The sequence below is a fragment of the Scomber japonicus genome, chromosome 6 (genome assembly GCF_027409825.1).
Source record: "Scomber japonicus isolate fScoJap1 chromosome 6, fScoJap1.pri, whole genome shotgun sequence".
In the NCBI taxonomy this organism is placed as follows: Eukaryota; Metazoa; Chordata; class Actinopteri; order Scombriformes; family Scombridae; genus Scomber; species Scomber japonicus.
This window is the reverse complement of record NC_070583.1, coordinates 7111387-7399744: the sequence shown is the minus strand read 5'-3', so window position 1 is coordinate 7399744 and position 288358 is coordinate 7111387. Positions and strand designations below refer to the sequence as shown.

General features: G+C 39.2%; 6 protein-coding genes across 6 annotated transcripts; 2 read left to right on the top strand and 4 right to left on the bottom strand.

Moving 5' to 3' along the window:
* Window positions 1–68584: 68584 nt before the first annotated feature.
* Window positions 68585–162270, bottom strand: sorl1 (sortilin-related receptor, L(DLR class) A repeats containing). Its single transcript, XM_053320859.1, has 48 exons — window positions 161945–162270; window positions 141656–141772; window positions 138413–138547; window positions 133587–133748; window positions 132429–132496; window positions 124159–124339; window positions 106964–107065; window positions 104969–105138; window positions 102327–102519; window positions 100512–100629; window positions 92929–93002; window positions 92307–92395; window positions 91480–91658; window positions 90283–90469; window positions 89279–89407; window positions 88615–88700; window positions 87713–87885; window positions 87295–87426; window positions 86217–86308; window positions 85239–85485; window positions 84972–85110; window positions 84722–84895; window positions 84523–84636; window positions 84314–84436; window positions 82155–82274; window positions 81916–82041; window positions 81095–81205; window positions 80878–81009; window positions 80480–80611; window positions 80212–80346; window positions 79481–79633; window positions 78537–78713; window positions 78110–78238; window positions 77780–77906; window positions 77503–77672; window positions 76762–76874; window positions 75521–75628; window positions 75342–75408; window positions 75128–75210; window positions 74932–75022; window positions 74626–74816; window positions 73432–73551; window positions 71766–71930; window positions 71348–71522; window positions 70556–70662; window positions 70110–70302; window positions 69749–69961; window positions 68585–68839 (listed from the first exon to the last, which is right to left on the bottom strand). The coding sequence occupies exons 1-48, from the start codon at window positions 162263–162265 to the stop codon at window positions 68772–68774; spliced, it is 6711 nt and encodes a 2236-aa protein (XP_053176834.1). The 5' UTR covers window positions 162266–162270; the 3' UTR covers window positions 68585–68771.
* Window positions 162271–170211: 7941 nt separating this feature from the next.
* Window positions 170212–174630, bottom strand: bco2b (beta-carotene oxygenase 2b). Its single transcript, XM_053320858.1, has 12 exons — window positions 174554–174630; window positions 174226–174433; window positions 173921–174132; window positions 173616–173731; window positions 173253–173355; window positions 172980–173108; window positions 172438–172598; window positions 172167–172334; window positions 171863–172000; window positions 171389–171571; window positions 171074–171184; window positions 170212–170877 (listed from the first exon to the last, which is right to left on the bottom strand). The coding sequence occupies exons 1-12, from the start codon at window positions 174588–174590 to the stop codon at window positions 170761–170763; spliced, it is 1683 nt and encodes a 560-aa protein (XP_053176833.1). The 5' UTR covers window positions 174591–174630; the 3' UTR covers window positions 170212–170760.
* A 21650-nt stretch (window positions 174631–196280) lies between these two features.
* Window positions 196281–205766, bottom strand: sdhdb (succinate dehydrogenase complex, subunit D, integral membrane protein b). The gene is made up of 4 exons (XM_053320850.1): window positions 205699–205766; window positions 203211–203321; window positions 200942–201092; window positions 196281–197758 (listed from the first exon to the last, which is right to left on the bottom strand). The coding sequence occupies exons 1-4, from the start codon at window positions 205745–205747 to the stop codon at window positions 197593–197595; spliced, it is 477 nt and encodes a 158-aa protein (XP_053176825.1). The 5' UTR covers window positions 205748–205766; the 3' UTR covers window positions 196281–197592.
* A 1240-nt stretch (window positions 205767–207006) lies between these two features.
* On the top strand, window positions 207007–208524 carry timm8b (translocase of inner mitochondrial membrane 8 homolog B (yeast)). Its single transcript, XM_053320955.1, has 2 exons — window positions 207007–207187; window positions 208049–208524. Exons 1-2 carry the CDS (start codon window positions 207086–207088, stop codon window positions 208214–208216), a joined length of 270 nt encoding a protein of 89 aa, XP_053176930.1. The 5' UTR covers window positions 207007–207085; the 3' UTR covers window positions 208217–208524.
* A 2944-nt stretch (window positions 208525–211468) lies between these two features.
* On the bottom strand, window positions 211469–215264 carry il4i1 (interleukin 4 induced 1). The gene is made up of 7 exons (XM_053321008.1): window positions 215219–215264; window positions 214699–214913; window positions 214485–214597; window positions 213393–213594; window positions 213245–213313; window positions 212996–213132; window positions 211469–212234 (listed from the first exon to the last, which is right to left on the bottom strand). Exons 1-7 carry the CDS (start codon window positions 215247–215249, stop codon window positions 211469–211471), a joined length of 1533 nt encoding a protein of 510 aa, XP_053176983.1. The 5' UTR covers window positions 215250–215264.
* Window positions 215265–222715: 7451 nt separating this feature from the next.
* LOC128360521 (sorting nexin-19-like) lies at window positions 222716–262871 on the top strand. Its single transcript, XM_053320962.1, has 14 exons — window positions 222716–222740; window positions 224110–224392; window positions 224604–224798; window positions 226511–227743; window positions 228450–228618; window positions 228722–228822; window positions 228913–229032; window positions 229529–229653; window positions 230116–230209; window positions 230358–230517; window positions 233546–233684; window positions 254987–255171; window positions 255343–255430; window positions 259309–262871. Exons 2-14 carry the CDS (start codon window positions 224189–224191, stop codon window positions 259430–259432), a joined length of 2937 nt encoding a protein of 978 aa, XP_053176937.1. The 5' UTR covers window positions 222716–222740; window positions 224110–224188; the 3' UTR covers window positions 259433–262871.
* The last annotated feature ends 25487 nt before the right edge of the window (window positions 262872–288358 follow it).

The following is a 288358-nucleotide window of genomic DNA, read 5'->3' as shown; positions in this document are numbered from 1 at the left end:
TTGATTTTAATGAACCTGTGGCCTTGACATTCAATATGTGTATGCATTGCAGCTGAAGAGAAGAGTGCTACATATCCACTTCACAATGCTGCAGCTCGATATAATTGCCTACTGTAAATGATGACATTTGTAATTTATCATCTCACATAGGAAAAATGACAGACTATTGAACCATTTTTCTATTGCTTTAGATCATTTTGTTTAATGGATCATGTAGAGAACCTGTACGTCAGAAACTCAGAAAGCATGATACATTCAGTTTGTGCTTCATGACTAATGCTGCTGCAAAGTCTTTACAAGAATATTCTGGAGAACAACGTGAATTGTTGGCTGAAGACAATGCTCAGGAGTCATGGCTTTTGATTGTTATTGCAGGTACCATGGATTTGACTTATTTAAAATGGAGTGTGACATTGTGATTTCATGCGTCTGGCTGTGTGTGTGTGTGTGTGTGTGTGTGTGTGTGTGTGTGTGTGCGTGTGTTACATGTCTACGAAGAGTTGTTAACTGTTCTAGAAATAGAATCCTGTCTTTATCGGCCCATCTCACACACACACGCACACACACACACACACACACACACACACACACACACACACACAGAAAGTTTTCATTCCCAGCAACTGTGTGGTGATTCTTTATTGTTTATCTTTTACTATCTTGCTAGCATCTTATTATTATCACTCCATCTTCCAATGCCGGCTTTCTCTGGTAAGTGTACTAAGACTTTAGCATACAATGCATCCAATGACAGTTGGGAGCGGGCCAGAAGACCAAAGGTGGTAACTAAGGCTATAGAATATAGAATATAGCCAAAAACATATGACCCTAATAATTATTTAGTATTGTTCTTTATAATGGAGGGCACAGATTGAAATATAAGAATCAGTTCAGAAGGTCATTCAAGGCTTCAAAATGTGTGTGACTTATTTAAAACCCAGAGAAATGCTCTTCTTTGAATAATACTTTGTGTGTAATATGGCATTTCCACAAAATACTAGGCCACAATTGGCTCCAGACAATTTGTGATGTCACAAATCATGCTTGTAGTTACACGCTTTCAATTTAAATTTAAGGTGAACTCATATTAAACTTTCCATCTTTGGCAGATAAATATGAAAACATCCTTCCTGTGTAAAACATTCTGCACATACATCATTCTGCTCAGTGAGGGTCAAACATTCAACTGAGGAAATTACAAGTAAGTGGAGGGGGACTTTAAGATACTTCAGTGACTTACAGAAATATATCACAATGACAAAATAGCAAGTTTGGTTGGATTTTGGAAGGAGTCAGACATTTTTGATGATGAACAGATCTTTGGGGAACTTGAGTGGTGATGGGAGAGGAAAAAATGGATAGCTGTTGCACGCACCAGACCGCTGAGCAGCAGTCTTTGACATTTAATGCAGTTCATCTTTCTTTCCTTGAGTCCTAAATAGTAATGAAAGGATACAGCTGAGGCATCAGCTGCCTGGATTTCAATATTCTGTGGACAACATGGACGATAAGTTGCAAGTCAAACCTCAGCCTCTTGTCTCTTTTTCACTAAAGCGTTGAATCATCAGCCGCAGACCAAAATGGCTGTTTGTTATTAGGATGTTTGAACCAGTGATCTATTTCAAGGCATGTGGACATTTTGCCTGTTTCTAATAAGAGTTCTATTATTGAGATTGAGGCTAGAAGCCAGGAGTGGGTTGAGGAGACACTTTAATGGAATGCCCTTTAATAAAGTGCATGACTGCTGCTCAGCTGGGCCAAATATCTAGTTGCATGCAATTGTTCAGATGCATTAATAGATAAAATATGAGCACTATGGTCTTACGATCTACAAGATGTTGTCTTAAATATAGAAACAGAACAACCATCCTGAATATTGCATGGTGTCATTAAGCTCTACCAATAGATTTCTGCATTCATTTAGAAAATGACAATATTTCCTGTTGGCATCAGCAACATGCTGGTTCCATTTCAATTCAGTGTCCTTCTGAATGAATGAAAAGCTCATTTTTGTTGCTACTATTTGCATAAATGTGTCTGCTACAGTATTTTTGCAATCTCAAATTTGCCCCAAATATACCAACTGTACTGACATTCTCTCATGTAGCTAGCTAGTGACATTACACCAAGCATCCACAAAGTGTGGCTGTATGCTTTACCATGAAGAGCACATCTTTCTCTTATTGTCCTCTAGAGTTCTGCATGGTCCTAAAACAGAGACCCGAACCTGCAGCTTTCAGAACCAACTAAACTGAACCAACCTGGTAATTGACAAATTTGAGACTCAAACCGAACCCAAGGCTATATTTTAGTTATTACCTCATCAAAAACAATATATGCTATCTTTCTCACACAAAAACACCTAATCTGATAACAACTCTATAGACCAACACAGAACATGGAAAACAACATGACAACTGCTTTAAGGAGATTAGCCATTAGTTTAATGGCAATACACACATTGGTGTCAACTATCAGCACGTAACACTGTACCATCTCAAAGTAATACATTATCTATTTTACCAGTTTGTAGATCAATTTCCCCTTTTTCTGAAGAGCCACCAGATTTTTTAAAATATCCATTAGCCGCTAGCTTGCCAGGCTAGTGCAACTCATTAGCTAGGCTCTATTGTTGCCCACTTTCCAGTGGAAATATCTACTTGCAACACATCATGCATTGACAACAATGATGGGCAGAGACTGAGAAGGAAAGACATTTTCTTATCAAGTTACACTTGAAAATAATCCAAACTGAGCCTGAAGCTTCAGGCAAACCCCCCCCCCCCCACACTAAATTTTAATAGCCTGTTGTCCCATTGTAAGGAGCTGTCAGGTTGGGGTCAGGTCGTTGAACTCTCCTATTCTCGCTGCCTTGTTCAATTATGGATTGGTGTATTAAATCTCCAGGGTAAGCAAAAACTTCTCAATCAAGGGAAAGTTTCAGCTGCCCGGAGTGCATTCACAACTGTTAACTTCAACTGCCTTTGTTTTGACTTTATATGCAAATGAGGGTAAATTGCCCATTTGGAGAATGTGGACCAAACCAATATCTTTATGACCCAAAACACTCTTATAGGTATTTAATCTAATATGTTAAATTACAAAAAGTTTAAGTTAAATAGTAAGACAGGGAAGAGGGTGATTTTACCAAGTTTAGAACCATTCAGCACATGTTTGCATGTCTAGACACTAATTGTGTGCATTCAGTTGTGATTCAGAGACTGTGATAACCGTATCATGCAATCATGTTGCACAGCTGCAGGCACTGATGATTCACATTCCTGCCTTTGGTAAACCAAAGAATTGAAAATTGAAGGAATCGTAATTAAGCATGTAATTTATTACAGCATTTATTTTTAGAATTCAAAGTCAGTGACATTTGTCCTCCTGTCATTTTCATAGCACAGAAATCGTTATAGTACCATGTGACATTAGAGCAGTCAAACTTAAACATTGACGAATTGTAATATCAATCTGTATGTTTACCTCCAGCAGAGGACCACAGTGCCCACAGAGTTTCCTGGCTAAATTTGATATATTTGTTATCATGGTCGGAAATCACATTAGCCTGCAAATCCAATATAGTGTATGTTCTGTATCTGTGGTCCACATCTCATTTCCCTGAATACCAGTGGGAGGGCTCTAACAAGCAGAGGTGCCACTGAGTGACTGAGGTATGCAGTAAGGTAGCATATGGTGTCTCAGAAGGTGTGAGGCCAGATTTAGCTCCTCTCCACATCTGATGGCTGCTCAGGTGGGGGTTAGAAGTGCTAAAGGAGCTCTGCAAATCTGTTGGTTAACAGAAAGTATAAAAGATAGAATTCTGGTTTTTCAGTGGGCTGATGCATCACAGATATCGGTTCAGAGCTGGCCTTGCACCATCTACTCTGGTGGATAGACAGATGCAAATTGGGGGGAAAAAATGTTGGTACTCATTTGTCTGTGACGTTACTAGGAAAAAATACAAAGTAACATCACGCCACCTAAATAGAAACGTAAGATAGAGGACCTTTGACAGCAAGGATGAATAGTCAAGAAGAGGAAAGGGAGAAGAAGAGGACTTTGAGGACAAAGGGAAATGCCTTGAAGTTATATTCACCACAGCGCCAGCCAAACAGTTCCCTCAGCTCCTTGTGGTCTGGCAAAGCTAAACAGACATTATACAGGGATACAAACCACTTCAAGTACACTGAAGAATCAATGATAACCCATCACTTATACCCCCAGTTGATCAATATAAGCTCTAGTTGCGTCCTCTCATTGGTTTCCACTTCAAATATTCAACTGAACGATGTCAAGTGTCTCTTTATCGACCATATTTATGTCATGAATGAGTTAGATCAAAAGAAGGCTTCATGGTTGCAGACTTGTATTCCATTTGTTAAAGCTAGACTGATTAGATGTTCGATAGATAGATAGATAGATAGATAGATAGATAGATAGATAGATAGATAGATAGATAGATAGATAGATAGATAGATAGATAGATAGATAGATAGATAATGTAAATGTTGAGTATGTACAATAGAGCTGTCAATCTTCCTCTATAATCCCATTCAAATTTGATTCATTATTATTTTTAATATCCAAATGTTTAATGCTAAGATTTAGTCTATTATTAATATTAACAATGTACTTATGCAGAGGCTTATATGTTGCTAACGCCACTGTCAACGTGGTTATTTTAAATTCTGTCCACTAGAGGGCATCCCAACATTACCAAGAAAAAGGCTACAGCTTTCAGCTAGCTGCTTAGCAACAACTAAACTTGTTGTCAGCCTATTTCAATGAGCTGAGCAAAAGTCAGGGCTGCATGAACTGAAAATAGATAAAAGTGCTCAGTTTACTGTATTAATAATGATAACATTTCAAACAACATTAGCAAGATTTGGTTTTATAGGTTCACTCGTACGTCAGCATTTATGATGTACAATATTTGTTATTTTTCCGTTTATTGTTAGAAATCCAAAACACTTCCACACAGTGCTTCATAAGTTTATCAGTAGTGGTGACCTCCGTGCATTTTTTACGTTAGCGCCCTGAACGTGAGTCAAACTCTGAAAACTTTATTGTTCAGACGCGACAAAAGCATTTCATTTTCACATACAAGGAGGTCAAAATGAAAAAGACGAGATTTGCTAACGTTGGCCAACACATTGACACAAAAATACACATTCAAATAGTAATTTCAGCTTTTGATTGTTTTTTTGTTTTTATGTTTTGCTAGAATTATATTTGAATACCGAAATCCCTTCCCGCAGCCCTGTACAGTGGTAATGTTTGGCGTGTAGGAGTGAGTAGTGATTACACCAATTTACCTCTTAGGGAAACAGAGTTAGAGCCTACAGGTGGATGATGGGGCTTTTAAATACTATCTGAACAGAAGCAGCAAGCAAATGCATATCATCTGCCTTAGTGCTAATTAGCATATGTTATCACACTAGCACATTATACCTGCTTCGCATCAGCATGTTAGCATTGTCATTGTCATCATGTCAGTAGGTTAATGTTAGCGCTCACCTCAAGGCACCACTTGCCTAAGTACTTTTGAATGATCAGCATCTCTGCAGTAGGCAAACTGTCAGTCAAGCTGAAATATTCATCTCACACAGGTGTGTCTGCAGCTCTGTGTGCGTTAAAAGTTTCACTTAAACAGTAATATAAGGGAGGAGGAGGATTTTCATTCAGTTATGTATGTATGTCTAGACACTAATTACAGTTGCAGACACTGATGATTCACATTCCTGCATTTGGTAAACCAAAGAATTGAAAATTCAAGAGATTGTAATTATGCTTGTAATGTAATTTTCAGAGTTGTTAATGTTGTCCTCCTGTTATCTCTATAGCACCAATACATGAAGAAGAAATCGTCATAGTACCATGTGACATTAAAACGAAGCGCTTGCATTCATGTCTCTTTTGTCTGACACTAGATTGTATCTGAGTGAATATGACAAACTATCCTAATCAAAGTCAGTGGTTTATAACTTACTTTGAGATATAATTACATTCATTTGCATTCATCACCAACAGGAGGAGTGTGAAATTCACGAGTGGAGAACACTTTTCACAACAGTGAAAACCTGCAAATAAGCTGCACTGCATATTTCATGTGCTACAGTCAGAGCGATCAACTATCCCTCAGCTGATGTGTTCACCACTCACAATCCGCAGTCCTGCTGGAGATTGTCGTACAATATCCCAACGACACAAAAGATCACTTCTGGATGTTGAAAATGAAGGAAGGATTTGTGTGTGTGTGTGTGTGTGTGTGTGTGTGTGTGTGTGTGTGTGTGTGTACATGTACAGAGCCAGGCTGGGAATGCTGTGTGTGGCAATTGGCCTCCTTTGATCTCGCCCTCTCCCTTGTCCCATTTCAAAAGAATCCCCTAAGAAGAAAAGTGTGTGTGCTGAAGGGGAAGGGGGAAAAAAAGGTAGGGGGAGGAAGAAGAAGAAGAAGAAGAGGAGGACGGGGGTGGGTGGGTGGGGTGTTGGGGGGGGGGACCACTGAAGTGTGAAGAGTGTGCAACTTTCTCCCACTGCCTTTCATCGCTCTCTCACTCTAAGAATGCTATTATGTCTGTGGAAAAGTGGGAGAACGAGCAGGCGTTCGCTCTCTCTCTCTCTCTGCTCAGTTTCTTAATATAGGAAGCTGGTTCCCACAGGCTGAACAATACGTTAGCCAAGCGGAGCAGCATTGTCTGAGGGGAGGATTTGGTGGAACTGAAACTATACGACCATACAGGAGCTGCTTATGGCTGCAGGGGACATTGGAGCTCTATAGTACAGACTGGGGCACGACCAATATGGCTCTCACAAAGCCAATACTAACATCAACACGCTGAAGCAGACAAAACTCTGACAAAATCTGAAATAAGTAATACAAATTAGATAAGTAACCCCTTGCAGTTTTGTCCTCGTCATTATGAGATAAAAACACATTATTTTGTCCTTTTAAGAGTGCTGAAGGCTTCTCAAGGCAACTTTTTTCATCTGAAACCTTTGAAACTAATGAGTAAAAGACTGGAGAGCAAAATGAATTGTATATTTTTAATAAAAGCAAATATTCACCTGATGTATCAGAGTAACTCTGAAAAGAGCTAGAGCACAGTGTGCCAGTATTTGTAGGGCAGTCATGTACATGTATAACACCCTGTGTAATCAATAATGCAGATGCTCATCATCTATATTTGATGCTTACAATCTCCTGGGAAGAAACACCAATTATTCATTTCATTTCAATGTAAATCAGTTTCAAGTAAATGCATTAATGACAAAATGCATATACTAGTGCATTTTGAGATTTTTATAAGTAGTTCACTATAAAATTGCTGTTACTCATATAACTCTCAGGTTTGTGTAATTGAAGGTAACAATGCTCAATTTAAACAAAGAGTCCAGTGTAATTCAGATGAATCTTTATAGAATCATTCAAGAAATACAAGGATTTGTCAACTTGGTTTAAATGTCATATTTTACTCTAGTATAACTGTTCTAGTGTGACACTGTACCAACCAATGTTACTTTTGACAGTTAAAGGAGCAGTGTGTAGGATTTAGTGGCATCTGGCAGTGAGCAGATTATAACCAACTGAATACGCCTCCGCAACTGTAGAAACATGATGGGCTCCATGGAGGATGACCTACTCTCTATGTAGATATAAACAGCTCATTCTAATATAACAAAAACAGGATTATACACTAAAACATACTTTCTAGCAAGTCCATTCTGCTAGATGCCACCAAATTCTACACACTGCACCTTTAAAGTAAAACTTTTTTTTTTTAAGCCTCTGAAAATAGAACTATAACACAATGTATTTTACATTATTTATCGACTTATAAAAGCTTAAATGATCATGTGACAGATGTTTGCACTGTGTGGATGAATTACCTAATTACCCTACAGTCTCATTCATGTATGGATCGTGGAAGCACTCACCACAGCTCCTGATAAGGAAAACAGTACGCTTCTTCATCAGCTGTTTTACCTGTTGCACTCTTAATAAGAAGCATCACTTTATTTCACTTCAACTTCCAAATCCATGATTACAACACAAGGTCAGCCAATCATCTCCACCCCAACTTTCCCAGGACATTCACTTTCAGTTAGATTCAGAGCCCCTCTCTGTTTGAACCGATTACCAGATCATAGTTATTGTTTTCTTTTATAGTTATTGTTTTCTTCTGCATGTATTACTTTTCTTGTATTATGTATTTTTTGTCTTTATGTGCAATTTAAATAAACATAAGCATGTTGTTTTCAGTTAAGTTGTGTCATTATGTCTATGTCTGTCAATAATGTTATTTGACATAGAAAGTAACAGATTGATGGACTGAACTCATTTATAATCCATTGAGAATTAGATGAAGAAGCAACTCAACAGCTGGGAGAATTATGAAAACATGCAGACCAAAATGTATTTTTGTGTTGCTAACAGAAGGAATGAATAAATTAGGAGGGATTAATGTCAATCAACCATCTTAATCTTTCCTCTAGATGTTCAAAGTCATTTTAGGTTATTCACCAACAAGACAGTGAACAGGTGTGAATGATGGACATCTCTGCAGTGGGGAGTACTGAGAGGGCTGTATTATAGTGCTTTTGAAACGCTTTTAGAATTCAATGTCAAATTCACCCATTCACACACATTGATACACTGGCTGCCACACAACCTGCTCATCAGGAGGGAGACTAACCATTCACACACATTCACACACCGTTGGCATATGGGGTTAAGTTGCCCAAGGACACTTCGACATGTGGACCGGAGGAGCCGGGAATCGAACCAATCTTCCAATTGGTGGACATCTGCACTACCCCCTAAACCACTTCACTTCAAGTCTCCTTACCATGTTGCTATAAGTTGAATACCACAATTGGCTCCAAACTAGTGAGTATGAACAAGTGAACACTGCCTTTGTTACTAGCCTTGTAGTAGACAAGAACAACAACAGCTGCAACCTAAGAAAATAAGACTAAAATGTTACTGAAGACAACGAGACAATATTTTACAGTTCATTTACTGAAAAATTTCAGAAACACAAACTCGGACAAGAACAACTTTGAGGCTTCAGTTTCTCAGAACCCTTCTCACTGCGTCTAACTGAAAGTGAAGACAGAGCGCAGTCCTCTGTATGTTGTATTAAACTCAAGAGCCTGGTGAACTCAGTTCCAGGTCAACTTGCCAGCTCACTTACCTGATCCATTGTTTAAATGAGCGCCTTGCTTTTCAGCTTGTGTGGAGCGCCAGAGAGGTAGATACAAACACAAAATGATGGTTCATGTCAACAACTGACACTGTACAGTAAATACAGACTCCTTTTGTTTCTTATTGCTTGCTGTACAACTGCAATGTAGCTTTCTACGACAATCGCTTGTGGCAATATCCTCGAAGATCTCCTGAAGATATTTATCATGTAACATATAAAAATCCTACAATTTTGCAAATATTTTTAATTCACTTCAAGTTTTTCATTGGCTCCAAATTTAGTGATGTCACAAATCATGCTCGCACATAGGTACGCACCTGAAGACTTTCATCCTTCAGCAGATGAATGTGAAAACCAATCTCTGCACATACACCATTCTGCATGGTGAAGCTACAAACTTTCAAGAAAAAGAAAAAAATAACTTTTCTTCTTTTTTTTTCTTTTTTTTTTGAGGGAAGAATTTAAGCTTGGCCTATGTGATTCTTTTCAGAATCTCTGAGTGAATGTTATTGTGAGCTATTATTATAGACAAGAATATAAGCGTAAGACCCAGTTTAACAAATGTTTAGAAGCACAGCGCTATAGCAAAGGTCACAAACATAGGTCTTTATAGCACCTCAAGTGGTTCAGCGTCACATACTACATTCACTAACTTTTTGGATGGCATTGAAGTAACTTCATATAAAGCATTCATTGAGTGCAGTATTCAAACTCAAGACTTGTTTGGAAATATATAGCAGATATATTAGACTAACTGTATGTAGTGTGCATTAAAAACCTTGGGAAATTCAACAGGATTAAAATATACACCCCTTGTTTGTTATCAATTATTGTGGGTGTATGACTACTTCCTTTTTTATTCTGTATGTTTGGCTATGAATTTAAATGTCTTCTTGTACACTTGTTCTTGACATTGTGTGTAAGTTCACTGACAGTTACTGAAACTTGTATATGTCAGCATACTTGGCGAATAAAGCCCATTGTGATAACATTCCTGCAGGTAGCTCTGAAAGATTGGAAGAGGATGTGACAACGTGTTTGAGAGCAGCCATATGATCCTCTGTAGCGCACACTGAGAACTCTTTACAATGACTTTGGTGAAGAAATGCAATTTTCAGCTCTTTCTTTCTCTCTCTCTATCTCTCTTACTTTCACACTCTCTGGCTCACAACAGCCAGATGGCAGGGCCAGCCAGTAATAAGCCAGCGGCTGATACATATAGAAGAACAGCAGAGGAGGAAATTACAGATGCTATCAGCCAAGTTCAAGAACACTTTTTTTTCACCCCCCCCCCCCCGCCCTCTCCTCCCTCTCTCTCTCTCTCTCTCTCTCTCTCCTTCCTGTGATTCTTTTTCTTTGCCCTTTCTTCTTCTACGGGCTGCTGCACAAACGGCAGTCAGCAAGGTATGCAACTCTCCATTCACAGCAGCCAGCAGGGGGTCCTCACTTAAAATCAGCCCCACTGTTCACGGGATTTGAACCCCTCCTCCCCCGACCCCCCTTCCAGTTCACCAATTTCCCCATCCTCTTCCCCCTCAGCCCCCCCAACCTCAAACGCCACCCCGACCCACACAGTGGATGACCGTGACTTTCAACGTGTATGTGTGTGTGTGTGTGTGTGTGTGTGTGTGTGTGTGTCTGCATTGTAGAGCAGTTAGCAGCTAGTTGGAACTTCTGCCACCTCTAAAAAGACTTTCTGAGTTCATGTTTTTTCTGTTTTTATTCATTTTGTTTCTGTTGTTTCAGTTAATTGTTTAACCAAATCCGTGTCATTCAACCTGATTTATTCAAAGAAACTGATGCCGAGTTGAGGACAGCAGTGGATGGGTGTGCTTTGCTGGAGTTGTGAGGGTTTTCTCTGACAGCCATAACTCTTAAGGGTGCACTATGCTTCATCAGAACTTGTCAGATGGTCCAACAGTTTTCAGGAACCCCCTTCCCCTCGACACCTTCCTGACGTCACTGAAGGGGTGGGTCTCTAACTTTCTAAAACACCGACAACCTGACATTCACGCCTTCGTCACGTAGCTGAGCAGAGGTGAGAACGTTAGCAGGGTTAGAACAACTCTCTCTTGCTCTGTTTCTTTCATGATTTCTGCAAGTAAGTCTGTCACATTTCATATGAGTTAATGTGCAACATTATGAACACCTTCCAGGAAGAGAATAAGTCTTCAGATGTATGAGCTCTTCTCCAGTGTAACCCTGCTCTTACATCTGCTGCATACCTCACCCACAAACCTTAAAAATGACGTGATCACAGATGACGTACGCAAAATCGGAAACATCGTCATTTGTAAGTAAGCAAGTGCCTGGTTGACGATTGGCTTGTCTGTCTGCAGTGAGACCAACCTGATCACTTCTTCTAAAGTCTCCCCAACAATCAGATATAACATATTTTAAAACAGGAATAATGAGGAAGCAGGTAGAACACGTCTCCAGTACATTGGCAACATAAAGGTCTGGACAAAGAAACGCCACTTTCTTTTCCCCCCCACTGCTTTCTTCTTCTACAGCTGATTTACAGTGTGCTTGTTGTAGATTCGTCCACAGCGTGGAGAGCAACGCCAACGCCAACAAGGACGAGAACACGACTCCTGCAAGTGTGTAACCAATGACTATTGTCGCTGATGCTTCTTCTAAAGTAAGGTTAACTCTACATTTTTGGAAGGTGAGTTCAGTAGTCATCTTAGTCATAAAGAGAAGAATGGTGGGGGGGGCTGTCATTAGCCAAAACAAATGAACGTTTGTGTTATCCATTACCAAGCAACACATTGAAAACTGTGAAGTAAATATGTTACATTCTCATGTCTCATTATTATACAGTTGAATGGAAAGTTGGGTCAGCCTTTTATTGAGTCATCAATCCTCATCAAGCCCGGCTGACTTAGATACCAGCTATTATAATTAACTAAAAAGTGATCTCACTTTTGGAAAATTGCTAAATATTCCACAGCTGGGGAAGCTGCCTTCATGATCCACGCAGGAAAACTATGGAACAGCCTACCCTTGTATATCAAACGGGCGACCTCTGCAGACATTTTTTAAAAATAACTTAAAATGTACTTTTATCACAAAGCTTTTAGTTAATCTACTTTTATTATCTTGTGTTTTTAGTAGGTTTGATTTTCTAAAATCTTTTTAACTTTGACCTCTTGTTATTTTTTTTGTTTTTGTCATCTATGCTGTTGAATTTTACTTTTATTGCTTCAAATGTAATGCACCTTGAGCTGCATTTTGTGTATGAAAGGTGCTATAAATATATAGTTATTATTATCATTATTAGAAATTTCTTTAGCATGATGTCATATAAGAATTACTAGTGACACATGGAATCCCAAAGAGTTGATGTAGTCCTTTAAATATAAATTTGGATTTAAGGGACAACATAAAATTCAAGGTACACTTGATCCTCATATGTGTAGAGATACAAGTACAGACACACACACACACACACACACACACACACACACACACACACACACACATCTCCCTCTTTGATACAGTTCCCTCTGTCCTCCTCTCTGGAAGTTTTTTTCTCTCTCTCTCTTTCTTCAGTAGGGATGGGGGTGTGGGGGCGGGGGTGTGGGGGGGACGGGGGGGGCTGGCACTCCTGTGGCCTCGCAGCTGCATTTTGGGCTTCCTCGTCGGTTCTCAAGGGGCAAATAAAACCCTATTATATCTTTGAGGGAGAGCCGCGCATTCAGGCTGTCATGCAGACGCTCAGATGAAACGCAGCACAGCCACACAATCACAGGCTGCTACAGTATGAATGAACAGCACCCGTTAGTAATCCCACCCTCTCGACCAGGTGGCTCCCTAACGTTTTTTTTCTGAGTTTTTTAATACAGGCTGGTGAATCTACAAATCTCCAGACTAACAGAACAAAACCTGAGATGTGGACAAAGTAAACCTAGTTACTGAAGTTTTAGCTGAAACTAAACTTCTTGTTTAGTCGTTGGTGAGCTTAGTTGAGACATTCAGCCAATCAGCTCTCATGTGAAAGGACAGCACTGCCTGTTCAAGTTGTCCTTTATAGAATCAGCCATTTCTTCTAATTCATGACTAATGACCACATTATTCCATGTGACACTCTAATTACTCAAAGAGGAAGTGTTTGACTGCCTACTGTGTAATGCAGCACACTCTATCCTGAGCCATTGTTGCTTCTTTTCTTAAAGCAATTACCTTTAGGTGCTGTGAATAGCAGTAATGCTTATATTAATTATGAAACCTTATTACATTCAATTAGATAATTATATGATTTAAAAATATATATATATATATCATTGGAAATCATGGCTAGCTCATTTTCTGTGTCCCACAAGCACATCACACTTACAGTACATACAAATGAATGACAAAATCTCTGACAAGTGCAGATTCTGACTGTTTCTAACCTATGAAGTGTTTCATTTGTCACTAAGCAGAATAGTGAGCCAATGTGACATGAATAGACTCCTAGCTGCTGATGTGAAGTGTGGCAATATTGAGGTCAAACAAATGAAGGTCCATGTGCATGTATCATATGATAAGTCCACATATAGACATGATGTTGATAATTACATTATTGTACGATAAGTTGATAACGTAATTATTGTTACCAGCCTACATAGATGACGTATGACATCAACATGAACAATTAACCAAATACAAATATGTGCTTAACTGACACTTGCAGATTGCATTAAAAGAATAAATCCACATTTTTATGTTTAGGTGGAAAATAGACAAAAACATTAAAAAGCGGTGTGATTGTCACATTAACCAATAAAATAACCCTTTCCCATAGATCTGAGAATTTTAAACATCTCAACATCACATTTTGCAATGTGTTCAAACATGAGCCAAGAAATAGAATCAGAATAGATATTCTATAACAGATGGCTAAAAGTAATGAACGTCCAGGTTCTGCCAACCAAGCGGTAGTAATATCAAAACTTGACCAAATCTACTGAAAAAAAGACCAAGCCTAAATCATTCAAGATAAAACTAGTGAAAAATGAATATTAGCTTATGTGTCTGTTTTCTTACACACTTCCAGTTAATTGTGGTCTTCCCCTGACTTCATTCTACTGTGGAATTAAAAGTGTCTGCTCATGTGAAATCTGACTCATTTCCCTCTTTGTCTTCATCATTCTTCAGTCTGTAGCTGTTTCCTCTCAGTTTGTGCCAGACTTGTGTTGATAACAGTTTGAGCAGAGAGACTCCGGCTGCCCACATGCAAGCTGCTCTGTGCAGCCCGTCAGCCAGCTGCCTGCTGCCGGCTGCCTGCTGCAGTCGTCTGCGCTTGGTTGCAGACGCTGTTTGTTTTTCTTACAGCGAGGTGCCGAGGTTGTTTAATGCTCAGATGAACCACACCGCCTGATACCATCGCTCTGTGTGTGTTTGTGTGTGTATCATGCTATGCCACGAGCAGAGTAATTCCACCACAACCAAACCATAAAAGGCCTCATATTACAGACTATTTATATCCAATTGCGTGGAACTACATAAACAGTCTTTGCCGTAGGTGTTTTGTAGCCTTTTTTTTTTTTTAATCTCGCCTGACGGACTAAATGTGCCTTTTCAACCCACTCACTTGAAGATAAGTACAATCACAGGGTACTTATCAGTCACTACAGACACTGAGGAAATCCAAAGGGACTTTATCCAAACAAGCTACTTGTCTACCGCACTCATAGTACAGCTAAAACCATTTATTACATTAGACTCCACTGTTTTAATCCACTGTTTTAAAATTAGGAGTTGCTCTTTTATAAAGGTTTATTAATTTTGTTAATATATTGGGTTTCAGTATAAGCCTGTTGAAATGAAAAATCTAATATGGAACGCAATCATGCATAAATGGTGTGGTAATACTCACACTAACCTGGGCTTTGCACCATCATCTCCAAACAAGTCCAGTGAAATGAGCTTTTAGAACAAGTTAAGTCAGTTTTATTGACCAAATATCAACAGAAGTTATCTCAGGGCATGTTTCACATAGAGCAGATGTAGAACAGACTCTTTCATTTACCTAACATTCCCCCATGAGCACTCACTTGTGTCAAATTGAATGAGACCATTTTGTCCTTGTTACACTTTGCTGTATTTTTACCATGCTTGACATTTCTTTGTTTAGCCAGTATAACATTTTTATTCGTGGCATTGCTTTCACAGACTATCCAGGCTTTGTTTGTGTTCTGGTTTAATCAAGTCAGATTTATGTCATGAGTTTCTTGAGTTTTGTATTTTCTTGCTTTGATAGTTACTATATTCATGTTTTCTTGGAGACAAAGGGGGAGTCAATTTGACCTAGTGGCCAAACTATGTAATTACAACATCACGTGACGCTACCGGGCCCAAAAAGACTTTTCCCCACAGATTTACATTGTGAAAGAAACATATTTAAATCAGCAACTACATTTTTCGGAGTGTCCCAATCCCAGCCGAGTGACTCGTTTCACTATCAGAATTTGGACTGTTTGGTCTGAAGGGGCCAACATTGCAGAAGCTACGCGGAAGAGGAAGAACCCTAACTCTAACCCTTGCTTTAGTTTTTGTGTGACTTGTACTTATTTTGACTTATGTATGTATGATTTTTGTGTGGGTAAACACTGTTAACTCATACAGGTGCCATTGTAGGTGTTGTAGGAGAAATATGGTTCTACCTAAGAGATCGGAAGGTCTATTTAAGAGGCGAGTTTCTGGTTTGAGAAGAGAGAGCAGAAAAGGGACAAAGAAAGATGTCTGTGTAGCTGTGTGCGTGTGATCATGCCTAAACTTGTTGACTTCATCTGAGTTAATCCAGATTAAGCCATATTTGTTTTTCTTTTTTTTGCAGACTTAGTTACACAGGTCTGAATAAGTCACCTCTTTTTTAAGTCATTCAACAAGTCGAGACAGTGTCCACTACCTGTTCTGACCTCGGCTAAGACGGTGAGTAATTGGGTTGCTCTTTTACTTCATTTATGCTGTGTAATAATTACAGAGGATTTTAACAACACACACACACACACACACACACACACACACACACACACACACACACATACTTAAACAGAAACCACCACTAATGCCAAAGAGTATCAGAAGTTCATTAAAGCACAGGAGAGTAGAGAAGCTTCAGTGTGACTACATATGATGCTGCCTGATGTTCAGGATGTGACTCAGATCTTGTCTTAGGAAAGACCTGTGGATGTCAGCAGTGAGTTGGTGTGTGTGTGTGTGTGTGTGTGTGTGTGTGTGTGAGGTCTACAAGTCAATTTAAATATAACGCTTCTTCTGATTGGAACAATGTATGAACCTCTACTAAACATCTCTTTAAGATTTCACTATTATCTTTGCTTCAAACATCATGTTGTTGTTTTTAATTGTTATTCTCATTTCTGTTGATGAACCCTATTGTTAATATTATTTGTATGTGTAATTTCTTTCTAATCCAACTACTAATTCATTACTTATCTGTATTTTTAACTCACTTCCTCATTCTGTGTTTATTTTTGATGAGGGTCCATTGGGTTGTGTGAGTAGGCCGGTTAGATAATGAGAGTGGATTACTGTATGTTTTATGTGATTGTACTCATGTTTATACGTATCTCGGTTTCTGGGCCCCCTTGAAAATGAGATGATTCATATAAAGAGGCTATCCATCAATAAACACTGAAAGTCTAAGACACATTCCATGAAATGATGCACCATTTCCCAAAAGTCTTAATGCAAATGCAACACACTCATCTTCACAAACTTCACACTTCCATGTTAAAACCTCTCCAAAAAAACTCTCCATTCAAATCCATGTAATCTCACAACTAAACCAAATGCTGCACAAAAGTCATCAAATTCACAAACACTACAAAACAGCCATTACACAGTTGAGATCCATTGAACACACCACCATAAAAACCTGTTACTGCAATGAATGATGGCACTTAACAGTTGGTATAGAAGGAAACATAAAGAAAGAAATCCCATTTATTCTGTCTCAGGTTTTCACCCTTTTTATCTATCCCTAGGTTCTGATTGGTGTGTTAACAATTTTGACACTTAGTGTTTCTACCTGGGGAATTGTGTCTTAACTGGGTTCCAGCTGTGTTGACTTGAGTTAATGATAATGAATGCCAGTGCTTTGTAAACCAGCACGGGAGTTAGAACAGGGGAATAGTGTTTAAAGTTATGGGGACTGGGTCTGTCTTTGGTACAGTTATAGTGCGTAAACCATTGAGGAAAACTGTAATAGGCCTATTGTTTTTATTTTATCCTTAGTCATGTCACAGCTCGTAAAGCCAGTTTAGATACGAACGCTACAAACCAATCATTGATTTAGTTTAATTACATTTCTGCAATACCTCTGCCAACGATGGTTTACAGGTCCATGGATGCTATAAAGAGATACTCAGCTGTGTGTAATAACAGCTGTTCATTCATTTGTGTTTGTTTCATTGACAGACTGATATGAGAATGGCTGGTTTGAGCCATATCTTTATTCATTTGTAGGAGTGGATATCAGAGTTTGTGCACGTGCATTAACAAGCTCTATAAATCTACCTATGCACATTTCTGGCTTTTAGTCATAAATCTACACCAGGGGGACGACTAGCCCGGCTCTCTGTTAAGGTCAATAATACCAACACCTCTAAAATTGCCAATGTGTTTAATGTGTACACAAGCTATTTATTGAAGCAGTCTGATGAGGTGGACAGTGCTGGTGCTGTACCAATGTGGTCATTTAAATCCCCTGAACAGCCACGATTAAGCCACACACTGAGTTATTTACTAATTACACATGATGAAACCTCTCCTATAGACTGTGCAGCATTATCTTTAAACTAAATCTAAAATCCATCTTTTGCTTAAAATGTTGTAAGGCTATTCATTCAATTTCATCTTATATTTTTTCACTATGTCTTTTATTTTACTTTTGTCATTTTTATTCCAGAGTCAATGGGGGTTTTTTTTATTCTTACAGTGCATTAGTCTCTCATTGTTTTATCTTTTAGCCACCTATACTTTGATCTGCTGTCTGCATACAGAGTTATACAATTACATTTGGATACACCGTTTAATTAAGTCGTTCAAAGACATGCAATACGAGCATAATGAATCACCTGCTGCGTAGTAGAAAATCACAAAATGTTGTTTTTGACCTCCACAAATCAAATCACATCAGCCCTGTTGCTTTCTGATTGGTAAGAGCTTTTAATGGCAGTGAATCACAAGGAGGCCGAGCAGTTTGCCGAGCAGTTTGCCGAGCAGTTTGCCTAGCAACAGGCTCTAACACTACAACCTACCTGTAGCTCCTGCCAGTTTTGGCATGTGTGTGTTTCTGCCCTGTGGGAAATTAACTCATGTGAGTCAAGAGCAAGTGGGAGGTGTGTGTGTGTGTAATATGTGAGTAAACAATTAATTATGTCCTCCCTTGTGCTGAATATCTTCCGGGGGGCGGGGGGCGGGGGGGGGGGGGGGGGGTGATGATAGCCCTTCTATGTCTGTAATGAACTATTCAATCCATTCCATCCAGCCTGTAGATTTAATGAATGTAATTTCATTAAATATATGTTTTTATTTTGCACATTTTTAAGCAACAAATTAGAGAATATTAGATAAGTAGCTGTTGACTGTGTGAGCATTGATTATTCATCAGCTGATCACATTTTAGATATTTTGATTACTCCACAAACATATGGTATTGGACAAGATATACTGGAAGAAAGGTTTTTATAGATATTACCAGATATTTTCATATTTTGCAAAGGCAGTCAGTGATGTGTGAATGGAGCAAGTCCTTGTTCCGGTGTTCCAGGTGATCCGACTACATTAAAACAGTGTTGCATTATGGGTTGTTTGTAGTCTCAATGCACCGAGGTTAGTTAATGAGCCCTAAGAGTGTTTAATAAGCTCAGTTGAGACAGTATCTGATGACTCTTGAAAAATTTGAAGTTCCTCCTGACATCTTGACTGCAGAAGACCAGGACCCAAAATATCTGTAAAGATGCCAAGAAGCACCAGTGTCAACGCATGTCATGACACTGAGCTCAAAAAGACAAGGCTGAAATATAATCACCGCTGGTCTCCAGAAAATCTTCCTGACAGCTTTGAAGAGGCTGACAAGTGTGCAAGTGTGTGACTTTGAAACAGAATGAAGAATGATATACACTTTAAACTTAACTTAGAAAAGCTGCACAAATGCTGAATTATGGTACAATTCAATGGAAATATTTTATGTTTTAATAGCTTACTTACAAAAGGCGAGACTTCGGTGTTAAAGGTCTGTATCCAAGACAAATTCCCATACAGGAACCAATAAAGTATATTGCATTGTATCCTAGTACTAAAATAGAAACTATGGGAAACTTTCACAATGAGTTTGATGAATGTAAATAACAGTTTGATTGATACTGGAGTTTTAAGACCAACACTATTATTGATATCAATGTGATGAATAAAATCTCATAATGATACATGTGACTAGGGCTAGGTATTGATACTCTATATCTTTAAGGTATCGCCTGAAATAAATCTATACCAAGTCATATCGAAATGTCTCCCATCAAATTATACCTGCAATTGATCCTTTTTGCACCCAGAGCTAGAAAATATGACAGTGTGTATGGACTTGCTCTGAGCCAATGTAAATATATTTTGTGTAAAAATCTAATCATATGGGTATTGAATGAAGTACTCAGTTGGTATCTGTGTCACTTTAAGGGTACTTGGATTGGTACTGGTATTGTCATTTTTTAATGAGTTGAACAGATGAACTACTGCAAATACATTATGTCTTTTCTTTCCTCAAGGAGTGTCCTTTTGTCCATTCAAATCTATTTAAAAGCAATTGGGAATAGACTGAAGTGTCTCTAATGGACTAAGATGGCACAGTATCACAACTGTACAGAATCATCTCTGTAATTATACAGATTTCTTTCAAAGTAATTAATACAGCTTAAACGTTATATTGAATCATTCAGCTTATAATTAATCATGCAGCTCAATTAAGTTAAACTGACATCCAATTATGATTTTGTCTCATGGAGAAGATGCTCAGTAACATTGTCTACTAGCACCTGTTAAATGCAGCTCCCCTCACTTTGGCGCCTTAATAACTTAAAAAAAAAACTCACTAATTTCTTCACTCATGCCATTGAAACACTTTCTACAACTAGTTTTACTTCTTTCTTTTTTCTTCTTCTGCCACTTCCCACCCTCTCCCTCCTTTCCTCCTTTCTTTATGCCCACCTCCCCACCACCTCTTCATCTTGTCTCACCCTCCACTATACGCCTCACTCCCCTCTCCGCTCAGCTGCCACGCTGAGCCGAGCCGAGCCGCGGCGATCTTCTTTTGCATGACGGCTCACTGATATTTTCTTAAGTGAAGTAGCCTTACACTGCGCAGATTAGTGAGCCGGGGCCAGTCTCAGAGTTGCCAGGGAAAGCTAAATCCCTGTGAAGTCCCAGAGGAGCATCGAGTCGAGCATCACTGCACACGGCTTCAGTTTCTCACATAAGGGGCTACTTATCTTCTCATGGTCCTATAGTAAACAGTTCAACATAAGGCACAGGGAGGGGAGACGAGGGGATGTGCTGTGCTGATTAGCTGATTGATAAGATCGTTGGTAAACAGAAATGTTGTCGTTTATCAAGCAAAAATTGGCAGAAAGTTTGTGGTTCAAGCCTCTCAAAGTGAGGATTTGCTGCTATGTGTTTGTAGACTTTTTGGATGGTTGGTTGGACAAAAAAAAGCAATTTCAAAATGTCACTTTAGGTTGTGCAGAATCATGACGGGCATCCTTAAAAAATGATCAACAGGTGAATCAAAAATGAAAATAATTCTTGGTTACAGGTGGCATAGCATGTCTAAATCAAACTACTGAGTTTTCTTTCCATGTTGCAAGAAATAACTAAGTATTTGTCAGAGGAGAAAGAACACTGTTTTATTTAACCTTTAAAATCATTATCAGTTTACTCACAGGGCTGTATCTTTACCATGGTGCTAACATTTGACTTTATCATGAACTATTTAGTATTTATATGCAGTAAAAAAACACTATAATGGATATAATGATTAGCTGTAAGTGTTTATTAAAGTATCTGTCATCTGTAACTGGTGTATAAACAGTTGATGATTGAGAGTAGAACACAATTACAGTCATATTTAATGATAACGTTCATTGTGTAAAAAAGACTTTTATACACACAGGAGGCTAAACTATCAATAATGTGTTCAAAACTTATGAAGAGATGCTGATCTTCAAGATCCATTCTTTATCTTGTTAACAAGTTGAAAAAGTTTGAAAAACTTGTTAACTCAAGGTCTGTGGTTAACAGGTGCTAAATGTCTTCCAGGGCTTTAATCAACTAATGGAATTACATCTGTTGTCATAAAGAGAGAATCAATAGAAAAAGTAATAAAAGTATTGGTAAATAATGCATTTACCTAATATGACGTAAACTTCTATATAATTGTGCATATTTTTATGATAATAATATACAGTAGTTATGGATCCTACACTAGATATTATAGATATATTAAACATTTTAAATTGTTTTATTCTTAGAAGTACATTATGGTATTATGCATTATACTTTTTATATTATAACTATTTATGTACTGTTTATAAATGCTAAATAAGGAAGAACAAATATTGTGTAAGTAATGGATTACTTTTGTTTAACACAGAATAAAATGCAAAATGGAAGACTAATAACTGAGAGAGGATGGTTTCCTCTTTGAGTCCAGTGTTTTGTTTTGGGGAAATGAATAAGAATGAGAATTGTATGAAATGTGATGAGAAGGAAATACTTCAGAAGAAAAGAAATGTGAACAGATGATGACCATAATCATCAGTCAAATGATGAAAGTGACACACAAGAACGCACAGCATGCGGGATGCATAGCAGAACATGGTCACGCACGCACAGACCAGGGGGGAGCTCAGTGAGGTGAATATAGCCAGTTGTGCCAGCCAGCAGTACTTTAGGAATGATTATGTTATCTATTCAGACAGATCTCCGGGGGGAAATATTTGAAGCCATAAAACTGCCAGTTCTCTGTTCTCCCCGCCTCTCTGTGTGTTTGTGTCTATGTGTGTGTGTGTGTGTGTGTTTGTGTGTGTGTGTGTATGTGTGTGTTTGTGTGTGTGTGTGTGTAGGCGAGCTGGATGACATTGCTGAGCGCAATGAGCCGATGGCATCTGAAGGCTATTAGCATGGGGAGAATACATTCCGGAACTGGCCGGCCAATACAAACACTCGGCTCGCTGTAATGAGGTGTGACTAGACTGCTCCGTTACCATGGAGACCTCCAACAAGCCGATGTCGCTCTACCACTCTCTTTCTCTCTCTCTTTCTCTTTCTCTCTCTCTCTCACTCTTATTTCTCACTTTTAAACACCCATTTGGGAGAATCTCATTTGTAGGCTGGATTAAAGACTGTGCTTAAGTAGTAAAATGTTAGGACCAGGCTGTTGTATTTTTACTCATTAGTTGGGGTTTTTGAAGTCTGCTACAATAAGCCGAAGTTACTAATTAATGATATTTTGCATCATTATGTGTCTTTACATTTGATGAAACTATTTGACTTTTGAAAGGGCAATAAAATGAAGCTTTGCTGACTATACTCGGGTTCTGCTGCTACAGCTAATCACACCATCACACTGGCATATAAAAGTGAAATTCTATAGCAAAATTATCAATTTTAATTAAATTACCTCAATCATAGGAGTAGATGAAAGTAAATCAGTGAATCAAAGTAAATTCCTAAAAAAAAGTTTGCCCTCAAGTTCAAGTTTGAGGAACTTAATACCCAAATTTGTCCTTTTCAAGAATCTTAGAAAATCCTCAATCACAATGCCACCAACATTTATATTAATGCAAATATATAATTAATGTGTATAAAACAATGATTTATTCTGCATTGCTGTTTTTAGCTGCCTTTTATGAACACTATTCCAGACAACCATAGACTGTCTCAGGTTAAATGTCGCTTTTTTGTAGAACTAATTAACATGAACTAATATCTGGAACACATTGTTTTTTCAGAGACAATGCAATAAGTGCTAAATGAGAATTACAGAAGCCGGGGCTAGCCCAGTGTTGATGATGTGATGGTTATTTTCTGGAATACAAACTGTTCAACATAATAGACAATAGTGGCTGATATTAACACGTCTTGAACAAATTGCTTAAATAAACTTATTGTGCATTGCCCGTCTAGTGACTGAGCTCTATACGTCCCTGCTAACTGACAAAGCTATTGTAGCTGGTTAGAAGTTACATGTTCCTAGCTTGCTAGCATTGTATCGATTAGCTAGTTAGCTATATTACTGTAGTTTGCCAACAACCCATTTAAGTAGTCACCATGTTACCAATATTTGTGAGGACATGCAGATGAATTTTGCTGTGCCACCACTGTTATAACCAGGTAGCTCATGATGGCTAACATTAATATCTTGTTTCTGAGGACGTTAGATAAATATTGCTGTATGATTCATTCTCTAGTAAACGTGAAGCCAATTTGACATAGTGGCCAAACCGCGTAATTACAACTACTGGGTCCGTCATGTAACGTATACAGGCCCAAAAAGCATTTTCACTACATTATCACTGGAAAAGGAGTGACTGTATAGCATTGCATCCCCCTATGAAATGACTTGTTTTATTATCAGAATTTGATCTAATAACATTAATGTCTGTTAATGAGTCATAAGAAATCTAATTATCTTTGAGAAGGTGTAGATGTTTACTGGTAAGCTCAGCATCATTAAATTTAACAATGTTAACAGATGTTTGTTGAAGACTTTATTTGCCTCGTCGTCATTCATTTAACATTTTTGGGCTTCGTGGACTACTAAGCAACTTTTATAGGAATGAGCAGGGCCATCTTTAAGACATCCATGAATTACCTTTACTGGGTGTGTGTTTGCTCACTCTGTGCTACAGTTGCCTTCAGTTTTAACATTAACTATTATTAGCAAAAGTGATAAGCCAAATAATTTGCCTTTGAAACAACATTTAGAGCATGATAGGACATGAAAAACTGACAAAGGGACAAAATATTGCATTGCATCTCAACTGGTCTTCATGATAAACTTTTTGAATGAACCTTTGGTTAATGAATATCAGCTTTAGATCAGTGTCCTACAAATGTATTGTTTATCAAGAGTGTGGTTCTACTCCTGTGGAATTAGGATGTATCCTAAACAGGTGAGAAAGGCTTCACAGGTTTTCTAACATTGCTTGTAATTTCCTCTTCAGTGTGGACTCCTTGCCCTTTCAGGTGCACCTGACCAGACCCAAAAAAGCCAGACCAGGCCCGGCCAGTGAAGGATTTACTCCGTCAGGTACATTCCACCCTCTTGGCCGGTCTTGTGTTTATTTCCAAGGAGTGCTCTCTTTCCCAGGTCTCTCTTGGCTTCAGAGCGAAGGCTCTTGGCTGAGGTCCACGCTACACAAAGGGCCCGGGCATTCCAGCTGTCTGCCTTTAATCCAGTGTGTCAGCTCGTGTTAATGTTGCAGCGTGAAATCTGAGGGCGCAAAGCGGCGTGGAATATCTACAAGAAAAAAAACCCACTCTAAGAATTTCTCTGGAAAAGGCCACCGCGCATGGAGCCGGCCGACCAGCGATCTGCTGGTGGCAGAGTTAATGGGTGGTGGTTATGGCCGGTTGAGGAGGATTGCGTTTGCGTGTGTTTGCGTGTGTGTGTGTGTGTATGTGTGATGTGTGTTCATAACTTTCAAAGCTTGCCAGGCAGGTGGTAGGAAGGTAACATTTGGGGAGGTATTTCTAAATAGAGCCACCTAACATCCGAGGAGGACGTTGGTCTAATCAAAAGGAAAGCGAGGAAAAAGAGGAGCCCACGACTAATGTGAGACTAAATCAGCATTTCCGCTCCTCCTCAGGACCCCAGCGGCCCGCTCTGACACACAATAGAGGAATGACACGCTTCTGTGGATGGTTAATTATCTTAGACACACACACACTGACACTCACTTCCACACACAGTACACGTGCATGCACCGCAGACACATGAACATATGCATACACCACAGCGTGCACACACCAACATAATCATTCCACACCCTGTCTGTCTCGCCTCACACTTCCACCCAAATCCTGCTTTATTCACCCAAATTCATTGTCTGTGATATCTGCTGCAAGCAATATCTATTCAGCCTTAGCGGGAACCATCCATTCTCCAGATGTTGTGTGTGTTTTTGTGTGCATGTGTTTGAGGACGTGTCTCCATCTTTATGAGGGCACACTCACCTTTTTTACAGAGATGATATATAAACATAAATAGAATCCGCAAACCGGACAAAATACAGGCTTAGGATGCTGTGCGAGTTACTTTCAGGTGATCCCCCCTTCATGGAGGGAAGCTGCCTCACACACACACACACACACACACACACACGAAGGTGCCACCCAGGATGTCCTGACGCTCTGCCAACCTGTGTTCATCCCTGCCATAAAGGCTTCTCGCAGATTTGGATTTTATCACTTCATAAAGCAGCATTGTAGAGTTGTGATCTACCACTGCTCTAATTATTGGTTCTGGTTTTTTTTCTTCCTTGAGTTACCACAATGTCAAACTTTCAAAAACTAAATGTGATACATTATATAATTATCACTCTTTGAATTTATTTCCAGATAATCACAATAATTGTTTTTTGGGGGGGGGGGTTGCATTTTCACCTCTTCACCTCAAGTGTCTCAACAACACATCACTATTTTATCTTACCAGTGAGTTTGGTTGGCTGCAGTTTGCCCAAATTTGGTAACGAAGAGATTTCAGTCACCAACAGATATTTATTTTTTTGTATTATTTCTTAATAAGGGTACATGCAAGAAATGTTTATCTAAACAGCCGAGATTTGCTTCCAGTGAAAAATCATTTGTATCGGAAATATGAATGTGGGTGCAATCAGTCACACTCACAGAATCTGGGTTTTTTATTGTCTTTTGCTATGAAAATGTCCTACCTCTGTAGTTTTTGAGCATTACGCTTTTATAGTTTTTATTTACGAAGAAAAACAAGGATGCGCTAGCACTAGCTTCTTCTGTCTACATGCTGTAGTTGAAATGTGGTGGACTGTACTTTAATGTAAAGAAAATACAAAGAGCTAATGAATAATTATAACAGGTTACATACAATACTCAAAGTAAACTTGTAAAGACTCTAAAGATTTAAATGTCCTGAGCTTATAGGACATTACAGATACTAGAAGTACAGCTTTGACTGAAAGAAAGTTGAGCCAAGTCTGACAATATATACCTGAGCCTGACCAGTTTAAAACATTCACTACCCAGATAGGAAATTCTTTTGATTTGAATGTTCATTGACTTACTGGCTTGTACCTGTCCTGGCCTGTTGGATGTATGGTATTCTGCTAGTGTCACTGATATTACAACATTACAGTAGAAGCTGCTAAGTTTTGGATTTCTCACTTGATATGGCTTGGGTTTACCACAAGGCACAACTGGGGATAAAAACATTAATAATATTCAATTTGCTAATTATTTGACAAATATAAAATATATGAGGAAAAAAGCCTGGGCCCAGTGGTGTATGTAACTGTACTGCATCAAAGGCCAGTTGAGGGACATACTCCACATTTCTGATATAGCAATAAGACAAGAAAAATAAGACAAAGAGATGAGCCGTCTAACAAATTATTATGAAATATAGCTATTGATAGTTACGAGGGAAAAACAAAGCGCCATCTGCTACTGTGCAATGGATGACGCACTTCCTAAATCAAGCCTTTTTGTGCCTGGGAGATCATACCTGGTGACAGACAGAACTGAATAGTGAAAGCGAGGCTCATAAGAGACCAATCTAAATGCAAATGGTGTCATTATTCTATTGCACTGGGCAATCAACATTTACTTCATAATAAAGCAAAAAAAGGTCTAATTTCACTTTGACATATAATGTAATTGTTGTACGTATGTATGGCTTTGTGTGATATATAATCTAGCAGTTTCTTATGCATATATATATATATATATATATATATATATATATGTATATATATTTACAGGCAATGAAAGGGTTCCTGTAGAATTTGTTTTTGAACCTTAGTTTGTGTTTTATGTTGAAATGAAAAAAATGTTTCTATCATGTTGATGATGTTGCAGACATATACTGTATTGCAATCATAACTATCATGCTGTCATGAGTAATAAATAGAATGATAGTAATGAATAATAAACACATCTCACAAACCAAAGCAGTGTGTTTCCCCTATGTACATTCAGCAGCGGCACACCGCCGCTGTTGGATTCTCAGTGTTGCTGTAAAAATGACTGTGCTTGAAGTAACGTGACATTAACTATGTTGATCACTTGCTCGATTTCATTAAAAGTTGCTAGCAGCAACCATGTGTAGAGGCTACAGTCCTCGCTGCAGGCCACCCCGGTTCGAGCAGTCCTATCCTGCATGTCATTCCCCCCTCTCTGCCTCCTGTTTACTGTCTCTCTCTACTAATCTATACAATAAAGGCAAAAAGCCCAAAAAATATACTTAAAAAAAAAAAAAAAAGTTGCTAGCAGCTAGTTAACCATATAACTTCGCTTTTGGCTTCAGTGTAGGCTAGGCTTCATAACACAACCTGCCCCCTCCCTTCATAGGCTACTGAAGTAGGGAGGATAAAAGCAGACAACCCAACTCTCCTGGACGTCCTGTGAGTCTCCAGCATATTAATAGCGGCTCCTTGACGCCCGCAAATGAGACACAATCTCCCGGAATCTGGAGCAAGCAAGCAACAGCGCACATTAAAAAAATGATGGGTTTTCTATGGCTTTTGCGTGTCATATCAATGATATAATGTCAGTGTGTGGATCATTAACCTTGCTGCAGTGTGCTCTCTGGTTATAGTTAGTGATTATCAGCTTCTACCTGCTCAGATCTCACAGTCAGCAGTAGGAGAGCAGCAGGAAAATCTAGCGCACATAGTTTGTATGGTAGCCTAATGATGGAAAAAGTAAAACTGGTTATTACAAAAATAAACCATTATTATTTTATCTATTATTTACAGAAAATATGTGTATGTTATTTGTTAAAACTATCAGACATTAACTTAATTAGTTGTTTTGTTTAAATTATTATTTATACTTTAATATTACTTAAACTGCTCAGGGACGTCCAAGCAGCAACATGTTGTTTGAGCTCTTTTTTGCATTGTTAATTTGAAATAATGTTTTTGTTTTTGAATGAAGGGGTGGAAATTTAAAATATATTTTTTTATCCGATTCATCGATTAACCTATTAACCTAGCATCCAGGTGTTGCTAGGTTACCGACACACTGCGCCGCTGCAACAAAAATTTCTAGGGGAAACACTGCAAAGGTAACATGAGTGACATGTTGTATGTCAGGTTTTGCATGGCATGCCTAAACATATATATACTAAAGGTTCATGAGCACATTCAACATCATCAAACATCAAATAGCTAACCTTTCACATGTTTAAACACTGTGAGCATCTTATTGTTCCTGTGTCTGAGATGTTTCTCTTTACTTGAGTCAAGGCAGAGGGAAGGAACTGAAGTGAGTGAGAGAATAAAGGGTGTGTGAGACTTGCAGGTGTCGCAGACAGCCTGGCACAGCTCAGGCTAATTAGATGCTTTATTTACAGATATAGAGCGAGCAGACCATGTGCACTGCCGTCTGTTTTCTGATGACGCTTCTGTTTGCGAAGACCAAGGCTTTTTTTTTCTTCTTCTCTTGGAGCCACAGGGTGAGGTTCTCATTATCACATCAGTGTCATCTTTCTCTGTTTTCATCCAAAAGACAGATCACACCCCTCAGAGACAGACAGAGGAAGACACAGGCACAGAAAGAGTCCTCATATCTGCACAAGTTCATAACCTATTATCACACAGACACACAGTTCGTATTCATGGCACACAACGAAGTGTGCAGGTGTCCTGCACTGTGTAATACACACTGTTTAACTGTCATCATTTGAACCTAACTTGCTCAACAGGTTGACTGGCCGGTGCAGAGCGGTGCAGAGCGGTGCAGGATATTCATTTCACCACACAAATGCCTTATTTGAAATGTAACCATGGCCGACCTCCAATCACCCGCCAGTTTTTTTAAATCCAGTCTTTGGACTCAGAGGTCTGGCGTCGCCCTCATCAGCAGCTCGACAAAGGAGCCAATCAGAGTGTTTGGAGGCGGGACTGTAGGATGTGATTTTATCAGGCTTTGTTAGGCTGAACAAGACGATTCTGAACACCTCAAATGCAGTTGCACGCTCCAAAAGTATACATTTTTATTCTAAAGTCCTTTTAGAATCATGATGTCTTTTTAAACAGGCAAAACAATCTGCCTGTGCTGTGAGATTAAGTCATTAAGTTGTTGCCTGCAACATACAGCCTAAATATTCCCTATTCACACTGTAGTTTTTGTACTAATGGTGTACCAGTATACAGTACATACAGATACATACCTGGAGGTACAAGGGAACAACAAGTGAAGCTAGGTAATAAGGGTGTAACAATACATTTATAATAAACAACAATAACGTAGAATTTATTTATTGGTATTTTAGGTATTTTTAATTAACAAGTATGCTATATATAACATATATAGCAGCATTTCCCTGTCTCTTCCTTCAGAATCGCCCCTCCTAGTAACAGAAATGGAGAAGCTAGTTGATGCAACAACAAGAACAATACATGCCAAAAAATGTGTCTTGTGTAACAATTTAGGAGCACTGCTTCATGCTTTAACAAAGGGTGTACTGTACCTTTAACTTCTGCTAACTATGATGAGGAAGTGGAAGATGTCAGATAGGCTGGATATGTCAGTCACTAGTGATTCATGATGGAGACAGAAGAAAGAAGAGAGGTGAACTGCAGACAGGAGGGCAATGTCAGACTGAATGATGGAGCGCTAAAGAAATGGCCATTTAGCCTGATTATTAGCCTAATGCATCCAATTAAATTTGTCATGGAAAAGTGCCGGGGTCTCCAAGGAAATTTTTAACCATGACAGCAAAAAAGGTTCCTCATGCTTCTGGGGCTTTTTTGTTTAAACGTTCCTCTTCAATTGAATTATCATTTCCTTTCTTTGGCTTGTTGAGTATTCAGGTGTCTCGTGCCTCCCTTGTGCTATAAGCATAAATGTGATACTTTGACCTACAGTGCTGTATGTAATGAGATCTGATCTTTTCATGGATGTCCAAACAGAAACCTGTTTTTTTTTTTAAAGCAATGAAAATATGACCTCGATCCTGAGGCCAAATTGAAAGACAAAGTCATCATCAAAATGACAAAGTACCTTCTATTCAGTCATGTTCCTTTCCCTTTAATTGCTACCCTTTGCCAGGTAGTTTGAAGTACAACTTGAATGTGTTTCTTTCAAGTTGATTCCACTCCACACCTCTTTGTGTCCTAAAGGTTGAGAGAATGGTCTCAAATACCCAAGTATGTTCTTAGACCCTGTGCTATCTGGGCCACTCATCTACACCCTAGATGTCAACCCCGATGCAAGCCAACCTGATCTAAACAAAGAAGAAGAAGACGAAGAAGAAGAAGAAGGGAGAGGAGGTAGAGGGAATTGGAGGGAGAGAAAGAGAGCCAGACAGGACAAAGCTGGGAGTGGGGAGAAACTGAACACAGTGTCTGTTGTGTGTATGAAGGGAGGACTTGGCACAAACGTTGGCCGGTCTGTAAGAGTATCCTGTGCTGCTCCCTGCTCCATGCCTGCCTCCTCAATACTGTCTTTGTCCTCCCACTGTGCACAGTGACACTGAGAATCCACACACTGCAACACCTGGCCCCTGCAACACTCTGTGTCCCCTCCACTTTTAACACAGGAGGAGGCAGGACAGGATAGGACAATGTAGGACAACACTAGATCGCACAGAATCGGACAGAATACCAAACACATAAGACCTCAACGGGGAAAAAAGTCAGCTTTGATCATGTTTAAGTTTTCCTTATAAGTGACCCCTTGTGGTCAAACCAATAAACTTGCTGTCTTAACATTGCAAGTTTATCATTTATAGTATTGGGTGTTTGGATCAATGGGTTTAACAGCATCTCCACAGAGAAAAGCAGTAAACCCAGAATTGAGCCCTGTGGTACTCCATATGTGATTCCTCTCAACAATATTGGACCCTTTTATCTTTAGTATTGAACAGTAGAGTGAGTTCAGTGGCATCTCTTCCATTAACACTCATCACTGTGTATTTTAGTCATACACAATCTGGGCCTGCCACAGCAAGTTAGGTGTGTGATTCACCATAGTACATTGTTCCAACAGGCAAATGGTTTCTATTAATGGTGGCATCACTCTTTCTCTAAACTTACCCAAATACAAAGAATTATGAAGAGGCCAGATGTTAACCAAAGTGCCAATGTGTAACCCTAACTAAATAAACGTTTTTAAAATAACTCCTCTCCTTGCTTGGTCTAAGAGAGAATGATTTTTGTTTCCTAAAATTAATCAAATTGTAACCACTGAAGTGGCAGATCAATATATGCTAATACAAGTACATTTTGTAAGGGCTTAAGCTACTTTTGTAAGGAACAAACAATATTGTCCGACCAATAAGAATTCTAGATCTAAAAATAGTCAAGTGGGTTTGGAAGACAACGACAAAAAGTTAGGACATATTTAAAGAAGCTAAAACTAAGGAGCTGACAGATGCTAAAATGTTGTGTGGAGCTGATGGGAACTGTAGAGTTAATCTGGGTGTGTCACTACAAGTGACCCCTTTCATATTAAACATAATGACTTGTCTGATGGATAATGTAAAAATACAGATTAATGCAGCTTTACAGCTGTTAAAGTCAAAATGAAATGAAAAATGCACCAAAATAAAATCCTTTGTATTCTTATATCAAAATCCAATCACATTTTCATCCTGTAAAACAAAATATTACATATGCTTACAGTGGCTTGAAGCAACCAATTTCACCTAATGTATGTCCCATCCGTCTGTCCTGTTTCACTTGGAAATACAGGATGAAACTGCTGAAATGCCATTTCATCTGGACTTTAAAAAATTATTAAAAAACATTGGAATGTACCTTTTAAAACACATCCAACTTTATAAAGAAATGGTGTATCAAACACTGCTGATTCTACTAGTTTGATTTTGATAGTAATTATCAGAAAACAACTGGCAGCTTTATAAAATCAAATCAGCTTATTCAAACCCTTAATCTCACCATACTTGGTTTTGTTTCGGCAACTGTCAGTCCTCTTAAATACACTACTATATAGTGTATCTGTTTTATGTTCACAGAAATGATGGTCTCTTTTCTAACATAGCAAGTTGCTAAACCTCCGCTCCCATTCTAGTTATCCCCTGGCAGCCATCTTGTGAGTTTCCAGTGTTGGAAACACAGACAGACTTTTTTTTTACTGAATACAGAAGAAACAGGTTTCTTGCCATCACAACAGGGACAGAAAGGGTGGAGGAAAAGGAGTGATGCAGCAGCAGTGTGTGTGTGTGTGTGTGTGTGTGTGTGAGTGTGAGAGAGAGAGAGAGCGAGAGAGAGAGAGAGAGAGAGAGAGAGAGAGAGAGAGAGAGGGAGAGGGAGAGGGAGAGAGAGAGACTACAAGGGGGCAAAAGAAAGAGAGAGTTGGTGGCGAACGTCGTTTTTCTTTTAGCAACCTGATCTGAGCAGGGAGGGGAGCAGGGCGAGATAAAAGGAGAAAAGAGCGTTGTCCAAGCCCAGCAACAGGAAAAGGACGATTAGACCAGAGCCCAGTATCAGGTATGCAGGCCAGCAATCCCAGCCAATCACACTACGGGTACATTAGGCCAGACGGCAGCTTGACTCCACTGCACTAACTCCACCTCCCTCAAACCACCCTGCCCTGCTCACCTCCTTCAAAAGACTACCTCTCTCACCCCTTTCTCTCCTCTCTCTCCCTTGATGTTGCACTCCTCCTCTCTTCTCTCTATTCCATCCTTACAGACTTTTTTTATCCAGTTGCTCACCTCCTGCCCACTGCTAAATGTAGATACATGAGTGACTCTTAGTAGTACTTTCTAAGGCTTTCTGTTGATCATGGCACTTTACTAATAAAATCACACTATCTTGCTTTTGATTAGTATTGTTTGATAGAAGTGATCTACACTGGTAGTAAATGGTAAATAGACTGCATTTACAAAGCAACTTTCTAGTCTTTCTACCACTCAAAGGACTTCACACTATAAGCAACATTGACCCATTCACACACATATTCATACACTGAAGCATGCAATGTGCCTGCTCATCATTCACACACACATTCACAGATCAATGGCACAGGCTTCCGGAACTATTTGGGGACTAGTATCTTGGCCAAAGAAAGGTCGACGTGGACTGGAGAAGCTGGGAATGGAACTGCCAATTTTCTGATTAGTGGAGGACCCACTCTACCTTCTGAGCCATGGTGGCTTCATAGAAAACTCAAAATACCAAGGGAGTACCACAGGGTTTAATGCTTGAGCCTTTATTATTTGCAATCTATATAAACAGATTCCAACACACACTTGTGTGTTACAGTACAATATGATACAATATTGTATGCACGACTCTTCTCCAATTTAAGCCAAGTTTAGATTACAGCCTGTCTTACTACAGTAGTTTAGATAACAACCTGTCACATTCTTTATCTCTGCATAACCCTAAACTATTACTGAAGCTTCTACGCAATATGTTTTATTCTTCAGAACCCAGAAATCCATTTGACATCTTCCTGGCATCTGAGATCAGTCACAGACTGAGCTGCTACACACATACACAGGCCATAGCTAGCCACACACAGTCTGTGCATCAGCATAGCTAACTGTTGTTAGCTACAGCTAACATCTATACTCTGTCTGTACAATATTTTGAATAAATAATAATAATTTGAATGGCCTTCTACCTGGACACATTTACAGAGATGTGTGTGATTGTTTCTGATGCTGTTTGTATTAAAGTGCTTGTGTATGAATAATGATATTTGTTATGAGTACTTTCTTCCATTGTACTCAGGTCTCTTGCAACAGAGAGCTTGATCTCAATGAGACTACCCTAATAAATTAAACTTAATAGGCCACTAGTGACAAATCAGAAAGTGGAACACCTGTATTGCCTGTATGTGCATGTAGATGTACATCTGCTAAAAACATGTCTGTCTCTCCTCTTGTCATTTATTCCACTCTGTATTCATCTTTTCTTTCTTTATCCATTCATCCAACCCAATTGATAGACCATGGGGCCAGTACTCAGTAGCAACAGTAGCAGATTTTCTTTTTCATTTTAATGGATTACATTTTTATTCTAATAAGTCATAGAATGAGATGCTTCCAGGCAGATGGAGAGACTGACGAGAAGACTCAAGGACAATCCTCATGCTGCAGATAGAAATGTGGTAACAGGTCTGACAGTAAAAACAAAGCCAGAAATTAGTGCTAAATAGCTGAAATGTATATGTTTGAAATGACATAATTCTCCAGCTATGCCTTCTGCGTGTTTCTTGTTTTTTATTCAAGGTAAGTGTTGTGGGTGTTGGAGAAGGATTCTTTAATGCTCAAAGACAAGGTTGCTCTTGAATTTGGAAAACAGTTTGACATCATACACGAGTTTACTGTGCAAAGGCATTCTACTGAGAAGAACTACAAGTATTTGAGAGCTTAAGTTGACCTTTTTATTTATTATTTGCCAAATAAATGCTTGATATGCTGCTGCTCTAATGTAGAGTCACTCATTGCATTTTGTTTCACCCTTACATCCTGTTGTTTCCATGTTGCTCAAAAATGATGAATGTATCGCACAATCTCCTCAGCAGATAGAGTTTGCCAAGTTATAATGGAGGCAAATGCTCAAATGTCCATTTTTCTTAGCACTTTGAGGATTTCTTGTCCTTGTTAGCTTCGAAGTTAAGATTAAGAACTTGTGGTGAGATTGTTTTGACAACCGTGGTCATTTCATCATTAAGAATTTATTAATATTTAAGCGTTGTACCTGTACCTGTCTTACAACTGCGTACAAACCATGCTTATTTTGAGAAGCAGTTTATACTCAAGCATTTATAGAAGTTGCTAGAACTCAAACAATAACCTACAATCACTTCCTCCATTTAAGAGTCTCCAGCTTTCTGTTTGCTATGAGTTTATAATTCATACTGGATGTTTGTATCAATAGGTTAAATAGCATGTATACTGAGAAAAAGCCATGGATCCAGAATTGAGCCCTGTGGTATTCCACATGCTGAAAATGTGTCTCCCTCTCTCTATTTAGCTAACATTACAACAGCTTTTTAATCAACAGTGCCAAATCTACTACGGATTATTGTATATCTCTTCCTTTGTGTGACGTGGCCATTTAAAATCATATGCTACCTAGGCCTGCCATGGCAAATAAGATGTGGGTTACACTCAAAGCCACAGAGTGCCTATTCAACTGTCAGTGGGAAAAGCCAACAGAAAGCCTTCATCTGTATCCTTTCATCTATATCCTATAAGCCTTAAAACTAATCACATCAACTCAAGCATGATGTGTCTGTGAAGGCTCTTCCGAGAAAGTCCTGTGAAACTGTGTGTGAGAACAAAAGAGGATGAGAAGGGATAGATGAAGAGGTAGGGATATTTGTATGTATACAGGAACACTCCAAAGATATTTAAATGATGATGATATCTAATCAGTCTTTATCACTAGGGAAACCCACCAGTACCAAAAACTATTTCTATTTTCAGATCAGGGTTAATTATATTTCTTAAAGGTGATACCTGTATTTTAAAAGTTGATAGTCAGTGCCGCAGCATGGGACTGATTGTCCAATCATGTTACATGATTTTACATGATCAGAAGATGTCCAGTTTGTCAAAGACCTGAAGTTGTTTAAATTGCCATTTTTCTGAGTACTTTAAGGACTTGTTTATATTGGTTTTAAAGCTGCAGAGGTACAAAGTAAATTGTTAAACCTTGAAAAAGAACCTTCTCATCAAAAGGTCCATTTAGTAGCTGTTCTGGAGCTTACGATTACATCTCATTTGGTCAAGATAAAATCCAAAATACACTTTGAACCTTAATGTTTAAACCATAGACTGTATATAAAGTCCATGGTTTGAGCCAACAGTCGTTAGGTCATTAAAGTCAGATAAAAAAATGAGTTGGAACATTTGTAATGCCATGCCTGAACAAGTTTCATTTGCTGATGAAGATCATGTGATATGATCCATGGACAAAACGGACCTTGTGTTGAGATTGTTTTCTCAACTGCTGGGTTCACAGGTTAATTAAAACTTCTGTAGCCCTATATTAAATGAATTAGACAGTTATTAGTGATAGCATTTGCCCACATTAAGACTAAACTTCATCATCTTTTAAAAAGGTGATATAGCAAACTTGTTAGGACACAGGTGTTTGGGAAGTAGTAGTGGGGTTCAGTCATTTGACCTATCGTTGATATAAAAATATATTAATTAGCATATCATGCATCAGTAGTACTATGTAATGTACTCTATGAAGATCTAAATACTGTCGGTAAGTAAACTCTTCCCGCCAGTAGAAAACCGTATAAACTGTGTTCTTGTGGGTTCTCTTTTCACTACATCCCTGTGTGCGTGTGAGTGCATGTGTTGGCTTATGTGCATGCTTTGGTTGGTGTGTGTGTGTGTGTGTGTGTGTGTGTGTGTGTGTGTGCAGAAATGTGCATGGCGTGTCGTTGTGTGTGTTCGCGTCTGCCTGTCTGACCGTGTTGTGTTCCAGTAATGACATCGGAAGCTGGCAGGGCTTCATGTCTCCCAGGCTGCATTCAGAGGGACTAGGCAGCCTCCCCAGACTGGGCTGTGGGGGGAAAATGGACTGATCCACTGAATCGGCAAACAGAGGAACAGAAAAGGCAGGAGAATAAGGGTGCAGTGAGATAAGAGAGGAGGAGAGAAGAGAGAGAGAGAGAGTGATGGCAAGGGGATGGAGAAATAGGAAAACAAGAGATGAGCACAGCCGGAAATTGACAAGTAAGGTGAAAGGGAGAGGACTTGGGGGCGAAAGTTGCTGGACACCATGAGATCTGGGGTTGGTGGGGCACAAATTGAGGACAAATTGTGGGCTGGGTGGGGGTAGACATTTTTTTTGTGGGATGAGTGAGTGCCTGAGGAGGGGTGAGAAAGTAGAAGACAAGTGAATGGAGACTGAGGAGTGATGGGGAAGATAGAGGCCCAGAGGATATAGAAGCGGGGAGCAGAATAGGTTTGGCTGACATTCAGGCATGTGGAGTGGGGGGGTGTGGGGTGGGGGGTGACAGGGGAGCATTGTAAATGAGGCAAAGGGGAGACAGAGAGAGGAGGGGTAGAGGGGACAGTTTGGGTGAGAACGAAGGGGGTGGGCCGGCAGTAGATTTGGTTGGTATGACTGGGAGATGATGAGGATCTTGCCCGGACCAGCTAAACAGTCTGTTATGTTTTCATTAACCACAGGAGATTGTCCATGAGGCGGGGCAGTGGGCACCGAGAGTGTCTAAAATTAAATGGATGAGGGTTCATCACTGGGGAGAACTTCCTTCCTTACACAGGCAACAGACACAATGAGAGTTCACACGGATGGATCCATTGTTCTGAGGCAGCAGTGCCAGGTCACTACCCTGCAAAGCATCCAAAGCATACTTCAGCAAGAACAAAAGAATAAATAATCGGTTAGATCTAGGGCTTCAGTCAGCGGCTTTGCACAGTGGCAGCTAACAGATGAAATTAAGAGAGAATGTAATTGAAAATACAGTGTGACAACATCAGTAAACTACACACAGTGTGCTCATGTTTGCCAATCCTGGCTGGTGTGTGATGTTTTTCATTCCGATATGTAAAAAAAAAAGTCAAAACTCGATGTTTCCATAAAACCTTAAAAGCTGTGGTCAAGTCACAATATTACATTGCTCATACTCACGAAATAGCTGGGACAGGAAGCTTGGTGACATGGTGACAAGTTGATGAACTGCTGTAGCAGTCGAGCTAACTGCTAATTGTTAGCTAGTCTGGCTGAGCTAGCGCTAGTCAGCCACAATAGCAGCCTATCTCTATTCTCTCTGCTGTGCTCTGCTTACTTCCTATTGGTATTCTGTGAACCATTGCACATCATTTATCTCTCTGAACTACGGAGCAATCTCAATAGCTTAGCTTGGTCGCTAACAAGACAATACACATAATTCAAAAGATGTATTTGAACCAGTGACTCCAACTTTAATAATAAATAATAATAGGTGTGATTTATATAGAGAAGAACTCTCTGCAAACCACCACTAATCCGCTTCGATAGAGGAGGTTAAAATTACATTTTGCAACACAGTAATAAGCTATGATTGCTTTCTCCTGCAAATCAGTGAGGTGTGGGGATGTAGTGATGGATGTGTTCAAGGTGGGAGTGGGATTACGTCATGTATCAGCTCTCAGCCCTTTCTTTTTTCCAAAGGTGATGGACAGGTTGACAGATAAGATCAGGCAGGTGTCTCCATGGAATATGATGTTTGCGGATGACATTGTGATCTGTAGTGAGAGTAGGCAGCAGGTTGAGGAGAGCCTTGAGTGGTGGAGGTATCCACAGGAAAGAAAAAGGAATGAAAGTCGGTTGGGACAAAACGGATTACACCTGTGTTAATGGTAGGGAAGACAATGGAATGGTGATGATGCAAGAAATAGATGTGGCAAAGTTGAATGAGTTTAAATACTTGGTGTCAACTGTTTAAAGTAGCAGAGAGTGTGGGAGAGAAGTGAAGAAGAGACTGCAAAGAGGAGAAGAGTGTCAGGAGTGAGGGCAACAGTGAAAGGGAAGGTTTACAAGGGGGTAATGGGACCAGTTATGTCGTTTGGTTTGGAGGCAGAGGTGGGGGTGGCACAATTGAAGATACTAAGATTTTTGTTAGGAGTGATGAGAATTGGGAATGAATATATTAGGACCAGCTCAGGTTGGATGGTTTGGAGACAAAGCAAGAGGTGAGATTGAGATGGTTTGGACATGTGCAGAGGAGAGATGCTGGTTATATTGGAAGAGGGAGGCTGAAGATGGAGCTGCCAGGCATGAGGAAAAGAGAAAGGTCAAAGAGGGGATTGGTGGAAATGGTGAGGGAAGATATGCAGCTGCCGAGGATAGGAAAAGATGGAAATGGAAAATCTGCTGAAGCAACCTCTAATTGGAACATCCAAAAGACCAAGAAGAAGTAGAAGTTTTCTCAATTTTGGACTTTCCAGATCTCGAAAGGTCAATACAGTCAAGGCGGCTTGCTATTGGTCAGTGGTACAAATTTGCAGTTCACCAAAGTTAAACTCGACATGAAAAGTCCACAGAGATTTTCTTCAACCCTGTGAGCAAATCTGATCACATTCGTTCCAGTGGAATAAACCGAGTTTGCTGTGAAATTTAGCCATGTTAAATGCTGGTGTGACCTGGCCTTGATGCCCACATTTGAAAACATTGTGCATGGTACATATGATACATAAGGGTTATAATTCTTGTGTTATGGTAAATAAACTATGATTAAAAGGTATGGTTAGGGTTAGTCAACTAATGAATTGTTTGACAATTTAGAAATATTATTGGCTTAATGGTGGAGAGCTAAATGAGGAGATCAATATCACTTCCACGTCTGTTGAATAAAAAGGCACATCCAGCATTGGCACTGGGTGTAATTTGTACACAATCATCCAGTATGGACTATATGGTTAGTAATGTATAGCATTAAGGTGCTTGGTTTCTACCTGATTGTTTAGAGACCACATTTGGTTCCCCACAGAGAAGATTTGTAAAATTGATATCCAAGAAACCTATTTACGGCTATCTGTCACAGTTAAAGCTTCTAAAAACCATAAAGGAACAATCACTGAAGAAAATGGAAATCTTTCGGTGACCATCAGTGGTTTCCAGTTTTGATTCTGTTTAAACTTGCCTTACAGAGTCCAATTGGGAAATCTCTCAGTCCGTTCCCCCATGAACCTACTCCAGTGTGGTGGTGAATGATTGTAGCTGAGAAGGTAATCTTCCTAAAAAGCTATAATCAAAAGGCAACAACAATTTAGATGCTTTATTTGAAATGCCACGATTAAAAATCCTTAATCATTACTTTGATGTTAAATTGTTGGGAGCTTTGTAATGTTAGCCACTGCAAACTATTGTTTAAATTCATTTGTTTGTTTAGGTATCTGTGGGCCTTCATGTGGATAAGCACTTCTGTGCATGTATGTTATGTATTTTATATGACTGCTTTTACATTGCCAATACAGCATGCAAGCATAGTTCAGTGTTAGGGGTACTGTATTTGTTCTTTTTTAAGCCATTGTTTTACTTGTGGAGATGAAAGGTTTGAAGGCATAATGTGCAGGATTTGTAGGTTGGTTGTAAACACACCATTCAGTATTGGTCCCTTCTCCAAAGTGAGAGAGAAAGAGAGAGTGAATGAAGGGAGTGATCAACACTAATGAGAATAAAGTTGTAATTCAGATAAATAAAACATTATTTTCTGACTGTTTCACAGCAGTTACGTTGGACACAGAGAGCAGAGTGGAGCAGAGCAGAGAGAAGAAGACAGCGATGTAACCTGGTCACTACACGCCTTACACCTGCACACTGTTATTGGCTGGGAGCTACACACTCACTACCCAAAGGTTGACACCCAGAAACAGATAAATATACCAACACACACTTCTAGTGAGTTGTAAATGATGACTGAGAGGGATTACTCTTATGTGAGTCTATACATTGTATTTTAGGAAGATTCTGCATAATTCACCTTTAAGTTCTGATTGTGTTTTTAGTCCTGGTGGTAATTTTACTAAAACAGATGATTGACCATAAGTTGCCTGTCTGCTCACTCATTTGTTATTGCTATTATTTGCTAAGTTGAGAATCCAAAGTGACACCTAGATATTTAGATTTTCTAACTTCCTCAATTTTCCTTTTCAGTATCCATTATAAATCTACAGCACTTTTCACTAAGATGTTATCTGGTGCTTCAATTGGTGACACTGACAAGGGGTTGCTGAGGAATTGCAAAGTCTGGAGTAAGTCTTCCATTTCTACAGAAGCCCCCTTAGCAATTTTGTGTTGGGTGGCCTGCAATCTGTTTAAGTAAGGCTCAATAGCTATCCACTTGGATTAGGTATGTTTTCACCATGTATAAACCAGAATTACTTTCCATAGTTGGATCAGCTATGAACCTACAATGCATGGTGCCTTTGTTATTGATTGAAGTGCCCAAATGGTCCCAAAGTGCTGCTGTGATATGAACCCAGACTCTACAAGTTCCCATTTTTCATGTTTTTTTTCCCTACACAGTAGTTTCTCAGTGGTAATATTCAGCTGAAGAAATTGAGTCTGGCTCCTATAAGGCTACAAATCATCTGCACTTCCATTAAGTTCATGATGTGGGCCAATAAAACAAGTTTACACTTGAAAAATGAAACCTTGGAACTTTGAGATGAAAATAAAACAATGCAAACACCGCACAATTCCGATCAGTCATCTGTCCTTTCTGTACATCTCTGAAATAACTGATTCTGTATAACCTCTGCTGAGGAGGCAGAAAGTTGAATATGATAAAAACTGAAATTGAATGTGAAGTGTATGTTTAAGATATATGCAATAATGTGACCTTTGCCAAACCATCACTGCTTAACGTCTTATCTGGCCTTCATATACTTAAAGCATCTGAAGACAAAGATAAGATAACGCAAAGTTCTTAATGGAAAGATACAGGTGAGATCAAACAGGTCAGGTCTTGGCACTCAGTCAGGGTCTAAAATTAGCATTTACAGTAAGTCTTGTCAGCACCAAGAAGAAAAATCGTTTCATGGTCAGACTGAAGTTCACTAATGCTACATCCTGCAGAGCCAAGCTTTATGTTGTCAACGTGAGAAGAGGACACATTTACCGATACTGCTGTTAGGGGAAAACATAAAAAGGGATGAAAGTATTATCAACTAAGACAAATCTACCAGTATGACAGACCCAGCATCAGTGGCCATCACAGATAGCTTATCTGACTTAAGTCTTCACAGCTGGATCAAACACTAACACTGTCAAAAGGTTAGAGAAACATGATGTGCTGTTAATGTAGTGAGCTGTGATCTCAGGTTAGAGAAGAATATGAAGCTTTTCTTACATTTCAGACATAGAGACACATCTCACATGGGATCTTCATCACAGGACTGAAATGTTACAATATACATGTTTCAGTAACTGTGGAAACAACTGTGTCAGTGTTTTTTACATAGACTGAACTTCAAGTGGTGTACTTTTAGTAAAATGTGATTTCTTTGGGTTGGATGATTATGAAAAGCTTCAGTTGTGCTTCAGGAACCTTTTTTGTCACAGATTTTATTTGCCAAGCTTCGGAGAAAAAGCAGAATATGTTGTTTAAGACCGAACTGTATAATAACCTGTAATTTTGTAATCAAATGTTTGACCACTGCAACTGTACTTTTGGTGTCTGGTAAACCCATGAAGGTTGGGCTCTTTGGGTGCATGACATGAAAATTAAAGAAAATCATCCATCATCATCATCGTCAAATCTTTTGACTCTTCCAGTAATGCAAGAAGTTAAAGAGACAGCAAAGAAGTCTCTATTACAATTAATACAATAGAACTGAGTGTTTTAGAAGAATACATCTGCAAGAACTATTTGTATTATTACCATTTGCTGTAATACAAGTACGAGTCGTAGCATTAGCCAAGTCCAACACTGACAGTGGGCTATAATTACTGTATTTGTACAAACACTCTTTTGTAAATGTCCAACTTACAAACTTACTCACAAACATAAAGACTCATTAAAATGAGATGTTTCACTATAGCAATCAGCATCACTTTGGTTTTTGATGTATTTTGTGATGAGATTCCTTGTTAACAGTGATCTGACATATAGTTATTCAATTAAATATGATGCTTTACCATGAGTTGAATCAGCTGCATATAACAAATGTGTACAGTGACACTAGCACCTTTGTGAAGTCACAGGTTTTACAGGTATTTGGTCTTAAACCAAAGTATTGAAAATGTGTTTGTTTGAATTAAGGTTAACTAATTTTAGTCTAATTAAGTGAGGTAATATAGCAGCCTGTGATAGACTGGTGTACCCTTCCTCTAGCCAAATATGTCTGCAAACAGGTTCTAACCCACACAATGCTGAATAGTTTAGGTAGGCAAGAGGAAGAGTACACCTTGGATAGGTCAGCACTTTTCCCCCCACTATAATCCTTATAATGACAGCTAGTCTCCATCTCCAGAGTCTATGAATATTGTTATTTATTTAAATATTTTTCATTTCAAAAGTATAAATATACACTAGATGGAAGTAACTCCTATACTTCACTGTGAGGACCATTATCAGTGTGCATCAACCATCACATGTGTGTAAATTGCATATTTGGTGTAGCAAAGTCATGCTTGCAGATACACATATTTAACTTTAAGGATTTAAAGTGAGCACAGAGAAACTTTCCCTCTTCAGTAGATGAAAGTGAAAAGAGTCTTCTAGTGTCAAAGTCTGCACAGTGAAGCTTAAACATCCAACAGTAGGAACAAAAATTGTTTGAGTAGAGGAGAACTTTAAACTGGCCTTTTATGTTTTTACAAAGTGACTAAATTTAGACTTTTTTTTTTGCTTTTGCCCACTGAAATTCAACCCAACCACATGTGGATTTCTGCATGAGATAGACCAGACCAAAACTATTTCCAACAAAACCAGCAAAATGTAATTTGAATTTAATCAACTTCAGTCTTGACACAGTGTGAAATAATTTATGGATTACAGAAGGGACATGAAGGCCCGACCACATCCCCTCAGCTCATATTCATCCTTTCTAAATCCCATCAACTAAATCATGCCACTTCCTCTAAACCTTTGTTTGTTTAATTCAGTCCGCGACATCCATCCCACACAGCACAACATCAGACTGATCAATCACCAGGCAGCCTCACACTGCTGCCATTGTCAGCGCCCTCCCAGAGTCAAGGAATACACTGACAACCTCTGTTTGCATCCTTTCTCTGGGCCTTATAGTCCTCTCTTTGTCCGCCCCACCCGTATTGATGGAATCTGAAAGTAAGCAGATTTGCAACGGATATTAACAGTAGGCTTGCAGAACAATGGCGCGGAGAAGCATGGCACAAGGTTGAGAACAAATGTGTCTTTTATGTCCAGTGAGGGGCCTTGTCCCAAGAACGGTGGGGAAGAGAGAAGGAGGGGTGTATTCTCACAGTACATGAGAATATATGTACACACACACACACACACACACACACACACACACACAAATCCAAGTCAGACACAACCATGCGCTCATATTGACAGGCAGACTCTCTCGGAAGGCCTAGCATGCTGACAGAGATTAAAGGAGGACATCATACGCAAGTACACACACACATCAAACATGTTCTGCTCCTTCAAACAAGCAGCTGGGGAGTAAAGCGCTGTACATCTCTATCTACAGCTAGCGTAGTCTTCCCCCTCCTTACTGCCAATAAGGGAGGTTTTACTCCTCCCTGGATGGCTCTATCCTTCCATCCCTTTGACAGCTTCATGGGGGGTGTTATTGGTAGAAGCTGCAGGGAGTCTCTTCAGACACACAGCTCCTAACGCTAGCCTGCAGTAATGTAACACCTCTGCAGGGTCAAAAGAAAGTTGCTGTGACATGTATTTATGTCTTCCTTCCCTATGTCGTTAAATACGTTAAAAGATAAACTTGCTTTTATCTACATGTGCCATTCTGGTCTTTGGCTTCTTTCATATGGTGGAATTTTAAAAGATGTGGAAAATGGAGCCATGTATGATAAATAAAAATCCATCTGTTGTGAAGGCAACTCAGATACAAACAGAATTCATGCTGTGAATGGTCATACTGTGTTTGGTATGAATTAGCAGGCAGATTGATTCACTTTCATAATGCTTTTAGTCGAGTTCAAGTGGTAACCACCACAGATGAGTTGTATTGCCAATGATTTTCAACAATCGACTGTCTACAGCCACAATGGTACTCCAGTGGTAGTGGAGCAAAATGTCACCATGCTAACATGCTGATGCTAAGCAGGTATAATGTTTATTAGAGCTTTATCAAAGCTGATGAAAGTGGAACTGTAAAAAACAATTTCTTTCTTAAAATAGTCAAATTTTGTTTCGAAAAGAAGTTAATTTTCACTTCTCGTTATGGTTGCTTTGGTTGTGATTTACAAAAAAATTAAAGCCAACATGAGTAGCTTTAGAAAATGTCTTTATTTGGTGGCTTCTTAGGGACGTGCCAAGAAAGACACTACCAGAGAGCAATGCATGCTGCTACCCCCTAATGACATCATTGAGAGAAAACAATGACTTGACATTTCTTTTGTGACGTTTGATAATTCAATCAAGTCATTATGTTCAGTTCATTTTTATTTATTTTACAAGAAGGTATTGGTAATTTCATTGTTAAATGGTTAAAATGTTATGTTCATTGGGAAAAGTACATCTGTTGTTCTTACCCTTAAGGAAAGGAACAAATGTTGACCTTTTTTTGGACACCTTTTAATAGGTTTTAAATTATTCCAATGGTTGCTGCCGTCTTCCTGCCCTTTTGCACTATTGTCAGTTGTTGTATGTTTTTTTAATGTTGTGTAGTGTTGGGTGTATGTTTTTAATGTCTTCATGATATGGTGTGTATAGTTTGTATTTTTAATTTATTGGAGGAAGCCAACAACAACTTTTCACTACAGTGGACAATAAGGTCAATTCAATTCAATTCTAAGCGCTATGCCTGGAAGAAAACTTAAGAGTGAAATGTGGTGTTATGCTGAGGGAAACATGCAGTCAACCAAAGCTACTAAAAATATGTTTTATCCCATCTACTTCGACAGCACAACATACCTTTTGGTCAATTAAATAACACCTTCTTCCTTAAATGAAAGGTTTAATTCAAAAGCAAAGGTAGCTTTCTTTATTTACTTACTGTAGAATTACTAGAAATTTCAATTAAACCTTTAAGAATAAATTCTCACCATTTGCCAACATCCATACAAATGAACAATACAGACGTTGAGAGTATTGTTTGCAGGCTTAGCAGCAAGTTTACACACTATGATCTTAGGAAATATCAGCTTTTGTGGCATATACTATTATTATTAGTAGCTTATAAGGAGCCCATTTTAGAGAAATGAGCAGTTATACGTGGTTTTGTTTTCACACTTGTACCTGTGGATAAGTACAGTATCTAAGGTAGGCAGGTGTTGGCATGGGGACTACATTTGTGTTGACAGTTTACACAAGTTGTGTTTTTTTTTTCCTTGCAAAGAAAAAATGAAATGAAAAACTGTATTGCAATCAAAAGAAAATACTCTAATATCATATACAATATTAAAGCTGTAAAAGGTACATGGATTCAGAAACACAGACGCAGTTAGTGTGGACTGATATAATATTATTCTCACATTAGTAATGGAGGGGAAGCAAACTTGTGGTATTTGGACAAGCAATTTTCTCCTTGAATGTTGGGTGTTGAAGAGGTGAAAATGATGCATTCGTTCGCCAAGAGCCCTCTCTGAATATTTACCGTCATTAAAAAGTGCTGCATGTAGGACTTTTTAAACACAGCCTGAGCACAATGAGGTGTCTGCAGACTGAACAAACATCACAGAGAGCTGAAGGAAACCGGTTACAACTGCATTTTGGTCAAGGAGTTGAAAGTATTAAATCAGAAGTAAATGAAATGGGGTATCAAGTGATATGCACTTTGGACCTGAAACCTTGCTGATGCTACTTATCAACACGTTTTGCAGATCTGAGTGTATTTTATTATAAGAATGTTTTGATGGTTGAGTGCTGAAGCCACAGTGTAGACAGATGGAATGTTGGACATTTTAGTTAAAAGGCCAAGAAAAGAAAGTCAGATGGACAGTGAAAGTAATTGTATGTAATTTGTACTTGTTTCAAAACTTATTTTCTTCAACTCATTAAAAACCAACTATTTATTAGATCTCATGTATAACAAATAGTTTGACTTGACTGATCATAAAATACTTTGTAGAATAAATGTTTCCAGTGCTTGCTTCACTTGAGTAACACACTAATGTCACTGTAAGACAATCACGTTTCACAAAGTAGCAAACAATCTCACAGTTATCAACTATTTTTATATCTGCGGTGTCAAAAACTAAAACTATTACTCATGTTACTCTTCAAAAGGTTTGCTCACAATAGTTGTCTCTATTTAGCATTAATGAAGAGAGCAACATGAGGCTAGTTTATTGATAAGTCAACAAGGCAGTGGGTCAAACAGACAGTATGGTGCCCATGGTTCTGGTCAACTTTAAATCCAAACATATCTAAATCTGAATAGTTAAATATTAGATTTTGTTGTGTTCAGTCAATAGTTTGACTGATTATTCATTTTGAATTCTGGAGAAAATATGACAAACCTGCTCTTTTAATTACTTTGTGTCTGCTGACTACAGCCTATGAAAGTGTCATCTAATATTGGCTTATTGGTTTATGGGTAAATGACCAACAATGCTTAATTAACTGTATGATATTACCAAATGGATGTTCTTCTTTCCCTGTATCATGCAGTTAAGAAAAATGACAAAACATATTATCTACCAGTTATCGTGTCTTCTGAAAGGATTAACCTTTCTACTTATCAACCTGTGTAATTGAGTGAAATGAGAGAAGCATGATGATTAAAGAGAAGAAAAATCTCTGTTGACTTTGACAAATTGAAGCTTCCATTCCACCAGTGTTGTTGATAGGAGAAACATTACTACTATCACAACAAGCACAATGTCATACACTGGCAAGAAGAATGGTTTTTTAAATGATTTCTCTTCAGGGTGTCAGTTAGCTGGTGGCATTATACAGTCAGTGAGTCTTGTTGCTAGGAGAGATGTAACTCCAATCTCTTCTATTGGCCAGAAAGACCAGGATGTGCATCCAATAAAAGTCCCACAGCAGCAGGACAGTGATAGCCATCCAGACACAATTACTATGGCGCCTTTGACTGCTGTTGGAGTGGACTGCAAAGTACATGTTAGAAAGGTCAACAACAAAATTGTTGGTGGGTGTCGGTTGGAGGAGAAGAGAGGGTTAAAGTGTGTGTACACATGTATTTTTTATCATTTGCATGCAAATACTATATGTAGAGAGGATGTGGATGACACCTACTGTTGATTTAAGTAGAAATAAATATGAAATAGTGGACTACCGTTCAAATATTTAGGTGCATAGTCCACATGTGTATTATCCCAAGGCTTACTAGTAACTGCTCTTCACCTAGTTTCAGCTTAATGATCTTCTATTACTGTCAGTGTAGCTGTTCTCTGCTAGAACTAAACAACACATTACCTGCTGCTTCCCTTTACCTCAACCTTTAGAGCCTTTTGAGGCTTCAATATTCACTTACTTCTTGAATTTCCACTCTTTTTTTTCACAAAGCAGAACTTGTCAGATTTACATTACTAAAAAGGTAACTATGGGACAGACTATTCTATGGTGTATGACAATAACTGCATCGTTTGTATGTGCTGTTTAGTAGGCAAGTCCAGTAAACATTTATAGGACAGGAAACAATGGCAGAAGTGGTGCTGATATTGTTACTGATTTTCTTTCATGTTTCCACTTCTTTCATGTTTTAATGGCAGAAGACTTTTAGTGGCCGACACATTAATCCACTTTGTAGTTTGGGCATATTGTGTGAATTGTACTCCTTGATTTTTTCCATAATCTTGTTTCATCTTTTAATTAATTCCCTGCACTGTACGGCTGTGTATTGTATCCCCATTTCTTCCAGAGAAATGGCTCAGAAATCATCTGGTATACTTCAAACCCCTGGCTGCTGCTCCTCTCCCCAAATACTAATGAGGGCCCAGATATCGTTGTTTTTCTGAGTGCTCTCAATTGTTCTGGGAACGATGGCCACTATGGTCCAGACTCAAATATCTCAACAACTATCAGGTGGTTTACCATGAGAATTTATGTAGAAATTCATGGACCCCAGACCATGAATCCTAATGACTCTATGTGCACAATGAATTGTAATGTCTTTGGTGTTCTCCTGACTTTTCATATAAGTCCATCATCAGGTTAAAATTTCAATTTGATGAATGTCTGTGAAAGTAATGGAGCTCCAATCAGCCTCAGCTGTACGATGGAGTTTGTGCTAAGTAATAAATGTTAGCATGATTACATGCTAAATAGAAAGTGAATACAGTAAACATCAGCATGTTAACATTGTCACTGTGAGCATTTTTTCCATCACTGTAGACTTTTAGTCTTGCTTTAAAGTATATTATTTGTATGTTTAAAATGTAAAAAACTATATCTGAGAGTACCTAGACTTTCCATCCAGTGGTAATTCTCTAAAGCTGACAGAGAAAAGTGGAAACAACCACAACATGTGACAGTGGCCAATTAGTCATTGACATTTTGTCAAGCAGTGCAAAAAGGGCACTTAATGGTAAATTAACTAAATTCACCTGGTCAAACTCTCTGATGCAAGACCAAGCAGAGAATACTGTGTAACGTGAAAACACCATCTTTCACTTATGGAGCTGTCAGCTGTGTTTTCCAGGCACGCAGACATATACTGGAGAACATAGTATTACAGGTCACACGCTGCTGTTAGTGTCACAGAGAGCCATAGCAACAGAAACATGTTATGACACATTGAAAGGTATAACCAACACTTGTTTCACATAGAGGCTATATAACACAGATGTTCCGACAGCAGGTCACATATAGGTAACTTTATATTAAATAAGTGTACAAGAGGCAGAAAAACACACACGTGAATATATTTTCTAGGCTTAGGGATTGTTTTACAATTAATAAATGTTCATGGTTTGAAATGAATAACAAAGACTAATAATGAAGCATGTGAGACATCAGATGAGTCCTGATGATGGTCTCGTTTGTATTAGTGACCTTCCACAGTTTGCCACTGGGACAAATTGGCAGCAAGCTGTCTTAATGATATTTGGTTGAGAAAGGGGCAGCACTACAATAGTAGCTAAAACATACACTGTGTCTAAAATCACATACTTCCATTAGTACTCTTCTGTTAGTACACCTCTGTGTACTTATTTATGCAGTGTGCAAATTTTGAGAGGTTAGTGTTGTCTCAAATCAAACATGCTGTTACATGCTTACCGGAAATGACGATAAGCTAGTTAGCAAGCTAGTATTAGCATTCGAGTTATTGTTCACAGTAATCAATTGAAATGAAATGAAATTATTCCAGACTGCTAAATTAACCCAACAAACATATCAATGACTTACATCCAACAACAGTATAGTGGTGCTTAGTGCAAAAAACACATGTATTATGCGTTTGTGTAGTGTAGCGATATTCATAGAAGTTACAACATCCTCAGTTGACACTTTCAGTTTGAAAAGTGGCATCTCCCTTCCACTACATAGCCAAGATGGCAACCATTGAGGGAGAGAAGTGTTCATAGTTCCACACTCAACTTATTGACCGTTTTGAGTGCACTATCTAGGTATTTACAGTGCATTTTTCCATACTTCTCAAAGTCAACTTTATTGTCAATTGTGCTTCATGTACTCAAAATATTAAGTGAGTACATAAGTACGAGTTTTGAGACACAGCAGTCAACAAATTCCATGACAAGACCAACATCAACTATGAACACTGTACTCAGTAGCGTAGCGTAGTGGCACTGGGCCCCGGTGCAAGTCTTGCGCTGGGCCCTACATCCCTACATCACACAACACATACGATCAAAAACTGAGCACAGAGGAGAAAGGATGCACACACAATCATTTGATTAGAACCATGGACAGGGACTATTTGCATACACATAGCCTACAATCAAAAACAAAACCCAAATAGCCCATTCAGCTGAACAACCATATTTCCCTAACCACAGCACAGCAATAATCAAAAAGCAAACACAGCCAGCACAGCATTGGTAGCGCTAGCGTTAGCAATGCTATGCAGCCGCATAAAAACTCTTCTTTTTTTAAAAACTCAGTGATCGCACGTTGAAGTGGGCGTGGGTCCCTGTGGGCCCCGGTGCCTTGCACCAGTCGCACCACCGATAGCTCCGCCCCTGACTTTACTACTTTCAGAGTTCCCTTTTTGTCTGTGGCTCTCAGTCCTAAGACCACTTATTTCTACCAACGACCAATATTCTCTAAATCTAAATATGAGTGAGCCATCACAGTAACAAAGTATTATCTATCAAACTGGCTCAGTAATTTCCTGTTACAGCTGGCCACTGCAGTCTTTAGCAAACATTTTTCAAACACAAGTAAAAAAGGGCGTTTGTTAGTGACTATTTTCAGCGGCAGATTAATACACATTTGGTGCTCTTCCAGTAGCAGCAGTGTGTGTGTGTGGGATGGAGTCAAAACAAACTACAGTGTGTGTGTTCATGGTAATGAAGCAACTTGTCACCTAGTGCAACTGTGTGGTTCATTGACGTGTTTGTAAAATTTGAATTTTTTTTAGCCCGCACTTCAGAGGCAAGGAACCAGACAATGACATTGATGTTGATCAGGACACAATCAAATCATTACAAGACATTAGCATTAACCATTAGCAGCGACAGTAATGTATAGTACAAGTGTGCACTGTGTTTGCAAGCAGAAACGTTTGCTTTGACAAAACTAAAGTTTGCCTACCAATAGTAGCTATGTATAGGACAACATGAACACCAAAACAACCACCCCTACCATCGTGCTTCTTTCAGAGGCGCCACCAGTTCAACAAGCATCCACATAAATACACCTATCCTGTGAAATAGATTACATCAATATAACAGCATTACCTCTAGATTGACACTGGCCCCACATAACTGCATCTGGTCATAATAAAAGAACCTTGACCTGTAGCAGTCTCATCAGCTGCTACAGCGCTGTCTGATGATGGACCCAAACATGATGTTCAACCTACTGTCCTCATCACTTGGAGACCCGACAACCACACCCCACCCTGTTCAGGGTCAGCTCACCTGGTGTTTCTGCCAGAGATGCAGGCAGATTCCCTCCAACAAGGACCATTTGGTCAGAGACAGAAGAGTGGTGATAACAAGTTGCTGTATGTGGAGGATCTGTGACCGTTAGCCAGATCTGCAGGGCCAGTACACAGGCTACATTCATAGCAGGGTGGAGACAATTTTACTGTATTTCTTATTCACTTTTTAAGTTTCAACTTCTGTTTTTATTCATTTTGTGGGTTTTGTTTGCTGAAAATGTATTTATAATAAATATGGAAAATGACACATAGATGTTTGTAATAACATCACATTTTTTAAATTCAAATCAGCTTTATGTAAATGCTATGGAGAGCAGTGGGGAGTTGAATGGAGCAGGTCTAGTGTGGCAATACAGGATGAGAGGCTGGGAGGTTTCTAGAGCTGCTGTGACATCAGTTGTGTGGAAGTGCCCTTGAAAAGAATAAATACAGACCCACTATAAGTCCTATGCCATTGTTATTTCATACTGAGAAGGCCATGGGATGTAACAACAATGCAGGGTTAGGGTTACTGTTGCTCTGCTGACCCGTATTATCAAAAGCTCTTCAGTGGATGGTGCAGGAACTCCTGAAAGCAGTCCAACAAGACACCAGGCCTTTTTTTAGTTGAAGCAAAAACAAAGATAATATATATCTTCTAATGAACAACATGGAAGCACAAAAACATTCCTACTATGCTATACTATACTATACTATACTATACTCATACTCAACAGCTGTTCAACTTCAACAGCTGCACAATTGTCTAAGGTATGTATTAATTAGTCCTATGTTTATATTTTATTATATGTATAGTGTATGCCATGGTCTTTTTATTATATTCTTGCATTGAGCTATTTCTTTTCTATAGACACACATTCCTATCCTCTAGTTTAGATTGCCTGTGCAATGTCTGCTGCTCTAAATCACACATTTACAAATTGGAGAACAATAAAGTATGTATCTGTATATCTGACAACACACAATAGAGTAAAACTCTGGAGCATGTTTTCTTTTCATTTGTTGAGGAAATAATATTTTAGCTATGCTCGGGAGTGGGCGACTTGTCATTGCAGAGGTGCTGTGTTGTGGTCAATGGAGGCAGCTAGCCGTCTCATTAGCTGGAGAGCTAATATCTGCAGGGTGTTCCTACTCAGATACCACCATTTTTGTTGTGTCGTTGTGTTCATGTGCAGGTTGTTTGATGATCCCGAGTCCTCTCATAAAAAACATTCCACAGGCTGTTACAGACAACTGAGAAATTTGAAGGTCTCATTTTTTACGTCACATTACCACCTGTTCACGCATTACTAATAAAAAAACGATTAATACATGTAAATTGCTTCAAAATTCCAGATCTAAAACCTTTCAATAAAACCTTTCCTCTATAAATAAGTGAAGTTTGACTAGTTTTCTGTTCATCTTCAGGGGTATATTCATGCTGCAATACCCATCAGACTTTCAAAACTTTTAAGTCCTCTAAATCTTTCTAAAGGGCAAAAAGGCAAACACAGAGATCCCTGAGGTGCTTGCAGGAGGAAGAAATAATCATTTCTTTTAGGCTCCCTCTGCCTCTTGCGTCTGTCTGTCTGTCTGTGTGTCTGACAAGGTCAGAGCAGTGACTCCTCAAGCAGACAGGAAGAGTTTGAACTCAGCCCAAAGCACCACCCCAGCTGTGATACTGTCAGAGACGTATAATGCCAACAGCCAGTGGTATAAATGCTACAGTACACTGAGATTATAGAGTGAACAAAATTAGCAATCTAAAAACTGTAGCTTATATATTATAATTTGATCAATGCTGTAGCTGCTCTGTGTACATATAATGTGACTGGAAACTTTTATTTAATTAATTTTGTCATATCACAATGATGTTAAACACAATTATATGTATATTTTTGGTGTATATGTACGATTTCTTTGGAGTACCTGCAGCTTAATGTTGCTTTAATCTTGGTTAGTCTCTCTTTCCAAAGACATTCATAAGCTCATTGTGGTTAAATAAAGGTTTAAATCTGCTAAATAAACAAACTGACATACACCCACACCACCACAACCTCTCGCTCAGCTCGCACCTTCTTGCCAAACAATTCCCTACTGGAGCTTCACCAACGCACCAGGAGACCTGTCAAATACTGAAAGCCTCCATTCTTACACATTTATTTAAAAGTTTAAGGGTATTTCTTTCATTTCTCTTTTCATACGATCCCTTGTGACCTGCATCTACCCAAGATGACATGAGCGGAGATGATTACGCCAACTGTGGGTTTCCAGGAGGGTACCATGGTGGATATTTGAGGAGGGGTGTAGAGGGAGGTTAGGACTCCATTGGGGTCATCAGGTGGTCAATCAATTCACCACTGAACCAACGCACTAGGACTTTCAAACACTAAAAGCCTACATTCTTACACAATTACTTAAAAGTGTAAAGGCAAATTGTAAAGACATTATAGTTTCTTATTAAACCATTTGTATAGAGATACAGCTCAGTAACTTACCAGATACAAGACTGACTGAATGAATTGATGGCCTTGATGGAACAAGTTCAGTTTTACCTTGAGATGTTAGTCTGGAAAACATCCACTGAGAATCAATTTTACTGGCTAGTCAGCTCAAGACTGAGCAGGGTGGAGATACAAATGATGATGGGCAGCATGACAAATGATGACCAGTCACCTACAAACTAATATCAGGCTGCACCCATGGACGACTACTGTGCTCCTGCTCAAAGAAAAAAGCCTTCCAGCAGAGCTAAAGCTGCGAGGAATGCTTATTTTGATGAAGCGTAGCATACTGTCTGTATCACCAATACACACTATTTACACTACTGGGCCAGTTCTAGGTTCTAATGGAGTGAGGTAACGAATACAATTGAGCCAGAGACCAGTTGATTTAAACGCAAAAGCCAGCACTTTACTGGAAGTAAATAAAAATAAAAACACATAACATTTGAGTCAATAACCAGGAGGTACCAAAAATAAGTTTCTTTCACCTCTTTTTTCTCACCTCAGTTTTTTCCTAGGTTAGAGGTCATTTAGTTCAGGCAACCCAACCTAGTTAGATGGTTTATTTAGTTTAGATATTTTAGTTATGTTAGACCAGTCTGTAACTATCTTATTTGAGGTTAATTTATTTTGGTTCAATTATCTTCCTGAGTTAACTCAGGTAAGAGAATAATTACACCTTTCTAAATCACAATTAAGTGTAAGGCTTAAACCTCTAATCACAGTTCAAAGTTCAGTTTCTGTGTACTTCGGTTCAGAGTTCAGTTTCAATGCACCCAGATCAGTTCAGAGTTCAATTTGTATGTACTCCAGATCAGTTCAGTTTGAAAAGAAGAAATGTAATTCAATACTCTTACCGTTCTGGCAGCCTCGCGCAGCGGGTCCTCTCACTAGCACGATGAAGATGAACTCTTGTCTTTAGAAACGAAGTCCGCGGGTGTGTCTCGCCACCTTGTGTCCTTGGCATGTGTGTAGTCTCCGCACACACACACTCCACAGAAGAAACTCTTCAAGTTCAAACTTCAAACGGGAACAACAACACAAAAAACCTTCATAAGAAAAATAAATCAATTTTGTCAATATAATTTAAAAAAAAAAAAAAAGTTTTACAATTACTGTGCATTACTGCTAGTTGTTTAACCAGACCGAAAATGGCAATGACGGGAGCGGTATCTTCTCCTCCATACACAATATAACCCTCTTTTCAATTAACAACACAACGCGCACTCTCAATTGCTTCCCTTAATAAACCGGAAATATTAGCAGCTAAACACCTTGGTTCATAGCAATAGCCTTCTCCACACTGTTACAATGTTAGCATTTAGCTAGCATCCACAAGTGTAAACATTACAAACGGTATTACAATAAAATAAGTTGAAACTCACCAAAACCGTTGTGGTTTGATAAGATGTGGCTCTTGTAAATCACCAACCACGTAGTTATTATTTTTCAGGTCTTAAATCACTCCCTGGAAAAATATTCATTTGTTTCTCTGCTCTCTCGTTATCCGCTCTCACCACCGTTTAGCATGTATGCACCTATGTCATGTCAGGGTCATAGGGCAAAGTATAGACATATATCATACATACGCTACGGGGCAAATCTCTTAAAGGGACAGTACCGTTAAAGCATTTTATGTTATGTTACGTATATCTAAGTTACACCTGAAAGCTCTTATTTTGCCTCAAAGAGTGAATAAATGCCATAATGCAATTTTAAAATGCAGTTTCTACCCCCTCCCCCAGATCGGGTGGGGGGGTCCTTAGGGTAGATAATAAATATGCAGGGGGTCCAGGACCCCAAAAAGGTTGAGAACCACTGCCTTAGGGTATGGAGTACCGACAACCAGCTCTACTGCCAACATGTAAATATTTTTAATTTCAACAGCTGAAGACACGTGATTTCACTATAAAGTCCATTCTCAGTGTTTGTGCATTGGAAGCTTGAAGTTTCCACATCACACTAACTAAACGAGATGTGAAGAAGGAATTCTCGATGTACACTCCTTAAACTCATATTTAATGAGAGCACAGAGAAAGTTTCCCTCTTCAGCAGATGAATATGAAAACAAACTGCACATGAATCATTCTGCACGGTGAAGCTTAAACATCCAACTGAAGTAATAATAAGCAAAACACATTTTTTAGGGGAGGCGGACTTTAAGGAAAGATTGTGGTTTCGATTAAATGTTAATACGTTAAACTTGTTTAGTCTTGTTCTTCTATTAACTGTTGACTTTTTCAAAATATCACCATCTTTTAATAGAATTTCTCAATGTTCAATTTCCAAATCCTGCAAGTGCTTAAATATCACCATCAAAAGTGTATTAATGCTTCAGTTGCTATGGCTATCATGCTGCAAAGGAGGATATAGAAGGAAAACAAATCATGCTGTCAGTGAATATTTCACTGAGTGATCAGTATCAAGAGTCTGCAGCTTGACATTTCCTCATTAAAATGTAATCCCTGTGACATTACATTTCTTTAAAACCTATTTGCTGTTGCAAATTAGTAGTATGAAGACATCATTTCTTGGAGACAGGGATGTTGAAGAGTTATCATAACGCAATAGAATTTATAGCCCAGGTTATTAAGAAAAGCTGTTTTTCAAATGTATTTGTATCAGAAGTTTGTAACCATTGCATGTGAAGAACGTGCAAAGACTCAGTATGGTCAGAAAAATCATATCATTCCTACAAGGTTGCTAAAAAATGTCATTACCTGTTGTTTTTTACCTGCTTTGAAGTACTAGAATTATGAAATCATTCCTTGATGATAATGTATTATGATAACGTGAGAACCACATTTTTGAATGTTGAATGGAGAGCGCCAATAATGTCTCATTGGTCACATTGGTCTTATGTAAATAAAAATCCTGGATATTTAACATTGTTCCAAACACATGAGCAATTAATACATTGTCCAGAATTGAGCATACCATATCATTAAGGCTCAGTGTTTTATAAGGAAGAGAAGGAATGCAGCCACCTTTACCACTCCATATGCTCTCCATATCAGCTGAGTGTAGAAAAGCACGTGCCCTGGCTGAGCTTTTGTTCAAACTATGGTAATCCTCCTTTACTGTGGTGGCAATTGTCCTTTAGTGGAGCATGATGGTAAAGCAACTCTCTGAGGACTGTCAGGCATTGTCAGGCTGAGCACTCTCTGCTTTGTTCTTCTCTGCTCCGACACGTCTCTGTTGTTCTTGTGTCTCTCTCTCGCAGGCTTCCACCTGTTCTTGACCTCGCACTGTCCGCCTCCATTCTGTTGACCTTTGACCCTGGGCCAGTCAGAAACAGCCAGGAACCTCTTGACCACCTCTTGACCTGTTGAGACTGAGAAGAGTGGTTTGTGTGTATGTGTGTGTGTGTGTGTGTGTGTGTGTGTGTGTGTGTGTGTGTGTTTGTGCTACAGTCTGACCCCTCCTGACCTTTGACTAGTGCCTGCAGCAGCCCCTGTACCCTAATGAGATTAAACCTAAAGTTACATAGTAGTCCCTCCAGGAAATGTCATCTTGCTGTTGTAATAATTAATGCAAAATGAAACGAATCAGGGGCTTGCAATTTCAAAAATCTTGTAATTTCTGTACATGAAATGTGCTGTTGGGAAGATTTTGACATCAATACATCATTGCTTTGGGTCGCCATGTTTGCTGCATTACTATTAGGTTGATGGGGAGTTGATATCAGTTTGGTTTCAGTGGACAGACTGGTCCAATACGTGCTAGCTTAGTGCAGAACACCACTAACAGTAAATAAATGTGACTCCAAGTGATTTCAATCTTATATTCTTAGCTGATTTACTAACGTTAGCAACAGGTAAGGCTACATTCAGAAGCTGGTTTAGTTTAGAGTTGGAAGTTGTGAGAGCAAAGCAGCTTCACTGAGAGGACAGGACATCATGAAAGCTAGAGTGAAGCTTGCTGTTGATGCTCAGTAAATACCTCCAAACTTTGAACTGACTGATTGTTAAACTACAGCATCTTATTTGTTGACACCTGAGTTAGAAAAGTTAGGTAACAACTGTTCCATTACTTGTCCATCTGAGTTTTGACAGATTTTCCCAAAGCTCATTTTGTTCACTAACTGAACCCTCACATTTGTGGTAGCACTGTGAAATGAATTATACTTGTATTAATTTATAGCTTTGGCCTAATGCCAACTTTGTCAACTCCATTCTCCCTGGGTACCCCATAGGTTCCCAGTTTTTACAACAAATAAATGCAGTATTAATTATTCATATATAATCAACTCTCCTTTAAATTGCCTCTTTGTTTACTACCTTGCATAGTCTTGTTTTCTTCCACTGTACCTACATGTAAGTACCAGTAGGAACCAGTAAGCATTTTATTGGCGCCTGATTCAACAAAGTTACACTGTAAAAAATGGAAATGTGTTTGACAGTAACAACACACATGACAGTAACACACTAACTGAAATAAATAAGGGTTAGTTAGTTTTAATAGGAATCTTTCATGACTGATATTAAGAGGAAACACGTGACTGTATCACTTGAAGAGAACTGGGACTTGAACCAAGTGATGAGGTAAAGTCTTCATGCCAATTACTAAGATGGGTTATCTTGCAACACCTGGAAAGTGAAAGTGTGATCACTTTGGAAGATCAACGACTTCCTGTGCTTTATGTTACTAACGCATGTATTGATGGTTTGGGAAATATGAAAGACAGCGGCACTAATCAAAGCTTTTTCACCGGTGAAGTTGAGCAATGTATCAGGGCAGATAGAGCGCTACTTCAAGTCAAAAGTCAGGGGAATTGTCATCCAGTGTACTGAAAGGATTTCAGGACTGGGGATCAAATTGGTGAAGTTGGCCAAAAAAGTAAAAAAAAGACAAATTGAACAGGGCAAAAGAAAGGCTATGATGACGGTGAAATTGTCCAAGCTGTCATTCCGTCCATTGCCCCAGAGGTTAAACTGAGAAGTTACCTGGAAAGGAGGGCTGAGCTGACACTGATTTTGTAGCAAGGAATCCTGAGAACCTGCTTCATAGAAAAAGATGCCACAGAGCTTCATCATGCATTAACCCATGCTGTCCAACAGACAAGGGAAATCTGTTCAGTTTGAATGCATACAATGGATCTCAGACAGAAAGTTCTCTTTGACATCTGACAGAGCCATGGCAGGATTGAAGTATAACCCTGACCTTATATGGACTCAGTGCTAACAGACAGTAATGGCAGGCTTATAAGACAGTACTGTGCTGGTAGATATTAAGCCTTACGTGCAGGAACCAAGCATCAGAGATTAAATATACTGTAGTAGTTACTGGGATGTAACTCCACTTCTATGACTACGTATATAGCCCTCTTATAGAATTCACCCTCCAAGGCATCCTTAGAAAAGATATATTACTCAACATCCAAGTAGGGGGTTGCAGGCATCCACTGCCCTCACCCTCTATATGCCCTGCACACGTGCGGATTGTCTGCCTATGGAAACTCTGCCACAAAGGAACTGGGGCCAGCTGGGCTTGTAGTTAGGGGGATACACATGTACTCATAGAAAAGGAGTTATATCCATAATTACTATGTCTGCTACACTGTGTAATGGGCTTCGCTACTGGTTAAAACCTAAGGAAAAGGCTGTGATAAGATGTACCCCCAGCTGGGCGCGAGCCAGCACTAGTCGGAACTCATCCTAAAAAACACCTCAGTCTGTTCCAGACAAGGTCGCCCCAGACAATGCACCAAGCACTGAATGAGACACTGAACCATAAGTCATGAACTTGACCTGACTGCACAAAGGTCGAGGTTAAGGACCAGGAGGCAGCCAGGCAGATGTTTTCTACTGAGACACTACTGAACAATTCAATTGAAGATGGCCTGTCCCTGATGGAGTGCGCCCTCAGACCCCTGGGGGAGGCTGGCCAGCTGCCTCATAACTGCTACCTCATAACTAAATGGGTTGTTATGCAAACTGCAGAGTTACAGTGGTGTACAGCACTGTAGAGCAACACCATACCACCCACAGTCAAACCCAGCAGAGCATTACAGCAGAATATTGTTCGGTATGCTCTGTTAGCTGGAAAAAACCCAGAAGTTTAATTGGAAGGAACTCTAATTGGAATATCTAAACAAAGTTGTCCAAGCATACAAGTCTACTGTGCATGAATCAACGCAAGTCTCACCTTTTTTTCTTCTCTTTGGAAGGGAGTCAACACTCCCCATCAATCTTATTTTTCCAAATGAAGAAAAGAGACACATCTCAAGCACGGTATGCTGAGAAATCGCAACAGTCATTGCAAGAAGCATATTATATTGCAGAAAAGATTATGTGAATATCAGCAGAAAGAGAACAGACATATTATTACCATAGAGCATGGAGTTCGGTTCTTGAACCTAGTGACCATGGACTGATTCAGAAGCTGTCAGAAGGGGAAGGACCAGCAAAGATCTGTGCTTACTGGGAAAACAAAGTACATGTAGTCAGGGAAAGAAAATGAACTGACAGTCCTGTATATGTTCTGAAGCTTCTGGATGGAGCTGGTTGAGAGAGGGTTTTACACAGACATCTTCTGATACAGAGTGCTACACCACTAAAAGAGAGGAAAATAGATCAAACAAAAACAACAAAACAACAAAAAGAGAAAAAAAGGAAGATTCTGATAGTTGTAGCGAGGAAAAGTATGTATGCCTCAACTGACCCAGGACACCAGTCTTAAATTGCAAATTCAACTCTCTGAACCTACAGCTAAGCAGTTTTCCAGAGCAAAGCAGCATCTCAGAGTGGAAACCTAGACTGAGACACCTGACCAGAATGAGAGGAGTCAGGCTCAGGAGGAAAAAGAACCTGCTCAGGATGAAAGACAAGCCGAGGAGACTATGCTGCAGATGATACAGCAGGGCTTGGAGGTTGAAGTGCAAAATCAAGAGGACATATCAGGGTTGTCAGAGGAAAATCCAGGGGTTGGGAGACCAAGAAGATCCTCAAGGGGACAGCAACCAAGACCTGATCTACATTTATACAAACTAGGACAACCTACATACACATCAGTGCAGCAATAAACACAGTGTTTAGAAAGAACAGAGGCAGTAGCTAAGAAAAGATTTAGTTCATGGTAGAGTTCATGATGTGTTGAATGGACATTTGGTGAGTAATTCAGTTCTAATGATATAGTGGAATTGACAGAGAATGCTAAATTTGGAGCTTGACACAAGTGATAAGTAATAATCAATAACAACAACAACTCTACGACTCTACCATTACAAGTCATGCTATGTACAAAGTTATAAGGTATTAGGCAAGGTAGAATGGTAGATGATGTCATATGTGACCCGGGACGCCTACCAGTGTGCCCATAAGTGAGTCAAAAGAACATAACGTCTGGTAAGTACTCAGTAACTGTAACTGTATGCCACACAGTTTATTGGTTTTGTGTTTATAGTTGATGCATTAATTGTCAGAGGCAAGAGACACTGAAGATGGAAAAAAAGTTATGCCAATATTTTCTTTGTTTTTGTAGTTGATGAGAGTATTGCACCATTGAAATGTATGGATTTATGTGTACAAACTTGTTAGAGGAGGTTGCATATGTTTGAGCGTTGTCCCTTTAAGAGAAGTTCTGAAAAAAAAGGGTGTGTGCTGTCACAGCTGGATACAAGGTAGCAGCCCGAAAGTGACTAAAAATCTGCTTTGTAACTGAGGTACGTGTGTATTTGTATATTTAAGTAATGGTTGGATGCTATCACATCACACATCACACTCTCTTTGCTATTGATGGTCTCATCTCTGCTCCACTAAACAGCTGGTGACGTAACACAACCCTCTGCAGGTTGGTTAAGTGCAAAAGTCTCATCTATTACACTGGCCTGAATATGTGCTGATTCACCGTCACTTTAAAGTCCATTTTATATTTTTCTAAGCAATAACTCAGCTCATTAATAGTAAATGTGAAACTTATAAAGTCATAAAGCATAAACAGTGAGCTGCAGAAAATAGTAAAATGACACAGATCCAGCAGACTGAATGAAATGCATCTTTAATGAAACGTCACCTGATATGACAGAGCTGCTGCAGAGTCACTCCTGCCCCCTGGTGGCTGTTTCTGATACAAACATGTCTGTGTTGGCCATGACTCTCAGCTCTGTAAATACTGCTGTCCAAAGTGGATCCTTGTTCCTCGGCAACCTGAGGCCCATCCGAGGGGCCGAACACAGCCGAGTTTCAGTTCCAACAATGACCAGCAGTAACACAAGGCTCTGCGAAGACTTCAATGTCAACTAAAACTGTGCTACAAAGGAGTGGACTGTTTTAGGTTCATGAATTTTACCCAACACAACGCTCTGTGTGGGTGCTTCAGCAACATTCACTTCCTGACCAGGACAGGATAGGGCTGTTTATCTACAGCCCCTGACCTCCACCTTCAAACCCCAAATCCCACCTCAGCATATACGCACACACACACACACACACACACACACACACACACACACACACACACACGCACACGCACACACTCACTCTCCCCCTCCCACTCATCATCAACCAACACTCAGTAAGACTGTACATTGTCAGGCTGATAAGGTGCTGCCCCCAACAGTACATGCTAGAATAATATTGTGCAGCACACCTGTCAAAACATAAACTTACATTCTCTATATATTTATAAATAAACATTTAGAAGAAAACACTGTCAGGTTTTATTTCTTTAGATGAATTAACTGCAACTCATGACTTAAGAATGAAGTATTTCATTGCTTTAAAATGACTGAAAATTTGCAGCGAAATCAAATAAATCACTCAGACAGAAGTTCATTGCTCATTTGAAATAAGTTCATATCAAAGAGGCACTCAATGGATTTTCCACGTTAAGATCAGTTTACTTGTGATGAGGTCTCAGCCTGTGAAAACACTTGTATTATGTCTTCTGTGGCTATGGAGGAGCTTCATCAAGTCTGAGAAAATAAACCTGATGATGTCATCAGACTAAAAAGATGAAGACAAATTCATAACGGAAAGGCTGCATTACAAACTGCTGGTGTCATCCTTTTCATAGATGCCCTAAGTAAAATGAGAAGGTGATACATTATAAAAGAGAAACTAGTTATGTGGTCTCTAAGGATCTCAGTACACACACACACACACACACACACACACACACACACACACACACACACACACACAGCTCTGTGCAGTCATTAGGTAATTAATCTATTCACGATTGTTAACATCTTGGACAGTTTTGTACTGTATTACTGCACTTTAATGACAGGCATGAACACAGACGCCTCTTTGTTCTAAGACAGACAATAGATTGGAAAGTTAGTTTCGAGAGCCAGAAACTAACCAAGCCATCACTGAGTCACTGATGTTGTTCATGTCCTTTCAGCCCCCTGGTAATACTGTTTCCAGACCTAAAATGGCTTTAAAGCTGAACTAATCAATTTTTAAAAAATTAATAGCGGATCAAATGATACGTGGAATGAAAAGGTGGAAAGGGTATTGCTAGTATCGACAAATCTGCAGAATTATCACTCACTCAATGATCACTGCTACTCACGACATTAGTGGTTTTTTTATTGTCTTTCAGCTATTTTTTTTTCTTTTTTCAAGCCTGCAATTAATAGGTCTTTAGGTTGTAGGTCTTTATAGGTTATTGCAATGTTTTCAGTTAAAAAAAAACAACAAAAGCAGCTAAAGAAATATAGCTATTTTTTTATATCGGGTTTATCTCATTAAAATGTACTAAATAGTTCAAATACATTTAAGAAATGCTGTGTAATGAGTAATCTGTTGTGCTTCCAGTTGCGTGAAACACAGCTCATACATTCAGATTATTGGTCTTCCTATCATGTATCCAGCACTTTTAAATTCAATTATGAACCTAATCTTGAGTTCAGCTTTTAATATTGAGTTCATCATTGCATCTTTTATCCACTTGAGGGAGTTGTTCGCTAGATATCGGCCAACTTCTCTTAATTTTGGCAAGACATGATGATGCTCATGAGTTGTATGTAAAGTATGTCCAGATGAGATGATAATGGAATAAGTTCAATGAGTTTTAAATACAAAGTTACCTTTTTTCTTTTCTTTACAGAGCAGTGTATTACATTTTATCCTTCTTATGACATAGTTTTCATTAAATGTTAGGTTTTAATTGGGTGAAAAAGTCTGCTGGTATAACAACAGGATTCTAACTAAAGCCAAGCCTGATGTATGAGTACAATATATATTCATTTTACTTCCACATCTTATTTGTCTTTAATAATACAACGCAAACTTTCATCCACAAAATAAAAGAAAGGAACAGCAGAGTTTGATTTTCAGCAACTTTATTTCAGTATAAGTGGTTTTTAAAACACCTCACACTGTTTTTCCAATCATCTCATTTTCTTGCAACCTCTGAGATAAGCGAGCAAGACATTAATATCTTCAAACATGGCCAAGTCCAACATGATCAAACTCTGTGCCAAACGACATTTTGAAGCAAACTATTTGACAAGAGTCGACATTAAGTGAGGAGCAAACGGTCACATTATAACCAATAATTATACTTTGTACACATGTAAAAACCTGACTAAAAAGAGGCTGGCGTACACAGTGCGTGTGGCTGCGGCAGCCGACGCAGAAAGGAGCAGTGATGTGACAAAATTAACCAAATGCCCTAACAGTAACTTCCTCCACAGCCTCCTTAGCCTCGTGTATGGGTAAAATGTGTGTGTGTGTATGCATGCGTGTGCACTTTTTCTATCATACAAACAGTACATTACATAGAAACCCAATGTGTTCTAATAAGGCATTATGTGGCAAAACAGAAACAAACATCAGAAAAAACAGAAACTCCACAGAGCAAAAAACAGCATTGATGCCAGAAGAATCAGTTTTTAAGGCCAAGAAAACAGAACAAAGTACCTCATGAACAGGGCGAGGAGCTCCGTTAAATCAAGCAAAAGTCTGGAGGAAACCTTAAACTTCGGTACAGACACACGTTCGTAATCTGGGATAAGAGCCGTAATGATGAAGGAAATATTTGGGCTGGACAATATTTGGGCTCCACCAGACAAGTAAATGGTTAGGTCTGTTGCTCTGGGCTAGTAAATTGGGCTATGAGGGTTGTAACTGAGGATTTTGCTGCAGAAGCCAGTCTACAGACTACCAAAAAAAAGAGAGAAAAAAAGGCATGTGTTTTCCCCCGATGGGATGGGTGCTTTACAAATTCACTGTAGCTAGGGCCAACGAGAGTGCGCATCAACTTCACAGGTGGTGGTAGCATAATGAGCTGGGACAATACCTTAAAAAGTACAGATAAAAAATACATTCATGAAGACATCTTTACAAAACAAAACAAAAACAAAGTCAATAGCAAGCAGAACACCATCAGTTCAAATGGCTCGAGCCAAGAGGCAAAACACAAAATCAAATTCAGTTAATGGACTACAGTACAGAGTCAGGTGGGAGGGGGGGGGCAGAACAAAGACGATGATGACCGAACATGGTTTCTACATTGACACTTTTACAGACGTGCAACAATGAGCTTCTGTACATACAGAGAAAATATCCTCACAGGTTCTTATCTCTGTCCAAGCAACTGGTACGGATTCAAATATGGTCTCGCTGTCTTTAAAAGGACCATCTAAGTTTAAAAAAAAAAAATCATCATCATCATCATCTCAGTAAACCTCTCTTGATATGTAGTCATGCAAATAGTTTTGTTTATTGGTTCAGGTTTCTAGATTTTAGTCTCCATCCTGCTACAATGAAGGTAGATTTACTTAAAAAAGAAATGATATGCCAAAATGTGTTTTCTGTAACAGTGTCTGGAAAATCACTTCATTTCATTTAAATAGCTGCAATAAGTGAATTTGTTTACAAATGTAAAAGAAATCCAACAGTGCTAGTTAAGCCATTTATCGATCAACAGTAAATTAACTGTAAAATAGTTTAATTTTGGCAGACTAACTGGTTGTGATTTGTGACACTGTTCTGGACTGTTGGTCGGACAAAATGAGACATCTGAAGATGTCACCATAGGAACACTTTGATTGGCATTTCTCGCTTATTTTGGATATTTTGACTTAAGAAATAAAATAGATGAATTGATAGGTTATTTGCTCTGATCAACACTTTGACTAATTTGAAAATTAATACCACTGACCAATTACAAATGACCTTAACAGGGCTGATATATGAGAGAACAAAAAGATGGTTCTAATATTTTTTTTTTGTGAAAGATCTAATTGTTTTTTTATGTTGACATACTGAAAGTGTCCTGCTGTATCACCATTTTCTTTTCCTTCTTCTTTCTAAGAGTAAAACAGTGACCTTTAGCAGGACTGAAATTCAGGAAATTAAGAGAAATGTGGTGTGTCAACTTGTTCAGTTAGGAACCCACCTCACTAGCTTGCTATTAGCTAGGAGCTAGCTAGCTTGATAGCTATTCAGCAAGCTGTTGTGGTGCTGACCGGTGTGCATTTTACCAGCTAGCTAGCATGTTACTAGTTAGCTCGCCAGCTACAGAAGCTTGCCAACAAGCCCTGTGAGCACAGTAGTCACAAATCTTCTAGCACACCTTATTCCATGAGGATACACTAATGAATTTAGCATCTTGCTCTGGATAGACCACAGAACAGTGTTTTTATAGGTAGTATTTCCTCAGCAGATAACAGTTCTTCTAATAAAACCTAATTCTAGTGAGGTCTGTGGACTGTCAGAGTAACATTGACATTGTTTACTGTATGTAAAAACAGAGGTGTTGCTGTTAAAAATGTCAAATATTTAAAAACCTGGGAAATAAAACCAAGACTCTCTGCATGACAGCTGCTTCAGATACGTGCAGAAACATGTTGTTTAGTAACTTTGGGGGCGAATTAACCCTTTAAATCTTTATCTAAACCAGACACTGAGCCTGAATCTGACTCCTTATCACAACTATTGGCAATAATCTGCATCTGCCAGTCATTCCACCCACAGCTGATCCAGTACCTCTTTCTAAAGGTCTCTACCTATTTAACAGTAGATCGACAGTGCTTCCTAAGCCATGACGGTGATGGTGGTGCTGCGCTGGTGTACGCTCCGACACAGTTCCCTGAGAACCCCAAACACGCTTCCTCTTCGACTACAGCTATGGCAAAATGCTGGGGACGATAATTTCATGGTCCTGAATGATTTTTAAAAAAAGAAAACAACTAAATACACATTTTACGGAATGACATGGTGCAGCATTACAAGGAGAGGACATATTAAAAGCCAGTATTTACAAACGGTTCAGATGATCTCCACGATGCTGAGAGGAATCGGTTCCTCCTCAAAAAGCCAGGAATATTCTCGGATCTCGGTACGTGTGTTGCCTCTACATACAGACATACAACCGTGTGCTGGTGGTGGAAAATAAAAGTGTATCTATGAGGACACTACAAAGTGCCGCTAAGTCAATCCAATCACTGATCTGTTTGGTTGCGCTAAGTGTCAAAGACTTTGTTAATGTGTGGACATTAACCCAAGACACAAACAATTCAGATTCTGTAGATGATGATAAATGACCCACAGTTAACTCTTTAAAATGCCTCACATGGAGCACCAATGTTACACATCCTGCTATAGTACACACTGTACTATTACCAAAATATGTAACAATGAATGCTTCCATATTTTCTATTTGTACATATTGTTTACAGCATATGTCTATATAATTTTTTTTTTAATCAACCTGTGTATGTGTGTGGGTTTTTTTTGCATTCTATATTCCAGTCTCTGGATGCTTATTTTGGCTTTAAGCAATGAACCACTCCAATGGATAGTGAGTTTGCATTACAAATAGGGTCTCTCTTTCCCTGGCGCGCTCGACAAACTCAAATCCTTCACAGTTTGCTTCAGTGTCCACCTCTTCCTCCCAGTCCTTTTTTGACCCCATATATATATATTTAATATTATAAAAAATAAGTTATTGCGCATCCAAAAAAAGTGCATCGTATATTTGAAAAATATCTCTTTCTCTCTTTAAACCTTTCCATTTTTCTTCATCTTTCCTGCTAACTTGGTGGTTTCCCTTCCATTGATTTGGGATGACGGCAAAGTTTCTGCCTGTTTGCTCTTCACTCCGTCGTACCGCGCCGTTGATGGGAAGTAAAGGGGAGTGGTGGGGAGGAAGAGAAAGGAGGGGGGGGAGGAAGAGAGAGATAGGTAATGGAGGGACATCTTGCTACGCAATGACCATGGGAACGTCGTCTGAGAAGCCGCTGATCATGGGAGCATCTTCATCATCATCACCTGGAGTGAAAGGAGGGGGGAGAAGATTTACACAAAAGGGTTCAAGCTGCACTCATCAACAAAACTGTACAATGTAATAGAGGGTCACTCATAATGACTCTAAATGACTGCTAATGTTGCTCAGTGTCTGTCATAGCATGTGTACATACATTCAACAGCTTAAGAAGGTATTGGCACCTTAATCATGTGTAACAATTACTGTAGAGCTGTAGTCAAACTCAATACTTTTGAACTATTTCAACTCTAACCCTCAAATGAATCACCATTAATTATCAAATCTGAAGTGACAAAGGGGATAAAATGATAGATTTATGTGAAGAGCTGAAGAGCTTTACTTCACTTTCTTGGTTTTGAGAGGTTGATTTAAGAGTTCAGAAATTGATCAAATCCTGTTAACAAGTAAGATCCAAGCTGACCATGGGAAACAGAACCTCAACGTCTCTGTTTAAAGTCTCATTTTAACAGTGATATGTACACTGACTGCCTGCAGGGAAACTGGTCCCATAAAACAACATTTTTGCTGTATGTTAAGTATTATGAGTGATGAACCTTTTGTTTCAGCAGCAATTCTTAAATATGTACAACGATACAAGACAGAGTTGAAAACAAACACTAAGAAATGAGTCAAATCGTTTCTTCTCTGATTCAGGTTTTTCTTTCCTTAGTGAACAGACACGCTGACCAAACGCTGGGAGTTGCCAATGCAGTAACAAAGGCTTGATCCCCAGCAGGCTTCCCACCCGTGAATCCTATAAATCGTGTTCATTGGAGCGCCCACTTAAGTTGAACCACAGCCAGATATCAAGTCCTGCTTATCTCTGCAGTGTGAGGTTGGTGTTTTTTTTTTCTTCTAAACACCAGGAAGACCCAAAGCTGTGTGCATCTAAATGAATATTCTTATTGTCTTACCCAGTTCATCCCCAGAGGAGAAGATGGCAGAGCCCAGGCGTGAGTTGTAATGGGAGTTGGCGAAGGCTGTGAAATTGTTCTGCAGTCGGCGGTGTCGGAGGTAGAGCGCCACCAAGCCCCCGCACACTCCGAGCAGCAGCAGGAAGAGGACCGGGACCACCACCGCTGCCATATCACCCGAGTGTCCCTCGCTGCGGGAGGCATCGCTGGCTCCTGGAGGTGTGGAATCAAGTCCGTGTTTCACTTTGATCTTATAGTACAAACACTTTCATCCAAATCTGTATCATTTTCACTCATCTTTCAGAATAAGTGTGTGTGTGTGTGTGTATGTGTGTGTGTGTGTGTGTGTGAGCTCCAGTACCTGCTGTCAGCTGGTTATAGAGCAGCAGGGCGGGCTCCCCACACAGCTGGCTGTTGAGCAGGCAGCGGGCCTGCACAGAGAAAGTGTAGTTGTGTCCCAGCAGCAGGCTGCTGATGCGGAAGTAGGTCTCTGTGGTGTTTCCCAGGTAAGCCGTGTGATTGGTCACACTGTCATACACGTGGACTTCATACCCCTGCAAACAACACGTGAAGGGAGGACATTTAGAGAACAGAATGGAAATGCTGGGCTGTTACTGGACTGCTGTATACTCAGCATTACATGAATAAATCTGTCACGCCTAGACAACTCTTATATATCTTCATTCCTCATATCATTTTCATTGTCGTGTTTCATCTCTTACAGAAGACTGTTCACCAAAATCCTAAGAAAAGGTAATCAGTTAAAAGAATAGAAGAAGGGTAGAAAGAAGGAAGCTGGTATCTCACCCTGCTCTCATTGAAACCTTTCTCTCTGACAGCCAGACTCTTCCAGAACAGGAACACGTGGTCGTTCTCTGTCAAAATCTTCAAGGCCTCAGGAGCCGGAAGAGGAACTGCAGCAGAAGGAGAATATTTAGTCAATGTTTAGATTTCTTCCTAACATGTAGAGTTTATGTAAAGTGACTTATGATGAGAGCTTAATATCTTAAAGACCACGATTACAAATGCATACTATATGAGCTGTAGCATGTAATGAAAATAATTAGTTTGCACACAAATAAAATGAAATAGGAAACTTTTGGGTAGTAAATATGTGTATGTTAATGTATGTCTTGTAGCAGTTTGGCATTGGGTAAAATCATATGATAAGATGATGTCTTTGACCAATCACTGATGTTTTTTTAGTCTTTAAACTCTATAAAAGAGGTTAGTTTCACGTTTTATAGTGAGTTACAGTATGTCTCCTTAATGATCAATAATAACTACATTTACTCTTCAGATCAAACAGAAGATGTGTTCTTCTCTATGTCCAGTGTGTCAGAAGCAATTCCACGACACACACACACACACACACACACACACACACAAGCACATAATGTTGGTACTATGGCTGATATTAGTTATTATTGAATGAAGTATCATTCATTAGGATGTAAGCATCAAAAAAGTTTTGGGCACTCATGTTCCACTTGATGCACCAGGCTGTATGAGGGCTGCTGCAGTGCCAGATCCAAACAAACGAAGCTTCATTCATTTCTATCTATCTGTGTGTGTGTGTGTGTGTGTGTGTGTGTGTACCTGTGCTCAGAGTGAAGCTGGCCTCTTTGCTCATGTTGCGCAGGCGGACAGAGATGCTGTAGCGTCCTCCTGGCTCCAGGCCTTTCAGCAGGTACTCCACCGTGTTGTTCTGGGTGGTCAGCTTGTAGTCTAACTCCACCTTACGGATCACGTCCCGCACGTGGATGGCATATGTCTAAAAACAGACACAGGCACACAGTTGATAGCAGTAATTGAAGAGTGTGGAGAAATTCAGTTTTTACATATTCAGTATACTGATACAAACTGTGAAGTCTAATTACAAATAATCAGGTTATATATTGGTTAGACACTCATATCAATTCATTAAAAACACCACAGTGACAGCAGGTATCATGACACACACTCCTGATTACATTACTGATGTGTATCATTATCTATGATATGAACAGAGTGTTACCAGAGGTGAGCTTGGGGCGTCGTATGGCGGCTGCCACTTGAGCGTGGCCTGTGTCTTGTCTATTCTCACACGGTGGAGGTTTCTGGGTGGCAGCCTCTCATTAGGAATCATTTTCACCACAGTGTAGTCAGAGGGGGGACCCAGGAAGGGAGCCACAGCTCGCACCTGAACGCACAACGCAAAGATCAGTCGTTAAAATAAAAACAACTCAGAAGTGTTAGTTTGTTAAACCAGTGATTAGAAGACAGAACTGGACTAAAGTGGTTTTTAGTGACTTTTGCTACACATTTGATGTTTGATTATGAAATGATTGTCTCATATTGAAAAAACACAACTATCTGCATGGCTGTATAACACTAGTCTTGATTTTGTAATTATAATGTGTTTCTTTATATTTGTAATTTGGATGAACTCAACCTTTAAACTGAAATGCACTTTAACGTGTTGAGTCATGCTAGTAATAAAGGAATGATATCATCATCATGGAGAGTTTCAATGAAATGTCCCATATAGTCTGACAACAAGTAATCTGGGAAGAAACACATGATCACATCACATGATCACATTAAATATCATAATGCACACATCATTGCAGCTTTAATCTACAGTATGCCTGGCCTCGTGTCTGCTGGATCCAGCTGTGCTTCACCACTTCTCTGTCACAGCTGCATCGTTGTTTGTTTGCCAACATTTTTTCATTGCATAAATACAGATGGTAACAGATGTTTTGTGGCTGTACTTTATTATGACAACCTGTAACTTTCGGTGTCACCGCTCATTTTAAATGCAGATGTAGGCAATCCATCACAGAGCACAGCTGCTGTTTTTAACCTTTATTACTGTTTACTCTGTCATGATCAGAAAATAATGATTTAACCAACAGCTGCAGCAGTTCATTAACCATCAGGTCATATTTGTTCCATCATCTGACCACAAGAACAGAAATATAAGTAATATAAGTAAGTGACGACGACTATATTGTGAATTTGGTTAAAGACAGTAAGAGAGGACTGAACACAGGATCTCCCTCACTCTATTTCTTTCCTTCTCACACACGTTTGGTTGCATATATGTGAAGACAAAGTAACAAATTAATCATGTAAAATATTCATTTGAAGTCAAATCCAATAAATGAAGCAACTTAAATACATTCACAAGTGAATTTTATGATCCCACAGCTGCTCTGGCAAAAACAGACCCAGGGTATTTGATACATATTTTAAATCTAGCTGTTATTCAGCACAATCAAGAGGCTGATTTGAAATTCAGTCTTCATTTCTTTAGCCTTGATCATCTTTCATGGCTGGAGATTCATGGCTCTAGAGATAATTTGGTCCTCGGTTTAGTTATCCTCACACAGACTTCTCAGCTGTAACAAATACTGTTTTATGCCAGAATAAACTTTTCACAGTGGAAAGATGTGACTGGTTTCACTTGAGACATCTGGGAGTTCAGACATCTGCCTGGATGTCTCTCCTCACTTAACACTAGAGGGATTTGAGCTTTACTGCAAATAACTGCAAAGAACTTCTTCAGTTAAATGCAAAAATAGCTCTCAAATGTTTTAATTACAGACAGACAAAGACCAGGATGAGGACATTTCAGAGTGGAGTGGAATCGTCTGTGAAAACTTTAAAGATGTTAGTAGGATCTCACAAAGACTCACCAGGAAGAGATACTGTTCATCACTGTCCACAGTGATGGTCAGAGTGAGAGAAGTGGTGTGGACCACACGAGGACAGCGGTACAGATCCAGGAAGGAGGTGGCATAAAATACACCATATGTCTACAAACACACACATACAACAAACAGATAAAAGAACATGTTGACTCAGTAAAGCTGGTTCAGTAATGGCTTGATGAGTTTGTCCTTCATAAAACCACATTAAACTTTCATTTACACATATGGGACACACTGTGGAATCCATTTAGCAATATAAAGCTCCAGTCTGTGTGGAACCATGTAAGATGGCTCATGACCACTTAAAACAAAGGAAGTTGTACTTACAATCCCTTGTCACAGGTTGGATATGTTGAAGAGGTTTGAGCAACTTGGCCAACAAATGATTTTTACTCAGATTGTATCAATTTAATAATTTCTAGAGGTACGGAAAATTGCTGTGGCTGATATATTATTAAATAAATGAGAATATTTAATTACTGGTTTTGTTCTGATAATGGGATTTCATCCCATAATTACGTTGAATAATGAAACCCTTGGCTGCGGACTAGAGATGCCACTCGAAACTCTTTATTAATTTATTTAATTATTTATTTCAGGCATTCTCCTGGTAATTAAAGGACTGAGAGTAGAAGAGTTGTAGTCAGATGGTTTTAGTGTTATTTTACTGGAGATGATGACGATGACAGTATTCATTATCCAGATGTGCAACCAAATCAGTCAGCAAGGGAGGAACTTTGAGAAATGTATCAAACTACTGTTGAACGTGCAGAATTGTCCATAATTTACCATTTTTTTAGATTTTTAACACATTGCATATTACTCTCCATATATATGTATTTCTGTTAGTTAGATATGAGCTATTTGGACATCAGAAATATGACATCAGTGGTCACTCTGCCCACAGTCAACTCCTGGCCTCTCTAATAATTGTGTTTTACACTCATTCAGAGCTTGTTATTTTTATGGCTTAAAGATGTCAATAAACAGATAAGGTTAATTAGCCTACATAATAAAATTAGTAAGCTAGGAGTAAATTCATGTCCTCTTTATTCTAAAGATGATTCAATTCTGTCTTTATTGTCCTCTTCACGTTTTGTTTGTAAAGGAGTCATAACAGAGTAATCATGTGTGTGTGTGTGTGTGTGTGTGTGTGTGTGTGACTTGTGTGTGTTGTACCTGAGCAGCGGTCCCGGTGATGGTCCAGGCGCAGTCCACAACAGTCTGGTTGAGGGCCCGGGTTTTGAGGGAGGGCCGGTCTGGCTGAACGCCGATGGTCTGATGATGTGACAGGGCTGTGGGACTGTCCCCTATCATGGTGTGAGCCCACACTGCCACCTCGTACACCGTCCCTGCTGTCAGGTTCACGGCTGGAAATGAACCACACACCTCTAATCACTGCGCTGGAGTGAAGCTCACTGACCGTTTCAGACTTGTGAATGTTTGTCTCACTTCAATGCGAAATGCGAAATGCATCAACTGTACCTTTGAGGACCTTCTTGCTGACTGTGTAGTTCTTGCTCTCCTTCACATGGGTGTCAAACTGCCAGGACAGAATCACGATGTACTGTTTCACCTTGAAAAAAACCCAGAAAGTACAGAGATCCAGCCGTCAAGTTTGGATACAAGCTTCTTAGAAATCATTCTTAGAATTCTTCGTGTTTTTGAGCGAGACTCTTACCTCGTAGTGGGAGTTGAAGCTGAATGAGAGGCTCATGGAGTTTTGGGTGATGCTGTCGGCGATCACGGAGGGAGGAGGCAGAGCTGTAGCACAGGAGACAGGTGAAAAAGTGGAGAGAATTAGTCTGCGCTGCAAAAAAAGAGCTCCTAAACCTCCTCTTGCAATACCTCCTAAACAGCAGCAGGGGGCAGTCTTGAGTGTCACAGCGTCTTACCTTTCTGAGGGGTGATGGATTTAACTTCAGTCCAGTTGCCCACACCTCGACTGGTCACTGCTGCCACCTGAGAAACATCATCAGAGCAACAATACACTCAATATGATGATGTCATACTTGTCATTGATTGTAGAGAAATATCATATGTGTGTGTGTGTGTGTGTGTGTGTGTGTCTTACCCTGAACCTGTACAGAGTCTCTGGCTGCAGCCTCTTCACCTCAGCGCTGGTTGTGGGGCTTCTCTGTGACGTCCAATCCACATCTCCTCCTTTCTCACTGTACTCAACCTGGCATGAAACGAAACGAATGAACGCACAAGTTATGAAGCAGTGAAGCTTTACTCGTAACATATGATTTAAAATATAAAATTAAAATGGAGCCATATTAAAAATGCATACAGCTCTCATTTTGCTCCAGCCAGCCTTTAATATCTTTAAAATCTTATTAAAATTCCTTATATCTTATTATTTCGGTTGGTAGCATGTTCCACATTTGGGAGCCCATTATGGAAGAAGCTGAGTGTCCAAAGGAAGTCTTATGGTGAACAATTTGTTGTGCTGCTGGTGATCCTACTACTATTCTACCTGCTGAAAAACATAGAACATCTGGTGCAAAATTTTGTAAACATTTAAAAATCATTATACTGCATCAATATGAGGCAGTGGGTTTTATATCCATTAACTACTGCTTCTGAATTGTAGTATTTTTAAAGGTCAGTTCTGTATCAGTGCTTGAAGACACCACATAGTTGTAATTTGTAGTTGTGGCAGCAGCGAGACACTAAAAGCATTTAAAGATCGGCTACATTTGACTGGTTTTTAGCTAACAGCAGGTATGTTACTGTAAAAGCAATAAAACCTTCATGAGCAGAGCCAATAAGAGTAATAAAACAGCTGCTCAACAAGCAGATGTTTGCAGAAAAGCCGTTTTTTATATGATCAGTTTTCCGGGTAACTGTTGAATATCTTTAAAATGAAAAAATGTTAAATTGTTTCCATGGAGATATTATTGAGTTTATAAGAGATTTAGAGAAATGAGACACGTTATTGCATTATTACAGGATTAACTACAAACTAAAAATATATACAAAGTCTAATCCTGCTCTTAATGTATTCTTTGTTTTGTACAGTAATAAAAAAAGTACTGATAGATATTGATAAAGCTCGTCACACTAAAAGCTGTGTATATTAACTGTCATACTGTGGAGGAATCATTACCTCTGGTGCTTACTAAAGGAGCATAAACATGCATGAAGTCATTTTCTCTTATTACACCATCTGCTGTTAACAGGATCAACGTTGAGCTCATATCAGAGGAACAAAAAAAACATTTCTGCTTTTCTTGTCATTTATATCATTTCCAATTCTAATGTAAAAATGTAATAATGTGTTTCTCATGTGTTTCTGTAATTCTAACTCACAATGTACTCTCTGATGAGGCCATGTCCTTTGTCGGGAGGACTCCAGGAAACCTCCACCGTCCCGTCCTCGCCGTTATCACAAGACAGCTGCAGGTTCCTGGGGGGGTCAGGTACTGCAGCGCGCACACACACACACACACACACACACACACAATACAAATAAGAAGATTGGATGATGTGTTTTGCATGGGGCACAACCAGCAGTTTAATGTGTCTTTTTCTGCAGTCAGTGACAGAAGGTAACAATAATTGAAACAGAATTATTTTCGCTTAATTTTCATACATTCTGTTTCACCTTACTCTTTGCTTGCAGCTGAATTTTAATATACATACATGATGTGCATATCTGATACTTCCCACAATTAAATCAAACTGCATAGTGATTATGCATGTCTTCTTTATTAGCATTTAACTCCAAGCCGAAGCATTGTCCCTTGATTTCTGTCACAGTACAGCTGCTCTGATGACACAGCTGGATTCATAATTTCTAATAGTTTCACACTAGTGACACGGATTTCCGACTTTCACAACTTGAAGCTCTGCAATCTCAAATTCTTTTTACACTTTGATGACATTTTTGTGAATGAAACTTGCCCATAAACAAAGCAGGACAGGTAACCTTATGTGGCAATTTTACATTTATCAGACTGAAATAAACCTTTTGAGAGTTTAGAGAGTTTATAACATTGAGGTTATTTCATAAAAGTACATCAACTGGTAAATCCATCACATGATACTCACATCCCTCTGGTGTCCTGACTGTGATCACCTCATTAGTTTTGTGCAGCTTGCTCAGACACTGGGTGAGCACTTTGACGTGATAGGTGGTGTCTGGTTTCAGCACAGTGAGTTTGTAGCTGGTCTTATTGCTGTGAGTGTCCATGATGGTCCACTGCTGTGTGCCCACCAGCCTGGAAGACAAAAGATGATATGATAACTGTAATGTGTCTGATATCTGATATCAATATTTGCCTAATCTATCAGTAAAACATGAGTGTTTTATAGGTGTGCAGCTCACCTGTAGTAGATGAGGAAGTAGCAGGAGTCCTGTGGAAGGTTTTTGGGACGGGACCACGTTAGAGTGACAGCACCCGAGAAGTCTGGTGACCACTGGAGGTTCTGCACTTTATAGGCAAGGGTGTCCACTGTGAGAAAAGAGAGATTGTTTGGGTGTCAACACACAGCCTGAAATGAACACTAACATCCACCAGGTGGCAGCATTGCACTGCTTTCAAACAGCACACAGCACAGAAGCTCATGACTCACTAAATGCTAAAATGATCCAGTAAATACATTCTACCCCCTCTGGAGTCTCATCTTTGTTGCTTATTTAATAAAGGGAACCTACGGGTGCACTCGTCCTCGTCGCTGTGGTCGGAGCAGTCCAGGAAGCCGTCGCACCTCTCGCTGTCCAACACGCAGGCCTCACCGTCAGTACAGCGAGTCCCGTTCACGCAGGACAGAGGCCCACGGGTGGCTGCAGAGGAAAAATAAAAGGTGTTAGACTGTTTTTGTTGAATATGTAACACTTACAAGACTGTTTGCCTGAATCCTGCATGTTTAATGTTACTGCATACAAAATAATGGACTTCTTGTGTCATCAGGACATACATTTGAGTTTATTAAAAGCTTTAATAATGTTGAAGTTTTGTCAGAGCAGATCTTTTTTAATGTGCAGTATGATTTCAAATATACAATGTAATGTGTCTGAATCTCAATCTTGTGTACATATGATTGTCTCAGAGGTCTAGAGTCTACAGAGTGCAGAGACTTACGGCAGTGGGCTTCATCAGAGCCGTCCTGGCAGTGCTGCTGGCCGTCGCAGCGCTGCCAGTCGGGGATGCAGTGGGGGGGTCGGCGGCACAGGAATTGACCCCGACTGCAGCGGCCTGGAGAGGGAGGAAGAGGCGGGGCCTGGGTGGGCACTGGAGCCAGTGTCGCTGAGCCATTTACTGCTGTCAGAGAGATATGTGTTATTACTGTGGAGACTCATTCAAATCTGTTTATTTCTGTTTCTTTTGTTAGTGGTTCTGTTAAAGACGGTGTGTAAACCTACAGCAAACATTTAGACTGCTTGAACATGCATATTTATTATAGGTTTACTTGGTAAGTTATGAAGCAGTGAAGCTTTACCAGCAAAACTAGGTGTTTACAATCATCACAGTTTCAAGGTTGGCCCCGAGATTAATGTCACCAATTCAGTATCTGACCAAATGTGAAATATGGTCACAATCTCTCTTTCTGTTCCTCAGTTGTGGTGATGAATAACAGTCACAAAAGTGTTTTTGCAGAATATTATGATGTCAGAGAGGAGTTGACCGTTGACCTGGACATTTGTGTGAAGCTTCGTCATAATTAGTGTCTGAATTCTTGAGTTATGGCCAAAAATGTTCGACAACCAAATTCTAATTGAGACCATGTGGATGTCCCAAATGTAATGAAATTAGAGATAGAGATATTGTGTTCATGAGATTGGGACATATGTGAGGTCACACCTTTGACCTTTGACCACAAAATCTAATAAATTCATTCTTGAGTCCAATTGGAGGTTTGTGCCAAAGTTGAAGAATTGAGGGAATTTCTTCAAAGGAAATTGGATTGGCATGTCCATCTCATTAAAGTTCATGAGAATGGGACAGACAACCTAAAAACACAAAGCCTCCATCCACATAGAGAGGCATAAATAAGCTACATTATGAAATCAACAGATATGTTGTACCTGTGGGACATCCCAGCTCATCGCTGCCGTCGGGACAGTCAGCGTAGCCATCACACACCCAGGTGTTAATGATACAGGCTCCAGAGCCACAGTGGAAGCGGTTGGGGGCGCAGGTAGAGGGACCAGGAGCAACAGTGTGAGGAGTAATACCACCTGCAAGAGACATATTAAAGCTATATGTTAAGAGATATATGGAAACATTGTGAAGTTTGGTTGTTCAGGCAGCAAAATGAACAGCACATCAACACACTGAGAGCTCATGTTATCTGATTTAACTTTATTATAACAATGTATACCTATGACAAATGAACTTGGTGATGAATGTTAATCTTGAAACATAATCATTCAAAATAAAACTCTGCTCAGTTACGAAGGAGTCCTCCACGTTCTCCATGACAACTGAACCAACACCTACTGCCGATAAAGGTCATGCAGTGCAGTTAAAAGCTTGATCTTGAGCTCTCATTTTTGATACAGCTGAGAGGTATTGTAATCCATTTTTATTAGGGAGCTGTTTTTGGGATTTCTTTCTTTTACTTGATGGCTGACATGTGACAGGTGGGATGTGATGTTACAAAATCCTGATTAAACTAAGAAAACCTAAGAGAAACCTGATTTTTGATGAGGGAGTTTTGCTGTTGTTGATTTTCAGAAGCAACGTTATTCATTCAAACACAAGTTTGAGTGCGTTTATCGTTGTTAGCAACCAAACTCATACCCAGTGAGCATACCTGTGCACTGAGCCTCATCGGACCAATCCCTGCAGTCGTTCTCACCGTCACACTTCCACCACGTTGGAATGCAACGTCCGTTTTTACACTCGAACTGGAAATACCTGGAGCAGCTCGGTCCTTCAGTGGGAGCGGCTGCAACACACAGAGAGCAAAGATTCGACATTACTCTTCTTCCTTGTGTGTCAAAACAACAGATGCAAGTAACACAATCCTGCAGTGTGTGTGTGTGTGTGTGTGTATTTGTGTGTGTGCTCTTCCTCCTCACCACAGTTGGCTTCATCGGAGTAATCCCCGCAGTCGTCCATGCCGTCACACTTCCACTCCAGGCTCACACACACTCCGTTGGCACACTGGAAGGTATAGGCGTCGCACACTTTGCCAAATTCAGACGGCGAGGCTGACAGAAAATAATGACAGAAGATATTACAGTACGTTATTTAATGTCTGCCCAGCAGGAGGGGTTGGGTCGTTAGCAACACATCTAACCATTCTTGCTTTTTGGTTTCGTTTGCATCACTCGCTATTTTAACAATAACGCTTCCATAGTAACACTACTGATTAACTGACTGCTACACCTCATAGCATTTTGGACATATGAAGAGAGAAATGTTTTGTCAGGTACAACACAGTGATACACAGTGCAGGCGTGTGAGCGTTCCTCACCACATCCAGCGTACTCTGTGTCCTCGTCCGAACCGTCCTCACAGTGTTTGATCCCATCACAGACCAGGGACTGGAACAGACACTGGGCTCGGTTCTTGCATACAAACTCCATGTAGCGAGTACACAGGGGGTCTAGGGGCGGAACAGTGTATTGTTATTATACTATATGCATATATACTGTATATATACACTGTAATCATCTGTGTGCATCACTCACCACAGTTGTGCTCGTCAGCGCCGTCTGGACAGTCCTTGATGCCGTTACAGTGAGCGGTGGCTGACAGACAGGTGTCATTGGAGCAGAGGAAGCCTTTACATTGAGTTCCTTCTGTAAACATGGAGAAGAATGAAAACAACACATAACTAATGACAGAGAAATGCTGCTTTCATTGCTGCTTCTGAATCATAATGCATTCACCTGACTGAATTTGAGATTTAAATAAAATACAGAATTATATATAGTTTTAAAATAACATATATAACTAAAGCAAACACTGTATCACATCCATGGTTTACAAATGTTTAAACATATTTTGTCAGCATATTTCATGAAATCCTATAAAAGTTCCCTTCCTCATAAACAGGTGATATTCATCAACCTGAATGAGCAATTTACGATGAGTTTGTGCAGTTTTGGACAATTTGAGCAAACTCCCTCCCTCCCTGAAAAAAAGGAAGTGAGGTTGAGGATAAGAAAACAAAAATGTTGCTGCATGAGGCCCAGTGTCTTATAACCAAATGTCTAAAAATAATACTTACACAAGACCTTTTCTTCTAGCCCACTAAAGTGTGAAATCAACACTTATGCAAATGTAAGGCAGTGCATGCATACCACCGTGCCTAATAATGATACAAGGTGAAGGTTTCCAAAACTCTTCTCATATCTGATAAGAAGACTGTAAATAGATTCAGCACTTTAACCAGGACTGCATTTTCAGCTTAAATGGCTAATTGAGGTATTTTCTACATATGTCAGAAAAACTTATGATATTGTGTTATCGTATCATCTTTTAAAGTAAATGTTTGTGTTTCAGTTACCGCAATATCGAGGGTCTTCGTCTGAGTCGTCCTGGCAGTCGTCATCGCCGTCGCACATCCAGCGCTGTGGTATGCAGTGACCTGTGTGACACTGGAAACTGCTGGGTTCACATGTATGGTGGCCCACTAGGAACAAACAAATATAAAGATACATTTTAGACATTTATAAAGATATTTTTTGTGGGACATACAGTTTCTTTGTATGTGTCCTCCACAGTAGTCAGTAACACGCTCATCACCTGTGCAGTTGGCTTCGTCCGACCAATCCCTGCAGTCGTTGTCTCCGTCGCAGCGCCACGCCTCACGGATACAAACGCCTCGAGCGCACGTAAACTCTCCGGGACCGCACTGGTGAGACTCTGGAGAAACACATCAAAGATAGTTAGTGCTTGTAAAAACAAAGCATAAAAGTATAAAAAGTCATCAGATCCACAGACATTTTAATACTGATTCCTTTTACCTTTATACATCAGTTTCAGACTGTGTTTTAGTGTCCAATAAATGTTGCATATAAAATCTATCAAAATCAGTATTCCTTTGTTGTGCATGTATTTTAGCTGTAGGGGCGGCAACGTCTGGCCATCTGTTCACTCCTTTCAACACTGAAATGTCTGGACAGCTATCAGATGGCTTCATATATTCAAAAAGGTCCATAGAAGACACATTCTAACCACACTGATGATCCTCTGACTTTTCTTCTATCATCAATGACATCATGTTAGCATGCTGATGTGAACATTAAACCAAGTACAGCTGCACAGAGACATAGCTTTACATTCTTGTTAAGTCCCTTGTTAAAAAGTATTATAACAGACAAATATTACTAGAAGCTAGACATGAGCTGTGCCTGAGAGAAGGCTTCTCCTCAGCTCTAAAACTACATTAGAAGCAGAAAGAATATCTGCCCCTGGTTATTATCCACAGAGCTCAGGGCAACACAATTAAATGATTCAGTTCCTTAGATCCTTGGAGCATTACGTGACTATAAAAAACTGTCCACACCAAGAACTATAGTGATCATGATGTGTGCACTCCAACTGTGTCAGCAGCTTATGAAAATGGATACTGATGACTTGTTACTGCTGTGTGTTGCACAGTAAAAGAAAAAGAAAAGCAGAAGCATTCAAAGTCGGGTACGTATGCAGTGTGAAGCTCAGAAGTATTTTAGGACACTGGTTGCTGTGATGTTTTAGTATTTACAGACCAGACTGTACCAACTGATGGTAGCAGTGGCTGAGGCATGATGCACCAAAGCAAACAGATGACCAGCTTTTATTATTACGCTGTGACAGCAAGACACGACCATGATCTGAAGCATAAAGTGTAACTGTCGTTTTTTTTTACATTAGAATGGAGAATAAAGGTCCTGAATCTTTGTATAATAAAGAGAGACAAACATATCTAAAGAAATCATCTCTGGGTGTCACCGTGGTGAGAAAGGAGCAAAACTGCATTCAAATAAATAAAGAAAATATATAAATGCAGGATTTGTCTTACTGTATGGATAATGGGGAGGGTTTTGATTGGCTCTCAGTGTTTCTATTGTTTCATCAAATTCATCAATTGCTCTGAAAGGGATCCCAATGATTTTGTTCACCAATGTCATTGGTGTTATAATTGTGTTGTGGAATTATATTTGAAAGTTCATATTTATAGTTATTGTTACAGTTATCATTCTTGGTGTGGATGGGCCTTTAGTCAGAAACAAGTTGCAGTCAACTTTCTGAGAAATTGAACCTTTTTCCTCTCATTAAGATAACAACAGCCTTTTGTTTTTTGGGTCACTCCCAGAATAAATCTCCGCTTCTCCTGAAGCTGCTTACTGTCAAATGTAGAGATCAGAACACATGAATTAAACCTCCCATTACTGACCTTCACTTTTTATCTTTCACAGCTTTTCTTCAAATGCTTTTTAGCTTAACTTCTGTAGGTTTTTACCTTGCTTTCATTTCTGGATGGAATAATAACTAATTGAACATACAGCTTCATGTGAACAAATGTACATTTGCCAGTGTTAAAGGAAAATTCTCTTTTACTTCAACCTCTATGAGTCATGCTTACTTTGCACTCAACAGTTCTGTGATAGACACTTTATAGTCATAGAAACAATTTACCCTGGATATGAGCTCTTATGCTATTAGCCATGACTGGCTATTCCAGGTTTGTGCCAGTTTTTGTGTTTTCTTTTAGTTTAGTTTTCTTCTTTGGAAAGCTGCATGAGGCATTGCAAGTCCTCGTTTCTTCAAATCACTATAACAAATCTGGTGAGTGCGACATGACTCTCATGAGTCTCATGGCCATGTCTGTGGGAAATACATCAGGTTGAAATAAATCTGAATTATTCCACAATATTCTCTCATTTGCTGGGGTTTGGGTGATAAACAGCAGTTTATCTTACCACAGTGCTCCTCATCACTGTTGTCTCCACAGTCGTCTTCATGGTCACATTTGAAGGCCAGCGGGATGCAGGAACCTGAGGCCACGCAGCGGAACTGGTTGGACGGGTCGCAGGTGGTCGTGGCTGAAAACACAGACGAGCACAGATAAGAGAGTGCAGCTTCTTGATGCATCTGCATTGTGAGAGGAGTGATACGGCTGAATACTTACGACACTCCTGTTCATCGCTCATGTCTCCACAGTCGTTGTCGCTGTCACACTTCCAGATGCTGCTTATACAGCGGCCGTTGGAGCAGCGGTACTGATTCGGCAAACAGCTGTGCTCTAATTGGAGGAAAATGCATCACATGAAGCTCTTATTAATGAGCCCCCCCCCCCCATTATTCTACAGTGTGTGCTTTCGCCTCACCAGTCTTGACGCAGGTGTTGTTTTGGAGCTGGTATCCGCTGGGACACTGGCACTGCAGCTCTCCGTTGGGCTTGGTTATAGTCGGGGCTCCGTCTGGGCAAACACAGGTGTGTCGGTGTCCAGGCTGAGGCAGACACAGCAGGCTGCACGGCTGGTCGGCACAGGCGTTGTGGCCTGGTGGAAAAAGGTCAAGACATCAGTTTGATCGTTTACAGTTCTTCTTCTGTTAACTGCAGTCTCTGTTCCTCACCTCTGTTCTTCCCTTTGTAGAAGATCTTGAGATCCATGACTCCAGACAGCCTGCCGACTATCAGCTCGTTATTCTGGGAACCAGCTTTTGGAGCTTTGAAGATCCCCATTCTGGACCAGTCATCCCAGTACAGGTCGTTCTTAAAAACAACAGACATCAAAAGCTTCTTAACGAGGAACATTTAACGTATATTTTTCAAATGTAATCCAACTTCTTCCATCCACAAACATTGGAGAAGTGTGAGGACAGGAAGATATATGGTCTCACCTTGAAGACGGCGATGGCGTACGGGTGGGGCAGTCCCTCCATGAGGACGCTGCGCTGGCCCCCGGTGAAGTCGGCCCTCTCGATGCGGTCACTGTAGGCTTCGGTCCAGTACAGCCAGTGGTCGTCAGCCGTGATCCCGTTGGGCCAGCGCACGCCCTCCGACACGATGCAGGACACGTTGGTCCCGTCCATGTAGCTGCGGTAAACTCCAGCCGCTCTGTCTCCCCAGTCAGTCCAGAACATCAGACTGAAGAAGCATAAAGGATGAATTTAACTGGAATTTTACACATATCACTGTATTGTTTTATCATCTGTATTTGATCAGCCAAGTATAATAGTAGATGTGTTAAAATACTCTGGTTGAATGTATGATTTATGTCAATCTTGGATTTCAAAAATGACATCTGTTAGAAAGCACTGAGGCTGTAAAATTGCCAAGAGGACCTTTACGGTAATAAGAAACAGGAGAGAGAGAGAGAGAGGAAGTGATTGCACTGAGTCAGTAATATATTGATATTCTGGCCCTGACAGAAGGGAATAAGGGAAAAATAAAGTTAACGTAAAAAAAGAATGCCCCAGTGTGGTAATACTGATTAGCTGAGCTTGTCTTAAATAAAAGCAGGAAACAGAAGTGCAGAAGTGGTATTTTTACTATCTCAGAATGAGGTTGTGTGAGGACACACTGTCTGCTCATCCCTTCCTCACACGGCAGCTCAAGGGTTAACGTTACAATTGCTGGAGGTTCAGGGAGTGATTGAGGTTAGTCATATAGTTATGATGGTTAAAACCTCAAGCCATCATTCTCTGACCACATCAGTGCTACATAGAATTTCACTTCTTGTTTGACACTTAGATTAAAAATCCATTGCAGTTTTCAATTCTGTGTTTTATATTTTGGTGGTGCAATGATGATGATGATGATGATGATGATGATGACACAGGACTAGACTTAGAAGCGTGTGTGTGTTTGTGTGTTACCTCTCTTCTGGCAGCAGGACGAGGGCTCGGGGATGTTCCAGGATAGAGTTGTTGAGCAGGGTGTGACGCAGATCTCCGTCAGGGTTAGAAACCTTCAAAACAGCAACAGCAACATGATTCAGAGGACAACTGCATATTTCATCAAGTTCAATGATTGTAAGAACACAGATCATACATTTGTGTGAAAAACTGTAGATCGAGAATCTTAAAATTTAAAAGCAAACAGTATTTTAACAATGTCTCCTACACATCAACACATTACAAAACATGAGTCTGACAGTAATTACTAAGTACTGTAGTTTTACATGTATCAAGTTAAGCAGTAAGTAGTGTGGTATAGTAAGAGAAACAGCAATGTAGTAATGCCAAATGTAGATGTTTCTACAGCTCTAAATGCTTCTGTATTGGTAGTGCTCTGATGTTCAGTTATCAGTACACAGTGAAGTCTGACAAACACTGGCTGAGCATTCCTGTGGAAGCCCAGTATTCATGTAAATAATGTTGTGACCAATCATTATGCTCTGCAGTCAGGCTGTGCTGTCTATACTCTGAGCGGTGGCATTGTTCCTTTAGCTGCCGTTGAATCCTATATCCTGGTATTAGTTCATCCCATTTCCTCTTAGATGTTTTATTATTTTCTTTTCTTCTTGACTTTTAATACCCTTTTAATAACCCCACCTCACATTTCTGGTTTTACCCACTATATTTTTATTATAGCAATCTTTTATTCACAGAGCAGATACTTGGCAGCATGTCCTACCTTTACATCTACATTGTATGTGTGTGCGCTAACTCACATTGGCTGGCATGAGTGGCTTGATTAGCAGCTTCAACTGAATGCAATGACCTGCTCAGTAGCCCAACCACCATCACTGTATATCTGCCTCCACTAGTCTTACCAATAAACCAGACAGTCTTCTTCAGCTACCTCACCTTAGTGGTCAACAAAGCTTACACCTCTGTTTATAATCTCACCAGTTAACAGCATCAGCTACCAATATCCAACAAGCATGATTCACACACAATGCCAACACTATACAAATATTCATGTTTTTACATACATAATACTCTGCTATACCTCAATCTTTTGTGCTCCAGCATCAACCCAGTAGAGCAGTCTACTGATGGGGTCAAAGGTCAGAGCCTCCACGTTCTGCAGGTCTTTCCTAACTACGACCTCCTGACCTGTGCTGCCGTTCAGACACAGCCGCTGCAGGAGAGAGAGAGAGAGAGAGAGAGAGAGAGAGAGAGAGAGAGAGAGAGAGAGAGAGAGAGAGAGAGAGAGAGAGAGAGAGAGAGAGAGAGAGAGAGAGAGAGAGAGAGAGAGAGAGAGAGAGAGAGAGAGAGAGAGAGAGAGAGAGAGAGAGAGAGAGAAAGAATCAGAATCAAATGAGACTATTGTGGCGTTTGAAGCTTCATTTTAGTTTGGATGCTGTAAACAAATTCTACCAATCAGCTGTCAGTTTGCCTGTGTCCCAGAGGAATTAGTTACTAACCTGTATTGTGTCTAGAGAGATGTCAGCCCAGTACAGGCAGTTCCTGTCAAAGTCAAAGTCCAGAGCCACAGCCTGCCTGAGGCCGGCCAGAGGCAGGGCTTGGTCGGTGCCGGTGGCCAGGTCGTAACGATGGATGGAGCTCCTCACAGCGTACAGGATGAACTCGTTACTCTCTGCAAGAACACAGGACACACGTATGATGAGAAAACACTGTCACAGACTAGCATTGAACGTGTGAAAGAAAAATAAATTAGGGGTGATCACAAGTCAGTAGGCTTCATGTTCAGCAGGCCATGAATGTTTCTATAACACGTCAATCCATATAATAGTTGTTGAGTTATTTCAGTCAGGAACAATGAACTAACAACTAACAGATCAGTAGTGTGACTAAAAATACTCTGTTTTATAATTTTGTGATGCTTTTCATGTTGTATAACCTTCATAAAGTATATATTTGTCTCGGGGTAGAAGTAACATATCAGACATGTTGAGGCTTTTTCCTCCTGTACAATATATTTCACTCCTATCATTGACTTGTTTATAACATATAAAAATTAACAAAATTCAAACGACCTCAATTTCAGTTGGATTCTCCACTGCAGTGCTTTGGTGCAAAGTGTAACTCAGTTATTAACTCCATTCTTCAGGAGGTAATTTGGGGCATGTTTTAGGATGGTGAGGGTGTGTGACTGAGCAGCCATGTGTCTAACCAACTAAAGAACATTAAATCTCACTCATGTGCATATGATATACACCCTGAAATGCTTGCTTTTGGCAGAGAGGACTATCTTTTTTAGTAGACCCCACTCCACAACTACACATTCAGTTTACATTAAGTAGTGTTAAGATTGGAAATCCATGTCAAATGTACTCATCAATGATTCAGTGAAGTGCAGGTTTACCTCCAACAGGACAAGGCAGGACCTCTCCGTCCAGTCTGGACTCCACATCTCCTCCACTGCAGCTGTCCCCTGGTACCTTCCTGTATCTGCAGCAGGAAGGAAACCAAAAAGAGTTTTACCTCTGTTGGACACTTGGTGGTGCTCTCACCAAACTCATCTAATGACGGCAACATCAGTTCTCCCCATAGTCGTAATAAACCCAAGAGATGGTTTGCATTCTTCAGAGAAATTCTCAAGTAATAATAACTGATTAATGTAATAAAAGCTGGTGACTGCAGGTTATAATTACTATGTTATAAGTACTTGGCTCAGGGGGTTCAGCTAATGTGCATTTGAGCTTAAGGTTTATTGCTTTAAGTTGAGCTATTTCCTGTCTTATCTTGCTATGGTTTATATAATAATTCTACATATTTGAATTCGCAAAAATTATAATTTCAAAGAATAATGAGGACCAGTGTATAGCTGTTTAGACTTCTATATGAAAATATTTGATAAAAACCTGACATAAGGTCAATAAAACAGCAAGGAAGAAAGCTTACCATGAGAAAACGGCATGTAAATATGAATACATTAGTGCTGCAGACGCCAACATTATGCTAATAAACCACACTAAAGAATCCCAGACTGCATCTCTGCAATGTGAAGTCAGATAATGGTAGCTTACCCTTTGCTGCGGCGGTAGGTAGTGCCCACAGGACACGGTACTGGTGGGGCGTACAGGTCACCTAAGAACTCTGGGTCAGGCACACACACCTGCAAAGCCAAGTCTTCACTCAGCTTGAAGCCATAGTCGCTGCAGGGAGGAAGACAGGACGGGAGAAGGAAAACAAGGAGGGAAAAGAGAGGGAAAAAAACAGGCAGTTAACTTCTGCCCTCTTCTGATTAATGGCAGCACATGATACGCATTTTAAAACGGACTCATTATGAGCTGTGATGGGAGATCCAGGAGCAGTTAAAAATGTGCAGAGTAGGCTGAGACCAATGTATTAGTTGCCAGAACTGAAATTTAATTAAGAGTCAGGTATCAGTCAGTCAGTGTCATCTACTGCTATGACAGAGGTTCAACCTACACTAAAGCTAATGAATATACACTGAAATGTTTAACTTTTATCACTTTAGCAACGTCATTCCAATGTGGTGTGGGAGGATCTGCTTCACCTTGTCTAATATTAATGGCTTGACAACTACTGGATGGATTGCCTTGAAATGTGGCTCATATATTCATGCTCTCCTCAGGGCGTATTGTAATAACTTTGATCCCTTGACTTCTCTTGTAGCGCCACCATCGGGTCTAAATTACCATTTGGTTCATGAGCAAATATCTGCCAAACACATCATATTTCTTTTAGCCTCTGCGATACTTAGTGTTCATTGCTAATTAGCAAATATTAGCATGAAAACTAAGATGATGAACCTAGCACCTTCTCAGCATCAGCATGTTAGCTTTCTCATTGTGGGCATGCTGACATTAGCATTTAGCTCAAAGGACTGCTGTGTCCAAGTCCACCTCACAAAGCTGCTAGCATGGCTGTAGACTTTTAGTCCTGTTGGGTCACAATCAGATTTATGTTTTGTTGTGTTTAAGTACATGCTAAGTGAGGTATTTCTGAATTTTTGTTATTATGGTGGTGTAATCCAGAATGTTTTGCACATGTATGGATCCCTTACCATTCATAGTCCTGGCGTGTACAGGAGCAGTTAGAGATGGTCACTGGCCTGTCAAAGTCCTCTCCGTTGAAACATGTCGCGTGAGGAGTTTGTCTCTTAAACGTTATCTCTCTGCCCAACAGACACTCATTTCCATGTTCATCTGATGGAGACCAGCGCTTGTAGTCAGCCTCAGAACAAGGCACGCCTGGAGGAAACAAAGAGAATAAACACTTCAGATACTTGACAGTGATGAGGAGCTCAAAGCTACATGCTAATGTTCCTGGTGGTCCCTCCAATTATTTCTCCTCTAAACTTTGAGTGGATCTTCAAGTGATGAATCACTCCATCTGGCAGCCTGACTAAACAGATTTACAACTCTTTAAAACACCTGAAAATAGTTGCATTTCTCTCCTCTTATTATATATTTAGCCACAATTTGCACACAGCAAATTCTCCATTATTTTCTGCTTCTACATATCAATGGGTTTCTACTTATTACTCAAGTATGATACTCAGTTGCAAACAAGATAGCTTGATTTGACAACTTTAATCTTTGGTAAAGCAGCACCCTCTTCTTTTTTTTAAGCTTAATTTCTGCTTAATTACTGGTGGATGCTACAACGTTACATGCTAAGCTAATGCCACATTCTAAAAATATTTATTAATTCCTGATGCCTCAAGGTATATCAAAGTCCAGATGAAACAGCATTTCGAGAGTATCTAACTTCCATGTTGTGATGTGAAAAAAGGATAGACAAGTGAAACATGACGTTGATTTGAGAATCTAAGTGGGTGTGTCTTAATGAATCTTAGCTCTGCGGCTAATGGGTAGATGCTATAATATTATTGGTTGAAATCAGTTGGTTCAAGCCTATGTAAGTACACATTATATTTTGCTTTAATTTTTATATAAGAATACAAAGAATCAGATTTTTTGTATTTTGTTTAGCATATATTGTTATATGTTATGTTATAAGTGTACAACATGGCAAGGATGTGATCTAAAAGGTTTAAAAAGGCCTTTTTCATTTCATTTTGACTTAAACTCCAAATAAATGAGACCATCTGCTGAGAAATGCAGCTGAGCTGTGAACATATAAATAACAGTTTTGAGCTGTTGTTGCTAAGAGCTGGGGCTCTCTATCGTAGTCCATTAGTTTGAAGCTCTCTACTCCTCTTATGTCCTCTGAACCTCCTTCTCACTTTCCAACCTACCTAGAACATCGGAGGTGTTGACCTGCAGGATGAGCCAGCTGTGTCTCTGGTCGGCATATGAGCCAAAGATGGTGAAGATGGTGCTCTTCTCCCCAGGCTCGGTCAGCAGCTGGTAAACATACACCTCCCTCTCTGAGAACTGAAAGTCGGTCCATGTCTCGCCTTCATTGGTGCTGAACCTGATTGGGACATGGTCGACTTTTTAATCATCCAACTTGCATTTGTGTATGTGTTCCCTTTGATTAAAACAGTTACCAGAATGTCCTTTCATTAAGCCACTGATTCTGTGATTGGGCAACAACAAGAGGAGAGTTAAGGACATCTGAAAAAACACCTCTTAACCACAGAATAGAAGTTAAATGGGATCAAGCCTAAACCCAAATCAGGTTACTGAGTAACAAGGGTAAGAACTGAATTCTTTCTGCATGTAAACAAAGTCAGCTGTTTCCATATTAATATATACTGTCACCTGCACATGTATTTGTGTAGCCTACATTGTTGCTGTTGGCACAGCAGTGTTTACCAAGGGAAGGTTTATTTGTTTCCCCCTAGAAGAACAAGCTGTTTCACATCCACAAAATCTGCTCCTGCTGACTAATGACCACATCCACTGAGACAGGTGCCATTTATGTGCTTCACTCCCCCGATTTCCTCATGTTGTTTGGGGATTTCAAATGGAAACCTTCCAGTTACAAGCCTCTCTAGGTTTAATGTTCAAAGCTATTTTGTTTAGGTGGAACCAACTGAATGACAGATTTAGCGTGTAAGCTTAAATCAGATTTATTTTCTGTCCTGGAGGAGCATTCAATCAGACCACTTGGACTTACTTGAGATGTGTGGTTGCGCCTCCTTGTGCTATAGCCATCAAGATACCACCGTGGTCACCCCATGTGTAGAAATGAGGGCCTGCCAATGCCTGGAGTACAGGAAACATGATGGTCAGTGAACTATAGGAACATACTGTGCAAAAGATGAATCAGCTCTTTAGTGAATACAAGCATCAATTTAATTGGAAATCTGAAGACATCTTAATGACCTTATGAAATAGCACCTTTATTTTCTTAATGTGGTACAGAAACATCAGCCAAAGGAATATCAGTAAAGGAAGCAGAGCATGTTTGATTAGATAGTTACAGTGTTTTGGTTTGGTTTAGTCTCCACACTCTTATCAACCTCGTTTCCATTGAAAGTTATAAAACGGCAATATGCTACCTTCCCAGCACAGTCAGAGTGAGCTACTAGCTGGTGAACATAGTGGAGCATTTAGCAGCTAAAGAGACTGATATTATCCTGAGGAGTTTCTGGACTTGCACTCAATACTATCATGCTTGGCTACATTTGCAGGCACTGGAATGAAATTCACTGTGGCATGTTTGATAGAAAAGCTGCTTGGGACTCAATTTTACAAGCTGTGTTTTTCTTGTCATCTGTGTCAGATTTTGCACTGACCTCTCTCCAACGGGCTCCCGCACTGCTGGATACATACACATTGGGTTTGTTGGCCAGGCTCCTGCCTACAGATCCTGCAAACAGAAGACAAAAGGTCATTTTACACACACACGCATACATTATAGGGGTTTTTCCTGAATAGACTTGATGTGGCCACTGCTTTTGCTTTTGCATATGGAAAATCTGTAACCCAAAAGCACAAACCATAGCATTCTGTATCTTTTCAATGCATGTGGTCATGTGTCCACACTTTCAACCAACAGTAAAATGTTATTTAATACGGCAGGTCACCAGGAATGATCTGCTTGCATATAACAAGGAAACATGCTGAAAAACACACAACTTTACTGTGGACTTTACCACACTCAATTTTTTCACTTGTTTTTCCACAACACTAAATTACACTGAGAGTGGACATCCATACAGCCAAGAGTTACCAACCATTGTTTTTTTTGGTTTTGATCGTAGCAGCTGCGGTTGAGTAAATTTTAAAAATTGTCCAGAGTTGTTTCGGAGTAAATGCATTTGGTAACCAACAGCAAAGGAGTTTTAACATGATGTGAGCACGTAAGTATTTGGCGGTGTTGCATAGTTTTTCTTCATTGTGTGTCTAAGGATGTCAACATGTGGAGCCACTTGAGAGATTTTATGTCTTCACCAAAAGATGTTTGTTCTACGGGGGAACGCACCAAACTTTGTGCCAATCCATCTGGAAGATGTTGATATTTCAATGGATAATTTAAACATTTGAACTGCTAGTGGCAGTAGAGGAAAGGTTGAGTGATTCACGGACATCTTCTTCTTTTCATCTAGTGTTAGCAGGATAAAATGTTACTTCACTTTTGGTTTAAGACTTGACTCTGTGCCTAGTTCTTATTAGCTAAACATTACACCTCTTAAAAATCACCATATTAGTTTTGACATGGTTAGCACAATGAAGTTAGATGTCTCAGTCTTGTTTATTTTGCTCATATTTTTCTATCTACATAATTAAAAAAACTTCAATGAAAAAGTAATATTAGAGTAAAGGTATTCACAGTTTAAAGTTGGGAGGAATGAAATGTTCAAAGTTTATTTTCACCATGTAAAATAAGGTGAGGGAGAAAAAGAGAAAAACAGTGAAAAGTAAATATGTGAAGCTGCAGATTAAAGGCTGAAGATGCTTTTTATGTAATTTTTTAAATAGATAATTTGTATGGATTCAGAGTTAAAAAAGCAAGGTTGTGTAAATGTCAAGCTGAAAAAAAAAACCCTCCTCCTCCACACACACAAACCTCTTTACGTCAAGAACAATGGAATTTATGGACTGGATGATTAATACCAGCAGTTGTTTGCCTCTGACACTGGAGAGCAGACAGACACCTGCTTGTATCTGCAGAAATCAATCATGTTCATCAAATCTCATTTCAGGGTGAATGACTTCAAGAAGCGCAGATTAATACAAGATGGTTGCCATGTCTCAGTCTAGGGCTGTAATAAAGCCTCTGAAATGAATTACATCTCATGTGCGTGTAAAACGGAATAATGACTCTCATTAAATATCATCACATAAGAAGCCAGAGACTCAAGACAATAAACAAATGTTCTTCTCTCTCATTACTGTACAGATATGAAACTGGCAACATACTTCCTTTGTATATGTGTTCGTGTACTGGAATTCTATTCATATCAGCGTTAAAATACATGCCAATTTTTGGAGTGCAACCTCTGACAGTGAATATGTTGTGCCAAAATGCATCTTTTAAACTTATTATCTCATGCCAAAACATGTCAGTATTTTTGGGAATGTTACTGACATGTGGAGGAGTGTTTTCTTTGGAAGCCAGGATGACGATGATAGCAAGAATAATCGTATATATATAGAATAGGAATAGGACAAGAATGTATTGTTAACAGATTCTTATGAAATTAGTTGGGGGAATTATGAAAATTAGTTGGGGGAATTCAACCAGCATAATAATGATCAGTGCTACAATAGTGCTGACATTTTAAAAACTTGCATATTTAATATTTTATTAGGAATTTGCAAACTTAACAAATGTAAGAAGATAATTTGGGCACAGGGAGAATGTGCTTAGCATCTCTGAATATGGTTTGAAGTGAAAGTTTTCAATACTAGTGCTATAGACATTTCCCCAAAAAAGTACTGAGGTTAAATATCTAGTATTTGTGCACTTGTGGATAATATACAACAAAATATCCATCATATCAAGGGTTGACACCACTGACATTGGGTTTTGATAAATGGTGACCACTGGCTCTTTATTTTGGTCTAAGCAACAATGTGTAGCTGTGAAAGCCATACAGCTCCAATATACTGTTATGAAGTTGTGACTGATGTCTGTTTTTCATGATGTTTGTACATTTCATCTGACGTTTCAATGTTTCCTCTGAGGTTTCTATGTTTCGTCTGACGTTTCTATGTTTCCTCTGACGTTTCTATGTTTCCTCTGACGTTTCTATGTTTCCTCTGACGTTTCTATGTTTCCTCTGACGTTTCTATGTTTCCTCTGACGTTTCTATGTTTCCTCTGACGTTTCTATGTTTCCTCTGACGTTTCTATGTTTCGTCCGAGGTTTCAATGTTTCGTCCGAGGTTTCTATGTTTCCTCTGAGGTTTCAATGTTTCCTCTGAGGTTTCTACGTTTCCTCTGAGGTTTCTACGTTTCCTCTGAGGTTTCAATGTTTCCTCTGACGTTTCTACGTTTCCTCTGACGTTTCTATGTTTCCTCTGACGTTTCTATGTTTCCTCTGACGTTTCTATGTTTCGTCCGAGGTTTATGTTTCCTCTGACGTTTCTATGTTTCCTCTGACGTTTCTACGTTTCCTCTGACGTTTCAATGTTTCCTCTGACGTTTCTACGTTTCCTCTGACGTTTCTATGTTTCCTCTGACGTTTCTACGTTTCGTCTGAGGTTTCTATGTTTCGTCTGACGTTTCTATGTTTCCTCTGACGTTTCTATGTTTCGTCCGAGGTTTCAATGTTTCGTCCAAGGTTTCAATGTTTCGTCTGACGTTTCTATGTTTCGTCCGAGGTTTCAATGTTTCGTCCAAGGTTTCAATGTTTCGTCTGACGTTTCTATGTTTCGTCTGAGGTTTCAATGTTTCCTCTGACGTTTCTATGTTTCGTCTGACGTTTCTATGTTTCCTCTGACGTTTCTATGTTTCCTCTGACGTTTCTATGTTTCGTCCGAGGTTTCAATGTTTCGTCTGAGGTTTCTATGTTTCGTCTGAGGTTTCTATGTTTCGTCTGACGTTTCTATGTTTCCTCTGACGGTTCTATGTTTCCTCTGACGGTTCTATGTTTCGTCCGAGGTTTCAATGTTTCGTCTGAGGTGTCTATGTTTCCTCTGACGTTTCTATGTTTCGTCCGAGGTTTCAATGTTTCGTCTGAGGTTTCTATGTTTCCTCTGACGTTTCTATGTTTCGTCCGAGGTTTATGTTTCCTCTGACGTTTCTATGTTTCCTCTGACGTTTCTACGTTTCCTCTGACGTTTCTATGTTTCCTCTGACGTTTCTACGTTTCCTCTGACGTTTCTATGTTTCGTCTGAGGTTTCTATGTTTCCTCTGACGTTTCTATGTTTCCTCTGACGTTTCTACGTTTCCTCTGACGTTTCTATGTTTCCTCTGACGTTTCTATGTTTCCTCTGACGTTTCTACGTTTCCTCTGACGTTTCTACGTTTCCTCTGACGTTTCTATGTTTCCTCTGACGTTTCTACGTTTCCTCTGACGTTTCTATGTTTCGTCTGAGGTTTCTATGTTTCCTCTGACGTTTCTACGTTTCCTCTGACGTTTCTATGTTTCATCTGACGTTTCTATGTTTCCTCTGACGTTTCTATGTTTCGTCCGAGGTTTCAATGTTTCGTCCAAGGTTTCAATGTTTCGTCTGACGTTTCTATGTTTTGTCCGAGGTTTCAATGTTTCCTCTGACGTTTCTATGTTTCGTCCGAGGTTTCAATGTTTCCTCTGACGTTTCTATGTTTCGTCTGAGGTTTCAATGTTTCCTCTGACGGTTCTATGTTTCGTCCGAGGTTCTATGTTTCGTCCGAGGTTTCAATGTTTCGTCTGAGGTTTTTATGTTTCCTCTGAGGTTTCTATGTTTCGTCTGACGTTTCTATGTTTCCTCTGACGTTTCTATGTTTCCTCTGACGGTTCTATGTTTCGTCCGAGGTTTCAATGTTTCGTCTGAGGTGTCTATGTTTCCTCTGACGTTTCTATGTTTCGTCCGAGGTTTCAATGTTTCGTCTAAGGTTTCTATGTTTCCTCTGACGTTTCTGTTTCCTCTGACGTTTCTATGTTTCGTCCGAGGTTTATGTTTCCTCTGACGTTTCTATGTTTCGTCTGACGTATCTATGTTTCCTCTGACGTTTCTATGTTTCGTCCGAGGTTTATGTTTCCTCTGACGTTTCTATGTTTCGTCTGACGTATCTATGTTTCCTCTGACGTTTCTATGTTTCATCTGACGTTTCTATGTTTCCTCTGACGTTTCTATGTTTCGTCCGAGGTTTCAATGTTTCGTCCAAGGTTTCAATGTTTCGTCTGACGTTTCTATGTTTTGTCCGAGGTTTCAATGTTTCCTCTGACGTTTCTATGTTTTGTCCGAGGTTTCAATGTTTCCTCTGACGTTTCTATGTTTCGTCCGACGTTTCAATGTTTCCTATGACGTTTCTATGTTTCGTCCGAGGTTTCAATGTTTCCTCTGACGTTTCAATGTTTCCTCTGACGTTTCTATGTTTCGTCTAAGGTTTCAATGTTTCGTCCGAGGTTTCAATGTTTCGTCTGAGGTTTCAATGTTTCGTCTGAGGTTTCAATGTTTCGTCTGAGGTTTCAATGTTTCGTCTGAGGTTTCTATGTTTCGTCTGAGGTTTCAATGTTTCCTCTGACGTTTCTATGTTTCCTCTGACGGTTCTATGTTTCCTCTGACGTTTCAATGTTTCGCCTAAGGTTTCTATGTTTCCTCTGAGGTTTCTATGTTTCCTCTGAGGTTTCAATGTTTCGTCTAAGGTTTCTATATTTCGTCCGAGGTTTCTATGTTTCGTCCGAGGTTTCTATGTTTCGTCCGAGGTTTCTATGTTTCCTCTGAGGTTTCTATGTTTCGTCTGGGGTTTCTATGTTTCGTCCGAGGTTTCAATGTTTCGTCCGAGGTTTCTATGTTTCGTCCGAGGTTTCAATGTTTCGTCTGACGTTTCTATATTTAGTCTGACGTTTCAGTATTTTGTCTGATGTTTTTATGTTTAGTCTCACGTTTCTTAGTTTTTTCTAATGCACGTTTTGTTTGATGTTTCTTGTTATGTCTTATTGTTTTGTTTTGACTTTGTTGTGACTTCGGGTCACTATGTTTTGTCTTGATGTTTTGCAGGGATTAAAAGAAACAACAACTTTGTCCTTTTGACTGTATTCCCTAGTTGCAATGACCGTTTTTGAATTGAAATTAGAATAATTATACTAAATAGTGTCATCAAACAGACATGTTGGAATGATGTGTAGAGGAGAGGGGGGAGAGATGCACCAGTGAATATGTTGACCCACCCCTGCATCTAGACAACTGTGCATATGTTTGTCATGTGACCATAAATTCAAAGGCATCACTACATGAGAAGAGTTGTAAGTATTTTTTTACACAGAAATTTATTTTGCTTTGACATAACAGTCATTATATTAGAAAAGAAAAACACTTACTTTGACCAGCAACTTTATCCGATCTAAAAAATATGTATTGTACATGATGGTGATTTGAATGTGTAAAACCATGTGAATCACTTAGCTAAAGATTAGCTTGAATTTTCCTAAATGGTGGCTATAGTGTAAATTGAGCCAGTGGTTTAACTTGCACTTAAACATTGTAGAAAAGCTATCATGCCAAGAATCTACAAGAGAAAAACCAACTGGGGCTCAACAGAGGGCCAATGATGTTAAGAATGGAAAATCCATCAGATCAGTGGCAAAAGACAGAAGTAATGACAGGTCATAAAAAAGGAGGTAAAGGAAGTAAAAACAGTATGCTACAGTGGAACAGCAGAAGCAAAGTGGGTCCTCAAAGACGAGTTTGAGAAGGAGCTTGCAGACCATGTCAAGAAGCTGGCTTACTAGTTTAGTGGCCTTAGTCCAAAGAAATTATGTGAACTGGCATTTGAATTGGCGAAAGAAACAACATTCCTGTCTCCAACAACTGGAAAGACAAGGGTTTAGCAGGGTGCTCAGAAAATTACATGACTCATTAGGTCAGCACACACAAACTTATATTGTTTAGTTTAATATAGCACTGTAACAGAATGACTTATAGCCCACGTTTTAGGTGGAGAATACTTAAAAAATGTTATGCTGCATCACCATCTTTCCTTTGTAGTGCTGAAACGACATGTTTGGAAAGGGATTCATCCTTCAAGATAGTTGGCAAGACCTTTGCATTCAAGGAAAATGATGAGGCATCTTTCCCACCGAGTTGCAGAGGCTATAAAGGCTGGAACTGCAACCTTGATGAATGGAATGTTTAATATTTGTTTTTAGATTGTTTAATGATCTTATTAAGTCAGTGTATCCTCAGGTGGCTCAATTTACCCACCCACTTGGATCAACTTACCACCTTACCTGGGGCAAGTTGAGCCACAGGAATCATTTGTTTTTTGGGAGAAGTGATGTTTCAATCCCCTTTGTTACACATGTACACTTACATTTCCATTTGATAGGAAACATCCTGAAATAGAGATAAATGTTTTCATTCTACTTCTGTCCCCTTTTTTCCTTACCTAGAGGACAACATATGTAATAAACTGGCTTGTCTTTCCCCTCTCTCCCCTATAGGAACATGTGAGCAGTTTATTCAGGTTGTTGTGTATGCAAACATGTCTGTGCAGCTTGTGTGTGTACATGCCTGCCTGTATTCATTAGTGTGTTTGACCCGTCGAATGCCCGCTGGGTGCTGCAGCAGTAATTAGACCATCTGTTTGAGAGCGATAACGAAACAAATGGCACCGCTGATTGCCAGTCTTTCCTCTTCTCTCTCTCTCTCCATGCCCATTATCTAATAAGAATTTAATTAGAGGGACTGACTGGATGCAGGGAAAGCAGTCTCCTAGACACTGAAGAGCCCCAACAAATCAATGCTTTCCACCAGCTGTGAACAGGCGAAGAGGCTTCAAACTGCATGCAGAAACTCATTCCACTTCATTCTGATAAATTCATTTATTTGCTAAGTGATGACTTTTTGTTTTCTTTTTGCATTTTAAAAACACTGGCATGCCAAACGAGACGTTTCTAGCACCTTCTCAAGCAGTGAAACCACATTTCCTGTGTTTTGGGCAATACAGGAAGAGGCTATTTACATGAAGAGAGAGAAAGGCAGTACTACAGTTTCCTGTGTTTGACTTGTTTGTGTTATCAGAAAGTTACAAGTTTGCCTTGCACCAGATCAGTCAGTAAGACCATTTTCCAACAGATGGCACCCAAAGTATCTTCATCCTGTCTTGTTTAAAGGATGTTCAGAACATCTCTGGCCACATTACTGACATTTTTTTGAGATTTTGTTCCTGTCCATCACACAGATTGTACAGACTTCTAGTCATAATGGAGTAGTGTTGTCCCACCTGTGGCCATAATGAGTCCTGGTGCAGAGTCCTTTGATAAAATGGGCATCCTCCTGAGTTGGATGTTGAACAGCTGGCTCCAGCGCTGGGCCAGGTGGAGAGAGCAACCTTTACTGAGCTGAAGGAGAGGAGAGGAGAGTCAGACGATGGAGTTCAGTTGTTACTTTTCTCTTCTCTCTGCTTTACTACCATGTTACATTGAGAAAAGGTTCCTCTCTCACACCCTCAGCTTCTTATTCTATTAACTTATAAGTACACCAGTGTGAGACATAAAATATAATTAAAGATAGAATTTTTAAACAGTCAAGGTCGGCCACCTCTACTATGATGGATGTTTCCCTCTCATCTTCATACTACTTACTACAGTTACAATTTGTCAAACTTGCAGTATGACTCCCAACATCTTGTCTTAATGAAGTGTCCTTATTAAAAGAAAAGATTACTTTCAACGAGAAATATAATGATAATAAAAAAACAATTAAAAACAAAATGACTAAATTCTAAGATTTGCTATAAAGTTGTGGATATTGGCTATGAGCACAAACTACTGGCTGCTTCAATCAATCAAATCCTCTTTAAAACACCACATCTGGAATGAGGATGTATTTGACGTACTGCAGAACGCAGCTGCAACTCTACAGTAATTACTATCATTTTTATTAATCTCTTTTCTTATTCATTAAGAATTGTTTTGCTGGAGCACCCTGGTGGTGGAGTGGTTGGAGCACATGCCACATGGTCACAATGCCCCTGGTTCGAGTCCGGCCAGGGACCTATGCTGCAGGTCATTCTCCTCTCTCTCCCTGTTTCCTGTCGGCCTCTCTGCCAGTTACTGTCTCAATAACGGCATAAAAAGCCCAAAATAAATCTTAAAAAAAAAAAAAAGAATTGTTTTGTTAATAAAAAGAAACAGTACAAAACAATATAAAAAGCCTTTCAGCTCTAAATTGCTTATTTTGTTGAATCATGACCAAATTAACCTGTGGCAAAAATATGCAGTTGAGTCACTATTGACCCCCAACCTACAACCATCTGTGCAATGTGTATCTACTCAGTCACTTCTAATGTTCAGTCTCATTTGTGAAGATTTGATTAAACAAAACTTCATTAGGACAAATATGCATCGTGTGACCACAAAACAAAATAAATGTAAAAAGCTCTTATAAGTAGATCTACAAGACATGTCCATGAGATGAGCAAATATTGCAGGACCTGCTTTAGGTGAGATCTCTCGTCAGTGGTGCTGAGTCTCTAACTAATGTTTAATGAATCAAATTGCCAGTTCCAGTTAATACCCAGTGAACCTCTGGCTTCTGGCGGGGCGTTCAGGGTCTGGCATCCTGAGGCAGTTTCCAAGACTATAATCCAGTCTTGTGACCAGAATTCAGATATTCCATTAACAGTAACAAGAAAGAAATGAGAGAAGCTGGAACTGGAATTGTACGCCATTTAATTTCATTATTCCATTGGCTTAAATTATTTATTAGATGTCAAAATTGATGCTGGTTCATTCTGTCTCACTTAACTGATCAAATTATCATCTAGTCACTTCAGCACAGTGTAGTAATAGAGCTATAGTTTCTGCTGTCCACATACTCATTATTACCACATTATTTAGAAGTGCAGGTCATGTAGTAGGTCTGTGTTGGTACAGGTGGGTCAAAAGAACATACTGTGCTACTGAGCCAGACAAGGTGATCAGGAAAAAAAAAAAAAAAAAAAAAAAAAAAGCCGTTATAGGAATGAATAACAACAATGAACCAATTTGTCATATGGCCAAATAGAAACCTGACATGACTGGCTTCATAGGTGTACCTGACAGTCCACAGTTCCTCCCAGGCTGTCAGCCGTTGGCGCCTGAAGCAGCTCCCACGTTCCTCCCTTGTCAAAAGTGATGACGGACCTCATGTTGTCTTCGCTGACGGAGCCGTTGATGAGCGTGGCGATGAAGACGCCTCGCAGCCCCTCCACGCGGTGCAGGTCTGCGAAAGGCTCGTTGGCAAAGTATCTACAACACACGGAGAGATCGGTCCCAAAACGGGGAGGTTTTTGTCTACGTACCACGTTGTGAAGCAATTTATTATTTTTATTCTAATTACATTGTGCTGATTTATTTCTTGCGTAGATTAGAGAGTTCTTTACACATGAGGGTAAACACAGCTGGAATAAATACATCAGAATTTTGTCAGCACAACTACAACTTTACAACAAACACAAAAACAATCTTTAGGGATCTGTGGTTAATTACGTCAGCAGAAGTCAGTGTGTCATCATTGAGCCAACAGTGCCACTGCCCTCCCTGATGTGATTACAGACAAGACTGAGCAGAAAAACAATAAATATGGAGCTCAGAAGTCGCATAGGTCTCTGCCGTCAGATCAATAAATTGTCTTTTATTAGATAAGGAAGCATTACATGTCTGTGCTCGCAAAGCCTTTGTGTCATCAGGTGGTATCAAACATTTGTAATGAGAACTAGATGTCTTCCTGTCAGTGCTCGGGGGTTGCTGCGGGAACTATTTAATTACTACTGTCGCAAGCCTGCTATTGCGTATGTGGGTACACACAGATTTGCATGCTGAACTCATTGTTACATGCTGCTACAATGTACCACTAATATGAAGGCGAGTGGAGGAAACTTTACTCAACTAATTACACATGAAACATAGCACCGGCTTGTTTGCTTTTTACCATCTCACATACACTGAACTTCATGAGTCGAGTGTTTTTAATATCCCCTGCCCTAATCTGTATTTCCCTTTTTCATGTTTGTATTAAATCTAACTCAAACATCAGAGTCACTCAACAGGAAATACAAAGAAAGTTTAGTTGATAGTTCATAGAGATGGATCTGCTGACGTTCCAGCGACTGAGCTAGCCTCAAACTTCTTTCTAACTGTTTAAGGTCAAGAATTAACTTCAATGTTTAATGCTGAGTTCAATGGGGTGGAGGTTTCTGGCACAACTTCATCTACTTCCAAGGTGTATGGAAGAAGGGGAAAAAAGTCCAGCAACACTTGAAGTATATAGTATAGAACAACTTTACTAATAGACTGATGCGTTTGGGCAGCATGGATCTACCATATGGGCTATCTGGCCAAGTGCACTTTTTTCCCCATCAGGCTCCACAGTAATAAGACACAAGGCTTGATGTTGATAGTTATTGTCGCTCTCAGAAACCTAATATGTCCAAAACAAAATGAAGTTAAAACGTTTCCATCTGATAGCAGCATTTAGAGTCAAATAAAAGTTGTTTCCAGTAAAATAAGTGTCATGATTGACTGTTTTATTTGTCAATTTGATAGCTGGGCAAGTGATGATTGTGCTTTGAGACAACTTTCATTGTTATGTGGTGCTATATAAATGAAAATGTATTGATTGATAGATATTGAATTGATGAATGGCCTGAATGTGCTCTGGTTGGTTTGTATCGACAACTATGTGGGGAAAATGATCAACTAGTGGAATGAGCATGCGTTTCAGTGGCCAGGGGCCCCTGGGGGAGGGGGGGGGGGGGGGGGGGGGGGGTAATCCAGCCTTGGCTTGCGGCCTTCATCAGGGTCATCCAATGCAATGTCCGATCCAATGCTGAGCTCAACACAGCACCGATGCTTGTGTATTCAAACATGGTTTTGTTAATGAAACTGAACCTGGACTCATTTACAGCTACATGCTATTTTATACTTGTTACTACATTTTAAAAAGGTCAATACTGTACTTTTTTTATCCACAACATTTATTTGATAGAAATACTCTACCTCCTACCTACTACTAATTCATTCTAATGTAAGATTATGGTGTTCTGTGCCCTGAATAGGTCCACTTGTTATGCAAATTCCACAAGAAAGGTGTTAAACTACAAATAGAGTGCATGATCTTGCAAAGGGATTGGCCATGCCTTCAACAATGTGCTTTTATACCCCCCCCCCCCCCCACCTCGCCTGATTACAAGTGTTAGGTCCATGCTTGGATGCTTGACTCGCTCCACTGTGATGCCATCTATGTGGATCTGACAGCAAACAAAATAAGCAAAGTGCTTTTAAATACGAACAACCTGAAGAGACGCTGAGCTCAAACAACTGATGCAAGACTACACTGTGTTTTCTTCAGCGATGCAGTGACTGTCGAGTAAAATGTCTTTTCTTAACACACAAAGAAGTAGAAATGGCTGAGCCAAAACATTTAGGACATATAGAGGTGTAGTTGGAGATCTCAGACATCCAGAAGGAGACTTAAGTAGAACTGCTGCTCTAAAAGGAACCAGTTTGGGTGGTTCAGGGATCTGATTAGGATACTGGTATGCTGGCTACTTTGCTTGGCCGCACAGATGAAGACCAGGCTCAATACCTGCAGCCATGTAAAACATTCAGTGTGCTGTGACCGAACCCTGGCTGATAAATGATAAATGTCAGATAGTGAGGGTGTGTGTGTGTCTGTGTGTGGGTGTGTGTGTGGTACCTGATGAGGGTGTTGCTGCCAGAGCCCTCAGGACTGTAATACAGAACGTTCTCCAGCGACAGAGAGAAGGACAGGCCCTGCGTGTCTGAGATGTACAGGTGTGTGACGTTGTTTAGGTGGTTCACACACACAAACACTTGGTCCTCTGATGCATCTGCTATGTAGTACTCCTGTTAGAGAGAGAGAGAGAGGGAGAGAGAGAGCGAGAGGGAGAGGGATAGAGAGAGAGAGAGAGAGAGAGAGAGAGAGAGAGAGAGAGAGAGAGAGAGAGAGAGAGAGAGAGAGAGAGAGAGAGAGAGAGAGAGAGAGAGAGAGAGAGAGAGAGAGAGAGAGAGAGAGAGAGAGAGAGAGAAAGAGAGAGAGAGCGAGAGCGAGAGGGAGAGGGAGAGGGAGAGAATGTGTCATCGTTAGTTCACTGACCTACTGTGTGATTAGATAAGGACATAATGCATGAGTGGACTAAATGTGGAAAGACAGGATATCAGACATTTAAGCATGAAGCTTGAGAACAGTGTAGGTGGTTCTTCCACTAAAATCAGGATGTCTTCTCTTTTTAGAAATAGGATCCATACTGTTGTTTTGCAGTATGCTTACTTCAAATAATCCGCAGTATACTGGAACAGACACAAGACAAGCAGAACTCATGACATAAGAACGATTTTGACCTAAAAGTCACTAAACTGCTGTCTTAATGCTGCATAATACCATATACCTGATGATTCATTGCATTTAGGAAGCATCTTCTTGATGATCAGGACATGAAGGACTGGTACAGACACGGATTCTTCACAACTTACAAAGATCTTGACAATTCTCCCTTCTTATTTCTACATTCTACTGCAGACCCAACATAAACATTCATTCTTGAACACATATCTGGGATATGTTTGATTGATTGATTCCAGTGCCCAGCCCATATGGGCTTACAAGACACTAACGGATAACAACCAGGATGGCTACATGTCAAATCATAATATTCAATTCCACAATTTCACAAAGAGAACACAGCATAACATTAAGTTAACATGTAAGAAATGTCCTGCTGAGATGGATACAGAGTTTTCTGTCTTAGCAGCCAAGATCCTCCTTTATATCTGGTTAAATCTAAAATTTCCATCTTAAAGAGCCAATTCAATACATCAACTTTGGACAACCAAAATAAATCAGGATTTTTCTATTTGATCTTTTCAAATAAACAATCCCTAAACATCACTGTGCAAAGGGCAATTAAATACAAAATGAAATTCAGCCTCAACAACACCAAGATATAAAAAAACACATGCATGTTCTTCAGACACACCTTCTTATCTGACTACCTCAGTGGTAAAGTACCAGCTCTTAAGCACACAAGGACCTCTCTGTAAGTTTAGCTTCATGTATGGTTCAGTGTAGTAATCATCTCTGTTAGACTGTATTCATATTACACTGCTTGAAAATGGCAGGAAAAGGTAGGTGCATGAAGATCCTTCCTAACTGGAAGAATAAATTCACACACCTGTCATCTGCACAGTCACCTCAGACTGATGATGACTCTGAGGTGTGTGAGTAAGTGTGACTGTAATCAGCTTAAAGACCTGTTAACGCATGACGTGCTCCCACTGTGTTTTCCAGTCGTCTGACAGAATAGATACACTTTTATTAGAACTAATACAGCTGTGAGCACAGGATTTACATGTGCAGTGCATCCAGACAGTATTCACACCCCTTCACTTTACCCACATTTGGTTATGTTACAGCCTTATTCCAAAATGGATTAAAGCAAAAAAGCTTTTTTAGAAAAGCTTGCAAACATGGTTTAGAGTACTTGTAATATCAAAGTAAGTACATATATATTAGAGTAATGGATGAATAATAAGTCAGTGCTTGTTATTTAAACCCTTTTCAAACACAATAAGAGGGTTAAATCAGGACAAGTACACAACATTTTGAATCTTTAAACCAATTAATCAAGTAGTCCACTCATGTCCATTAAAACAAAACAAAACACAGACTCACTGTGATTGGATGGCGGGTCATAAACTGGGCAGCTTTCATTGGCTGGCGGTTGTAGGAGACCCAGAGCTGAACAGATGAAGGTTCGTGGCTGCCAAACAGTTTCTGGAGAGACACAGGAGACAGAGATATCACAGGTCATTCAGCTGTAATCATTAACTGTATGTCAACCACAATATAACTGAGATATCCAGCCTGGTGTCATGCTGTGAAGTTTTGCTTCTCACAGCTCTAATGCAACAAAAGGTCATTGCTGTCTCATGTGGTGTATAGCAGACTGGACAGTGCTGTCTCTACAGCATCTAGAGAGAGGATGTGGAGAAGGAGAAGAGGCTTTGGTTATCAGAGCTGTCCTGATGATGTTTTTCTGCCTTTCTTATCCCTCGTAGTACAGAGCTCCACAGCTGAGTCAGAAAACATTAAACGTCCAGACTCAAAAAGACTCCCAGTGGGGGAGAAAAATCTGTGTGTGTGTGTGAGTGAGGGAGAGAGAGACAGTCCAAGGGCACGTCTCATTGTCATTACAAATACATTAGGAAGCTGGCTGTAGGAAAGGAGCAGAGTTCTGGTCTTTTATGAATTATAAGCATGCAGACCAGACAGAGTGGAGGATTTGAACATTTCTAAGTGAGTGTGTGAGTGTGTGTGCCTGAGAGAGAGAGAGAGAGAGAGAGAGGTGAAAGAGAAAGAGAGAGAGAGAGAGGTGAAAGAGAAAGAGAAAGAGAGAGAAACAGAGATATCTTTTGACCAGAGTCCTGGGGATATAGTCTAGAACCAATCAGACTTGTGTGAACAAATGCAGTGATAATGACATGCTATATATAGATACATATGGTGCATATACAGTGATACACACACTGGATAGATAAGCTGCTGTGCTGAATAATGTGTGCCTCTGGGAATTTCTGCCCGTGTTGACCTCCACTATAGCAGCAAAAAACATTAAAATGCTATATCCAACCTTCTTTTTCTTTTGGTTTATTTGCTGTTTTTTTTAAAGTGGTGCAGTGTGATATAACACATTAAGATGATATACATCAGACACAGATACAGTACATGCATCAAGATCCATAGACAACAACAAATCTAGCTTTTGGCTTTTCTGGTCTCAGCAAAAAACTTACTACTAATTTGTCAATTGACAGAAAATCAATCACCAACTATGAATAATGATAATTGTTTTGAGTCATTTTGAAAGAACAAGAAAATGAAAATGTGCTCATTCCAGCTTTGAAAAATGTGACTTTTTCTTGTTTCCTCTTTGATAATAATAAACTGAGAATCTTTGGATTGTGGACTGGACAAAATATGACATTTTATAGACTAAACATATAATTAATTAGTTGAGAAGATGATTGACAGATTGATTGATAATGTTGCAGCACTATTTATGTACATTAAAAAAAATAAGGAACTAAGTTTCATATAATTTCATATAAAGACTAAGTGTGAAGTCTAACAATATAAAAGTAGAAAAAATAAATTGACAGTTTGATTTATACTGAGTGAAATAAATGGCTTGTTTTAAAGGTCAGTTTACAGTAGTATAATGTCTGTGGCTCTGAGGAGAACAACAATCTAGTTTTAGGCTGACAAAATGAAAAGATGCTGGTTGCATCATAGGAAGTGTAAGAGCTGGTGGGTCTAAACTTCTGGATTTTTCTGCCATGGCTGCACAGATTTTGACCATCCTCTTTTCAATCTGTCTCTTGTTAGTCAGCGAACTTAACAGAAGTGCAATGCTAAATCAGCAGAGTCCCCCTTTAAAAATATTTGGCTCTTCACTTTAAACAACAGGGGCAGGATTCGGGACCTCAACCCAAAATATAAAAACCATTTCCTTAAAAAATAGAGAAAAGAAACTGAGACAGCTGGACTCCTTGGTGATGAATGCCAGATGAAGCTGTTTTTTCTCCTGTTTATCAACCACAAAGAACTAGTTTAGTGCGGAGGAGTGTGCAGTTCACTGGAACTGTGTCACATGACTTCAAGGAGACTCAGATATTTTGGAAATTATTTCAAATTCACTACAGACTGCTCACGTGGAACCCTTTCAAGCAGGAGGTTTTCAAGGTCTGGCACTGTGGGCCTTCCCTCAGACATAATTGACCATCAATAGTTTGGTGAATTAGCAGTGTGTTTGCAATGTAGCCATGGATGTACAGACAACTATCACTGGTATTCTGAGCTAATAGGGAGCATCTTTTTTCCATGATAAAAATATGTATACTTTGTGTCTTTGAGTTTTGCCACATATTGCAGCTCTGAACTGTCTTATCTCTATATGTCTGAGACTGCAAAAATCTATGTTACTGCCAACTAAACCATTTAGTCTGCATCGGCCTGTTCTAGATATTTAAATTGAAACCACGTCTAGCCACATTAAATACTTCTTCTAATCTTCTAATCTATATCCACAGGAAGAGAAGAAAGGAGTGTGTTTTATTCTTGGTGAATAAACCAGCCTTCTGTGCTTATAAAGACCCTGCTCTGTAGCCTTAATGACATTGTGTTAACAGTTTACTCCCAATTCGTTTTATGTGTTTCTCTCTCATCCCTTGTTCCACCGTCTGTAAATTTAGTTTGTGTTTGTGGCTCAGTTCAAACTTACAGAGAACCGAGAAGCTTCATTATTTTTATTTTGGATTAGTTTGGACCACCCTGTTGGAGGCTTTAACACCAGCACCATCTACACAAAGAGAGAGAAAGATAAAAACAGATACAGAGAAAGAATGAGGAAGCCAGACAAAGAAAAAAGAGGAGAGGGAGGCAGAAAAAAGGCCAGCAGGGAGTTAAACAGAGAAAGCTCAGCAGAGAGGAGCTAGCAGGAGGCCAGCTTTAGAAAGCTATAAATTGAAGTCGAGCAAAGATGTCAGGCTGTAATTCAGGGAGCAGAGCTGCACATCAACTATTCATTCTGTCTGGGGTCGTACAATTAGATTAATACACTGCTTAGACTGATATGAATGGCTGAATCTAGACATTTATTGATAATCGCATTCTGTATGAGGCATTAAGTGTCAGTTGATAGCATGAATCCAGCATCAAATCAATTTATTGAATCCAATCCTTTCAAATCCCACATTGCCCACATCTCCTTGGGTTTAGCTGCCAATATTTGAATGTAACCAGCTAGAAATAACTACAAGTCAAAGAATTATAGATCTGTGATCATCTTTTGTCAGCTGAGACAGCAGAAACAATACAGCTCTTAGAGTTATTAAATTAAATGTACTTTTACTTTTACACACTGTCCTTTTATTGTCAAAATACAAGAGGTGTATATAAATATATAAATAAATAAATAATCAGTAACCTCTGAGACCTCTGAGAAGCCTATCTGAGTTTCTGTCTTTGAGAGATATTATTTTGTAATAAAACAAAATATTCTATCCATACATATAAACTTTAAATATATTAAAATTATTATGAATATTTGAGTAAACAGAGTATCATTTAATCATTTAAGTAGGCTATCTCGTGGCCGGGCCGAGTGTCCTCTTTTTTGGAAATCAAAATTTGGTCACCCTAGTTAAGATAATGATCATATTGTAAATGTTAAACATATTTGGAAATTTGCTTCGTTGGCGAGAACTAGATAAGAAGATTGATACCACTCTCATATCTGTGCTGTAAATGAATCCACAGCCAGAAAATGGTTAGCTTAGTTTAGCTTAGCTTAGCATAAGGACAGGTAGACTTAAACAAACCAGATAAATATATGTTGTGTTCACTAGTCAGCTTTAGAGGTGCTGGTAGGTAGTTTTTGTCACCTTCTGACAGTGTCCAACTAGCCGTTTCTGCTCAGTCATGCTAAGCTAAGCTAACAGTCTGCTAGCTCAAGCTGTAAACTTCTCGTCTTTCTCTCACAGCAAGACAGCAAATAAAGTTTCATTTCCTGAATTTAGGATTTAAGACGAAATGTTGCATCTGTGACGTTAAAAAGAGCGAGGAGAGATGAAAAGGTTGATTAAGAGATTTGTTAGCATATATTTCTGTCTGCAAACTGAATCCAAACTAAGAAGGAACTTTCAGAGCTCAACCCTGCTCATACAGAACAGGACGGCAGATATTTTACTCTAGAACAGATCTCTATTGGAAATGTCCCTAAAGCCATAGTTTGGTCTGAATCAAACTGATTTATTATTGAATACTGATTGAAAACTACAATTAAATTGAAAACTAATAACTACTATTACTATTAGAAAATAGTATAAACAGTCATTATACTGTACAGTTATGTTGCCACAAGTTACTGAAAGGCACAAAGTCATCTATGGGCAACCCCAACTATAATGTGCTAATGCTGACTTTCAAAAATCTTGTTAGAGCCTACAGTGAAGCGTGTGTGTGTGTGTGTGTCTGAATGAAAGGATTTGCGTGTGTTCTTGAGTGCCTGAGGATCCACAGTCTCCAGCAGAGCATTCCAGCCTTTTCCATTCAGTCTATTGATTTATTATCAACCACAGTGCCAACATTGACTTTGTGGTGTGACACGAAAGCAAAGCAGCAGCAACACTGAGACAAAGGAGGTGATGGAGGTGAAGAACAAAGACAAAAACATAAATGGTATACAGAATGATAACAGGACAGGAAGAGTCTAATTACAGGACTCACACAAACAAACCGTTACAGCAGTCATAGGTAGAAAATTATGTTTCTACTCATTTAATTGTTTGTTTTGAAGGAAATACATTGTCATTTGTAATTGTGGGTGTGGAACTTTGACTTTTGTTCTCCTTCAACCTATAAATACTTTAATCAAGGTTTTTAGGTCAGTTTACTTTGTGAGTCAAGAGGGAAAATTGGACAGGAGAATGTCTACTATGTGTTTTCACATGTAAGTGGCATAGTGATGATATATTTTTCCACTCAAACCACAAATTGCACTGCAATGGCAATTGTAAGTGAGCCGCACATTCCACACTGTGCTCATGTTCTCTCAAACTGATCCTCTCTAAACTCACAAATTCCTGTATTGAGATGTGGTTCTTGGGCTTCGGATCAGCACAGCCCGGGTGGCAAGAAAGACATGTGAGTATTGAGGACACAAGATAATACAGACATAAAATGTGATGAACTCACATAGTTACCAGTACTTCTAAAATATATATAAAACATCAAACTTTCTGACAATTAAAGCTGTATGAGCCATTCATTTCATCCCTAAGAAAATCTGTCACAAGAAATGATTTTTAAGTTTCAACCTGTTTTAGCTCTTACTGTTATGGATCATCCTGTCTAACTGCACCACTGTACCTGCCCAGCACCAATCAGCAGAAAGACAAATGCTGTGTTTTAAATTGTGTACTTCTGTACTTGCATTTAATATTTTGAGTGCATAACTGAGAAGTATACAGTGCACTGTAGGTACCTGTATGGTGTACTCAAAACGGTCAAAAAGCTGAGTGTGGAACAATGGACACTTCCCATTCTCAACAGTTGCCATCTTGGCTACGTAGCAGAAGGAGAGGGACCATTGTTCAAACTGGAAATGATGGCCAAAGACATTGTAGCCTAACTACAGTGAACATCACCACTATATCCAAATGCATGTGTTTTTTGCACAACTATGATGTTGTCACATATAAGCCAGGTTTATTGGGTTAATTTAGCAGTCTGTAATGATTTGGACAATAACAGGAATGCTAACACTAGCTGCCTAATGCTAGCTTGATTACTAGCTAATCATCATTTCCAGTAAGTGTGCAACGGCTGTGTTTGATTTGAGACAACACTAACCTATTGAAATTTGTGCACTGCATAAGTAAGTACATAGTGTACAGAGTGTACTACACTGAAGTGTTAAAACAAAAGCATGTGATTTGAAACATAGCAAATGTTAGCAACTAGCTGGTGAACATTTAGCAGCAAATAAACCAGACTTGTTTTATTAATAGTTGTTGGAGACCAAAACAGAAAAGAAAGTGGAGTGAACGTTGGACTTACATTTGTTAAGTGGCCAAAATAAATGCTAATGTTTCAGCTGTCGTTTGCTAACATGTTACAAGACCAGCACATTTCTTTTGTAGCAATAGAAACTCTGCAGGATGGAAGCTTCTGAAAACAATCAGAAATGTATCTTTCAAGCAACAATATAAGCCATTTGTCCTGAATCTAACTAAATCATATTTTCCTGAATTTACATCTAAACGTACCTTCACTCTAAATGCATCTTCAAAATTTCCTTGTAACCGAAAAGGCCGCAGAGTGAGAACTCCACTCCCGCACAGCAACAAGGTGACATTTGTTAATGGCTGGCCCGGAGGAAGAGCGCATGTTCGCTGTTGCCTCCACTTTTTAAGGCTGACATTTTATTAAAATGAAAGGGACTGCGCCGACACTGAAACGAGCTGCAAAATGTCACAAGCCCGATGCTCTGAGGCAAAGTGTGCGTTTTACCAGACTGCTGTGCAGCTGAATCCTATCAGACCGTTATGTTGCTTTACAGTTTTGGCAAAGAAGCAGCCTCCGTGATCCATCGCAGCCTATGTTTCATCTGTTACATATTCATGACCCCACCGGCCCAATGCTCCTCAGGCAATGCTGTTATTCAGATGGGATTGTAATACGCTGTAAAGCCAACATATCTTTCTCTTTTACATCTACATTTTGTCTATGTAGGTGCTTTTTTTTTTAGTGTTACAGGGATTAAAGCAAAAAAAAAAAGAAAATCAGTCGCTTCCTAGGATTTAAGGTACAACAAGGTTGAAACAGCTGAGAAAACGGCACATTTTTCTGCTAAACAAGATTATATTTCACCCACTAACCATTACTGCTCTTTTCTAAATGAAATGGAAAGGCTTACAGGCAATAATAAGGCCTACTGCAGTCTGTATAACCACAGTGGGGGTCTGAGGTAGAAATGTTCAGAAATCGTTTGTGTTTTATTTTAGCACCTTATGGGCTACAGAAAATGGTTATTAACATTATAAGAACTCAATCACTCGGTCAGACCGTTGCGATGACATGGAGAGGATTTTTAGTTTTTATTGATCTTTATTGCTCTTGCCGTGATCACATCCAGTCTTTTGTTTCTGTTTGCCAGAGATTTTAGTTTTGATTATTCTAAATACAAAAGGAAATTAGCGGATTAAATTAAATGATTCTTGGTTTTTTACTCTGGTAGATTTTATTGCACTTACCTGGTTCACTGTGTTTATGTGAGCAGCACACCCGAGGTGAAACATACAGCTCTAGAATACAGAGATCATCATCATAGTCATAAAGGGAGATCTCTCATTAAGACTTTGCTTTCTTACCATGAACCACCCAATGTTGCTGCTATGTTTTAAACAGCACACCGGTGTTTCAGATTCAGAGGTTTGAGGCAGAGCTGCAGGGTTGAGTGGAGATGTGGTTGTGTATGTTTATTTGTGCTGTTGAACGTAACCACTTTGAAACAATAGAAAATAACTTATTGATCAGATTGACAGCACTCCCTCTCTTCATTCACTCTCTAGCTCGCTCGACCACAGCTAAAAAAACATCATCCTGTAGCCGCTTACTGACGGAGCAACTCTGTCCCCCATTCAGGGTCCGGACCTTTTATACAGAACAGAGACGAGGAATGAAGTTGTAGAATTCGCGCATTGAACAGACTCTCTGAAAGCAGAGGAGAATGAGGCGATAACAGCAAACAGCAGCAGAGGCTAATGTTAGCTGCTCCTCTCAGCGAGGTGGAGGTGAGCCTCCATGCAGCAGACAGACCCAGCAGTGAAGAGCTGTCACAACTTAACTCAGTAATTTAGATGCAGTAATGGTCTGCTGGCTTCCAACACCATTTTACCTATTTATTGATATTTGGAAATTGTCTCGCAGGCCGCCCATGTCTGATCTGTGTGTTTGTTGTGATAATAACTTAGGGTATCACATTATAGGCTATATTATTATCATACCTTTGCAATTCTCATCAGATCTGCATTGATCTCATATATGGCCCTTGGGCAGTCCAATTGATGGAAATCCGTCGTACCGACTAAAAGCTTTAATCCCTGATGTTAAACATCTCTGTCCTTTGTTATGCAACAAGTAGTAGCCCACATGTGTTTCTTGTCTCTCTTGGGGTCTGCTGTGTGTGGATATAAATTTAACACAAATAAAAGATAATATGTCTTTTACTATACCATTTACTGTGTGCTCTTCCTCTACCCTGTGGAGCTAACGCTGCTTTTTAAGCCTGTTATGCAGTTTGGCTCTTAAGCTATAGTATACCTCATGTTTGAGGCTGAACTCTGCATGTCTGCCAAGAGAACTGCATTTAGATTCAAGACAGACGTTATTCAGTGATATGTGGTTTTCAGATATCAACCTCAATTTTAAAGTGAATCATCAAAGTGAAGTAATTCCAGTGTTGCCTGATGCGTGAGAATCATGAAATGTGCATTTTATCTGTGGTCTCTCATCCACCAACACAAAAAAAAGTGTGAATAACATTCCATGAATTTATATATTTATATCAAGCTAGCAAATAACATCCAGTGTAACTGACCAAACACACTGTGTGAGTCCTTGAGGTTTAAAAAACACATTTAGCGTCATTGATACACCTGACTTAAAGCTGCAATAATTGTTTCTCCACAGTTCCCTTCGTCTCTACTGAGCATTTTAATGTCTTTCAGCTCATTGTTTTGCTTTTACAGCTCGCAACTTTATTGTTTCAGTTCGTTCTGTCTGTTTTTAGTCAGAAAGCCCTGATAAAATGCTCCTTGCCAAGCAGCAAATGGTAGGCAGCCAAAGTTAGCAATTAGCTGGTGAACGTAGTAGAGCATTTAGCCACTAAAAAGCTACAGATTTTTCTAAATAGCCTATGAAGAGCAACATGAGGTAGAGAGTGAATAGTGAACTAAAAACCATCAAAATGACCAAAACACATCTCATATTGGATGCTTATTTTTCTCAATGCTTGCTTAACGTGTAAGTAGATAACTATTTGCCACAACAGCTTAATAGTTGACTGTTACTCTGCCATCTAGTGGCCAAAAATAACTGCAGGTTTACTGATAGATAAAGACATATTTGCATTTTTAAAAAGAGAAAAGTCTTTGGTTGATTGATGTTTAAATCTAGTTTATTTTTGTTATAGTATTATAATCATAAATGGTCATGTATAGATCAAAGTGTAGATAAAATGATTTTTATATATGCAAAAAATAACAAGATGTTACATTTCTAGCTGTAAGAAGTGTCAGCAGCATGCTTTCTGCCCCAATGAGCTCCATTAATCAGGCGGCAACTTTTATAAAGCCTGAGAGGCGAAACCCGGGGCATCAAATTAAAAATAAAAAGTTTACACAGCACTTGCTGCTGCTCGTAAAGCTTTTTGCTGTGGGCACATGACAAGTACAAATGACCAAAATGAGCATGTTTGCATTTTTATCAGCTCAGTGTTTCTTTCATCTGCATTATGACATTATGTTTAGAGAGATTCAAATTGAAACAGGGGTAGCGAGAGCAGGCCTAGTGTAAATTATGCCCTTGATTTTACCTAACCTTTTAACCTTCTGACTGCTTCAAAATAGGATGATAAATGTTCAACTTCATTATTAACTACTCCCCCTAATTAGCAAAACTGTGAGAAAATGTAATTCAAAAGGGGACACCACCAGGAATTTTCAGCACTCTTCAATATTTACTAAACTGAACTGTTTAGACAGAGAACTTTCAGTATCCAAGGGGCCTCAAAAGCTACTCTAAAGTTTGCTACACTTTGGTGGGAGGAGTCCTTCCTCCTACTACCTCCACTTCCTGTTTTCTTTTCTCTCTGCCTCTGTCTCTCTCTTTGCAGAGGATCTGTGATCTAAATTAGCAGGAATATGGCTCACAGATAACTGGGAAGAGACGGGATGGGCCTTATCGACATCCCCATTACATCTGCTAAGCCAGTTATCTTGCCTGGGTCTCCTCAATGAGACTGAAGGCTGAGGGTCTTTAAGGTCCGATTAGCACTCTATTCCTCAGGATCCCTATTGTTAGATAAAACTCTCCATTTCTGGCTCTTTAATTAGCTTAAGCAGCTTGGCACTGCCAGAAGCACTTGTGATATTTCATTATTCTAATCCTATTAGTGCAAACTAAAGACAGAAGAGGAGAGAAAGTAACTGAGACTAGACTAGAGGAATTAGTCTTTTTATAGCTAATGAGTATAGTTGAATATATGATATAGATGGCTCTGCACTGTAAGGGAGCAGTGTAAGAGAGCTGAGGATTTGTGACGGGTCAGTCTGTATCTGCTCCGTTCCCCTTCGTCCACAACCGTCTCTGTACGAGCCTCGGGGACAGTGGCTGCACTGAGGGTTGCACTGGTCTATCTGACTGGTCTAATCAGCTCTGAAGGTCTGGGTCAAAGCCCAGTGTGGAGGGAGGTCTCACAAGGGTCAATCACAACAACTTGTGGGCAAACCCTGTTGTCAGTGTGTCTTTTAAGAAGGAGAAAAGCTAGTGATATTTTCTATTTTTCTTACTGTTGAAAACCAACAATGTGGTCGTCTATCTCTCAATACTCTCTGGCTCTCCTACTCTGTGTTTGGCTATCAGCCCAAAGATCATTGGCTACGACTGAAGACCTAAATCTTTAAACTCGCAAATACATTGTTTGACTTTTAAAGAAACGACACTCCTTAAAATAGCTGGACATGTCACTTTCAGTTACAAACACAAGAGTAAATAGTGCATTTGATGAGAACTATTTGGATTAATATCATAGGGTCAAACTTGACCCATTTTATATCAGAAATATGGATTGATTTTGTATAATTGCCTAAAATTCACATAAATTGTTTTATACTACATTCCATTCTTTGCAAGTATAATCATCACTAGTTTCATAGAATTGGGTGATAATTTGTGCTTTGTAAACAGTCAAACTAGACCTGATCGATTTTGACCTGGGAGGACAACAGGTGTGATTATGTGCTGCCATTTAAATATTTGAAATGGTTTCATGGTTTATATTAGGCTTTAGCCACAATCGTGAAAGTAGTGTGTTCATGGAACCTGTTGACAATATAAGAAATATAAAATATACTCAACCTTTCTGCCAGTGCATGGTTATTTCAACCAGGAATGGGAAAACCAATTAGTGAATTCTCTTGTTCTTCCATTTGAATGAAAGTCTACAGTCTTTGGCCTTGATGGTAACTGAAGGTTTGTTTCAGAGGTGAGGCAATTGTATGCAGCGTCAACATAAAAGCAGAAGTTAATGTGAACAGATCTAAGTGGTGAAGGGTTTACAAACGTGTTATTTTGAAGAAAAACTAGCACTCATCTGAAGACCGTATGACTTATATAACAAATTCATATATAGAGAGACTAACTTGAAAATCAAAGAGGAAAACAAGAGAAACAGCTGGAGTTAATAGAAGGTTTTGAAATTAGTCCAACTCTAAGCTGTCAAATGAACACATTCATAGACCAAAAGTGTGTAATTAGCACCACTTCTAGTCTGACCACGGCTTAAAAAGTGTTCCTTTTCTCATAAGTTACATAACCTGTTGTTAAAAACTGTTTCAGCTGAGAATGATGCTAACATTACGAGGACCAGCATTAAGCAGGAAAAGCTGTTTTGGTACATTACAGTAACAGCAGTAAATTACATTTTCTTTGGCACCATTACTCCCACATCTGTTAAATCAACATTAAAGTGTCTCTGAGCTTATCTAGAAATCGGTAATGTTTAGTGTTTCCTCGTTTCCTTCATCACATGCTGCTCTGATGAACTGTTCTAGAAATGACCGCCTCTGAGGAAAGACTTCAGAAAGAGAACCCAAACAAGCGATGCCAAGTGATGCCAATGGGTTTTTTTTCACCCTCTTGTCCTTAAAGTCTCTGTCTTTTCCATGTCAGCAAGCCCCAGATGGATAAGTATTAGGTCACAGACTAATTTGAGAAGGTTTTGTTCTCCGATCTGCACACAGTTTTGGATTTGATATCATTTAACACGGTGGTTCCATCTGTTCTGTAAGTGAAGAGTTATTGTTAGAATGAGTGCAAACTATGATCTGAATTGAATGTAAAACGTTCTTTCTCAACCTTGAAAATAGTTTGACTAAATCATTATCACTATTTCCTGCCTTTCTTCTGCAGCTTTTAACCATATCTCATGGTTTTCATCACTAGCACTCATGTGACAGAAATCTCATACTTAGATCCCATAATGACAACTGTACAAAATTCACCCGCTGATGAAGACCATGAGATGTGGTTGAAAGTAAGTGGATTTGGAGTGTGCACAGTATTGGTAATGTTGGCACCACTTCACATTTTTACTGTATCATTGAATCAGCCTCTAATCTTTACTTCTCATATCAGTTCAAAGCAGCTTTCAAAATTGCACATGAATGTTTATTTACTGCGCGGCAACTTCCTGTTGTGAAACTGTTGTTGCTTCAGCCGATGTGCTATTTAACAATTTCCTGCAACTCAGTCAGTCAAACACTCTATAGAGATAACGCACTTCCTCTCTCGTGTCCTTTATACCTGTGTGTGCAGTAGCTACATCTGATGGTGTAAAACTTGCATTGATCTGAGCTTATGGGCAGTGACCCAGGAACGTCTGAGAGGGGGTAAAATGTCCCTTTTAAGGGTCTCTAGGTTTGTTTTCATTTACACTAAACAAGTGAGGAATGTGAGGAAATGATAAAATCATATGATATGACCCTTTGTAGGGGTGAGAATCTCTCTGCACCTCACAATTCTATTAAAATCCGATTCAAAGGGCTACGAATCGATTCTAAAATGATCATTCATGCATTACATCATCATTTTTCTTTCTTACTGCACGGCTAATTTTGCATCAAAAGTCAGATAAATATGAACTTTTTTCTATTTAGAAAGTACTTTAAAAATATGAATGTAAACTTTCAACATGCATGTTTAACATAAATGTGTTCACATTAAAATAAGTATACCACAATAAGTCAACAGTATAGACAAAGACCATCTTTTTAGAGTTAAATGCATCCAATAATAAAGAAATGCTGATTGATTTTAGACGTGACAAGAAGGCCTTCACTGAAAGTGTCATAGATGGAGAGAAGATTGAAACTGTCAGCTCCAACAAATATCTTGGCATTGTTTTTGACAACGAGCTTAAATGGGATGCAAATACTGAAGTGTTGGTCAAACGTGGACAGCAGAGGATTCATCTCCTTCAGATGTTGAATTCCTTTTCTGTCAGTCCAGTGATTTTCTGTCGTTTTTATCAGGCGTTCATCGAAAGCCTTTTAACTTATTCTTTTATCTGTTGGTTTAATAATCTGTCACTTCAAGGACAGAAATAGTCTCAACAGTATCGTGAGAACTTGCTCCAAGATTATCGGACTTAAGCAGAGACTCCTAGGTTCCTTATGGGAACTACAGGTCATGAGGAAGTCACACAATATTTTGAGTACTTCCGGGCAAATCTTAAGACATGAATTTTCATTATTGCCTTCAGGGCGTCGCTATGCCCAACCCACTTGTAAGGGTGATCAAGTCCTTTATCCCCTCTGCTGTCCGACTGTTGAACAACAACAGGTCCAGTTGTGTCTGTATGTTTTTGCACTGTGCAGTTGGATACTGTAATGCATTTTTATCATTTAGAGCTTGTATAGGCTACCTCTTAATGAACTATTTATTGGACTAGGGCCCGCAGACTTTGCACACATATTTAGCAGATTTTGCACTTCTTGCACACAGTTGCCAACTCTTCTTTCTTCTGTGTTTTATCTTATTTATGTGTACGAGTATGTTGTGGTGCGAGCTGTCAAATAAATTGCTCTTCAAGGGATTAATAAAGTTGTCTAAATAGACCTGCAGCTGTTTGTTCCTCTCTGCTGTACTGTTAGCACCGAGTTATTTCATTCACCTCAGAGTTTACGCTTATTCATGCTGCAGGGTGTGTTGGTCAGCTGCTCTGTTAGCCACTCTGCTAACGTTAGTGTTAGCTAAGTGACAGCGTTGAGAGTTAAACTTCTTTTTATAAGATGAACTACAGATGTACTCTCGAGTGTGTGTCCTATATAAGACTGTCCTGCTGCTGCGCTGCTCTCACTGTTTGGTTCCACCTTTGTCGTCCGTCAACATCAAGTTAATAACTACGGTTTAAATAATCGATTCTTGACCTTTGTTAATCAATGCAGAGTCGTCCACGTCCGCATTGCAATGCATCATATAATCGAGACATTTTCCCACCCCTAAATTTCACCTGGGATGAACCTTAACATTGACAAAGTTACTTTAATTACAAAACTTCAGAATGAATCAGGCTAATTTGCTGTTGCTAACATTTAGTGACACTAGCATTACTGTGATACCAGAAATAACATTTTCATTATATTTATTACATTCAAATTAACTGCCATGTAGTTGTCTACTTATGGTTATCATGACAAACTACTGGTTATGTTTGTCAGTTAAAAGTTGAAGATATCAAATATGTAAATTGATCTTGTTGACGGTTACTAGTCCTCCTTTGCGGGCTGAGCTCACATAATATTAGCTAACATTATAATTCTAGAGTAACAGGACAAGCTGCTGCTCAGCTGTAAATGTCCAGAAATCCTTACTGAGGTGATTAGAACCGATATGACGTACTTAAATACTAATATTTACCATCGACCAGTGTGTGCTATTAGTCTCTACTAGCCTGCTACCTAGCTAACACACAGGGCTGGAAAGCTAACACCAGGCTGTTTAACCTGAACAAAAAGCACACAATCCTCACTTTTAAACATCAAAAAACAGGACAGTGTTTCTCTTTCTATCACATCATCTTTGGCGTACATGTTTGTGCACATTTACGAGCAACAGCCAACAGTTTTGTTTAGCAGCTTGGCTAACCCACAAGATAAATGTTGATTCAGCTTATAACGTCTGAAAATGAGAAGCCTGAGAACAGCAGTGATTGACAGCTTGGTGCAGGGAGGGTTTTCTGATGGGACATTTCATATTTTAAAAAGGGCTTATTGACACAATGGTGCACTTTGGCTCAGACAATGTACATGACTCTTTTTTTTCTACACAACATGTTGCTTCACATTCAAAACAGAAAACCACCCCTGGTTTCTCAACACTTTCAGGTCAACCACTGTGTCTCACTGGACCACACAAGTCATTTGAAATGTGCAATCCTCACTGGTTTTGACCACATTAGCCACCATGGAATTATTGGAGCACTGTATTGTTTTGACTTCATTAGCCCAGTGCTTAACACCACCTGCTTGTGTGTACACTGTAAATTTGCACCATACTGTTCATCCACTGCCTAACTGAGGCGTATAGAACTGTTAATCCAGTATTATTTACAGGGCCACTCTGCTAGCCTACCATATAAGACCTATACACTATCAGGGCAACATCCACAGCTTGATTCCCTTTGCTTTCTACCCCTGTTACCTGTCTCTTCACACTTTCATCAATCAAATAACCCAAACAAATTATTAATAGAATTAAAAGCAAATAGCAACAAAGCCACAGTAATTTAATTCATTCAAATCAGTGTATGTTTGTCGCATTCCATTTAAATGTATAATGTAGAGAAATGTCAAACGTCAGCTGACACAGTCGAGTGGTGAAGAGAAATTTGAGAATTATGCAAATTTACTTAATCATAGTGTTGAAAGCTAATGTAATTCCCTGCTTTCCCTGCTGTTTTGAACTACAACAAGAAGCATTAACTTAGTATGCCGAACCATCTGATATTAATTACCAGATCAGACAAATCCTTCACGGCCGACCTCTCCTTACAATCAACTGTTGTAGCTGCTGTCGGCCCACGCCGGAGCAGACATGTGACGCAGAGGAAAGTAAATCTGTCCGAGGCCGCGTATGGAACAAGAGAGGAGATGAGATCCAAATCATACTCGCCATCTGCTCCGCTGTCTGTTTGTCTGCTGTCTAAGTGAAGCGTCCACTACACAAACACTGGAGGACTAACAATGATAAACATGCAGAGCTTCATGTTACCGCCAGCCAAATAGTCAGTTATGCTGAGGTGGGAAACTGGTGGTTCACATTGCTACAGTGCATATCACAGGCTCACAAACAGGTTCTAAAAATGCATGCAGGTGCACTGTAGAGGCCAAATGGCTACTTTCAGTTGCTGTATTAAATATCTGTGTACTATTTAACCAAAGACTACTGTGGGACATGACATTTATCTAACAAAATAAACTAACAAAACATTATTCATACTTTGTCTTTTTAGTTCTGTACTAAACCTTTAACCACTGCTTTCAAGCTTTATTATTTTGCACAGCAGATTGTTTGCCTGAACTCAGGCTGCTGTGAGTACTGTAGCACTCTCTTTCTCCTTTCATTCAGTATAAAAGGGCTCCACTTGACCAGACTGCTTCTGTCAATGACAGTGAATGCTATTCAGCTGTGCTCACTATTCTCAAAAGATGTTGGGTTGTTTTTTTTTTAAGTTTCCAAAACCAAACAGAAGAAAACAAAGCGACTGAATAATGTTATCAGTTGACCTAAGGTCTTTAAATATGTGTGAACAGTTAAGGTTAAGGTTGCGGACATATTTCAAATGCAGAACTACTACAGATTTTTACATAAAGAGTCAAAGTTTTTGTTTCAGAGGAAAGTTTTCTTTTAGCAGCTGCATACTCTTAAAAGGAAACTTTAATTTACAGTTGATTATATGATGATACGTTGAACTTTCTTCAAATATTTAACTATTACTTTAAAGCTTACAGGGTAGATAACTTTCACCATACTATATTTTGACTTGGGGCTGCAACTAATCATTTGTTCAAGATGGATTAATCTAATCTAAACCTTAATCTTAGTATTTTTTCCCCTTGCACAATCACCAACCAATACAAGTCTCAACAATCTTAAAATTAATCATAAATGATCATCAAAAGCCTTTAAATTAAACCTTCTTTCTGGTTAATGCTGCAAAAAGCGAATAGTGTTCCATTTACATCCAAGAAAGCAACATTTTTTATTGATGCATTACAAAAAAATACTGTTGGGATGCAAAAACTGCCTGTCAATTGAATAACCACTTAATTATTGGACTGTTTCATTGTTTTCACCTTTCATAAAGTTCATGGTTATGAAGCCATGTCATTTTTATATGCTAGAAAACAATAACAGGCAAAAGATATTAAACTTCTACTTCTTCCTTCCATCATTTCTAAACTTCATTGAAAGCATTCTGAACCTTGTTGAGTATTCAGGTACCCCTCCTCCATCTCACTTACCCTGGTAGTGGTGGCGAACATGTACTTGTCTCTTAGCTGGAAGCTGTCCACCTGCTCCAGGATCACTCTGCGGTTCTGTTCGCTCTGGAAGAAGTCGGTGCTGCTGAGTATAGTGGAGACGCCCTGGGGCTCGTGTCTCTGGACCAGCACTGTGGTGGGGGGGTCGTAGGGCTCCACACCCCTGGAGGAAATGGAAGAAGGTGATAGAAGTGATATACATTGTATAGTATATATTCCTACCTACCAAACACTGTATGCTTAGAGGTCACTTTACCGACTCTAATAATTTATAATCCAATAACATCCAGTACATGGCCCAGCATTTTTGTGCATGGTTTACAGGATGTCTCATCACCAGCTGTAGCTGTCTCTATTCATTATAAATGTTATTCACTCTCATTGAGGTCTTTTTGTTGAGGTCATGGCTGGGAAATAATTCAATATTGTCTTATACTGACTTTTAGAGGAATCATTTAGTGGATAATTCTGAGTCTGTTAATTATTCAGAGTCTCGGGTTGCCCATCATAAAAGGTCAGCACTGTCAAGACAGCTTTTTTGTCAGTGGTGGGATATGTGTCACCAAAGTTTAGCTCATTGCTACAAATTTACATTGATCCATGCAAAACCACTGATAAGGCGACTGCACTCAAATGAACAGATGTTACGATAAAATTCCTCCATTTTCAATGCTGGCAATGACCGCGCCCTAAGGTGTTGTTCAGACCAACATTAACACTGTGAGACATCAATGCAGCCCCCTTATTCATTTCAATGGAACAATTGTGTTAGCATTAGTGGGGGTGATGTTGACTTGTGCAGCAAAAAGCTTGAATCCTGCTGGAGTTTTGCTGCAATGCATTGCGTTGTCAACGCGCAATACACTGCATTAGCACAATTTGGATTACTTTGTAATTTAAACAGGGAAACCGTTAATCTTATGCTCACTTTACCACCTACACAGCCTCTTTCCTACATTTTAAAACGCAGTACCATTTTTGGTAGGCAATTGGCGAGGGCGTCAATGCATTGCTTTTCTTTCAGTAGATTAAATACCGGCAGCATTTCACAGCTATATGAGTGTGTCCAAATTATGAGGGGTGCTGTAGTTTAACATGTGGCATATTTCACCCCTTCCTCATAGTGGTATGTCTCCATGCAGATACTAAAATTTTTGGATTTTTGAGCAATGAAATATGAAAAGGCAGTATATCAGTCTCTACGTACATTAAGTGAGCAATGTGGCAGATTTGAGTAAGTTTCATGTGCAGAGGTTTGGGGAAGGGAGTTGGACACCATATCATCAACGACTGCCACTGCTACTAGAGGCCAAAAAGTTCCCACTATGGGTCATTTGAGGATATCTTTTTTCTTTCAACCCATCAGTGCTGAAGTGGTTTAAACCGGCCTACTGATGGAGCGACAGACCAACCGGATCGCTACACTCTCAGTAGATAAAGTCGGATATGGGCCAGCTGTCTGCATTTACTGTTGCAGCTAGTCAAACACATTTCATGATTATCAGTAGTTTGCAATGTCCCTTCACAGCAGTTTAATCTCTGTTCTTTATGTGTGGCGACTGCATGTCCTTTCTGTGTTCTTATGGCTTTCCAATGGTTGCCCCCATTATCCCCCCCAGCATTCAGAGACATGTAATGGTGTGGAGTTAATGCTAGTATCCAGTTTTCCTTCAGATGCCTCATCTAAGAAATCGTCATAGCGTGAAGAACTTTACTCAACATCTTCAGAGGTGTTTATCTGAAAAACACGTACTGAATTTTGCCTCGGGGAGGCTGCTGCAACACCTAAAATAACAGAATTATTCTGGCTTTCACTGAGCTGTTTCAAAGGCTTTTTGACTCAGACAAAGTGTCCTTATCATTTTTTCCCCCAATAAAAATGGCAAAATTTCAACATAATAAATGTCAGCATTTTCAAACTGAAAATATCTGTGTGTGTGTCAACCTTCAAAAACAGAGTGGTCAAACTATTTGTGGCTTATGAGTGTACAGCAAAAGGGTGTTCAGAAACCGTGGCACGGAGAGTCATCTGGAATGAATGAAGGAGGTTGACTGCGTCTTATCGTCTGCCTTCCAAATCAGTGTGTTTTCCTCCAGAGTCTCGAGAGCTAAACAGAGAGAGCAGTGTCTTGGCTGAGCTCGGCCTCTGTGGCATTCTTTCAAAGGTCCCTGTTCAACTGATGGACACTGTCTGGGATGAGAGTGCATGAAGAGTCTTGTCTCTGTCCCTGTTCCTTTGAATTAATTAAACCCTTCTAAACACTTCCTTGACACCCTTCCTCCTTGTTTTGCCATTTGCTAGCAGCTCTGCTTGTTATTCAGTTAGGGTTGCCCTGAAATCTTTAGAAGGACAATACCAGCCTTTCTGAATTGAGGATGCCAACAGCCAAGATTTTAATAGACGTGACAGTTTTCAGACCAAATGTTTAGAATAACTGACATACAGTACGTGTCAGTATGTCTACCGTCATTCAGAAAGGTGTTAACTTCAAGTCAACACTAACAAATTTGCTTTTCTCCCTTCTTTTGTAGTGACATTTAGTCCTTCCGATCACATGCTTTCTTGTTAACCTTCCACATGCCCTGACTCTTATTCTTCCTGTTCCATTTTGTTTCTCTCAGTGCATTTGAAATCTCTTTGTCTGTTGGATTTGTAGCATTGTCTGTAATCCATATGGAAGAAAAGATTGTACACTTCTCGTTGTATACACATAGGATTTTGCCACTCAGTCTGTCTCCTAGCAGTGAGATCACAGAGGATTAGGAGTTGGGTGGGGGATCGACCCATCAGATTGAGTTGGTTTTGAATGCATCTAGCAGCAGGCTGCGAGTAAGGCTTGAGTCTCTCTGGCTTTCGGGCGCCTAGTCTGATCTGCAGCACAACAGTAGCGCCTCCCGCTAAAGCCAGAACAAACAGGATTAGAGCCAAATTGGGGAGAGTTTAAGATCAATCCTTTTTTTTGTGCTGCTTTTGTCCTCAGATAATTTGCAGTTTCTCTTGGCTGGTTCCCCACTGCAGTGGTGTAGCTTTTACAGACTTTATCAGATGTAACTGGCCAACCACAAAATGCCATCATTAGTTAAATAAATCAAGAAACCTATGAATCAAGGATGATGAAACTAAAAGGCTCAGTTAAGTGATTACAGTGGGCTGTAGACAGGACACTTGGTAGCTTATGAAGAACACTGAAAGAACACAGCGAGGTTTGTTGCTCGAGAAGACAAACTGTACTCGGACAAGACTTTAAAAAGGTGTTTCAAAGATGTACTTGGACGCCAATGTGCTCTGAGTAGGCCAAAATGGAGGGAAGATGTGTCCGGACAAACTAAAACTTAAGCCAAATATGTCTTATTGCAAAGCTCATGAAGGGACCAAAACAAGGAGAAACAAAAGTAGTCTGGAGGTAAATAAAAGACGGAGCTGGAGGTCCTGGTAAGTGTTGTGGTCCAAACACACCATCAGAGTGTACAAGCCAAATAACCCTTTTTCATTTGCTGTTAGGGGCAAACTGTCAGACTACACAAACATTTAACCCTGTTGTTGCAACTTTTGTCCTCGTGGGTCAATTTTGACCTGGTTTGGTTTGACTGTTTATGAAGCATAAGGTATAAATTATCACCCAAATCTGTGTTAGAACCTTTAGCCAACTTCATTCCAACCTATTATCACAGGTTTTACACTTTTGTTCTTAAGTTATGGTCAACAGGCCTCATTTAAGTTAAAATCGACTTTTCAGTTGAACGATTGTCAGGAGGGTTAAGCAGTCAAATTTGCCTGAATACTATCAGTTAATATCTACAGTTTGATGGTTTGTTAACATTAATCAACATTAGCCAAGACTGGTTATTATAGTACAAGTAAGCATATACCAGCAATACCAATGGGTGTTATCACTTAAGCAATTCAACTTTTTATTTGCAAGAGGAAGGAAAGTGGCTTTTCTTTTCTTTTTTTAACTAGAAGGTTACACAATCTTGCTTTACATGATCATGCTAAGATGAGGTATGAAGTGAGCTCATTTATCGGCATCTTTGGGTTGCCATGGTGATAGGAGTACTTTCTAAATTCTTAAGTTTGAACTGACTGACTGACTGACTGACTGTGTGAAGGTCTGGATAAATATTGATGATAACATGGTTGACTTGGTACTCCTTTTCACCTGATCGCACAATACAGTTAGCTGACAAATGTGAGGAGGGGGTAAAATTATGTCTGCTGAGATTAATAACTAATAACAAGCTTCTATCATATTAGCGGAGGCACATATTTGTCCTTCCTGAATTGATTAAATAGATTGAAGCTGGTTTTCATACATTGATAATGACAGCTGAGACCAAGTAAACAAGCTTGGAGTCACATGACAGTTATTAAGTCATGTGACTTTATAGACATGAATAGACTTTTTATTATTAGGAGAAAATCTATGGTTTTAGTTTTATCTTTGCTTTGACTTTAATTGAATACTGATTATTTAATATTGCTTCAATTCAATTGATATATATATAAGATGCTTTTATCTCTTATACTTACCTACAGTTCAATTGCTTTCTGCTTACTCATCAAATTTGCACACTTACAAAACTGACAATTCAACAGCCTACAGGGCTTAAACCCAAAACACATCTCAAATTCTTTCACAATTACACTCATTTATTCATTCGCTGCTCTTTAAATGACTTTAATTGTTACACTTCAAACTACTTTTTAGTGCTTCGAATTCAACTACATCTCCCTAACAATATATCAAATATGAACACTTTAACCTGTTTACTGTCTTTGCACCTGCCTGTTTTTAGTTTAAGGGATCATTTTCTAGTTTGTTCTATTTGTATATTTATCTGTTTATTTTCTAAGTAAGCATTATATTTCAGGTATGCATTATTTTCCCATGAATGAGGAAGTGCTAGCCATCAGATGTTCTCGTGACAACTGTTTCCTGTAGTTGGTTTCCTCTTTATCAGTTCTCAAATCCAGCAGCCTTCAATTTTGCAAAAAAGAGAACATGATCTAGGTGAGGTGTGTGGGCGGCTGTGTGTGTTATCTTGTTATCGGTGACAGAAGCCTGTGTTCTGTGCAAAAAGTAATTTAGCTTCGCTGTGGAGTGACAGCGAGGAGCGACCTGCAGCTCCATGTGATCCGTCTAAAAAGGAGCTTCCATCTAGCAACCACACGAACCGCATTGCGGGAGACATTTATTCATCTAATTCGTCTCATTTATCAACTGGGAGACATCAGAGAGGTCTGATTGTGTTGTTCAGTGCTAGTTTCCTAATTTTCCCCACAACCCATGATTTTTACAGTCTGAAGCACTGACCCGAAATCCCGACTGCTTTCATTTAAATTTACAGCGACAGACTCAGACTGCTGAAGCTGTTGGCAGAGGAAAGGGGATATGCAATCACTGATTTCATTGTCTGGCTGCTGGCCGTGGTAGAGCTCAAAAGCCTATAAAAGAAAGGCTACTTTGGGTTAAAGCAGACTATATATCAACTGTTTTGATTAACAGCAGGAAGTAATCTTTTCTCTTGTTCGGAGGCAATGCTGCCGGTCTGTTTATGCTTTCAAACCAATCCCACAGAGACTGATTCCAGTCAGTGTGTGTTTTGTTAAAGGGAAATCATTCAGACACAATTAGTTAATTCTAAAATCATCATGAGGACAAAGTCAACCCTGTGAGGCGACTAAAAAAGTGTGCTAATAAATACTTCACAGGCTTTATAATTAGAGCTGCAACTTACGATTAGTTATGATATCGATTCATCTGTCAATCATTTTCTCAATTGACTGAATAGTAATAATTGCCAACTTATCTATTAATCAACTAATAATTAACTAACTCTAAACGGAAGGATCTTGTAAAGGAAATATATGAAAATGGAAAAAAATACTATGAGAATCAGAAATCAAGTTGATATCTTTGAAGAAAGATAGGAAACATGGGTGAGATACATAACACACACACACACACACACACACACACACAGTTAGACAATTATAAGATGAACTGTATTGATGCCACTTTGTTTATAAAATATAAAAGAACTTTACAGAATAGGTAAGAGTCCATTTGTGATATGTGTATGTATGTATGTATGTATGTAGCCTATGTATAGGTGTATGTATGTATTGGCATATGGTTGATATATCCTCTGACCTTAAAGTATTAGTTAACTTAGCTTACTTAACTAATAATCTACTTAACTGATATTTCTGATGACTCAAACTGTATTTTGTCATCTTTCTAAAACCACCATTTATCCTTCCTGAACTCCAATCACACCTGTCTAAGAATCATTTGGAGAGGTATCTGTAAGTTATCATCCACATACTGCGCACATGATTCAGTACACATGTCTAAAACAAAGCACCTTTAGGAGCACAAGACCCATGTAACCATTCATTCACCCTTTACCCGTCTATAAACTTTGGGCCTGGGTAACAAGATGTAGAGTCAACAAGCTGGGTCAAGACACAGCTTGTTGCCAAGAAACATTTAATAAAGACCTCAAGAGCCCCGACACACAGAGCTGAGCGCCGACAAAGACTGACGGATGTGTTGCCTCACGTCTTCTGTTAAAAGATGCACCTGAACACACCACGAAGACCAAGTGAGCGAGTTGAAATGGTTTCATCTTGAGCAAAAAAAAAACCTCAGAGATGGTTGATGCCTTTCACTATTTGCTAGCTTACGGCTAATAAGTAATATATTTTGGCCGTTTGGGATGTATAAATACAAATGACGCCATGGTCAACACTCACAAATAACGCAAGGCAAAAATTCACAACACAACTGCCAAACTGTTGTTGTTCTGGTAAGGTTGCTATAAAGTATTTGCCATTCATGTTCATGGATTACCTGGTTGCACTGAGGGTTTTTTTCCTAATCAATCAATGCCTTTTGCTGTTTACCATCATCTTTGCACACCAATCCCAAGCGCGAGTTGTCAGGTTGAAGCCATCACTCGGAGGTTTCACTATCTGATGTGAGGTGTTGACATTTATATTCATAAGTAATGCTCCAATAAAATATAAATAGCACGTTCTCTCTGTGACCCGAGATAATCTGGATCACCTTTCATCTCGGTGGCTGCCAAAACGGAGCAAGTGTGTCTCTACCTGACCTCTGTGATGCCGCCTGGGGGGGCTACAGGAGATGCGAGATACGGCTTCCATAAATCACAACTTCTTTATAGTTCATTTCCTCGTTTAATATGTTAAAAAGATGAATCTACTTCTCTTGTTCTGCTGGTATTTAGTCCAAGGAGGGGGGTTGCGTGGTCGAGATGTTTCACAGATTGAACCACACTGATTGTTGTAACTAAACCTGTGACTACATCAACCACAGTATTGCTAGCACTTACAACGGGCACCATTGAGTATAAAATATGTATAATACACACGTTTGAGGCTGCTGTGACATGAACCGACACTGCAATGCATCATCATTTGTTAATCCTCCCACACCCACCCACATACATACTGACAAAGTGAAAGTAAACATGAACCCCCGCCCCCCCCCCCCTTCATCCTTCAGGTCTGGTCCTGCTCACCAACTCAAATAATGGACCCATTGACGGGGCTCTTCCTAGAAGACAAACACAGTCTGTCACTACTGTTAACAGAATCCAGACAGTGTTGCCTTTACATGAGATGGGAGGGAAAAAAACATCTGAATGACCGCAATGTCCAAAAAAAATGCTCGCTCCATTGAAGTTGTTTGAAAAGCTGTCGAAGAGCCATGATTAAGACATTTACAATTCATGGTTCGCCACACAGAAAATAATGTATTGTCAATGAAAATCCAACAAGTAACCAATCCCTGTCATGTCCAACAATATTAGTACATGATGTTATATTTAAAGATGAAATATTTGAGGTCATTTCCAGCTCTCGTCTTGGATTTTTTGGGGGACACTTTGTCCTCTGAGGTGCAGTTTAGACTTACAAGCAGATTAATGGGTTCTACCTTTGTTTAGTTTATGGAGCGAGAGCGAGGGGAGTGGTTGAGCACTTGAGAATTTTTGGACAGGGAATTGGTTGAATTGTATCTAAAGTGAAGAGAATCAGCTCTGCTTGATTGACTGTGCTTGCCAAAAAAATGTATTAAAGTGAAACTCGCCATCTCATTCTCATATATGATCTTTATCTTCCATTTCCTCCTTGAGCCACTGAATGCAGCACACAGTTTACAGCATGTATTCTACACAGTGCATATTGTGCTCATCGTGAGTCGAGGCATTGCTTATCTTACCAAAAGTAGGTCTTCACGTGCTCTTGGATCAACACCCATGTCTCCCCAAAGTCGTCTGATTTCCACAGCTACGGAGGCAGGAGGGGAGAAGAGGGTGGGGGGAGGTGGAGGAGGAGAGGGGGTGAGGTGGGGGGGGGGGGGGCAAGAAGAAGAGGGGGGGATGGTGCACTGTAAAAATGTAGGTCAAGCTCATTCCTTCGTTTTAGCTCCTGCACATGTGACAAGGAGAACACTGGAGAGCTGTGCAGCCCGCTATTGTGCTTTGAACTTGAGACAAGGAAACAACACACGCACACACGCACACACACACACACACACACACACACACACACACACACACACACACACACACACACACAAAGCTTCCATGCAAAAACCCAAACTTCTGCTATTGGTTAACGTGCTGTAATAAAATACTGAATCAAACAACTGCTGAAAATGTTTAAATGGAAAACACTTCCTACTGATTAAAATAATAAAGGACATTTGATAGATGGAAGCAAGAATATGAATAGGGATTAGTGTTACAGCATACTTCATGATTTCAGATGTGTTCATAGCAAGGCCAGTGATGTCTAACAGTAAATATATTGACTTTATTATCATGTATCAAGGAAAAGCAAATGTTGTATTATTCCTTTAAAAAGCTGTGTAGCAGATGTGAGCATCTGGAACAAAAAAACAAACAGGTGCTGGACCAAAATGTAAAGTCCACACTCTGTAGCTCCCAATGCAGGTACAGTTTAAGTATACCTGCATAGGGAGCTGAAGTGTGCAGACTTTCTTCTCTGTTTTTCCTTTTTTTTAAAGACTAAAACCATAAATAGATCATCAAACTTGTTGTTTATAGTTGGACTAGAGGTGCTTGCATGAGAAAATATAACTCTCTTGGCAGCTAAAATGATTTTGTGTAATAGGGACGTTTGATGATGAGATCTCTCTCGACTGTAAAAGAAGTGACTAAAAAGAAAGGAAAAGGGTAGCTGAGTTTAAAGCTGAATAAACAGATTTCCCTCAGGTTTCACGCCAAATGTGCCTGTGTCATTCATGTGGTTTAACACATGAGATTATATCATAAAACGATAACATGACTGCTGTGGCTGTGGGTGCTGCAGCAGGCTGTGGGTGCTGCTGCAGGCGGAGTGAGTGAGCCTTTACCTGCTTGTTTGGGTGAGAGCTGTCGTAGCCGAGCACCAGGTTGGATCTTCTGCTGTGGAGCAACAGGTCTGTGGGTTTAAAGGGGATGGAAAAGCCCTGGACGCTCTTACAGAAGTCGAAGGTGTTCCACAGGTAGTTGTTGGTGGAGTCGACAAAAAGATACTGATGGAGAAGAAAGAAAAAAGGATGTGAGAACTGTCCTGGATGCTACTTTAGAGTAACCATCTATACATATATTCCCTAACGCCACTACAAAGTTTGATTATAATTACACTGTGCTGAGTTCCTTCAACTCCACAGTTGGCGGGTGCATTGTTGGTGAAGGGGAAGAGGAAGGGGAGTGTCGTGTTGGATTTTAGTGCAATTTGGACACGCGATACATCTAATATTAATAAACTTTGAATAAACCAGCTCTGCAGACTGACTCCTGAATGTGTCTGGGAGAGAGCAGAGACAAATGCGTGTTACGAGTCAGTGAAAAGTGCTCTACAGAGAGAAAAATAGCAAAAACAGTGCTTTTAAATCAAGAATGAACACTCTCAACTTGTATCTAGACAGAAAACATAGAGTTAGCAGCAGGTGACGACACGTGAGGCGTTCAAGTACATGATTGGGCGTAGGTCACCTGTGTTTTGGAAGCGCTTAGAGCTCATCCATATTATTTTTTGATGCATTTTTATTTTTAAATCCAGCCCTTATTTTAATGAAATGAGAAAATGTATCTACTATTAGAGTACATAGCTTTTTATTTATATCATTGGTGTATAATAGAATGTTCTTTCACATCAACTGTATTCATTTCTCTATGTGTTGAAATAGCAGCCAGGGGAGAAGCTATTGGCCTGTTCTGAGTGGACACTGCACTATTAACCTCTCAGTCCTGTATGAGATGGACTCACATGATACACTAACAGAAGAAATAAAGTTACATAAAGGGAGGATTTTTAATCGCCTCTTATCCAAAAATCATGACATTAAATTAAAACACTCTACTGAGTATTAATGCAGTCTTTAAAGGAATACTCCAGCAATTTAGAATGACACTTCCATTAAATTGGGGGGCTTATAAAAGATAGATTAAGAAAAGAATGGTCAAACTCAAAGGAGGCAGATGTATACTGACTGAATACTACATTACCCACAAGGCTACAGTAACATTGTTTTATTAAACCCTCCCTTCCTGGTAATTACCCAAGTGTTTCAAACTCAGTGCCCCCAATTTGTAACTTTGGCTTTTCTATAATAAAATAATAATCGTCTTTGAGCCCAAACTGAGATAATCCTGATGACATCATTATGACATCATTAGGGCTGTTTTCTAAAGATTGCCCGAGCTCCTCCAGAGCCACAGAAGACATGACACAAACTGATTTGGGAGTGTAAATACTGGTGGAGGGTAACAGTTTTTATATTGTTGAAATGGTGCATTGGGAACATGAGAATAAAAGATTTTTATGATGAATCATATATTCATATATATGTACCCCACTTGTATATCTCAAGTTAGAGCTTTTGTGCTGATTCATTTTAGACACTATATGTATAATTCCATTAACCCCCCCTTAAAAAACCTCAACAATTTACTGAAGCAAATGTCTGCTGGTGCTTCTATGTGCTTCAGTGATATCTGAGTGTGCTGTGTGTTGGGAAAAGCTGAGGTGCCAGATCACAAATGTACAATGGAGCTTTGCTAATTCAGTCCCACTGGAAGCGGCAGCCTGTTCAAGTGTTCAGATGAGTGCAGTACGCTGAATAATAACGACGTACCAAGAAGCAGGGATGAACCTAGGCGCTGCAAGTTGGAGAACGTTCCATTTCCTCAGCTAGAGTATCTATTTTTATGTCAGTACTTTGTTAAAATCTCTGCGTGTCTGAATAAAAGAGGGCTGGTCTAGTGAGTTGCTACACACTCAAAAACCTTTCAGCCAACGCTGACTTAATATATTCTAAAAACTGTATTTTTAATGGAGAAATAAAAAGGGATTCATGTATGTCTATTGGTTTATTGGCTACTTTGTCTTCATCAGCATATAAAGTACACTTAAGACAAATGTTGCATGTCTGATGGTCTAGCAGTGTCTAATAATTACTCTTCAACAGCAGAATAATCAGAGTGTGTCTAACTATTTAAATTTTCCAAGAGGGACAATCCGACATTCACCTCCACTTCACATTTCTCTCCAATTTCATTCTTCACACAATGACTTTCATTATTTATAGTGTGAAGAACAAAGCGTACCACCATGAATGATAGGGTTAGTCAGGTTCAGCCTGGCAATGCAATTAGACGATGAACTATCTCCTTTTTTAAAACTAACGTTACACTTTCATTAGCAAAAGGCAATGTTGCTTTCACTGGTTGATATAAAAAAAGATAACCAGAGTTGGATTATATCAACCAATTTAGTGATTAGTAACTTTGGTTGAAGGTTAAACTCGAATACGAAAAATTCTAAAAAAAACCTCACTGAGCAGATTGGACTCTGGATTCAGGGTTAGGGTTAGAGATGAAATACCAACAGTGTGCGCAGCTGTCAACATCTGTGTAATTCACCTTCCACACTGGCCATTTGGAACAGGTATGAACACTTGTCTTTAGACATGATCGCACAACATGTACAAACTAGTTCGTTTTCACTATGCTGGACCATTAATCCTTCATTATAACATTCAATCCTAATATTTGTCTTTAGCTATGGAATTGGATGAAATGAAATATCTCAATTGTTAAAATAAAAACAATAAAGTTAGAAGCTCATTTGGACAGCAATGGCATCTCATGTCTTAGATCAAGCAACCAAGCAAACCCAACATCCACTGAACATCTGGCTTCATCATGATAAGGGATATGGGATTTTTTTACCTGTGGGAAAATGATGACTCACTACATCAAGCACAATTCTCTCATATTTAGGTTATATCTGGTTAGCTTGGTACCGGCCTCAAAACAAGAACAGGTAGCTGTGCTGATCTGGGAAATACATTTAGACGAATACACTTTAAACGTTTAGAAATGAGAATCTGGAGGAAGAAATAAATTCTCAGTATAAGTAAGTTCTATTTAGAAGTTCTTGAAATATGATACAGCTAATATTCTTCTAAAGGTGTAGCTTGTAAAGATGTAAAAACCATCAGTCTTTTGTCTGCCAGCATGCACAGTGGAGCTTTGTTCCCTTTATAATTCCTAGAGCTCTGATCTAGGAATCCTGTTTCTAGATCATGCAGAAACCCGGAGAAGATCCTGCTTTTTGTATTTCTCTCTGCCTAACCTATATTTGTCCAGTACAATCACTCTATCTCTGTCTGCTTCCCCTTATCCACTCCCCCCTTCCTTTGCTGTGCTCTGTCTCATACTGAACCCATCTGAGCCAGACTAATGACCCCCTGACAGTCAGTCCTAGAGCCTCTCCACAGGCTGGCTGCTCTGAACATTACTGCTGAGCTCCCTGCTGTTCCTGGCATACTAAGCAACTAAGTAGATACACTATCAATCGCTTTATCAAATGATAATTAAGCAAAGTATTGAAACACCTGGTATTTAATTGCTGTTAAGTAGCTGAGAAACATTATTATTACTTGTTGACATTGGAACCACATGAATCCACCTTGGAAGGATCCTGATCTTGATCCTTGACTTTTGCAACAGTGGACTATTTATACATATATACATATACATATACATATACATATACATATACATATACATACATATACACTTGTCTTTAGACATGATCACACAACATGTACAAACTAGTTCATTTTCACTATGCTGGACCATTAATCCTTCATTATAACATTCAATCCTAATATTTGTCTTTAGCTATGGAATTGGATGAAATGAAATATCTCAATTGTTAAAATAAAAACAATAAAGTTAGAAGCTCATTTGGACAGCAAGTGCATCTCATGTCTTAGATGAAATGCCATTGCTATATATATATATATATATATATATATATATATAAAATGATAAAGTTATTGTAATTATTATGATTTACAATAACCAACTAAACCAGCATAAAGCTGCTTCTGTGTTTTAAACAGCACACAGGTGTTTCACATTCAGAGGTTTGAGGCAGAGCTGCAGGGTTGAGTGGAGGTGTGTGGGGAGGTTTATTTGTGCTGTTGAACGTAACCGCTGTGAAACAATCAGAATCAGATAATAAGGTTTTATTGGTCTGATTCACCGGCTTTCTTACTGTCACCGCTCCCTCTCTTCATTCACTCTCTAGCTCGCTCAACCACAGCTGCTAATAACGGCGCCCTGTAGCCGCTTACTGACGCAGCAACTACACCTTTTATACAGAACAGCGAGGCGGAATAACAATGTGCTCTAATGGTGAGTTGTTTGCATCTCTGAATAATAACTACCAGCAATTTCAGGAGCAAGAGCTTTACCAGTCAACAGGACCACCAGCCATTACCCCATTGTAGGTAACCACTCAAAAATCTGGAGTCCCTCTACTGCAATGGCTTGGCAGTTCTCTCCATAACTGTACTTTTCCTTCCTTTAAGCAAAAATGTTTTTATTAAATTACCATGTCTCACTTCAGGTGCGTGTATGGTTCAACTGGAATGCATGTTGGATGGTTGAACAGAGTATGAAACCACAGCTATGAAGTCTAAAGACCTGGATGGATGGTCCTGAGATTTCTTTACCTCTCATCTGTAATACAGGTGAGAGGTTGTGTTGTGTCACTGTACACCCCACCCTGATGTCATCGTCCACTTCGATGTTTCACTGTGGACATCGTCATGTGCCAATTTTGTTAACACTGGCCTTCCTAACAGCTTTGGAGCAATTATCTTAACTGGCTGTGACTTACCCTCCTGTTGTCTGCAGGGCTGTGGTAGAACTGGGAGATAACCTGCTTGCTGCCGTCCTTGGCCTTTGCCCCTGCCAGCTGGAACTTGTCGGAGACGAGCGTGAAAGCGGTCCCGTAGTCGTAGGACACGTAGACCTGGAGCCAAAGATAGAAAGAGGAAGTAATGAGCGACTACAGCACACCTTGTAGTTCATGGTAAGTGGTTAAAAAGAATGGCTCTGGATTATAGAGAGTTGAATTTATACACAGACATAATCCTAATGCAAAAGAATATATTCACATCTATTTTCTCTCATTTCAGCTTTGGATTTAAAATCACATTATTCTGTAATTAACAAAAAAAATTTTATGTATCCCCTCACTCACATCCCTCAAGAGACTATTACACATTTGAAAAACTTCCTCTGGCTCGATACATTTGACTTTATGGTTGTGGGTGTATGTGAGAGATAAGGGTAATTTGAAAATAAAATTTTTCTTCTAAGTTTTTATGGTCTAATTAGAACTCTGTGAGGTTGTAAAAAAGACAAAAAAAGAAAAGACGTGTTATAAATGAACCATTATGTGTTGGGCTGCTACTTTGGGCTGAGACTGGCCTGAAAATGAAAAGTTTGATATTGTCTAAATGGTGTTTTTAACCTCTTACATGATGACTGATGAATTATTTGTCATGGCTACAGCTGTTCCTCAAGTTTCTCTTATATTCCCCTTTTCCGTTGTCTTACTGCATTCCAAATCATATACTTCTACTTTTTACTTCTACGTACAGCCACCCTTATAAAGTACGGACTGTTGCATACAGTTTGCAATACAATTAGGCATACTAAACAGTATATACTAAACAGTATGGTGGTAGTATGGGTATCAGAATGCACCCTGTGTGTGTGTGTCAGTGTGTGTTTGTGTAGCACTCCTTCCCTGACACTCCTGGCTCCTGGCTTCATGCTGATTGCACACACCTGTCTTCCATCAAGCTCATGGTTCTGCAGTATATCAACTCCAGCTCGTCACTCATTCTTCGCACAGCGGCGGTTAACGCTACAGGTGACTAGTGTTATAGCGATTGTTTCCTAATGTTGAGTTTGTCACTAATTGTTATCTGGATCCCAACTCGTGTGCCTTGCCTGCCCGTATTCCACCCACTTACCACCTGCTATCTCCTGCCAGCCCACGCCGTTCTCCCTCATTCATACCACCACCCAGCTCTCTGCCTCAGCCAGCTTCCCCCCCGGCTCATTCCACCTCCATTCTCCGCTACCCTTACAACTCCTAGTCTGTGTCTGTGTTTGGGTCCACTTTACAAATCATGAACGAACGATCTGGCCAAAGATGGACCCAGCAGGCTCGGATGATATCCACCTTGCCACCGATGAAAGTCAGACAACATCCGTCATACCCTCGCCAACCAGGGGCCCCTCGTGAGTCAGTGTGGCCGGGTACTTCGAAAAATTGTGGAGGCATTAAGCGGCCTCACAGCCAGCGCGTCTAAGAGAAAGGAGCCAGCTCAACCTAATCATTCCCTATCTCCTATTATGCCAGCCTATCTGCCAGGAGAGCCTCAGGTGTCAGTGTTGGAGCGCTACAATGGAGATGTGAGGACATGCGGGTCTTTTTTGTTTAAGTGTTCATACTCCACAGATGAGTCCAAAGTAGCTATTAGGGCTAAAGCATGAGAAGCAGCAGTCTGAAGTAGTTCACCTTGCATTAGTTCATCTTATGATAAATGGACTGCATTTGTATAGCACCTTTCTAGTTTTCTGACCACTCAATGCGCTTTTATACTACAAGCCACATTCACCTATTCACACACACATTCGTACATTGAAAGCAGGCTGATAATAGTTTTCAGTATCTTGCCCACGGAAACTAGAACATGTAGACTAGATGAGCATTAGTGGATGAGCAGCTCTACCTCCTGAGCCACAGCCTTACGTTAACTTTATCGCAGAAATGAAGAAAGTTGTTATCCTGTCGGGAGTAAAGACAATGTTAAGTGTCTTTTGTGACTTCATCAGGGCTTCCATAGTGTAGCGGACTGTTCAGTTATTTAGTTAAGTTTAAGACTTCTGCAGTGGAGTTTGGGTAGAATGATGAGTCACTTCAGGGAGTTTTTCTTGAGCGGGCTTAGTGACTGCTTTAAAGATGAGCTAGCTGCTAGGGATGAGTCAGGCAGCCAAGATGAATTAATTTCCTTGGCCATTAAGTTAATCGCCTGCGTGAGTGCCGTAGGGAGTGAGCTGGATCTCGTCCATTTTTTTGTTTTCCTCTTGCTTAACCCCCTCCACTCGTTTCTTAATGTTTACTTCCTCGCTAACTGCTATCTCACTCTCCTGTGCTCGGGGATCAGAACACGTCTGCCTGTCTGCCTGCCTACCTGCTTGCCCGCTCTCCAACCCACTTAACACCTGCTACCTTCTGCCAGCCCACGCCGTTCACCCTCATTCATATCAATATCCAGCTCTCCAGCTTCCTCCCTGCTCATTCCACCTCCATTACTCACTACCCTCTTCATTCATCTCACTCCTAGCCTATATCTCCATTTGGGGTCCAATCATAACATTATTGTTTATTTATTTGCTTAATACTGATGAAACACTACATTCTTGTACAGTTTGGGAGGGTTTTTTTAGAAGGAAAACTGTCAAAATTGAAAAAATTTGGTTATGAGATGAAATAGCTTCAGTCCAATAACAGTGTTTGTATTGGTCTCAAAACTAGTAGTTAGTTTATTTCTGCACAATTCCAAAGAATACAAAAAAATATATACCAATAACAAATAATTTAGAGTGCAGAGAGAGGCAGAAAACCCAAGTGGGCTTATTTGAAGTCTAAATATGACCACTTGAAAGTGAAAAGTTATATTAATAATACATATAGAATAAAACAAAAACAGAAACGTTTGTGTGCATATTGGTTTATACAGCTGTATTTGCTACATGTCACTATGAGTGAAACAAATTATAGTAAGTCTGTTACTTCACTTCACAAAAAAGTTAAAAAAAAAAAAGGATTGAGCAGTGAGCCAGAGGAGGAAGTCAAGAAAGAAAGAGAAAGGAGAGATATCAGTGTGAGGGAGCGCTGTGTGAAGTTCAACTATGTGACATGTTGTATTCAATGACTGGGCATCCCCTTTTTCTGACTGTGGGTTTTTTGTTTTGGTCAGTGTAGCAGATGGAGGGATAAACGGGAAGTGTGAACATATAGTCTAGTCTAGTCTTAGCTGGAGCTCTAACTCTTACTTACAGAGCTGGTTTTGGGCCCGGTGGCTCCTGCGCTGTCTCGAGCCAAGGCTACGATGACGTTGCTCTTCTCTCCAGCCCAGTGGACGACCATCTGGTTATGAGAGTCGTTCAGGTTGGCCTGTAGGGTGAAACAGGTTGAACAAAGGGTGAACATCATGGAAGAGACAAAGGCAATCAGACCTGTGAAACACTGTGTAGATTTTTATCTTCAGACTGATGACATATTGAATGTTGCAACAGAGAAACAGGGTCGCTGCAACAGAAAAAGAGAAACTACAGATATAGCAAACAGAGAGATTAAAGGTGATTGATCATTAAGCTGTTCCCATTGTTTTCTGGGTTTATGACTGAGCTAATAAAGACAATGCAGACATTCCTGATGTGTACTGGAATTTCTTTGCTTATCTTGGTTCAGTACCCTTGAATGAGCTGAATGGTTTATAGCTGTGCAAAGTCATTGAGACTATGTAATATTTGAAAAAAGAAATGACACTGCACCTTTAAGGGATTACATTTATTTATTTATATGGCTTAGTACCTGATTATGGTATCTATGGTTACGGTTTCTTAATTGAATTTCCCTGAAAATGTATACCATCATACACTGTATATTGTTACTGTCATATAAAATAACATATGCTATGATGACCTCTTGGTGTTAAAATGAAGCTGCCACAATAAAGAAAATGAAGATGTGCATTGCTACCCACTCTTATTATTAAGGTGGACATGTTTGACACTTAAAGAGGAGAATGAGTAATATAAATCAGCTTGATCTGTTCACAGTCCCGAGAATGAATGTAAACGTGTCATCAACTCAACATATGGCTTGAATCTGAGGCTAAGACACACGCACAAAAAAAGACTTGTGTCTTCACATAAAACCTCAGTCATAAACCTTGGAAGACTGTAGTGATTTAGACCCAGGCACTGAGTCAGTCACGCTCATTTCACTTCTTTCATTTTTGAAACTAAAGACGCACTAACTTTCCAGTTTCAATGACCCGCATGTCAAACTGAAACAATGTAGACAGACAATGACCAACAGCACTCAAGAAACTGCACCGGCCCTCAGAGCTTTATCACAACTCACCAAAGTATTCTCACACAAAAGGCTATGACCTGAGATAACCTCAAGCTGCTGAGCCTGTACGTGAGAGCAGACCAAATGACAACTTATATTTAATTACCAAACTCATACTGTGATAATATTTAGTCTTTTAGCTTGTTGTTTTTGGGTGTTCTGGTTCACAAACTCCACTCTCATTATCCTCATTTCCAGAACTAAAAGACAGTTCTTTTCAGCATAAAAGCTCTGATAAAACTGTACACAACCTGCCTGGCACAAAACAAAGATAGCTACTAGCTAGCTAGCAAGCATAGCGAAGCATTTAGCAGCTAAAGAGCCAGATATTTCACTCACTGGCAGACAATAAGCAAAGAGCTTAAAAAAGAGTGACTTTTTTGAGTGGCTAGAAATGACTTCTAATCAATGTTAATCTTGCTCACTTCTGTGAGATGTAAATAGGAAATTGTTTGCTAACATGTTAGCCATTTACTCATGTAAAATGTGAGGTTGTGTTTATGTTTCCTTCAAATATTTTTTCTTTATAAAACTTCTTCGCTATAATAAAAAAGAAAAAGAAAACATGACTACAAATGAATGCTAGATTTGCGTTAGCTTCCTACTGGATGTGTAAATGTTTGCTAACACGCTAGCAGCTTCACATGGTGATACTATGCTAATGTGTTTTCAGCTTGTTCCACTCCCTCCAATTGGCTAAAGAAATATTTTTATTTCAGCTTTAAAGTACCAATCTTAAACGGTGTTGTTTCATGTCACTACAATGACTACATTCACAGTCTTCAAGGATAGAGCTGATTTTTATTCCAGTCAATAAATCCATTGGAAAGATGAAAAAACAATGTGTTAGTCTTCCTCTCAGTACTTAATTCAAGAAAACATTGCTTTTGTTATAGACTATTTTCAATCATGGAATAATAATACATTTAGGAAAATTTGGTGCATTAATCAGTATTTACAGCAGTACGACTGAGTCATAATAAACTACAATGTGTGTGTGTTCATGGTGATGAAGGAACATGTCACCCAGTGCAGCTGTTTGGCTACATCATGTTTTTTTTAACAGTTTTTGGACAGCAATGGAGCTCTGTGGCAAAGAGGAATGAGATATATAAGGATTTGATAATCAGTTAATTGCTAGTTTGGCTCTTTTAATGGTAATTGTTTATGATAAAAAACACAGAATATCATTAGCATCATCCTTTAACCTATATGAACACCTGACTGATCCAGCTTAGGCCATGTGTACATATGTGGAGGTGCAGTATGTCTACTGGGTGGGCAAAGTGTTGACTTGCTGTAACACACACTAATTCCCTTCGCTGCACCTCCCATCAGGCCCGTAGTTCAATGAAAAGAAATAGGCTATTTCATCTTTTTCATTGTCACTGCCTCACCATCTCATCTCCTCGCTGCTTTCCTTCCCTTATCTTTTATTGATGATTCTGTGAGGGGCAGGCCTCAGAAAGCCCTTTTTTTTTTTGCTTCAAAAAGGTTTTTTCTTTGCACTTTCCTAGTGGCTTACTGTGAAATAAACAACAAATATCTTTGCTATCCCCGTCAGCCTCGATCAGAGACAAACCCTCGACCCAGTTCTGCCTCGTACCTTTTACTATCGCAACAATAATGCAGGTGACAGCGTCAAAACATTGGCGTCATGATCGCACGAGAAGCTGCGGTTTCATAAAAATATCCAGTCTGTAAACATTTCAGCATTTCAGAGCGGCTGCATTGGGCCTGTCATGGATTCAAAATTTTGCACATTCAACAGTGATCTTATGAGGAGAAATGCATTGAAGAAAAGGCAGAGACGGTAATATCTCTCCACCCACAGTGGCCTCGAAAAAATCTATACACCAATGCAGCAACAGCACATATTGTGTTTTGATTAAAGGTGGTGGGGAATCCTGGGAAATGTAGTACACTGCTGAGATAATTAAAACGCTGTATTACGAAAGAGCTCCTGGAAAGTGTTGGACACTGTAGGTTGATGATGTATGAGGGTAAGAAGACCCAAGTGTGGATTTTTCCGTTAACATAATGCTGAAGTTGTCGCCAGAAAACAGCAAAGCCGACATCCTGCAGGACTAGACTCTGTGTCGCCAGCGGGACACAAATATAACCTTTTCCTTATTTAACTTCCAACAATGGGACGACTATGAGCCACTGTCAAAAAGCCAGCTTCACTGATAGACAACTTGCTTTTCTATCTCTTGCTTTAGTCATCGCCCCTCCGCTCCTCCTCCTCCTCCTCTCCATCTTCTTCAGTCTGCCTCCCTCAGGGCCGCCTCAGTTAAAAAAAAAAAAAACAGGGCTGTCTCTCAGGCTGAGGTGTTGCGGCAGTAAATCTCTGCATTTTTAGGCCTCATTTGCTGCGCTGTTCGCAGACTGAAATGGGTGCCAGCGGCTCGGCGGACTGACACAGCTGAATCTAGAAAATGATGATGACTGTGAAGATAAAAACAATTTGCCGGGTTGCAGCAAATTGCAGCAGAGTTAACGCTTAGAGGGGGCTTGCGGATAATGCGGCAGCTAATGTGGCTGCTCTGATGACAGGTAGTGGCCCAAACTGGGGAGAGAGGGGCTACTGCGACCACGACGAGGAGCATATATGTGCAGAAAAAAGGCAGGATCTTTGTTAAAATCTCAGCCTGATACCCTAAAGCCTTCCGGGTTTGGCTCACAACCTCACAGGCTCAGCTGACCTGTCTACAGCCTTCTTCACACGCACTTCAAAACACACGACTAAGGTTTTACAACTGTTTTCAGGTCACGGATGCCCAGGTTTCTTTACACACTGGCCAAGTGACTTTGCAGCATTTCTGTGCCTGGTTAAGTATTGAACCTCACCAGGGACATCAGTCATCGTCAGTCAGAGGAGCAGGAGGTCCAACATTGACAGCAGTGCTGCATTCATCAGCTTACTTCTGGGGGAAGTCATTTTTACTCATGCACCTGAATGCATCGCTCTGGCAGTACTGGCAGTACTGGCTGTACTGACCCTGTGGCAAATGTGTTTGGATGGTAGGATTGGATGAAAACAATAAATAGATACTTATTTTTTACTTGTTTGATTAACAGAACAAACTTAAGTATAAGTGATTTGGTGTATGTTAGGAAATACAGCATTATCTCAATATTAATATTGGGGGTCGATGCCGATATTAAGGAGTAAAATAATTCAAATATCTATATATCAGACAATATCAGCTGACCGATATATCGATCGGGTTCTAATACATATGTTTTATGACCTACACAATGTTAGTGTTCAAATCCTACAGAAAACTGTGCAAGTATACAGTTTTCATGAGTAAATGGGCTGGAGTCCAGCTTATTCATACTGTTTTTTAAGGCAAAATGCTCTATAGACTTTTTTTAAAGACTTTATTGTCCCCAAGGGGAAATTCCTTTCCGCAGCACTGTGCGTATCACACAACAGCACACAATAACAGCAATAATAACATAAGATGACAGGCAGCAGTACACACTCAGGCCTGTTCAATGAAGCCTGCTCTTTAAGGCAGCTGTGACTACAGGGAACAAGCTTTGTCCAAAGCGAGCCCTTCTGTACCAGCACCACGGTGGCATTAGATAAGTAAATACATTAAAACCTTTCCTGATTACTTTACTAGTCCAACAAGTAGAAGAAGCCGTTATCCATTAACAGCTGAAGTGGCTCTAGAGGAAGGTGATAAGGCTAAAATCCTCCATCAGTAATGTCATTTTATATTGGGATATGCTACATTTTCTGCTAAATCAATTCAGCAATGGTTTCCGGATGAACTAGCCGGATGGGGACGGTTTGTGGCTGATTAAATAACTGATCAAAACAAAGTGCTTCATCACATTGAGGCAGAGATAATCAGAAAACCATAAAAAGGTCCTGCTCACTGATTTGCAACATTGTCCATACTGGTCTTATACTGTAGGTAAATATAATATACTGTAAGTTAAAAAGATAGTGTCCACATTATAAACAGTACAGCAACATTTCTGACAGCTGACACATTCATTATCACCCAGTATTGTAAATATGTGTAATATGTACATGTTTTATATATAAGTGTGTGTGTGTCAGCCCAATAGGTATTTCTATCATTTAACTGATTTTTATCAGATAAATTCAGTGATCTACACGTACAACATCAAATCATTTGTATCTTTCTAGATTTACAACAACTCTCTGTCAGTTCTCTTTCAGATAGAGCGTCTGAGTGTCACATACAATCTCCATCTCTCGTCTTATTTGATGAGCCAAAAACACACATTTTCTATTAGAGTCCAAAAGTTGTCAATTATTAAATGAATTGGCAACGTTGGTTTGGAGTGGTATTCTGCTTTATGTTGTGTATGTTGTTGATGGATGTGTATGTTTGACAAATGTAAAAAGCACAAAAAAAAATCAGCAACTCCTATTTTAATAATTGATTTCTGAGTCATTTATTTAAGAAAAAATATCCAAATCTTCTAATTCCAGCTTCTCAAATGTGTTTCTTTCATCCTCTATCACAGTGAACTGAACATCTTTGTGGACTGTTTCAAGATGTCACCTTGGGCTCTGGGAAACCATTTTATCTAACAAATCATTGATAAATCAACCGATTGGTACTGACAACAATCATTAACTGCAGCCCTATTTTCTGTCGTAGACTTCGGTCTTTCACCTAGTATATCTTCTAGCAGTTGTGTAGCATGTTGTGTGAATTTTGTTTTCAATTTTTTGTAGATTTTATGGGTACGTGCATGTTATTCTTGTCTTGTTTTTTGGGGTTTTTTAAAAATCTCATCTTATTTCTTTAATGCATTATGCTTCCTGTTATTTGTGCAACTAAACTCAATGCACATTGTTTCGTGATTATATATATGTATATATATATAAATATAAATAAACATCAGGATATGAATTCATAGTGATGATGCTGCATTGTTTGAAATATGTGGTGAAAATAATGCACACCCTCTGGTCCAATATGAGAATACATACACACCCACTGAGTATTCTCTATGTTTATGGTATGATGCTTAATTAGTAAACCGCCTGTGCTTGTTTTCTTCCTGTTCCACCTCACGCTGCAACATGGCGGCTAGTCTGGAGGTGGCTTTATAAGTGACAGGGAGGTGTTCCTTATCTGCTCCCGTCCATCGATCTCTGTGACAGCTTTGTGGTCACTTGGGGAGTCTGGGGCTGGGCAGGGAGCAGGGGGGGTGGAGTCAAGCATATCGCAGACAGACAACAAGCCTACAATACTGCCACAGTTGTCTGTCTGTCTGTCTGTCTCCTTCACACACATAAACATACATACAGGCATAACGCATTCCGCCTCACCAGAAGCTATCTTGTACGAACCCTGCGTACCTGACGTAGCAGACAGGATTGAGCAAACTAGTCAGAAAGAAGCGGAGGAGAGGGATGTCTCTCTTTTTCATGATGGGTCGTTCCTCAGTCAGACCTTGAGGAGTCAACAGACTGGAACAGTGAGTTTATCGCCATCTTAATAGTCCCCTACTCCCTCTGGGGTGGGAGGGGAGTTAGATTTATGTCTGCACTGCCACATCCTGCATCAAATACTAAAAACTACCATTAATTATCATTTCGGGTTGACTTTTCTACAGAGTAAAATCACTGATTTACTCAAATGTTTTTGTTTTCTGAATAAAAGTATGCTGTGTTTGATTACAGCATATTTTACAGTATGGTACAGGATACTGAAATATCATATTAGTATCACCACCAAAAGCATAAACACACTGGGTCCATTTGATGTTAGAAAATAGTACAAAACAGCCTAGCCTAGTTCCAAAAATCCAAGGTGACATCTTCAAATGCTTTAAAAAATGACTAATGATGAATCAGTTATTAAAATTAATTCATTTTCAGTATGGCTTCTAAAAGTGCTTTTTGTCTGAGTCGACTGGAGGGGCGTGTGGGTGTCTGTTTGATTGATAGCAGCTGGCAACCAACCACATTGCTGCTGTTATGGTGCGTTCCATTTGTACTTAGAAGTCAGATTTTCCAAGTTCCCAGTCTGAAATTTCAACTGGAATGCCGCCTTAAGTCAGATTTCTGACTCTGAAAGTCGGAAGAACCTCACCAGCCCTGACCTCCACATCCAAGATGGCTGCCCCGCCCATCAACATCAAGAACAAGTTGTAGTAATAGTTGTGTCTCATTAAATCAGTCATACACACAGCACTGTCCAACTTCTATATTTGGACATGTTGCTACAATGTTTGTATGAACAAAATACAGCGAAAATGGGAAATGTTCTATTTTGATCAGTGGCTAACCTGGCTAGAACTAGTTTTCTGACTTCTAAACTGGAACTATTCAGAGTCGGGTGTGAGCTTACAGAACGGAGACAGTGGAAACAAACATCTGTAGCTACAAGTCATGGACAGACAGTGTGACGCTAACAGGGATTCTGAAGAGCAAACCACCATAAATGTTTGTTTGGTGGCTCATTAAACAAGCTAACGTGAAGGACAAGACACGTGTTCATGTTTGGAAGTTAAATAAAAAGGAGACTTAGCAGGAAAGCTAATGTGGGTTGTTGTTTAGACTCTGTGGCTCTTGTGTTATGTAGCAGGATGCGGTCAGGCTCAGTGTGACCGTCTGCGCTGCCAATACTGGTGATCAATCCACTCACTGAACATTCTTGCTAGTCTCTTGAGACAAATGTCATTTTGTTGGGCAGCCTTTTTTTATACTCAGCACTTTTACAGAGACGTCTGTGCAGGTGAAAATGGCCAACACTGGCTCTTGTGTTGAACCCGAGTCCCTAAAAGAGAATTGAAAATGGCAGAAAGGCAATTTGGAAAAAGGCCATAAAGACTTTTAGAAACCATAAATTGGCTCAACACGTTAAGCAGTGCTACTTCTACCATCTGTCATGCAAAAATGTGTTTCTTTATTTGTCTGTATATAAATATTTGAAAGGTATTACGACATTTTATTAGTATATAAAACTGAAATGAGCCTGAAAATGGGTTCCCTTACCTATAATCAAAGTGTCAAAGTGATTTTAAGTCAGTTGACATTCGTAGAGAAAGAAGTTATTTGCAAAAACATTCCTTTGTCCTGTTGAGCCACAGGGGGACAGAGACATAATGTGGACAAACTTTTTCTTAGTCTGTCAAAGTCAGTATTTGGTTAGCAGTTGTGTTCACAAATCTGTGTAGTTTTACATCTAAACTCACCATTCTTGACATTTTTAGAATATTTTTGAGCTGATTGAAGAGCTTCTCCATATAAATAACAATTAGGGCTGGGTTGGTCTCAGCACTCAATATCTTTAAGGTATCGACTGAAATAAATGGATACCAAGTCGTATGGAAGCACCTCCCTTCAAACGATACCTGCGACGATACCCAGCTCTAATAACAATATTAGCAAGTGTACCTTTCCTCAAGAAAGCTACACATGAGTAAATTCTCAATCTCCTTAGATTAAATATAAACTGATGTTCCTCCCTTTTGGTTACTGGTTCTTTTTCCTGTTAAAAGACAAGATGTCTCATTAACAAAGTAGAAAAAGAAAATCTAATTAGGTTGGACTTTGAAGGCGATTGATAAAGGTGCCAAGTGGTGCAGGAACTGTGCAAAGCCAGTGCAGTTAACGAGGAGCTTGTTAGCAAGAGAGCCTTTGATGAGCTGGTGTTTTTTTCTCACTTTAAATAGGACTGTACTTCAGTCTAAATGGGGGGGAGGGCGCGGGGGGGGTATGACATTATGACTTCTCAGAAATGCATGTGGAGCTGATATAATTCAACAACAGGAACATAAATATTCTGCAATCCACCTTTAAAACTAAAGCATCAGTTAACAAGCTGACTATGCTGGTGTGTGGGCTGTGGCTGGGGTAATGCAAAACACTTCAACACTGAAAATAATGAAATTACTTCTGTCATTTTTTATGACCATTAATCTACATATTTACTTTGGTTAATACTTCTCTGCAATGTTATTATTACTGTCAATGATATTAATGAAATTAGCTAATTTAATTAAATGTAAATCATTCTAAATGTTCCATCTGAGTACAGATGAAAGGCCTGGCAGACCCTGTAGTGATTAAGCCAGATTTTAGCTGGTCACCCCCCGACTCATTTCGGTTTGAGGGGTGTCATGCTGCCTGATATTGTTCCAACCTGCCCAGGGACTACAGAAAACAGCAATTTTGACATTACATTAATGCCCTGAACAATCAATGATCTGGCTGTCTGATGATCAGTTGGACTTTAACAATGTCAGAAATGTTGGTGGGGTGTGTGCAGTTTGAGCCGATTTCTCGCATGGCTGCTGTCAGAAGATCCTTTTTTTGAAATGAGTATATTTACATGGCATGGCTGCAAACTGTAATCCTGACTCTGATTGCTGTGATATAAAAACTGGACTTTGCAGCAGAACACAAAGATCATATTGTCTGCATCTTCCAGACATCTGGTTCCATATTTGTTTTTTTCTTACTTTCCATTCATAGTAGAATTCATAAAGTAACAATGCCTTTCTCTCTTTTTGTCAACACAGTCATCTTGTTTGAATTAACTTTATAGGACTTGTCACTAGATAAAACTGAGGTTCTGGTCGTGTGGCGGGCCGAGTAAAACGTATACTGCGAGTTAACACAACGAGCAAGCTGGAGACCAATATTTACGACATGTACCAACTGTTTTGTTGTAGGGTCAAACCAGTTTATACATCTTTTCTGACAGGATTTAATTGAATTAATTGATCTAGGGTTTACAAAAATCATCTTGTGGTTTGGAGACGGCATTACTTTTTCTTTGTTTTAGAGGCCTGACACACTAGAAATAGATTTCTAGAAGCTTCTTGGCATAGTAACTACTCACTCACAAGGTTAGTTGCTGAACTACTGTAGCTGCTAACACGCTGGCTAGCCCAGCGCAAGCTTGCTGAATGTCAGTTAATTCAGTTCAAACTGTGTTGAAAAGGCATAGCCTATTTGTGCCAAACTACATTAACTTTGCTTTTTATGGTTTGTTTGTTTCTTAACCCTTGTCTTATCCCCCGGTCAATTTTGACTAGGGAGGACAACAGGCGTTAAAGCGATGGTTCAGCGTAATTTCGACCTAGCGTCATATGGACAGCTTTAGCAGTTAGCAGCAGAGTAAAAGCCATCAGGTAAGTGTTTATTTTAATAAACTCCTGGTGTACTTACAAACTTTCCAATGCATCAATTTATGAGTAAAGAGCCTATTTGTACTACTGTAGAAGTTGGATAACAATCCAGGCATTATTAGTGGGGTCATTTATGAGATACACTGGTGGTCCCGTTAGCGCCTGTACTAAGCCATTTGGCTGATGGCTCCAACTCCACTATTTTGCGACCAAATGAAAAAAAGGGCTGAGACGCTGATTAGATAGACCTCATGGTGCATATGACGCCAGGTCAAAATTACGCCGAACCATCGCTTTAACTAAAAAATTAGGTATAATTTAATTTAAATGAGACCTATTGACCATCATTTCCAAAAATATGTGTATAGTCTGTGGTAAAACGTTTTTTTGACCAGGGAGGACAACATCTTATCCAACAACGTTTTGTGAGTCCATCGTTAAATCTTTGAAAGGCTGGTGTGGTTGTAGTTGAACTTCAACCCAGTTCAGAGTCAGTTAACCACTAGTCCACAGGTGACCATCACACCTTGGGAGAACATATTCATCCCATAACACAAATCACAAATTTGACTCAGGAGGCTTTGTAGTCTGTGCAGCAACACCTCCTTAGACCCTTGATTTGAACAGGGAAATACTCCTTAAATCCCTCTCCCAGCTCGGACAGACGTGCAATAGATGATGTGTGGACAGAACAGAACAAGGGAGACAAATTAGAGAAACAGAGCCTGGAACAGAATAACAAAACACAGTGTAAAGGCTAAATCCTTTAGTCCTCAAATGACTTCCCTTCATTTCCTGGAGCATCACTCAACTGGAGAAGTGATCGGTGCCTTTTGTGCACTTTATCTCATATCATACCTTCCAACGACCCTCTCCATCACTTCCAAAGAAAAAAAAAAGCCATTTGTTGTCCCTTCACGCTCTCATTTGTGTCACACATCCCGAGGCTTTTCCTTTCACCAACAAGCCGTTACATGCCGCTGAGAAACTGGCTTACACTCCTTAATTGTGTGTGAATCCAAATTTCTTTTTTTTTTTTTTTTTTTAAATGCCTCTGGTGTTTTCTGGCTGCAGGGAGGAAAGAGAGAGAGCTTTCAACTGGCAACCTGACAACGCTTAAAAAGCATCTTTACCGGTTATGCAATCAATGTGCTGTGTATTGTTTGTTCAGGATGGGACGAGTGCCATTTAGACAGTTTAATTTTCACAAATCACATTAAATGCTATGAGGAGAGTGTTAAAAAAAATGTTTTTTAAAGTCTGAAACAGGCCCGGGCTCTTGCGGTATTAGTCATCCAGACCAGACAAGTGCAGGCCACGCATATATTTGCAAAGGATTAAACGGTGTAAGCGAGAACGCCATCCCAGTTAACGTCTAAATCAACTCCAGACAATGCTGTTAACCTGTTGTCGTCCAATATGAGCTCTCATCAAATCTGACTTTAAAGAGAGATCAAATATCTGCCAGCAAAGTGAGATTATTCACCTTGTTTCTCAGGCAGGTTTTCTCTCCTTCTTCTGATATTGCCTGTAAACAAGAATCTTTCAAGATAAGACAGAAAAGAGCTTTAGCATCAATAAAAATTACACTTGTTTTAACTTGGGAGCTCTGGCTTTTTTACAGCGAACACACAGAAACCACTTTTAATTCTATTCTGCTGCATTCCTCTCTTTACTCGCCACCCTTCTGGCACTCTGGATATCCCCGTTGGTGGCGAGAGAGGAGGAGGAGGAGGAGGAGGAGGAGGAGTTGGGGCTCCGTGTCTGGTACTACCAAGGAGCAGAACGGAGAGCGCACAAATACGCTCGGGCTTCTAGCCTAAAAAAAAAAAAGCCTTCACCCTCCCCTTCTCTCTTCACTTCTGAGCTCTCCATTATTCAACAGCAAGAGTGGAGTAGAGGTCGGGGGAGTGGATGGGTGGGGGGATAAGGGAGGGTATGAATGTATGCATCGTGGGCCAGGACACCATCAGCGCCACAGCCGATCTCAAACGATGACATCATCTCTGCAGGACTGGCAGGGGACGGAGGCTTGAGCTGCTCTCGCCAGGTGCTAGCTGCTATTCCAGAATGTGTATATGTGTGTGTGTGTGTGCGCAAGTTATCCACCACTGTGCTTGTTTCCTATGTGACAGCAGACCTCTAGATTTGGGTTATTTTTCGGGTTTAACTTTTACTGCAAGTTGACAAATAGACGAATAGACGATAAAAGCAAAATTGGGCAACGCGTTTATGAGCGTTTACAAGGTCCGAAAGCTAACCTTGTTATTGTGTGGAATGGAGGCGCTTGATAGAAAAGGAGAAATATTAAAATTCCAGTTTTATCTTTAACGCTGAATGAGAATAGGTGTAAAGTCGTTCCACACCGAGACACACAGAGAGAGAGAGAGCTCCGTTTGAAATGCACTGACGGCAGCTGCACAAACTCGGACAAAAAAAAAAAAAAAAACGGACAAAAAAACAAATTAAGATGTTTTCATACTAGAGCTAAAGTGCTGTGTTACCATACACACACACACACACACACAAGCGCGCGCGCACACACACACACACACACACACACACACACACACACACACAGACAGACAGAGAGCCGGCTGTTGTGCCTCCAGCCAGAGTTCAGGGAGTTAAGAATGAGAGCCAGTGTTTAATTTTAAGGAGGCGCTGTCATCATGCAAGCGTTGCAGGTAAAGATGCGTGGAGTGTGTTATGAAGGTGTATGAAGTGTGTGTCTGGTGGTTGGAGGAAGCTGTGTGTGTGTGTGTGTGTGTGTGTGTGTGTGTGTGTGTGTGAGTGCGTGCGTGTGCCAGGTGATTTAGTGTCATTCAGCAGGGCTCTTTCATTGGTTTAAATGCAGCGTGAATGGACTCAAAAAGGTGCAGGCATACCACAGACAAAGATCTGGGGTTTGGTGCATTGCTTCTTTTTTTATCTCTGAAATGTTGGAGGTAAACATCTATCACCATGGAAGCTGTTAAACTGAGCTTTCCAAACAAGACCTCTCAGCAGTGTGAGCTTTTATTGGGTCACTGGTCGGCCCGGTCAACACGCTCACCAAACACGATGGCGTTCAACCACAATATCTCTCGACATTTACTGATAACATTGTTCTAATGATGTATTCCTACACTACACATGGCCCGTGCTTTCCAGTGTTGGCACTTAGCATCGAGGGGAAAAAAAGGATTTAAGTGAGAAATGAGAGAGAGCACCGCATGTAAAAAATAGTTAATATTTCAATGATTGCAGCCATACAGTGTTCTAGTTAATGATGGGTTAAGTATAGCCCACTGCTAAGGACCTAATGTTAATAACTCTCCACTCTCAACCCTTCTGTAGTGGTAACGCCTGTCACAATAATTACGTTATCGACTTATCGTACAATAACGTAATTATCAACCTCATCATGTCTTTATATGGACTTATCAGTTTTGCCACACTTCACATTAGCAGCTAAGAGGCTATTCATGTCACATAGGCTAAGCAAGTACATCCTGTATTATGTTATTATATTATCATTATATCAGTGGTATAAAATGATCTTCAAATGACAATAATATTGTTTATCGTGATTATCGTGACAATATATCATCCAAGAAAAGTAGTTACGACAGGAGAAGGTTAATATTAGTGACAAGAGAAATAAATGACTAGATCCATAGTCTGTTTAATTACAGAAGACCTGCTGCACCCATACAGTGTTATAGTTAATGATGGGTTTAGTATTGTTGTATATGTTAATAACTCTCCACTGTCCAACTTTCTTTCATTATTTAAAAAGCTGTGTACACTCAGACACATTACGTTTTTGTTCAGTCAGACCTTCTTCTAACCTGTTAGTTCATCTTCCCTTCATGTTTTATATTGCCTTTACTGGTTTGAGAGGCTGAAAACAGCACCCCTCCCTTTTTCTGTGTAATCAAGAAGCATATTCCAAGGAATCTGAATCGAATCAACTCGTCACCTGAGTGTAATTCTTAGGTAAACTGAGTTGGATCAGTTCAACATTTATATTTCCGGAAACTGACAGAAAATAAGCATCGCTTCCTGAGAAAAGACGTGCCCAAACACCAATAGTTTAAAACAACTGTGCATTCACACTGCATGGCTGCTTACTGTTACACTCCACACTACACCAGCACACGATGATTAAGAGGGCTAATTGTAACGCTGGGAGACCAAAAATAGCAGTGACACTGTCTGAGAACAACAAGAGCAACAGCAGCTGGTGAAAGAACAGCAGATATGAGGATTTAAAAGTGTTTGACTTGTCATTATGATGCTTCTGTCAGCAAGCAGAGTTCATTCATCCTACACCACTGACCATGAGCTGTTAACACAGACAGGTTTATGAACTAAGAAGCTAATGAATCAATGAGACCCAACGCGTGATATATTTTTAGAACTATTGTACAGTTTCTCATTTTCAGTGTTTGCTGATACTTGTTGATGTGGTCATTTTAGATTAAATAGAAAAATAATCAACAATAATTTTGATACATTTTTTAAGCAATACTGCTAAACTGTCCGGTTCTCAAATGTGAGGATTTTTCTATGTAGAATGAAACAGTCATGAGTAAATGAGACTCTTCATTTTAGGTCATTTTGTACATTAGTATATTGTTGTTGTCCGATGAAAAAACGTACTGTATCTCCAAAATTTCAACTTTTCAGAACTTTAATGCTAGCTATGTTACCATCCAAATGAAATGCAGATTTTAAGTTAATTTAAAGAAAATCAGCAAAAGAAAATTCAAGAGGACGTCATTAAAATAGCTCCAAAAAGGGTAGAAAACATGATGGAAATATGACATTTATGTATGTTTCATGGATGATAAGAGATTTACATTTTTACATATAGTAAATTTAACATCAATAACTTATGTGTTCTAGTTACTTAATTCCATTCAGAAAATATGTGAGGTTATGATCATAATCAGTCAGCAAAACTGAAAACAAGAGCAGGCAAGCAAGACACCCACTGGTTGTCTTGGCGATATCTGTTCCAGTTTCCACTGACAGGGCACCAGTTTGTCTATAGCAACCAAAGGACACACTGGGTACAGGTAGCATAACAGTCTGTTAACAGCTGCTAGAGCCTCTGTCACTACAGTGTGTTCAAGAACAGAAAAGAGAGATTGAGGATGAAGAAAGAGAAAGTTGGTTTTGGTTTTTGGTTATTAAAAAAATACAACATAGAGTGTGTGGTGTGATCTCCTACATTTTGGGGGTTTTGGGAACACCTCAGCACCTATGCTCTCCCTCAGAAGCTCAGACATGGACTCACAGGTCCTGCCATTTTTGCTGCCCTTGGGAAGGTTTACCATTGGAAGGGACCTATTCTCCAAATCATCAAGGCGGTCCAGGGGTTAAGTATTCTGTATCTGCAGCAATTTTATGGTTGCTTCAGCTGCAATGAGTCTTTCAGACTCTGTGTGGTTTGTTTGTTTACAAAGCGGGCCTACAGAGGATTGAAAAGGCTGGATTAATGTCTTAATCAGAATAGATATACAGGGTTTCCACCAGTGTATTGTAAGCCTGGCAGCCCGCTGGGCCTGTGCATCTGACATTTTTTTTAATGCATTTTAAGATATTTTTTTAAATAAAATACATTATACAAGTAGATAGCTCATTTAAGAATCAGCTCAGTGTGGAGCGAGTGTGCAGTAGAGAGAGAGAGCTTGTGACAGTGAGGCTGCAGCTACTGGAGCAACCCAGGTATCATCAGAGAGTAGGCTGAGCAGCCTTACAGCTGGACAGTTTCTGTCCAAAACATGCACAGAGACCCAGGGAGACATGAGAGCAGCTGCTCACTAACTACTACGTGTGTTTACAGCAGAGAGCAGGAGAGAAGACAGAGGTCTCACTCTGCTACTCTGTCCTGACATAGTCACAGAGCAGGCGCTTTCAGTTTAGAATTGTGATGTCCCTCGTACACAGTATTTTTAACATGCTTAGTATTTTACCATCTAGAGTTTTTTTATTGATACGCAGCAGGCATAGCAGGTTTTTTCTTTAACTAGGAGAACAAATGCTGTAAAAATATTCTCTCCTTCCATCAATTTTAGATGATGACAGACTGTAGCTACAGCTAGCTCTTAGGCTAAAGCTAGCTTGACTCACCAGCTCCCAACCAGCACAACCCTTTCACGCTTAATGGACAGGGTTAGAACCGGTTCCTAATCAAACACTGGTTAAACAGTGAAGCTCTGTTTCTACATTGTGTTCAGACTCAGAGATAATAAAACAGTTGCAGTGATGGTGAAAACCTGTGTGCGTCTACTTTTCTCCCCACACAGAAAACTGATCAGCACGTATGGAGAATGTACCTGCTTAGCCAAAGAGCAGCAATGGCAGCAGCTGTGTGGTTTTTATGGTGACTGTACAAGCCTACTGAAGAATATACTGAGAACATTGAGGCCTATTTCATTAATAGACAGACTATTCTGACCTTATAACAGCCACTAATTGTGAAACGTTAACGATACAATTACCCCAATTTTAAAAAGTGTTACAATTTGGGATGAAAACTATTACTAATTAATACTATTTATTTATATATATATATATATATATATATATATATATATATACATACATACATATTAATCAGTAGAGGCCCCATGCCTTCACTATTTGGAAATGTGACCAATAATTTGGTATTTAAATTGACCCTAACCCTTACTCTCTAAACTGTTCCTCAAGCGTGCTAACATGCTACCGCTGTGGTGCCCTGCAAAAACATTACGGCTGGAACTCTAGAAATATTGATCCATACTGCACATTAAGTGGATTATTAAACTATTTTGACAGTAATTGTTTGGCCCATTGAGTGTATGCATGTCAACTGTAGACAGAGAACACTACGCTATAAAGGACTTGTGAACAGGTCTGTTTGTAAAAGGTCCAAGTGGGCTTGTTGGAGGTCATAAAGAAACAGTATGAATGAGATGCTGACTGAGTTGCACTACTGGAGAAAGAAATGTGTAAAGTAAAAATGCAACTTTTTTAGTAAATTTATGATTTTCTTTATGCATAAGAAATAAAATCTAACTTGCTGTATTAAATTGAATTATACATCAGTTTTTTGTATCGTATTGTGATGAATCGCATTGTGTTGAATCAAATCCTACCACATTGGTCGTTGCTTGTATTGGTATTGCATCAAGGAGTGCATCACATTACCCTCAGCGATGGAGAAGCACAACCCTATCCACCATCAAGCCTCAAACGGGGTGCGTTCCCCACAGATTACAGGTCAATGGATGCATGATTAAGAATGCAAACCGCACTCTGCTCAGATCGAGCCATTATCTCTAATTACAGCTCCCACTCAAGCTTCTTAACAAGTCCGGTCATACAGCTACAAGCCAACAGGGACAACAACAGAAACAACAAGCGGCACCTGACCAGCTAAGCATTTAATAACAACCTCCTCCAGTTGCATCCCTGTGAAGAAACCTGATCCTGATCACACTCTGGAGGCTGTTTGTCCCGTCTGCTGTGTTTGGATTGCGGGTGTCACCAGACGAGGAAGCGGCTGTCTGCGTGAGGAGGCGGGCTGTGTTCTACTGGTGACGGACAACAGAGAAAAAACACTTTCCTTTGATTACTTCTCCCCCTCCAACAAGCTCACATTATGTTTATTCCTGTCTCTATTATCTATTCAAACATATATGATTTTATTACTTTTTTTTACAACACACAGGTCTTGCATGTTGAAACATTTATTAACCCTGTAAACTTAGATAATATTCCAGACTTACATAAAAATTACATTAAATAATTATGACAAGGAGTACTTTACAGCTACTTAATTACTACTACTGGACCATAAACATGGGACTTTTACTAAGTGAATTACTTGCTTAATTACACCATAGTGTGAATGAGGTTTTGCATCTGCTTCTACAGATGTGAAAGAGTTATTTTATCGCTATCTCTTAGGGCCCGACCCTATACTGGATTTTTGGGTCTGATGCCGATACCAATATGAAGCAGTAAAAATTTCTAATATCAATATGTCAACCGATAATCTTATATATAAATTTAGAATATATACATAAACATACATTTTTTTTGTATTGATCCCTTAAATGTAGTTATCACACATTTATGTAATGGAGGCACATGACATCTGCACTGAAACAAACTACACTGGGAATTTAACTAAACTAATTGTATTAACTAAATAACAAAAAACATGTACATATATATTTAACTTGAATTAGAAAAAGGATCAAATATACATTAAATGCTCTCTATATAAGTTAAAGAAATATCGGTACATATTGGAGAACATATACGCTGATACTGATGATAGGCCAATATCGGCCGACCAATATATCGGTCAGGCTCTACTCTCTATGGGCCTCTACCATTAACTATCTTGATCATCTGGCCCGTGACTGGCCCTTGGGTGGTCCCGCATCCAATCAAACCCCTAACCATGCACAGATTCCCTATCCAGACAATTTGTGTTTATTGTGGAACTAACGCAGGTTCCCAAACCAGTTCAGTCCTCTGTTAAGTTTCACAATGACAACTGCCCTAACTCTCACTTTCATTTGGGAAGGAAATGTTTTCCCAGGCAATCGAGACTGTTGCAGTTTGTTCCGAGACGCTTCATTACACCTCTTCAATCACCGTGGTTTCGGTGTCCGATGGTTTTATAATGCCGGGAGGGCTTGGAGAGCGCAGCAGCACGGTGCACAATGTCGGACGACTGGATGAAATGTCTTTCTAATGAATGACAATGTTGTACCGGCGCTAATGGCTCCACTGATACCAACAACCATACGCCAATTCTGCAAACCAACACCTATGTCTGACTGCTTTGTATCACTAAGTATCATACTGGACACAAACAAAGCATGTGTGTAATCACATGAGAGTTTAATATGTTTAAATAAGGCTAATTTACAGTAGAGTCTGGAAAAACAGCTGTAGCAGCTGCTGAACTGTTAGAGGTATAAATGTTTGCTTTCAAATCTAGACAGAATGGGGTTGGTGAACTGGAGCTTGCAGCAATATGTTGTGTTCTGTCATGTGTGAAGGCACCTCTACCCCAAAGCCCTTTAAATAAAATGACTATTTCCTGTTGCTTTGTCAGACACTTTGTTGTCCAAATAATTGAAAGACTAGATTCAATTTTCACCTAATTTAACAACTTGTAGTAGAAGCTGCATTGGTTGATGGGGATATGATGGGGGTAAAAAAGAAGGTGTGTTGTCACAGTTTCTTAACTCACACCTTTCTGCTAATGTTTCCAAAAATGTCTTCAAAGTCTTTGTGTGTGTGTGTGTGTGTGTGTGTGTGTGGCACTTGACTACTAAGTGCACTAAATTGCCACCTTTTTGAATGAAGTTTGGCTCCATAGCTTAATTGCTTTGGATCTGTGTGGTCCCTGCCTGGAAACCTGAACATAAACTTTGCAAATTCAATTCCAACACGACTTACTCTGGAGGCAAATAAAAGGCAAACAGCAGCTACAATCGTTTGTCCCTCATCTCGCATTAGCATCTCTGTTACACAATCATATTGTTTGGTTTCCTTCTTTATCGGCGGTCGTACACAAAGGCTTCAAATCTAAAAAATAAAATAAAAAAAAAAGGTCTTCTAGTAACTTGCGCGTGAATTCAATTTAAACTGCGATTCTCATTATATACTTTTTTCAGTGATTTCTCTTTGTACGTATGGAGCTGCCAAACACAGGTTACCATCAACCTCACTACAAGGAAACCAGGGTTATGACTTGACATTCATTTGAATCCGTGTTTAGTAGATTGTAACGTTATCCAGCTGCGTCGAAAACACCAAGTGGACCGACTGACTCATAAAACGGTATTCGAAAATGCTGTTTTGAGGTTAAACAGGGCGCTCTGGGTCCCTTCCTCTTCACACAACAGTGAATACAAGCAGGGCTACTTCAGCAGAAGGTGCAAGAAATAATGTGACTTAAATAAAAATAATTTAAAAACACCCTTTAACAGCTAAGGACAGTCTGAGGTGATACACAGTGTTCACATTTCATTGAGCGGTGCCGTTGGGATGCTACCACATTACCTGTCCGTACACCTTTGGCATGGTCGATTCTCCAGCGCTCCGGCGGCTTCGATGCAGCGGGAGGGCGCCGGAGTCCCGTCCGCCTTCCACCGCACCAAGAGCGGCCAGTCGCAGCGCTCGAGCCGCGGCGCCTCCTCCATCCCCGTCCGGTAACTCCTCATTTGCGTGTATCGTGAAATATCCTCTATTCTGCGGCAGCATGTAGCGCTGCTCCGGGTGAAGACGAAGAGTCGACGTGTTAATTCCAGCAACCCAGAGGACTAATAAATAAAACGAACACCGAAGAGAGGACTGCATCTTGCCTGCTTGTGATATCGCCATGTTTGTGTATGTTTGGCTCCGGGCTGAGGTAAGACTGAAGAGCTCCTTCTACTGGCGGCGATGTCGCTCTCATGCTGTATTCACAAGCCATGGGAATGTCGGGAAGAACCGGCCTCCTGCACACAAAGGCTGTTCACAAGCCTGCGATTGCTCCAACACACTGTCTTTTTTTTATTGAGACAAAAGCAGGCGAGAAACACACAATGACGAACATAAAAATAAACACGAATCAACATATTTTTAAAAAACCGACAGCAACAGTCACATAAAAACAGACAGAAACACAATATGAAACCGACAACGCCACATTATCAACAAATATATCCCGTATCATCAAGCCTAGCATGAAAAATATACATGAAAAAATACTCCATCCTAATTCCCGCTTTACAAATTGATTACATTATTATGTGAAACGTTTGGAAAATGTTATTAAGTTAAATTAATATATCATACACAAACTCTTACAAACTCTCAGCAACAATACACTTCTCACTGAGGGTGAAAATATAATCTAATGTTAGAATAGTAAGATACTGTTTATATCATAGAATTAGCATATTATATTACATAATACAGAAGTAGAATTATTATTATTATTACAGATTTCTATAGAAACCATAAATGAGCCTTTGCAAAGCATGCAAAAATATTTAATCTATTATTATTTGTCTAAATATAAGACTTCTCACAAGAAAACAGAACTGTTTTTAAGTTTTAGGTCGAACTAGGGTTTGGTGATATGGATAAAATCCTCTATCATAATATGTATAATTAATATCACAATCACAAAGCCATACTTATAGGAGATTATATGGAACATCAATTGAGAGTTTTTTAATTGGATCAAATATCTAGATGTGAATGTGTTGTTAAGGTTTTTGTCTAATCAGCAAATTAAATCAAATTGCACAGTACTTCACCAGATTGAATCAAAATATACTGGCCTGTTCATTGATTTGCAACATTGCCAACGGTGGTTTAATAGGAGCAGAGACATCGAAGGTATAGCTGCCTCGCTACAAACAATATAGCAATATTTCTGACAGTTCACAACTCTTCATGAACAAGCGCCTGCAATATGCAGGTCTCACTGGGCTCATGGGTGGTAAATGTTTAAAGGGCAACAATCATTTGCAGGAAAAACTCTATGGCTTCTTTATAATGGCTTCTTTATAGCCTCAAATGACCTTAAAAGCATTGTCACTTTTAAGTCATTGCTTAAGTTCCTGAGAGACTCCAGTGCTCTCTGACAGGGGATCATTGCTAAACATTTGTTTTCTCTCTAAGTCTTTCTTATATGCTATGGTGTAAAGTCGAACCTTCCACATTTTCCATGCAACTCTGCAACAACACCAAGACACATTTCTCTACACTGTCTTGACTTGGAGATTGAGTCAGGAAATGTTATCCTTAATGATTGTTTTCTTCAAGGATCACATTCATAAACATCCTCCAAGACTCCCATTCTTTCCTGTTAAATATTTGAATGAGTTAGATAGTGATTGGACTCCCAGTTCCACAGGCGAACACAGTTGGTCTGTTTTACAACAACGCCAGGTATAAGCCATGGAGGATGATTTAAACTGTAACTTATTGAATACAGCTTGGTTCTTTTCCATGACTTTTGGATCTCGACTTGCATTATTATGTCATCTATATTTTGTTGTTGTTGTTCATCAATAAAGTATCTATCTATCTATCTATCTATCTATCTATCTATCTATCTATCTAGCAAAAGATTATGCAAAAACAATGGTTGCTCTCCATTCATCTTAAGTCTGATTTAGTCATATCAAGTGATATCTGACACATTTACAGTCTTTTTAGCGTCAAATTTAGCTGTGGTGGAAGTATAGTAACAAAAAGAGAGACTATGGCACTAAAAACACTGCAACGTTGAAACATCTACTTGATTTGATTTGACTTCGTAGTAACTCAAGATAGACTTTTGAGTACATTTTTACACAGATGGTGTTGACCTGTTAACCTAGCTTTTTTTCCCAGCAGTCTTAAAAATCTATATATTCTATACTATACTTAGTGCTAAATAAGTAATTTATTTAAATAGAGTAATTAAGGAAGATACTTGACATCAACTAGTTTCTACTTCATTTCTCCCCCTAAGTAGCATGTGTTTTACAAAGACAGACTTTCTCAGAATCTCCACAGCAATTATTACCGAGCTAATGCTACAGCAGGTCTGTGAGCGAGCAAATGTATGGATGTCAACAGTTTGCCACCTGCTAATGAGAGCAGGTGGCCAGCTTTTTACTTGTTCTTACTGACCTATATGGTATGTAACAGCTGGAAACACAAGCAACTCAACCATCTGCTAATGCTATCCGCACAGCAGGTCACACTGTGTTTCCATTGTAAAAACAACATTGTACACCTTTTGACTGAATAAAAAACTTCTAAGTATTTATACATATCCATGTTTCTGGCATATTTAATCAATTTTCTTTGTGTTTGAGATTAAAAACACTATGTAATTTGATAGCATCTGCAAATGCTAAGCTATATGAAGCAAAACTGCATTAATCCCTATTAATATTATAAGAGCTAGCAGTTCTGTGAGGCTATACTTAAGCACACTGGCACTTCAAGCTAAATGCAAACACAAGAATGGCAGTATGCTAGAATGACAATGCTAACATGCTGATGTTAAGTAGGTAGTAGGCTAATGTTTGTCATATTTACAATCTCAGTTAAATGTGCTAGCATGCTTACCCTTGCTAATTAGCACCAAAAAGTAGGCTATAGGCTGACGGGAATGCCATTAGTTTTGCAGGTAATTATTTGACAAATTCAAATTTGGATGTGATGATTACTAGTGGAAAAATAAAGTGTTCAAACAGTCCATCCTGATATATATACACTAAATTTAATGACAATCTATCCAGTAGAGACATTTGATTAAAAAGACAAAACGGCAGCCTCATTGCCTCATTGAAAGTCTGTGGTGTTCATTGTATGGGAACAATGAACATAAATAACAAAACATACAGAACATATATATTATATATAACTTTTAAAAATTATCGGTGCATATAAGACAACATATATGCCGATATCGATTTATCTGTTTAAGGCCAATATCGGCTGATAATATTGGTTAAGTGATATATCAGTCTGGCTCTACTTGATACCTTTGTTTTTGCACCAAAACAACATGTGAATTATTTTTATAATTTTTTGTTTTTGTTGTTATAGTAGACCGACAGGAAACATGGGAGGGGGGGGGGGGGGTGACATGCAGCAAAGGACCTCTGATTAGGATTCGAACCGGGGTCGGCTACATCTGTGGCATGTGAATTATTGTAAATTGAATTTATTTACATTTATGAAATTGTCTTTTGTTTACTATATGAATATAGGCTATTAGTTTTTGTTATTACACATATTCCTGAATGTATGAATTTACTCTCTTTAGCCTCTGTTGCTGCTTTATGGTTTTATTCGACACACTGAAATAATCCACTTTGCTGACACCGGACAGCAGCATTGATCTGCAGTTAAACCCACTGCTTCATCCAGTATCCACTGTGCTTACAGTGTAGTTCTAATCTTCCTTTGTATAATCCCATTGATTTAATCCAACCAGGCTACATGGGGTAAAATGTGTGTATGTGTGTGTGTGGGGGGGGGGGGGGTTTGAAGTATCGCATGTCCATGACAGCTAGTTTGTGTTACAGACACATTTTTTATGTTCCAAAAACCTTCTTAATCCATACCTGAGAAAGGACCTGTCACTTTTACAGCAGCTCAGGACTTAATTGGTCATGTAGCTTTGAAATGTAGCTTGAGAATATATAATGTTGAGAATGAACTGTGTACTGTGTGAATTGCTATTTGCAGTTCTTCTTTTATTATTTATCTCCTCTCAGTGCTGGGAAGGTATGGTTTATATGCTTGAAGAGTCCTAATCACAAAGAAGCAATACAACATGTGACTGACAACAATTGAACAGACCATCACACCTCTGTTACAGCTACTTGTGTAGCAACCACAGACTGTACTTAATATATACAGTCTAACAACATATTGGCTGGTCAGTGTGGTTTCCCTCAGTGATGGATATGAGGGATATCAATTGCATGTTTATTGTATTGTATTACTCAGTAGTAGACTAGATGGGAGCTTTAAGAGAAGATGTTTTATATGAGTTCTAAAAATTAAAGTAAAATATTTAAGTTGAGCACAGCTCAAAGAAAGATATTGCCAATCTTTTGTAATCTTAGTGTTGGGGAATAACTAATTACATGTAATGGAGTTATGTAATTTAATTAGAAAATAGTGTCTAATTAAACTACAGTGAAAATGTTGATTACAAAGGAGGTTACATCTGAAGTCAGATCTGAGATTTTCCTCATTTTTTAATATTTAAGATGTTACTGAATATATATAGGCCTATTGTTGTTTTTAAATCTCTAAAATCAATATCTTTTATATTTAGTGAATAAATCATGACGTGGGCTTATTTGGAGAACACATGGGTTTAAATGGTGTCACAGTACCAATTAAGCTCATGCCAGACTTTTGACTTTTTTCATCAAATATCTTTATTTTATATTCCAAAATCTACATGAACTAATGAATACATTTTCAAATGAGAGATGAATCTTGCTTTATAAGAAATGATCTCCCTTTTTAAATCATGTCAGTATCCATGAATAACACCTGAACTTATATGTAATAAGTAATAAGTAATGTAATAAGTTACTTTGATTAAGTAATTGCAATAGTTACATTACTTATTACATTTTAAATAGGGTAACTAGTAATCTGTAACCGATTACATTTCCAAAGTAACGTTCACAACCTTGTTTACCAATCAGAGACAGTTACTCCTGTACACTTGGGAATACATTCCTGAATTTACGAGGAGTCCTGAATGCAACATGCCGGTGTCCCGCGCGCTATATTAACTTAACGTTGAACATTTATTCACTTTTAAACCAACTGAACATATTAACGATGAAATAACTGATAGTTCACCCTGAATATACACAATTACCTCCTCAACACAGACCTCCTATGTTTTGTAAGTAGAAGTTATGGTTGAAATGGGTTTAAAAGTGCTAGCTAGTAGCAGGTAAAGGTTAACAGCTAGTAACGTTATATTTGTAAACATAACAGATTGTATATAGATTTAGCGCTATGTTAGCTTACCTAAACTAAAGTGCTAACTAACGCTCAGTTAGCCTGCAGTGATAATAATAGCTTACATTACATTCAGTCATTAATAGATACTGTTGAAAGTACGCAAGGCTTTTTTTAATTCAATCATTTCATTATGGTGTTGCACTCACAGCGAAGTAGCTCAATAATAAAACATGTAACATTATATTTCATTTGTACCACACTGGAGTGCTTGAGTATTAATAACATAGAAAACCCCATGTTTTCCTGCACTGTGTGGCTCAAGTTATCAAGCCTCCACTGACTCCAGTCATTTGTTAGCCATTAACATTCATTAACACTAACTTAATCAGATACCGAACTTAACTGTCCAAACAATGAGAACCTGCTACAGTCAGTCATATATACAGCATCAGTCAAAGGCATCTACCTATTTATATTAGTGAATCACTGAAGTGTAGAGATAGTCAAGGTTATTTAGAGAAGTGATCATTTTTTATATATATATAAACATAACATATATTCTTTGCATAATCAATTATTTCCAACCCAGGAAAATATGTTGTAATATTTTGTGATGGAATTGAAGAGACTGACAATCAGTCATCAATATGAAGTGACATTACAGAGCAATGAAAGACGCAACGCCAACACCAACACCGGGAAAGCTGACTCCAACAGCAGTAAACAAGAGGGGAGTGAGCAACAGCAAAGGCCCTAAGCAGACAACATCCCTAGAGGTAAGAAGAGATAGATACATAAATAGATTTTTCAGTGCATTAGTTTGTTTGTTATTGAGCAACCAGTCATTTCCCCTTTTGCAATAGATGGAACGTACACCTGCAAATCAAGACAAATCTCCACCAGCAAAGAAAAAACTTCAGTCCAAACCATCCACTTTGGAATCAGATGACTTATTTGAGGCTACGGCTGTAGGTAGGTGCAATGTCATACTGCTGGTGACACAAAATATTGTGCAAGTCTGTGCAGTTGTATTAGAGAAAAAACATCTCAGCCTATAAAGTAATTCTTTATTACCAATTCTTTTCATACCTATACTTGTCTCACCATCTCATCTCTGTCATAAACAAACAAACTGCGGTTTCACACTGCTGCCAGCACTGGAAATAGGTCACACAAAGTGACATGTTGACTAAAAGTTGGTGTGAGAGGTGTGAAACAGGAACAGAATGTGTGGAAAGTGTGAAGTGAATAGTGTGACTGGAAAGTTTAGCTGATATCGGTTAGCGACTGTTCACCTCGATGATTAAAATAAGTCAAATAAACCTAATAAACACATCTGTGGTTATTATGGTGATTTATGTTGTAATAAGTAAATAGTGGAAAAAAATAGTGAAGTGAAACTATAAGTCATCTGAACTGCTTCCATGTTACAGGTGCAGGTAGAGAGGTCAGCATGCTGCTCTCAAAGTTTGCTGAAGTGTTAAGGTAGGTCACATATAAATAACTAGATTTTCAGTCTTACATTAAAAAAAACTGTACTCTCTTCATCTATTCTGGATTATCCATTAGTTTTTAAACTTGGGAAAAATATGCAAGAGGATTATAAGAATGAATGTGCTTTCCATCTTAAAGTAGGGAATGAAACACTACCTATTCTAGTGAGGTGCCGCTACGCAGGTAGACATTAAAGAAAGAAGAAGAAAAACCAAACGTGCACGCATTTTTAAATCCATAGATCAGTCTTACTCCTGAGGAACAAAAAGATATAGTGACTGCTGTAAAACTACTGGATGGATCGCTGTGAAATTTAGTGCAGATTGAAACCCTAATGACTGCAGAGCTCCCTTGAAGTCAAACTTCAAATTTTTCACTGACACCCCCCACCAGCTCAGTAGCGTAATTGTTAGTGTTGTTAAGACTGAACTGTAACATCATCATAGTCACTCTGTTTATCCTCAGTTTTTTTGGTTGCTCGCAGTGAGAGAGCTGCAGCAGATACCTCCCAGATGAAGCAGCTGGAGGGAATTTTGACAGAGGCTCGAAACCTTGAGTCCTACCTAAAAGAGAAGAAGAATCACCTGAGGAAAACACTAGCTGTAATTTCTGATAAACTGATGGGTTAAGTCTGCTGCTTGAACTGTTGCCTACTTGGGTTCACTTCAATGTCAGTGTGTTATTTTGTCACTTTTACATTTTTCTATTCTGAGGTGGTGTGTTTATGTACTTTATATGTACTTCCTGCAGTTCATATATTAGTCATACTGTATTACTAATCACCAAGCTTCATAAAATGTGATATTTATGTAACTATAAAATAATTTAATAGCCTATGTGTTTAGTGTTTGTTACAATTTCTTTTAGTAAAAATCTCATTTTGAAAAGTATTTATTCTTCCACAACATACAATATGACATTCCCACTATTGATTGACTTCTTATTATTTGTGATATATTCCCTTAAAGTAGGGAATAGGAGGTGATTCCTGTGATTAAAGAATACTCAAAGACTTATCTATATCCACCTGTGTCTTTTTAATGGCGCTGATAAGTGTTATCTGGTTTATAACATCTGGAGAAATGACCAGCAGAGGGCGTGAGTATGCCACACCATCAGTCAGCCTTGATTCATAAATTTACTTTAATAATGACTTGGATTGAATGTTTTAGAACATTTCAGTTCAGTATTTTTAAGGTGAAAATTGATCTGCAGTTGTGTTGTATAATGATCACCTTCAGTTAACAAACACACTGCTTATGGGAACAGTGAGCTGGAAGACAAATGCACATATAGCAGACGTTTCACTATAGTTTCTTTTTTATTGAGAGAGTATTCACAGTGTTTCACTCATGCATTTAGAAGCATACATTCTCCTTAAGTTTTTCACAGTCATTAAATTAGCATCACTTCTCCCAACAAATTGTGCAAAGAGTGTATTTACGTATCCGTATCAATGTCTAGTTCTCATAAAATAGTCATAAAAGAGTGAGCTGAATCTGAACATTTTTGTTGTGTAAAGGTGTTCATTGCAGTCACAGTGAATTGTATAGACTAGCTGAAAAGCATATCAAAATTATTTTTGCCCTTGCTTACCCCATTTTTTAAATTCTTAATTCGAAAGAGTATAGAAAAAACAACGTATTTACAACAAGTTTTCAACACAGCACAACAACAATAATACAGCTATAATACTGATAAACTAGCTTTGGTTTTGTTTTCACCTTTCCATTCAAAGTCCCCTTATACAATACATTTATATCGGGGTAGTGACCTCGACGTTCGCAAAATGTGTCACAGACAATATTTATATAGTGTTTGACTTCTGCCTTGACTTCCGTCTATACAGATGAGGTCAGTTCCTCATCAACAGTTTTTCTACTTTTATATATCTATGCTGTGGCATTGAATGTCCCATGGAAACCATAGGGGATGTTTACAGGTACTGCAGCCCTGCCCAGCTCCTTGAAGGTTTTGGCATCCAAAACCAGGAGGAATGTACTCTTGTCCTGAAAAGAAAGACACGGGGAAAAATACTTAGTGTTTGAACTTTTCCAGACTTCAAGAAAGCAAAAAAGGAATTGAACATGTGCATTTCAGTTGAAATGTTACAAAAGTCTTGCTATGTTCAATTGGCCTATTTGGAGAATTGGACTCTCTTAAAAGCAATCACATGTCCAAAATGTTGAACTGAACTTGACTGACCTTGTTTGGAGTGATGACCACAGATAAGATGACACCATCATCCTCCTCTGTGGCATTAGGAGAAGGTACGAAGATTGGTTCAGACGGATATAGACCAGGTTGTTCCCACACCTTTGAGAAAACAGTTACCTGACATGAGTCTTACAGTATAGTTTTCCTTTGCTGCAGTTTTGGCTGATTATGACATTACAGCTTGACACTCCAACTGTCTTGTATATGCTACATTTAAGACTACATGAAACTAAAATGATCTATTTTCACTATGCTGTTGCAGTTGGAAACATCCAAGGAAAAGTTTAATCAAATTCGACTCACCTTCATCTGTTTCCCGTTGAGATCCATCTTGATCAGTGTGTCTCCTACAAGGTGTCTGAAGCCGCAGCCATAGAAGTAGCGGTATGGGTGGGTGTTGTATTTGCCATAGTTGATCTGAGGGAACTCCAGACCTCCATATTGATGAAGGTCATCCCCATGGAGGTCCTCATGGGTACAGAAGACCTGCCCAGAGCAAAACAGTAACGTGGTTAATGAGACTGAGGAAACAATGTATTAAAAGAGATCATGAAAATAAGATGAAAAGGTTAAGAGGGAATATGTGTGCTGTTTGTGGGTAAAACATCATCGTAACAGTTCCAGTTTTCAAACATCTATGTAATATGTGAAATAGTATGTGCAGTTTATTAATACATGATATTTAATATGCAGTATGAAATGAGGGAGAAGTTATACTTTTAAATGATTTTTTAAAAATGCTTTTCCTTTTTACTCCACGTGTCCAAGGCTGTTTACCTTGTTCTCTTCAGTCCTTATAGAAGTGGCTGTGCTGTTGGCCCAGGTGTTCAAGTTCTGGTCGAAGGGCGTATTATGGTCCACGGTGAGAGGCAGAACGAAACGGCGTGGGAAGACTCTGCACAAAGTGTTGTACACCTGAGAAGAAAATAAGAACATCTTTTTAGCCCCAACAAACCAATGGTTGTTCAGCTGAGATAAAAGCAACTCAAGCACTCCAGTTAAATTAAACTTATCTTTACAGGAGTCGTTAAAGCGCAGACTGATAACTTGTCAGGTGTCGACCGTTTCTCAACTTGCTTACCTCATCAAGAGCTTCTCCAGACTTGCGGAGGTTCTGGACATTGTAGTTCGTGATTGCCTGGCCATCATCTGAAGCACACATATCCATGATTAAGAAGCCATCCTCCTCATAGGCATTGATCTGGTGGAAGGTTGACAGTGCCTTGGCATGGTACTTGACAGAGCTTACCTGGAACGGAAGATTGAACAGAGGAATGAAACACTGTACAGTACAGTGCAAACAGAGTGAATAGACTGCACTTTAGAGGTCAAGGTCTGACTTAGAGCCTTACCTTCCCTGTCTGCTTGTGAATCAGGTGGAAGATAGTGTTGAGCTTGGGGTCCCAGAGGAAGCTGTCACTGATGCTCTTCCCTGTCAGCTTGCCTGTCACAATCTTCAACAGGTCCATCTTGATGGGCTGCTCAATGAACACCACGTAGTTCTCAGACATTGCTGTGATGGATTGAGAAAATTTTATTAGTTTGAAGAATTGATCCTACTTCTCTCTGGATACCAATTCCGATACCTCAACTGAGTTTCAGCATATTCTGATACCCTATTCAGTACTCTGGTGTCCCCAAAGTTTGTCCCCAAAATGTCTGAGTTTTATGACATTGATAAAGAAGCTTTATATATATTGGTCACATCTGGCTGTTACCCAATCCACCTAATTAGGTCAGTATCAGCACCATCACTGATTATATAGAAGCAATGCATCCCTAAAGAAATAGCTTTGTTGAACAAACATGAAGAATGAATCTAGCAACTATAAAGGGATCAGTAGTAAAGCCTCAAGGGTGAAAGTAATCTAGTGCTTTGAGAACTTTTGCTTACCAAAGCTGTGGTAGTAGGAGGGTTTGGTCTTGTCCACAGAAGGAATAGAGCAGAGCACCTTGGTTCCCTCCAGGGTTTCCTCTGGTACTTGCTTGGTAGGGGGAACTCGGATGATGTTGTAGTATGCTCCTGTCAGTACAGAGATGATTTGTTTGTTGATTAAGGTCATCAGGCACATGGGGAGAAATGTTCTGTACAATAGTGTCACAGTACTCAGGCTTCACTGTATGATGCCCTATGGACAAACCAATTCAGTGTTTCTGAAAAACATACCTTTTGTGGTGTAAGAATTTCCCATGTTGTACGTTGTTCCATCAGGCTCAGTGTGAGGGTGGGCAGTGGCACCATTCACAGCAATAAATTTACTCCAGTCCACCTATTTGGGAGAAACACACAAGTGCAAAAACGGCGGTTGGTTTTGTCAACACTTTGTTTGTATTTTATAGCTTTATCTAGCAACTAATCCTGTCAACAGGAGTGACAGTAACCTGCAAGCCTGTTATAAATTCAGTTCATATTTTACTTGTTCATGACTTTCCTTAGTTTCATGTGTAAAATAACAGGTCAGAAAAAGAAACTGCTATGTACAATTATTTCTCTGCTGTATGTTGAACCTTGTATTCAACATCATCTTACCTTTTTGGTCGTCTCAAGTGTCTCTGGGTCCACCTTGTGCATGGCGTTGGTTTCCGTGCTAACATAATAATCACCTTTGTAGGTCACAAAGCTCACATTGGCATTATCTGTGGGCTCTAAAGGAAAAGAAGTTGTCAAGTTAACGGTACAACATAGCACAACTACTGTTCACTCTGTAATTCATATGCCTCTAAGCAAATGGAAGTAAACTGAAAGTAAACCAATAAACTGTGTAAGGCTAGTCAAGTTGGTCTTATTTGCTGTGTTGATGTCTAGGTTGCCATGCCATTTGATAAAGTACTCACTTGGTAATTCAAATCTTGACAGGAAACGCTGGAAGAAGTTCTTACATGGGTCTGGCATTGTGACAGTCCCAAATTCTGACACCGCAATGCGGTTGTACTCCTTGTTGGCCTGGTAACTGTCGCTGGCCAGGAAGCGGCTTTTGTAAGTCACCTGACCCTCTGAAATTCTGAACTGGTGCAGGAGAGCCATGCCATCAAACCAGTGGTTCAACCTGATGAGAATAATGGGAGAGAGCAGATAGGAGTCAGCTTTGTGATGTGGTGGCTGCATTAAATGTATCAACACGTTCAGATGTTGTGCTTACTTGTTGTTTCCGATCTCGAACTTCCCAGGGCCATTTCTCAAGAAACTCCCATTAATCCATTCTGGGATTTTGCCAGTGATTACGGTGTTGATGGGCTCCGGGGTGTCCTCCACAGAGCTCACAATCTTCTCAATGCAAGGAAGACCGTGCACATCTGTGAAGTGGTTGATGTTCTTCCTAGACTTTGATTTTTTTGATTTTGTCAGTGCTGTGGAAAAGAGTTTACAAATATTACTAAAATGTAGGTCACGTTCACATTTAATTAAGATTAATTAATTATAAATTTTAAATTTTAAATTGTGCATAGCTGGTAGAATCAAATGCTTACCTGGGGTATCATTGTGTTGATGTGCAGTCTTTTCCATGGCTGTAGCTTTGTCTCTTGAGTATGTAGATGCTTCAAAGGAGTGCTGTTGTTTCTCCTAGACTGGCACTGAGCTTTATACTGTCTTCCTGCCTGTGACGCCCCCCAGAAACACTCAGATAAGTAGGCAAGCAGACAGTGATTTCACGCTTATGTAAGCCTATAAAAAACAGAAGTACTTTGTGTTTACAAGGTAATACAAGAGATAACTTGTATTCATACTGATCACTTGATCTCCCTGACAAGTGGCAAAGCACTGGCAGCATTCATCATGCCACACTGTAGGATTCACCAATAAAAAGTACATTGTATGTACATTTTATGATTTCAGTGGGAACACTGAGAGGTGGACCTGTTTACTATCAGCACAACGGATGCAGGATCATGTGTGTTTCTTCACAGGTCATATATCCATAGGTCAGGGGGACTACAGAATCTAAATTACACATATACAGTTGGTAATAATTACCCAAACATGGTCAGGATCTCAGGGGGGATACACTTGATATGCAGATTGGGCTATTAGAGATGTCTTTAACTGGTTTACTGATCTATAGAAAAATAAGTGAAATAGGTCTTAAATATATTTGATTCAAACCCTCTTAACAACTCTCTTTTGAACTCACAGATGAGACCAGAGATCAATTAAGTTAATCTCCTAATATTTTGTATCTTAATATGACAGACATTACATGCCCTCTACACTGTAAGTGGTCTAAAGCCTACTCTAAAAGCTTTATCAGCTGACTTTGTGTTATCTATATCCACACGAATGAACATTGATAAACATTATGTGTAGTATGGGTGAAAGGAAGGGCACTGTGTTTTATGACAGCATTTGCACCACATGGCAGCAGTGAAACAAGTTCAATTTAAAGTTCTTAACCTCCCCCCAGTTACTACACTGAAACAATGTGTAGTGTACCTTTTTAAAATTAGGGAAACCACTTGATATTATAGGAAGAATAGTCACCAGACTAGCTTTAGATTATTTTAGCAAAGACTGAAAATTTAGCTCAGTTTGATTGTGTTTATATTAATACTTCCTAACCCTATAGTTTCACAAATGAAGGTTTCCTGCAGTATTTTATCATGGGGAAACAATTATTACACTTTTTTAAATTCAATTATTCAACACTTATTGTAGAAATTGTTTAGGTCATCTGTTAATTTGGTTGATAATAAGATGTGTCGGGATATGGGTGGCATATCAACTTAGTTTAACACCAAGAAGAATGTGTTTAATCTTCAATGTCACACTTTGGTCTTTAGTATGCAATGTGTTTATTTATTGTTAATTAATACGTTAATTTATGTGTTTCTACTATAAGAAATTCAGCTAAATGAAAGTTTGGATAAAAATGAAGTACACCTTAGTCTGCAGATACCAGGACTTTGTACACAGCTGAAGGGTGAAAATAACTCATAACCACTGATTTATGGCCTTTCAGTTACTGGTATTTGTCACATTGCTGTAGCACTGCATATAGTTGCCATACATTTTTGCATTATCACTTGAAATTGATGTGACTCGCACATCAAAATATTAATTACAGGTTCATCCAAACATGTTGTGTCGCTCATTTGGTAAAGATTGGTTTAATTAGTCAGAAGGGTGTTGATGAAACTGCAAATAATTCACATTGGCAGGCAGTCTGTTCAGGTGAAAATGGGTGTCAGCTCCACTGCAAGATTAATCTTCAACCGAGGAATCAGGATTTATAAATCACAACTTTGCCATAACTCACAACACATAAGGTTGCACTATTCACACCCCAAATTAATCAGTTCCTTTGGAGCCATGGAAATGGACAAAAAACTATTATTACAGGATCAAAAAAGAAAGTTTGTGATGGTTTGTATAAGATTTATTACATCTCAATTTACTTCATTTATGATAGCAGCAAGAGGACACCAGAGGTTTACAGCCAAACCTTTGTCACTGGTCCCAGTTTTAGGTCCTGTAGCACCACTCAACTCTGAGGAATGTTTTAATTTCACTATCATTTCATCATCAAGACTATCCATTATCCAGATGACATTATGTATAAGAATGACTATTCTGCTCATAGGTTTCACACTCTTCACTGTTAATCTGCCACTCTACAGTATGGACAGTTATGGACTAACTAAATCTTATCAGATGGGGATGCCTGAGACTACATTTGATCAAATACAGGTGCATGGCATGATGTGTACTTTGACACCAAAAAGATTAAGAACCACTGCTCTTCCACTGACCCAAATATAAATATTGAAGTCATGTTGCTACTTGAGCAGCTGCTGTGTAACTAATCTAAGAAATGACCACAAAAACAACTTGTGCCCTGCAGCAGGAACAAGAGTAGTTTGTATCTTTTGATTAAAGCTGTAGAATGACAGCTGATGGAAATATACAGTAACAAATAGCTGCAACTTCAACACCAAAAAGCCACTAATTGTCTATTAATAACCTACAATCCATTCCTCTTTACACAGTTGGCATAGAGGGTACACAGTGTTCTTGTGTTGTTCACAGATACGACTCACGGAGAACAGCAAGATCTTTCAAAACCACTTAAAGCAAAAAGAAACTTAAAGGAATTATTTTTTTCCGTGAATTTTGTGAAGTACATTTATTGGCACTCTTTTAGAGTTACATGAGAAGATCAATATTAATATCTCATGTCTGCAATAAGTATGGAACTGGAGCAAGACAATTAGCCTAGTTTAGCTAGAACCAAGGGAAAAGAGCTAGCATAAATCTCTTAAATGTGAAAAAATGGCCTCATTAACATCTTGTATTTAGTTGTTTTTTATGTGTATACAAATGGAAATGTAAAAAAAATACCATTTGTGGTGTTATTAAGAAGTTACATGTATTAATGTTATGTTATTAGAAAACAATAACCGGGTGTAGGTTAGTGACTTCCTGGAGTCACAGTAAACTTGCCAAGAAACGCGTAGATGGAGCCACTTTGTACAGAATAACTAGGTTGATGGATAAACTGTTGTTTGTCAAGACATAGTTAATTTATGCTGAACTTTATTCTAAGGTAGGATAAATGCCTCCTTGGTCCAGCTCTGTACTTACTGAACAGACCTGAGAGTGGGATTTATCATGTAATCTATTTCTCACAAAGAAAGTAAATTAATTAATTTCCAAATATGTCAAACTAATGATTTACAATAGAATATGTTGGTAAAATCAACCAGAGTCATGGTGATTTGTTTAAATCATGTAATGAACTAATGTACTATCATCATTGTTTTTACATTAAAATTTCAATTAAAAAAGTTATTGCACTGCACTTCATGGCCAGTTATTCCATCCTCGTAGGTCAACTGTTGTGTTACTGGCAGAATTAATTAATTGGCTACAAGTGTAGCAGAAAACAGCCGGGAAAGCCCAGCCACTCTTGCCCCAGGACAATGGATCAGAAATAGTGACTCTGTGGTCTGGGCAATATGCCTCACAAAGATCCACTCACAACAACATCAAGGGTAAATTTGTTTCACAAGGCCTAAAATTTGGAACCCGTGATTATAGCTTCTTAAACTATCCTAATGAAGTTATCACAACTACTATAAAATGTTTTATTGCATTTAAAATACACTTTTATCATTTCAAATGGTGTGGACAAATACAATATGTAAGCTAACTGTAACTACCATTATCTTTAGATATAGTCTGTTCTGTTCACTTATGAGGTACAAAGGCTCTTCCCAACAGAGCTGACTTTATGTCATGTTACATACATTGTCTCTAGTGTTTGAGAGGGGTCAAACAGTGAGCCAGTTTATCAAAGGGTGTGATTGGTTTGCAACAGTGACTTTGTGCCACGAGAAGGAACATTCATGTTTTGTCTTCTTCTTGTGTCACCATTGTGTTTATAATGTGGCCTGAGAGAGTCAATACCAGGCTCTTTGTTCCTGCTGCTATTAACACATGAAAAAATTGATTCCAATTTTCAGGGCAGGGTCTGATCTCATCAATATGGGAAGAGTTGTATGATTGATACTATGCTACTAACACCTGCTGTGTTATCTTTATGACTTTCATGCATCTGTTAAGGTTTGCTGGTATGTTGTGTATGTTTTGCACCCTTGACTAAGTGTACTTCCATTTTGGAAGTAAAAGTTAAACTCGAACTTAGGCAAACATGAACAACGACATTATGAACTTGTGCACTATGAACTCTGCAGTTGATCTGCTGTCGTAAATACTGTTAAGTACAGTATACTGTTAAGCATGGGCTCACTGACATATTGAGAGTAAGGATATTTAAGTTTTTGATAAAAGTGTGCAACTGATGTGCTAAATGGTTTGTTAGACAGAACCATCTGACAAGTCGTCCATAGAAACTGATTGGAAAAGGACAGGCACTTTCAAAAACTACTTGGCAGGTGATTGGAAGAACCATATGTCTATCACCATCTATCATTGTCCTACCTTGTGAGGCAGCTGGATTTGCCTTGCAAGGTAAGTAACATTTTCTATGTTGTATGTAAATGTTATCAAGCCTCCCCTTTCTCTATGACAGTCAGGTTTTCACTCTGCCTTTAAGTGTGACCATTACAATTACAAACATTTTTTATTTCAGACTGATGCTGATTTACATTCTGAGACACACCCAATGACACATTATCAGTGATGTAACCGAGGGACTTTGGGTGTTTCGGGTCTGTCTTTATCAGACACACTTGCCTAGACAATGCTGACACTGATTATTGAACACCAAGTTCAATAACCAGGTTTAATATAGAGACTGACACAGTGTCTCTCTTGGACAAACAAAGATCCATTAACATTCCACGAAGAAACCCACATCCTCCACCCTTACCCTCGAACACTGGTGTTCCACTGGGGTTTGTGCTGAGACCTTGCCTGTATATCGTCTTCAACCTAGCCATCAACTTGTTCATACAACAAACACCACCAAACATCATCAAGTTTGCAGATGACACAACAGTCACAGGTCTGATTTCTAACAATGATGGGTCAGCTAACAATCTCAATCACCACAACAAAAAGACAAAAGAGACTGTAGTGGACCTTCGAGGGACAAGGAGTAAAAACCCTAGCCCAGTGTTCTTTAATGGTTAGGTTGTGGATAGAGTCTCCAGTTTCAAACCTCTCCTGGTCCATCAAAACTTCCACTGGCATTGGTAAGACCCCACAGCACCTCTTTTTCTTGAAGAAGCTGAAGAGAGCTAGTCTTGTCAACTTCCATATATGCACTGTAGAGAGCATCTTAACACACTGCATCACAGTGTGGTTTGCCAGCTCCACCAAGAAGGACCAGAAGGCTCTGCAAAGGGTCATTAACAGGCACAGAGCATTACTGGGACTCCATTGCTAGCTATTGGAGATAGTTACCAGGCTTGGTACTGGAGCAGGGGCTTTAACATAGCCTCTGACCTGGTGCAAACTGCCCACCACATCTTCCAGCCACTACTCTCTGGCAGACGATACAGGACACCACACACAACCACACCAAGACTGAAAAACAGCTGTTTCCCACAAGCTGTTAAACTATTCGACACCCCCTGCTATGTGCCTTTTCCTACACATTAACACTTTAGTATTTATTGAACCATGTGTACGTATTTATTCATTTTTGTGTTCATTCAAGTGTTTGCAGAATGTTTATTTGTCTTTAACTCAGTGAGTGCCCTCAAAACATTGTCACATTGTTGTGTTGTCATGCACTGCAGTATAAAGACAATACATTTTCTAATCTTACATACCTGGGCATGTATAGAATGTTCTTTAAATGCAAGTCCTCTACACTGTATATAACCCCTTGACTTGTATAACAGGGTTTATGTTTTTTATCTCCTATGACTGAGGTCATACAGAGTGTTGTGATAAGGAAGACCTCACTGTGAACTTAACAGATACAGTGATATTTCATTCTGGTTCAAGTTCATCCTATGTTCTGTTAACATAGAGCTCCAAGAGCCACATAAAGACAAAGCAACTCAATTGTACGGTATGGCTTTTTTGTCAGTGTGATAATGTGTCCTCTTAAAAATATAATTCCCGCCGTCTGCTGATGTTATTTCTCATTCCATTTGTAGTTATTGCCCTATTGGAAAGTTTCAGATTCAGATTCACTTTAATTGTCATTTATATGCAGGTACATAAAAACGAAATACTGTTTCACAAGTCAAAACACTTTAAAAGAGAACAGTGCATTAATTAACGTTCAAATTGTCATTTTAAAATTAAGACACTATGTAAATAAATATTCCATAAATAATTAATAAATACTAAGTGCTAAAGTTAGTTTTAAAATGAAGTGCATAGTGGGGAGGACAGACAGCCAGTGATTATTGTGCGTTCAGCAGATGGGAAGAAGCTGTTTTGTAATTGAGAAGTCCTTAGCTCCTGTATCTCCTTCCTGACTGCAACAGAGAAAAGAGTCTGTGAGAGGGATGAGAGGAGTCCTGGATTTCCCTCCAGCATTGGTAACAGCAGGACACTGATTATCCCCTCTGCTGTTTTGATCACTCTGCTCAGTCTCTGTCTCTCTTCTGCTCTGCTGTTCCCATACCAGGAAGTGATACAGTAGGTGAGGATGCTCTTGATGGTCCTGTGGTACTGTAGAACACAGTCAGGGCTGACTTAGAGAGGCCTGTTCTCTTCAGCCTCCGGAGTAGATGAAGATGCTGTTGTGCTTTCCTGACTACAGCTGTGGTATTGTCTCTGGAGGTCATCCAGTACTCACTGTGATGGTGTTGGATGTTCTGCTGTTGATTTTGACAGTCTGCTTTCTCTCTGTGAGGAAGTCCAGGACCCAGTTGCAAGTGTTAGTGCCCACTCCCAGCAGATGCAGTTTCTCCACCAGCTGCTGTGGCAAGATTGTATTAATTGAATTGATTGTATCTGTGAAGATATCCTTTAGCTTGTCTGCACAGCTCTTTAAGACACGGCCTGGTACATTGTCTGGTCTGGTGGTCCTCCTACTCTCAGCAGACAGCTATAGAACCTGGTCAGTGGATGCTGGTTTCAGTCTTTGTGCACTCCTGGCTGTTTTGGCTGTATGTTTATAACCCGTTACTGTCTGAAATCCCTGCCACAGGCGCCTTGTGTCCCTGGTATCTTCAAAGTTCTTCTGCAAGTTCCTCCCATACTGTTTCTTCAGGAGTGAACGAACCTCGCCTGTCAGCCATGGCTTATTTGTGGCATGTGTTTTAACAATTTTCACCACAGTCACCTCATCAACATATTTGGAGATAAATCCCATTACTGTGTGTGTGGCCACAGGATGTGGCCACAGAAATTAAACCCACTTCACTTTTGAAACCAAAACCATAAGCTAAATGTGTAATAATATTGTGTCCTCTGCGCATTTCCCTCTGTCCTTTCAAGTAACTACAGTTTTTAGTTTTATGATGATTAGTCAGTTGTTGCACCTCTAACAGTGAGATTTCCTCAGCAGGCAGAAGCTGCTGGTTCACAAACTAGAACTAGGGCACCCATTGCAACAAGGTTAATTGACCCACATGGTGACATTATAAAAATAAGACGTGACGTCTAAATGAGCGATAAAAACCAATCTTTTTTTTCCTTTTGGTGTGTGTTGCCCCCGGCAAACGTCGCCCTGGGCGCTTGCCCATGTCGTCCTAATCTCAGTACCTTATCTAAATCAGCCACTGCTGGTTAGTCTTTTAATGAGCTCAGGTCTTATCAGGAGGATGGCTGCTTTACTCCCAACAGTGTCATTATATGAACCTGGACTCTCTCTCTCTCTCTCTCTCTCTCTCTCTCTCTCTCTCTCTCTCTCTCTCTCTGGAATTTTAACTTAAATTAAATCCTGACCAAGCTTGTCGGCGTGTCGGTATAGATTTAAATAATCAATAAAGTGAGTAAAACTTAAATGCCCACAGCACCTCTCAGTGGGAAGATGCTGCTGTGTGAGAGGTATCTATCATTAGCCATAGTTACATAGTCTACAGACAGATAATTTGTTCAGATGCGGCGCTAAAGCAAATCAATAGGACTTGCAGATAATTTTCATGGGGGGCACAGAATGCATTACATAACTGTTCATCCTGCTATCAAACAAGTTGAACACAGCTTTGGACGGAAGGAACAAAAACCCCTCCCGCTGGTTAAAAACAACTATGAATTTGGTGTTGCTCTGCCCTCTGCCTGCATTTTCTTATTATTGTGTTGTGTTCGGGATGTTTCTGGGCTGCAAACTTTGGGCAGTGGGTGTGAGACACCCAGCCAATACCAGCATATACAGGTGGCAATGTGAGCCATTGTTAACATTGTACAAAATGAGACAAGAAAAATATGAACCCAAAAACTTGCTCGCTAGAGAAGACCACGCCCACAAGAATATGAATTTGAAATAGTTTAATTGAGAATAATGGATGAGCTGATATGTCGAAGGATGGATGTGATGGGGGACCAGAGGATGAGATCAGGGTTAGAGGAATGAAGGAGGAAGAGGTGAGGGTCGAGGGATGGAGGCGAGGGATGATGATTGATGATGGATGTATGGACAGTAGCAACCCCCCCCACCCTTTTTTTTCTTTTTTTTTAATACCTTAAACAAAGAAGAGAGAATGGGTAAGGATATGGGTTAGGGTGGGAGGGACTTGTAAAGACATGTTTGCTTAGATACTTAATGTGGGAAAGTACAAGGTGTCTATTAACACACAGAACAAGCTTGTGTAATACAAAGGCTACTATTGCAAACACTGGTTTACAAGGAACTGTAATCATTGCACAAGGAAATCATTGCATGTATCAAATTTAATATGAATACCTACCAGCTTATATCAACAGGTAATTAAATGTATTATGGCTCTGTGAGTGATTTACAGTGTAGGAGATGATTCATAAAACACACTCCAACACACTACTTATTTACTGTTACTGTTATTGCGTAACCGTGTTGACATTCTCCCATCAGCTCACTTTGGCCCTCTTGTGGCAGACAGCATCATGGTCAGAGCCAACAAGCTTGAGAGGAAAAGGGATTGATTTCGACATACAAGTGTAAAACTATTAACTAAACTAAGTTAAACAATTAAGGTTATGTGGACTATTCAAAATGCACAAATCACACAAAAACACATGAAACACCAAAACATTAATGAACGACAATAGACACCAGGATGTAGTGGATAGAGTGATTTAAATGAGTTCATTAAGCATCAGGATGAAAGTGAAGAAGTAGGCATTCGGTACAATTGACCAATCTCCAATCAATCAATCAATCAATCTTTATGTAGCGCCAAATCACAACACAAGTCATCTCAAGGCACTTTTCACTAAGAGCAGGTGTAGACCGTACACTTTGATTTAATTCAAGGCAATTTAACATTCCCACATGAGCAACACTTGGTAACAGTGGCAAGGAAAAACTCGCCTTTAACAGGAAGAAACCTCAAGCAGAACCGGGCACTAAGTAAGACCATCTACCTTGACCTCCAGACAACAGAAAAAATACTATCCATCATTTAACAAATGAATGGCCTTAGTCCTCATGATGGACACCATCAACCAACCAACACCTGAGGGTTAACAGTTCAAACTCTTGTCTCTCCAGAGGGGAAGTAGCCTTTCTAAACACCTTCCTAGTCACTGTGATGAGGCTAATGAGCTGTTGTTCATTGTCCAGAGCCAAATGACCATACTAAAGCAACAATGTACAACACTAAAACTAATTCAGTAAAACTAATATAAACTATAATAATATAATAAGACAGTCATCATCTCAGAGACACTGGCAGCTGTGTCTCAGGAGGTAGAGCAGTTGTCCACCAAAAAAAGTGTTTGAATGCCAGCAAATCTTTGGTGCTGGTTACATACAGGACTAGGTGGGGTCAAACATCTTTTGCATTTCCCCAAAAGACAAAATGAGGCAGACATTTCCTGACATAATCATAAAGTCAGAGATGATTAATGAAAAAAAAAGGAAAAAAAGGAAAGGAAAAAAAAGTGCGTCACTCATTGGAAGGAGAAGTTGTCTTGTTTCTTTTGCTGCCAAAACATTTCTCTTCGCTTTAAAGCAGAAACAGGACATTGTGACAGTGTGTGTAACATGAAACAGCCTTCTTTTTTTTTCAATGGTAAAGCCATGACCGATGTGTTTTCACTTCCGTCTGAGCTTCCACCTCTATATATTTACCGTGAGCAGGTCTCAGTGTGCCAGCCTGAGAGCAGCGTGAAGGTAACAACCCATCTCTTTACCTACTCACACACATTTAATGGCGTTTAAGTAGAAAAGAGACAGACTAGTCTAGCACAATACCAGAAGAAAACGAGTCATATCAATACTTGAAGGCTTTAATTTGAAGGCTTGACCGGAAGTTTTTTTTATTTGTTATTGTTATTAGTTTCAACTATTGAAAAAAAAAATCTGTCTTCCACGTAGGTTTGGACGAGCTGAGAAGCCCGAAGTTTTCATTCATATCGAACAAAAAAGGTAATAACATACACCTTTTTTTTTTAATGTTCTCGTTGTGTTCGCGCGTTTTACCAGTTGATGAGGTCCAGCCGTCAGTAGATAAATGTGTAGTGAAGTGTTGTGCTGTTTAATTCATCGGAGACTTTGGATTGTGTACGTCATTTGCTATCATAAAACGAAAACTTTAAGATTCCTTAAAAGTTGTATATTAACGGCGTGTGTTCACAGACATGCAGGAAATAATGCAGTATGTCAGAGTGTGTCAGTGTCAGGGTGCAGTAGTCTACGTGACTCTTTTTCCTTTACTGTGGGAGGATTTCCGATTTTTATGGAAGTTCATTTCTGCCAATGCGATGAAATGATGATAGTAGTATTAGTAGTAGTAGTAGTAGTGTGTTTTATTCAGTCATCACAACACAACAAAGTATTTACAGTATATAAATATATGATTCTAAATAACAGCATAAAGTAATTATTCTTTATTTTGAGATATTTTCTTCTTATTTTGACTTAGCCTTTAAACAGGCAGGAGTGAAAATGTATGTGTAAAGATGTAAAAATCCTAATTTGATGTTACTAGTTATGTCATTTGCACCTAAAGTAAAACATTTCCACTCATATTTTTAATATATTTTGGATTTTATGAGTTGTATCTCCACCAGGATGCGTTGCCCTTATTAAGGTATAAAATGGTGATAATGGTAAAAACACTTAAATGTGTTATTTAACATAGAAAAGTTAAAGTGATACATTCTGCTCATTAATATCACACATACTAGTTTCTAAACAGATTTTTATCATTTCTGTCAAAATATAGACCTACCACAATCTTAAATTCTACCAATTAAAGGCACATATACAACAAGCACCTTAACCCATCATGCTCCTTAAAGAGTCTGTATCTCCTGGTGCACGTTGCCTGTGTTTAAGGGTTAGGGTAGATTAGGGTAATGTGTGGCACTTTTTGCAATTCTGACTTGTTTACCTTGATTACATATAAATTCAATACATTATATCAACACCCCATCCTTTTGGTAGAAATGGGCTTGGATAGATTTTTGAGTTAAAGTGAGTATTAATGATATTGATGATAATCGATTGCGCTGCAATTCATGGCTGTAATGTTATAAAAGTGAATTGGTTATCAATCAAATTCATGCCTAAGTGAATCATACATCAATAATAACAACCTAATTTTAAACATGATCCGTGATGTAAAGGATACAGTAAATATAACTGCATTGGCAAAAGAAAAAAAAAAAGCATATTGGGTCATTATTTTAGAGACTGCCCAAAATGTCACGAATCATGTTTTCAGGGGAGCTCATGTCTTATTTAGAGGTGTCAAACTAACCCTGGCTCCTGTGTGGTTTAACCTATTGACACCCATCACAGTGCTGTTAAAAAGTTTTTTTAAAAACAGTGTTAAAAAATGAATATCTGTTGTGAGGTGAAGAACTGCTGTTGGGTTGCTTATTGGAGTTATTATAATGGACTTATTAAATTGCATGTATTTTAAATATAGTAGTACAGATAGATACATTATTTAGTCATCATTCATCCTGAATATATTAACATGATTATAGAAATGTATATTAAGTAGTACAATGTAAACGTGTGAACATGATCAAGAGGAATAATATAGTTTTTTACATGATTATAAAAGAGTTACATGATTATAGAAGAGTATACATGAGGTAACCTGAAGCATAAAATGTACCAAGTTGTTCAACGCACATGTATTAACATGCTTGAGTTCAACTTAATATGATTTCCTAATTTAATAATAGGCTATTGCAACATAATATTGTAACAAAACACGGCTTCTCTCAGTTTGATTTTAAAACTCGACGTTCCAGTGGTTGTGATCAAGTGTTAAGTTTGGTAACCTCTGTAAATTGCCACTCATCCTTTTTTATTAAAGGGTAGGTTCAATACTTTAAAACAGCAGTCAGATGTCTACAGTATATGAACAGTGAAAGAGGGTTTCATTCCTCCTGTTCATACTGACTATTAAAAGATCTCCTTCAAATGTGCTTTCAATGGAAGTGATGGAGGACTAAATCCACAGTGTGTCCACACAGTCATTTAAAAGTCTCTGATCAGCTTCTATTGAGCTTCAGCAGTGTGAGTTATTATATCAAATGATATCTGACACATTTACAGTCTTTTTAACATCAAATTCCCTCTTAGTGTTTCCTGTTGAGCTGTGGTGGAAGTATAGGAACAAAAAGACTTTGGTACTAAAAACACTGTAACGTTGAAACATAGAAGATGAAGATTTGACTCATTTGGACAACTGAAGCTTCATATTAGCTTCAGATCAACTTTTAAATACATTTATGCACAGAAGAAAGGTTGTGCATTTTGCCAATGAATGCAACACAGGCCCTGTAGATATTCCATAATCTAAATAAGTCTTTTTTTCTCCACCAGGTCTACAGTTCCTGATGGCTACCAATGACTGTCAATCTCTTCAATATATTGGCATATTTGACAATGCCTTTTTCTTTAAAGGTAAAAGTAGCTCCTTTTTGACTTTTCTCATTAGGTGAATTATGTATTACGATTATAATTTGTAAGATAATGTATTTGTTATAACTATAATTTCTATCTTTTTTTTAATGTTTGAATGAAAAACCCTGAAATCCTCTCTCCTACTGACCAACACTGTCTACTTAAAGGGCATGATAAAGGTAAGGCTATTTTCTGTCAGATATTTCACATGTTTAACAACAAAAATAATACAAAAAGAGTAAAAAAAGAAGGCTGATACAGGGCATAACACTACCCCCCCCCACACACACACACACAAAAACAACTCTATAATGAGACAGAAGATGTTCCTATTATAGTGATAGCAGGGAACAGTGCAGAGCTACTTAACCCTTGTGCCATAAAAATATAAATTAATATTATTTTCCACTTTCAATGAACTATTTCTTAAACCAACATCAGTCAATAACTATCAAATATTCATTCATTTTCAGGATTTCAACCCCACATAATATTACAGTTTTTATTTTTAAATGCTCAAAGCTAAAAAAAAACACATATAGTAAATATACTACACGTTTAAAGTGTTATATGTTATATGATATTGAGTTTGATGACACAGGCATGTGTAGAGAGATCATGTTACAGAGACATTTAGACTTAACCTCCTGAGACCAAGCAGGAAAAAACCCATTGCCCTCATATGAGGACAATGGTTTTTTTTTTTTTTGATGCCTGAATCTATGCTGTGCAAAACAGAACTGTAAAGCTGCAACACCCTATTTGTTTAACTTTGTATAACTGTCTGAATTTTTCTTGCTCCATACTCCAAACTAGGAATGTCTTATTTGCCTATCTGAACAATCTGTCATACCTATTGGCTGGTGCGAAATGCTGCAAAAACGTAGGTTTCGTTTCCAAGCATAGTTAATAGTTAATATTGTGTAACAAAGAATAACACTGTTCATTGTTCACTATCAGACAGATGTTTTACTTGTAGGTAGAAGTTCAATATAAATTGGATCACCTGCTCACATGAATCACATTTCAGTCCAGACTGAAACAAGCAAGCTTTGAGAATGCAAGCCATTCTATTTCAGATAAGAGCTATAAGCAAAGAATCTGTCAGGTTTCTCCATGTCTTAAAAAGTAATCAATAACTACTTTTAGATGTTTCATTAACATTATCACAATCAGAAAAATCCTCCACCTCAGATTTTTCTCACACACTCACACACATTTATATTTCAATACCCACATACATACCTCACTCTGCCACCCATAGCAACACATCCAGGTCATTTTGGATGCAATCATATTTTTCACTGATCTGCTGCACTTCATAATACAGGACAAGAAGGTCTATAGAGAACACTCTATTATATTCTCCCATAGGCAAAATACAACTAAATGATGTTATCTGGTGGGAAAGAAACAAACCATTTTGATGCCAGGGCTCCAAAATGATAGCCTAGAGAACATAGGAATGCGTGAGTCACATTTTGGCAGGGGGATCAAAAAATAAAGGTACATCATTTCCCAAGAAACAAACTTTAAAAAAAAATGTTTATCCTTATGCATATGCATGAAAATGATCAGTAAAATAAAAGTGAGAAGCCAAAAACATCCTTTGTGGGGCAAAGGGTTAATGTCATTCTAGTGTTGCAAACAAACAGCAAACAGACATCATTACTGAAATAAGACTCATAAACACCGGTGACTCATCGTATGCCTGAGGGAAAATGACTAGATAACAGAAATGTAAGACGTGAATGATCATGGATCAAAATAAACCCAAGAGAGTCGCATCCAGAGTCAGCCAACGATAAACCATAACCACCATCCCACATGACCGTTAAAGCCATGAGAAAGTGCTGATGAGTAAGACCTGAACGTAGTAGACCTGGACTTACTCAGAGCTGTGAAGAAGAACCACAGAGTTATGCTGTGACACAAACAAATAAAATGCTCTTCAGTGAGTATTAACATTACTACCACTATTTTCATTTCAACACTGTAAACAATATTCTGTTTACCCTTAAGAGCTAGAAAACCCCAAACCACACTTCAGCCCTGGTTAACTGACACCATCAGACGTGTTTTAGGACTGAATGATAATGGAGGGGTTTAGGGGTGTGTCCAAAAAATCAATCCATCAATTAATATCCATTTTCTATTTAAAAATTTGATTCAAAATTCTGTGAATCGATTTTTTTATATGTATTTTTTGAAAATCATTGGTTACATGATGACAACATAATTCAAAATGACATGATTTAAAATGCCACTGGTCTTAAGGGTAAATACATACTAGATCCCAGTGTCTGATCAGACTCATGATTTAACTTTACTCTTGAAGAATTTGGTGTCCACACATGATTGTGTGTTAAAAATATTGTCTGACTTACAAAACAGAAACTCTGGGAACATAAAACTGAATGGATATCGAATCGAAAATCGAAAATCGAATCGGGACCCTGTGAATCGGAATTGAATCGATTCAGGAAATCATTGACACTACCCAGCGCTAGAGGGGTTTGAGGTAATCTGTGGACTTCAAGGCTTTAAGGCAGGGGTGTCAAACATGCGGCCCGTGGGCCAGAACCGGCCCGCCGAGGGATGCGGTCCGGCCCACTTTCCTTCCTGTGTTCTTTTCCTTCCTTCCATCTGCCCTTCCTACCTTACTTATTTCTTTTCTTTGTCCCTTCCTTCCTTCCTTCCTTCCTTCTGTCCTTCCTCCCTTTCTTCCATCTGTCCTTCCTCCCTACCTTCCTTATTTCTTCCTTGTTCCTTCCTTCCTTCCTTCCTTCTGTCCTTCCTCCCTTTCTTCCATCTGTCCTTCCTCCCTACCTTCCTTATTTCTTCCTTGTTCCTTCCTTGCTTCCTTCCTTCCTTCCTTCTGTCCTTCCTACCTTCCTTATTTCCTTTCTTTGTTCCTTCCTTTCTTCCATCTGTCCTTCATCTCTTTCTTTCTTCTCTTCTTCCTTCCTTCCGTCTGTCCATCCTTGACTATCTGTCTTTCCTTCCTTCCAAATTTCCTTTCTTCATTCTTTCCTTTCTTCCTTCTGTCCTTCCTTCCTTTCTTCCTTGTGTCCTTACTTCCATCTGTCCTTCCTTCCTTCCCTCCATCTTTTTGTCTGTCTTTTCTTCCTTCCCTTCTTTCCTTCCATCTGTCCTTCTTCCCTACCTTCCTTATTTCCTTTCTTCATTCCTTCCTTCCTTCCATCTGTCCTTCCATCTGTCCTTCCTTCCTTCCATCGTTTTGTCTTTTCTTCCTTCCCTTCTTTCCTTCCATCTGTCCTTCTTCCCTACCTTCCTTATTTCCTTTTTTTCAGTCCTTCCTTCCATCTGTCCTTCCTTCCTTCCTTCCGTCCTTCCCTCCCTCCATCTTTTTAATGATCCGGCCCACATGAGATCAAATTGGTCTGTATGTGGCCCTTGAATGAAAATGAGTTTGACACCTCTGCTTTAAGGGATCTAATAGGAACCTTAAATCCAGCATTAATAAACATAGATCTAACCCCAGACTCCTCTCCAGCATTGTAAGTGGCATATCAAGTCCAGCCACTGCTGTTATTGAAGTTTCCAATCCTCTCCTCCTAGTACCAAACTTCCTTTGATCAACTAATGGAAAAAAGTATCCTCCATGTAACATCCTCCACAAAGTAAGATAATAGAGTGGGTTATATTACAGAAACTGCATTCCTTAGGGTTCTGCAGCTTTTGATACTGCTCATCAAAATATTTTAGGTCATTCTGTGTGAAGATTGGGATTTATCAATCACCTTTCAGTGTAGCTAAAATATTTAGTTCCACAAGGATCCAGTTTTGGGCCCTTATTGTTTGTTCTATTTACATGCTACCTCTAAAAAACACATTATCAGTTACCATGTCTATGACAATGATACACATATATAATCCCCTTTGACACTAATGACACAAATTAAACAACCTCCATATGTGCATTGCAAATAATCAGTAACTGGATGGCATCAGTTATTGATTATATAACTGTTAAAATCAAGATCCTAGATTACAGCCAATCAATGCAAGTGTTCCTTTTTTAAATGATACCCAGCCCTACTTTCAACGAAGAAACCTTTTTTTTTTTTTAATTAGGTCATTTTTATCTGCCAAGCAAAACATGACTTCATGCAATCATTTCTACCGTGTTAGATTACTGCAACGCTCTCTTCTCACACCACAAAACCTCAGTAAACTGGTTCCAAATGCCACAGCCACACTCATAATCAGGTCTAGCAGCAGGAAACATGTCACACCGGTTTTAAACTCACTTCAGTATGAAGCCTAGTAGAGGGTTAGCTCCACAATAGATATCTGACCACTTAACCTTCTACAGCCTGAATGCAATCTGAGACCCCCTGGTAGGTCATTTCTGGTTGTTCCTCAGTCATACCTTCAAAATAAAGGTGACCAGGACTTTTCTGTTCAGGCCCCTCAGTTGTGGAATGACCTGCTGGAGGTAGATCAGGGAGGATAACACATTGTCTTCTAAGTCACTTTAAAAAAACTCACTATTTCACACTGGGTTTTTATTGATTTTACTGTTGTTGTTTTTTATTATGTATTTTTTCATACTATATTATTAACTGTTTGCTTATTGTCTTTTTTTAATTGTATGTTAAGCACTTTGTAACTTGTCTTGAAAAGCACTGTATTAAAAAAAAGGTGTGATTATTATATTTTTCTCTCTCACAGATGAAGATGTGGGGTGCGACGCTTTAATAATCGGCCAAAGCAGTCCGCACAAGTACTTAATTCGAAGCCAGGACAGCAAATTCATGGTTTTCAATCACCACGAGTTTCATGCAAAGCACTTATCTACACAACACCAAAACAATCCTGGTAAGATAACTGTTTGTACTGTGAGATGTGCACTCAACTCTTGGGCAGAAAACAACATTATAAAAGACATTTTCTACATTTAGAAATAAAGCCATTTAAAACATCCAGTAGGCCTGTCATGATAACTACTTTTGTTGGACGATATACTCAGAAATAATTGCAATAAGCAATATTATTGTCATTTGATGATAGTTTTGTACCACTGATAATATCATAATATAATATTATAGCATAATAATGCAAGGGGGGGGGGGGTGGGATTGGAGAGTGGGCTCTATACTACTGTAAAAACACACAGTGCCATTATGATTGGGGACAGACTTATTTACCTTTAATTCTTGCAGACTCCACAGTCTTACATTAATAATGTAATTATTGTGACAGGCCTAAGAATAAGTAACATTATATTTTAGAGATGAAATTGTATCTTATTATATATTTCAAAACTTTTTTCATGTGACACCATGTGTTCATAGATGCTGTTGGCTTCTGCTGGCTAACAAGGCACATGGAGTTCCAGTGAGACATGGCCTGTGTGTGCTAGACGAGGCTAAGCCTAACCCTAATGGCTAACAGCACGGAGCCTAACAAACTTTTGTACTATTTCAGTAGAACTTCTTATTAAACCAGATGAGTGTCAGATGAGTGTTAGTAGCAGTTGGAAAAAAGCAGAGGCGTAACCGTTAATTCATACCAGATAAAGCTTGTATGAGTCATAGTCTGGTCAATATAAAATTCCATGATTGTGTAGTCAAACAGTGTGTCATAGGTCAGATTGTTAAAGCATCACATTACTTTCATTGTTGAATGAACTCAATGTAGACTGTGGATTTTTGTCTCCCATTTTTTATACTTGAGCGATGCTAGGAAGCCATGCAAGTGTTGCATTAAGAACATGTCCTTAAACTGTTGCATCTGATTAAAGTGATGCTGTGTTTCCTTTGTAGAATGTAAGTTCTGCGTTCAGATATACAACAATGACGAATCTACGGGAAAAGGCTCTGAAGTCATGCTCTACGTCAATCAAGAGGGCAAGAAGATGGTGGTATCCTGCAAGGACAAGGATAACATCTGTGCTGTGGAAAAGGAGGTGAGTTACTGATAGCCAATGATGCCATAGGCCTGTACTACGAAGCTGGATTAACCTATCCAGGATATCTCTCCGTTACCTGGATTGATTTATCCAGATATTTGCAGTCTAGGATAAACGGTACTACGAAGCTGGTTATCAACTCGGTAAATCAACCCAGGGTTTTCCAATCTGGATCTCTGCGCGCTCACATAAAGGGGAGGTGTTTGCAGCGTCTGACCAATCACAAACATGGAGAAACCCTGCAGAGCAGACTAAACCATGGAGGAGCAGACAATTATTCTTCATAAATATGAAGAATTCAAACACATCATCCAGGCCAAAAGCAACACTGTTGCAACACTGATGCTGCAGCAAAAGCCAGGAAGGAATGCTGGCAGAAAATTGCCGACTCTGTTAATGTGTAAATTCATGAGATCATACAATATTAATTTATCGGACAATATAAACGGACAGCACTCTGATCACACAATGTCACTTTATTACGGTACAGACGTTTGGTGCAGAGCGCTTCCTCAGTGCCCTTCCTCTCATAAGAGACATTAAGTTAGTTTAATATTCAACATTCAAAATACAAACCTGTAATGCGCTTCAACCACTTGAGTGAATGATTTCAAACCAACTGTATAACATACAGACTAATATCCCTCATGTGCCACAAGGCTTATTTTACAAATATATGTTTTCGTCAATTTTTTACAATTACAATAAATAAATACAGTTATTATGCTCCCTGACACTTTGATCTCAGGATGTCAAACCTACAGAATAATATTCCCCACGTGCCTCAATGATTATTTTTTAAATATATATTTTGGCCAATTAAAAAATTGCATCTATCACTAAAAACTCTTTCTCTCCTAAGCGCTCCTCTCGCGATCCGCGCACCAATGTTGACAGGATCTTCTAAGAATGGGCAGGTCATTTTCTAAGAGAACTGATTGGTCAGGAGGTGGTGCTTTTGTACTCATTGATCTCTTATCCAGAACATAACCTGCTCCGGAGCAGGTTAGCCGTTCAGCATAAGTTACCATGGTGATTTACCCCGGTAAGAAGTGAACCAGCTTCGTAGTACGGAAAACCCAGGGTTAACCCTGAAGTTACCTCGATAAGAGAAAATCCAGCTTCGTAGTACAGGCCTCATATGTCTTCCACTATCAAAAAAAAGAAAACAAACATCCTAACCCTAACCCTCTTTTTTTGGATGTCAGAACACTAAAATCGTGATATAAACAGTCTCGTCCTTAACAGAGGGAAGTTAGTCAATGGCTTATCTCACATTAGTGTCAATTTTAACAGGCAATAGCTCAAAAATAAGGTGTCATTTCATGTCAGGTTTTACACATATTTTGGAATGATGTGATCATTTATCCCTTATGCTTTATAAACAGTCAGACCAGACCGGGACCAGACTGAGGAAAACAACAGGAGGGTTAATTTGGTGGGCTTTGTAGAGCACATGTTGGGTTTTATATCAACACAGAGCAACATCCTTGTAAAAAAGTTGACTTTTACTACATATGTTGATGTTGCAAGAGTCCAAATTTGACTCAACACAGAATTTGATGAACTATGTTATTGATATTGACGAGCTGAACCACAACAGAAGTAGCAATTAATATAAATTTGATTTTAAATGAAGAGACAGTTGTATTATAAATAATCAGTGTTTGTGTTTTGGGCATTCTTACTTGCATGTTGCTTCACTGCTAAATCTGAAGATTGTTGCACCAATAAAAGTGACTGTTTGATGTTTTTGGTAATATACTGAAGCATAGAGGCAAATGCTACCGTCATTTATCAAGTGTAGCCTACAGTTTCTATTGATTCATTTCACAATAAAAGCACTAGCAAGTAGTTTACGGGGTTATTGGGAAATATTTCCATGTAGCTTCTATTTCTCAGTGACCTGTGAATGACAACATATTTACACTTCACACTGGCTTTTTTAATGGTCTAGTAATGATAATTAAATCACACGTTTTTTTTTCTATATAAAGCTTCCAGTCACCATTGGGGAAGATGATCAGGTGGCAGTGTTCACCATGAAAAGCTTGGGGTCTACTGATCAATACTTGTTAGAGTCCTACAAGTACAAGTCCAGATACCTGGCATTTGAGATGCACAAGGAGAGCAGCGAGGACAAACTGGTCCTGCGTACCAAAAATGAAGATGAAGTGGATGAAGCCTTCCAGCTCAGGTTCTCGCGTCCATAAAGACAAAAAAAGGTTCCCAGTTTCACACACTGTTATTATGACTGCATGACAGGAAAATGAAACTAGGCGTGATCCAAACATGACTTTTTTCTTTTTTGATGATGACAACTTTAAACAGCTTGACTGTTTTTTTACGTTTAAATGTGAATTAGTGGGACTTTTAGCTTGAACCCAAATTCATCCATGTATAGAATTGACTATTTTTAGCTGAACCTTTTATTTAAATACCTGTTTAGACATATTTTTTTACTCCTGTCATAGTCCATATCGTGTTAATTATAAGACCATAAATATAAATGTGAAAATATGAAAAACAACTACAAATCCAACTTTATACTGCCATGTCTCATTTTGTACGTATAATCTGAAAACATTGATTTAACAGACAACAAATTGACAAGAAGTAAACACACCAACACCAAACTTGTAAGCTCTCATGACATTTACTGCATGAGCATCGTGACAACACACACAGATCTCACAGCGATTCATCACCACGCTCAGTCAAACAGTACAAATGTGATGCTTTACCTTTGTTTTTTTAAATAGCTGCATGCAAAGACTGTGTGCGTGTGCATACGAAATGTAAATGTTCCAAGATGACATGATAATGACATTTCGATTAGTCTGTTTATTCAATAAATGTACAGGAACAATGTATCGTACAGCAGACTTAAGCAACAGTGCCTGAAATTAACTTTGTAACCCTTTTTTATATATGGTTAAAATAAATATACGTTTTTGGAATTCTTTTAAAAAATGTGTCATTTTTAATTTGCCGTTTGCTCACTCACACAGTGGAAAGAGTTTGTAAATCATACAAGAAGTACAACACAACTCAATATGTTACAGCTGTTCATATTACTGACATTATTAACTGTCTTTTGAGTTCGAGGACGGCTTTTTCTTTTCTTTTTTTCTCCTTTTTTCTTGCAGCTGTTGATTTCAGATCTGTTGCCATTCTGTTGGACATGCACCAGAAAGGTTGTAGCATGGCTTGAATTGATGATGGAAAGATCTAGCCCTAACCCCTTACTTTTAAATAGAACAGCAAAGAAGAATCCCTACCTGGATAAAACTGGCCATTATGAGCAAAAGTCTGCTCTAACGTTAACAGTAACCCCCCCCCCCCTCCCCTTACAGTATTCATTCCTGTCAGTCAGACAGTCAAGACACTAGAGTAAGCTCACATGAGGCTGTAGTGACTAAATTAACATAGTGGTGATGTGAACTCTCACACAAAATGCCGCTCCAAACTGTAGTGACAAGTCTGTTGTTCCAGAGGGGTTTTAAGAGCAGAAGGTGGTATGTACAAACTGTGATCGAAACAAAGTACACAAGAAATCAGCCACAAAAAAAAGGAAAAAAAAAAAAAAAGGAGCCGAAACATGTAAAAACATGTCAAAACAAGCACTTTTCCTGCAGAGACTTGATAGAAGTCACAGTAAAATCTTGTTGAAAACATGTACTGAGTTTTATGAAATGTCACCAGTAAATAGAAATCGACCACACGTCAGGATACTGGATGTCTCGTATTTGTAGAGTTGGTAGTGACACATTTAATAACTGAACATGTTGTTGTGATTTTGGATTCATTCTACAGGGTGAACGTAGCTTAAATTAAGAGTTCATATTGAACGTGAAAAGATGCTTATCAAGCATGCACCGCCCAAAATCCTTACTGTAACTCAACTCAGCAGAACTGAATACAAAGATCAAGCCTGAATTGATCAACATGAATTACAATTACACAACTGTGAATCACTGTAATATTGTCAAAATGATATATTTATAAGAATTTACATATAACACCTTGAATCATTTTTTTGTTTCCTCCCTCTTTACAATCAGCCGGGGATGATTGCTCCCGTTTCCCCGGCTTCAAGATCATTCCTTCCAAGCCCTCCCAAGTCCCTCAGTCATTCATTTGCTCCATAGCAGGGCGATGGCTTTGCAGATGCCCACGTCGTTGTAGTTGAAGTAGCACAAGCCGGCGAAGGTGACCGTGGACATAACGAAGAGACCCGCGTTGGCCAGCTTGACCTTTGCGTCCCCGTGAACGTAATCCGTTAACACCTGCCCGAGACCCCTGTGACGCAACAACAAAGACAGAATGTGGTTATTAGTGGACAGAGAGAGAGAGAGAAAGAGAGAGAGAGTAAAGGCCTCGGTATGCTGAGGAAGGGTTGAGTTCATGCATGTTAAAAAGGGTTTCTACCCATGTTTACACCTTATTTTGAAAAGGCGTTGCACCTGGAGGTCTTGGTGCACACGAAGACATCAAAGTTCTCCTTTCCGTCATACCTTCGTACACCTTGTCAGATTGTGCATTTAAGAAACAAGTCAAACGTCCACTTAGACAATCTGAAAAGCACTTCACGCATACTTTTTTTTTTTTGCTTCAGCAATCCCTTCAGTTGGTTATGATAACATTGAACTACTGTTAAAACTGACCAAATCAAAACCAAAGAAGACTCAAAGCTGTAATTGCTGCCAAAGAGCAATTTTAAATATATTTAAAATGAAGACTTGGTCTTATCTTGGTCTGGGTATGCTCTGGTCTTGGCTCGGTATTGGATTGGGTGGCTTTGACTACAACAATACTGTTGGCCAAGTCACCTTTGGGATTTGTTAGAGAGCACAGCAGTTACTCTGGTGAGTACAATGTCATCACAACTGACACAAGAGATGAATGAAAAATGAAAATAAATCTGAGTTGGAAGAAGTTTTCCTTTCACTATCTGATTGAACCATTGATTTCAAAAAGCTTAGAGAGGGAGTTGTAGGCGAAGGTCGCGCCACTGCCGCCAAATGACTGGTTTTGGTTGAGGAGGACATAGTCTGACCTTTAGAAACCCCCACCTGCCCTGAAAACCGTTGCTTCAGAGTCATTATCACCACTCGTGACTGGGATTTGTGGCCTACACCTGCCATGCTGCTCGGTCTGCACTCTAACTGATGGACGAGCACATTGCTGCGACGCTAAGCTAAAAATCCGCCTTCTCAAGTCTGCAAACAGAGCCGGAACTAACCGAGGCTCAACTGATAGCTGTTGACAGAAGGCCCAATTTCCCAGCCCCTCCCCCCTATAAACTTTGCCTTTAAGGGTAAGGGTCAGTAGACAAGCTGAGTCTTTGAGCTGGATGGAGACGTTCGGGGGAAACAAGTCTGTGAAGGGTTCAAAAGGACTTTCATTAATACTCCTCAAACACTCTTGAGCTGTTGAACCACAATCTGCTGACTCAAGACCTCAACAGTTGGGGATAATACCGTATTTGACCTGGATGCTGGCGAGTCAGATTAATGCCCCGTTTGCATTGGACTACAACTCCCTGTGGACCTCATGTGATTTCGAAATCTACCTCCCATGTCTAAGTTCTCCCAGCTCAAACTAACAGACTGACTGCTGTTGTGTTGTATTGCATCATATTGAGAAGGTGGTGTTCAAACTTCCATACTTATAGACTCATATCCAACTGATCAAACATCAATGAAATACATCTATCCAACCTATAATAACGGTAGTTTGTCCTGTACGTAACTGGCCAAGCAAAGTTGGCTGCACGAACAAACTCACTCGCTCCCTGGTAACCTAGCAACATTTGGAGTGAAACGCTAACAGTAAATCATTTAACAGTTTCACGTATGTGTCGTACAAATGACAATACTACACACCAATCGCAGAGTGCAAACATTGGCCTAAACACTGCAGCCGTATCCAGTTGTTCAGTGAAGTTGCCTTCACTATATTTGCCCCTCTGTCTGTGGTGATGCACACCATTTTTTATTCAATCAGACTCCAGGACACCAGTGCACTTACAAACCTTCTGCTATTAATTCCCCTGTGTGATCTTCAGAGAAATATGTGGTTTCCAGGCATCTGGTTCACAGAACCACACATGACATTTCTTTTCCCTTTCTGCCTTGATTGACAACTGAGGGGATTAAAATCAGAGGAAGGTTAAGTTTACAATAAAAGTGCTTAAATTGAATATTATTTTAAATAGGTCATAAAAAAAAATCAATGATTATTGATATCGACTGATAAACACTTTTATGGTGATACAGTTTTCAGCCACATTGCCCAGCCCTAAGTGAACATAATATTAAATCTCCCAGCCTCCCAAATGATAACAGCTGTGTAAATCTGCTTCTCAAACACAATCTGAACATTAAACCTACATTAAGGCATGATTCAATGCAGGGTTTCTGGAGTCGACTGTATTGAACAAAGCTAAGCAGACACTCAGGGCCCTGTTTTAACCATCTATAGCGCATGACGTGAAGCAAGTGCCTTTTGGCCGTATCCAAATCCACTTTAGCTATTTTAACAGCAGAGAAATGGTCAGTGCGCCAAGCGCATGGTCTAAAAGGGATGGACGTAAGTCCCCTCATTAATCATAGATGTGTTTTGGGCATAACACGCATTAAACCAATCAGAGTGTCATCTCTCATTCCCTTTAATATCCAGAAGTGCTGTCACCTTGGCGGTTGTTTGAAGTTTGATGGTGGATTTACCAGGATTGGTCACATGACTACATTGACAGTTTCATTGATCATTACTGTGATTCACTGATTCTGATACATATTGGCACATCATTGTGACTTTATTTAATATGTTGATGTACATCATACTACGAATTCACATTGTGGTCCTTTTATTTGTAATGTTTTGCATATTTGTGTGCTGCTGCGTGCCCATGTGTGTAACAGGCACAGTGTCTGTTACACACATGGGCACGCAGCCATGGGCGTCTGCACGCTGCGCACCCGCCTATCTAGGAGCATATTGGACTCTTGATGATGCTCCCCTTAAATAACAGTGAAATATGCTCCAGTGACTTTAGACCCGTTTTTTTTTGGTCAGTAGTGCAATCGCTTTCCTCTGCCTCAAAATAGCAAGGGGCCACCAACGCACCTACACACCTCATTTTGAGACCAACATGCCCACAGGTGCACAGACTGGTGCAAGTGCATTTGCCATTTAGACAACGTGGACGCGGGGTGAGAAAAACTGCACCAGGGGAACCTAATAAGACACATTGCCCTAGATTTAGGTCAGAATTAAGTTCTAGCCTGATCATTGTGCGGCCAGAAACTTCCTGTGAAACTACTCAGCAAGCAGGAAGTAAACATGTTTTTGAAGGCTGTGGTTTAGAAATGAGGGTGACTCAATGTGTTGAATGAAACTCTAGAAGCTGAGAACAGGCACCAGGCTTTGCACTGGCTCACTTCCTTAGCGACAGACAAAGCTGGCATGTGATCATCTTACCAGTGTCCGTGCAGGGTCAGAGCAGCAGCCAGGGAGTAGTCTATGGCAGGACTGGGGTTAAAATAGGCCACGGGCCCCATGGCCAGCAGCAGAATGCTCAGCACCCGCTCTGCTGTCCAGTGCAGGGACGCTGCTTTAGAGCCAGAGCCAGCTGCAGAGTGAAACAGACCACAGTTACGCATGTATACACAAAAGCACATACAGCCTGAGTTACATGCACTTTTTAATGTCAGGAGAATGAAACACAACTGCTGGTTAGAGCCAAAACTAATGATGGTTTGTACTGTCTATGAAATAAAATATATATTTTTATATTTTATTATTTTAAAAAAACTTGACTCAAACAGATGAATCTATTATCACAACAATTACCTTTTAACTTAATTGTTGGCAACTAATCAATTAATTGACTAACAGTTACAACCGATTAGAGACTAAAGTTAGTATAGTGAGTAGTATTATTCCTCTTAATGACCCAAAGAGATTTAGAGTTGTAATCTAGTGTTTGATTGATATCAGGAAATATGAACTGTTGATCTGACTTTACATAATTGATGCTACATGATGATGATGTTTGATAATGGTTAGGCCCGTCACATTAATTACGTTATCGACTTTTATTAATAAAATAATTATCAGGACATGACCTTGATTTTTTTGGTGTTTTAAAATCTCAATATACAACATTGCCACACTTCACATTAGCAGCTAAGAGGCTATCCATGTCACATTGGCTAAGCAAGTAGTGTCCTCCATTCCTCACTGTGATGTCCTGAGTGGAGACTGCAGAAGGACTCGAAGCCTAACCTCGCCCCCCTTACATTATTATGCTATTATATTATCATTATATCAGTCGTATTAAATGATCTTCAAATGACAATAATATTGTTTATCGTGATTATTTCTGAGACAATATACCGTCCGACAAAAGCAGCTATCATGACAGACCGAACAATGGTTACCTACATGACTCCAACATGTTTCTGTACTGATCATGAGAGAAAGCCATGCATTAATGAATTAGACTGATAGGCGATAATAAACATTTTAACCCTTTTCTCAAATAACTAACAAATTATGTTTGTTGCCTAATAATATATAAACCAACCTAACAATCGGATACATGTCACTTAAATGTTACACACACATTTCAGTCATCTGCATATACAATTAAAATGAGGAAATATAAAGATGATCTGACAGACTTCTGGTATTTAAATAGATATAGTACATTTAGCTTTCCAGAGAAGACCTCCGCCCTTACAACTCGTATCGTTACTCCAGTATCAAAACACTGACACCATTCTAGCATTAGTGGGGTGCTAAATCTGGACCGCCAAAACACCAGATGTAAACCGCAGAGTCCTGAGCCACCTGCTTTCATATCAAAAACAGACTCAGATATAACTGATAACTGATGAATTGACTCTTTCTGTGGTTAATATGTAACTGATTCATTTAGCTAGAACTCACATATTTAAATCCTTCCTGTTTATTACTTCTGTTTATTGGGCTTGCATCATACCTCCTGTGTGTTATTTATGTGTGTGTGTGTGTGTGTGTGTGTGTGTGTGTGTGAGCTCCATTGACTGATAAACTTTATATTTAATGCATCAAGTGTGATACTGATGTTCTATCTTGTGTTATGACGTTATTAACCGCAAATTTGAATGAAATTACACTTCCTCTTTCTGTCAGGGAAGACACACACACACACACACACGTTTTTCTATCCCTTTAAAATCAATTTATTGTAATATTAATACTGGAAAAGGAAGCCTGTAGCAGCTAATTCATCCAGTCCATCGTATGGTATGTAATTTATAATTATAATTTCTATATTAATAATAATTACAGTGAGTCTGATTTTTGGTTTTTATGTAAAACACATTGAGTGGCCCCTGTGTATGAAATGTGCTACATAAATAAAACTGCTTTGCCTTATATTGTGACCTTTATGTTTATAGCCATGCTTACTGAGTTTAACCCCACTAATGAAGTTGTTCACTGCTATTGATATTAGTCTGTGTTCTGTAACTCAAGCACAATATGTTGGACTTTGGCCCTTTTATCAGATCACTATCGCATGAATGACATTATGCAAAGTGTTGAGAGTCTGTTTGTTTAATGACATCTCATCTACAGCATCATTTCGTCATAATGGAGTTTTGTTCTCTGTGTATGTGTATGTGTGTGTGTGTGTGTGTGTGTGTGTGTGTGTGTGTGTGTGTGTGTGTGTGAGTGTGACTTCCGTTCCGTCACCACTGACCATTCAGGGCCTGGGACACATGGATCTTGGCTGTCAGCTGGTACGGCTGCTCCTGGTGTTTGTGTGGTACAACCAGCGGCCTGGCCAGCAAAGTGCTTTGGTAGAACAGAGCTGGTGAAGAAACAAACACACACACACACAAAAACACAAGTTACACATCTGGGTTACAATATCACATAACTTTCAGATAGAGAAAAAAGTGTTAAATCAGTGTTTCCCACAGACTAATGGTGGTGGGATTTCAGCCTCTAGGAGGGTCCGGGGGCCTGCACCCACACCACAAATGTTTGAAACAAAAGACTAATCCATCAAAGACTAATCCAAGTCTTCTCTGAAACAAAGAAAACAGATGTGATTATCTAAGTTCAACAATTACTTATGAACATAAATACTGTTTCAGTAAAAACCTTTTTCTACATTGAGTTTCTTCAAATATCTAAACTACCTGTCTGCTAATCAATAAAAAACTTGAGATGTCTTAGAAGTGAGTTGATTTATTTTGCAGATGGAAATAATACTTTTCTGTTTTACACTGAACCAACTGAAGCAGCATAAAGCTGCTGCTGTGTTTTAAACAGCACGGAGGTGTTTCACATTCAGAGGTTGAGTGGAGGTGTGTGAGGAAGTGTATTTGTGTTGTTGAGCATAGTGCTCCCTCTCTTCATTCACTCTCTAGCTCGCTCGACCACAGCTGCTAATCACAGCATCCTGTAGCCGCTTACTGACGGAGCAACTCTGTCACCTATTCAGTGTCTGGACCTTTTATACAGAACAGTGAGGAGGAATAAAGTAGTAGTATTCTCACATTGAGCAGAGGAGAGCAAACAGCAGCAGAGGCTAATGTTAGCTGCTCCTCTCCTCTGTCTCAGAGAGGTGGAGCTGAGCCTCTTTGCAGCAGAGTCAGAGACAGTAGAAAGTTGTCACGACTTCATTCAGTAATTTAATAATATAATCTGCACAAAAGAAGATAACATCTTGTCCTATATCTTGTTTGAAAATATGTTGATATGTCTTAAAAACTACAGATGTGTGCAGTTCACTGTGAGACTGTGACAGCATAAATTAGACTATAGCGGGCCCCCACAGTCTCTATCATTAATGGGAAACGCTGTTAAATACTGTGTTTTTATGAATGTGAATGAGTAAAAACAAACATGTAGCCTAGTGTCTCAAATTCTAAGTCAGATTTTCTTTTTAAATCTCATATTAAAAACATAAAAAGTCAAACAGATGTACACAAAAAAAACGACAAGAAAATGAGCACTAATGCATTTTTACTTATAGCTTTTTTTTCCTTCCATCTTTTATTATATGACTGGGAGTTTAACCCTTATATACTGTTCATATTCTGACTCATTAGTCTCTACACCAATTCACATGTATAAGTTCCCCATCAGTCATGAACAAAATTAATCTGATGGAAAAAAGACATTCACAATCACTGTTTTATTCTCCAGGAGAACATGTTATAAATTGATGAATACAACATGTCTGAAGGGTTAAATGCTGAAAGGTAGTGTCTGCACACTCACTAATGATGACAATTTTTCGACCATAAGTGGATCTACTTTGGGTCAGAATGTTTAAAAAAAAAAAAAAACCTCACTGATATGAATCATAAAACCGCCCCCATTTATACATCACGCACCATTCATCTCCTAACCATTCAATAGTTCAGTACATAGAAATAAATAGCAGTCATACAAAAGCCAAAAAAACACAGTATCAAATATATAACACAATATTATATATAAACATTATATCAGATTATTCTCTCCATATATGAGAATCTACATCACTTATGTGCAAAAATATATTGTAGTAGATATATTCTTACAATACAAATGTGTGTGTGGGTCCATAAATAAATAAATAAATAAATATGTATACATAGTAACAAAACAAAACAAAACCTAAACATGATTCAACCACACTGATCCCACGCAGCTCATGTTACAGCCGGAAACAGTCAGAGGAAGGTGGTGACCTAACTTGACCCTTTATTGTTAGATATAGACGCTTTTAAATTTATGCCGAATTAAAAACGGAGTAATGACAATTCAGAAAATACCTCTGGTCAACTTTTAAATGGTGTATAACTTTGCCTGCATGCGTGTAAATCCTAAATTGACTCATTTTTCAATCAAGTTTGGCGTCCCTCCCGCAGTAACGTCACGATGGGACAGCCTGATGTCATGGTAACAAATATCACAGTGAACGCGTCTCAGCTGTAGGCACATTGAACGTGTTAACTACTATTCCACGTTCAACAAAGCAGCTAACGAGACACAATACACACGACCAGCTCAAGTGAAGAGGTGAACTTGACAGCAGCAGACTCTGCTTGTCGTCACTTCTTCGCATTAACAGCTAAAGATGTATTTGACCTCGCCTCGGCTAAACTGTCCAGCTCTCAAACTGCTTTCATAAAGTAAGTGCGCATGTATTGAAAACCGCCAAAAACTTTGAGAATAGAGCGAATACTCACGTTTAACTCCTCTGCGACACACAGAACTCAACCGGACGATAGCCGCCATGATGAACACTCCACCAAGGTCACCACAATCACCCGGATGTAGTTAGTGAGTCTACAGCGGCACAAAGATATCTGCTGTTAGAAGAGATAGAGCAAACACAGAGATGTCAATGTGTACCGCCAACAGATTAAAACCACACACAAATACTTTAAAAATATGATTAATAAAAACACAAAAAGCAAACAAACATCCATATCTGCTGTGAGAGCAACATTTGTTCAATGGAAGACAACCACCACAAATCCAAAATATCAAAAAGAATATTAAAAAAAAGAATTATAAAAAATCTATTGAGATTTTTTTAAATTGAAGATGTCTGTCACTTATACCTTTACGTTTGATTTATTCTTTTGAAATGATTTTAACTTCTTTATACCTCTTTTTATTCATTTTTTATTTATGAACTGGAATGACTGGTTGCTTGTTCTCTTTATTCTATTGTATATTCTCTTCTATAAAGAATAAAAAAAATGCATGCATCAAAAAGACTGTTGCAGTGTTTATATAGTTTTCACTTATTTGTATTTATATTTTTCAACCACGTTTCTGTTTTATTATATGTTTATTTACTTATAATTGTAACAGCAGAATCACAATTCTTCTGTTTTAGTCATTTTCTGTTGTTTTTTGTATACTGTTGTGCACTTGTACTCTAACACACCTGACTCTAATTATGAGCTTATTATCAAGCAGCTGAAGCTTGTCAAGGGCTGATAACAAGGTAATAACTAGAATCAGGTGTGTTAGAGTGGGGAGACACCTGCCAGATTCATATTGTTTACTTCTGTTTGTTGTTGTTGGTTTTTTTTACTGTAACAACTGGTCTATTTGTTTCATTATGTTAGTATAAAGTTATCTGTAATACAATAATTTAAACCTATTCGCATTACTAATATATATGTATCATGTAATAATAATAATAATAATAATAATAATAATAATAATAATAATAATAATAATAATAATAAGTATAATGTAATAATACAATAATAATAATAATAATAATTTCACTTATGTAATGTTTTATATAACAATATTTATATAACAGAGACACAACATATAATATACTGTGGTATTGCCTTTGAGTCAACTCTCATTAAGTGGCCGTTAGATATGAAATATCTTTGCGTGCATCACGTCCTACGTCACGGCAGCACGCTGATTTACACATCATGCGACGCAGAGTCTCCTGTGTGCGTGCTGCGTTCAATGATTTGTACATCAGCGGAGTTTCAACACGCCGCAGCGTCAGTGAACTCTCAGCGGAACCGAAGGTCACCTCTTCTCGGCGGCTTCACCGTGACTCCAGAGCTCATTCTGTAAACGTATTATAACACAATGGACAATTTTGACAGCTTGAACGCGTCGGAGAAAGCGGAAGCGACGGAGCTGCAGCGTATGATCGCCATAGAGCAGCAGAAAGCACAGTTCCAGGCTCAGGTCTGTATGTCAACCGGTATCTCAGCAACCTCAGCAGGCCACATGCCTACATATGAACCGGTGTTCTGTGCTGCAAGGCCACCCTACTCCTTTTCATAGTGTCTTACTTTCCCGATAGCTTAACATCTAGCCTTACGAATGCTACTTTGCTTTGAAATGAAGTAAAGAGTCCTGTTGACCTGTTGAGGAAGATGCTCACATTAGCACTATAATCTACAACTACAACTTACAACAAGGTGGTAGTCCATTAGTCAAGTCAGTGTGTGTTGTATAGCCCAATATCACATATCTCATATTGGCCGGGGGGGTTTGCAGTATGTACAGCAATACAACATCCTGCTCAATTACACCCTGTATGTGAATAAAGAAAAGATACTCCTTTAAAAAGCATTTAATGGAGGAAAAGAAATGGAAGAAGCAGAGGATTTAACCATCTCACAGGACAGAGAGGTGTTCAAGATGTTTGTACAGTATAGAACAAGAAAGACTTATTTCATAACCACAGCATGGAACAGGATAATAAGACTATAATGGATTCCATAGAGCCTTACGTCAGTCTTACTGGCCAAAAAAACAAGTTAAATTATACCAAATCAAACAGGCATGATGTGATAGTACTCTTACTGTTGCCATTGGATACTACAACCTCATTAATAAACAAAGTGGAATTATCACCTTTCTGACCATGTTAACAAAAGCTGAAATTGTATGAACTGCATTTAAAGTAAATTTTATGGCAGTGCTGTTGTGTTGGATCGCATTAGATTTACACAGGTGTTCCTAATAAAATGCTCGCTTAGTTGGTGTGTGTTTGTATGTGTGTGTCAGCTGTTCATCAGCTTTTTATTTTTTTCATTCCAGGTGCACACTTTCACCGACGTCTGCTGGGACAAGTGCGTAGACAGCCCTGGCTCTAAGCTGGACTACAGGACAGAGACGTGCCTGGTGAGCTGCGTGGAGAGATTCATCGACACCACCTTGAGCATCACCAACCGCTTCACGCAGATGGTGCAGAAGGGTGCTCATTAATGATGGACTTATGGATGCTAGCTGGACTTTATTGTGAGATGAATAAAAAAAAAGTTTTGTATTCCTAAAATGTCTGTGGAACAAAATGTGAAGAAGATTTTATGACTTTATGATTTAGGCTTGTGCCCCATGAGTTAGGGGGCCTACAGGGGCCAAAAAAAAAGAGTTCAGAATGCTTCAGAAACTTGTTACGGTTGTAGCTGCAAATGGCAGCGAGAAGTACTTGTTTGAATTGAGTCATGTTGGACATCAGTAAACTGGCATAGTACGCTCATGTTCACCAATGCAGCTTGTCTGTGATCCTTCACACACTAACACAGAAGTTTGCTTGTCACTTTTTTGGTGGAGAAGTGTCATACGTGTGGAAAACATCATGAGGTTGAGCAAGTATATAAAGGAGAGCTTATACAGATGAAGTAAAATCAATCAGTCAGAAACATGAAGTGGTTGGTGGTGAACCGTGGTCTTCTGTTTGGGGCTACACTTCTTATGAGCAGTCACTCAGCTGCCCTGGTTTCCTTGTTGCTCGGGACAATACATATTGTTTTCTTATAAAACTATATTCACAAAAACATGATTAATACAGAAAACATTCTTCAAGGCATTACATAACATTGAACATTTCCTCATGTAACGCCATATTTAGTTTTGGACATACAAGGTTTTAGACAGGGACCATCATTTTCAGCATCAAAAGAATGGGTCAAGCCTTGCGTTGTATTTCTGTCGAGTCCACATTTTTTTCCATCATTGAAGGCCCTTCAGATTGCCCATTTGGTTGACAGCCGAATATCTACCATGCAAGTACTGAAATATACAAAAATAAATGAATAACTGTGTGCAAATAAAGTAGAACAAAACGTAATAATGTTCAATACACATGGAAATACCGCAAAAACCCCACTAGAGTTCAATAATTACATTTTCTTCTTTTTCATCTCAGCCTCTACAAGACATCTGTAAGGGAATGTTGCTGCGAAGTACTTTGGCATTAGCTTAGGGACTGTATGGAAAACAAAGATCCCCCTTAATTATCTGATAGTCCCTGTGATTTAATTTAATTTGTGACACTGTAGCAGTCCAACCCCATTATCTCCAGCTCAACCTGACATCAGTTTTCAGAAAACAGGAGGAACATTAGTACATTCACTGTAAAACTCTGAAAGGAAATCCCCTTTTTAAGTTGCTCCTCCTGAAATAGTGACAGAGTTATGACTTGTTTTCCATTTCCAGTTATGCCCTATGCAAAAACCCACACTTAATCCTCAATAAGAAAGTCCTTTCTCTAGCAGTAGAAGACGGTCACCACTTCAACATACTGCGCTCAGGCACCTGTTTATTCAAAGTTTGTTCATATTAAATGTGTCCAGACAGAATCCTTCCTTTACAGTTAAAGTACTTGAGTGAATGTACTTGAGCTAATTTTCTCTACTGCCAGGCTGTTGAAATCAGTCAAAATAATTTCCTCCAGTAGTTATGTGAGACCAGAACAGTAAGAGTTAAATTTTGGCATTGAAAATAAAACCTGAACCGAAAAAGGAAACATCGGCATTAAATATCAGAACTGGAAAAAGTTGAATTGGCACATTCCTGTGAAAAATGAAAGACAAGCATTACAAACTCTACTGTGTGTTTGTGTTAAACAGTCCAATTTAAGCAGAAGACAAATGTATGGGAGGAAACAAGTGCACCTGAAGAAAAACCCACAGAGAAACAGGACTGTTAATCACTGGTTGATTTTGACATGTGAAATAATTCACACCGGTAAACCATCTGCACTCATTTCCTGTCATCTTTCTCTACTGTCACTATGTGATAATGGAATCAAACTATTCATTTATAGAAATCTCTAATGGAAGCCTCTCCATGGCTTTTTTTTTTTAGTGTGGAACCTGCATAAACTACTATTATACTCAACCAGCCCTACTAATATTAAACACCAACATTAGGCACCACAATCTGGTACATATGTGAAATAACTTGTTCTCTTAATGATCGACTAACTAATCTTGTTGCAGGACATTGTATTTTATTATTGTTTTATAAAATCATAGAAGGGATTAAGTCCAAAACCAAAGAGATGGTCTAGACAAAAAAGAGAAGTGTTTTCATCTCAGTTCATTTCCAGGAGGTCTGAATAAGGACCTGTCACATACTATAGCTTTTATTGTGTAATAAGTTCTTAAATGTTCCTATGCTTAAGTAGCCAAATGTATATACTTTTATAGTGTTTTGCATTACTGGTTCTCTATTTTGGCATTGTCACGGCATGTGTGAAAAGGTGCAAAATGTCTCTGAATGTAGCTGCATGTATGCCTAAAAGGTTATCTCAGTAATTCACCATGTGTGAAAGAGGCTTTTCTATCTAAGCTTTCAGATTTTTAAGATACTTTCAGTGAGTATAGTGCTTTGTTTAGAATATTTTTGGAAAAGACCTCCATCAACAAGGGTATGTCCCCATAGATGCAAATTTGCTGCAAATAGGGTATCACCCATATCCAATCCATCAGACACATCCCTTATTTCTATACCAATTTAAGAATATTATTGGCCTGAAACCACATGATCATACATATATCGAACATATGTGAACTCACTTTATTTTTAAAGGTTCCTTATAATGTGTTCAGTGTTGGCAATGACGAAGAACACAAGCTAAAATGCATTGGTCTCACAATAAAGTTGTTCTTACTAGATATGTTGCCAGAGTTTTGAGTTCCACATAAATGACACTTTAGAGAAAGGGCTTTCTTATTCAAATATTTTATTTTTTTTGTTCATTGTTAGTGTAAAATAAACTGAACTGATATATAAACAAATTGACATTTAAAAAAAGAAATAAAAGACATGACTTGGCAAGTACAGGTGTAGGAGTATTATGTAGCATCAAGAACTCCATTCGGCCTGTTTCTAGTACTTTTAGTTCACTGCTGGAATACTGCTATTGTCATAGATGTATTTAGTGTTTACTCTCTCACACATCACATACAACATGTAACAGTATACCCCTGCAAATCATGACTATGGGGGTAGTAATTGAATTTGCATATATGCTAATCTTTGTGGAATCATTTTATGGGTTGCCAACAGACAAGCTTTGTACTGCTGACCAATACATTCGTACCTAGATCAATAAATATGTATATAAAAATTATTTGTCATATCAGAGCAGTTAACCAAACCTATATATAGTCAACCCGAAAACGGAAAACAACTAGAAACATATGTAAAAGACAATCTCTTCATGTAAAATCAAACTGTGAGGCTATTAATATTACGAGCTGCCCTGATGGCAGATTTCATGGCAGTTTCAATCCACCCATGAGGTATGGCTGTGTGTTCTCCTGCAAAGTGCACCCGTCCCTCACTCTGGAACAGTTCTCTGGCGTAGTTAGCCTGGTAGGGTGTAAACAGGGCGAAGGCTCCCAGACTGTAAGGATCCAATCCCCACTTCTTCACCATTCCCCCTGTATGCTGAGACCTGATCTTCTCTCCGTGGATCTTCACCAAGTCCTCCAGGACCACAGCCATCAGCTCGTCGTCGCTCATCCCTTGGAAGAGGGTGGAGTCGTCGGAGCAGGTGTACGATGCCAGGAGGGCCCCTGCGTCTGTTCCAGGGAAGCTGTGGCTTGGGTAGTATATGAAGCGAGAGGGCCGGTCTGTGATACTCTTCCCTCCCTTGATGCCCTCTTTCTCCCAGAAGCGCTCCTTGAAGCTGAGTACCACCTTGGTGGAGCTGGCGTAATGGACTGAGCGAAGGGCCTCCATCTTGTCCCCAGAGAGACGGGGCTGGAAGTCAATGAAGACGGTCGCCTTGGCCGTGGATGTAACCAGGGCATAGTCCACTGTAAGGTTGGTCAGGGAGCCGGGATTACGCCAGTCCTGGTACGTTACGGTTACATTGCTGTTGCCTGTTTGGTTGATGAGTTTGACCTTTGACTTGAGAAGGATGGTGGCGTTTAACAGCTGGTAGAAAGTCCTCGGGAGGTGGTCAAAGCCATCTGTAATTTCAAAGTACCTGGGGAAAAAACACAATAAATCACAATACGGCCTGAAAGCTGCATTAATTTATATTTTTTATAATTCCAACTGATCAAATGATAGAGAGAATTATCAACCAAGCCCATAGATCCACTTGGGTCTGTTAGCACCTTAAAACTATTTTGGTTTTACAGCAAAAAACGTTACTGTTTGGATTCACTACCCTAATCAACCTAATTTCAAGACAAGGCAGGCAGCTGTTTTTAGCAAAACATCCCCCCCAAAACCTCAAACTGTACCAACCAGCCGAGCACCAGATAGACAAAATTAGCAACTAGTTGGTGAACAGTGAAGAATTTTAGCAGCCTGAGCCAGATAAAGCCAGCTAAAAGTAGAGTGAAACATGAAGGGCCAGAAACACATATGCTAGTCTTGCTAAATTTCTGCTTAATGTTTCTGCTTAATTGTGTTTTTCACCATGTTCTGCTGCCCCCAAGTGGCCAAAGATTATTAATGCAGTTTTAAGTGAAAATATCAAATGTAAAAATACTGTTCAAGTTATCCTGTATACAAAATGTTATTGAAAGTACTAAAAATATAGGTACTCATTGTTTTTTTAAATAGTTGTTGGTCAAAGTGAAGCTGATTACAACTACTTTTGAGTAATTACGTTAATGTATGATTTGTTAGAAGAAAAGAAGAAGAAAAATAGCAGTAGAGAAACACCAGTAAACCTAAGTTATGTGCACAGACTGTGGGTTGCCAGATATATAATTGAATAAAATAAATATTTATTACTCAGTGTTGTCATTGATGTCTGACTGTATGTACAACATCTCTCTCAGTGATGTGTAGAAGAGGCTGTTTTCATTCAGGATGTCCCCAATCATCCGCAAGGCACCTCGACTCAGGTTGCCCTCCTTCACCAGATATTCCTGTCAATGACAACAGAGACAAACGTTAAATGTTACTCATGTAGGGATATTTTTTCATTCTGATGTAACTATGACCTGTGTGACATTAATGTTGAAATAAATCAATAATTACCTTCACTGTGTAGGAATCATACTTATCCAACATGGCGCGGCAGCCAATCTTCTTAAGGTCATCCCTCACCTGTGCACAGAGTACAATACTTTAAATGAAGCCCCTAAAAATAATAACAATTCCATTAATGTGTGAAATGTATACAAACCTTCCACAGAGCCAGATTGAAAAGGTCAGCAGCTGATCTCCCTCTCTCTATGTTATTCAAGGTGTAGTTGAGCACATCAGGGTTGTTTTCCACAGCGTAGGTTTTGTGCAGAACTCCATTTACCAAATAGTAGGTGTTGATGTCATCTTCGATGAAGTGGTTCAAGGAAAGCTGTAATTTGGAGACCATGGAAAGCAGAATTCTGTGGAATAGATACTTAATATTAAATATCAATATAGCATTTATAACAGCATTTATCTTGAGTTGTGGTGCTGGGCAATATGTAAACAGTGGATTTAAAAAGACCCTTTTCACTAAAAGCAGCAGCCTGCTGATCCTGGAAACATTATTGATGAGAGTGTGAGAGTGAACCAAAACACCAAAGTTAAATCAAAACAATAGCTGAAAGACACTAACTTGTCTCCAATGCAATTCATGAATATTAGATGATGCTTGCAGACCTGTCTGTTAATACAGCATCTTTCTGATATTTTTATAGCTGAGCTCAACTGTATAGCAATATTCATATTTAATAGGACCGTTTGTTGTAATTGTGATTACTGCTCATTATGCAGATGGGCACTTTATAGAGGTATACAATATCACTGTATTGCTGGTACTAATATATAAACACCATTTGGTGCCACTTGCTTATGAGGCATGATGGTCAATAAATAAGTTATTAACACCTAAAATGGTAAAAATAGACACCTGCTAGTTTATTAACATATATAGCTAGAGTATTGTTAGAAAATACTTAGCCACAGTTGTCAAATAAATCTAAAAAGTAAAAGTACTTTTGACTCTGAAATCTAGTGAAGTGTGGAGTATAACATAGCAGAAGATGAAAATACTTAAGTGAGGTAGTCAACAAGTACCTCAAAGCTATTTACTATATGATACATGAGTTGTAAATTGAGTACTTAATTACTTTGTTACTTTCTATCATTTGGTAAAACAAACAAACATACAAACAAAAGCCTATTTAGATTCATTTTTGATCAAACAAACTGCCTCTAACATGATGAGTCCACTCATTGCTGAACATGAATCGTATTATGCCCCCTCAAAAACAGACATTTCTGTACTCACTTATGAAAGCTGGGGATCCTCATGGCTCCCATTTCTGCATACCAGCCCTCTTTTCTGTCCCTGAAGGTCTCCACACGTCCTCCAATGCGGTTACTGGCCTCTATTATGGTCACCTTTTCATTCACAGGGACACATGATCAGTCTTATGAAATTCACTCTGACATGCACAGCATAAGGTTCCACTCAGAAAACATGTTGATGTAAATGGTTTTACCTTATGGCCGGCATCTTCTAGAAACTTTGCAGCGGTCAGTCCAGCGATGCCCCCACCAATGATTGCTACATGACGGGGTGTCTTTGCAGCAGGAAGACCTTTGTCCACAATGTTGAGAAGATCCCCGTAGTCTGGGTCTTGGAGGCAGTCATACAGAGGGTCTCCAATTATCCCGCTCACCGCAAACACCACAACCCCAACAAGTATCAGGGGAACTGATGAAGGAAGGAAATACCAGATTGAAGCAGCATGAGGCAAATGCAGACTATCACCAAAACAGAAAAAACCCCAAGTGATCACTAAGCAACCACCAACTTCCATTTTCCTTTCTGCCGTGTTAACCAGAACAAAAGTACATGTGTAAGCAGAACTGTGGTGTTATGACAAATAATTGAATCATCCTCACAGGAGTTCACCGAACTTCTGCCTTCAACAAAGCAGATTTTTATCTATGCTTCACTTTTTCGTAAGTGCAGTGATGATGTTACACAACATTATGTAAAAGCAATTTCATACTTACAGAATTTGCACAGAGCCATGTGAGGGATCATCTTAAGGATGGGACTCCACAGTCTAGACTTCTTTCCACTATTGATACTGATGCTGTCAGAGGAAAACGAAACCTAGCAAAGACAAAGACATATTTTGGGGTTCAGGTTGTATTGTCATGAGTTTCATATTCCTAGGAAATAAAAGTTTTCAGTTCATAACTGAACTGTCCTTTAAAAAAGAAAAAAAACAAAAAAACAAAAAAAAACAAAAACAGCAAGATTATTTCAGTTAAGTGATGCCCATGTATAATCATCTACTATCAGAGGAGAAAGAGGCAGCTCAGACTAGACCTTCAGCAGCCCACTCACCTTTATCAAAGGTAATGTCTCGTAAGTTGTCATAAGCCTATTCATGACTGAGAAGAAATGACTGAATCCCTGGTAAGGCTAAACTTTTAGTCTCTCCATACGAAAGCAGCCAAGAAAACCTGGAAAGCGTGGTATGTGTGAAATTGCACACAACGTCATTTAATGAGGGACTGTGTGGCTCCTCAGGTCTTCCAGAAATATTTTCCCACACCGGCTCGAGAGTCAACCACACTGAACAAATCAGATTAGTGAGGTTATACTAGTCATCAGCATACCTCATTTCCTCCATCTTCACTCATTTCAATACCAGTGCTCATTTAGTGGTATCCAAAAATGTCTGTCAAAGTCTCAAAGTTGTGTTCAAACTTCAAGCTGTATTATGGTATATTTAACATACACAATAAATTACAAGTCTTAATTTTTTCTACAACCAATTTTTTTTTTTAAATAATTTTTTTACTACCTACCGGTAATTAAGTATAGTCCAGGTTGCTAAAAGACAGCCATCCCACTCAACCGACTCGTTCTGTGTGCCACAGCATGGGGGCAGCTTTTTATAGGCAGTGCAGTATAAATGAAAGCAAAAGCTAGGAGGAAACAAAAGCCAAGTTTCATTTTCCCTACATAATGAGATGCTGCTTTGTAATTTTCTTGAATAAATGCTGAACAATAACGCATTTTATTTTTATTTAAAAGGCGCCTTTCAAAGCACTCAAGGATACCCTACAAGGCACTTATAACACAACAACAGTACATCAAACAATATAAATCAGGTAACATTTAGTGCAAAGATAAAGAATAAATATGAATGTGACAAACTCCATTACGGTAAATGGAAGTGATTAATGTACTTTGCATGAGAAAGTACATGAGGAAATATAGAATTTAAATTAACTGTTATAAAGGAACTGTAAAGACCAAGAACTAAAGAAAACTTTTACCTGTTGAAAGCTTTGAGGAGTAGAAAATGTCTGTATTTCCAGTGGAGTTCTGACTAGTTTGAAAGCTCAATTCGGACCTGAACAGCTTGGATGCTTTTTCAGCCGAGGACTCAAAGAGGGACACATTTACCTGACTATTTATTGTAGCTTAGGTAAGATTTAATGTCACAGGTTACAACAACTATACAGCAATATATAGATTATGTATAGCTGAACACAGCATTGTTGGAAGTCAAGGGGCAGGTTTTATTTCACTTTTTTGTCAGTGTATGGAAAACACTGAGGTCACTGAACTAGCAGCGTTAGGGCGTTAAGTCAGACATGTGAGGTGTTATTTGTAAGAACACTTTATAAGAAATCAGTCAGACATTTGTTAGTAAGTCATAAAGTTGAGTTTGCTGACTTTTGGAGAGTATGAGGGTAATTATTGACTGTGAAAGTAGTAACTTTTGGTGCATCTCACTGTCTTCATCATTTACTTTATCCTAGATATACTACCAAATGGACCTCAAGTTAAAGCTGCTATATTCAGTTTTTTTTTTGTATTATTAATCAGAGCTGTCAACTCTCACGCAATCAGCACTCATGCCACGCTGCTATTTCTCACACTGTCAAAAATAATACTGAGCTATCTTTTTAAAACTATTAGTTTGGACCCTCCCCACACACTTTTACTATGTCAAAAACCAGTACATCAGTCTATCCACTCAGCACTGTGTCAGAGATTCATTATTAAATCAGTTCTGCTGTTTTATTGAGAGAAGACTGAAAATCAATTAAACTCTCCTCCAAGTTTTCACTGCTACGACACACACACACACACACACACACACACACACACACACACGCACGCACGCACATGTACCCATACCTACTGCACTGCTGACACTCAGTTGATGCACAGACACCGGGAAGCTTAACATGGGTCCATCACTGTCACAACAAAATGTTCAGGATATTGTTAAAGTTAACTCACTGAAACTAGATGTTGGTATTTTGTCGCCTTTACTTGTAAAGGCATAAACCACCCAAAAAAATTGGAATTTGCGAATGACTATCTCACCTGTATAGTACTCTTATTATTAAATGACTCTATATGTAACAGCTGTGGGACTGAACTAAAACGAAGGCATTTTTTTTTAGCAAAAAGCTCTGATTAACACTGCACAACACACAAATGGCAGACTCGCTAATGAACACAGTGGAGCATTTAGCAGCTAAAGAGCCAGATATTTCCCTCAGAGGTTGGTAGAGACTAGAGTTAGAAGATGAGTGTTGGACCAATTCAACACAAACACAACTGCTAATGTTGTTCTGTGTTTGTTGGATGTGTAAATAAACTGTTTGCCAATATGTTCAGTATACTAGCTTTTTAAAGTAATAATGTATTGTGGTGCATTGTAGTTATTTAATGTTTAAAGAAATATTTTTAACATTTCGTGAAATATATCTCTTTTTTTTTGCAGAGTAAAGTGCGAGAATTGATATTTCTCATATCTGTGTGTAAAATATGGGGCTGGATGGTTAGCTTAGCTTAGCATAACGACTGGAAGTGACTGCAGTGTAAAACGTATAACTGTCCAAAGCTGAAAGTTGTGTGTATTAGCACCTTTGTAACTCTTTACATTCATGTTTGTGTGCTCATGCAATGTTAAGTAGCGAGCTTTGGAGCATCTAGCTGGCACATTTTTTTGAGCTTTGGAGTGAGCCAGATGCCATAGATGCTATCTTAGTAGATAGATATATATTTCTTAGTAGATAGATAGATCTATCTGGCATAAACTCTCATGTCTATGTATAAAGTATGAAGCTGAATGGTTTTAGCTTTGCATAAAGACTGAACACCTGGGACTAAGTTGAAAGTTCTGTTTGTTAGCACCTTTTGTAACTCTTTATGTTCATGTTTGTGTGCCCATACAGTGTTAAGCAGTGAGCTTTGGAGGAACTACCTGCCACATTTTTGAGCTTTGAAGAGAGCCAGAATGAAGACATGAATCTGTCTGAATCTGTCTGTATGAATGTGGAGTCTTCAAATCTCTCTCTGTCATCTAAGCATTATAGTTTCTTTTTCTCTGATACTTAGATGTTGTTGTTTTTTCTAAACCGGTTATTCAGTTGCTTTGCAGGTTTCAGTGTGCCACTCAGTGTGCCAGTTTGGTGTGTGGTTTTAGAGGTCAGGATGTGCAATGCCATCAATGTGAGAAATGTAAAACACATGAAGATTTTTCTGACTGAGAAAAGAATACCGCCCTACTTACTGTATGATGGTAAAATACATCGCAATGGGTAGAATGTTTACTCAAGTGAAAGAACAATCACTCCCATAACCCACTCAAGTTAAAATATAATTATAAGTACTTGGTTAACAAACTACTCCAAGAACAAGTTACTTTGTAGTTTAATATTGTTTAGTATGTGTGGGCCAGAGATCTTCACAAATCATTTTATACAAGTCCAAGCCAAGCCTCAAATCTGTGGTCAAGAATCTGAGTCAAGTCTCATGTCTCTTTTTGGAATATTAAGTGTTACAGTGCATCTGATATATAACGTGGTTATTTCAGAATGAGCTATTTCTGCTTAATACAATTATACTATTGTTTATTTCATAATTTTTAAAAATGTAGATTAAGGTATCAGTAAGATCACTGTATATATCAATATAATTAGCTAGCTGCCCAACCTGCTATTATTGCCTGTATTTGTTGTTATCTTGATATGGACATGTTGTTATTATAGTGTTTAGCATGACTGAGGTGAATGACATAACATGACTGAAGCGAAAGCAAGGCTGCAGAAGAAAAATGTCCTTAATCCTGTGATGTGCATACCAAAAAAACGCAGAGCAGAACAAAGACTTGATGAAACTTAAATAGAAACCGATACAGCAAAGACTGAATCCTTTGCCAACAGGACAGATGACTAAACAAGGGTAGACTGGGAATTGATTGTTACAAGGACACTGTAGACTGGGCAGTGCTGGGGCCTGTTTCAGGAAGCAAGTTTAACAAACTCTGGGCTGTCACACTCAGAATTTTGGGTGTCAGAACAGGTGATAACAGTCAGTTCTATCAACTCTGAGTGAAGGTAACCCTGAGTAAAGCCCTCATATACCAAGCCCTCATCAATGGAACGTAGATACTGTAACATGATTCACCATGGCCCATACGAGGGCTGAGAATCTTGTTCAGATAAGTGTATTTGTGTTTCAATATTAACTGGCTCTAAGAAAAGGACACACCATGTCTGACACCTCCTTCAGTCTTTGAAGAAAACCTGGCAGCGAGCAGGTTAGTTTCACAGAGTAAGTACTGAAAAACCAGAGTTTCCTTGAACTCTGAGTCAACTAACTCAGAGTTTTCACTAAACTTGCTTTCTGATGAGACTGATACAGGACAGATGTGAAGACTGGGGGAAAACACTGAGGACAAGGCATGAACCTAATGCGAAGGTGTGGAGAGAAAAGTGGACTGGGGAGGAGTGCAAGAACACAGAAACAAACTGAATATCAAATCCCTTAATTAGAGAAAGTCATGCTCTGTGTTACAAGAGGATTCTGGTAATTTATCAGATTCATTCCAATGATCATCTGAATTAGATATTTATTTAGTGTATGGCCAGCATTTTTTGGATAGACTAAATATGCATTTAATCAACTATTACTGGAAAGTGAAAGTATTTCTGCTGGCCGAGGGCCGAGGCTGCTTTCCAACACAGTCACCGACCGCACACTATGCAGTTACTGGATTTGAGTCACTTATGTGGAACAATAAACTGATATGGTATTTGCCTGATTATCTCACATCTGATTTTACACAGCTCATTACTATCTAGCACAACGTTGGTTATAACTTCTTTTAGACTATTTGCATCTGAAGATAAGATGAAGGATTCCAAAACAGAAAGACAGACTGGGAATCAGCAAGTTCCTCCTCCCTGTGCCCCTACTTACAAATCTAAAAGGATATACTGCATTTGATATATTCTACATTTTGGTACAATTCCTATGTACTACAGTGTGTTTCTGGGACAAGGGTTGGTCAAGTAGAAGAGAAGATGAAAATGACAAAATCATAAATACAAGAGCCTACTTGGGCACTAGTGGAACCCAAATACATTTAACATATATTACTGTAACATGACATTCTGACACAAAACTGTTTAGATTGAGTAACTCTATAAGCAATAATTAATAGCATTTTTGTTTTGCTCTAATCTTTCACTGACTTTTTAACCACTTACAGTATTTACATATATATAGGATTTGCATGCGATTATGGTATCTTGAAAAAAATGATTATGGTGGGACATGTTTTTGTTAACAGAACGATGAGACAATTCCTGTGAAGGTTGGTACTGTCTATGAGAAGCTTTCAGCCCATTCATCTCATTGTCCACGAGGGTTGCCAAATCAGGAATATCACATTCAACATGTAGTGGCTTTAATGTGAAGAAGCCAAGCTAAGCTGTAGCAGCCTGGCATAACTCCACCAGTGAATGTTGGACGAACTGCAGGTTTTGTTTGATTGTATCTGCCTCCAGAGTGTCATCAGGAGTATCACCAGCTCATCGGCTAATGAAGCACACTAAGTTCATGAATCAGTTATTGAATGACCCCCTCTCTCAACAAGAATATTCAATATCCATTCCAAATGTCACATGTTTTGCTGGATATATCAAGTACAAACTTCTAAAAGAAACTTTCTTTTTTACTAACTACACAGTATTATACCCAGTTAACCATTTTTTATGCCAGTTAACCTCTCCATAAAGGAATGCCCAAAAACTCCTAGCGTTGTTTTTCTTTAACATTTTCACTCCGTAATGTTTATATCTCGTAAGAACATATTACATTGTCAAATGTGCCTATAAATAAATAATTAGTTTTACAGTTTCTTTAAAAAACAACAACTAGTGCACCCCGTTTTTGATGTAACTGGTAAATTAAATTTAGAAAGACTTCTTATGTTAAGTGACCATCCACATTAAGAAGCTGTTCAATACCTTATCATGTGGAGCACCTCATATCCCATGAATAACACTTACTGAATCCTTATAAACATTAGTTATTTTATCTCTATTTTTAAAGTGATATGAAGACAGATGTTGATTTCCATTTTTTCTCCATCAGACACCATCCTTGTGCTTCCAAAGCCAGGGGTGTGTATGAGCTATTCTTCCAGAATTAAAATTCGGCTGTCATCTGCAGTCAGAGATATCCATCACACTACTCAACCAGAATTATTATGGGAGTTTGTTCACAACTTAAAAAACTGATAATAGAGTGTCATACTAGATGGTTGACTGGAGATGCGCTGTCTATGGATTTTCCTGTAGATAATTGGTCATGTTTTGATTGTGACAAATGTCTGATTACATAAGGGTGTGAGGTGGTAACTGTGAGAGTGAAGAGACGAGAGAGGGATTCTGAAAATGTTAACCTTGTGCATGTCGATTTTTTTAAGTCCTGGATTTGTTTTGTTTGAGAGTGATTGTATTTTTTGTTTGGTTTTTAATTAATTAATTAATTAATTAATCAATTAGCCTAATATATTTTATGTCAGGACAGTTGTGTTTGTGTCTAGCCATTGTTCATGTTCGTGTTGGGAAGCAATAAAAAGTATGTAAATACTTTTAAAGTAAAAAAATGTAAATAAATATGTGAAATAAAGTAGAAAGGCACTGATAGTACACCTGCTTCTGTATTTGTTTGGAATTATCTGTCTATTGGTATAGACTGGAAAAAACAAGGTTATTACCCAGGATGTGTTTCCAGCAAGGTGTCTCTTATTAAAATGGCATGGGGGTTATCCAGTTAATTCAGTTATTGTAAATATAGGCTAAATGTTGACCCTCTTTGTTCTTTCTGTCACCACTTCTTTGAATTTTTTTGAGACTGGTACTTAAGGTCAGACTTTTTTGCTATGACCGTATGGTACGTGACATTTGTATTCGGAAGTTGGAATTCCCGAGTAACCAGACAGAAACTTCAACTGGAATTCCCCAAAACTTCACCAGCTCCCACTTCACAGTGTGAAAGTTGTAGTGTTAATAAGTAGGCTATTTCTGGCTTATTTGTGTCTCATTAAATCAGTACCACAGTCACAATTTAACATTGTGTAAATAAAGTTGTTTTTTGTAAAAAAAAAAGAGTGCGTAGGAGCCATTTGAACATACGTCACGATACGGGAAGTAAACAACAGCTCACGAGAACTCCCACTGAGTGCCATGACAGCTGGTGCAGGTGACATATTTTTCTATTCTAATGATGTAGGTAAACATATATAGTGAAAGTGATCCCCTATGTATGTTACACTGTGCAGGTGAAGCCTACTGTAACGTCGCAGCTGTTGATTGTTGAGCTTCTGGGTCCTACTAGTGTAGCTCTACGGAACTCCCACCAAAAAATGATCAATTTAAAGCTGATTTGTTTTTTTGACAAAGAATAACAGTCGCAGGACACAGTTGGGTAAATATGGACACATCTCTAGAGGCTTTTCTTAATTTCGGCATACTTGTGATACACCAATAAGCAGTTCTGTCGTCAGTATTTGGACTTCTATCAGCACCGCGCCCGTGATTGTAAGCTAAGTTTTCCTCCGTTACTAATGAACCGTTACGGGTGGAGACGGTCGAAGTCACGTTTAACCACAAAGTAGGCATTGTGTTGAAAATAAGCACTGCAGTCCGAATGACTAAAATATGTAGTGTTTTATGTGTTGTATCTGGTGGAGATGTTAAAATCACATTCTTGTGTGTCAACAAATAAACCGTCAATTGTCAAATTTCCGAACGGGCTTTGGTGTCGCAGTTTCTCCCTCAGAGCAGATAACGGTATACGGTGTTAACGTTAGTCATTACCGAGGTGTGGTCGTGCTATGAAAGCCTTTACATTCAGATAAATAAACAAAGATAGAGTAACAGGAAGGCTCGTTTACAGCCGAAAAATAGCGTCAACGTTAGCTCAGCACGCTTTAATATGTCTTCGCTTTGCAAATGGTGTCCATGATAATGAAATGAAGTGTTTACTATCAGCGAGGTCAACCACAGACTCACATTCTGCTGGGTTTTTAACAATAGTGAATATGCTTTTCAAGGCCCTTACTACTTAAGATGATATTGTGTTTATGTTTTATATTGCTTTATATATTTTTTAGCTTAAAGACCCCCTCTACACACAAAAATACTCTGCTTGGAACAGTTGATATAGTAAAAAAACAACAACTACAATTGCCACATTCAAATCCTTAAAATGGCATCTACTTCTCCAGAATCTATAAATATGTAAATAAAATTGATCTTAGAAGTTTAATAGTTTAACAAGATGTCTCCTTCTTCACTGTGATGTCCATTCTCAGTGTTAGTGCACTGGAGGGCTTCAAGTTACTGCATCACACTTGTCTAAGTTGAATATTAAATATTGGACCACAATTGACTGTTTTTGATGGGTGATTGCAGTGAGAGGATACATACAAAAAGAGTGTGAGTAAAGGAGCCTGACAGCTTGCGCCAGTCCCACCTAGCTAATCTGACCACTCAGTTCTCCTGTTTAATACGTGTTGATCATACACTCATGCTGCTTGTCATTCTGTGTTAAATGTTTGCTTTTCAAGGTGTGATGTTGCCCTGGCATGTGTGATCCCCACATCTCTTCCGGAGGGTGACGAGCCAGACGGTAACCCCTGTAGCGCCATGGCTGAGGTGCTGGGACAGAGGAGCTTGTTGGGATTTGGTGTGGTACTGGCATGGCTGGTGCTGTTTCACCTGCTTGTCAACATCTGGCTGCTGTGTGTGTTCACCAGCCTGCTGGTGGTGCTCGGTGGTTGGCTTGGCTCACAGGCTGTCCTGGAGTCCAACAGTGTGGTTCACCTGGAGAGGTTTATCACACTGGAAGAGGTACAGTACACATAACTTTACTTTACAGCTCTAGTGCAGGTTTAACTTTTTATTTGTAGACATGTTTATAGCATGTAACAATAACAGTTTTATTTGGTTTACTCAGCTAAGATAATCTTTGTCTTGAAAATGCTTTTGGGAAACAGGGGCCCACATTTAGCTCCAGTATCACTTCACTTACACTCCTTTTATGTCATTTGTTAAATTCTAGGTTCCACCCACTGTGGAGGATGAGGATGACTTGGACCAAGAGATCCACAACACAGTGAGGAAAATCATACGGGACTTTGTCTCCTCCTGGTACTCAACGGTGTCCTCTGAGAGTGCGTTTGAAATGGAAGTTCAAGAGGCCATGATCTTTATGGCCATGGAGCTTAAAATGCGTGCAAGACGGCTGGACAGAAAGGTACTATGATGATTTAGAGGACATGAGGGTCAGGAGTTCATGTGACAAGTACTGTAAATCCAAACTGAAGCAGACATAAAGGCTGAAACCAAATGTCCATCATCCAGTCTCGACTCACATTAAGTCTACAAGGGCGCTGGGCCACAAGGGGATAACAAGGTGCTCTGAGATGGTTTCCATGGAGATAACTCATTTCGGTTTGAACTCATTTCAAACCGTTTTTCTGAAACCGTTTTGATATGTGCCAGTCTACTGAATGAATGCTCAGTGAGACTTTCCCTTTACATGAGCTTTTAAACACTGCTAATATTATATTAACATGAAATCCTCACAGTGGAGCTTCACATGAGCTAGATGGCCAAAACTAACCTTCTAGTTAAGCAGGTTATCATTAACAAAACATTCTATGTGCACCTCAATACATCAGTTAATTTATACAACACAAATGAAAAAAGCGTATGTCATCAAAACTAAATATATAACAAAGCCTATTATTGTTAATATTATTGTGATAGTTTTTTTAAGAATTGATAATAATTAGTATGTTTTACATCGTAACTTTGTAGCCTATTGCTGCAGTATTATCAGTATTTTTCCGAGCAATGTCTGGTAAAGTCTGCAGCTGAAGTGTCTGAAAGTGGAAATCTGAAAGTTTGATTGAGGCCCCTTGTGGACTGCAGCACTCTCAGACTTTCTGGAAACGTGCCCACAAAGTTCACAAGTTTGCAAGTGTGGTGAAGTGAGGGCATTTGTATTCAGCCTCACTGTGTTCACACGCACTTAAAGCAACCAAGTTCTGGTCAAACTTCCGCAGTGACCTGATTTCTTAAATGTCATACACATGAGAAAACTTTAGTCTCATGCATGCATTCTGCAAGTGAAGTGAAGGAGGAGCTCATTAAGCTCCTGATCTCAACTCCAAAACATTTACATCCTCTGTTGGTGAAGTCCACCATATAAGTTGTTCAGGTTTAAATATAATATTAAGCCAATAAGTGTCAAACAAAATGACTCTTGTAAATCACACCAGGCCTTTTTTTAAAATTATGCCTGCTTTTCAGTTGTGGACAGTCCTCTCCTCAAAAGTGGGTACTGCAAACTACATGGCGTCAGTTAACGTGTTTCCACCTGTGATCCTTGCTTAAATGCCTATGCAACAAGGAGCTATATGCAGCATGCCAACTCCCACTTCCAACTTGACAATCTATGACATAAATAATCATAAAACAATAGATTTGTTTTCCTGCAATTACAAGATATATAAAGCCATAAAGACTATTAATGAGTGGCAATAAATGTAGCAATACACTCTCCATTCTAGGGAATATTGTAGCTCCAAAGTGGATATTGCAACATGACCTGCTGAGCCTTGATTTCTCTTTTTTAATGGGAAATGTAGTACTGGCTATGACTGCTAACAATAATTAGAAAAAATACACTCATTTAACTTGACATTTATCAGGAGATAATCATGGACTTAGTGAGCAAATAGATTTAGTTGAGAATGGCATTTTAATATGTTTTGCATTCAAGTATGATGATAACCTTGATTATAATACTATACAGTATATAAGACAGAATACAGTATACTGCACTAATAATGGTGAAAGAGACTTTTCACAAAGGTTATTGTGAAAGAAGTGGATTAAGATATAGAATTTGAAAACCATTGATGGTGTTTTATGGGTGTGTAACTTTTTTCATGGCTGCAGGAGCTGACCCAGAGGATCCTGAACCTGTTTGGCTGCCACCTGCAGGACTACCTGAGAGCCAAGGAGCTGGTGACCGAGCAACAGATGCCTCAGAAGTGGAGCGGTGAGAGTGAGCAGTTGTGGAAGGCATATTCCAGGACTACCACACCTCATCCTGCCATGACCAGCGAGGCAGAGGAAGTCAACTACACCAGAGCACTGGTGGATATGCTGCTGCATGTTTTGGTGCCATCGCCCCATTTAGAGACCCGCACCGGACGCTTCGTTGTCGGGGAGCTCATCACATGTAACGTCATGCTCCCTCTCATTGATAAGCTGTCCGACCCTGACTGGTTAAACCTTCTCATGATCGAAATATTCGGCAGGTCCGGCAAACTGCAGGAGACAATCATAGCAGAGCCACCGACTTCAGCACCACCACTGACACCTCCTCCTGCTCAAACAGATATCCCTCCACAACAAGAGACTTCCTGTGTGAGTCAAAAGAATACTGAAGTCCCCTCACCGAAAGTGGAGACTGAAACAGTTAACGATGCAGAGACGGTCACACCAGAACTTGCTGCCTATGAAGTGATTGACTCAGAAGAGGTGGACTGTCCACAGAACATTGAAGAAGAAGAACCTACTCAACCCTTTCTAAGGCATTACACGAGAGGAAGCAAGTCAAACCCATTTTACCAGGAAAACGACTCTGACCTGGATTCTCCATTGGCTGATTATAAACAGAGTTCCACTGATTCCCTGGTCATGATAGGCCAAGAGGAAAGCCTGTATGACAGACAGAAGGAATGTGCCTCATCTGTTGAGAACAAGAGCGGCATTGACTTGGAGGACATTTGTAGTACTCCAGTGGATGGCTCTTGCCCTAAAGTCCTGGTGAATTCAGAACCAGCAGAGCATCTGAATGGCTGCGGCTCTTCATTGGAAGGGACAGCAGAGGGGACTCCTGGTATCAGCAGCCTCCAAAACATGGAGAGGGAGGGTAGTTCCCCTTCAGCAAACCCAGCCAAAGACCTTCCTCTGGGTGTGGAACCGACTGGGCTCGGGAACCCCAATGAGCTGACTATTGTCAGTCCATCGCAGAGCACTTCCCCCATGGCAGCATTCAGTTTTGAGCCTCTCAGCAGCCCTGATGGACCGGTCATCATCCAGAACCTTCGCATCACTGGCACCATCACAGCTAAGGAACACCGTGGCACCGGCTCGCACCCCTACACTCTTTACACCATCAAAGTAAGGAAATGATGTATTCACCCTCAGTTCATTGTTCATGTTTATGTTCATACTGTACATTTTCCATTACTAAACAGTAGAAAAATATATCAAACATATTTATGTATTGTATCCAGTGTAAGGGCAAAAATAGTAATACTCTTTCTAAGTTTGGCCTAGCATTATTAGAGGCAATGACTTTGCCATAATGCTAATGTTTTTGCTAGCATGTTTGCTACTTTCACCCAGTTTAGAGAATTGGAAACTAAACTCATTTACTACGATGAGATGTAGCTTAGTGCTTTTGAATTTCCCCATTTAATGAACATTTGTATTATAATTGTAATTTTGTTTTATTTACATTATCTGAAATGCGACTATAAAAGAGAAAAACTTTTTATTATAGTCAAAATAGTCAAATTGTCAGATAGTCAGAATTACATTTTAAACTGAAAAGGAAAGATCATCATACTAGAATTTAACACATTTAATCATTCTTTTCTACAGTTGGTTTAAATCAAGAATTGTTTTTTTGTCTTTTATTGTGGCCCAGTTACTGCTTGGCATGAAATGGTAACGTTGAACTACAATATATTAGCTAGTAGTATAGATAGTAGTATCATTAGTTAAGGCAATAACTTACACAAACAATATGTTACACAAAATATCAATATGACAGGACCAGGAAAACATGGTGAGCCTTACACTTTGTTTTGATGGTTTTCAGTATGAGACAGCGATGTGTTGCGAGACCCCAGGGAGCACCCAGCCGGACTGTGAGAGTCCATTACCCATTCAGCCGGTGGCCTATCACATGGTCAACAGACGATACAGCGAGTTTCTTAACCTGCAAACACGTCTGGAAGAGAAAACAGAACTACGGAAACTCATCAAAGGTAGGATGGAGGGAGCTCGGTTACAAGATACATGTTTGATTTATGTTTGGTATTTGAGTCTACATTTTATTTTATTATATTGTAATCATCTTCTTTTGTCAAGGTGTGAAAGGTCCAAAGAAAATATTTCCAGACATGCCATTTGGAAACATGGACAGTGACAAGATAGAGGCCAGGAAAGGATTGCTGGAGACCTTTCTAAAGGTTGGTGGACTGAATACTACATAAAATGTAACAATTTATGTAGTTTTTGATCATTAAAGTTTTAAACCAGTATTCTGTCCTCTTTTCCAGCAACTGTGTGCCATCCCTGAAATAGCCAACAGTGAAGAGATGCAGGAGTTTCTGGCTCTCAATACAGATGCCAGGATTGCCTTCGTCAAGAAACCTTTTATTGTGTCACGCATTGACAAGGTTTGATCCTCATTATTTCATTATAGTATAACTGAATAAAAATTGAATACACTATGGGCCCTATTTTAACCACCCAAGTGAAACAACAACTGCAAGGTGGTATGTCTCTGGAATCAATGGGTGTGTTAATGTGCACCTGCTATTTTGTTCATATATGTGTAGCAGTGCAATTGAAAACAAGCTTGGTGAAAGTGAAAGTGAGGTTATTGGCCGTGGTGTTTATTTAATACTCTCTCAGCTGGTCACACCACTGAACTCAAAGCAGTGAAACAGGTATGCTAATCATAGTTAAACTATGCGCCCCTTTTTTCGACAAAGCGAGTATCATGATCAGGAAAGTACCAAACAGTCGGAGCGCTGCTTGTGCTGATTGTTGCACTTCCACAAATAATATATAAAGAAATAAAAAATAAGGAAAAATAAGGTTAAACTTCTATTGTGTTCATACTGTAGTGAGTTTGAAATGTACTGATTATGTGTGTGTGTGTGTGTGTAGATTGTGGTGAATGCCATCGTGGACACCTTGAAGACAGCATTTCCTCGTTCAGAACCTCAGAGCCCAACAGAGGATAATGAAGCAGAAGTGGATGGATTGAAATTAAGATCTGACAAGAAGAGCAAGTATGACCACCGTTTCTCAGACCAAACTGTATCCACACAAACTATCAGCAGAAACTAAAGCATTACATTGTGAAGCTTTTGTTCCTATCTGATGATTTTGATCAGCAGATGGAGTTAACACAATTCTCATCAAGTTGTAGATGTTCAATTTCAAATTAGTTTTACATTATATAACCAGTTAATAACATAGCCTTTTCACTAAAAGCATAACTAAGGGCACATAACTATCAGAGCCAGGTGTAATTATTTGTAGGAATGCTGCCAGTCTGGAGTTTCTGATAATATCATATGATCTTCACCACCTAATGCAGTTGTCATGGAAATATAGATGTTCAAGTTGGCACTTCAGGGACTAGTTTCACAGCTCCAGATTGAACTTTCAAACTCAAAGATAAGCACTGTTTGTGGGCGGGAAGCCAGTGAGGGATCATGACCTGCATGAACTTGTTTGTACACTCCCAGATCGCGGCTGAAGTTCTCCAGTAAAAACATCCCCTTTGTGAACGGCTCAGACATAAGACCACCAGTTTTGTTCAGCTGGGAACAAACTAGCACTGTAAGTCACATTTCACTATTGCTACACTATTTATCACCAAGCACAAAAATGCCATTCTTGTGTTGTCTGCTATAGTTTTTGCTACTTTGGTAGTCCAGCGACCGTGTTGAATGATTAAACCTTACTTTTCCCCTCTGTGCTCTCACAGGTGTTTAACGGGATGTCTATGGGAGATCTGAAAACCTTCATCACTGAACAAGAGAAACTGGCCTTCAGACTTGAGCCAGAGAGAGGAGATAGTCCAGTGGTAGGAATATTCAGAGGTGAACTGGATGACAGCTTGAGAGGAAAGCAGAGTCAGGAACATGGTAAGAATAGCGTGAAGGGGATACATTGTTTCATTTTGCATTCAGATCTGCTTTATCTCAAAGTCAAGTTGCAAGCTCGGTCATGTTTTAAAGCTGCTGTAGGTAAGTTTAATGCAATCCAAGCACAGATGTTAAAACACACTGATATAAAAATGTTGCCCTTATCATCGTGTTTAGGCTCATTCAACTGCCCACACATCCAGCAGAGTTAATAGTAATGTTATTAGCAAATTTCATGTTTGCTATCCTAACATTACAGTGTTCCTAATGCAGGCCAGGCAGCTGCTGGTCGGGTCTTACCTTCAACATCATGAATGTAAACTTCAATCTAGTAGCTGTTTGCTTTATAAATCCTGTTAGGATAGCAAATGTTTGCAGTTAACATTAATGTTAGTGTTAGTGCTACTAAAGCTGTCGGATAACAAATCAATCCATTGGCTTGTGCAAACATGAAAAAGTAATCATGATCATCCTGCATCAATGTTACAGTACATAGGGAGGAGATAGGAGGAAATGCAAGTTATATTACAGTACATAATGTGAGAGTGCTTCCTTTAATCCCGCAGCTCGCCAGCCTAAAACTATCCAACGAGTACTTTGTTTGAAGCACACTGTACGGAGGCTGTTATCATGTTGACAGCCGTCATAGCCTTTAAGTTTTTGATAGTCTTTCATGGTTGAATCGCCTTTACCTGCATATGCCACACTAAAGGTCTATTATTGTGATGGTGCATCAGGCCAGACATCCTTTTTTGATTAATCACTTGTGTACTGTGGAGAGTCTCTCATCAAATCTTCAACATTGGCATGTTCAGAAAGCTCAGCTACTCTACAGTCATAATGATGCTCAAATCTACCCTCTTCTACAGTTTGTTAAACAATGTAAATGGCACTTCAGAGGGAACTATCATTCACACACACATTCATACACCTTTGGTGCAGCCATTAGGAGCAATTTGGGGTTAAGTGTCTTGCCCACTGACACAACTGTTAGACATCCATACCTCTTAGCAGTCACCATGTAGCATCATAGTCCATCGCTTCTCCATCCTCCTCCATCACAGGGAATCACCAAAAGAAAAATGAATGACTTCATTACATCATATGGACACTATCCCTGCATTTGCTGACATTCCCATTTAATTGAATCCAAGTTTCATTTCTTCCTTGTTACACATCTGCTCATTGTCTTCCTGAAGTACCGTTTTTTTCCTCCAGACAGTCTGGATAGATGCGGGGTGAATCAAACGTCTATTTCTGACCAGACTCTGAAATGTTCCAAAAGCTACCAGACTGACTGTTATGTCAGCCTTCTGTTATGTTACTTTAACAGCAGATGTATAAATGACGGAATGTCTTCCGGACGATAAATCAAGATTCAAGATTTCAATCAGTGTGTTTAAACAGTACATGCACAGTATGAGCTGCCAAAGTGATGTTCACATCAAATGATGTTCAAAAACAGCTCTTGCATCCATCTTATCCTTTCTTGCAAATTCAAATACATTTTATTGGCATGACAGATCAAACATCTGTATTGCCAAAGTAGTACAGAAGATTAACACTGACAGATTACATATAGATATAAAACATCAACAAACCTAAGTGCAGCCAATAGTAGTCCTATCCCAATAATTACCTTATCAACTAATCATACAATAACACAATTATCAACATCATCATGTCTATATATGGACCTATCATATGATACATGGACAAGAGTCTATTCATGTTACATTGGCTAAGCAAGTAGTGTCCTCCATTCCTCACTGTGATGTCCTGAGTGGAGACTGCAGAAGAATTAAAGGTAAATAATTGTGTCAGACAGTGTTTTTACAGAAGTGTAGAGCCCACTCTCCAATCCCACCCCCCGCCCCCTTACATTATTATGCTATTACATTATCATTATATCAGTGGTATAAAATGATCTTCAAATGACAATAATTTATTGCATTTATTTCTGAGACAATATATCGTCCAATAAAGGTAATTATTGTGACGGGCCTAGCCTACAGCTGAAAGCAAATGTGACCTTTGCAAATTATAGAGAGTTACATTTTCATAACTATATTACCAGAGTATTTTTCATTTAGCTGATAATCGTTTATATCCGCTTATTATCAAGTTTTAATATTCAGACTAGTGAGTGAGTGAGTGAGTGAGTGTGTTTGTGTCATGCAGCCTGTGGAACAGCAGCTCACTCAGACTCCCTGAGACCCCTCAACAGATCTGCACTGTGGAGCTAATCTTACTCCCCATGACTGTGAATAACCAGATGAAAGCAGCAGTTTGATTGAAGTGTGAATTGACATGGCAGGCTCTGTAATGACAGGGAACACTGTTTTCTTCTTATAGTAATTAGATGTTACTATTTAGCTTTCATTTCAGTTTTATTCAGAGGGACTTTAGTTGATGTCATTAAGGATTCTTGTCAGTTATAATAGACTACAATACTGACTCATTTCACAGTGGGAAATTATATTAAAAGATCCATATAAACCTCTGAAAACAGCTGCCATGATGTGTGGTGTTAAAGTTTGAAACTACAAACCTTTCACACCCTCCTGACAAGTCTATAGAGAGCTGAATATTTAATTCCTCTGCTTTCTGATCTTGCTTTTTACTCCTGATGCACATCCACTTAACTGTATCCTGCAGATAGCATAGAAAGGGCTAACAAGAAGCTTTCATAGCCTTTATTAAAAAATACATAGTACATGTTAATGTAGCAGGAAAGTGGTTGATCTTAAGTGTTGGAATAAAAAACGCACACACAGCCAAGCCAGCAGCATCCACGTCTAACCACATGAGGGCAGTGTTAATAAATGTATGAAATGGAGAGCTGATCTGATCTGTATAATAACTCTGAAACAGATCACACTGTTCCCTCTACACATCCATCCATCTGTCTGTCAGATGCTGCTTTCGCTGCACCGTGCTAAATCAACACACATTACATTTTTTAATACGGTGTCTGATCTTTGTTTCTAACACAGTCCTTTTCTTGCTTGTGTCTTCTTGCATGTAGCGGTCGCAGTAGCGGAGACGGCGCTGGCTGAGGTGGCTCTGAACATCCTGTGTCTGCTGATGAGGGAGCAGTGGAGCTGGCTGTGCACCGAAAATGTTCAGAGGACCATCAGGCTGCTGTTCGGGACCCTTATTAACAGGTGACGCGCCCACGTTCATTTGGAGAGAAATCCAACACACACTTACAAGAAAAAACATTTCGATAAATGCATAAAATGAGTCAAATGAAACAAGACAAGTGAATCTATGGTTAAAGGTTTAGCCATGCTAACGACGTGGCTCTAGTGATGGTGAGGTATGCCTGTCAGAATAACCAACCGCACGTCAGCCAACACTTTTGTCCAGAGTAAACAATTTTGACAGACAGATTTAAGTAACACAACCAGCAGATCACAATTTCCACTTATCCAACGCTTTACTTTATGACAGAACTAATAATAATATCCTTGCCTGTACTTTTAACTCAGTACTAACATGTTCACGTGTTCAACATGTTCCAAGCATGGAAGCAGTTGAAATGCTTGTTGAAATATTGGTACTGAAGCTGACAAAAGGTACAGCTTCAACTTTTTAAAGCTCAGCATAGATAGAGCTGAGCCTGACAGAGGAGTTTTAGAGGGTCACTAGTGTTTCTGTTGGCTTTTTGTCATGTCTAAGATCAGTTGGTATGTCCTTCACTACCAGCCAGATGGTCCCCAAAGCTCCTCAGTGGTTTTGGTGACAAACTGTATGACTGTTGAAATATTGCATATTTCCACCAATGGCACTGTGGCCATCAAGAGACTAGTTTAGGCCAATCAATGCATTACATGCAAACAAACACACTACATACTATTATATACTATTATAATGTACTATTATAAACAGATTAAGATCCTCTCCGTTCAGGCAGCTGATGAATAAGTTACAGTGAAGGAGAGATGAAGTCATAGTATGTAAAATAAATGTGCAATAGTGAGAATTGCTTTATTTAATCTAATCAAATTATGTTTAAAGTGCAGGGAAAAGTTAAATGTTTGAGAATCCTGACTATGTTGTTGATACACAACCCCTCTGTGTATCAGACCAGCAAATATCATTTTTCATAAGATGAGACAATTGTGCAATACTCTGAAGGATTGCTCAATTGTAAAAGAATTTGCGCTCGATCAAAGCTGCGTTTAGCCATAAGGTATGTCTGGTCAGCGGTCGGCTGGCACAAAATGTGTGTATGTGAACTGTTAGCAGACTGTGAAGACAATGTAGGTGTTTCTGGCAGCTTGGCAGCTTTTTAACCGTGCACACTAACAGCAGACTGTTAGTCCTAACAGTTGATGTGTCACAGCTGCCTGTGATTCTAAAATCTCTTATTTTAGTCGTGTTTTCAGTGTTAAAGGTCATTTAAGTTGTCAAAATGGAGAAGGGAAGTATGAGTGTGCTTGGTAAGTTTAATTCATCTTCTAATAGGGATGCAACAACTGTGGGTGTTGGCTGATATTGATGTAATATCAGCCCTCTCCTTTTCCCAACTTGAAAATCAGCTTACCTCACCATGCATGGAACACGAGCAAGAGACTCATTCAAAAATCTGAAGGGGCCAATTCAAAACTGACAAACAGCATCTTTGACTAATTTAATGTATCCATGGGAAAGGATGCTCTCTCTTTGTCATCAGTGCTTGACTTTGCATTCACACAGGTGAGTTTCTCAGCACACCCACGGTCCTCTACTGTTGGCACCTCAGAGCCTCCCAGTGCAGTTAAAGTCATCTTGGCTGCAGATCAGCTGCACTGAAGCAGCACAGAGTTTAGTGCCTCAATCAATTGTATTCTTCAAGATTTAAGATTGAAGATGTTTATTGTCGCTCCGGTTACACAAGCATCCGCCAAAGTGAAATACTTTGGCTGGGAGGCGTCATTACAGAATAACAGTATATAAATACATATAAAAAGACACATAAAATATAATAACAAAATATAAAAATCTTTAAAAGTATGTAGAAACACGTATATTAAAGCAACGTGGATGATGTTTTCATTCACTTTCCCCATCCTCTTCTATTTAGATGCTGGTAACCTTTTAAAACAACTAAATGCTGCTCTTCAGAAGTAAACTGGGCACTTCCAGCCACAACAATGCAAACACCTTTTCTCTCTCAACAGCAGTTGTCTCTGAATGACTCTGTCTTCCTAAAGCGTGTTTTATTTTTATTTTTTATTTTTTTTAACAAGGTTTTCTGCAGCAAAGAAATGATGGAAACTTCTACATAGGACGGGTGGCGCGGGGGGGGGGGGGGGGGGCAGCGTCTGTAGACCCAGCCAGGTCAGGACATGAAGACACATGTTTCCTAGTGGAGATTCCACAGAGAGGGCTGTTTATGAGCTGGAGAAGGGACTCTGGCTTATGTACAGTCGTTAGGAAAAAAAGAGTTGATATTTTAGACAAGAGTTGACTGAGAGCCATCTCAGTGGTCCGTGTCTTAAAAAACCAGGGGCATCACTTGCCATGTAGTGTACCTATTAACCACTAAACAGAACCATAAAAAAACAAAAAAATAACGCTATTTGTCTCATTATAGAAGCTGGCTCTCACTTTATATAGCATGTAGTCTTTTCACTATTTCATTTGCTGTAAAAAAAAAAAAGAAAAAAAAGAAAAAAGAAATATCCAAGTCTGTGTGTGAACATGCATGACTGCGCTATTTGGCTCATCGAGAAAATGCCTGGCATCAACTACCCAAACATTTGTTGCAGATAGGTATAGCTCGTGTCACCCATAAACTGAACATGTGGACAATGTTCCCAGGTTTCTAGACCTCACATTCCCTGTGGTGCCAGTACCAGAATATCATTGCTTCATATCAATACAGAGTCCTCTATTTTAAGAAGTCCCACCAGCCAAGTATGAAAGGCCTTGTGCTTTTGTTTGGCCTCGTCTATATTAGGCAGCAGTCTGTCAACACTGCAGGGGACAGCTCTCCTCTCCTCTCTCCTCGGCCTCTTTATGCAGAGGTGATGGGATGCTCTGGCCGTTGATAGAAACACTACACATGAAATTATGTTTCTAAGAAATCTCTGTTCATGTCTCACTAAGTAAAGAAAAAAGAAAAAAAAAGAAAACAATGAATAAAAGCCAAGCACATGAACAATAAAAAAATCCATGCATGGAAAGTGTTACATAAAAGTAAAATGGGAAAATAAAACAGCAACAGCTTACATAAAATGACAATTATATAAATGCTACTCTACTAAAAGGAAAAAGTGATTAAAGAATGATGTGAATGATAGTTAAAATTGTTAGCTTATGTCAGGGAGTTTTTCGACATGGTTTTAAAACGTCTGGGCCACAACCTTTGGGTTCTAGCCAAGATTTACTGATGATTACCAGAACCTCGTCTGAGTATTTGGGGATGCACTGATTAAGAGATACAAAAGGTACAAAGATGTCGTAGTTATAGCTTTCCTCGCCAAGCCTTAAAGCTCATACTAAGCAATATTTTTAGCCACACTTGTGCCACAACTATAGGAGTAGGAATGATGGTCAGTCATGCATAAATTGCTGTGAAATTCTGGACAGACATTCATGGTTAGCATAAGTTACATTAGCTATAGGTAACCTGAGCAAGAGAAGAGAATGTAAGCTCATAGGTTTAGTAATGATTTGTAGCTTTCAGCCAAATTTCATGGTCTTCTAGATAACCTCTGGTCATGTATATATGGGAGACAGATGAAAACCTCGTCTCAATACAATGATGGTCCCTGGTGTCCGATATGAATACCCTCCTTGATGTTTCTCCAGATGTCTACTTTCTCCTGGATGATGACCTTTGACCCCTTCCCAGTTCATACTGTAACCGGTTTTGGTCCCAGAACACTGATCTGAACCTTCTTGCCCAGAGTTCTTGCTGTTTCACCGATGTTGCATGGATGTAATATTAAGTTCAGTTCTATATATTTTTTTTATAAATATGTTCAGCTTTTCTTATTAATAAAACCGTTTTTTAGTGGGACTGACAGGATATGTCAAGTGCTGTGAAGGTTTTTATATAATCTGACAGCTGTTTAGTGGGAGGTAAATAGAAGCTTGCAGGCAGCAGAAACCTTATCCATGCCAGTCTGCTGCTGCAGTGCATGCACGTCTGTCAGAATTTCATTTGGAGTTGCGAGTGGATAGAAAAGTGTGTGTTTGTGTGTCAGTGTGTGTGTGTGTGTGTGTGTGTGAGATGAAACCAGGACCCAACAGGCCAAATCTTGGTCTGTGTGTGTGTGTGACAGGTCTGGCTGGAAAAGCCGGCTCTCCGCTCCTATAAATGGGGTCCAAGGAAAGGCTCTGGTTTAGGAGATGTCTGATTTTTATGGACTGGAAAGTGGGACAGTTTAAGATGAATATAGTCTCTTTCTTTTAGACAGCAGTCTGGATGGAAAATCCAGCTGGAGCCAGATTGTTGTCAGTGTCTCAATGTACTGTAGATGTTCTGCAGAGTGGAGCCACTTTATGTCAGCATCACAAGCATTTGTGGGGATACTCCATGTTATGTTTGGTTAAATGTGTCTGTAAACATAATGGTTTCTTCCTTTTGCCACAGCTGATCTAGTTAGAACTGGTAAATAACAGAGGCAGCCAGCACAGTGACGTACTGGTAAATAAAAATGCGTATAAACCAAGTCAGTTCCATAAATGCTTGTATGAGAGTGTTGAGTTGGGTTTGCCTTTTGGCAGAAATACACCCTTTGAGACTCCTGCAATGGCTTGCGTGCATTGGACATCACTGGCTGCAGACATGTGGAGAAGCTGGGTCAGTGCCGATTATGATACAATATAATGATTGTAATTAATCAAATTGCATCGAGCGTTACAGATTTTCTCGGCAAGCTGTTTGCCTTTGGACTTTAGTCAGCAACACACTGTAAGCATGGAACATTCTCCCAGCGAGTCCATAGCACACGTCATATCTTCAGACATTTTTACCCCCTCAAACAGCATTCTACCTACTCGAAGAACGCACAGGTGCTCTTTGTCAGTGCACCTGCATCGCCGTGGTGATGCTCAGCATGTGCACACATGTACTTGTCCTTCACTGACTTGAGGGTGAGCTGTTTGTTGGTCCACATTTCACCTCACCAAAGTCCATGTGGCACCTCAGCTCTGCCAGTCTTCTGCTGCACCTGTCACACAATGACATGATTCTTTATTTTTACCACCTAAAACAGCATATTAATACTTCCATAAACATTCAAATGGTACCGCAAGCCCTCGATGACAGCTTGATGATGGGGGTGAGGATGAATGGGAGTATGGAGGATTCAGAGATTGTCAACAGTTGTCATAGAAAGTACTTGCACTCTCTCAATCTCTCTCTTTCGCTCTCTCTCTCTCTTTCTCTGTGTCTGCTTCTGCCACACTGTTAATTAATACCCAGGGATCTCCCTCTGACATCTAGTCAGTGGCCTGCTTGGGTTTCACCAGCGGTGAAAAACAAGTTGTTTGGCTTCAGCAAAAGTGGTTTCTGTCTCACTGCTTCGCTATTTAGCCAATGACCGCATTGTGGCATTTGGAGAGAACTCTGATGATGTAGTCAGAACTCCAACATTAACAAAATATATAACACTGGCTCTCCAAAGTAGTGTATTTTGTTCACAGTGAGGCCATGCACAGGTTTTTGTACTGGCAGGTGGGTCGCTTTAGAGCATCAGCACATGTATCCAAGAACAACAGTCTTAAATGTTAATCTGGTTGTTATAGTCATACTTAATACAGTGTTTTAGCTACCGGCTCATGATTTGTGAAATATTGGTCATAAGTAAAGGTCATATGAGAAACTGCAACAAAAATTGATAGCACAACTTTTAAATAACTAAATGTTTTTAAAGGTAAGACATTTCATGGCAGAATATTGACGCTGAAGACAGGGCTAAAACTATCTACCGGTTATTTTCTGAATGAATCGATTAATTGCTTGGTCTATGAAATGCCAGAAAATAGTTTAAAACAAATTGCAAGCACAGTTTTCCCTCGCCCAAACTGACGTATTCACATTGCTTGTTTTTTCCAACCAACAGTCCAAAATGCAAAGATAGTTAGTTTCCTGTCATAGGAGACAAAGAAAATGAGTAGCTATTCATATTTGAGAAACTTGGAGCATTGAATATTTGGAACCTTCACTTTAAAAAATGACTGAAACAATTTGTTGATTGTAAAAATGGTAGCCGATTAAATTTTTATAGTAGATTGACTAATTGATCAATCAGTCAATCAATCGCATAATTGTTTCAGCTCCATTAAAGACAAAGTTGTCTTGACTTGTTTCACAGTTTTTTTTCCTGGACATAAGCTGTATCAGGGATTTGTCAGTGTTATTGCAATTTGTTAGCCAATGACACAGATTACTCAAAATGTGTTATTATTATTATTATTATTATTATTTTCAATAACGGGAGGTCAATGTGAAGTGTATAGTCATATTTATTGAGGTTAGCAACAACAGATGACTTTGGTGATGGAGATAGGACTGGATCCCCTTGGAGTCTGGATGCTGGTGGTGGTGGTGGAGTAGTTCCAGCAGATAGTAGATGGATCCTCTCAGTTGAATCTCTCAGAACATCTGCAGTAGGACAACTGAAAGACAGAATTACAGGATTCCCTTGATATTTAAAGAGCAGCATCCAAGGACCAACTGGCTCAAGGAATGCAGGCAGGAAGATGATGTGGGAAGACATTCGTCAATTGAGGAAGGATTTTCACTAAGACTTACGGCTTTGTACATTCATCACAACTTTACAAGATGATAGTATGTCAGTGTTGTATTTATGGCTACCCATGAGTGGACAAAACCATCAATGAATGCAGTTTTAAGAAAGAAAATGTCAAAGATATTAAAGATACATAATTTTCTCCTTTGTTGACACTTTTTAGCTGCGTAGAGCCATTACATGAATAGAATCGGAGCTTCTAGTACCACATGTTGATGCATGGTAGGAAATCTGTGTAATTCCTTTCAAATTAAGTATTGGTTCATTTTTGCTACTATTGGAAAACCTTCCTAGTCTGTGTTTCATCCTTGCTAAGGCCAAAATAGCAGCAGTGGAGTTCAGATACTGTTTTGGAGTCTATCTGTCTCAGTGCTGTGGTGTGTCATTCGCCTGATAGTCTGCTGCAGGCTTTCCATATCCCCCCAGAGAGAGAAAAGACTTGTTCAAATTAATTGCTTTCATGCACCCTGGTCTATAATTACTACATGTATAAATATGTATAACTAGATACTTAGTTTGAGATATTAGCAGTACTGAGAGAATAGCCATATGTGTCTGGTTCTGAAGACAAGTTTATTTTTAATTTGGCAAGGATAACACTGTCTTCTTTAATAGATGTTGTTCCTAGAATTTATTCTTTGAGACACAGTGTTTAATTTGGCTCTTCTTCCTGACTTTACAAGTGTCAGAGTTAATTTTTTGTCATGTCTTAACACAACATTAGGCTGCATGCCTTGTTATTGCGCTAAAATCAAACGATTCTCCGTGACGGCAATGTGGGGAGTCCAGGAATCTTTCACCTCTGAACGATTGGCTCATAAACAGAGGTCCCTCCTCAAGCGGGAGGATTTTTTTGGTTGTTTTCGCACTGAGGAGGTGATATCAGAGTCTTCTTCTGTTCTGTTGCTGTTCCTTGACATATGGGTGCTGGATTCAGGCGTGAGGTATAAACACAAGACCCCACTTGGAAGCTCCCAGCCCTTTCAGCATGAATTGACTCTCGGGCTGAGTATGTTGGTGGTCAGACGAGTTGGCCATATGTGAGAGATTTGGTATTGGTGGGAAAAAGACAAGGGAGTGTTGGATGGAAAAGATGCTTGTTACATAATGGTACAGGCGATCTATCAGCCTCGGTAGAGTGGAGGAGGTGTGACATCCCTGGACAGGCTGTTCCTGAGATGAGACAAATCCAGACACACTCCTCATAGAGGGATCAAGCTGTCTGAGTGGTTTATATCTCACCCTGTGTTTCAGTTGGAAGTTTGCCCTGTGTCATGTCACGATCACGTTTGCTCAAAGCGTTTTTACATCTACAAACCTTTCTGAACTATAAATATTGACTTCTATAACGGGCTAATAGTAGTCAGCAGTTGGTTTTCTATTCCTGCAGACCTCATCTCAAGGGGACATTATAGGTCAAATACCTCGGTCAGTTCTGGTGAAGGTTATGAAACACGCTTACACCCCCCCCCCCCCCCCCCCAACCCAATCCCAATGTGCCATCAGTTAAAGCTTGCCAGCCTCTGCATCCATTTATCCTTATTTAGCGTTAGTGAGTTGTAGTGACTCCAAAATCCTCTCTTGGCAGGACATTAAAGATAACAAGGTTCATAATTGTCCACACACTCGATAAAGTTAGACGGAGGACAAGTTGAGCGCCCTGAAACGCCATCGGGGTGTTTGCAAAATGAACTCGATAAGTGATAAACACTGTGTCTTAAATAAAGACCGTAGCAGGATGAAGTCATGCAATGACCCTTTGGCCTCGTCACATCTCTGGTGTCTGTTTTCACCGCTCACCTGAGCCCCGAGGCCTAAGATGTGCCTCCAAAGTAATGGTTCATCTTCGGTCTCCAGAGACATACTTGTGCAATGACATCTCGTCTGTCGAAAACTCACTGCAGGCTTATTTTAGCTCAAACGGGACCTGGTTATACTTGTCTGTGTTTACCATAAATGGCAACTAAAATAAATCCCACTGGAGTCCAACACATACACAGTTGTTGGCCTGCTCTGCTGATGTTTTACGCATATTTGGATTCTCTGGCGTTACTGATTATAGATATCCTGCCAAGTATTCCAAGCATCTTGCCTTTATCGTGATCGTCTTTGATTGTGTTTGGTTATTTATTGGAATTTAGCCCAATAGTTATTCAGTTAATCAGCTGATTCAGATCATTGTGATGCAACTGGCCTTTGTTTCACAACTCTCATTAAATGTACTTTTGGGGCTGAAAATACAGTGTGTCTTCCAGAGGTTTCAAAAGACAGAAGGTGCTAACTAGGGCGTAGCAAAGCAATAAGATATAAGTGAATAAACTGTGCTACAAAAGCTAGAGGCTGATGTTAAAAAAACAGACACAAAAGCCTCATGACCCTCGCTCTGTGTACATTTCTCACCTTATAGAGTAACGTACAGAGCTTGCTATCATCACAAATGGACCCATGAAAAGGAGACAGCTTTTGCTATCTAGACTGCCTCCTGTTTATAATGCAGGGTGAAGACAGAGTATGCCTCCGCTGACTCAGCAGGTATTAAAATAACATGAATGAAAAGTAATGTCAAATGCTAACGTTAAAGTAACTAGCTTTCTCCTTCTAAGTGAACGTGAGTTAGCCTACCTAGTACTAGCACAGTGCCCATTCAAACGTGCCTGTTTGTAATGGACCGATTACTTATTATATCAATTGACAAACAAACAATCAATTAAAACGAATAACAATTAATTAATTCAATAGTCTTAATCCAGACAGAAACTTCACCAGTGAGACAAAATTGAGGTTGAACCATAGATCGTACCTGCGCTCCTATTAGCTTGTTTTAATGCCGCTGTCTTGTTTTTTTTTTAATAGTGTGGGCATGCATTCTTCTCTCTCGGGCAGTTTAAGTGAGCAGGTGACATGCCAAGAGGCCCCACCCCACTGTGATGTGATGGTGTTTATATCAAACAGCTCTCACTGCACTCAGACACATAGCTGAGCAGCTCACTGTTCGCTTGTTTATTCAAAGTTTATTAAATGTGTTGCATGTCCAAATAACTTCACACTCGACATTGCACTTCATTGGGTCCTCAGCAACACACCTGCCAAGTTTGAAGTAGAATCAGAGAACAGAAGCCCCACCCTGCTGTGACATGACATTGTTTATATCAAACAGCCCATCCTGCACTCAGAAACGGAGATGAATAACTCACTGTTTGCTTGTTTATTCAATGTTTATTCATATTTAACATCCAAAATGTCACCGAATTGGACACTGCACACACTTGTGTCCCCAGCAATGCACCTGCTAAGTGTGAACTAGATTGGATTAGTGATAAAAGAGATGCAAAGGGATGTGAGTTGCCTGTCAGTCTATTAGAGTGAATAGAGTACACAGAGTACTCTCTTCTGTACTCGAAGATCTTCCCCTCAGCCTATATTGGGTTGGCACTGCGTTCTCTCTACACCTGATGCTTGTGTATCTTTGGAAAGTCAAGGGCAATGCTCGAGGGGATTTTCCTCTTATGATTAAAGCATGTCACCTGCACTGTAAACATCTCTTTCCTGGCAGGCCTTAATAGAGGAGCTGGAGTAATCACTACCAGAGAGAATAGCTTTCTAGGTTCCTGTGCTATCTTGTGTGAGCAACACCTTTTTTCCCCACAGCTACAGCCATCTACTGCTTGTGTACAGCTGGCCTGACTGTCTATATTAACATACTGCAAACGTATGCTCTTTTTCTGTAGATTTTTGTGAGGAAAGAGGTTAAAAACATGAGCTTGTTGTGGTGTTGTGCATGTTGATAGAGCAGACTGGTGACAAACTTATATTTTGCAAACATTTTCTGAGGTGGTCCACACTTTGTGAATCAATGTGACTTTAATACAGTTATACTACATGCTTTGTTTAATTTAGGCCACATTAAGCCCGCAGGCCGAGAGCAGAACATTGGTTGGGCGCCCTCTTCTTCATTTTCCCAGCTTGAAAAATATTTCTCTGACAGAGTGGAGCTGGAAAACAACTCTGGTGGTTTTCATAGTAGCAATAATGCTGTACAGGCTAAGACTACCAGACCACAATCTCTCATATAGAATTACTTGGCATTTGTCAAACACTCTGCTGTGTGTGTGTGTGTGTGCGTGTATGTGTGTGAGTGGTTGCTTAAGGTCTAAATCTGTGTGTAGTTGCATGCGCCAAAGGGGAAAGTAATCTCTTTGGTGATTGCCATAATACTGCAATAGTGATGACAGCAGAGACTAAGTTCGATGGATGTTATTGTAGCATAGGCAGGGACCTTGACCTGTGTGTGTGTGTGTGTGTGTGTGTGTATGTGTGCCTCAGTATTTGCATGCACTGACCTATCTTGGTGAGTGTGTCAGTTTGTGTATTGATGCGAGACAGTGTTAATGTAAACCTCTCCGGGCCACATGCGATTAAATTCTGGCTCAGGGTTTGAACGTCACATGTCTGTGTTTTGACTGGCCATGGGGAACGAGGCGCCACGACAGTCCCAATAAAACCGGCACATACGTGCACTCGCTCAAACATACACAGAGAAATAGAGCTGACCCTAGACAGCATGCAGACAGCTGTAAGATGGCACCGTGGCATGAATAGAAGTGATGATGTGATGGGTCCTGAGCCACAGGGCTGGACTGAGGTGTAAGCCTAAATGTGGAGCAGACATATCACACAGTTAGGTGAAAACTGACATCTGTGGTGCTTACAACTGTCTTCACAGGAGAGCTCTCTGAACTGTAACTAAAATCTTGGTGCATTACAGCATTGGTACATCACTTGTAAACATATAACACTGTAAAACTGCATCAACACAGATGGTGTAGTGAGAGCAGCATTTTAGCACAGCAGAGCAGCTTCTTCAGTGTCTATGAAGTATGCATTCACACCAATATGCCTGTGTCTGCAACCCTACACACTTTACTTAATGTAAAACCCCACAAATGCACAATGTTGGGATGCTACAGCAGCAAAAACCGTGGAACTGTGCCTCATTTAAAAAGAGAAATAGGCAAAACATCGAAGGAGTCAGCAAACAAACATTTTCCCATTTTTCTTTTGTATTGATTAAAATTAAAACCTGCTGTGTTTGATGAACGTGAAACAGATGACCGAACAACATGGCTGAAACAGATCCAGTGTAGTAAGGGTCAGAATACTAAAATGATCAGGGTGGGAAACATGTTGTTTTAGCACAGGAGAATTAGATTTAGTAAACACAGTAAACACCATCATGCTACTATATCCACAAATAGTATATGTTGTGTATAAACAGATGTAGTGTAACAGATATCATTTTGGTGGCTATGACTGTTCTGAGTGACGGCTGGCTGTTAACACCGGACAATTAACACTTTATCATTTTGACTGACCTCTAATTTTAACTTCTTATCTGACCAGAGCTGGTTTTGGTGAGCAGCTAGGGCTGACTTTATTTTTACCATGACCGACTTTCTCCTCACAGAAACAACTAGAATCTCCTAGAATTAGACAGCTTCATCACTGACACTGGAAATAGGTTATCAAGGCTATAAGAAGAAAAAGACAATGTGTTTCGTTGTAGCGCTCAGTTATTTCAGAATAAGCACTCAAGTTATTTTTCCTTATTATTTCTGAAGAGTAGATTGGATCATTTTAATAAAGTGTGTGTGGATCGGTGATTTTAATCATTTTCATGGTGCGTATGTGTCACAGTACCACAACATTTATAATGGTTCCAAAATTATAGTGTTTTTCTTTTTCATTTTTCATCAGAGTATCATTTTGTACTAACCACATCTTTTCATTTGGGAACAGATCAAATTGCTGCCAATGTTGTTGCTCTCAAACAAAGAGAATCACAGCAAATTTGTCTTTCTCTTGCCCCTGGAATATTAATCCCATCCACATGGTTTTGTAACTCATTTTGACTAGTTATATTAGTTATATCAGGTGCTGTTTATTGAAGGTATTTTCAATACTCACAGGGGCAGCTGTGGCTCAGGAGGTAGAGCGGGTCGTCCACTAATCATAAGATTGGCGGTTTGATTCCCTGCTCCTCCAGGCCATTGGGCAAGATACTGAATCTCAAATTGCTCCTGATGGCTGTGCCTAGGGCTGGGTGATTATGGCAAAAATCAAAATCATGATTAACTGAACTTTTAACCTTGATTACGATTAATGAACGATTATCTCCACCCTTGATGAACTATTATGTATTTTCACAGTTTCTTTAGTTTAGTACTTTCCACTGCTGCCCTCACACATGAGGATCTTTAGGGAGTGAAAATAAAGATGTTTTAAGGTGTGACGCTGTGGTTAATGTCTAGTTTAGACACAAACCTCACTTGATGGAAGATCATGTTTTGGGTTAAAATGATCACTGGAGACAAGTTTTCAAATTCCTTAAAGATATGCAACCTTTACTGTCATGGCAACAGTGAACACCACCATTAATTGACATGAGCAAGATTAAGTCAATTAGAGTTTGTCGATTTCGATTATTTTTCGATTAATTGCCCAACGGTGTATGAATGTGTGTGTGAGTGGCCGAATGAAAGACCATTTACCATTCAGTATTCAATACTTTTCTCTACCACTTCCAACTGTTAATCAGGAGAATAGTGTGAAAACATTGGCAGGAATGTGTCTTGTGTTCCCTGTGAAAACATTGCTCCACAGCGCTACTAGTGGCCACAAACTCCAACTCTGAAGCATAACACATTGCTCGACTGCCCTGAAAACTCACGATATCAAAGAAGATAAAAGCTCCCCAGGACAAAATTAACCTTTCTATTAGACCCAGTCACTTCTCATTTTAGCACTGCTCTCATTCACTACAACCACTGCTTCTGGTCTCAAAGAGGCGTCGTGGTGTGTTCATATTAAGAAACACAGCGGGGTCCTTTTTACCCTGGAATTCTTTAGTCATGGTCTCGTACAAAGCTCATCTCCAGATGACTTCCCTGCCCTGTCTGCATTGTGAGTGGTGACTCTTCCTTATTGCTCACAGGCTACAGATAAATTATCTCATGTGTTGGGATGTAAACTGTTTTCATGATGTACGTGTTCTCCCACTGTTATTCTCTTAGGCAGCTCTGTGATGTAAGACCATTTACTGACAATGGAACTCTTAATGGAAACCGGGGTAAACAGTACAATTCACAGCAGCCGCAGCGTCAAATGCTCAATAGCTGTTGGTTGGTGCAGTCCCTACAATAATCTCTGTACATTCTTCCCCACAAAGTTAATACGGAAGGCATTTTTAGTAGAAGATACAACCATACACTAATTTACAACAAAACTAATTGACCTACAAATGTGCAGAATCTCAGTTTTATTGTCGGAGCTGTGTTAAGTTTTGGAAATGTAGCTTTTTCCAGAGATAAACATTTTCAGCGAGTTTGCTTCGGCACCAGCATTTTCAAAATCGGAGCATGGGCAGCAACGTTGTGAGAAGATTAAATTCAGTGGTAGTTGTATGTGTTCATCCTGTCTGTAGTCTCATGTTTCAACATGTTTTGCTCTTAAAAGAGTTTTTTTTTATTGGCAGGAGTATACTGTACTCATGAGACCCTGCCTGCAGCTAAAACATATGGAGGTAATTTAAGATAACAGACGGACTTGTCTAAGTGAATGGTGATACACTTGCACAGACCAGCCGTAATGTGTTTATTTGCTGTTCTCGTCTCCAAATCTTGTCTGGGTAACTGTTGTTTGTCAATGTGCAGGAGTCTGAGTATAAGACATCGTACATCGTTTCTATTGTCCAGCCACAAGTTATATCACTCTGTAATGTTTGTGCCCAACCGGACTCTGTGGTCACATTCATATTATTGCGTTTATTTATCTTTATATCACCCACTGGATAGCAGCTTTTTCTTTTTTGAGCCTTTTTTTGTGATTTCACAAATCATTCGGCCTTAGGCGAGAACCAATCAAAAACATCAGCCATCTGAATTACTCAGATGAAGTGGCGAAGTCTTCCACAGTTAGTCTTTAATAAAAAAAAATCCCTCTTTGTGTCTCGATGGACCTTGTTTTCCTGTTCAGCTGCAGTGGAAGGATTCCACAATTTATCAAACACAGGGAATTTGGCCTCATATTACGTTTAAATAAACTTTTAGCTTCATGTCAAAGCATTCCTTCATTTATTTTTATTTTTTTTGTAGTTAATGTTGATGGACAAGAAGACATGATAAGATAAAAACAAACATGAAATAGATAAACTTAGGAGGAACTAGTGCTGATGCATTCTTTTTCTCTGTAGAGAGGGAGCTGAGTTCTTTCTAGAGGATACCATTGATGTGATTCTGAAGAACATCTGTATGTTTCTCAAAGGTGGTGTTGATTGACATGGGAAAATAATGGACAGCTGACTGCCTGACAGCAACAACAGTAAAAAATACCATCCAAATTTCTAACAGTGTAGATTAATGGCCATTAGCTTGTATAATATGTTTAGATTATGAGTGAATACAGTAAACTTCATCAGATGTGCTTGTCAGATGATTGAATAGCTTTGGAAACCTTCTTCCACCACACCTTTCCAACATTATAATTACAGGGCTGTGTCCATTTATTTCTATAACTTTACAAATTTGACAATCAGACATTCACATCCACGTCACACTGTTATTAGCCAGCTGTGCAGAGGTGAGAAAGGAGCCAACTTCTCTTTCTAGCTCTCCTTTTTCATTTGTTATACAATTATTTCTGTTCAGTTGTCATGTGAACAACAGAGTACAACACCACTAATGTCCCCCAGGAGAGAATGGTTGAGAGTGTGCATCGTGTTCGGACAACACGTCATACAAACGAGTTCTCTCCTATCAAGACCTTGCCTCAGTCAACATAACCGGCGGTGCAGCTACACTTGTTGTTGTCACGGCATCATGCATCATAAAATTATCGACCTAATCTACCTTTGCTTGTTTTCGTATGTGAAATTACAACCATGCTTGTGAAGTCATTCAGAGTCATAGCGTTGTACTGTTGTCACACAGAGCTGTGTCTGTGTGTATTGTGTGACTGTATTGCTCCATGATGTCACAGACACATGTCAAACTGAGCTTAAGTAGCAACATTTCAACTCCATCTAAAGTTCGGCAATGCCACAACCAGCAGATGTGTTATCTTTCTTTGTGACAAATAAGAAATGCTAAAATAACCCGAGCCAGTGCACATCCATTAAAACGGTCAGTGCTCTTGGGGCTGAGAAGCAGTCGTTCATCAACCTTCAACCTCCTCTGCCAACTTACAGACAGTCCATTCATTGTCTCACTCACTTGGCCAAATTACACAGGCTTCTCTCTGCTCACACAGCCACCCAGCCTGACTCTTCTGACTCTGTCACTTTTTCCAGTCTAATTGTCAATTAGGCAAGGTCATTTTCCAGCTGGGATATGGTGTAAAGTGATTTTGTTTATATTTTTGCAGTGTCAGTAGAAATCATGGAGCAGACTATTAAGTGAATACCCCCGCTCATTCCAGCTGGATAGACAGCGTAACAGAATGCGTTATCGTTGAAATGAAACAAATCTTCTAAATCTTTTATGCATTTATGCATGTATGCAATCTTAACTTTTCTGTCAGTGAAGCATTTATCAATATATTCACACAACCATCAACTGGACATCTTAGTTTGCTTACTCACCGTCTTCACAGCTGTAGCTCATTGATCATCACAGGTACAGGATCACTTTGCCTTTTTGTCATTTCTGATGTACAAGTAGTAAACGTCTTAATTTGTGAAGCTGATGAAGATGGATGACATGACAGCTTCCCAAAAGTGAAGCCAAAACATGTAGATTCCCCCTGGTGGCTGGCTGCAGTATAGGTCCTAAATCCCAACCCTTCCATGTTGGTAGATGGGACATGAGCCAAACAAAAAAAATAAAAGTACACATCAAATACATTTTTCCCAAAGATGGTTTCTGTCAATTTATGTAGTTCTTATCAAGCTGATGTTTGTCCAAGTGCTAATTTTTCTGACAAGTTTGTTTTTAATCAGTTGCTTGACGATATAAAAAGGGGGTGGGTCATGATTGACAGCTTTGACAGCCACTCTTAAATCTCCATCAGGCAGTGGGGCAGGTGAGAGGGAATGTCCTGCAGGATGTCATCGTGCTATTCGACTCTGCAGACTCTGGCTTCAAATGATGTCACACAAGCAAGTTGGCAGCTCCCGTAAAGGAGAAATTTTGGCATCACTTTAGCATAAAGGCACAAAGTGGAGACTCATCATCCATATTTATTTAGAATCAGTGGTCTAATCTTAGACCTAATTATAAGCCAGTTCCCATCACATCATAACACAAATTTTAATTGAATTTCCAGGAAAAGCTGAAGAAAATTAGACATGATTTGTGTTTTCATCCTCTACTGTTATGAGAATAGTAGGCGTTAGTTCATCAGGATAAACCACTGATTGCACTAATTTTCCAGTTGTGTGCTATTGAACCATTGCAGAAAAAGAGTTTATGTTATTACAAGAGCTCCAGTCAAATCTCAAATGATGTAGAAATCATAATGGAAATATGGCATCACTGCTTGTTTTACGTATAAATGTGAGGAGCATGACAGTCACCCCATCTCCACACACAAATTTGATCTTTTTTTCTTTTTCTTAGCTTTTATACTCTGATTTTTCTATTAATTTGAAAATGTGCACAAAAACAGATGGATGGAAACCCACCGATAGTATCATGTTCTTGTCTTCCTCTCAACAAGCATGGAAGTGGACCTCGAGTACATTTTGTCTGGTTCAAAGTAGATGTATCTATGAGCTGTAGGCCATTTATTTACACACAAAATCTAACATTACTATTTAGTTTCTGTTGTTTTGAGATTGATTTAATTTTGAGATTGTTGTATACAACCTACTGTTGTAGGTTGGGACTGCTCATACCTCCACTGTCTTCATATTAGACAGAGCAGCACCTCATCAGCCTTGATTGGTTGCTGGATAGTTGCACTCATGTGGCTTAGGAAGTGACCACTGTTTGTGTTGACAAATGTTCAACTTTTCAGAAGATGGGTCATCCCTCTTCCTCTCTGTTTTGTTTCAGGATACCATGCGAGTAGACCTTATATCACTGCCATTGCAGAAATGAATGTGTGGCAATCATTGAAGCACAGCAGGTCCTTAAAAGAATGATCAACATTTTCCTACTGCATTACTCTGTAACCATTAGTACATGTAATCTTTTAAAAGATTTACAGTCATGGCACTAAAGTGGCTGTGGAATCTCTGACATACCGTAAATTAGTCCTAATAATGTCACAGTGCTTCAGCTTGTTATTGTATCCGACTGTCAGTAACTTTAACGCTCAGTGTCCATATGTTCCTGCTTGCAGTGAGAACCCATAACTCAGTATGATTTAGTGAACTTGTCTCGGACTGGTATGAGCTAGTAAAGAGACAAACATCATTGTCCACCTGCTGAGCTGTAACCAACCTTGACCAAAATACACTTTGTTACTGGGGACAAGACCAGACCTCAGTGATGAGGATTGAAAAGTGGAAAAACTCAACTTTTCAAACTCAATTATGCCCTTAAATTTGTCCAAACTGAAACTTGAATTCTTCTTAATTTAGTGATTGAGTTGAATAATTAAACCTTACTTTCCATTTCTCAAAAGTGGAGAAAACCTTTTTTTGACATATGTGAAGAGAGTGAAGTGAGTGAGTTTTTAAGCCTTGAACCTCAAGTGGGTGTTTCCCTTGGTAGCAGTTGACTGACATCTCAGAGGTTAAAGGTGACATAAAAATAGCTTTTATAATGTCATATTAGCATTTTAGATTATGTATTTAATTATTCTCAACACTGCAGAAAAATAATGAGTGGTTTTATTTATTATTTTCCTTTTTATATGGTTGTATAAGGTTTATATTTACTACATAAATAATATTTTTCCTTGGTTATTTGATTGTTCCTTTGGCTATCAGTAACACCTGTGCTTTCTCCTACTTGTACAAGTCAAAATTTCTGCAAAAAAGCTGGAGCCATGGAATGTCTGGAATTTTAGCTTGAAAACAAAATAGTAACTGATTAACTTTCATTTCAGCTCTTAATTTTAAATTTGTTATGCATAATTTCATAAATGTTGTTTTAAATTCAGCTTGAGACTTCGGCATATTTGGAAAGTTTTGGATCTTGACTGGAACTCGTGTACAAACTGGCTTATTTTTCCTCTACAGTGGTACAACTTGAAGAATAGAGAGTACCATCAGTACCAACTTTTTGGCTTCTGCTGCCCTGTTATGAAATACCAATGGATAAAAGCATGTACAATAGCAGAATCCAAGAATTGCAGCTGGCTCCAGCATCCATCCATAGCTTATCTGAGTTCAGCTCAGCAGTGTGGTAACAGGCCAGAACAAGCTAATGAAATAACTTCATTAGGGGCCACATGAAGTGAGCAAAAGAAGCAGAACATTAGACCCAGAGGGATGTCCCTGTTTCTTTTTAACATAGCTCTGAGATTTTGAACAATATTGCATAACAGCATCTGCAAGGTGTTAAACATTTGTAGGGTGTCTGCAAGTGCTGAAAAAAACTTTTTACAGTATCTTAAATCATGTTATTTAAGGCTGTAAATGGTCTTGAACACCTTGACTGAATCTGCTTTGTTGTCATTTAGACTTTTGCCAACCTTGGATATCTTTGTCGGACCACAAGGCATACTGGGTTTGCAAGGCTAAAAGCTGGTAGAGCTGTTAATACGTAGTTTAAGTTTTAATTTTTTTTTTCAGGTATGAAAGCAACCATTTACATTCCCAATCAATGGTCAGTTTAATCCAAATTAGCCTATTTGCTACGATGTTCTCAGAGCTGTGAGGAGCAGCTGGGTTGGTCCGGTTATGTCTTAAAGCACGTGTCAGCAGTGATTTGGTAATTCCTCTCGCTGCCAGAAGGGGGAGACCAGAGTATCCATCTCCCAGTTTGGCTTGCAATTGGCTGTGTTTCCACGCCTCCGATGATAAATCTCGGTGTGAGAAAGGTCAGGTGAGAACAAAAGGGTCAAAGTCTCCCCGCTACACACAGCCTATTGAATTTACTCATCACAAGACCTTAAATCCAGCAGTTATGTGGAAGGCTTCAGGGAAATGGGCTCAGTTTGAGATCACTTCCAGTGTGAGACTGTGCCAGGCCGGAGTCCTCCGCAGCACTTAGTTTCAAATCCGTGTGGGAATGCAGTAAGACATGGGGTTACATTTAAAAGGATTGGATGGTCTGAGGACAGGATCATTCAGTGCTGGTTAGGTCAGGCATCATGACAAGGTCACAACACAATGAGCTTAATGACTGTTTTGTAGGACCTTCATGTTGAGAGGTTATCCAACTGTTGCCAAGGTTATTCTACCGACACAAGACACTGCTTTATGTGAAATTAATAAAGAAAATACTACACTTTAGGGTGGTGGTGGAAATCACAGATATTTCTGCCAGCACTGTAATGTGTAGCCCCCCTAGGGCCTTCAAGGACATATCGTCAATTTAAATGTTGGAGTCAATCTCTTTCATTTAATAAATTTGTCAGTCAGTTTTCATCAAATTTGCTTCCGCTATGAAAGGATTACTGTCCTTAAACCATGAATATAGAGTTATCTAATCAGATTTCTAGGCAGAGAAAAGGTTAGCTGGCTCATTCATTGGTTAGGACTTTATAACCAGGACTGAAGACTGTGTTTCTTCAGAAAGTGATGGGTGAATTAACCAATCACATTTTAATTTATAGTGGGTGGGACCAATAATCATCCCTCTAAGCTTTCCTGAATGCCGTAGCTATCTTGATTGTAGCGTAGCTCACTGCACATGCTGTATTTATGTCTTAATTCAAGGCTTTCTGTAATTCAGTTTTTTTGGAAATGGTCCTGTTACATCTTAAATGTTTTGATGGGCTAATAAAGACTTCTGTGTACATATCTGGTAATTATTTTAAATTAAATTATGTAATGCTAATTCTGCTATGCTTAGCATTACAATTTTTCTATGGATTTCACCTCGTATTACTATGTTGTTAGCTTCATACCAGGCAAGGATTACTGTCCTGTCGGCCAAATATCTGGAAACGTGCAAATAGTGCATTTATGAAACCTCTAAGCAGCAGATCAGATAAGTTTGGAGTCAAAAGTATTTTTCTTTCATTAGTACATAAATAAGAACCACACACAACAGCTGTTTATACACTCGCCCATCAACACCCGAGTGATTTTTTTCTTCTTTAGATTACTCTAATTAAGAAATGTATTCTATGATTTTGAAACAATAGCCTTATGTTGTTATTATTTAGCCTTACAGTCCCCTCCGTCACTTGATCCTGGCGCCCATACTGAGAGAGACAAAACTATTTTGATTTCCATTGACAAGAATAATCTATATTTTGGGTGGCCAGTGTTATCCTTGTATGGTTTTCATTTTGTAGCCTAAATAATCTCTGTGTTTTTGTGACTTGTTTACATTGAGTATAGAGAAGATGCCTGAGGTTAAAATGATTATTTTCCCTATTCTTGTTTACCACATGTCATAGTTAGTTAAAGTGTTACAGTCGCTTATCTCTCACAACGTCTTTTTCTCTATTGCTGCTTTTTTGGTGTGTGTGTGTTTGGCTGAGCTAAAGGCCCAACTTTAATTGTCATGGTTTGCCACTTCTTATAACATGAGTAACAGTGTTTGCCCACATACACCTCACCTCTTTGCTATCTTGCTCTGTGTCTTTCTAAATTGCAGATGGCTGGATGTGAGTGTAGCCAACCTGACATGTACCAGATACTGGGTGGTGTACCTGCAGGTCATCCAAGAGGCTGTGTGGCCAGGTGGAGCTCTGCCTACTGCCCCTCAACTTGAACGCAGCCAGCAGGAGAAGGACAACACCAAGCAACAAGCCTTACATTGTCTGATGAGACTTCTGCCAGGTACACATGCATACAGTAACACTTACTGTATTCTATGTAAGGACAACAGCAAACACAGCACAGACTACAGTTACTAACAGCCCCTTTACAGGTGCCAGGACACACACTCACCAAACAACTGGTCACACACTGTACATGGATTGAGCAACTGATTTGCCTTTGTGTTCCCAGATCTGATCTCAGATATGCTGGGCTCAGACAAGTACAAACTCAGCTGGCAGACTGCGCTGGACTCCCTTCAAGACCCCTACATTAACAGGTGACTATACACTATTCTGTACACTCTGGGTCTACTTTATGAAGCACACCTGCTAAGTACCTGGTAAAATATTTTTACCTTAAAGGACCAGTGTGTAAGATTTAGTGGCATCTAGTGGTGAGATTACAGATTGCAACCAACTGAACACCCCCCCCCCCCCCCCCTTCCAAGCTTGTAGGAGATCCTATGGTGGCCATAAAAAAAAAAAAGAAAAGTGAACAGTCCAAATTCTACACACTGCACCTTTAACAACATTCTACACACTGCGTCTGACTATAATGTTTAGCTTCAAGAATGTAAAGAAAATGACTAGTGTGAAAAGGTAAACCCCAGAATGCAGGTCAGTGGCAGCATAAAAAGGTAAAGGTGAGGTAGTCTGCACACTGAATATCGCAAACTCTAAAAAATGTAATGACGCAATGCTTTGACCTACCTAGGACCTTGTAGGTTAAAACATTGCATCATTGCATTTTTGGGAGCGAATACATGCACTGATGACTTTCCCAGCAGTCTCACATGTTCTTTGTTTTTAGCTAAGTAGGAAATGTTAACGCTCACATGCCAAACTAAGATGAGAACATGGTAAACGTAATACCTGCTAAGCATCAGCGTGTTTACATGCTGACATCAGCATTTAGCTCAAAGCACCGCTGTGCCTAAGAACAGCCTCACAACCATTAGCGTGCTAGACTCTCTGTTAGTTCCATAAACAATAAGTACACACAAAAACCATGCATACGCCATTTCCATTTATGAACACAGAATGTGCGCTTCTCATGCAGGCTTCAGACCAGGCGTACACATTACTCTAAAGTGATCTGAGGGTGAAGTTATGAAGTGGTGATAAAATATAAGATGAGAGATGCACCTTTTTTGGGTTTATACAGAGATTTGTAACACGCCAATGAAAGGCACATTTATAAATGTAACCTTGATGAATTAGTTTGGTGCAAGTTCGTTTTTAACATTCTTTTAATTTACACAGGAGTCAACTTTTGACATGCTGTTAATAGGGTTGCAAAGGAGCAGAACATTTCCGATTAAATTTCCAGAAACTTTCTATGGGAAGTTAAGCTGGGAAACTTTCCATGAGAATTATGGGAATATATGGGAATCTAAGGGAATTAACGAGAATTAACTGGAAATTTTGGGTAATTTATACAAATTGTATCAATTGTATGCAAACATGAATGTAAACATTTCATTTTGTCTTAAGAAGACATGCATGCAAACTAACACTTTTTTCCCTGATTTTGTTTAGAAATGTAATGAATACTTTCATTGAACAATAAAAACTTAAATGTTGAGTAAAATAGACATATTCTCTATGACCCTCACAATGGTGGTGCATTATGTCTGCTTTTGAAGAACCATTGTTTCATTGACAGGTGTACAGACTGGTGAAGCAGGTGGTGAATTCATATGAAAACAGCTGGTTCAGGGCGTATCTTTATCCATTTTATGGCTCATTGGGACAGTGGAAATGAAGCTTGTGAATCCAGTTTTCAATGCCTGAGATTTATAAAACAGAACCATCCATGCACAACTTAAAAACTCTGACAAAAGAAATGATTAAGCGTATTTCTGGCCTTGTGCATACTCACAGTTTTAGTCATGAATCAATCTGGCCCACTGGTCCTGTTTTGTTTATCACACCACTCTCTGAAAACTATACTTTATAATCCACAGACATTTCGGGGGAACATCTGTTTCTCTGAAGCTCAAGCTGCCACGTTTTGCAACAACAATGACACTGTGCTTAAAGTCACGTAGATCGACACATCCATTCTGATACTAAACAAACAGTCACACAATTCACTGTTTGGTTGTTGCTGGTTTGAGTTAACAAGCAGATGTCTTGAATAAAGTGGTCAGGGAGTGTACATGCTCACTTGCACAGAAACACAAAGAGACTCACCTGCAGTTGTCCAGCATGGACTAATTTCCTCCCTAAACAACATACAGTTGACTAAACAACAGCTGTAGAGGCCTAAAAAGGTTTACAGATGCAGAGGCGAGCTGTAGTTGGAGCTTTTGTTTTGATCGAGGATCCTCTTGTGTTTCCATTTTTAACGGTGACAGAGTACTCATGGGAAATGTCATTTGGTGATCAAAAGCCATTTTTTACACTGGTAGCATAAATAAAGCAGGTGTGTGCCTTTTAAATAATGATGGATAGACAATCAGACAAAGCAAGATGCATCCAAGCTTTATTTAGTCCCATTTTTCACTCTAAGTTCATTTTCTGAATCTGAGTTCAGACTCTGAGATCCCCCTCCCACCACCACATCCCCTTTCTCCCTCTTTCAAACAACACTGTTCTACTCAGCAGTTTATTGTTCAGTCCTGTGGTACATTTTCACAATGCTTTTCTTGCAGCTGTTTACCACCATTGTTAACAAATGACTGTTGCTGTCCATCCACCCAGCGAAGAGCCGTTTTATCTCTTAACTATGAAAAAGTGCCAATAATGATGTTATCATGACGCATGGGATGTTCCTCCAGTGGGAGAACAGACTGTAGGCAGACCCTACCACAGTTTAGATGAAACTAGTTTTATCTGGTCTATTCCTGCATTTGGAAAAAGCACATTGTTCAATATCAATTTTTTTTCGAGTAGTTGCTCGTGCAGATGGACCAAACAGCCAGTGTGAAAGGGCTCCTAGAGTATCATAACATGAGCATTGCGTATGAATACATATGCAAATAAGTTACGTCTGCGAAACAACAAAATGTAGAAAGGGGATTGTAACATAACTTGATCCTCATCCAGTTTGTATGTGATTTAAACTACACATTGTCCGATTGTTGTGACAACAAACATTTTATGCAATCTAAAACTCTGTAATAGCTGCATTTGATTGTAAGGATAGTGGAGCCAGTGTGAGGTTCATTTAAAGCCCAGATTTTCAGCCTTTATCGATTTACAGTTTGACACTTGCACTAAGTCATACTGCTTTAGCTGCAGCAGCTCCTATTAGCTCTATGGGTACAGACAAAAAAGCAAAACATGATTCTGTGAAAAGATCTGAAGAAGCATATTTTTGTCTAAGATTTTTAAACACCAAATATCTGTGATTGCCTTAGGAGACTCCCTGTAAAGTGTAAGTTGCTCTGGTATATGTCTATGGTCCTGTTTATACTTAGCATTAACGCACGCCTTGTGTGATCTGATCAAAAGACTTGTTAGTGCGAGCTAAAGAGCTAAGAGCTAATAAAAATGTTCCAAGAACTAATAAACATGTATGAGCTATTCCAGCTGTTCAGATTACTCCAACCACGTACATCTGTGCTCCTCTCCATTCTTTTACTGTTTACCAAAACAACCACCATGTCCCGCATTGATGATGTATTTTCAACATTTACACTCCATAAGATATATGGTCAGGTGCATCCTAGACCACTTCGGCAAGTGGTTATTGAGTGATCGGATCACAGTGCATTTCGGAGGTTGTTTACACTTGTATTTAGATCTGTCCACTTATGATTGGATCAGCAGAGACGCAGGTTAATGTCAGGTGTAAACAGGGTGTAAGTGTACAGATTTGATTGAGTCATGACTATGATAATGAATAAGAATGAGGATTTATTTCTTCTTTGTTCATCCACTAATACTGCTATCAAAAGCCAAATGTGACAAAGTTCAGTGGACACAGACTGTTTAACACTGGTTGCGGTTTGACTAGAAACACATTTGCTGATTTTCCAGAAACGTGGTTAGAATTAGCTCTACATTTAGATTGGAACCCTGCTTAAGTCACTTGTTGTATTCCACGAAGCTGCTGCTCACTGATGTCAAGCCAGTGACACGTCTGCTCTTTGCATCTGTAGCTATTAAGCATGTGAAGGTTCTGACTACTGGTCCTGTCTTTCCCTAGACACCTGGTCTACTGCATATTTGACCTTTTGCTGGAGTTCCTGGTTCCTGAAATACCTGAGCAGGACTTCCAGAGGAGCCTGCTGCAGAGCCTGTCCAAGAACCCAGAGAAGATGCTGGCATGAGGAAACACCTGTTGAACCCAGCTTTAATTCTCCACCATCCTTACATGGTCATTCAGCGCTGAAGAATCGCTGCAAATCAGTGCAACAGCGAGGCTGCTCCTGTTCTACTAATGTTCTGCCATCAGAGCGCATGTGAATGTTACTGGTGAGGCTGAATATTCTCTGTCCTGAGGTCACTCGGGCCTGTCTCTAATTAGGTGATGATGTATTGATATATGAGGCTCTTGAACGTAGTGTGCTGCACACACACACACACACACACACACACACACACAATACATTCGAAGCAGCTTTGATTACATGAGAGCACCTGGTTTGTGTTTGATCTTAGAACGTGTCTGATGTGGCAAAGCCTCCTCCGATCTCCACATCCAGCCTCTTCCTGCTAGCTAAACTCCCCGGCTTTGACTAAACTCACTTCAGATGGTCTTCACACTCTGCCCCCCCCCCCCCACACACACAGAGTCTCTGGGTAGAAAAACCCACACATGCTCCTCTAATCTGGAGAAGCAGGATTGCCCCCCCCCCCAAAAAAAACCCCTAAACTTAAATCTCAAGACGCTCTATAGGGATTTTAGCATCACCTTTTCTGTTCTCTGTTGAGCCATTCTTCAATACCCCACTGACTCTGTATAGAGCCACACGTGTGATTCTGACATAATGTGAGCTATACTTCCTAAATCTGAGCCTTCCTTAGGGGATCACATGAGTCTGGTAAGGTTTTTTTCCCAACCTGAAGTATCCAGGTGTAGGAAAAATGCATAGTGCACTGTGATGAAGAGTCATCCATAAGATATTTTACTGGCTTCACAGATACGTCACAGTTCTTTTAAGACACTCTTCAGAGAATGATCTGCACAGTTCATGTCTGAATAATAGAAGAACTGGGCTCTACAAAAACACCTATATGAAGGGTGAAGAAATGGTTCTGGCATAAGTCCATCCTATAACTTAATGTAGGCTTCCAAATATAACTTTCTGTCCATCACTGAACTGCTGGAGTCTATGCACAGTTCAAATCATTTAATAGATCTCTGATAATAAGCAGAAGGCTTAAAGGGTTGGTCCCCCCAAATTAAAATGAAACATATTTTCTCAATTACTTTGACTTTTTACATTACTACAGCTTTCCATTTGCAGAGCTTTGGCTTTATTTGATCAGGTTTTTAGATATCTGTCTCTGAGATTTGAACCAAATTTGATCAAAGAGTTTGGACCCATGACGACTTTCACTGAACTCGTCATGTTCCCTGTGGGTTAATTGAACACAAAATATGCTTAAAGGGACTACTTAATAAGTCAGCTTTTATAAAGGTTTTAGAAGTTGTAACTTGTAAAACCTTTTAAATTGTTTTTATATCTGAATAATAATCATAAACCATTAATAAGAATAGCTTTTGGTTTATTAGAAAGTTAAAATGATCTATAAAACATGAATACACATTTTATAAGCAGTAATAAAGCCATTAGTTACAACTAATAAAATCTTTATAAAGGGTGACTTGTCATGGAGTTCAATAACTGTCATCCATCATCTTCTAGTCACCTTGGAAACCATCTGAAGAGAGTTTCAGTTGTGTGATCATACTGTTTACGGTCACTTTATACATCATTTTGAAGGTTTTTGCACTTTGAAAAAAAAAACTGCCTTAGCATCTAATTGCCTTTGTGGTGGTGACACAACTATCAGCCCTCCATTCCCTGTTAGGTAAAGACAGCAAGCAGGAAACGGTTGTAGTTTACAGAAAATATCCCAAGTATGTTACAACACAGATCTGTTTTGATATGTTGATCACAGACATCACGTGGAATTCCGATATCTTAACACAGACTGTCTTAAAATACTGTTCAGTTTATCTTTGATTGAAGCTGGCCAGACAATGATGTCATTTAAAGTTAATCTAACCTTTCCTGGCAACATTTCCTCATGATGATTAAAATGTAGATGTTGTATTTGGAGTATGAAACCACCTCCAAATGGGTTATATTAAGGTAAACGTATGCATTATTATCCCATTTAAAAATACATCAAATATCAATTATGTCTCTTGCGACCATACCTGCTTATTAAGACTTTAAGAAATGTTACATTCCATTTGTTAAAAGATGAAGTCAGATCAGTTAATGCTACAATCATTCCAGTGTATTTATGAACCTATTTATTTGATGTGCTGAACAATTATCTGAATTCCATCCATGAAATAATGAAAGCTGTGCCAGTGCTGACAGAGAGGACTGTGCTCTGTTACAAAGTGCTTTCTCCTTGATTTTGCCTTACAAGGTGATGGAAGTTTGACCTGCCTGACCTGCACTGATGCAGCTGCTGTGGAGCCTCTGTATATGCCTTAGTAGAACATAAGCACCCAGTCCAGTCACAGCTCTCTATACTAAAAAATTATTAATATACATGTTCTTTTTCTCTTGTCAAATTGTGCTGAATGTTGAAGCTGTTGCGGTTATTGTGAAGAGATTTTTTTTGTTGCTTGCTTATACTAATGAAGGAATTATTCGCACACATTTATTCACGTGTCAAAAATAAAAGTTCACTAACACGTTCCTTTTTATGTTTAACAAGATTTTTCATGTTGTAATTATGTATTTATTACTGCAAACCATATTCAATGACATACAATAAGAATCTTGTCCTGTTATAACAATATCACTTTACCAACTTGACCAACATTTCTAGCTAACAGTAATATGTTTTTATCTATATGCAGGTAGGCCGGGGTGGAAAGGTGATTTAAGTGTGTGGTACTCAACATTAGAGACTTTATAAGTCATTCAGCATTTCTTCAATTGATCTTTGGGAAAAATAAAGCGTGTTTCTGGGGTTTACGTCTCCATATTTGAAGACACATTGGCATCTACTACAGCACTTTCTTTAAGAACTTGAAGTTAAACTTGCATTATAAAGATGACCATCACTCTCTAACAATAAGGACTGATCAGCAAAACATACTGGAACCTTTTCTCATTATAACAACATGACAGTTTACCATGTTATATTTTATCTGCCGTACTTATCTGCATAAGTAGATGTTAGAAAAAAATGCATTGTGCTGTTTTGTCTTTGGACCTTTACATATTTATGCCAAATGTTAATTACAATAGAAACATTTCATAGACAGTTACAACATAGACACTAAGGCTATATTAAGTCTTTTACAGTAATTGTACAGTCCCACTATTAACTGAAATCCAAGTGTCTGTGATCCCTGCACCTTTTTTTTCACCGTTTTGTCTTATTTTCTATCAGATTCCTTGTCTGGTGACTTGTGAACATGTGCAGTTGTATTGTGTGTATTAATGCTGTGAATCCATCTATCCATTTGCTGGCACAGATTGTGTTGCGGTCTTTACAACAGTCGCTGTTTGTTTCTGAGCATATTTGCAAAAAAAACAAAACAATAAAGTTACCAAACATGACTTATTAAATCTTCAACTGTTGTTCACACTCATTATTTTCTTGGCTCGGGGTAGGTGATACATTTTACAAGAGACTGGCGAGTTGCTCTTTATGAGTTTTGACTTTAAATTTATCACAGGCATGTTTTTAACTGTCTGGAGGTACACCAGAAATATACATGGTTTCTTCTCTTCAGAGGCAAATATCCAAACAGATTTGAATCCAGACATTCATATCATCTTTTCACCTCTTTGTATAGACATTGTGCATTTGCTGTGGATCTGAATGCCCTCCGAGCCCCCCCCCCCCCCAATTTGCTGAAGCCTGTAGACTCGTGGTTCATATCCATGTCCAACAACAACAAGAAGTGTGCGGATGAAAACCTTTAAATATCCTATAATAAAGATCAGAGGCCTTTCTTGGAACAGTTTCTATTAAGCTCCGCTTCTCTCACAACAAAGCGGGGGTCGGGATGGGGAGGGGTTTCGAAGCCGGCTTTGCATTGCCGAGAAATCCGCTTAATTTGGATTTAAAGATAAAACTGTAAGCAACCCTTTGGATTAGTTAAGCACCGATCTCACAGTATTACAGTTATACTATGAATGAACGGATGAATTGTGCTCGAGAAAATTCAGATTGAATACATTTGGATTTCTCTCAGGTAAATATAATATTTCAGTCCTCCTCTGACCTCTGTTACATGAGACAAATTCTCCCAAAGGCTCTAAATCCTCAGACCTCAGTCTTTGTTTGCTAAAGTTTCCATTTCAAAACAGGCTCCATTCAAGATCCACTTGGCAGCTTTCATCTTCATCAGGAGATAGAGTTCACTCAGTTGCCAGGAACGCTATATTTTGAAGCTTTCCATTATTCTAAAGGATTTCACGTTGGCTTAAACATTCATTCCAGGCCTTGGAGCCAACAGTTGACAAAAAACTCCAATCCAGGTCTGCTTACTTGCTTCTGACCATATCACACATTCTAATAATAATGGTTAATATAGTTCCATGACAATTGACCAAACTGCATCTTCTAATGAAGACCAGTAAGTAAGTGGACCATCAGTGGGGGTTGTTTAGTTAACGTTTTCCAAGGTCCAGACTGAAATACCTCAAACAAACAACCAAGAGGTTGACATTTGTAGTTTAGAGTGAAATATCTCCACAACTTTTGGATGGATTGCCATGAAATTTACAGCAGATATTCAAGGTCCCCAGAGGATACATTGTAACCACTTTAATGATCCTCTGACTTTTCTTCTAGCACCACAATGAGGTTGACTTTTTTATTCTTTTTTGAAATACCTTGACCACTACTGACTAGATTGCTGTTTAATTTGGTTCACACATTCATGGTCACTAGAGGACGAACTGTAATGACTTTGATCTCTTGACTTGTAGTTTAGCGCCATCATCTGGTCAAAACTGTATCTCAGCCTAATACTTTGGTTGGATTAGGGTTAGGTTTGTCATTGATGACAGAAGCTAATTAGCAAGTGTTACCATGCTAACACACTCAACGAAAACAGAGATTATGGTCAGCAGCATACCTGCTAAACCCAACATGCTAGCATTATCACAGTGAGCATGTTATAATGCTGATGTTAGCATCTAGCTCAGTCACTATGGCTGTAGATCCTTGGCCTGTTTTTAATATTGTGATTTAACTAAGGCTGCAGCTAACAATTATTTCAATTATCATGGTCAATTTATCAATGTAGTCTGTAAAATGTCAGAAAATAGAGAACAACCCCATTGCAATCTCCCAGACTCCAAAATGATGTTGTGAAATAGCTAGTTACCAACAGGCTAAAACCCAAAGATATTCAGTTTATGATGCTATTAAACAGACAGTAAAGTAGCAAGTAATTTTGAAGAGCAAATATTTGTATTTTTCCTGTGATAAATGATTAATATGATCACGAAACTCTAAAAAGACCTCAAATAAACCTTCACTCCTATTTACTGTAGTTCATATCCAGTATGTTGAAACCCTTCCTCGCTGTAATATGTCACAGATCCAGTGGTGTGCAGTCAGGTGAGGCAGGGTAGGCAGTGCCTCACCTAGGCTAATGAGAAAAAAGAAAAAGAAATAAAAATTATATAGTTTTTAAAATATATATATTTTTTATAATTTTGATTTGATTGTTGATTTATTGTTGTAAAAATAAAAAAATAAAACGTGAAATGTGTTGTTTTAACGATATAAGGAATGCCACTACTCAGGAGAGCTTGTTTTCAAGCTGGTGTATGTGAATACAGGAGGCTGACTCAACCGTGTAAAATGAACGAAAACAGTTTAGAAGGTTCACGCATGCGTAGTCTGTTCTCACGCTGTCGGGAATCCCGGCGGGAATCCGATCCCAACATGTCCCTATGTCCCCCCAAGGTCTCGCGATGCTGTTGTAACCTCTGTGCAGTGATTTCGGCTAGCGAAGATGGATATTTCTCATCTGAAAAGCTTTTCAACCTTGACTTTTGAGGGGGAAAAACGTAACATTAACTGGGAACCCAACCCCTGAACGAAAGGATTTAACCCAAAGAAAGGGACAAACGGAATGGTACAAAAATAAAGACTGGTTTTGTGGATGGAGTCAGGCTAGCAAGCTGTTCTGCTTTCCATGTCTACTTTTTTTGGCGGGGAGTGACAACGTATGGGTCAAAAACGGATATAGCACCTGAACAACCTGCCAAGGGCTTTGCTGAAGCACGAAAAATCCACAAATCTACAAATAAAGTAAGTGTCGTCGTCCCCCCCCCCCCCCCCACTTGCTTGCTAATGGTGTTGTAAGGTGCACCGACACCAAAACTTTAGTTTTCCTATGTTGTGCACTTATATGAATAATATCATACAATAGCTATTTAAGGCTTTTCAGACTTATTTTTGCTTAGAGGTTTAATGGTATGTGATAAAGAGCGAGCAGTGTTTATAACGTTGGTCTTATAGAGTGTGCCGGAGCTGTAAGTCCTGTGTTGTTGAGCTACAGGTGATTTCTTGTTGTGCTCTTGTCTTTGGGTGCTCCTATGCTGTAAATCCTGTAGAAATGCAGGTGAATGTATGTCTCAGAAAATTCATTGGCAGTAGTTGTGTGCGCGCTATAATCCGCTGAGCTACATTTTTGACAGCAGCATTTTGACTGACTTTGTAGTGGTTTTAATATTGAATTCTACATAATATATATTTTTCTATGCGATTTAAGCTGTGGTTGATCCTGCCTACCCAGCCATGGACCTCACTGCACGTTACTACCCGATACAGGACTTAGCTCGTTGGAACATAAGAGTGAACTGTCTCATGGGATATGCTCCAGTGGTTTGTATATTAGTGAGTATTAATGAGTCCTCATAGTTTAGGGACAGAGAGCCGAAAAGAGCAACAGTGCCAGGAAAGGCCTCTGTGTGCTGGATGAGCCTCAGTTCCTGGAAGGCTATTCACAGTGCTGCGTCTTACTGGTTGGGGGTCTGTGTGTGGAGTGTGTAAAGATTTCTGGTAGAGCTGGTGGTTTTAAACTGAGTCAGTTGATATTATCTTTACATTAATGTTTCTCTCAGCATTTTATTATCAAGGTGAAGAGCCTTGACAGCAACATGCACTACCCCAGACCACTAAAACTGAATTGTTACATCAAATTGTTATAAGTAGGTTTGCCAGGCTACTATTCAGTAGCTGGGGACCTCTGGGATCCATAACTCCCTTTAAATGAAGAAATAATGACATCTCCCCAAACTCTGTTGGACAATTAAATAGAAGATTAGAATGTAATCATTATTATATGATTTGCAGACTGTTTTAATGTATTTGCGGTTGAGGAGGCGCCTTCATCATGGATGACACACACAGGACTGTCTCCTTCATGTGCGATCTGAATACGTTCACATGGACAGGGCATGGCGGGTGGGGGTTGAGGGCAGATTTGCATCATCCAGCTTTGCATTGACTTTGCATGATCCATATTGACAGGAAAGTCACAGTTGAGTGGTCTTTGTGTTTTGGGGGGCCAGGGCAGCTTTTGGCCAGAAGCCAGGGCAACAAGCCATCACACCCACATGACCAGACCGACTCACAGTGTCGCTGTAGCAACTGGAGGAATAGGAGGTGGTACGCAGGAGAAGCTTTTACCTACTGCTGCTGCTGGCATAGTCTGCAGAAAGTCACAAGTTGCTATGGTGACAAACACATTTTTTTCTTCTTTATCACTAATACCTCCCTTTAACACATCACGGGAAAAAGATCATTAAAGACTAGTATGCAAATTTAAGAAAGCTGTCCTGACAAACGTGTAATGAGTGCTGATCTTATTCATGCAACAGTAAATATGCTTTTTTAAGGAAGCACATCTTAAAACAGGTAAATTAGTCTATCTACATGATTCTTGCAACATAATTATGAGTGGTTGATTGTATTGGATTACAGTGTAGGAAAGTTAAAAACCTCAGTGAAAAAGTGTTCCATTGAAGGTATTTAGTGCTACCCTCCAAATATTTTGAAGTAAAGGAAGTGGACATGTCTCCTGTGTGTGCACTGCCCCATCAGGATAAGCAGAAAAGCTTAAAAACACATCTGTCTATACAAATAAATCTATGCACACCTCTGTCAAAATCATCATTGGTTTAAGCTGTTTTGCTGTTGGACCCCTGATGCTACCAAGTTTCCATCGGATGCAGTACATGAAACACACCATTTTTAATACTTATGTAATAATGTGGCTCAGGAGGTAAAGCGGTCGTCCACCAATCAGAAGATCTGAGGTTCAATTCCTGGCTCCTCCAGTCCACATGTCGATGTGTCCTTGGACATATTGTCAAAATTGCTCCAGAGCCTGCGCCAATGGTGTATGAATGTGTGAGTGTTTGTTATCTTCCTTCTGATGAGCATGTTGGCACCCTGTGTGGTAGCCCCTTCCATCAGTGATTGAATGGGTGAATGTGACTTGTTGTGTAAAAGCACTTGGGTGATCAAAGACTAGAAAAGCGCTATGTAAGTACAATCCATTTACCATTTAATGCAGGATGCAGCTGGTTTGGTATGGCAGTACAATCCCTCGAATAAATATTTCAATTGGACCTGATAACTTTGCCAGTTGATGAGTTTATTGATCCATTTCATTCAAATATCAATTCTACCACTAAGAATTTTGGTATCATCTTCGATCAGTATCGGACTTTTGACCATCGCGTTACTAAGCTTGTCCAGTCCTGTTTTCTTAAACTAAGAAATATCGCTTAAAATGATATATATCCCGTCTTCTACGGATCTCAGACTATTAACACTGTTAGCACTTGACGTGCCTTTGTCAAGCAGCTCTAAATCGTTTGCAGTTTGCAATGGCAACTAGCCATTCTTCCATCCTTCCACCGGCTCCCCATAAAATACAGAATGAACTACAAGATCCTGTCGATAACTCATAAGGCCCTGCAGGACCTTGTCCCTAGTTACATTTCCCATCTACTTGTTTGTCATTCCACTTCTCAAAATCTTTGTTCCTCAAATCTCTGCCTTTTATCCATTCCCCACTCCAACTGCAAGACAAATAGTCACTGTCACAAACCTGTGGAATCCCCCCCCCCTTCCACCAATCTGTCTGATGCGGAATATTTGGACTGTTTAAAGCCACTTATAAAAACCTGTGTTTATAGGCAAGCCTTTTTAAAGATCTCCATCCCCATCGTATGCTTCTGTTTGTTTTAGTCTGGTCTGTTTCTCATTGTGCCATGTTTTATATTGTAATATATTTTGCTTTATTTATTCATTTATATATTTTTTTAGTGTGTATGCGTGAAAAAAGTGCTATATAAATAAAGCTTTACCCACTTACTTACTTACTTAATAATTAATCAAGTTACCAAAAGCAACTGGGACTGTTGAGACCCCTTAAGGTCTACGGCCAATTATCTCCTTAGCCTTGCTGGTAATCAAGCCTTGTTAAATAACAGATACAAAACCTGCAGTTTCATATTACATTGCATTTTAAAGCACAACCCAAATATGACTGACCTTGACCTTTCTCGTATGATGAAATGATCAGGGTTCTATTGGCACATTAGGACCGCAGTAGAGAGTAAACAGCCACATGTCCTTGTTCAATGAAATGCATGTGTCCTTAATATTTCAGCTCTTCGCTAATAAGAAAAATAGCAAGGGGCTGCAACTGATGATTGTATTCATGATCATAATTTGTTGATTCATCCGTTACACTGTAAAATGTCATTAAGTAGTGAAAATGTGCAGCACATGTTCCCTATGCCCGAGGTCACATCGTCAAATTTATTATTTTATTCTGTTTTATTCCAGATGAACTGTCGAAAACTTAATGATATTCAGTTTGTAATAATATAAAACAGAGAAAAGCAGCAAATCAGAGAAGTTATAACCACAGAATATATAACTAATCAATTGATCATTGATTGTTTCAGCTCCAAAAACCAGTTCCCTTTTAAACTTTTGTGGCATTTCTTAGTTAGGGTTAGGGTTTTGGGGTGTTTTAGGGTCTCCTCACATAAAGTCACAACTTTATCTGAAAATGAGTACGTAGTCAGTGGATACATGGTTATGATTGTACAGTGACACACAGCTAGGCTTTAATATGGATTTGCTTTCAGTATGTGATTTGTTTATGATGGACGAACATTTACAGCAATACCTACTAATATGTAACCAACTGATCATGTAAATGTGGTCACATTTTCTCCATCTGTGGATAAAGCTCATGTGGCGTGATTGAAAGCTCCAGCACAGCTATTAAATGGACCTTGAGGTGAGACTGTTTAGTCAGCTGCTGTTTCCAAGGGTTAGGGTTAGGTTAACTTTTTCATCAACATGGACAAGAAGTTCTTATAGTTCTCCAACAAAATTTTAAAAAAGGAAAATTTGAACCTTTCCATGACAACTGGGCAAATGCCATCTCCTGATGAAGATTATGCAATATTATTGAAAGCTCTACAACTGTGTTGCCAATAGTCCAATTCATCTATAACAGTGTGTGCACAACCCAGCATAAACCCACCAATTACCACTTTAAATAACTGCATTAAAAGACAACAGTAACATCAGTGTTGTAATTTGATGACTTGCATCTCGTTCCAAACCGCAGAGCTAATCAGCCGTATCGTTGCTATGGCGCCCACACGCCCTCCTGACTGGCAGTTTTCATGGAGTAAATAAATTCAAAGTCTTGTTTCACTTCAACATCAGTCTGCACAGGCTGATGATTTACATGGAAACCACATGTTCTTCATCCTCGACAGGTTACGCAATCTCCTCTCATCTCACACACACACACACACACACACACACACACACACACACGCACACAAAAAAAAAACACACACACACATTCTCCAGCACTGACATGCTTTGGTCTCTGGTCGTTTTCTGGAGGCGCACTCCACCTTCGTTCTCTGTCAAACTCTTGTTTTCTTTCTTACTTTCTTTCTTACATAATAAAATGCAGACACACACACACACACACACACACACACACACAGGCCTGCAGCTCGCTCTGAGGACATACATGTTTTAGCAGACAGCCCTTTAAAGGACAAAACTTGATACAGAATCCCCAAAAAAGGTGTTTTTACTTGAACAGTTTTGTCTGTTTCTGCAGTGTTTTTCAAAATCCAAAATAAGAAAGAAATCTTGCCTTTAATGCCACCAGGAGACATTTGGAATCGTTTCTTTGACAACATCATTCTGGTTTTAACATCTCGAGGCAAATAATCATCATGGGACACTGCAGCCGGCCAGAAAAACAGCTCAACACAGTATGATCTGATATTCATGGGTTGTGAAGACTGTTTATGCAATGTTTCAAAATGCCTCCTCACATTAAACACACATGGATTACAATGATACCAAAGTAAGGACAAAAACAATAGGGTTTAAATGTGTGTCTACTGATTACCAAGAAACCTGCATATGGAGCCTCCTCTTTTAAGACCAATGTTGCCATTGCTTGTTTGGTCCTGTAATGTGTCTCCATCCGTCCTAAAGTTACCAGGCAGCTATTAACAGTCAACTCACCTGCTTTAACAATGTGCACATATTGTCTTTTGTGGTCTGTCTGCTGTCCAACATGTTACAAACAGCAAATCTATGCCTCAGTGCTGCTTTACAGTGCCCTCTAGTGGCTCAAAGATGATACAAGTTTATTTATATGGCACCTTAAAAACTGTGAAGATTCAAAGTGTAAAAACAGAGCAAAATGATCAAATGAAACAATCACCTGTTCATGGTTTAAACATGAATTAATTTATGAATTAATTTATCCACAATGTGATTTATTTATGTGTTACTACACTGTCATATTTATTTTAATATTTATCATTTCACTGACTGCATTTTCATCACCATTTGTCACTTTAACTTGAGTATCAGGATTATAGTAATTATTACTATTAAACACATAAAACTCTAGAGCACTATTAATTAGATTAAAGGGATCAAAGGGGCTTAATCTCACACAAAAACAACAAGCAGGCACCAGTTGAACCACCTAGTGATGTGGTGTTTGTAAGACCTAGGAATCCTTCACCTCTAGATGGCAACATAATCAAACTCTTGATTTAGAGTCCATCGTCACTCTGACCACAGAGAGGCGCTTCATGGTAAACTAATAGTGATCCACCTGTTACCACTCTTAGAGGGAGGCTGTGGAAGCAGGGATGTAGCAGAGGGTGCTCAGCCTCAGATGTCTTGTCATTAACATATTATAGCAAGAATGAGAATTTGCTCATAGGTGTGGTCATGAATAGGGTAAATTTGCTGTCTCTAAACTTCTTTTACAAAGTTTCCTGCTGAGAAAATGCATCATGTGAAGAGTGAGACCTATAAATCACTAGATTATGAGCTCTTCCTCGCCACTTTTCTGAAGAGATACTGTACATAAAATGGAAAATGGGCAGCAAATGAAAAGAAGAGCAATGACAGCTGGAAGGAGTTAAATCCCAGTTCAGCCTGTTGTTTGCCAGTAACCGGCTCTCCGCCTCACTGTCGCAATGCAGCTAAACTGCTGAGCATTCAAAACAACTTCCACAGCTGTATTTGTAACCAGAATCCTCCTCTGCCTAATTAATTTCCCCCGCCTGTATAATTGGCTCGTGCTGTATTTGTTATTGTTTCACCGCTGGGGAAATCATTCTCCATTTGTCAAACCACACCAAACTTTTTTTTTTTTCCTATGGTGAATTTAACATGCTCTTTAGCTGGATTCTGTCATTAAAGCTTTGTTATAGACAGTGATGTCATGGTGAGTGAAAAAGGTGGGGAAACAATGACCTCCTGTCAGTGTACATCAATTCAAAACCTAACCATTAAGTCAAACTGCCAAAAAGTATGAGCAAATATAAATCCTGCTCCCAGAAAAACATGATTTTTTTCTCCCCTACCCTCATGTTCCAGAGCTTTTTCACAATGACCAGAATACAGTCGTTGTCCTGTACAGTGAAACAATTATTCTTATTAGTAACATTAGATGTTAACAGCTTAAATACATAACAATAGCAGCAACCATACCTGCTGTTTCTTACAATAGTTTTCCAAGAATTAAGTAGAATAATTATCAATTACGTTAAGTACCAACCTGGAGCCTGGAAGCGATTAGCCTAGCTTAGCATAATGAGGAAGCTTTAAACATATCCACGAGGTCAAAAAGTGCATAAATAATGATCAACATTTTCCAAGAGTTAAACAAGACAATCATTGGCACACTGACCAGTGTACATTAAGTGCCTAACTGGAGCTGGGAAGCGATTAGCCTAGCTTAGCATAACGAGGTAGCATTAAAAAACGCATCTGCAAAGTCAAAATGTGCAGAACTAATGAAATAGTTTCAAATGTTCCAACAGTTAAAAGGAACAATCAATGCCATGCTGACGTCTGTGCATTAAGTTCTGAACTGGAGCAAGGAAGCCATTACCCTAGCTTAGCATAACAAGGAAGTGTTAAACATGTGTTGAAAAGTGCAGGGCATATCAACAAAATCTTGTTGACACCATATTTGATGTGTTTTTCTGCAGCGTCTACTCTTGCTCAATGTAAACATTTAGAATATAAAGAATTAGTTACATTTTTACGGTTATGTATAGGCGACTGACTCACAGCACTTAGAAAGACGGAGGTTTTTGTCAGATATTTGAAAGGTAACAGGAGGCAGGAGACATGATGTGTTTACTTTATTAACATTAACCAGACACCACAGTCTATCCTTAACCTTAACCAAAGTGCTTTTGTAGCCAAAACCCCAAACCTAACCACACGTGGGACTCAGGATATGACTCTCACTCTCTGGTGTCTGAATCCTGCACTCTGGCCTCTCTAACCACAGTCCCACTTTCCTTACTCCAAATAACATCGCCACTTAACATAATCCAGACAGCAATTACATTTCCCTCAAACATAGTTTGGCAGTTTAAGTATATAAATGTAATTTCTGGGCGATCCTGTTGCCAAATAATTAGGCTACTTCTAATTTAATTGGCTTGATAAAAATTGTTTTGGAAAGCTTGTGACATTTTGGGCAACTGTTTGTACTATTTGGCCTGTTTCCTCAGTGAAAACCTATATTCCAATAAATTAGCCCTGATGGGTATGATTTAGATTGACACGGTGCTGACTTCAGTGGGCTCGCCTAAAAATGCAATAACTGATAACTGGTGACCAAAACAAACATATTCAGTTCATTAGGATGAATATTGTAAGACTTGTAAAAGCTTTCATATGTTAAGAAAATTATGTTATCGACTTATCATACAATAACATAATATACAACATCATCATGTCTATATATGGACTTATCATATGATACATGGACATGACCTTGATCTTTTTCTTGATCTGTCCCCAACTATAATAGCAGTCTATGGTTTCACTGAGGTGTAGCACCCAGTATCCAATCCCCTTACATTATTATGCTATTATATTATCATTATATCAATGGTTTAAAATGATCTTCAAATGACAATGATATTGTTTATCGCAATTATTTCTGAGGCAATCTATTGTCCAACAAAAGTAGTTATCATGACAGGCTTAATTGGGCTGTTTAGCGTCAGTCAAATATGCAAACACTTGGTTGAAGCTGGGAAAACAACTAGCTTAGCTCTGTCTAGTGCAGTCATCACCTAGCTACTTCAACCAAGAAATAGTTATTGTAAATCCTCAAAATCACAGATTACTTGTGCAGGTTAATTCTTTGAGTGACATAATGTTAATAAGCTCTTATGGGTGTTGGTAGTTGTATTTTTGAAGTTTGGTCCAACTCTTTATGCTAAGCTGCTCAACACAGAGACATCAGGGTGCTTTTTATCTTCTCATGTAACTACACAGAAGAAAGCAAATAAGTGTGTATTTCCTCAAATCCCTTAAAGTCCACTGACGTCAAAATATGTTGCTTGTTTAAGTAGCGAAACATGAACATGAAAAAAGTGCTTTATGAATCCTTTTTCTAATATGTCTGCTATTTATTAGATCCCTAACCCTAACCCTTACCCAAATCAAATAACATAGTATTTGATATCAGCATTTTCATCATATTGCCTCCATCCTAAATCTGAATCCCTCTGCTTGGAGGCAGATTTCAGGGACTTTCTCTTGCTCGTCTTATATTATTGTGCCTGTATCAAATTTAACGCTTAATGTGCAGCTGTCCTCAGTAACCTGACTCTGTTTGCCTCGACATAAAGTCAACAGAATTGCTGATTTCCTGAAGCGAATAGGAAATATAACATTGTTGGCTGCCAACAGAGGACTGTGTGTGACATATCTCTGCCATTCCACAGACCTCTAAACAATGCTGGCAATGAAAACACACACACACCAGACTGATATGGTATGACTTCAGACTCACTTAGTGTGCTGGTGGTGCGTCCATGAGCTGCATACACAAAACACAACCACACACAGAACGTACACATCAACACACTTCCAGCTGTGTAAGAAATATGTATTTTGGCTGTGTGTTCGCTGTGTGAACTTCAAATGAACACAGTCTACTCATCACATGGGAATATCTGCAGAGATAGAGGAACACACACATTCATTTTATCTCTCTTCTTTCTCTCTTTCTTACACACATACACCTCCGGGGACTGTTACAATAATTTCTAAAAAGCGCTCTCCTCTAATTGCAGGGGAAGGTTCAGAGAGAGGGTGAATGGGAGGTTAACTGACAGTCAGTCAACCTCTGGGCCATGAGGTGCTTTGACCTGATGCCACTGCAGCCCTGAGGGGCCGACAGCACATAGCTGAGGTCAAAGCATTTCACTTCACTGAAGAGGAATAAACATATAAGAGTAAAGAGTTAAGTAGGCTCTCATATTTAATAATTATAATGAAGAGAAACACCAGTGGGCCCATAGTGAGCTGTGGTCGGGGAGCAACAGGTTGTGTCTGGAGACTGAGTTCTGAGATGTTGCTTATTACCACCTTTGGACTCCTAAGCTCTGCTTTTGCTCTGAAGCTTGTTTTCTGCTCCTTTGTTGAGGAAATAATGTTTTACGTGTGTTTACTTTGTTGTAAAAATGTGTTGTGGTCAATGGGGGCAGCTAGCCGTCTCATAGCTGCAGGGCGTTTCTAGTCAGATAACACCATTTTTATTGTGTTGTGTCATTGTGCCAGTTCTTTGCTGACATTAGTAAAGAGGCAAGGGACTGGGAAGCATGGAAAATCCGTCCCGTTTAATTCAAATAAATCAGTCCATAGGCTGTTACAGGCAACCGAGAAAGTCGGGGAGGGTCTCAATTTTTGAAGTTACATTAGCACATTGTCAGCAATAAAAAACCTATTAATACATGAAAATTGCTTCACAGTCCTACATAGAGAACCCTTAATTTACTAATGTCACTCCTCTAGTTCCTGTGTTCAACATTATTTTTCATGTCAGACACATAATAACAATCTGAACCCGTCAGTCAATTCTATTAAATGTGCTTTGACGTGCACTATTGTCCCCAAGGATTACATTGCAGCCCTCATGTGGCTGCATGGCTTACGTATTCTCACTCAATACTGGACACATTTCAAAAAGTGTTGTCCCCATGAATCATTTAGTCCAGGTTAAAAATATTGAAGTTGCTTAGTAATACTAAGAAATCACATTTAATTAAAAACATGTTGCAGCTTCAGTCTTCATAAATGTACTTTGTTTTTGAGTTGATTTGATCTGTATATTAGATTTAAGCACAAATGACCTCACCCCCTCTGTCAGTGGGTGAACAACTGGTTTCTATATATGGATCTGTTTTTACTGGGTTTCCTTGTTTATAGGTTGACCTGAAGCTCCTCAGACTATTTTAGCTGGCAGCTGACTGCGCTGCTCTATGTATTGGTAGATGATCAAAGGCTTGAACCCAGTGTGACCTATAAGACTATAGTCTGAACTAGGGCTGGGCGATATGGCCTTTTACTAATATCCCGATATTTTTAAGCCATGTCACGATACACGATATATATCTCGATATTTTGCCTTAGCCTTGAATTAACACTTTGATGCATACAATTATGCCAGTATGATGATTCTACATTAAAACATTGTTCATACTACATTAATATATGCTGATTTTAAACATTCATGCCAAAAGCGTAAATCACAACTAAACAAATTCATCAAAACTGTATTTATTAAACAGCTATTAAGCAGTGGCACAAACATGTCATTTCAAAACAAATAAAGTGTCTTTTATGCATGATGTTACTAATATGACATATCAAAACAACACTAAATTAAAGTGCACATTTTGTGCATAATGCCACTAGGATATAAAGGTAGAGCTGACTCTGCTACGTAGATTATATCTTGGATCAAGTGTGTCGATGATCTTTCTGAAACCGGGCTTTTAACCACACTCACTGGGGCCATGTCTTTCTCTGTGTGGTGGGTTACTGCGGACGTTATCTCCTTCTGTTTTTGACTATTTTAGTCGTATTGCTGTTCTGGAAAAAGAAGACTCAATTGCGTCAGTGCTGGTTGCTTCGGCACTTTCTTCAATATGTCACTGGCCGGAGATGTGCTCTTGCAGAGTTTCAAGCACACATGGTGATATAACTTTGTTGTACTACCAGCTTTTGTGGTGACGCTTTTATGGCGTACTTTACATATTACGGTTTGTTGTTCAACGTCTTCCCTCTTGTACCCAAACCACCGCCAGATGATGGATCCTGAATTGTTTTTTTGGGAATTAAATCTCCCTCTTCCACTTGTCCATATCACCTGCTGCTCCCGCGACCTGAGATCGCTGCTACTGCTGCTACATGCTACCGGGCATATGACGTTGCACGCACAACAGAATGTGATGTACGTAACTAGGTGCGCTTGTTTTCTCTCTCTGTGCGGAGAGATGAGAGAGTGAGAAAAACCTGTAGTTCAACGGGCCGCGACTAAAAACAAACTGCGTGTAAATTGAATGTATACTCGAGTATTCACGATATAGTCATTTTCTACATCCCACAGAGAACAAGCCGCGATACATCGAGTATACTCGATATATCGCCCAGCCCTAGTCTGAACCCAGCATACTGTAGGTGTATGTTTACATGTAGTCCAGTGGAGTAGGCTGAGTGGAAAATTAGCAGCAATCTGTCTTATGTTTCAGTCTAATATGCGAGGTAAGGAAATACGGAAACTGTTATGGATGCAATGATTTTTTTTCTTCTTATAATCATAAAGTTAAGACAAACAGAAAGTTATTATTGTAGTCCATATATTTTAAAAATATTACTTCAAAATGTAATTTAAATTGTCTCTGTAGATTTCAACATTTGAATGCTACTCCTACTTTACATAAAGCTGTTTAATAATTGTATATTTACAATACCGGTATATTATGTGTAATGTGAACAGTGAAGCTTGTAGTGACAAACGCACAGAAAACTCATTTTTCACTTATTCTGCCTGCTTTTTGGCCTTTGCACTTTTGCTTGAGTCTCATAGGTGTCATTATTCCTGTTTTAGGGGGCCAGCTCTGATAAATGCTCTGTAGCTCTGTGTTTGCTCTATGGGTAAATACAATACTGTACAAGGTTAACTATAATAACTAACATGAACTTTAAAAGGTGATAGCATAGCTTGCAGCTTGTTTCTGCTGCTCCAACATGGCCAAAAATCACTTAATGCAGTTTTAAGTCTTGTCAACAACAATGACAATATGCATCTATGAAATAGACATTTATATAAATATACAGTATAGGATTTGTTTGTTTGTACTGCAGGTCATATATGTTGCAAGCTAGATGGCATAGACACATTTTACTGCACATTGGAGATTAATGTCTGTTAAAGTAGGTTAGAGGGCTTTGAAAACTTGATGTTGTTAATCCGTGTCACCTATTATACACAGAAAAAAGAGAGATTGGTTTGAACATAAGAACTTGCTAATGATGCTCATTAAGCTCATTAGGAGGTAAAGGATTGCACATAATATTAATCCTTTACTGGCAGGCATTCTTAATGCTACATTTTTGTTGCAAATGTGAGTTTAAGGCTAATTTCCACAAATCTAATTGTGGGTTAGGGCTGCACGATATATCGTTTGAGCATTGTCATGGCGATGTACGTGTGTGTCACATTGCAGAGCCTGCGATGTAGGAGGCCAATGAACTTATCTAATATCAAGGGTAGCTGACTGATATACACTGCATGTAGACTCTGCGTGTGCTGTGCAGCGATCCACCAATCACATTCGTTCTTTACTCAGTTGCCAAGCAGACTACCCTGACAGCCACCAATCAAAATCAGAGAGGAGGAAACCACCCCCCTGCACATGGAGTGAGTCGCTGACGCTGCCGGTAACAACAGCGATTGCAAAATGAGCAACGAACAACAGAAAACCACCAAAAATGAAGACTTGTTGCCAAAAAGAAAAGCAACGTCAGTTATCTGGAATTATTTCGGTTACAAGAAGGATGATGTCGACCAAACACGTGTTGTGTGTCAGCAGTGCCTTTCATCTGTTGCCACAACGAGAGGTAACACAACTAACCACACAGCTCAGTATGACAAATGCAAAGCCAGATCTGAATGTCCAAAACAAAAAATCATTTCAGAAGCCTTTGCAACTTGCAAATAAGTTAGTTGTGTTACCTCTCGTTGTGGCAACAGATGAAAGGCACTGCAGACACAGAACACGTGTTTTAATATCGCAATATAATAATATATCACAGGGTTGAAAAAAATTGCAATGTTAGTTTTTTCCAATATCGTGCAGCCCTATTGTGGGTATAATGAGCAAATAATCAGAGATGTTTGATTGATGTCATCTCCATCAACAGCTCCTTAGTTGGACATGATGACCAGCAGAAGTAGAGTAAATTATCAGTGATCCAAACTTATGCGTCAATCTGTTCTTTTGCATTGTATTACACACATTTCTCCCTGTCCCCTATCGTTTTCTCTATGTCTTTCATTAACAGAAGCTCATTTCAGACTGGTTATGCTAACCAGGCCTCAGCTGGTTTCTGAGATGTAACCATTCAAGGGGGACTGGAAAAAACACGTTGTGGTCCTAATTTGAAATGTGCAGATCAGATAATGAATGACAGCCTTTAGAGAAAAAACAGACCACCCATTCTATCTATCTATCTATCTATCTATCTATCTATTGATGGGATCACGACTTCAATGGAAGCAGCTGTTTTCACCCCTCTACCTATTATATCCGCTAGATATTTAATAGAGGGAACAGAATGAGAGTTTGTGAAATCTATCCAATCATCAGTGCAATCTCTGTGGATGTGATTTATGCAAAACATGAGAAAGCGTTGTTCTTCTAGAAAGTGGCCCATCTGCTTCTTTTAAAACAAGCACAATGATGAAGTGAAACCTCATCTGAAACCTCCGGGGTGAGTAGGTGGACGCTGCTGCTGTAACCATCCTGTAGAAAACAATATGACCTTTAAACTGAAGTGCTGAACTTCCTAAAAAAAATGTCACGCCTCTCCAAGAATTCCATTTCTTTTGCATGTCTTTGTAGTCTCTCCACGAAAACATCCTTAGGGTTGGGGCACAAAAAGTGATGGATGTAGTTAGTGAAGAATGAAATAAATAGTTTGAGAGAGAATTTCAAACCATGCCTTACATTTGCACCACACTTGACCAAATCAATGCGCCATCGCTGCGTCATTGTGGGATCATCTGAAAGGTACAAAAAGGGTCAGACTGAAGGGGAATGCCAGACATAAACTAGTTTGTGTCGCCTGAACAGTGTTTATAACTGTTAGGTACTCAAAGGCCTTCCCGAAAATGCAGTAGAGAGGGGCACAACACACAAAGCATGTTGTTGCACTCATTTGTAGATACACAAAGTGACATAACTAAATATGTAACAAATGAAAAAGTGGGTGTAATTGTTGTTGAGAGTGTCCACTTTGGACATTTACAAAAACTGACACAGTGTGCCCCATTTCCACTATCGGAAAGGATGTTTTTTTTAGACATTGTAAGATGATTCTGTTGGTTTTCTTTTACCAGTGATGTCATAGATTTTCCTTGTAAAAACAGGTAGACAGGGACAACTTAATGAAGCGTAACTGACATTTCAACTCAACTTTTCATGTAAATTACTACCTATTTTGTCCATCGCAAATTGCTTTAACACAATAGTGATTCAATTTCTTGGCAGTTCATGGATTAGCTCATCATGTAGGACATCACCTGGAATAGTCGCCTTCTCAGACAATGTGGTGTGATTTATGTGTCTTTTTGCAGCAACAGAGGTTTGTTTGGAATAAACAGAAGAGCAGAGTTGAGATCATAAGCAATAAAGCAATCTGCCGAGGTCAGTAATAAACACTTACTGGGCTTCAAACTTGCCATCAATGACAAGTCATATGTTGCAGCCTCACAGAAGTTTTATAGCCTCTGTGGGTGAATATACGAGCTTCATCAGATGTTTAAAGCATCACTGAGTGTTTTCTCATCCCGTTTGGAGTACCCAGCAGGGTCGTGGGTTCATGTCTGTCTGCAGTATTTCTTATTATATCCTTGAAATGAAACACTGATTTTCTCATTAAGCTGTTTTTTTCCATCTCATGTCAGCGTAGAGGTGTAAGTCCATAAATAATAGTGGAAGTGGTATTGATGTCACTGGAGATTGTTTGTGTCATGTGGTCGTGTTATTTTAGAGGCTACACACTGCTGAGAATAAAACCGATGTGAATTTAATACTTGCCATTTTCAGAAATTAAATAATAAATAAAAATGTACCACTGCTATCAAAATCCATCAGCTAATGTAGAGTTTATTTTAAATACTGCTTTAGTCTTATTCAGTTCCCTATTCTATGACCTTTACCATTAGTTTAAGGGTCTTGCTCATTCATAAATGGCCATTGTAAAACCTACACACATTCTTTTCTTCAGTCAGATAACATCAGCTGGAGGACCTGAAGGCAACTTTAAAGCATCACACATTTAGAGGTCAAGAAGAACATTGATGACCTTTCAGTGTCAATAAATCACTGCATCAGTCATTCAGAGACATTAGTGTAATGACCATGAAATAGACAAGACCATTACCAAGAAGATAAGCAGTCAATACCAGCCTTTCCAACAGCTAATGTATGGGTTCAAACATTTAATCAAGACTACTCATAACCCTGTCATGGGAAAAGGTAATAAATTTGACTCATAGCAAGAATGCATGTTGTTCTCTACTTTTCCCATGACAGATAGGATGAGACTGACATAAAGTTAAACAGGCCCCAAGCCACAACTACTGTAGAGTTACTTATATCATCATTATTATTATTATTATTAATATACAATATTTGGCTTAAATAAAATTACTTTAATAGATAATTAGCTCCATGCTAACACTGAAAAACAAGCTATCATCCTCAATATTAGCATTGAGATGCTAATCATTTTCATGGCACATTTTGCCTTAACATGAAAGGTGTGCTAGGTATTACAGGTAAACCACCAACCAGAATGTAGTTATTTGTTAAATGTGTGTTTGAAAAGTCAGATGCCTGCTGCAAAATAGTTTGAAGTGTGGAAAGCTTACTGTTTCCAAGGAAAATAGTTATTGGCTTGCTAACATTTTGGCAGGACAGAAGTGCCTCCATGTTAACAAATACTTTACTCAGCTATAACTAGCTGCTACATTTTTTTAAGCTAGTTAGTAAATTAATACACATAAACAGAGATCTTCGTATTTGTGAATTCAATAAATATAAATTGCAAACATTAATATTGACTTCACTCAAAGTACAATTACAGTTCTATGGCTAATGGTCATTCTGTTGGATTCTCTAAAAGACCTCACAGCAGCCATTTAGACCAGTGATAGCGATAATACTGTTTTTTGGTCATGGAAAACAATGTTTCCTCTTTAAGATTAAGATATTTGCTTTTGCTCTAAAGGCTAAAGATATGAAAACCAGTTAGTTATCCCACGTAATACTTGCAACATGTGTCCAGCTACCAAAGCCAAGCACTCTGTCATTCAACAACTGCAAAAGCAGATGAAAGATAATAAAACCTCAAAACAGGATATTGATTAAAGGATGGCTTTTAAATGTAATGCAAATGCCTACTCCTGTTTTCATATATGGCAACATTTTCCCTGCCTTATTGCTCATTTTGTTAGTGAGCAGTACAAAGACTCAACAGTAGAAAGTAAAATTGTGACAAGGATTCGGGCGATTCAGTCAAACAATGGTGGCTTGTTTCGTGACACAAAACAGATGCTAATGAAAAAAATACTTCAGTGCTGCCAACCAGAAGCTGTAAAGTCTGTGTAAAGCAGTAATAAATATGTGTTCTGTATTTTTCACACCACAGAAAAATAAGCTATTAACCACCCAGCTAAATTTGAATGATTTAAAAAGTTGCCTTGTATATAAAATTAAGTTTAGAAATCATGGAAAAACACAATGCTATGACCCCGTTATGTCATTGAGCCACCATTTCAGGCCTACCCAAGAGGTCCTGAACACAGAAATTCTTTTCACGTTTTCAGCAATCATTTTCTCACATATATAATCTGTGATTTCAAGAACACAAAACAATTTTGCAAGAGGAAGAAAAAGAGTCAATGGTAAAAAATAGTGAGAAGCACGGTTGTCACAATGCCACTGGTTTCTTCAGATTTTCAGTTATCCACGTCATGTGATATCTCACAGTCATAAAACATGAGCAAGTGAAGTTGTTTTAGTCTTCAGGATATTTTTATTACTCATCTGAGAAGATTTCTCAGTTTTGAAGAACACTTAAGAGACCCAAGAACCACTAAGGGCTACAGTCTCATGTCAAGACTGATCAGTTGATACAGTACACATCAAGGAGAAGGAATACCCTTTTGAGTCAATGGTTTGAAAGAGACATGTAGCACAGTATTTACTGCACATGTATGTCATAAAGGAATGGGGGAGGATTGTGACAGTTGTCTACTACCTACTACTGTACATTACCATTCACTGACAGTTCCACGTTGATTCCTACCTGACTCTCATGTAGACCTCTTGTGTAACCAGACCACACAAGTTCAAACAATGAGTAACCCCTTCTATTAGAAGAGCTGGGTAAATGTTGTAATGTCTTCCAGACAATACCAGAAGTCAACTTGCTTTTGTTTAATAATATATTGTAATGACCATGTATAATACCAAACAGGTCACTTACTGAAAAATCAGCTTAAGATCCTGATCTCAGGAGTTGATGGAGAATAATGCAAAAATAATGAATATTAGGCTTGTATTCATGAGGTGGTCAGAACACGACTACAATGGATTGATAATGTTGCTTCATGTCTCCTGGATAAACTAAAATGGACTGTAAAGAGGCTATTAGCTATTACTATCCCTGTTTAGCCTATAAGGAAAAAATAATGCCATGTTACTATGACTTGGGAGCATTATACATTATTCCAACATAGTAACCCACATTGTTGATCTCACCAGATGTATGGTCCAAATTTGCTAGATGTTAATGGGATTATTTTACTGTATTAGTGTTAATATTTGTTCATATGTAAGTTTTATGTATTTGTAACTCCCAGTGATTTGTCTATACCATGATGTGATGCATGATCTATGCTAAGAGTTGGATAGGGGGCGCTGCTGCTCAGCTGATTTTTCCCAGGGGTCACCCGCGGTTTTGCATTTCCCCCAAAAAAGCCCCTTAGACCGACAAGGTCAATTTTGACTCTTTTTATTATAAATGTTTGATCCATGAAGCGATTGAAAAATCACTGACGTCATCACAATGTAAAGTCTGTAGGCTGAGAAGGAACTTGCAGGTAGGGCCATGAGGGGAAACATTCATTGGGCTGCATAACCCAGAAGTATGCCTGGAAGCTAGAAACTTTTTTTGGTTTATGTGCCAGCCGAGCAATTCTTATAGGACTGAATGGGTGCCATTTTTGGTCCAGTATCCAGCTCTTATAATACATCCATGGCCTATTATCTGTAGTTCCTTTAGCCAAGTGGAAGATATACAGTAGGGGTCAGAAATGATTAGATCTTAGACTCTAAGTAATGCTGATATTAATGTTTTTCCCATATACTAGCAGTGTGTATCTTAATTATTGGGTGCATTACCATGACATTTTGTACCAATATTCATGGTTGCTAGGTTTGCGATGAATTCTGCTTACTTTGGTGATCCTCTAAAATGTCATCCAGGGCCTCAACAACTGCGGGATGGATTACTATGAAATTTGTCTCACACATTCATTCTGACAGTACAATATGAATTATGAAATGTTTCCTGGCTGTGTCTCTCAGCTGTCTCAAGTTTTTCTTGGCCACTAGAGGGTCAATCAATGAATGTGGCTTTAAGAGGCTACCAATTGTCTTTGTCATAATGCCACCTGCTTACATCCAGCCTAACAAGGTATCACAATTACATTGACGATAATATGGGGATGACATACTGTCCTTGACGTGCCACCTACAAGAAATAACAGCTGATACTGATTGGGCCAAAACAGATGCCGTTCTCAGATTAAATTTGGAGTAAATGAGCAAATGAAACCTCAGTGGATGGTTTTCTGTGGGAAAGTTGCAGTATCTGATCAGTTTACAGCCTCATTACACATATCAACACTGGATATCTTGCCAACAGGACCACTTCATCCATTCCTTGTTTTACAGCTAATCACTGTGGAAAAAATTATATTGCTATCATTCTGTGGCCAGAGTTTAAATCAAAAGAACGTGTTTATGTTACCATTCAGGGCGGGAGTGTTCTTGAGTCACAGCTGGTTTCAGGTAATAATTTCACCAGCGGTTATAATAGAAACAAAGGAAGAAATAGGAAGAGGGGAAACAGTGGGAGGAGGAGAAGAGGGCAAAGCATGTGACAGGAGAGGAAGAAGGGGGAAGGAGAGGGAACAGAAGAGGAGATACAGGAGAAAAGCATCTACTGAAATACTCCTCTTCACATACCTTTGATGAATGACAGGGCTTAAGGCTAATTCAGCAGCCATTTGTGTAGTCATAGTGTTTTGTCTGGTCATTCCCAGGCCCAGGCTAATCAGCATGGTCATTCATTTCACTCTATATCACTTTACCTTTTGTTTTTGTTTGAGGAACCTTACAGTGGAATATCCTGCAAGAACTTTCACATTTGAGATTCCATTGTTGGTTGAGGCCATACAAACACTGCTCTCTGTCCTCTCACTTCCTCTTTATTAATTAACCTTAGGTAATGCCCTGAGCATTTTTTTGCGAAAGTTGTAATTCCTTGGCTGTTTCAATGTGCTGTTTTAAAATGAATGGAGGAGACAAACCCAAGATATTATGATAATTAAGGAGACTGGGAACTCTTCCAGATCATACAACAACTTACAGTGTGTGAACCAATGGCTTTCCATTTCAGACTTTATTTTGGAACACATTTGGATATTTATAAGTCAGAGGTTAGCAAGGTTTCTCAGTCTTTACAATGGCATGTAATATGTCATATGATCCTCCAATTCCCAACCACCATTACCACTAATGTTCCCTTCAGAGATTCTTGCTTTTCATCAAGTGAGACTGTGTTTTGGTCTGTTGCCAGTGTTGTCGCTCTGAAACTCAACAGAGCTCTGTCAAAACAGTTTTGCTTGAATCCATTGACAACAATACATGCTGACGTCTGTCATTTTCTGTCTGTTTAGGGTTTAGGGTTCAGGAGGACGACGTTTAGTTCACTGATGCTTTGCTATGCTCTACTTTTGCCCCAAGGGGTCAAAATGGGTGAATGGGCTGTATTCTAAGAGCTAATGTCTAAGCCAGGTGTTCTTTAGATAAGTTGGGTCATTATAGAGTCTCGGCACCCCCCTGTGCTGCAAAAGGTCGGTAGGAACCTGTGTAATTGCTATTCCATTCTTCCGAACTCATCTGCAGTCAAAGAAACCCAACAATCACTCCAATCAGTGTCAAAATAGACATTATCGTCAGTATGTCTACAAATGTCTTTAGTGGGTGTGAGACCTCAGATAAGGGCCATTCACTGTCATCAACCATCAGTGAGGTGAGTGTTTTATCATATAACTGATTTAAACGCTAGCAGTGAACATTGAAGCAAAAAAGAGAGAAAGTTCATTCTTGACAGTGGAAAATCTTAACTCAATGTCAGCTTACTAGCTTATCTTTCACTGAGCTTTCATTCTCAGACCTAAGCTTATATCCATATGAGCTATATGTCCCTAAGCTATCTTCATGATGTAGCTCACACTGAGCTATCACACAACTGAAAATTCAATCTGCTGTGGAAGACCATGAGATGTTGCTGAAAGTGGACTTTGAGCAATTCTTTTTTCATTTAATGAAATATTTTAAGTACCTGGAGTGTGTTTTATAGAGAAGGCTCTAAAAAAAACAAGGTTTAATGTGATGCCTGCCTTTAGCTGTTTTTTTTACGGGTTTGAGAATACTCATTACTCATACTCATATGCTTGCATCATGTTTTTTCACAGGACAATATGGCAAGAAAATGCATTCTTTACCTTACTTGTGTGTTAAAGGTGTGCTGATTTGCACAAACCACAGTAGCAGCCTGCAGCTCATCTAACAGTTCAATCTGGCTCAATCCATTCTGCCCTGCAATAGTGCGCAAGTTATCTACTGACCACGCTGCATAGAACATGTCACTATGTCTCTATTGCTTTAATAAAATGACAATATATCACTAGTAGTAGCAGCAGCAGCATTAGTAGTAGTAGTTGTACAAGTAGGAGTGGTATTGTCTTAACGTACCCTGTGTTTTATTGTCCAAATACTGACTTTCACTTGTAATTTGACAAGAAATGGTAAAATTCTAATCACCATTGGATACTATCAAATATCAGTATCATAGGAACATAAGGGCATAAGGAAGTTTATATTCATTGTAGTTACACAACGAAATTCAGTTTGGCGCTTTCACATAGCAGCAAGGCACGATTCAAACAATACAAACCAACATGAGACAAAAACTGGATAAGACAACAACAATAATGAATAAAATGATAAATTAATAAAAAGATTTTAAAAATCAGCCATTAAAAAGCAAATCAATACAAAATCTAGTTTCTTATCACACTGAAATCTTGGCACATGAATTGTATTTTAAGTTGAGCGGCATAAATCGCTGCGTGTTGGAACATGCTGCAATGCTCAGGTTTATCAGAAAGCTTTGATACCCACTGAGTGACGACCGCACTTAAGCCAATTACGCACTCCATCTTTGAGCTGGAAGTTCTGGAGGCTGATTGATGAGGAGCGTCTATCCAGAGAGCAGCTGAGATCTCTCTATTCTATTTGGACCGGAGCCAAATGGACAAAAAGCAAATGTTCCCACTGGGAGAAGAGCGGAGTAGAGTTTTTCCTCTTGCAAAATTCCTTGAAGAGAGGGGGATTAGTTAATCAGCTGCACCTGTTGCAGACTCTGGGGCTGCTTTGTGGGAACACACAAACACACACACGCACACACACACATAAAAGGCATTCGCACACATGTCTGCCCGCACATGTGTACACACCCCTATATGCACGTAAAAATGGGTGAGAGCAGACAGTCGAAAACACACACAGACGCACGGATCCGGAGGCCGGTGGGAACATGCCTGTGTGATTGGTCAGCCTCTCTGGAGGTAGCCAGGGTCAGAGGCCAGTGTATAATGCATTGTTGTGATCATTGCTTTTCACATCTCGTCTCACCAGAAACAGAGGTACTTTCCACTGCAGAGGGCTCCAACGCAAAATGGTTTATGCATTCATGATGTCATCCTTCAGTGTGTCACAGCACATTTGGAAGAAGTTAGCACTTAAACCGCGCTACGGCCCAGTTTCAACACATGCATGACATAGCTCAAGTGCATTTTCTAATCGCTTATTTGACTTTCTGAATAATATTCGTTGAGGTCGTTTTCAAGCTTGCTTTAAAGATCTCTGCTTTGGTCATATACTGAAGCTTTGTTTAATGCTTTTGGGCTCAAGCCACATGACAACAGGCCAGAGGAGGAATAGAGGAGGCATATGATTTTGATGATAACGTCTCCAAACAGTTGTGCATTTGTTCATGCTCAGACTGAGCGGGCTAATGCGGGGCAGCACTTTCCT

What these genes read in the sequence shown, in the direction of transcription:
- il4i1 (XM_053321008.1), bottom strand. Translation starts at nt 215,249, where the DNA reads ATGATCCCTCACATGGCTCTGTGCAAATTCT. An exon ending in CATGGCTCTGTGCAAATTCT is followed by an intron (nt 214,914 to 215,218) that starts GTAAGTATGAAA and finishes TTCCTTCATCAG; the next exon opens with TTCCCCTGATACTTGTTGGG. An exon ending in AGGATCCCCAGCTTTCATAA is followed by an intron (nt 213,595 to 214,484) that starts GTGAGTACAGAA and finishes TCTATTCCACAG; the next exon opens with AATTCTGCTTTCCATGGTCT.
- sdhdb (XM_053320850.1), bottom strand. Translation starts at nt 205,747, where the DNA reads ATGGCGGCTATCGTCCGGTTGAGTTCTGTGTGTCGCAGAGGAGTTAAA. An exon ending in GTGTCGCAGAGGAGTTAAAC is followed by an intron (nt 203,322 to 205,698) that starts GTGAGTATTCGC and finishes TTTCTTCACCAG; the next exon opens with CTCTGTTCTACCAAAGCACT. An exon ending in CTGACCCTGCACGGACACTG is followed by an intron (nt 197,759 to 200,941) that starts GTAAGATGATCA and finishes GTTGCGTCACAG; the next exon opens with GGGTCTCGGGCAGGTGTTAA.
- sorl1 (XM_053320859.1), bottom strand. Translation starts at nt 162,265, where the DNA reads ATGGCGATATCACAAGCAGGCAAGATGCAGTCCTCTCTTCGGTGTTCG. An exon ending in ACACGCCAGGACTATGAATG is followed by an intron (nt 89,408 to 90,282) that starts GTAAGGGATCCA and finishes TCCTCCCTGCAG; the next exon opens with CGACTATGGCTTCAAGCTGA. An exon ending in GGACGAAGCCAACTGCACAG is followed by an intron (nt 82,042 to 82,154) that starts GTGATGAGCGTG and finishes GTTTGTTCCTAG; the next exon opens with TGGGCCACCATACATGTGAA.
- LOC128360521 (XM_053320962.1), top strand. Translation starts at nt 224,189, where the DNA reads ATGGCTGAGGTGCTGGGACAGAGGAGCTTGTTGGGATTTGGTGTGGTA. An exon ending in ACACTCTTTACACCATCAAA is followed by an intron (nt 227,744 to 228,449) that starts GTAAGGAAATGA and finishes GATGGTTTTCAG; the next exon opens with TATGAGACAGCGATGTGTTG. An exon ending in AAAGCAGAGTCAGGAACATG is followed by an intron (nt 230,518 to 233,545) that starts GTAAGAATAGCG and finishes TCTTGCATGTAG; the next exon opens with CGGTCGCAGTAGCGGAGACG.
- bco2b (XM_053320858.1), bottom strand. Translation starts at nt 174,590, where the DNA reads ATGGAAAAGACTGCACATCAACACAATGATACCCCAG. An exon ending in CTCCTACTACCACAGCTTTG is followed by an intron (nt 172,599 to 172,979) that starts GTAAGCAAAAGT and finishes AATCCATCACAG; the next exon opens with CAATGTCTGAGAACTACGTG. An exon ending in TCAACGGGAAACAGATGAAG is followed by an intron (nt 171,185 to 171,388) that starts GTGAGTCGAATT and finishes GTTTTCTCAAAG; the next exon opens with GTGTGGGAACAACCTGGTCT.
- timm8b (XM_053320955.1), top strand. Translation starts at nt 207,086, where the DNA reads ATGGACAATTTTGACAGCTTGAACGCGTCGGAGAAAGCGGAAGCGACG. An exon ending in AAGCACAGTTCCAGGCTCAG is followed by an intron (nt 207,188 to 208,048) that starts GTCTGTATGTCA and finishes TTTTCATTCCAG; the next exon opens with GTGCACACTTTCACCGACGT.